This window comes from Dipodomys spectabilis, unplaced genomic scaffold (assembly GCF_019054845.1).
Source record: "Dipodomys spectabilis isolate Male_0828 unplaced genomic scaffold, ASM1905484v1 ptg000140l, whole genome shotgun sequence".
Lineage (NCBI taxonomy): Eukaryota > Metazoa > Chordata > Mammalia > Rodentia > Heteromyidae > Dipodomys > Dipodomys spectabilis.
In genome coordinates, this window is record NW_024870817.1 from 36,887,563 (window position 1) to 37,175,920 (window position 288,358).

Genomic DNA, 288,358 nt, shown 5'->3' on the forward strand with positions numbered 1-288,358 from the left:
AATTAAAGTCATTCCATGGAAGTTCAGATACTAGTAGGATGCATTTCACTTTTAAAGGAGAATATTGTATACCTGAAAGTTTATTTTTATTAGCATAGATGCAGTTAAAATGAGAAGAGTTAACATTGGCTCCTGAAAAATGACACAGGTGCTAAAGAAACAAAAGTTCTATACTTCCTTTGGAAAAGAGTCAAGTAAGTGAAATGTATATTTTTAATAGAATGTGATGACCTTTTGCATTTGAATAGTTATTTTGTAGAATTTATATTTCACACTAAAGGCATCCTAATAGTCCATTTTCAGATACAAATTTTAGCACTTATTTATTGGGAAGCAAAGGGATATTGAACTTCAAGTGACCCCAAGAAGGAGCTATATCAACCTTACTTCTAATTTACCTTTACCTTGCATTTTAGTTTCTGAGATTTGGAATCTGGGTTGTCCAATGAAATTTAATGAAACATAAATATTTTCTTGTCTTAGTAAGCTAAGATTTGCCCAGCAGTAGAAATTGACTACCAATTATTGTGGATTTAAAACTAAAAGTGCAAGAAGTAACATGGATATACTTAAATGTTCCAAATATTCCCTCTTGTAAATTTCATCTAGTTACTAATAATGTATGTGACCTAGTTTCCTGACTTGGAGACATTTATTCTAGAGATATTTTTAACAATATACATATTGTCATCACAATTGCTTAGCTGATTAAATTTGTGCCTGATATGTCCATGAGAAATTTCCCTCTGGTTTTGAAAAGCGTGGGGAAAAAAATCTGTAATACAATTAAAAAAAAAAAAAAGAAAGTCCACTTGTGGGCACTTCCAAATCTGCCTGGCAGTATCTGGTGCCTTCCTAAAATCCTTGCTGTAAGTAAAACTGGACCATGATAAAGACCCATATTTCTTGCCAATGCTCAGCATAACTATTATTGTTTGCTTTTTATTTACATATAGTCTTCAGGAAAGCTAGGGCAAAATCTGCATGTTCAAGGGTTACTTCTCTCTCTCCCAAATTGCTGTGGATTCTAAATGTGGCTGATCTCTCAGCAATAAAGAGTATTCTTTGTGTAACCTAAACATGTTTAGAGATGTATAGATGGGAATATGTTTTAGAAATATAAATATTGGGGTTGAAAAAAGTTAAAATGCAAATGGTCTTTCCTCAGTTTGAGATACATTGAAATAGTACTCATGTATTAAATAAGAATATGGATAAGAAGGGGAGGTTTGAATAGAAGATCATTGTTGAGGAACCTGGTCTTCCTCCTACAGGAAGATGAACCCTAATAAACTTTGATGTAATCTCTATTCCAAGGATTGCTGATGGTTCCACAGAGTGATGGTGGTGATGGTGATGGTGGCGGTGATGGGATATAAGTGTATTATGGGGGAACCAGTTATTAAGGAAATGTACCTCTCTGTGTGATCACTACTCTAGAATAGTTAGTCGGGATAGAAACAATGAAAAGAACAGTCCTTGGGTAAGTGTATCTGCTTATTTTAAACACTGTAAACTAAACATGTAGTCATAATCAAGTTAATGACTTGGGAAATCTGTAAAGGCTTTACAAACAACATATCAACTTCTTTATAGTCAGTGCGCTCCTCTGCATTCTTAGTAAGAGTGAACAATAGCTATATTTCTTAATGCTAAACTTTCCAGACCTGTCAGAGTGTCCCTAATCAAGAGCAAACTTTTGAACTGACTTTCAGCTGAGAACAGCAAATTAAGCTTCGTGATATCTTCTCCTGCTCATACCTATTCACAATTCCTTGTGAATAGCATAATTTGAATCGGTGGCACAAAAGTTACTTGTAGTGAAATTAGTCGAGCAGTAGCTTAACTAAGAAATTTGTTTAAAAAAAGAAAAGAAGAAAGAGCCTCAAAGACAAATAAATAACAAGTCACATGCAAGTCCCAGATGTTTATAGATGATGAACAGTCCTTACAAATTTAAGATCATATGTTTGCCACATATTAACACAGGAAATCTCCCACGATTTGAATGCATGTACAGGCCATTGACATTAAAGACTTCCTTCAAATAATTATTAGGCAGTATAAGTGAAGGCTAGTAGGCCATTCATAAATGGTGCTTCTTGGCAACCAGAGCTCCCTCCTGGAGCTGCCTGTGGGAGGGGCCATTAACAGCCACAGTTGGGCTGTGGGGGAGGAGGGGTTTCCTTGAGTCTTGTGCTCTGCTTTGCGGCAGTGATGGCAGGGTCGCTCTCCAAACTCTCCGACATTTTATCACAGATGATATCCACAAGGCGTTCGAATGTTTGCTTGACGTTAATGTTGTCCTTGGCACTTGTTTCAAAAAACTCAAACCCTGGAAGAAACACACAGGAACACATCCAGGTCATGTCACGTCTCTGAGATCACACGCGAGTTGGTTTTAGTTTTGAATGGTGACAAGAAGGGTAGTGGGTAATGAATGGGTTGGGTTTGGATGAGAGATGTGTGGACATGAGGTATCATTTGAGCAGATGCCACCATCTTGATGGTCACTGACCATGAGCTGAAGAGTTAATAGGTGGGATTGGTCAGACACATTTTGTCTCCACTGACTCATTTGCTTCTAGCATAGCTGAGTCCATTTAATTTTTTGCAAGAGTTAGAAGCAATGACAACATTAAAAAGCGTCAACACCAAAATCTACCTTTCTTGTCTTTTTCTTCTACTCCTGAAATAGAGAAGCTACTATGTGTACATTCTTCTGAGAAGGAGATGACTAAGTTCCCATATCATCCAGCTCTAATTTTTGCTGTCCTGACGTGTCTGAGGGAAGCTGATTCTAGTGAATTTTTTAAAGTACCTAATAGGACACAAGGTGGCACTAAAGAGCCACAGGAGTTACCTTAAGGCTGCTTCAACCTCCTTTAGATTTTTGAAGTGTTAGACTAATAGCTCTCCAAGGCTTTGTAAACCAATGTTATCTATTGGATGCTGTTTTATTCCCATAGCTGTGTTATCTATTGGCAGCAATGTTTTAAAAGCCAATAACTGGGAAAGGACACTTGATAAATTACAAACACACAGCAAAAATTGCAAGAAAGTACAACATGCAGAGACAATTCCACACTTTCCCTGATGTACCAGGTGAGGCAGCCTTGTGTGCTGCTCTAGACACATCTTATCACCCCCATTGTTTGCATTCACATTCCACTGGCTTAGCTTGCCAGTCAGTTGCCATGACAACTTTCCCACTAGGCCAGCTAGAGATTGCTCTGGTCCAGTCAGAGGATGTTGATTTAGGATGAGTTGGGCTGAACACAGAAAGGATTTTCTAATCCATGTGAATTTTACACCCTATAAATCCTTCTGGTTACATCTGGTCTTATCTCATAGGAGCCACATGGATTCAGAATGATTAAATCAGCTGATTTCATCCCAGCTCCTCTTCTTCCTCAGAGGAAGAACAAACTAATACTTTACCTCTATGTAAAAAATCCCCTAGCTAACAAAGAAGTAGTTAATTTCCTAACTAGTATGGAAAGATAGAAAACATAAATAATTCTCATGAATTAAAATTTCTCATTTGGTTACGACACTAAGCCCCAGCTTACACTTCACTAGCTACTCTATTGTTAAAATCTATGTGAGTAATTGAGGAGGGAAAAACCTACCCCAAATCTCATTAGCAGACCCAAAGTACCTGGGTCTGTAACACAGAGATGGGGATTTCAAACTGTGGGTCTTCTTGTCATTATGTCTCTCTAGACAAAATTTATGTTTACGTAGTTCTCCTATAGTCCGCACTTCCTTATCTACAAAAGAGACCACCCGGTGTCACATTTGTACAGTCTACACGGCTAGATTCTTCACCTTTCAATAGCAGATCCATACTTTAGGAGAGGAAGTTTGGATATTAGAGTGATCTACATTCTACTTGCTCAAATTCCACCATTCTTTCTCAGTACTGATGCATGCCTTAATACCAACAGCTACTCCTGAAACCAAGATGTGGTATGAGGCTGGCTGAAGCCAAAACATCAGGCCTTGCCTGAAAGCACAAAAGGCTTAGAGTATAGATGGCTCAAGAAACAGAGCTGCTTGCCTAAGCAAGATTGAGGCCCTGAATTCAAACCCCAGTACAGCAAAACATAGATACAATATAGCAAAGAGATTGACTTGATTTAACACTGTCAGTCAATGAAACGGGACAATCTTTCACAGTATTTTAAAAAGTTTTTTTGTGTCTTGTTCTACTTAAGGTCATCAAGTTAGTCATTTTGACAGCTGTTATCTCTAAAAGAATAATAGTGTTATAAAAGATTTCTGAAATTAGTCTGCTTCTCATTGACCAGTCATGTAAGTTTATCACAAAACAACCTACCCAAAATTACCTTAGCATTAAAATAATCATTATTAAAGCTTTACTATTTAAGTGTTTAGATTCAAACCATGTGGGAGCATACAATGCAGTCTATGATTCTCTCTCCAGTATCTTCATTCATCTCTCAGTGTCTTCATTCATACCCCAGTAGGAAGCTATTCATACCCCACACCTAACTGTGTTCATAGATGCTCAAAGCTCACAACCTAAGTTGTAACCACAAACCAGTTGTAACCATAAACCAACCACCACAGCCTTTAATATTATAATTCACTGGATTTTGTGGGCCATCGCCTCCTCGTGTCTCAGTAGTATTTCAGCCTCAACAACAGCAACATAAGCTTGTTTTCAGAAATCTTTATCCTCCCATTCATCCACAGCATCAATGGGAAGCCAATGTCAGTCCATGATGCCTCAGAAACCACATCTTATAAAGTGATTTTTGAATATCACTTTCAATTTACTGGACAGGAAAATGTGGCTCATCAAGATCAATAAAGGTCATTCAGCAACCTGGCTGTCAAGCTTGAGAAAGAGGTTAAATAGGTTACCAATTTGGCTTCCAGGCGTGGACACCTGTCCCTCAGACTACGTTATCTGCTATTAATAACTTCAGCATACACATGTCTTCATCAACTAATCAGTGAGCACTTTGAATAAGCCATAGAAACTCTGATCCTTGTTTCTTGTTCCTCCCTGTCAGAACCTTTCTAGTTTCTCCTTGGCAGAGGCCACATGGCTACAGAGGTGATAAGCATCGCCTTGTCGTCTGAACATCTCTGTTTTAGGCTTTCTCCTGCATGATTTGGAAAGGATCACTTCTACCCTTTCCAAAAGCCATCACAGGCACCCCCAGGCACTGCTCTACATTGGATCTCTTAGTTTTAGGAAGTGGACAAAAGGCTTGGGAAGATTTTATATGGAAAAATACATGACCTATATTGAGGAAAGAAAGAAACTCAAAGCCAATCTATTTGTGTGTGTGTGTGTGTGTGTGTGTGAACATATGCATGTGTGGAACACCAAAGGAGGTAGAAAAGACAGGGTGAAAAACAGATTTCACACAAGGCCCAAGGTGTCTGCTTCTCTATTCCAACTCCTAGATTGGAAGCTCACATGCATGAGAACCACTCAAAATGAATGGAAAGCTTCTAAATTATACCTGAGACCCCCAAGCTGGAATTGAGGCAAGGGAGTGGGTCTTCAGACACACATTTTATCAGGGTACTTGGATGCTTTATGCATCTAAAAGCTTGAGACTCACCCTTTGCAGTGCACTCCTACTCATAGCAGCATGATGGACAAAAAGATAGAACTAAAAGACTGACAAAAGATACAACGAAGCCAAGTGCATCAACTAGGACTGGATCAGCCAACTTTGATCTATATATAATGGGATATTATTCCACCCGAAGAGGAAGAAATTTTGATAATACTACCGTATAGATAAACTGCGAGGACATTATACTAAGGGAAATTAGAGAGTCATAAAAAGAAAATGACTGTATGTTTCTACTTAAAGAGGTCCCTGGTGTAGCTAAATTCACAGTGATAGAATATTGAATGGAATTGGCTGCAGGCTGAGGGGAGGGAGCTAGAGAAGGTGCTTAATAGGTACAGAGTTTCAGTTGTGCAAAGAGAGGAGAGTTCTAGAGACTGGTTGCACAATGTTCTTAACACTACTGAGCTGTCCATTTGAAAACAGTTAAGAAGACAAATCTCATTTTTTATAGCACAATTTAAAAAGATTCACATAATTTCTTAGCCTTTTGGCTAACATCAAGTACAAAAATGTTTACTATCACTACATATTGCTGGTCATTTAAAATAATAGTGCCTCTTTGGAAAGCAGTCTGGAAGTTCCCCCAATGTTAAACAAGCAACTGACTCATCAGTTCTACTCTAGGATATAAATACAAGAGAAATGAATACATACAACCACATAAAATTATGTTCATAAAATTTCTATTAGTAGTATTAGTCATATTAGACAAAGAGCTCAAATACCCACCAACTGATGAACGGATAAATAAAATGTACTATAGCCATGACAAATAAGGAAATACTAGTACATTCCACAGCAAGGGTAAAGCTTGGAAAGATTATGCCAAATCAAAGAAGCCAGTCATAGAAGACTACACATTATATAATTCCTTTTTTATGAAATGTCCAAGAAATAAATTACGTAGGCCAAGAAATAGATTACTTTTTACTTAAGGGCAAGATAAGAAAGCCAAGGGAAAGGAGGGGTAAATGCTAAAGAACACAGGATTCCTTTCTGTAGTGATGAAAAGATTCCAAATTAGATAGAGATGAAGGGTGCCAGCTCTGTGACTGTAATAAAAACCAGTGAATCCTCTATTAGAAAGGCCCTCCCACCCCAACACAAAACCTTCATGTGGGCGTTTAAGTCTAAGCCTCTAAGCCTGTGCTGATGATAGCAGCTGATAACCAGGTAGGGCACTCCTTGGTATACTGGTGAACCTTATGCTGTATGGATGGTGGCATGGGTCAGGCTTCTGGGCACCGTTCTCTACACATGGCTCCTTGAATGTGTTTTGGGCAAAGGAAGTTGTGGCGAAGTCTGCCACTTTTTCAGACTGATCGCCATAGAGCAGCAAGTAGGGCCTTTGGGACAATAGCATGCTAATCAATGAGGTGGAAGGCTCAGGGATGTGACTGTGGTGCTTGAAGAGCATTGAAATGTTACAGAAACTCACAGAGTCCCTTTTCCTGTTGAGATCGCAGAGTATCAGTGGTGATAATAACAACTCCAATAATGAACACCGAATGTCCCCTTTTCAGGCACTTTGTCCTCCCCAGTGCATGCATTCCAACTGTATAATAAATGACTCTAAATTCATCCCCACACATTAATACCTGCACTGTATTGTGAAATGCTGCCACCTGCTTTATTATTTATTTATTTCTGGGGAATAGGTCCTAAAATAATAGGAAGGTAAATTATCTTCATTCCTAATTGTTAAAAGTCTATGTTCTAAAGTTTCTATTTCCAGGCTCTCCAATAGAATCTTCTATTCCAGTTCTGCCTTGGTTTTTCTTTTTGGAGGAAGTGGATGCTCTGAGCTTCAAGCAAAGGTCATTGTGCTGCTGGGTGGGTGACATTTGGGCCAGAAGGGCTAGAGGAAGGATTGCTGAGCAGCATGACACACTGTTGTATTTGCTGGTGTCATGCTGGACTCCAGCCTGCGGGACAGACTTTAGGAGGAGGAGGAGGAGTTGGTAAAAGATTGACCCACTTGCCTGAAGAAGGGCCAAAGAAAACAGGCTGAAGCTGCAGAGAAGCGAGATTAGGGATCCAGCCAAAAGATAGTGTTGCTATTAAAAAAAGAAAAAGTCAAGTACTTTAGTTCCCACGTCCTTGTTGGTAGCCAGGCATGACCAGATGGTAAGATTTTGAAACAATGCAAGGGCCATTCTGTGGCTTGGACAAACAGTGGTCCACAGAGTGGTTTTCCCCCTATCCATTCACACATCAGATTAATCTACTTCATAGCTTTCCAAAGGTCAAGTACAGCACTGCAAGGAGCTGAGTTTGCAGATGTCAAGGCTGCATAAGCGATGATTCCTCTTTCTCAGCTGAACGGAATTCAAGCTCCACTGCTTGACATTCAGTTCACCTCTGTGGACTTCCTCCAGCCAATCTGCTCCCAGACCTACACTACACTCTCAACCCTCCACTTACACCAAGCTCATTCCTTCCTTGACTGGTGGTCAACCCCCACTGCATGTGAGTTTACACTTAAAGCATACCTCTTCTTCTCCCCAGTCCCAAGTCAACTTATCGCTCCAGCCAGTTTGCTGCCTTTTGCACCTGGCCCCCAGATTGTAGGAAATTTAATTAATTAGGGGCTAACTTTAAAAGAATGAAGTTTTCTCTATACATATTCAGATTTCTGTGTACCTTTAAACCTTGGAATATTCAATTGAATGAACCTTTGAAAGACATGGTTGACATTTGTAGCTGGCGTTCTGCAGCTGGATTTTCTCCCCAACTAACCACAGTCTCTGTCCCTGAAACATAAAAGCCCCATGTATCATGGTCATTTCTCTTTACACTTGAACTTGTGAAGTGTCTTAGCATCCACAAAAATGTTAACAGTGGGGAAAGGGAAACTTCAGGAAAAGAACTTATTTCAAGAGAAAGGAGAGAGCATTCTATTACTTTTGAAAGAAAATTCTGCTATGTACTTAATCTGCAAACATATCATGTTGATATCATAGACTTGGCTCATTTAAATTATTTGTGTCACTTGTCAGTAGATGCTTGAGTCTGAAGCCTCCTACTTAGAGCCGAGTTCCCTTAAGAGCTGCAAAGTCTTTCTTGAAAGACTCTAAGCCAACGCTTGGCACTGTGTTTTCTCCTGTATATTTGGATCTTTGTTGCTGTTTGGCAGGAGGCCTAAAATTCACACAGAATTCAACATTTCAGTCATTTTAAAGTGTAAAATCCAGTGCCTTTTTGTATATTGACAATATTGTACAACCATGGCCACTATCTAATTTTAGAGCATCATCATACCCACCAAAGAAACCCCTGTACTCAGCAAGCAGTTGCTCCACAGCCCCTGCCAGTCTCCCATATTAGGTGCACTTACTCCCCAGATGCATTGCACATCCCTCACAATGTTCTTCATAGCCCTTGAAATATTTAACATCGTGCCCAGCACAAGCAGCTGTCCAGCAGATGCTGGTTGATTAAAGGATTGATTGCTGTTAATTGGGAGAAGCTAGTGTGGTAGGAACAGAGAAATGAAAAGACAGAAAATGTTGTTTGCTTTGTTCATGCTTAGGAAGTGACTAAAACTGTGAGAAATTTTGTTAGCTACATTATTTCTAGATGGAGTTGACCAAGCATGGAATCCACAAAATACCATTTTGGTTTTGTCCTGTGGTAAATAAATGCATGATGTAGAACAAATCGTCCCAGCTCTATTCACCCTCAAGGAAAGACATTTCTGGGACTTTTGAAGAAATGGAGTTCTTACACGTCAACACGGGGACTAGTAACTTTACAGTGCTGAGAAGTCAAGGTTCTGGCAAGATTCTGGGTTTTGATTAAGAGCTGAGGATCATTTATGATGTCAGGGTGACTGTTTATGTGCAAATAGGTGCCCAGTGCTTCTTTTTTTGTTTGTTTTTAAGAGTTTGCTTCCTAAAATCCTTATAGCTTTCACTATTTCAATAGTATTCAATAGACCATTTCCAGCCCAATCTATTTTGAATTATCAACAAAACATTACACACTTTTATTTCTATACAATTTTTAATTTGTATGGAGTTTCAAAATTTTTAATTTTTCAACTTGTATAGAAATTTTAATTTATATGCAATAATATTTGCAATTAGAAGGTTATTTTTACTGTGCAGATGCATTTGAAATAGGGCAAATAATTTAATACATTTTAAAGTAGTAGGGCTCAGTTGAGATTTTATGATGATATACAAGAATGTGTAATCTTAAATATAACTAATATGTATTGAGTACTACTCTGTGCAAATTACTGTACTGGTCTATTTGAATTTATTTCCAAGTTCTGGAGCTACAAGTACCTACAAGTATTCATTTTACCTTTGAGAATTATAGTTGAATCACACTTTAAGAAACCTGGACAAGAATTAAAGTCTGATTGAAAAGTTCTACTTCTGTTAAACTTGCTTTTCCATGAGAAAGAGACGGGGGGGAGGGAGAGAGAGACACCAAGAGAGACAGAGACAGAGAAAGTAGCAGAGAATGACAGAGAAACAGAGAGACAGCCGTTTCTTCCATGTAGGAAATGGGAGTTAAGACTTAAAAATGGCAGCTGTCTTCTTGGAAATATATGATCTTCTAGAAGCTTGCAACCATTAGGTAATACTGGGTCACCAAAATGGGTATGACTTTTTTTTCTAAAATATAGAGATTTCTCTGGGCCTGTCTAAATCATGGGAAGAATAAGTGAGCTACAAGGCTTCCTTTGTTCCTTGGTAGAACTTGTATCTGGAAAGGAACTTATCTATCCAGAAGCAGCTGGTTTATTCACTGAATTCTCAAACAGAAGACAAACTGAAGATAAATCTCTTTGTTAGAGTAGTCACTTCCTTGTCTCGTACATCCACTACTGTTGAATGCCAGTTAGTTAAAGTCTCAGAGACCGAAAAGCATCTCTCTCTTCTCTTTCCTCACCCTTGTGTTGTTCCCATCCCTCTCAAGCCTTTAAGGTGTGTAAAATAATTTGGTATATAACAGCACAGACATGGATGCTGCTTTCAGCCTATCTGCCTATGCTGATAATCTTTCTTATGACACAAATGATGTTATAAACCGCCCAAGTGGCTCTAGGCAGAAGAAAGGTTCCATACCCCTGGTGTACCTAAAGTGAGTAGGGAAATCTGCTCTGATGTATTTCATGGATGAACTATCATGATCGATGGGGATTACAAAACGAAGACACCAAATAGTATATCCTTGGAATTTAGGATTAAGGATATAAAGTCACTTGAAGAGAATAAGTTACTAAATGCCACAAGGTGCATGTGATTATCCACCTTCAGAGGTAATATATTTCAACCTAATGCTAGTGAGAATAGTCCCTTCTCAAAATCAATAGAGGAACTAGAGTGTCTCCCAAATCTGCAACATAGACAACAAGATTTCTCTCTCTTAGCTGTGGTCTAATAAATCATAATATTTCCAAGGTGAGACCATTCACGAGTAGAGTGTGAAGTTAGCCACACGGAGTTGAAGAAAAATAAAACCAAAGATGGGGAGGATTCACTACCAAAGGGGTCAAGGAGAGAAGAGAAGAGATGCTTGTACTGAGTTCGGTGACTATTCAGGTTCACTGGCCCTGTCCATCAGGATAAGGAAGCGCTGTGCTTGCTCAGTGGTTTCTACCCTAATGCCACAGGTTGGGGACAGAGATAAGATATGAGCAAGTAGAATACTACCTGGATGGTCTGACTTTCAAATTTTTGACTAGAGATAGTGATATTTTAATTTCAGTATTGAATGTTCTAATTCAATCAATTCCATGAGATATTCAACACTTCAATATAAAATAGGTCTTGTATTAATAGATTAATGGAGGCTAATTTGGAGCCTGTTAAAGGTAGGCTCTGGTCTGAGTTTATTGATTGTAAGTTTGGTTAACCTATAATGTTTAGGAACTTAGGTGAATTAAGTGAATTCTCAGTTTCTAAGATTTTCTTTTCTTTTCTTTCCCCCATCCTGTTTTCCAGGTTTTATTTATTTATTTATTTTTGATTCCAGTACTGGGGCTTGAACTCAGGGCCTCATGCATTCACTTGACTTTTTTACTCAAGGCTGGTGCTCTAAGATTTTCAAGTTTAGGGTATACTTTTTGGGACAGAGTGCATGGTTAAGTCAAGAGGCATCTATAATAATTCTACTCCGAGAAAAAGAATGTAACACTGGCCAGTATGCAAAGCTGATGAGCAGACTCCAACCCATGCCAGCTGTAACCACCTAGGGCACACTTCACAGTCTACAGAGGGTAAGCAGTCCTAGCCTTGAGGCTCGTTCAGCCTCCAACACTTGGCTGAGTGAACGCTCCCTAGGTTATACTTCTTTTGTGCAGGGGACCTAGGGATTGAAATATAATACAGCTTATAATTTTTATAGTTGACTTTAACTTTTGGAAACATTGTCATTCACATTTTTATGTTTTAAAAATCACAAACCAATATGAAGCCAACAGTTTATACAGATCACATAACATGGAACTGGATTTGTTTTTAAAGAATTCATAGAATGGATCTGTAGGTTTGTGTGAATGAGAGGATGGCGTATCTTAGAAAATCTGCCTGAAACGAGGAGCAAAGTGGGATTCTGAGAATTCAAGTAAGAAGAACAACTGTGGATGACTTTATAACAGGCAGAAGACAAATAAGGCTGTGGTCAGTTAGAGGGCCGGTAGCTTTGATCCATGAAGGAAGGGCAGGATGGTCACAGGAGTCTGGAAACTCTTAACAGGAATGTTGGATATATGTAGCTCCTAGGGAAGCTGGATTTGTGGGAATGGTGATACTCCAGGGATCAAATCTTGGTAGAAATCTGAATAATTATGAAAAGCAGGTGAAAGACCACACAAACTAGATCAAGTGACTAAAGAAAGTAATGAGAAAGATAATAATTGGATAGTGTCTTGAGAATTTTTTAACTGGAGAATGTAAGTTACAGGGATATTTACAAGTAAAACAGTGGGCAGAACTCTGGGTATAAAGAAGAAACTTGGTGTCCGTTCAAAGGTATGTTGCCTGGGTGTGGTGTCATGAGCTGAATGGCCACACCATGTCACCCAAACTGAATTTTGGAGACTAGAACATTATTCATGCTTCCCTTGAGGAGTGAGCATTGATTGGGACTGTCCTTAGCCACTGGTGATGAATGGTCACTTTGTTCATAAGGTCATTTTATTCCTTTCTGAAGAATGACTTTCTGCTGCCAGGAGATGAATTGAGATCCATAAAGTTACACATACAGGTTAAGAATTAACAGGACTTTGGGAGTCAAAGATGGGGACAAGGAGGAAGTGGAATTTCCTCCCTAATATATGGATATAACCACACTTGAACACGTTGTTTTATCTTATACCTCTTGGAAATGCTCAGCCAAAAAGAATGTGAGTGAGGATAAATAATGGTAGGGTAGGTGGCTGTGCTTCTCCTTAGCTGTGTGCAGCCAGGTATTTAAAACATTTAAATAGCACTGCTGGGAATCCCTGCGGAAGCCAGAAGCTGGCAATCCCTACTCTTTCATAAACACTACAATTAAGATTTAAACTAACTTTCAAAAGCTGCTAAAAAAAAAAACCAGTCAGTGCAAATTTGGAGCAGGTGGTTTGAATTTCAAAATAAGCTTTAGGGCAATAGCTATCCTTACTGGAGTTATTGATTCCTCAACCTGCCTCTATGGTGGAACTGTTTTTTCTCAGGAAAGGGGAAAATGATTTAAAGAAAGAAGGGAAAGGAAAAGGGAAAAATCATCTTTCATTACAGTGGGCAGGCTGAAAATGGTATATGTCTGAGTTTACAAGGACAGCTTGAAAATGGCCAAGATAGGAGTTTGTCTACCACTAATGGCTCCTCATACTTGTCCGATTTTGGGGCTCCTGGGAGCCAAATGGCCTTTGAAGAGCAGAACTCACACACAGATGATAGGCTAAAAGTCTAGGAAATGAGATTGATATAAAAATAAATTGTGTGAGCCACCAAACTATGAAACCAGTGGTGATATTTTTCTTAAGGGAAAGTTAACAATGAACCCATAGATAGCATTGTTGGCCAGTTTTTAAGATTTGCCTTTCTTTGGCATAAACGTTTCTTATGTTATACAAAAATGGAGTTAGTGGAAGCAACCTTTAAAATTTAACTGAATTTCATAGGATCTTGAAGGCAGATGGTGAAGTCAGTGTGAGCATGTTCTTTAACAGTCATTAGCAGCAGGGAGAGTTAAATTGTTACAATGAATGGGAATATCCAATGGAAGATATAGAGAGGAGTTGTAGGCCAAGGATGGAAAGCCAAAGTACAAGGGACAGAAAGACAAAGTAGAATTTATCAGAGATGGAACACATTGGGTTGACATTGGAAAGATGGTCAGAAAGTCTCAGAGTTAACAGAAAGCAGGGAGGGGGGGCGGTGCTCACACGGACCAAATGGCAAAGTGGCCAACAATTGGAAGGTCAGGAAAATGCTCATAGGATAGTCTGCCAATATGATGTTTTTGAGGAAGGCAGAATTGTCTGTCAGATTGCAGATTATCTGCAATTACTTGTCAGGACATGCATTGTAATAAACAATAAATATTTGATGAACTAAAAAAATGGATTGGTAAAGACACTTTTCTTATAATAATTCTGAGGAGTTCAGCTACAACTTGGTTCCATCAGGTACCCTTATTAGTATGAGCAAATATTGTATGGAAATAATCACCCATAGTGAAGAATTAACTGAAATCAGACTGATAAAGTGGTTTTTGTCAGTCATCTGCCAAGATATGGTATGACTATTAGAAAAACAATTCCTAACCTCTGTGTGGATGTAATAGTATTTTAGTGGAATTTTACTGGTAATGAAAAAAATAAAGTGCAGATCTTCAAATTTAGATTCTACAAGTATGTTTTTCAAACAAATTATCTCTCTTGATATTTGTGACGTCATGAGGAAAATATGCCATACCGAAGTAGGCACATGTATTGGTTGCTAGGTTTTATTGAATAGAGAGCAGAAAAGAAAAATCAATCAAAAATCTTTGGAAGAACTTACATAGGAACACAAAACATGCCTACCTCAAAATTTTGGAAATGTGCTCCCATTTATGCATATCTACCAGTTGGTAGAATTCTAAATAAAGTCCCTCTGTGCATGAATTTCCATCATTCTAACATCCCTTCCATAATCTGATCTTCTCAACACACAACTAGTTTATTGAGTGACAAAATAAAAATGAAGCCCATCATTTGGTTCTTTTGTACCAAAAATACTGAGTGATTCTCTGCTCTGCTGTAGTCTATTTTTCTTTGAATTATACAGTTTAACACTCATTAAAAATAGATCCTGAGCCTGTATAGTAGTTTCTTTCTCCTGGCTAGGCAGGAAAGTACAGGAAGAGAAGAGATAGTTGAGAGAAATCACTGCCAATGCTTTCTCTTTGTCTTATCTTTCTAGGGAATAGAGAGGCTGCCAAGGTTTTCTGACTTTCAGAAACAGCAAGGCTAGCTATCAGTATGTGACATTTTCATGGGTGGTTTTCAAAAAATTTGGTGGAAGCATTCTTGTCGTTAGTGATAGCCTTCATTGAACTCATGAAGAAGCAGTGAAATTCTCTAAGTGGACTGTGTAGTTCAGTTATGTGAGGAATAAGACAAACACGAGAATGCTTCTCTTCACCAATCCATGCTACAATCCACAGCACTGAACCCAGATGACCCTTTTCCTGGTGCTCTCATGACTGGGATCAAACTTTAAAGTTGAGACAATCATTGCAAGAAAGAGAGAAAAAAAGAGAAAGAGAATAGAGTAACTCTGGTTTCTAGTGAAGTTCAAATGTGTTTTGTGAAACTTCTGTTTCATTCTATGTGTGTAAGCACTGGTTTGCTAAATTGAATGTCTCTACCCATAGATCCAGGCCAAAAAGATTTAAATGTAACTCTTGTTTGGTAAGAATCACTCTGCATGAAAAATAAATGTCCAAAGGGAGTCCTAACTCTCTAATCTCTAGTGCTATGATTATTGCCCAAATCAATTCACTCACACAATTATACATATTGCTAACTTCTCTACTCAGTTTTATCAACTTAGCCCTTTCTGTGTCTATGTTCTACTGTATCCTTTATTATAATGCTTCCTCTCCTCTTTGTAGTTATTACATTTTACTGTCCTTTGGAGAGCCTCCAAGCTTCATCTTCCATTTAACCTCATCCAATCTCCATCTTCCTTCATCCTTCACTTCTTCCTTGGGGCACTGTGCATTTCTACATCTGCAGCTATCTTCTCTGCTTTGCTCATTATCTGCTTCCTACTCTCTTCCATATTAGAACCCCTCCTGGCAGTATTTTTTCTCTCCTTCTGTCTGCCTTCTCTCTTGGCCTCTGCCTTCTAGTTCATCGAGACTTCAACTGACCTGTTTGTTGTTGTTATGTCTTATGACTTCTGCTTTCTTGTGTATATTTCTTGTCTCCGAATTTGATTGATGTAGACTTGAGATTAAAGATCACACTTTTCAGATCCCCTGATGTCTGGCACAATAGATGGGGTATATAATAGGTGTCTCATAAAAAAATCTTGAATTTACCTGTCAGTAATCCCTCTTTTACACTTGAAACTCTATCCTACTCACTCCAGCATTTTTCTCTTCAGACACAATGTTTTATTCCTTAAATTCCTGGATATTTCTAAAACTCTCCCATATTACCTCATTTTATATTATCTATATAGACTTGGTTAAGTAGGCATAGGTAATTAAAAGAAGATAAAGAGATTGAACTTTCCAAAGCTATGTAGTAGTAATACAGCACAGCAATGATGTTGGAAGAACTAGAATCTAAGGTGTAACCTGTTCTGTGCCATTACCTTTTCCAATTGGAACATGAGAACAACATAATCATGCAATAAAGTACTCATCTAATGCAAAATCATGTGTATGGAAGAAAAAAAAAGAAATAGTGAGAAAGGCAAACCTGAACTTCTCCTGGAATAAGGATTTGCATACTTTGTGTGAGGATCAAAATTTGGTGCGCAACTTTTACTTTTGTAATCGTTCTTGAATTCTACTGCTAACACAGGAAATCAAAGGAAATGCACTGACCACTTAGGGAGGGGTGTTGGTTTTCAGTGTACACACACACACACACATACACACACCCCTCACAGAGCTGGGATACTGTTCAGTGTTACGAATAATTATGAAACACTTTCATGTTTCATAATCACTTACCGAGCTGTTCTCCTAAATGTTGGCCTCTCTCAGTTGAGATGACCCGTTCATCTTCCATGTCACATTTGTTCCCAACCAGGATAACCTGGGCATTATCCCAAGAGTATGTTTTGATTTGAGTTGACCTAAAGAAAAATAACAAGCACAAAATTATCAGAGGAAAACAGAGCATCATCCCATGGATGACGATAACAACAAAAAGTGAAGTCCCAATGCCTGACATTTAGAATTAATTAGTTCAGCACATTTCTACCCTTTAGGTTCTCAGCAGGGATTATAAGTAAAAAATCAGAACAACATGGTGCCGTATAGCTCAGTAGAGCACGTGGTTGGCATATGCAAAGCGCTGGGTTCAATCCACAGCTCCAGGAAAAAAAAGGCAACATGGTGTTGTGCCAAGAATTATGTTGTGTTTGGTAAGGCTAGTACTATTTACCTTCTCTTTGTTCTGTCCTTGCTTTCCTTACCTTCAGTGCTAAGTTGGCTAACCACTCAGGTTTGTAAAAAGTGCTCCAAGTTTTGCAGTAAAAATTGCACGTCTTAAGAAACCTCTCATTTCCTGGCAAACTAAAATGGTTAGTTACCCTATTTACAGACAGTCATGCTATTTCTAGATCTTAACTTATAGATCTACTTGCAAGTGAAAGCAAAAAGTCACTTTCTCTTTCCATGATAACAAAGAGATGAGATAAGATGATTGGAGTTAGGACTCTGAGGTAATGACATTTAAAAAAAAAAGGAACCTTAGAGACTAGCATACCTTATATCTTTTAACAAAAAGTTTTCAGTTAACTAATACAAAAATAGAGTGGGCAGATATTTTAGAAACAGGACATCTGCAATCTAGAACAAGCTTTCAGTATGGGTCATGACACAAATAAGCAACTTCTGCTTTTCTAACTGAGATAATTGTTATTTGTAGGTATTGTTCTAAGTGTTTTATGTGTGTCATACTATGTGTGTCACACTAATTCAATCCTTAGAATAACTCAAGGGGGACATAGTTGTTCCCATTTTACAGTTAAGGAAAATGAGGCACAGAGAAATAGAATAATTTGTCCAAAATCACACTGCTAGTAAAGTGGAACCACATCTAAGCAGTATGCTTCTCTAGCTTGGGCTTTTAAATCCCTTAGCACTTCCATACTGTTCCCTCAAAGTGTGAGAAATAAAGTTCTAATGTGTTGTCATCTAGAGAGGAAGCCATGGTCTTGAATCCTTCCTTTCTGTTATTTGAGAATAAGTTCCAGGAGAGAAGGGAGAGACATGTGCTCAATGGGTGTCCAGGAGAAAGATGTTGGAAAGCTAAACAAATGATTGAAGTTGGAAGGAATAGATTTGTAAAGTGTCAAAAACAAAAAAGGCCTGGGGTTGATTTTCCTAACAATTGACAAGTCCTCCAAGACTATTTAATAGAAAACAGAGCTGAGCTGCTCTCCATGGGAAGACAGAATAAAAGGCAAATCGCTTGAAATGGTAGCAGGACAACTTTCAACTAAATGGGCTCACTCTTTCTCCCTCCTGAGAAGAAATGCTTTATCTCAGAATTCCCCTGAACAAAATTTCCAAATGAGATGAATATAATCTCAATTCTACCTGGACATCCAGGAGTCACAGCACATTTTATTAGAAATGTATGAGAGAGAAAGGAAGAAAAAAAAAGAAATGTGTGAGAGATAAAACCTTTCTAATTCTAATAGTCAATAATATATTCCTTTAGCAACAGTGGGATCTGGCATGAATCCATGGACTGGATTTAAAAAAAGACAGATTCTAAACTACTTTTTCCTCATTATATTTTATGGGTGGAATATATGAAAAATGATGAATTAAAGAATAAAAAATATCTCATATCGGATATGATTTAAATCTTAAATACTAATGTCTTTATCTGAACGATCTGAAATCTGATTAAATTTCCTCATGTAAATTAAAAAAAAAATCTATCCCTCTGCTCGTATAGGTCTCGTAAGCCAGAGCAAACTAATGCTTGAAAAGACCGTAGGCCTTTTCTTGTTAATGGAGCATTCAAACCCAGGTAGCACGGCTGAAAGTAGAAGAGTCTCACCATTACCAAAGGAAGGACTTGGAGGACAGGATGTGAATGACATGGATTCCTGAGTTTCCTATGGAAAAATGTTTGCTAGAACAAATGCAGTACTCCTCTGGCCTGGACACTGTACTACACTCTTGGAAACTCAAAGAAAGCAATGACCTTGAGTTCAAGAAGGCACAAAGCTCAGCACTCACTAGCTGGTTTGTGACCTTTCACCCAGCTAATAGAATAGAATTCAATTCTTGATTTTATCATTAGAGATAGAGGTATCTAAGTTCCTTGGACTTAATGTCCCATTGGGTATTGAAAATACTACTATAGGTTTTCCATTTTCCCATACACAACATCCGCTGTTCCATAACAATTTATATAGAAATATTTAAAAACAAGAAGATGTCTTCTTTAGCCATGAAGTTATCAGAACTATCCTCCTTCCCATTTGTTCTCACATAACAAGTATTTTGATATAACCTACTTGTCTCTTCAAGATTGCCAAGAAAATAATATAAAATAGACTTTTCCTACAATTACTATAGAATTTTAATGAATCATTATCTTGAAAGCTTGAAGACCCAATGGAGACTAGTTTCCTTTTCAATGGAATAGAAATTGGGGCATCTGTGTTGAGGTGATGGCATTTGCCATCAGAATTGACTGATTTATGACTAATATCTGGGTTGTAAGTGTTCCTAATATGGCTTTTGTTTCTATTGCTCTGGACTTCAGCAGGCTATTCTCCATCAGGAGGGGAAGGTTTAGGCATAGCAGGGGCTGGTAAGATCAGATGCCATAAATGATACGGTAACACTTAATCTTATAATGATCAAGAATGAAACAATAGAGCAAAATAAACGATGTCATAATACTGTTCAACATACTTGTTAGTCTCTTCAGCTTTTGGATGTTTTGAAACTTCTTTCATGTATTTTGAATGATTCATTAATTCTTTTCAGTTTAGTTTCTTTGCTTAGTTCATGATAGATAAGCACCTTATGCCTGTTTCAACAGTAAAGGTATATACTTTATCAGCTTGTGAGTCCCATACGGTACTACCTTATTAGTTTCAAGAAAATATGTATAGTCACTACTATACAACGGATATTCTTATTAGTAATCCATCATTTAAATTACAAATTCATATCCCTTTCTGTATATTTAAAAACTTCCTGCTCATATACCAACCATTGTATAGTCCAACTGAAGTAATAATAATATAAGCAGGCATCCCTTGCCAAACATTGCAATGTTTGGTATTGCTGCATAGTGAGGACAGTAAGCTATTATTGATAAGACACGTCCCGGTGTCAGAAATATAACAGGAAAAATTGTGCATTTTAGCTTCTGTAAAATACTAATATGCACTTGATATTTCTCTCATCATGAAGACCTGGATTGAAACAGGAGTTCCGGTTATTTCCTTAAGCCAGGAAAACATGCAGATGAAGATGAATGACTCACAAGTTGAGAAAGACCCAAAGGTTTGCATGTTTAATCTACGTTTTGTACTATGAATTTAGGTTAGAAGAATGTTCATAGAAAATAATCTGATTCTCATTCCTTCCAATTTAGGAGCATGACAATTTATTTAGCCCATTTTAGAGAAAGCTACTATTAAATGCTACTATTTTCATATTTAAAATGAGTCTGGCACACTACTTACTCCTCTCGTAGGACAAATATGATTTTAGATCGGGACACACTACTTTTATTTTTTTAACTTGCACACATTTCTTTATAAATAGAACACATTATTAATCCCAGTTTGAGGATACAGCAGTTTTACTTCTCAAATACCATTCAATTCATCTTTTTAAATATCTATAATCTAATCTAAATGACAATTGGATTTTTAAAATTAAAAACTTCAAAATTTTGTTTTCAATTCATATCTCTAAGCTAATGTTGTAGATAATGAGTTCCTTTTTTGGGGGGGGGGAGGGAGAAAGGGTAACTGGGGATGGAAAGGCCTTGTGCATACCAAGCACTTGCTCTACCACTGACTGATACCAACTTCCCTGACAGAAGTAAATTTTTAGTGGAGAGTAAATAGCCTTCCTCTGTTTATCTACCAGGACTATAGAACATGTTTGTTGAATAAGTCTCCCTTTCGTGTGGCATTTGTATGTATTTACTTTTTCTTTTTTTTTTTCTTTTTGGTTGTGTCTTGTAAAATTTATTTGAGGAATGAATTTCCAATCAACTAATTAGAGGGAGTACAATTTCTTCTTACACATTTAAAGAAGGTCACTGTCAACAAATAATATACATGTGAAAATATGATTTATTTCTGAATCACAGCAAAAAATCCTTTGGGATTTACTGTTCATCTCCACAAGATTAATGGAATCAGAAACCATAAGACGGTCACCATGGTTACTCGGCAAATTGCAGTTCTCTCAGACATTACCAGTACCAGATGAAAGCTACTAAAATACCCATCATTTACCTGACACTTAGCTAAAACAAAGGTACCCCGAAACATCCTTGAAAATATATGTTAATCTCAAAATAGATAGGAAAGAATAATTATCACCATTTCAGTATCTGGTCAAGTACAAAAGTAGAGTTTCACAAAAGATGGGCTGGGACACAGGGAGATGAAAAAAGTTTTGATATTTTATAAAATTCTACATGGGATAAACTAACTGAAGTCTGGTGAGATGTAAATAAATCAAATTCATATATATTTACACATATTCATTCTCTCCTAGTCTAGTTATGTAAGTAACTTCCTATGAGTCTGTCCTCTTCTCACAGAGAGTAATAGACTCTTGTTTCGTCACAATGTTTTAAAATAAGGCCTACAAAATGGGCCCCAATGATCTAGAAAAAGCAAGTGTGTTCTATAGTCTGATTTGGCTGTATATGGGGGTGGGGAAAATGAAGTATGAAACATCATAGGACTTGCTTTTTCTAACTCACTGAAACTCAAATTGTAATAGTAACCTCTTCCTTCTGGGAGCTAGTATTTCTAAACTGCATTCACTTCCTTTATTCTCTTTAACACTGACTTTTCAGGATGGCAGTAAACTTTAAGTGTGTAGCCAATAGCCTTTGAATGACCTTGGCATATACCTTTCTAGGTTTAATCTCATTTTTACCCTCTCTCCTTCCAATTCAAATACAAGCTTATTATTTTCTTTAATTTTTCCACACATTCTGCATTTCCACCCACTATGGGTGGTGGTTTCAGTTTAATGAGTCTTAAAGTTAATAAAAATGTTAAAACTCATCGTAAGAAAAAAAAGCACAGATTACAAATACAGAATTAGGTACAAGGTATGCTGCTGGTGCTTTGTCCCTGTCCCCCAGGCCTGATCACGCTTGTGCTTGCTGGCTGTCTTCCAACTGATTCACAGCTTTTTCCAAAGAAATGTAAGGGTTCTCTACCCATCAGGGAAAGCCCAGATATAATGAGGAAATAACATACCCAGGAACAAACTCACCTGTGGAAGGCCAGGTGGCAAGGGAAGAGTAACTTTATGGCCAACTAATGAATTTTCCTGGACACTGCCATACTTTCCCAAGTGTTAGGTTCTTCTGATAAAATGGATTTGAAGGAACCAGAGCGATCTGCTTTCTATCTAGAGCACACCTGCCTTCGTAATTTCTCTATTAAATGTTTTTTTAAATAACATTTTTATTGATTGTCAACAGAATGATTATATAATCTCCCTCTTCTGCCTCTCCTTCCCCTCACATAGAGATACACACAAAATCTAACCTTTAAAAATGACAGTGTTTTTAAAATTAACAGGGCAAAGAGATTTTGTCCTTGCTGAGAACTCTGGCCTCAGAAAAGCAGAAAATATGAAAAGGGCAAGCCCGACAGTTGCCATTTGCCCTTGGCTGCAGAGAACAATTGCTATTCAGTCCTTGTGCTCTTACATCTAAAAATGCAGCCTGTAATAGGCCCAGCTGAAGGCTGTGCACAGAAATCATAGCACTTTTCCTACAACACTTTATCACACTGATAGAAGTGGTTATCAAACCTAGGTCCAACTCCAATTCTCCAAGTATGTGTTAGTCTTAATCTGAACTTGACTAGAAAGATTATATTTAACTGTATTCTTTGAATACGGAAAAGACCATTGGCATGACCGTTGTTATGGGGAGATGGAAGCAATCCACTATCTAACTACGGAAGCAAGCAAACTACAAGTGATATAAGAAATGTAACAAGTAAAATAGAATGTGCTACTTTGCATGTATTAGCATTCTTTTTTATTTTTATTTAATTTAATTTAAATTTTATTGTAAAGGTGATGTGAAGATGGGTTACAGCTACAGAAGTAAGGTAATGAGTACAAAGGGTAAACCAATGAGCAGTGATACTCACTAGACACTATGTTGGAACTTGGGGGAGAGGGGAGGATGTGGGGAAGTGGGAGAAAATGAGGGGGGTAACACTGTTCAAAAAGAAATGTACTCCTTACCCTACTTATGTAACTGTAGCACCCATTTTTGACATATACACATGCCCTTTGATTACTTCAGAAAGAATTGTCCAATATCAACACGTTTCCTGAACGGATCATGTTATCTAGCAATGATTGGATTTCAAATGAAAACAAAGCAAAACCCTCCTCCCAAAGCCAGAATCATTTCTAAGGAAAGAAGGTGGAGGAGAAAGAAGGAAAAGTGGGGGGAAGGAGAGAGGGAGAGGACCAATACAAGTGCTCAGCTTCCTTCCTAGTATTTTCTATGCACCAATCATCTGTTTATTTGCTCTTGAATTTGTTTCCTGCCTCTTGGGCTATGCTGTGTATGTGTATGGCAAGGGCTGGCCCTGCTAGATGGCATTGCCAGCTGTTTCCAACAGGAGGCACTAGCAAGAGGAGGAATCTCCCGCTGAGGTTCCCGCTGGCTTTCCTAGGAGGGGTGGCTGGTCTTTCATTCTGGGTTTTTACTAAGCAGCTCCAGCTTGTGGATTTTATGTATATCACAAAAGTGTACACTATTTTGTTTCTCAAACTATGATGGGGGGCCTTCAACTGTCATAGGCCATTTAAAATGGAAGAACAATAAATAGTACAGTAGGTGTAAGGTTTGAGGAGAGGAAAGAACACGCAGGAGGAGGTAAAGGTGAAGAAAGAAAAGTTTACTGGGTAAGTTCCCCGGGTGAACTCTTGGTTGAGATCAGAGAGGTCGTACAGACTCTGGTTGTAGCAGGGGTTCTATGGCGGGTGTCAGCAAGAACTTTTAGCATGTAACTTGTTTTGCGAATTTGAGCAGTTTCGGGCTAATGCCCCCTACGAATGATTGGGGCAGGTGGTGTATAATTGGGACAGGTGGTGTATAGGGAAGTGGCTTTTCCCGGCTGCTTCTGCCCTCCAGCGGCCTGTCCATAGATATAAACTAGAAGTTCTCCTCTCATAATTTATAATTGTTATGCTACTATTTAGCTAAATAAGCTCTGAATTACTAACATAATTTAGATCCATTTTAGTGAAATATGGCAACGATTATGAAACATGTCTCAGACAGCTCAGGTCGTTCTAACAAAATATTATAGACTGAGGAGCTTACACAGTAAGAACTGATATTTCTCAGTTTGGAGTCTGTGAAGTACCTGCAAAGTACCTGCAGAATCAGCTCACGTTGATTGTTCATAGTTTGCACAGGTAGGATCTTCATGGATCCTCACATGGTGAAGATCTCTCTGCCTCTCTTTCTGTCTTCCTTTCATTTCTTCTAATTAGGGCAAAAACTTCACAATGGTAGGGGGTCTATTCATGTAATCTCATCTAAACCTAATTACCTCCAAAAGGCATAAACCCACAAATCACCACACTGAGGATTAGGAACTCACCATATAGATTTTGGGTACCCATCTCCATTCATTTTCAAGTTTAAAGGTCAGCTAGGGACAAATATGAAGTAGTTAATTTTAAGTTTTAGAATTTTCAATTCTCACATTATTTTCCTACCAATCATTAACTTTAAAATATACTGTGATTCAATGTCATATTTTTCTCATTTTTTAGTTTGTGTTTATACTAGTATTTTATTTTCCAGGGAAATAAAGATCTTTCAAAACTAGAAACCCCTTTTTCTTTCATCAAATATCTGCTTCTAAGGAGTCTACAAGCACAAGTTCTTTAGTGCTATTTTGAAGTTAAAAGGAGCATTTTAGAAATAGCCATGGTTCTCCAGGGATGTCCTTTTATTGTTATCGGAGATGAAACAAGTTTTGGTCAAGAGCAAATATGTCAACTTAAAATAGGGTATTTGTCTCATTTACTATTCTCTTCTATGCATACACAGCTATCTGTGTTGCCTGGGTATGTCAAATAGCTGGGTTTCTGCTCTGCCATTCCTTACAGTAGGCTTTCTGTGGCTAGAGAAGCTAGCAACATTATCATCTCATATTAAAGATAGTGAATAAATGGAAGAAAAGAACATGGAAACTGAATTTGGCACACGGAATTAGGGTTAGTGAGCTGTTCGTTGTGCAAATGAAAATTTTCTGAATCATACTGGTGAAATGGTAAGTCAAAAAAGCAGGGGAGATGCATTATGTTGGTAATACTTGGGGAAACCATGGCATCCTTTTTGGTTATGGCTAGAAATGTTTTAAGTATCATAACATTTCAATTAGAAGCATATCCTGTGTAACAAAGTAATGAACAAAAATCTTTTTAAGATGGTTAGGTTTAAATCTAGATCAAATACAAACTAATGGAAGTGCCTCTCTTTGAACTACTTCTATCATCCATCTCATTATAAATTACTTAATTGAATTATAAGTCAAAGAAACTAGAAATTGGAAAGAAGTCTGGGGTCACTTTGTTTGTCTCACTACCTGTCAGCATAAGATATGCCCTATGAACTGGGTGCCAGTGGCTCAGGTGTATAAGCTGAGATCTGAGCATCACGTTTTGAAGCCAGCCTGGGCTTTAAAGTCACTGTGAGACTCTTTTCTTCAATTAACCACCAGAAAACTGGAAAACTGGCTAAAAGTGATAAAGTGCTAGCCTTGAGCAAGAGAACTCAGGGACAGTGCCGGCTCTGAACCTGAATTCAAGCTCCATGACCAACAGAAAAAAAAAAAGAAAGCAAGAAAGAAGATATGCTTTATGAGTTTACTTACCAGATTAACCTAAAATAATAAAGTGTGTGTGTGTGTGTGTGTGTGTGTGTGTGTGTGTGTAGGTGTGTAGAGGGAATACTCCAGTAATTTGATTAGAAATGTTACTTCATTTTGTGGGACATATATCTATTTTTTTTTGTCTTTAATTTCATCTTCAAGTACTTGGCTTCTCCTTGGACAAAGAAAGAGAAGAGGTATTCCTCTGGGAATTGCTCTTAGATGTTCATTTATTCATTATTGCCAAAGCTTGCCTTGAATTCTTGAGCCCAAGGGATCCTACTCCCTCAGTCTCCCAAGTAACAGAGACTATGAACATAACCTAATGTGCCCAGCTGGCTTTTTTTCCCTTCAAATAATCATACATCCAATGAGCTGTGTCTTAGTACTATGGTGTAGAGCTTGAGTAGTACAAGTAAAACCAAGACAGATACTTAGGTTGTTTTAAAAAAACACAACGCGGTAAGCAACACCTAGTTATTATAGATATAGCTCCACTGACAAAGTGATCGAGATTTGGAGTGGGAATAATATTTTTTAAATATCAAACAACACACAATAAAATGTTGGTCCTGATTTTTGGAGCCACACAGGTCTGCAACCAGGAAGAACAATTTTAAATATTTTAATTTTCTTTTTGTGGTTTTTCCAGATTTTTAAAAAAGTATCATTTAATCACTATGTCTGATATAAACAGATTTTCACTCAAACTCTTTGTTCCCTTAAAACTGACTCTTGGGCTGCTTGGTTTTTTTCTTCTTCCTTGGAATAATCTCAATTGCTAATATTTACTAAGTACTTCATTGTACTACAAACCTTTCTACAAAATTTGCATGTTTGGTCTCACTGAAATACTCAAAATAGTAATATAATGGGATTAATGGTACCTTCATTTTACTATTGAGTGGAACAAGGTTCAGATTTAAGTATTTTGCCCCCAAATTATACAGACAATAAACTGAGGTGTGGAGTACAAATCCAGAGAGTTTCATTTCAGAGTTGGCACTCATCACTTATATGCAAATATTTGATCCAGAGGATTAAATACTCTCATTCCTTCCATTGCAGCATTTGTTGGATATAAAGAGCTATGTTCATGGTATCTAAAGAAGTAAGGGAAAAATAAGAGAGCTATATGATTTAGAAATCCAAATCTTTACACTTTTGAAATTAAACTGAAAAAGTTAGGTCTCTGGCTGTATATGGACTCTTGTATAGACTCCCAGTGGTCATCCCCCTCCTGACCAGCCTCCCTTCCACAGTCCTGCAGAGGAGCCAGGTTTCTGGGTAATGAGCTTCACATTGAATTGCATCTTCCTTCCTCAACCTTGAGCATCAGTCCTCACCAGACTGAACACTCACATGGCCTTCCTAGTGGTATTTATTCTTACTGCTCTCTTCTCTATGTTATGTTTGGTTTCCAAACAAGCACCACTGATTAACTGGGATGTTTTCCTACATCTTCTGTCTGGAATATTATCCTTCTCTCACCTGTATACTCAAACTCTATTTTTCCACCCCCCCTAGCTCATGTTCTGTCTTGCTCAAGTGATATTTCCTATCTTCTTGCTTCTTATAATACCGCTTCTCTGTAATGCTCATTTGACTTTTAATTTTAAAATGAAAAATATAAGTGTAATAAGTTAAATTTAAAATTTTAAATATAATAATTATTATTTATTTTATACTTTCCACATACAAATTTTATTAAGGGTTCAGACTGAGAAACTGAGAAATATTTGACAGCAAGAGGATTCAGCTTTTTACTTCACAACGGCTTGCAATTTTTAAAATTTTATTTTCTTGTAAAGATGCTCTTCTTCTTCTTCCTCCTCCTCCTCCTCCTCCTCCTCCTCCTCCTCCTCCTCCTCCTCCTCCTCCTCCTCCTCCTCCTGTTCCTCCTCCTCCTCCTCCTCCTCCTCCTCCTCCTCCTCCTCCTCCTCCTCCTCCTTCTCCTCCTCCTCCTCCTCCTCCTCCTGTTCCTCTTCCTCCTCCTCCTCCTCCTGTTCCTCCTCCTGCTCCTCCTCTTCTTCTTTTTCCTTGTCAGTCATGGGCTTGAACTCAAGGCCTGATCCCTGTCCTGAGCTATATTTTTGCTCAAGGCTAATTAATGCTCTACCACTTTAAGCCACAGCTCCATTTCTAGTTTTCTGGTGGCTAATTGGAAATAAGATTCATATAGACTTTCTTGCCTGGGCTAGCTTTGAACCATGATTATGGAGTTTGATTTTTTTTTTTCCAACCATGTGGCTTGAACTCTGGGTATGGGAGCTGTCCCTCAGCTCTTCAGCTGAGTGCTCTACCACTTGAGTCACAGTGCCACTTCCGGTTTTCTGGTGGTTAATTGGAGATAAGAGTCTCTGGGACTTTCTTCCCCAGGCTGGCTTTGAACTGCGATCCTCAGATCTCAGCCTCCTGAGTAGGTAGGATTTCAGGTGTGAGCCACCAGCGCCTGGCTGGAGTTTGATTTTTAAAAATGGGAAGAATGTCTCAGATTTCTTTGTATCCTATAAAGTACTTAATAGTTTTCCAGTATATATTTAGTAAATGACTGAATGAATGAATATAATTTGGTGAAAATAGATCATTCTATTTCTGAAACTCTAGATACCTATATCACTTAAAATTCAGAAAAATAAAAAGACTTTTGCTTCTTCTCAATTTGACTTTTTTTTAAAACTATTGCAGTTTCTAGTATCAAATATGAGACATTCAGTGTATGTCAACAAATACTGTAGTATAAAAGAAGAATAGGGTAATGGTCAAATAAGATACTATAATTGGGTATTTATTAGCACCAAAAGTGATAACACCTATTTTTAGCTTATTTTGTTTTTGCTAGAGGAACTATAGCATAAATCATAAATATCTGGCTCAGTAATTTCTTCAAGAAGGAAAATTAAAGTGAGTTATAAGCATTTCTCTGAAAGACTGCTAGAATTTATTGGTATGTGCAAACACATGCATGAGTACACATAAAGGAATATACCCACACACACATACATACACACACACGCACAGAGACACTACAGTGTCTCCACACACATACATACACACACACGCACAGAGACACTACAGTGTCTCCACACACACATACATACACACACACACGTACAGAGACACTACAGTGTCTCCACACACACATACATACACACACACACATGCACAGAGACACTACAGTGTCTCCACACACATACATACACACACACACATGCACAGAGACACTACAGTGTCTCCACACACACATACATACACACATACACGTACAGAGACACTACAGTGTCTCCACACACATACACACACACACATGCACAGAGACACTACAGTGTCTCCACACACACATACATACACACATACACGTACAGAGACACTACAGTGTCTCCACACACATACATACACACACATGCACAGAGACACTACAGTGTCTCCACACACATACATACACACACATGCACAGAGACACTACAGTGTCTCCACACACATACATACACACACACGCACAGAGACACTACAGTGTATCCTGTGGTATTCAAGCTAAATCAGTATTTTCTTAACATTCTTTCTTTTTTTTTTTTTTTTAAACCAGGGCTGAGAACCGAACCCACGGCCTTGCGCGTGCCAGGCGGGCGCCCTTCCGCTGGGCTAAACCCCCAGCCCCTTAAAATAAAGTGCAAAAGATGTGTTAGTAATGGTGCTAAATAAGAAAAAAAAATTTCTCTGGATGCAAAAAAGCAACTGTGAACATATGATTTGATTTCATCATTGGTAGCTTGCTCATACCACTTCCCTGGCTGGGAAGTTGCCTGTGGAGTTGGAAATCCAAATGAAATACTAGTAATTCCTAGAATATGCAAGTTCAGAGGCTTGAGGGAGGAGGCAGGAAAGCAAATCACACAGGAGAGAAGCATTTTGTTCTAAAGCCTGATTAAAGTCCACAGGGTTCCTGGCACAAGAAGTAAAGAAAGACAAGAAAAATGACTAGATGTTTTTTGCTAGCCATTCTAGAAATGCAAAATAAAAAAAGCTCAGGACATGTTACTGAGAATTTAAATGCAAAATAAAAAAGCTCAGGACATGTTACTGAGAATTTCTACTCAGAAATGCTGGATAACCAGAGTTAGAGAAAGAATAATTCGATTTAGATCTTTTCAGTTCATTGGAATTTAATATCCTTAAAGAGCCCAAAGAACAGACTGAATTGTTTCAAAACTCATTGTTTGAGGTGTATTGTCTTGATGCTTTAACTATTTTCTATGGAAGATACATGTTTTTCAGCTTGATGGCAAAATAATTAATCCCACTTAAGAGCGTACAGCAAATTATGCTAACAAAGTCTTGGATAACTTGCAGAAGTAGATTAAACATTACAAACCAGACTGACATAGATTTTTTTTATAGATATAGACTTGGTTTTGTTAGAAAATTTATTTCTGACAGAATAGGTGGGGTCTTTTGCACACCTCCATGGAAGTGTAGTTGACTGCAGACTACTAAAAGCCACTCTCTATATCTGTCAGTCTTTAAAATGAAAATAGGACTCAAGTGTGGCTCAACTGATAGACAATGCAAAGCCCTCAGTTTAAATCCCAGTACTGCTAAAAACAAAAAAGGAATACTTTTGCAATCTCATTAGAAGAAAAGCAAAACCTAAGGTCACAGCTTAATGTAGCAAATTGGTTTTACTTTGTTAACTTTTTTCAGAAGTGGAACTTGCCTGCCTATTGCTTTGGTATCAGAAGCCTGGTTAAAAATAATATGAATAAGACTCAGTATGAAGACTGTAAGTCAGAGAATAGACTACTATCTGTCATGTCCAATCAGTCTCCTCTTCCTCCATCTCCTCCCTCTCCCATGACACCTGCTAAAAATCGTGTCAGCCCAAAGTGGCGCTGTGGCTCCAGTGGTAGAGCCCTAGCCTTCAACTGAAGAGCTGAGGGACAGCACCCAGGCCCAGAGTTCAGGCCCCATGGCTGAGAAAAACAAAAAACAAAAACATCATGTCAAGGTTTCACATCATTAGGTATCGCTATATGACTAACCTCTAGACAATGAAGTTTTTGTATAATGAAAAGTAATTTTGTCTTGCTTACCTACAAGGAAAATGCTCTGTTAGCTGCCTCTTATGCCCCATTTTGCATAAACATGGCCAAGGCCAAGAAACTCTTTCCACTATGCAGATGAGATTAGCACCTTTACAAAGACTGCTGCAGCAAACTGGAAGAGAAGATGTATCCCTGAGTGACTTTCCTAGCCTTGTCTAGTCATGCTATTGAAAAAAACAGGCAGTAGATTTCGCATCATTTAGCCTTGTGTTTTAAGAGCATCTTCTTATAGCAAATCATCCTTCATATCATCCAATACAGGACTGTGATCGAGATCTATATGAATTCACTACCTATCCTTATATGCACATAATTACTTCTCTACTCTTCTAGAATAATCCTTTTATGAGATTTCTAGCCCACCACAGAAGATGAGCAAATAATTTTCAGGCTGCATAATTTCAGCAGCAGATAGAATGAATGTGTTAATTATATAGTTCTAAGAGTAGTTGCGATTTCTAAAATGTACCAGGCTACTCATCATCATTCCTATGTCAACATGAGCTGATATTTCTTCCTGTCAATTCTTCATGTGAGATTTCTGCATTATTTTCTGATCCTTTGGGAATGTGAACACAAGGCCACGCCCCTAAATGCATTTTCTCATAAGTACAAGCAATAAAGAAACCTGGCAGAGGGTATATTTGTCATCCTTTACAGCCCTGAACTACTCTAGCCTGGCCCATTAGTAAGGAATACATGTTCAATTGCAAATAACAGCAGCAACACAAAAATCTTTCTATTTCATAATGTTGAGGGTGAAGAGCATTTCTGTATTGGCAAATGTCAGATAGGTTTAGTATAACTAAAAACAAGGTGTTTTTTATACTTTTAGATACAGTATTTTTTCATGTCTTATATTAAAGATCTTCTAAATGTATGTCACATTTTAGTAATATATTTTTATGATTCATAGGAAAATATTTTCTAATGCTTCACTGAAAGGGAACGAAGTAGTCAGTACAATTTCATATACTCCATATAAATGCAGTTTGGATGCTGCTTCATGGAGAATAGAAAACAATGTAGCTCCACAATTTTTGCTGTTATGATGCAGGATGAGTTGTGAAAGCAGTCATAGCTAGAAAGTCAAAAGCACAGAGGCCACTAAACCTTTCAGGATTCACCTATGGAGTGAGTGAATTTATCATAGTTGCAGCCAGTTTTTGCTGGTTGCTGATAAAGTAGTTTCAGTATCACAAGTTGTTACATTACACCATTGCAATTGTACAAAGCAATGGTGGTCCAGTGACCTGCAGGTCTCATTGCATTTACAGAAGGCTGATGTACCGCCACAAAACAGAAGACTCCCTTTTTAGTATTGAGATATTCATTTCAATGTGTGTGTGTGTGTGTGTGTGTGTGTGAATACTAGAACTTGAATTTAAAGCCTGGGTGCTGTTCCTCTATTACTTGTACCATAGCTCCATTTCTGGCTTCGCTGGTTAATTAGAGATAAGAGTCCTGTGGACTTTACAGCCTAGAGTTGCTTCAACCTGCAATCCTCAGTTTCAGCCATCTGAGTTGCTAGGATCACAGGTGTGAGCCACCAGCACTCAGCAACAAATAAATTGTTTACTGGTACCATGAGGTCAACCAATAAGAAAGAACATCAGGATTACCAAATTTCAAAAACCTTGCAAGGACCTGGTCTTCAGTGATTGGCTGGATGTCAGTTTTCACCTTGCCCCGGATTCCCTAGGTGGTGTCACACTTCCGATTCCCATTGGTTCTCATTTTATACTGATACACATAGCTCACTGCGGCATGCCTCACATCACCAGATTTCCAGATTACACTAAGGAGAAAAACTGCATATTGTTGTCATTCTTCATTCCATTACCATTTGATGCCAATTTGACCTTGGTCTGGGGTGCAGAGGTGATGTGGAATTCTGACTGAGACTTTTCATCCTAGCTTTCCTGGCTTATTTAAATAGGAACTTGTATCTTTTTTTTTGTTTGTTTTTTGTTTTTGGCCAGGAGTTTTTCAGAGAGAGAGAGAGAGAGAGAGAGAGAGAGAGAGCAGGAGAGCTAGAGAGAGTGAGCGTGAGAGCTAGAGAGAGAGAGAGAGCGCTCTGGGTACCTATAGCCAAACCCCTTCTGGGGATGCCAGGTCGCCCCAAATGGCTGGGCTTTTGCAGTTGTACTTAGGGCTTGCTGGCTGTATTGTAGACTCTAGGAAATGTGCTCAAGTGCAAAAGAGAATAGATGTTGCAAAATACCTATAAGAAATGTATCTGTCATTTCAGGTGGGAAGGAAGTGACTCAAAATTGATGTGTAAGTTATACTTCCACTAAGAATGACAGAATGATGACTGTAAAACTTCACAGTTGCATCCAGTTCCACAGAGATGAAAGGATTCTTCAAAGCTCACTCAGAGCTAAGACTCATTCATTCCTGCAGACGATGTCTGCCAATTTACCTTATCTTTCATTCCCACCCCCCTCAAGCTTGCTAAAGAATTCCATTTAGAAAAATAATGTGGACCGTGCCCCATGGAATATGATTGTTTCTGTCCTTCACCCTCGACACAGCAGCAGAGAGGCAGCCAAGGCCATGCCCCGGTGCTCACCACAGGCGGCACTGAAGCACAGCTTTTTCATTATACTTAGGGAGACAAAGACACAGCAGGAATTTGCTTAAACATTAAAAAACACCTATCTTCAGGGAAGGAGAAAAATAAATGCTTCCTAGTGGGAGAGAAGTACTAGTCTATAGAATTAATGGCTTAAAAACCTTGATTATATTTTCCTGCTCCATAAAGAACAAAATTGCTAATGACACCACCAGCCCACTGCGAGAGCGTTTTTTTCTTCCTTCTGTACAAAATATGTTCCAAAAAAAAAAAATTCTGGCTCCTGTCAGCAATTCATAGAATTCAAAGACTGAGGGCAGGGTACACACAGAGGGCATCCAGACATGGAGAAATGGAGCTGCTGCCAGAAGAAAAATGTGTTTTTCTTTGCCTGGTTATATTGACAGAGACATTTAAAATGAGAATCTTACCCAAGCGTCCTAAGAGTATGCTATGATGTGGCAACATGGGGTATAAAAGGAAATCTAAACTTGCAAACACCATTCACTTGTGGAGTCCAGGCAGCTTTGTGTGAATTCAAGGACATGTAGTTGGCATTATCTATGATAAATACTTTCAAGTTCACTGAGTATATTGTCATATGATTAACCACTTCATATATAGCAGCTAAAATACAGCACTGTTTCCTTAAATAGCTGATATCTGAAGAAACGAAGCTAATTAGTTAGAGAATAATTCTTTCTCTCAGTCCTTTTTCATTCAGGTGTCATCAGTGTAACTCAGCCAATAATAATTGTGGATGCCATTAAACTCTATTAACCTATCTTCAGAGCTACTTCCTACAGCTCAGGTTCAGTTCAGCGGTACAGCATTTACCTAGCTTGACCCTGGGTTCATTTCCTAGCGCGCGTGCACGTGTGCACACACACACACATACACACACACACACACACACACACACACACACACACACAAGCATTTATACTGCAATTCTGTTGTCTGTTAGGTTTTCTGTTCAGAGATGATTTAAACTCATGATTAATTTAGATTCTAGCATTTTCCCTAAGAATTTACTTGAAGCCTTAAGTACTGATACTGAGTAAATTTAAAATATTTTCTGTTAAAGATAGTGCCTGTGATGGAAGTTATGGAGAAAACAGCAGAACACCTACCTGCCAAAACCCCGCCCCCTCCCCCTCCCCCCCAGACCTCCAGCTATCATAAAAAAGAGGTCCTTGCCTGGTTTAAGTCATGAGGAAATGAGAGAAATAACACAGATACCCTGAAAACATTACAGGAAGGAATATGAGAAACACTAGGGCTCCTTGCCACAGGATGAAACATTCTTCTTCTTCTTTTTTTTGGGGGGGGGGGTCTGGTCTTGGGGCCTGAACTCTGGGCCTGGGCGCTGTCCCTCAGCTCTTCAGCTCAAGGCTAAAGCTCTCCCACCTGAGCCATAGTGCCACTTCCAGCTTTTTTCTTTTTTCTTATGTGGTGCTGAGGAATTGAACCCAGGGCTTCAGGCATGCAAGGCAAGCACTCTACCACTGAGCCAGCTTCCCAGCCCCAGGATGAAACATTCTTTTTTTTTTTTTTTTGCTGGACGTAGGGCCTGAACTCTGGGCCTGGGCGCTGTCCCTCAGCTCTTCAGCTCAAGGATAGCACTCTACCGCTTGAGCCACAGCGCCACTTCCGGATGAAACATTCTTAATAAAGCTACAGAAACACAACAAATTGTTGTTGTGTTGACAAATGGGATTGCATGAAACTGCAGAGTGTCTGCATGGCCAAGAACATAGCTAGCAAGATCAATAGAAAGCCCATAGATCGAAAGAAGATCTTCACTAGCCATACAACAGACAAGGGCCTCACAGACTTCACCTCAACAATAAAATTAAGTTAAAAAAAGTTGTAACCTATCTAGTTTTCACTAATTGTTGAGATTTTGCCATACAACTTATTTTCTTCCCATAATACTTCATGGTGATTGTTGAATTATTTGAATATAAACTATAGTCCTTGGTGGCATTTAAATATTTCACAGTCTTACCTATGACCACAGTTCAACAAAACTACTATACTCTTTTAGTTTAGAATACTTTTCCTATATTTTGCGTTTTTCATGCTGTGGATATTTTTTAATAGTCTAAGCTAGTTGTGACCAGTTCTAGAATTCTCCAAGACTGAATTGTCTGTTTCTTCATTAAAAAAAAATTAGGTTAAACATTTCAGGAGGAATACTATCTATACTATGTTGATGTTTCTCATTAAAAAAATTAAACACTTCAGTAGGAATACTATATATACTATGTTGATGGCCTATCGTTACATACAGCACAAGGTACATGTCAATCTGTTTCAACATTGATGATGCTAATCTTGTTTAATTTTAGTCACATTTTTCTACATAAGTGGGTTTTTTTCTTTGTAATTAGCAATCAACCTATGATCCTGTAATGCTTTGACATCGTGTGATAATATTCTAAGTATTCACTAATGATTTTTGCCTGATTTGGTTACTACATTCCTGGTGAAAAAATTATAATCCTAACTCTACTTTTTATTTTTTACTCTACTTTTCCTTTTCCTTATGTTAGCTAGTATTGTCTAAAAAAGTTTCATTATGAATTATTCATTTTTAAATTGTGTATTTATACAGTAACTACTTTTAGAGGCATGAGAATTCAAACAAAAGTATCTAAAAGTCCTGGACCACACTAATATTTGACAAGTGGTAGTTATTATTTATAATATGAGTTTTTATCCTGTGTACCAGACTCTAAAGTGTCAATTTAATGTAGCAGTAGAGGACAAATGAATCTCCAAATCTGATTTTTTCCTGGAGAGAAACAATGATAGATTGTTTACCTGACCCAAGAATTCCCAGTCCCTGCATGCTCTAGGCCTGTAGTTAAACAGTTATCTCTTGTTCTTAGTGATCTAAATGATACCTGAGTTAGTCAGCTTTGTGTTACTGTACAAAAATCTGAGACAAATCAACTTATAAAAAGGAAAGGTTTATTTTGGCTCACGATTTTAGGAGTTTCAGTCTATAATCATTTAGCCACGTTGCTTTCTGGGTCAGTGGCAAAAAAGCACATCATAATGGGAACATGTAATAGAGGGAAGCTGCTCATCCTACAGCAGCCTGGATTCAAACAGAGAGATAAAAGGCTTGTGTCCAATGACCTAACTTCCTTTCACTAGCTCTCCTCTGAGAGGTCCTACCACCTTAGTTAAAGACTAAGTCTTGCTGGGCATCGGTGGCTCACGCCTGAAATCCTACCTACTCAGGAGGCTGAGATCTAAGGATCATGGTTCAAAGTCAGCCTAGGCAGGGAAAGTCCGTGAGACTCTTATCTCCAATGAAACACCAGAAAACTGGAAGTGGCGCTATGGCTCAAGAGGTAGAGCACTCTCCTTGAGCTGAAGAGCGTAGGGACAGCACCCAAGCCAGAGTTCAAGCCCCACAACTGACAAAAAAAAAAAAGAAAAAAGAAAAAAAAAAAAAGACTAAGTCTTGGGCTGGAAAGATGGCTCAGTGGTAGAGTGCTTGCTTCGCATGCATGAGGACCTGGGTTTGATTCCTCAGCACCACATAAATGGAAAAAGCCAGAAGTGGTATTGTGGCTCAAGTGGTAGAGCGCTAGCTTTGAAAAAAAAAAGATTAAGTCTTCAACATATGGGCCTTTGGGAGATGTTTCATATCCAAATGTGGCAATATCTTTTAACTGGCCAAATGGTTCACAGCTTCTCATGATCTACTCACCTCATCTCTGATTATCTGTGAAAACTCACTGTATGCATACCTATGCATGCCATGCCAGCCCTAGCTACATGCCCACAGACCCAGCAATCTCTACCACCAGACTGTTTTCTACCTCTATGGAAAGAAGGGAAAGGAAAGGCATACTTTAAAATGAATGGAAGCTTCAGTTTACAGAGAGGCCCTTACCAAAGAAAGCAGATTGGGAGAAGAACAGTAATTGGGAAGTCAAGTCTGCCACAATGTATACTGAGCTGAATGCTCATTTATAGTTTCTCCTTTCTGGTCTTCTAGGGAGTTTAAAATCTTTAGCACTAAATTTCCTCATTATCAGTTTGTCAGTCAAGTCCTTAGGGGAACATATGTATTCTCTTAGGGATATAGTTAGATCTATCTATCTATCTATCTATCTATCTATCTATCTATCTATCTATCTATCTATCTATCTATCTATATCTGAGTATGTATATTTGTATGTATTGTGTGTGTAATATAGACAGTATTTTAATGTTTTGTCAAATGCACAACAACCACTAGTGATCCTGAGGTAGGAGAGAAAGAGGAGCAGTGTTCAGCCTGAATTAGTTACTGGATTTGGCAAATAGCCATTAATGAGATTATGAACTAAATACAAGCTACTCTTTCCAAATGGACTCCTGCAGTTTTGAAAACCTTAGGTGAGTGTGCGTATGTCTATAGTAACCCCAGTGTAAGCAGTAGTAGTGACTCTTGAATACCTCCTGCACACTCCATCCTTCCCTATCCATTCTGTGTTTCACTCTATTTTGCTTTGTGCCCATGTGGTTTCCAATGGGTTTTGGCAATTGAAAGATCCAGTACATGTCACATGGCAGAAGAAAGAGGTAAAAACTCTACGTGTCTCTGGGACTAGTGAGTTCTCCATACTATAGCTCCAGTGGGCCTCTTCTTCATTGCTTGTTCTCTGACTAAAGATGGCTCATACTCTTGTCTCTTCACTCAGCTCTGAGGGGAGTAGTGGTTTCCTGCAGTGAGTCTGTAGGTGCTTCCCTGACTCATTTTCTTATCTCTGTCAACAGTCTTGTAAATAGTCTCCTTGTAAAAGTTTCTTTCTATGAACCATCTGGCATGGATTGTGTTTCTTGCCAGGGCACTGCTATATCTTGAGATCCCTGCTATCAGTCAGGTTCTGTACTAGATTATTTACATGGCCCTCATCACTTCATGTAGTGAATCATAACCCATAACTTGAAGCTCAGAGAAATTACATGACATACCAAATGGCAAAGGACATAGTAAGATAAATAGAAAGCCCACAGATTGGAGGCTTAGCTATACAATCGGCAAGGGCCTCATCAAATGCTACTGCACTGTTGGTGGGAATGAAATTTGCTCAATCACTCTGGAAAGCAGTATGGAGGTCCTTCAAAAGACTAAACCTAGAGCTCCCCTATGATTCAGCAATTCCTCTTCTGTGCATTTACCCAAATGACCACAAACAAAGCCACACTAAAGCTACCAGGTCAATTATGTGCATTGCTGCATTATTTACCATAGCTAAGATATGGAACCAATCCAAATGCCCCTAAGCAGATGAATGGGTCAAGAAAATGTGGTGTATATACACAATGGAATTTTATGCTTCCAGCAGAAAGAATGAGATCCCCACATGTGTAAGGAAATGGAAAGACTTGGAAAAAAATCATTAAGTGAAGTAAGCCAGACCCAAGGAAACACAGGCTCCCTGGTTTCTCTCATTTGCAGTAATTAGTATATGTCTAGGATAGTCCTAGCAGAGGATCACAATAACTCAATAGCTATGTACAAATTACCATATAAAATGATGTTAATTGAAATGAACTGAAAGGTATGGAAAGAGGTTTTCTTTTTTAATGTATGTTGTGAAGTTGTTACTTTTTTTTCTTTCTTTCTTTTTCACTTTGGTTTATCCCCTGTTGTCACTGTTTTTGATTTTGGTACCTTGTGTCTTGTATATACACTTATTTGGGGAGGGGAAGGAGAACAAAAAATGGTGAGACAAGGGACAAAGGGTGAACCAATGCAACAGTGATACTCACAAGACACTATGTGGAAATGAACTTTACAACTTGGGGGGTAAGGAAGCATGGGGGAAGGAAAAGTGGGAGAAAATGAGGGAGGGGGTAATGCTGTTCTACAAGAAATGTACTTATTACCTTACTTCTGTAATTGTAACCCCTATGTACATCACCTTTACAATACAATTAAAATAAATGTTAAAAAGACGCGGAGTGGGGGGAAAGGGGGTATAGCTGAGGAGGTGGGAGGGACGGGATGGTAGGGGAAAAACAAAGGAGGAGGCAACAATGCTGGATAAGAAATGTACTCATTACCTTGCTCATGTAACTGTAACCCCTCTGTACAGTATTTGCACAATAAAACACTTATTTAAAAATAAATAAAAAGAAACTGTTAGCATTCTTCTACAAGTGCTTCCTGCATTCATATAACACCTTCTTTAAAGATGGCCCTAGTCATTTTAATTCTTATACATAAGGATTTACTTGAAGGTATTTGTATAGCATAGAGCAAATACCAAGGAATTTTACACTGAGGATTTTGGAACTTCATCCCCTGTTAGAAACTAAAATCTCTACTTTGAACATTTTCCTTAAGTTCATAAGAAAGAGAAATGAATGACCTATTATTGATTAGCCAGATTGGAGGAGATACAGATCTGAGAGGAGAGGAGACATTTTTCTAGCGGAAGTGATTGTAGTCACATGATAGATTATAGAAAGAAAGTGGCGAAGTATCTGGTGAACTAAACTTGTATGCCATTAAGTTTAATGAGGCTTGCTTGTGGTTGAGTTCTCCCAAGTCCTCAGACTTCCTTTTCTTCCTCTGTTTTTTTTTTTTTTTTTTTTTTGGGGGGGGGGTTGATGGTGGTGGCAGATGTTTTCTCTTTCACCTTATCTTGGGTCCAGATTTCTGTCTTCATTGTTTTCCCCTCCACCCCCCATTGGAGGGACTTTTTCTTATTCCAGGGAAGCCTCAGTTCTTGGTGAGTGTGTGATCATTTATGGAAATCACCAAGAGTTAGAAAGAAGTCAACAGACAGATAAAACCCATTTACTTTCCTCCTGGGCCTTGTCTTTCAACCCCTACTTTCTGATTACTTTCCACAGTGGTCTTTCATTTTAAATGGAATTCACTAAGCATTTCCAGTACTCTCTGTTTAAGTTAAGACATTATAATCAAGAAGATTTCTGGTTGAAAGTCAACCTATAGGCCAGGGTAACAGTTTGGGACATGGTTTCCTATAGCCTGAATTTAGAGGTTTAGGTGATCTAATAGAAATAGTACAATGCAGGGACTTCTTTCACATCCTGAACTTTAAGCTGTGATGAACAGTGGGAGACACATCCAAGCATTTCTAAATCTGAGGAAGACCTACATCAGGTCCACCTAGTGTGGTCAGCAAGGCTCGCTCAGACCCAGTGAAGGAGAAGCTCTGGGGAAACACTAGAATTTCAGCAGGATTTCTTGGTATAGTAAAGCACAAGAGCAATACTGATCAGCTGAATAATTTGAAAAAAATTATTGAAATTCTCTGAGCCTCACTTCTTTCATAAAATGAAAAAGTAAAAAAACCTCTTTCATGGGGGATGGAAAAAAACAAAATCATTATTTAGTCCTTTGTCCGAATGTTAATAACTAATAGTCACTATATTTTTATCAAATTAACTTTTTTTGTGGCAGTCCTGGAGTTTGAACTCAGGGCCTGAGTGTTGTCCCTGAGCTTTTTTGCTCAAGCCTAGCCCTCTACAACTTGGGCCACAGCTCCACTTCTGGCTTTTTGGCGGCCAATTGGAAATAAAAGTCTAATGAATTCTTTTGCCTAACCTGCATTAGCTACGATCCTCAGATCTCAACCTCTTGAGTAGCTGGGATTACAGGCATGAGACACTGGTGCCCAGTTCATAGTCATTTTTAAATAAGCAATTAAAACTTAAAATATGCACCTGATAAAACCAAATTGACACCTGAAATTTTAGTGAATACACAGACAACAAAAGATGGGTTTTAGCTTGGTGTTGTTGATTAATGCCTGTAATCCTAGCTACTCAGGAGGCTGAGATCTGAGGATCGTGGTTCAAAGCCAGCCAAGGGAGGAAAGTCTGTGAGACTCTTTTTATTTTTTGCATATTTTTATTGTAAAAACACTGTACAGAGGGGTTATAGTTACATGAGTAAGGTAATGAGTACATTTTCTATTGAGCATTGTTACCCCCTCCTTTGTTTCCCCCCTATCATCCCTTCCCTCTCCACCTCCCCAACTCCTGTCTGCCCCTCTCTTCTGCAAAGTTGTAAAGTTCTTTTATAGCATACTGTCTTGTACATCTCTTGTACATCCCATGACAATGGGTCATCCTTATTTCAGCATTTTGTTATTTACCTTCCCCTCCCTAAATTAGAAAAACGTATATATAAGATGCAAGACACTGGAATCAAATACAGTGAAAACAGGAGTTGTGCCATGAGGGAAGAACATACAAAGAAACAAAAAAAATCACATGGCACATTATAAGTACATTAAAAAGAACAGCAACAAAGATAAAACCTCTTGTGTCCCTATCTTGGGGTTCATTTCACTTAGCATCATGTTATCTGGTCATATGTACATAGCTTTTGACCTCTTCTGCTTGTTGTAGACATATACTAGTTATTGCAGATGAGGGAAACCATGGGACCTATGTTTCTTTGAGTCTGGCTTGCTTACTTCACTTTAATATAATTTTTTCCAAGTCTTTCCATTTCCTAACACATAGAGAGGTGTCATTCTTTCTGATAGAGAAATAGAATTCTAGTGTGTGTGTGTGTGTGTGTGTGTGTGTGTGTGTGTGTGTGTATCACATTTTCTTGATCCATTCATCTACTGAGGGACATCTGGGTTGGTTCCATATCTTAGCTATGGCAAATAATGCTGCGATAAACATAGTTGTGCTGGTAGCTTTAGTGTGGTCTTGTTTGTGATCATTTGGGTAAATGCCCAAAAGTGGGATTGCTGGGTCATAGGGGAACTCTATGTGGAGTCTTTTGAGGAACCTCCATACTGCTTTCCAAAGTGGTTGAACAAGTTTACATTCCCACCAACAATGCAGTACCTCCACCATCTTCCTCTCTTTGGCGACTTATCTCTAATAAACCACCAGAAAACCGGCAGTGGGACTGTGGCTTAAGTGGTAGAGTGCTCAAGGCTTGGGGACAGTGCCCAGCCCCAGAGTTGAAGCCCCATGGCCAACAAAGCTCATCCACTAGACAGTCTGGACTACATGTTAGAGCATACTACCCACATCAGTAGAGAATCCATAAGATGGATATTATATGGATATATTCTGTTTCATAAAACCTGCAGTGAGAAGAATCAATGTTATCATACTTCCCAGAAGCCCCTGAACTCTGCTTGGTTTATTCCAATTTCTTCTAGAATTTTGAATTTTGTCGTAAGGATGACAAAATAAAGGGAGGGTTATTTTAGTTAATACACTTGTAATGGAGAAATCAAATATCATAAGTACATTTGAAGATGTGAAAAGCATGGTGATTTCTCATTGAATTATTGGTATAAAAAGTTCTTTGGTAACATAGGTCCCATGGTTTCCCTTATTTGCAATATCTAGTGTATGTCTGAGTTAAGCAGAAAAGGTCAGATAGGGTGATGTTAGGGAAATGAACCCTAAGATAGGTATTCAAATGTTTTTTTTTTCTTTCATGCGATTGTTTCTAACACATTTATAAGATTATTTCTTTGTTGCTTTGTATGTCCATCCCCCACAGTATAACCCCTGCGTTCACTGTATTTGATGTCGGTATAATTTGTGGAGGGGAAGGGGAAAAACAAATGGTTTAAATAGGGATACAGGCGGACTCATTGCAACAATGAGATATACAAGTCATTATGTCGAAAAATGAACTTTACAACCTTGGTGGGGGGGGGGGAGAGGGGTGGGGAGTAGCAGGGAGGATTGGGGGGCGGGGGAGGATGGGAGGGGGCGGGGGAGGATGGAAAGGGATGGGAAGGGGAAACAAAGGAGGAGGCTACAATGCTTAATAAGAAATGTACTCATTATCTTGCCCATGTAATTGTAACCCCTCTGTACAGTATTTTCACAATAATAAAAAAAAGGTCCTAATATTTGAGAAGAATAAATTGGATAAGTGGCCTACATTTTCATGTCAATAGACATATATTTGTACATGTGAATAGGTGTGGACATTCATCTATTAGGAGTTATGTCCAAAAAAGGACAAAAATAAGGTTCATGCTTTATATTAGGAAATATAAGAGAAGAAAGCCTTCCTCTATGAGTAAACTCTGAAAGAAATCTTTTAATATTGTTATTACAGGACTCAGAGGTGTCAAGTAATGGGATAAACTTGAAGGTTCATTTAGGTCTGACACTAAAGTTTAGCCAAGTCTCTAAGAGCCACTGAGGAGTTAGTTTTCAGTGCTTTTCTTCTCTATAGAGTGATAGAAGTATTTTTCTGCCTTGGGCACTGAAAGCTCCCCACAGTGGGAGGAGCCTGTCTCAAGTGCAAGCAATAATGAGGATTGTATACAGAGAAACGTGTACAATATATATATATATATACACACACATATATATATATATATGACATATGTATCTCTATCTATCTATCTATCTATATCTATCTATCTATCTCTCTATCTCTCTATCTATCTATATTTGGTCCTGGTTCTGAGGCTGGAACTCAGTGTCTGGGCATTGTTCCTGAGCTTCTTTTGTCCAAGTTAGTGACCTACCACTTGAGCTTCAGCATCATTTCTTTTGTGGTAGTTTAGTAGAGATATGAGTCTCACAGACTTTCTGCCTGAGCTGACCTTGAATTGTAGTCCTCAGATCTCAGCCTCCTGAGTAGCTAGGAGTAAAGGTGTGAGCCACCAGTGCCTAGTCACACAGAAATATATTTTAAAAATACTGATGTGTTGAATTGAAACTTTTGTACAACTTCTAAAAGATAATTTAAAAAAGAAAACAAAACAAAATTGTCTAAGTTTCTATTCTTGCCATGTGCCAGTACAAATAAATGATGTCAACGATGAAATATTCCTCTTCTCAAAAGGTTCCTTATTCTAAATTATAACACTTTCTGTTAGCCCAGAATTTAGTCTGCTAGCACAGCAGTGGTTTAGAATTAGAACTCAAGGTCCTCCAGCCCCTCATTCTATCTGAACTTCTTAAAATGAGCTTTAATTTAAAAACACTGTCTTCTTGGGATTATTATCATTATCATTATTATTTGTGTGTTGATACAGAGTTTTAAACTCAGGGCCTGGGCACTGTCCCTTAGCATTTATTGTCAAAGCTGGTACTTTACCATCCTTCTGGCCTTGTGGAGGTTAATTGGAGATAAGAGTCTCAGAGACTTTCCTGTTCTGAGTGGCCTCAAACCATGATCCTCAGCTCTCAACGACCTGAGTAGCTCTGATTACAAGGACAAGTTATTGATAGACATCTTCTTGGAATTTTTATGTGTGTTTTAAATTAGAAACAGTGGAACAGAACAACAGGGTGTATTTTTTTGGTTTGGTAAAATTGGGTTCACACAAAATAGGTTGTGAAATTTGAAAATATTTTAAAAGCTGAAGTTTATGTTTAATCTGAAATTGCTTAAAAACTAACCAAATAAAAAAAGTTATTTGGTCTATAATTTAGTAGTTACCAAAATTGTTTCTATTGAAGTTGTTTTGCCATTCATTACTTATGCATGCTGGCATTACATACACATACACACACAGTTCCATATAAGAGGACTTTGAGTGGTTTCTGCTAGCTCTGACTATTCATACACATCATAAGCACTAATGCATATACTTCAGTGGCATTCTGGAAAGGTAATTAGGAAAAGTCTGCTATGGTTTCAAATTTATGAGGTATACTCTTGTTTCCTTCTCCCCTTATGTTCTTGTGGTTCCTTTGGGTTCCCTACTTCAGCTTAGAATTTTTCATTTATTTTGTTGCTCTCTTCTCCTTCATTCCTACGCTCCTTTTATCTCTTGTGTTGTGTTTTAATGTGCACTTGGCCACTTCTCCTCCCTGGGTCATCACTGTCAGGGAGAAAACCCTTGTTCCTCTATACAGCCTACTCATGTCCCATGATAAAAAGTTTTACCTCAATAGTCCTACGGCATTTACTGAAACTATTCCTTCCCACCCACCTTTTCCTCAATTCCTGACAGTATTCCAGATGTAGAATCACCAACCTTATATGTTTCCAAAGTAATCAATTGAGGAACTTTACTCACAATGCTATATTAGCATAATAAGCTCAGTTGGTGAATTTAATGAACATAAAATGGAGGTGGCCTGCAGTAGAAAAGCATTCCCATTATCATCTGAGGTCCTCACACATCACTTTGAACACAATATAATAACATTGTTTCATACCAGTTTGAATGGCATTTGATATTTATACAAAGCTGTTCCATTTACATGATTCCATTTGCCACTTACAACAATTTTATAATAAGTCATTGTTACTAGTGGCTAATATTATCTCCATTTTAGAAAAGTATAAACCATTTAAATAGCTTGCTCAAAATTACAGGCAAGCCTGCTGGCAGTAAGGAAACATTTTCTATCACAAACTGCTTCTAAGGGTCATTGCTAACTTATTTCCCTTGCATTGTGTATAACAAGATAGAGCTGGTATTTTAAAAATATCTAGTAACTATTTATTATGCTTTGATTTTATAGTTGAAGAGAGAGATAAAGAGAGTCACAGAACCTGGATGGTTTATTATTTGATAGAGATAGCTCATAAAACATTACTTTTAAATACCTTAAATAAGCCCTCACTTTTCATAGTTTCACAGAAAACACTTCAATGCTCATGCAAAAAAAAATATTAGACGGGCTCTCACTTTAAAAGATATAAGAACTGATGGTACAGATCTAATCATTTGAGTACCTGAATGTATAGTTTCTCTCATTATAATCCTTCATTTAAGGAATTCAAACATTGTGACTTAAGCTTATCAGATGTTAGAGCGGGTACTTAGAGTCATACAATGAAGATGATAGCAATGGACACAAACCTTTTTCCAATAAAATATTATCATTAGAATTTAAGTACTTAAACTTCTGTATTCAAAGACAAAAGTCACCAGAATGAAAAGACAACCCAAGAAAGAAGGTAATTAATACCTGACATATATAAATAGCTCTAACAAAAACAAAAGATCAACTAATTCAACTAATATGTGGGAAAGTGAATTGAACAGGCAGTTCTCAAAAGATGAAATATAAATGGCAAAGAAATACATGAAGACTTTTTATTCCTGCAGGAAAATTGACTTTGGGTTTCTACCAAATGGTTTTAGTGGAAATAATCCTAGCTACTGTAGAAACTTCCATTCATTATTCACATAGACCATATACTTCTCACTGTCATGGTTTCATTTGTGAACCAAGTCCTTTTCTTTTCATTGAGAGAGTATTTGATGTCAGTCAGCAGGCTGTGATCGTCTTTATTTTCCCATAGAACCTAGAATTTCTTGGGTGTGTAAATCTTTAGAATACACTGTATCATGGAGAAGTAAATATAAGTTTAAAATGTGATGGGTTGACTTACTATTTATTTTATTTATTTATTTATGTCAGTTGTGGGGCTTGAACTCTGGGCCTGGATGCTGTCCCTCAGCTCTTTAGCTCGGAGCTAGTGCTCTACCACTTGAGCCACAGCTTCACTTCCAGTTTTCTGGTGGTTTATTGGAGATAAAAGTCTCATGGACATTCTTGCCTGGGCTGGCTCTGAAATGTGATCCTCAGATCAGCCTCCTTAGTAGCTAGGATTACAGGAATGAGCCACTGGTGCCCGGCTACTCTTTATTTTTTGTTGTTTATTGTTATTGTAGAATTGATATACAGAGAGGTTACAGTTACATGAATCATCACCTGACTTACTTTTTATGGATAATAAGATCCACGTGTTCATTTCAATTCTTTTTCCAATGTAAAATATTTAATACTTCCTTTGTGGAATAAGGAGAAAACTATCTCAACACTAACGGATGCTTGAATTTGTGAAGTTTTAGAAATTCCCTGGTAAAACTATGGATTTATAAAGCATAATCATCCAGTGCTATGGTTTTCCTTTCAAAATTTAGAAAAGAAAAACATTACTTAGAATAAATTTACTTGAATCAACACCATAAAAATCATAAGAAAAAAACATATAAGAAAGAAAGGTCCAGTTTAATTGAAGTTTTGGACATTGAGTTTGAAATACCTAAAGGATACTCAGGCAGAGATAATGAAAAACCAGATGCATTAATGGGACTAGATTTTAGGGGAGATAGTAATAGGGAAATATTTATTTGTCTACTACATATTTGTTTACATAAAGCCATTTGGGCAGATTTTAAAACCCATGATGCACAAGACACATCTCAGACAGATTTAAGAATCTCATATTGCTACAATATGAATCCTAAATTGAGACATAATGGTCCTCTGTGTGTGTGTATGTGTGTGTGTGTGTGTGTGTGTGTGTGTGTGTGTGAGAGAGAGAGAGAGAGAGAGAAAGAGAGAATATATCAACTACTGAGAAAATTCAAGCAAGAATGCAAAGCACTTTAGAAATAATCGTTTACTGAAGTTGTGGTTGCAATTTCCCCTAAATAATGCTTTTGTCTATTCCTTTCTTTTCGTATTACTACTATAGAATTCTATAAAAATTTCAAATTAGCCAAGAATTAGTATCTCTGTAATCTGTAATCCTAGCTACTTAGGAGTTTGAGATCTGAAGATTGCCATTTGAAGGCAGCCTGGGCAAGAAAGTCCATGAGACTCTTATCTACAATAAACTTTGAAAAAGCTGGATGTGGAACTGTAGCTCATGTGGTAGAGTGCTGGCCTTAAGCAAAAGAAGCTCAGGGACAATGCTCATGCCCTGAGTTCAAGACCCAGGACTGGGACACACACACACACACACAGAGAGAGAAACTCCCTAAAAGTAGAACACCAACTTTTGCAGTTCATGTTGAATTCAAATTCTGTCTCCTCCATTAGTTAACTATGAGACCCTGGATATGATACTTCTTCATTGCATTTTAATTTTCCTTATTTGGAAAAAAACTCCCCCCAAAGGAATAGAGTTAACTTTCCGAAGTCTATGGGCAATAAATGAGAATATTCAAATGAAACACCAAACATGTAAGACCAGTGTGTAGCTTTTCAATGCATTGATAGTAGGTATATGTGTCATGCACACAGACATGTCCATTTCTATTATTCTGCAGACTACTGTCTCAGTGGAACTGGTTCAGGGGTCTGGAGCCATTCCTGAGTAGATATACAAAGCATATCTGAAGCCTCTGTCATTCATTGCCAAAGATTTGCAATATTTTCACCTTGGGTAGTGTTGTGAAAGAAAGGATCTTTAACCCAGGCAGCTGGTACGCGAAGCCCAGAAGAAGTGATAGGCACAACAAACCAGAGAGGCTCCTTTGCTTTTTCCCATCAAAGAATGGTTTAGCAAATATATTTCATTTTCCTGAAATGGAATGTGTTTGCTCTCTGGTGGCTCTTAATGCAGATTTTATTTCTGCAGGCTGTATGGGTTTGCTTTCACACTCTCCCACCTCCACCCCCACCATGTGTGCACCCACGTTCCTTAGCACAGAATCCTAAATTTGCCTCTGTTCTTTTAATCTCTTTACTCCAGTGGCATTATCTGGTTTTGCAGAGATTTCACAAAACCCTGACAGGCACTAAACTTTAGAAAGGAAAACATGATACATTTACATACCATCATCTAAAACGTGAGATTTCTATAGCAAGTACTGTGCGTTTGTGATAATACTAAAAATGTAATCATCTATTTAACCTCATGACACCTTTCAATACAACTATAATTATTCACAGACTTTGAGGGCCTGCATTTATAAAAGAATATTATACACAAGTGAGAAGATATTTCTCCTTTCCCTACCACATATTTATTCAGTACTGTGCAGCTTATTAATGCATTCAAATGTGTATCTCTTTGAAAAGGTGCCGAATGCTTTACCCAAACCCATCTGAAGGCACATAATCCTTATGAACGCATTCGTTCCTCATATAATCTTATAGATAAGCAAAATTAAAATTATTTTTCCTCACTTATCTATATTTAAACAAAAACATCCTTTGTGGAATTCAGTGAGTTCTCATTTGCAGGTGGATTAGGAAAGGACTGCTCTGGGCTCACCTGGCAGAAGTGGAAGGGAAGTGGTATAGTGCCACTGGGGTTTCAGCCTACAGCACATGCATTACACACAAAGCCTTCTTTGGCTGGCTTTCAACACAGAGGCAAGGGTGCTCCGGAGTAATTCTGTGAACGCCTTACATGGAAAGAAGCCAGACTGGAACAGCATGGAGAGCCCACTGAGTTACATGTGCAGATTAAGTGAACAGCTTGCTTTATGTACATCAGTTAATTTCAATGCTTCCTGGCCTACCACTAATGGTAGGCTTGAGGAAGAAATAAACAGTGACCCAGTGACATAGGGCTGGCAGAATGAGTTAAGAGTTGTTCTTGTCCTCTGGCGTTTTCCTCTCAAACTTAATTGCAGTGGCCTGGTTTTTCTGTATTTGATGCTTTGCCTACATCACCTTACTATTCTTATATAAAAACAGAGACTTTAATCTGGAGTCCATGACCAATAAAACTAAAGGGAGAGTATAAAATGCTCTGGAAATAAAGTTAGAATAATTAGTAACTTGATAGAATCAACTAACATAATAATATAAAGAATAAGGAGGCTATTTCTGATAACCTAGGCACAGAATTGTCCATAGTCCTTAGATACAAATGAAGTGATGTTCATCAAAAAAACAGAAAAGTGCCTGCTTCATTAGTGTTAACTATTATTTATTTATCATTTCCCATAAGTAATGGTAATTATAGTCCCAGACCAGTGAAAGAGACATATGGGGAAACAGTCATTTTCTAGTCCTTCCATTTCTAGTCCCAGCCCAGTAGTTTGACTTCTCCACAATTTTTCAATAATTAAAAATTCACTTAAAATTATAGAAAAAAATCATATTCTTCAAAATGAGAGAAATAGACACACACACATACACACACATACATACCTATATAATTCCACTCTCAGATTGATCTCTTTTAACCTTTTATCTCTGTATTCTGATCAATGAACTTCCTATGCAATCAATATCTTTGAGGCTCTGTTATTATGGAATCTGTTATTCTGTTGTTGCTTGGTTGTTTGGTGTTGGTGGTGCTGAGGTTTGAATTCAGTTTGAATACATTGCTAAGCAGATGCTTTCCCACTTGAACTATACATTTTTTTACTTTGCTTGGTTTTTATATAACATCTCGTGTTTTGGCTGAGACTAGACTCTAGACCCAATCCTCTCCTCTTCTCCTTTGTAGCTAGGATAATAGACATACACTACCACCTAGTTTATTTATGGAAATGAAGTTCTTACTACCATTTTGCCTGGGCTGGCCTCAAATTGCAATCCTCCTTATTACTATCACAAAATAAAAGGAGGAAAGGTTTATTTTGGCTTACAGTTTAAAAAGTTTCAGTGCATAGTCATTTAAAACTGGGCTTATGGTGGAAAGATACGACAAAGAAGACCTATATGTTTACCTCATGGTAACCAAGGAGCAGAGAAAGACTAACATTTTGTTATGCCCTTTCACGGTGCATGCCCAATGATCTTTCTTCTATCAAACCCCACCTCCTAAAAACATTTACCACCTCCCAATAGTGCTACAGCCTAGAGACCAAGCCTTCAAAACAAGAACCTTTGGAAGGTATTCAAGATCAAAACACTTTGTGGATATCTGAGGTAGGCATTCAGTTTCTAAGAAATATTTTTGAACAAGGTGAACCTAGTTCTATTTGTCACTCTGGACCCTGTGAACCCTTAACCCTCTTCTGATAATAAAAAGCCATGTACAACACCCCCAGGCTACTACTATTAGTGCTCATTATACTTTCACCCTCTGATTTACAACTGAATACAGTGACTTTTTGTGTTTGTGAGTCTCCTTACAAACTTTTATTTTGTTTAAGGTAGCATGAAAGAGTTTGTCAGGCAACATTTAATCAAAAATAATAACTTCTATCTACATTTGTTCAGAAAATTTAAAGAAAAGTATTTAAAAAATGAAGAAAAAGGAGAAAAAAGGCTTTTTTAATGCTTAATTCCCTACTACTCCCAAGCTTTCCCTTGTCACCTGCCCCCAAAGGCCCACAGGACAAGTGCTTCACAGGATTCAGTCTTGTGGAAAACAGTTTACTTCTGGTTCCTCATTATTATGTTAAAGAACTACCAAAATATAAATCTGTTTTTGTGTTCTCAAGTTACTTTCAGCAGAAATGCAAATTACTTATCCAGCATTCTCTTCTTTTCTTTTTTCTTATTTTTTTTACAAGATGTTGCTATGTAACTAGACTAGTCTGGCACTTGTAATGTTCCTTCTCTAGACTCTTGAGTGCTGGTATTACAAAAATGTGTTGTGTGCCACAATGCACAGTTCTACTTATCCAGATCGTATCTTAATAAAAACAATATGATCCTTTGGAAGAAAATACAAGTTCATTTTTTTGCATACCAGTTACAGGTATATACAAAGATTCAGGTCCATTGTCTTTTTTCCTTTATTCCAGATATACATTATTCTGTGTGATTTCAACCTTAATTTGAATTTCTCATCACATCAAAAAATAAGATAATATCCTTTTTACTAAGCTGAGCTTGAGGTGCATATCGTTGTTAGGCCTTTAACCAGAACAGTTCCATTCATAGTCATGTTATGGAAGAACTCTTTATAAGCTTATCTTTGTTATAGATATGATTTGGGAAAAATTTGTTCTTTGGAAGCATATATACTGGTGTGCTAAGCTCTCGATAAATTGATTCTCAACAAAGAGAAAATAGAATAAAGGTAGAAAATGTGCAGTACATCTGTCATTCAGGAAATAGTTGTGAATAGGTAGTGCTACCAATCTGCATTCCACATCTGGAAATCAGGAAGGACTGTTTGCTATTCTCCTATCAGGAAAGAAGTGACACAAATGAAACCAACAACATTGTAAGAAAATTAGGGCTGTTACAAGGAAGCAATTAGCACATTTTAAATGTGAAAGGCAAGTGTAGAACCTGGCTCTGGAGTTCTCATCCTCCTATCTTCTGTTCAGGTACTGAAGGCTATGAGTATTTTCAAGTGTAAAGCTAATATACCAGTGAAGTTCTGGCTATTAATGCATGACTTACATTCCAACAATCATTTAGAATTTTCTTATCTGTACTTTAGACATGTAAAGTTTAAATACTGTTATCATCATTGAAATGATTTCTGAGCAGCAAAAAAAATAATGCTTAGTTTTCATGTTTGGCTTGATTTAGGAAAAAGCAGTTTATAGCAGTCACTAAAAGGGATTTTTTTTCTTAGCATACAAATATTAAGCACTCACTGGCCAAGACTAGCAAAGAAGTGAGTAATAATGGTGTGTTTGAGTGTTCATGTCTGAACTTGCTATTTGAGAACTGTGTACCAAATATAAAGGCAGATCCTGAGAAATTCTGAGAATGACCTATAATCGATTTGGGTAGGGGCTGTTAGAGGAAATAGCAGGAATAGTGATTTTTGGTGGGGTTAAGACATCATGCATTTCATGTGGCACGCAAGCCTATGTAGGTATGACTTACTCCAAGTAAGTCTGCCTCTTCAGATCCCCACAGGCTGAAATCTGAACTTGTGGTGAAACAGCCAATAAGAGACACCGTATTCCAACTCCCATTCATGCTCTTACAAGAACTGCATCAGCACAGCTACTTTTAATTTATGAGGATTAGAATGAAAGGATGAAAATGAGCCTATGATGCAGTTTCGGCTCTTCAGGAAGTGTTCAGGCAAGAGCAGATAAGATGATATGCATTCAAATAAGAGGTAGATGATAAAAAGTTGGTGGAAATTTTTAAAAAGTAAAATCAGCACTAGAAGTGAAAGTCTAGAGTAGAGTCATATGCAAGGTAACATCTGAGCTTAGTCTTGAAAGATGAGTGAGATGACACAGGTAGAGAAAGAAGTTGGGGTCTAGTGTGCAAGGGAGGGAGATGGAGGAACACCTATTAGCTCTGTGTAGGGTAGGCTAGGGAACAAGAGTGAAGCCTAGTCAACAGGCAGAGGTGATAAGAGATATAGTGTAGATGAAGGTTATAAGGGGTACTACATGATAAAGTATTTAAACCTAATTTTATAGGTACCAGGGAGCTACTAATAGATTTTTGAAGAAAAAGGCACATGAACAGAGAAGTGATTGAAGTTTAAATTAGGGAGTGATTCTCTCCCCTTCCTACTTCTTTCAATTAAGAATTATCTCTTAACAGTGTGGGAGGGATAGTGGGGGATCACACCTGAACCTCATTCATGAGTCGTACCCCAGCTCCAAAGTATTTTATGCAATAATTCCATTTTTTTGATGCATCTAAGATTTTACTATTACAGATTATGCTTGGGAGAAGTGAGAAAATGGGTACTCAAATGGGTATTTAAAATAGGTACTTAACCCTAGTTAAACAAGGAAGAGAGTGGAAATAAACCAAACTTTCCTTAGACTTGTAGGTCTAAGAAACTAAATAAAATGATATCAGTGGAAAATATGCACACACTGATTGTAATAAGTCATATTTACCCAGACTAATTTTTCTGACTGTTAGTGGAGCCACGTGGGTTGTCTCAGGTATGACACCAATGAGGAGCTAGGAATATTTTTGCTGCATGTCTAAATTTATTTAGTTTTTCACATGTGATTTATATATTTAATATCAGAGGCATTTCTCCCTGGTGGGAAAAGGAAGCATTTCAAGATACTATTCAGAGACCACAACTTGACACATAAGAATCCTGAACTAGACAAGGAGGGCTGAAGATGCCACCACAAGCTGCACTTTGCTGAGTATATTAGAAGCACTCCATCATGAAGTTAGTATTCTGAGTAAGTACATAAACAAAGAGCTAACCTAAGTCACTTTGGATCCCGAAGAAAAGAATGAGATAGCTAGACTTAGAGGAGTTGGGGATAGAGAGGGTATTTAAGCTGCAAAGAATGAGCTATCCTTAAAGAAGAAGTGAAAAGATATTGTTGCCCAGGAAGTAAATATTTTATTATACTTAAATTCAAAAACTGTTAAGCCCCAAGACTCTTTTAAGAGTGAGTACAAAGGCACTATCTATCAGACTTTCAAATTGCAGTTGTTTATCAGGAAACCAGTTTTGAGGCTCTATCTAAATTATTCATTCTCAAAATTTCTTCTTTCTCTAGGGGACTCTTATTTAGCCAGCAGTTCTATTTCTGCCTCCCTTTGCAGTGTCAAATTTCTGGAGTCTATAGTCCTTACTTTACTTTGTTGTTTGACTAATATTGCTTAATTGTCCACTATTTGCTGCCAATTGCATGTTCATTATGTACTGACCTCTATGACCCTCTCAATTGCCCCCTTCCCTCCCCCCAGCCCTCATAATGCTTTTCAGCCTTAGCCCAGCAGAAAATACCTTTCTGGACTCATGATCTTCTATTTGCAAGAAGGTTTCTGCACCATAGCTGTTGGGACCTGAATGCCAGTCTTCTCCTTTAACCACAGCTTTTCCCTACCTTTATGCAAAGTGATTTCAGGTAGATTTTTTTTTCTTCTGGTATTGAATATCTGACTCAGGACTTGTGTATGCTAAGCAAATGTTCTGCACTGAACTAGATCCTCAGCCCCATGATGGATCTTTCTAGATACTTTCAGATATGTAGTTATTATTCACATTTTCACATTGATGTTACTGAGCTATGCATCTTAAAAAATATGACTAAGCACCTTTCTTTGGTTTTGCTGCTTACCAAACATTAAATGAGCCCACTTTTTTCCCAACATATTGTAACAAGTAGAGACCTAGATGGTCCAGTATATACAGTCTATCAGTGCCTCAGTTCTAGCTCCTTATTAATACTCAAACTATTTTTATAATTTTAAATTTTAAATTGTTATTACAAAGGGGTTAGTTTCATAAGTTAGGTAATGAGTATATTCCTTTTAGGACAATCTTACCCTTCCTTTACTGTCTCCCGTTCTTCTCCCCTGTCCCTACCTAGAACTCTTAAAACTCTTATGCATCTGTATTTTTTATTTTTTATTTATTTATTTTTTTGGGTCCGGTCGTGGGGCCTGAATTCTGGGCCTGGGCGCTGTCCCTCAGCTCTTCAGCTCAAGGCTAGCGCTCTACCACTTTAGCCACAGCGCCACTTCCGGCTTTTTTTTTTTGCTTATGTGGTGCTGAGGAATTGAATCCAGGGCCTTGAGCATGCAAGGCAAGTGCTCTACCACTGAGCCACCTTCCCAGCCCTGTATTTTTTATTGATGTATAATAGGTTTATTCTCGACAAGCCTACACATTCATTCATTCTTTGTAGTTGTTGATGTCACAGAATCCTAAATTGCAGTGTCTTCCTAGTTTGCTTATTCAAATACTTCAATCTGTTGGTAAAGATAGTCAACCAGCTAGTTGTCCTAAGTCACAGTGAGAGCTAAAGGAGTCAGTTTGTCTTTGAGACTTTCATTTGTTAGCACTCAGTTGGACACAATTTTCAGGGCTGCCGCTATCTGTGTTTAGATCTAGGTTGCATGTATTTGAAGGATTATCTCCAGAAAGTCTTGCATGAGATCTTATTATAAATGATTAGCAGGAGAGAGAGAGAGAATGGACATAACTTACTTGGTAGCTATTGATTGGATGCAGGAGTTGTTAACAAATGATGCTTAGGTTTTTTTGTTTTTTGTTTTGGTCAGTTATAGGTCTTGAACTCTGGTCCTGGGTGCTGTCCTGAGCTCTTCAGCTAAAGGCTAGAGCCACAGCACCACTTCCAGTTTTCTGGAGATAAGAGTCTCACGGAAATGAACCTACAGACCTATAGCCATCTAATCTTCGATAAGGGAGCTAAAAAAATAAAATGGAAGAAAGACAGCCTCTTCAGGAAATGGTGCTGGCAAAATTGGTTAACTACTTGTAGAAAACTAAAACTAGATCCTTATATATCACCCTGCACCAGAATCAACTCCAAATGGATCAAAGACCTTGGAGTCAAAGCAGACACTCTGAAAACATTACAGGATGGAATAGGAGAAACCCTAGGTCTCCTTGGCGCAGGCCGAAATTTTCTTAATAGAGACCTGGAAACACAACAAATCAAAGAAAGGTTGGACAAATGGGATTACATGAAGTTGCAGAGCTTCTGCATGGCAAAGGACATAGCTAGCAAGATCAATAGAAAGCCCACGGACTGGGAGAAGATCTTCATTAGGCATACAATGGACAAGGGTATCATATCTAAAATATACTTAGAACTTAAAAACTTAAATCCCTCAACAACAAATCCTCAAAGAAAAAACTGCCCAATAAATAAGTGGGCTAAAGACTTAAGAGAAACTTCTCTGAGGAGGAAAGAAGGATGGCCAATAGACACATGAAGAAATGCTCAACCTCCCTAGCCATAAAAGAAATGCAAATCAAAACAACATTGAGATACCACCTCACCCCAGTTAGAATGGCAAAAATCAAGAACTCTAATAACAACAGATGCTGGAGGGGATGTGGACAGAAGGGAATCTTACTTCATTGTTGGTGGGAGTGTAAACTTGTTCAACCACTTTGGAAAGCAGTATGGAGGTTCCTCAAAAGACTTCACATACAGCTCCCCTATGATCCAGCAATCCCACTTTTGGGCATTTACCCAAATGTTTACAAACAAGGCCATACTAAGGCTACCAGCACAACTATGTTTATTGCAGCATTATTTACCATAGCTAAGATATGGAACCAGCCCAGATGCCCCTCAGTAGATGAATGGATCAAGAAAATGTGGTATATATACACAATGGAATTCTATGCCTCCATCAGAAAGAATGACATTGCGCCATTTGTTAGGAAATGGAAAAACTTGGAAAAAATTATATTAAGTGAAGTAAGCCATGCCCAAAGAAACATAGGTCCCATGGTTTCCCTTATTTGCAATATCTAGTATATGTATGAGTCAAGCAGAAAAGGTCAGATAATGTGATGTTAGGAAAATGAACCCTTAGATATGTATTTTAATCCTTTTTTTTCTTTCATGCATTTGTTTCTAACGCATTTATAAGATTATCTCTTTGTTTCTTTGTATGTCCCTCCCCCACAGTATAACCCCTGCTTTCACTATATTTGATGTCAGTATAACTTGTGGAGGAGATGGGGAAAAACAAGTCGTTTAAGGATACAGGTGGACCTGTTGCAACAATGAGAAGTACAAGTTGTCATGTCCAAAACGAACTTTACAACTTTGGGGGGGAAGTATGGGGTAGGGGGGTGGGGGAGACTGGGAAGGGATGTGAAGGGTAAACAAAGGAGGAGGCTGCAATGCTTGATAAGAAATGTACTCATTATCTTGCCCATGTAATTGTAACCCCTCTGTACAGTATGTTCACAATAAAAAATAAAAATTTTTAAAAAAAATCTTAAAAAAAAAAAAAGAGTCTTAAGGACATTCCTGCCGGGGCTGGCTTTGAACCATGATCCTCAGATCTCAGCCTCCTGAGTAGCTCCGGTTACAGGTGTGAGCCTCCAGCACCTGGCACGACTCTCAGTTTTTAATATTGACTGAGTGGGAGAATAATTGCACTGAGTAAGGAAAGGAAAGAGTTGTAGTAGGATGATTCATACAGTTTTTGACATGATGAATTAAGAAATTAAAGCAAGTCAACTGAATGCCAAGAGTCAGTCAGATATAGAGAAGCACAAAGAGAAACCTCAATTTAAGATATATATTTGAGAGTTATTTACATAGACATAATATATTCAGCCATAGGTATAAATAATGGTTCATTATTTTGGTGCTCTGGTTGGGTGTGAATGGTAAAGAGGCTGGCAAGCATGAAAATCTTCCTGGCATATATTCTAATGATGAGGCCCATTCTTAATTATTCATGGTCAGTAGAACCAGAAAATCAAGGGAATTTGGAATGATTAGCCAGTTCCAGAGCCCATTCTAGCCTTGACGTGTGCTTTGAACTGGTTGGGACTGAATAAATTGAGATTCATTGCTTTGCCCTTCCTTCATTTCTTTTTTATTGAGCATAACTCTATGTAAGATATAGAGGAGAAAATAACTAAATCCTAGTTAACCAGAAAATGACTTCACTCCCTCAGCAGGCCTTTAGTGATTTTAGGAGTTATAATCTACAAAAATGATTAGACCAAGAGAGCAAAAACTTGGAAAGCTCCACTTCTTGTTGTAATGTAGCGAAGAACGTACTAAAAGATTCTATATTGTCTTCAGAGAAGAAAACCTTTGTAACTTAAACAATGCACAATACTGCTTTCATAAATTTCTGCTCCTAAATTCCAGAAGGTTAGTAGCTAATAGCTCCTGTAGTATAAATAATAAATCTCTAACATGCAGAAAATAATGGGCTGAGTTTTTCTAAAAATAAAAATATGGAATTATAAGTTGCATTATACTGATTCATTTATTCAACAAATATCATTTAGGCATCCACAATGTACAAGCTTTGGACAAGATTTAGTGATTATAAATCTGGGCAACAGTAGTATGAATAAGTTATAGGGATTCCTCTTGAGAAATTTAGTCTTACGATACATGGGCATATAAAATTAGGTATAACTAACTGTGCTAAAATGCTATAGTTTATATGGATTACTATAGATATTGAGTTATATTAATTCTGACCAAGTAGTATAGGCAGATTTCTGAAAAAATAAAGAAAAAATGATTTTTAAGATGGATTTCCTTTTTGCCATCATTTGATTTTTGAAACAAGATCCCACTGAATATCCCAGGATAAACTTGAACTCAGAATCCTCTTGTCTTAGCCTCCCAAATGCGTGGGATTCCAGGCATTAAACACCATACTCCGCTTGAGGTTAGTTTTGACGTTAAGCATTTTTTCAGGTGGTTGAAACAGAGCTGGGCAATTGAGAAAAAGCGACATTCCCAGCACACACAGAGAACTTTGCGGCTGATGATTTGGAAGATTAAGAAGAAGGAAGTCTGTCACATGACAGAATGAGTTGCAAAAAGGACTCGAGGAGAGAGAGCTACAGAGTACTGAACTAGATTGGGCAAAGTTATCCTTACCATAGATGAAGCAATAGGAAGACAGTGAAGAGTGAGCGATCATGTCAGAAATCATTTTACCTGACAGGACAGACATGTATGCTTCTTGTATGTTTCTCATAGACCGACTGCCAACAAGGAATCATAATTCTGCTTGGGTTGAAAATTGTGCACGTCTACAAATTATGCTATTAATATCCAAATGGTTCTTGGCACAAAAAAATGGTTCCCTACCCCTGAGTAAAGGGGCTAAGGCTAGATTTGTTGCACTTAGAAATCCTTGGAATATATTGGGCTGGGAGGGAATGTGGCTCAGTGGTAGAGTGCTTGCCTAGCGTGCATGAAGCCCTGGGTTCAATTCCTCAGTACCACATCAGCAGAAAAGGCTGGAAGTAGTACTGTGGCTTAAGTGGTAGAGCGCCAGCCTTGAGCAAAAGAAGCCCAGGGACAGTGCCCAGGCTCTGAATTCAAGTCCCAGGACTGGAAAAAAAAGAAGAAGAAGAAGAAGAAAAAAAGAGAAATCCTTGGAAATCAGACATTCTTTGAGGTTAAATCAACAGAGCCTATAGGATAGAGGAGAGCCTATAGGGAGAAATCTGGAGGCAGCAGCAGTATGTAAGGTATAGAAAGAGATTCATAAAAAGAGTTTGGGCCAACAGACACATGAAGAAATGCTCAACCTCCCTAGCCATAATAGAATTGCAAATCAAAACAACATTAAGATTCCACCTCACCTCAGTTAGAATGGCAAAAATCAAGAAATCTAATAACAACAGATGCTGGAGGGGATGTGGACAGAAGGAAACCTTACTGCATTGTTGGGGGAGTGAAAACTTGTTCAACCACTTTGGAAAGTAGTATGGAGGTTCCTCAAAAGACTCCACATAGAGCTCCCCTATGACCCAGCAATCCCACTTTTGGGCATTTACCCAAATGATCACAAACAAGACCATACGAAAGCTACCAGCACAACTATGTTTATTGCAGCATTATTTACCATAGATAAGATATGGAACCAACCCAGATGCCCCTCAGTAGATGAATGGATCAAGAAAATGTGGTATATATACACAATGGAATTCTATGCCTCCATCAGAAAGAATGACATGGCCCCATTTGTTAGGACATGGAAAAGACTTGGAAAAAATAATATTAAGTGAAGTAAGCCAGGCCCAAAGAAACATAGGTCCCATGGTTTCCCTTATTTGCAATAACTAGTATATGTCTGAGTCAAGCAGAGAAGGTCAGATAAGTTGATGTTCCGCAAAATGAATCCCAAGATAGGGATTCTTTCTTGCTATTGTTTCTAACGAATTTATAAGGTACCATGTGATTTTTTTGCTGCTTTGTGTGTCCTTCCCCCACAGTATAACCCCTGTTTTCACTGTATTTGATGTTGGTATAATTCGGGGAGGGGAAGGGAAAAAACAAAGTGTTGAAACAGGGATTCAGGTTGACCCATTGCAACAATGAATGAAATGTACAAGATGCTATGTTGAAAAATGAACTTTACAATTTAGGCAGGGGGAGTGTAGTTGAGGAGGTGGGAGGGAAGGGATGGTAGGGGAAAAATAAAGGAGGAGGCAACAATGCTTGATAAGAAATGTACTCATTACCTTGCTCATGTAACTGTAAGCACTTTGTACAGTATTTTCACAATAAAAAACATTTAAAAAAAGAGTTTGGGAAATAGTGGTGGAGGAGGAAGTAAAGAAATGTCTCTTTAGTTAACTTAGTTGCTTCTTACTATATGAGAAACACGTGGGTGATTTTACATAAAATGATTAAGTATGGTCCTTGAAAACCCAGTGAAATGGATGTTTTCTAATCTAGGCATTAGGAAATCCAGTTATGCAGGTTATGTGATCTCCATAAGCTTATATATTTTATGAATTAGACACAAAGATTTGAATTTCAGCCTATCTACTCCAGGTAATAACCTACTCTAGGTAATGACCTAATCAGTGGCTAAGGGGGTCAGTACTGCAGAGACTCAGGAAAGAAATGAACATGTCTGGGGGAAGTGGCTGAGTAGAAAAGAGGTAGAATAAAGTCACAGCCACAGAGTAAGAAGTAGAAAAGTCAGCGTGTGAATCAATACACAAAGCTGCTGAGCAAGCAAAGACCAGAAACTATCCAAAGAGGAAACTAGATTTGAATAAGGGAGTCAGTATATAGAATTGTACACAGGAGTCTTAGGCTGGGCACTGGGGAAGTAATGATCAATGCCTACAGAGTTCCAGGTCAGGGCCAAGGCAGAAGTTGGGAGCCCATCACTACTCTTGTGATTACCCCCAGAAGATTAGAAAATTGGTAGTTTGTAGATAATACATGACTCACAGATATAGTTTATTTGGTCTATAGGTATTTATAAAATTTTAATGCACTTACAAATACTTAAAAATGGACACACTTCATGTAAAACTTCAGATTTTAGGATTCTTTTGAATAAACAGAATGCCTGGCAGCTCTGAGCTGTCTTTCTGTGTAGCTCTAGCCATGTAGAGGTAAGAATACACACCTCAGATTTGATATTCCATACCTGGTTGCCTTCACCCATGTCTGTGACCTTTGGCCTTCTCAGATTCTAGTTTGCAAATCCTGCTTCAAGGAAATGGAGAAGAGAAGGTGACATTTCTGTGGCAGCTATGGCTTTATGGAATCTGCTGGGTTGGAACATATTTGGTGTTCTTTCTGATGCTGCAGCACACAGATAGATTTATTTTAGCTGTGATACAGAGAAGCTCATGCATTTGGCATTTGGTTCTTAATTTATTTACTTGGGCCCTTAAGAATATTTTCAGAGCAGCAGAGACATAAACCAGAGAAAACTAAGTGAAGGGGAAGAGTATAAAGGTATGTAAGCATACATAAAGGTATGTAAGCATTTGCTTCTGACAAATGTGGTGGCAATGGCAGTACAGAAGTGTATAGAACCTCTCTGGGATCACGAAAATCACCTCCTGTCCAAGCTTCTTGCTTCTTCCTTTGTCTCTAGTACTCAACTAATGGCACAGAAGTCAAAGAGATCTTCTTAAAAATGTCACATCACATCATTTCTCTGCATAAAACCTTCCCAAGAATGTCCCAGTTTCCCAAGAGGAAAAGCCCAAATCCTTATGACTGTGGTCCCTAATGCTCTCCTGAGTTGGTTCTCTGGTCTCGTATTCAGTGACAGTTCTGCTCCTCACTTAGCCCCAGCCTCATGTATTTCATTGGCTTCTACCTGTTCTTGATTTTTATGAACACTTAGATCACTCTGACCTACCATACTAAGATCACCTGTACACTGTTGGTTCTATAGACTTTGAATGAAAATTTTCCATTTGGATTATTCGCTTTGTTCCTTAGATCCTGACTTAAAGGTCAGTTATCTCCTATCCCTTCTCTGCTCTAGTAATGTGGCATTCCACTTCTTGCTTAGTATACTCTAGCCCCCATCTCTTGATTATTTTTCTCTGAGGCATTTATAAGCATCCATTTAAAATATATTTTCCTCCATTAGCATATTGTCTGCCTCCCCTCCAATATGAGTCTGAAGTTTTATATTTCTTTCCCCCACTAATACTTCTGTAGTGCTGGAAGCAGTCCCTAGACATAATATTTGTGCAGTACATACTAGGCAGACAGTCAAGCATGTGTGTAGCTTTAGTGTAGAAGACAGAGGAGAAGTAGAGAAGAAAGTGCACATGAAAGAGAGGTCCTGATCCTGGGAGAGGATGGAGCATATGGAATCAAGAACTTAGAGAAAGAGAGAGAGAGAGAGAGAGAGAGACAGACAGACAGACAGACAGGCAGAGAGACAGAGAGACAGACAGACAGACAGACAGAGAGACAGAGAGACAGAGACAGATAGAGAGACAGAGACAGACAGAGACAGACAGAGACAAAGACAGACAGAGACAGAGACAGACAGAGAGACAGACAGAGAGACAGACAGACAGACAGAGACAGACAGAGAGAGAGAGAGAGAGAGAGTCTCTCTGGGGAGAGACTGGCCTTAAAAAGGCAAAAGAATTCTCTCCTTCAGGGAGGTATGAAGGAAGCAAAGATGGGGCTTGATACCACTTTAGGATGGTAAAGAAACTGGCACTTGCCAATTGCATTCAGTAATGAATTCACTTACTCCATTCATTGATGGAATGCACACCTACTGTGCCTGGGGTGCCAAGGTACAGAGGTGATGCCCTTTATTTTCTCTGGAGAACGTAACAAGGGAATCTGATGTAAATAAGGCAGGGCTGGAAGCGGGGAGGTGTTTAGCATGTTTGGAGGGAGTAGAGGGAGTTTGGAACAGCTGCTTTGGATACTGCAAGTGGAAGATGGTTAGGACACGTGAAAAGATTGTTGAGCATGTGGAGGGGCCAGCTGAGGTTGTCCTGGTGCCAGTTGGCACAGGTTCCCAAATTTCCCTTGTAGCATTTGCAGCCTGGGAGCAGAAGCAGAGAAAAGCAGATGGCTGGAATAAATTGATCTTGGGGATTGCTTCGCGAGCATGTTGTGGGAAGACTGGGGAATAAATAGGGAAGTTAACTGCGTATCCCCCAAACCTAATGGCCTACTTCCTCTCCACCTTGATGCTGCTCACATAATTTAGACAACTGGAACTGAGTAACAGCTGTGCCTCCTTCCCCCAGTGCTCTTGAATCAGAAAAGGCCTCAAAATTAAGGGTACACAGTATGAGTGACTCCATAAACTCTTGTTATCAAGAAGGTTGATACACATTCCTGTTACCTTCCTATACTCCTTCATGGCTATCCAACAATGGATAATTCACCATAACTTCCATAGTCAGGCATCCTGAAAGCTTATCCCTCACTATTCGGTATATATTTCTGGCCTATTCTGTTCTGTTCTATTTGATTTTGTAAGGATTCTTTCTTTATCTTTTGCTCCTTACTTTACCTATTTTTGGAACAGACACACAGTAGTGAGAATGACTCTAATCCAACCCAGGTTCATTCAAGAAAGTCCCTTATTTGCATTCACAAGTACATTCTACTAATGAAGGTGACTTTCTGTATTCTATCTGTATTCATGTCTCTACTGCTATAATTTTGAATACAAAATTGTATTCTAGTCTGGTCTAGGCTTACTTAGATATAAATTTTCCACATGACTCGTTTGCAAAATGTTAAAACTATGCCAGATTAACTTAGTCCACTGTTGGTCTAGTGCTCTAAGGACTACATGAAATCTCTATTCCTCACTATATTGTAGGTCTGGTGTTCTCTTGTGTATAGAGTTAGAGTCAATAAAAACACGTATAAACAACATAAAATGTCTGCTTCTATTGTTATCTTTAACCTGGACCTGACACTCTCACCCTTGGCTTTATAGCCTTATACAATGATTTTTTTCCATCACCTAAAATATTTTAGTTCTCCATACTGTATTTTTGTAGCTCTTTATACAATAGGCCTATGATTTTAAAAAAAAAATCTGACATGTAAAAGTTAAAGAATTCCAGATTTTCAATATGTGAGTGCTGGAAATGAGAAATAGATCAATATGTTGGAAATTAATTCATGGAGTAGTTAGAAGTATCAAGAGTCCAAAGAAATACGTTGAAATATACTTTCATGGGATGTCAGGAAATAACACCAAAAGGCATATACCATGAGCCTTTTCATTTCTCTTCTTCGTTCAAAAGTAAATGAAAGGGTTTACCAATCCTGGAGAACCTCCAGGATGTTGGCTATGGCCACTCACACCTGGCCTCTGTGGTGGGAGAGAACAGCTGCTTCTGTGTGTATATTTGTACCTTTCTTCTTAATATACAAACACTACTTCCACTATTTATTTTCTGCTGTTCAATGCCAGTGAAAAGGCCTACTTAAATGATAATATCTCAAATGCAATTTGACCAACAATAACAATTTTATAAACTATACTCAGGTTCATAGATAGTCCTTTGCAAAAACTTCCCCCCTTCAAGAGTAAGTTTCCTATAGTTAATCAGATACAATAGTCCTTGGTATTGAGTGATGGTTCCAGGATACCTCATGGGCATTGAAGAAATGCTCCTCTATTATATAAATAGTGTGTTTGCATATAACTTATTCATATTTTTCCATATACTTTAAATCAATACTGGATGATTCCTAATACCTAATTAAATGTAAATGCTACATTGATAACTGTTATGCTTTATTACCAAGGGGAAAAAAAAACAGAAAAAAATGTCTGTACATTTCTCACAATTCCTTGCTTGGTGAAGGAGTATTTTATTATTGCTCTTTTCTATTTTTATATTAAAGTTGGAATTTCCCAATTCCTTGTTGTTTCTTTATTGCTAAGCAAGTTTGGTTTTTGTTTTTGTTTTTAACTCTGGGCTTGCGCTCTTCAGCTCAAGGCTAGTGCTCTGCCACTTCAGCCATAGCGCCACTTCGGCTTTTTGATTATTTGGTGCTGAGGAGTCGAACCCAGGGCCTCATGCATGGAAGGCAAGCATTCTACCACTGAGCCATCTTCTCAGCCCTTGTTTCTTTATTGCTAACAAATAAAATTATAGTGTTAACCTTGATGGGCTGGTTGTCACTCTCATTAGTATGTCACTTAAAAGAATCCCAGAAAAAAATACCAAAAAGAGACAGGTGCTGGTGGCTCACACCTGTAATTCTAGCTACTCAGGAGATTGAGATCTGAGGATCACAATTTGAAGCCAGCCAGGGCAGGAAGACTCCTATCTTCAATTAACCACTCAAAAACCAGAAGTGGTACTGTGACTCCAAGTGGTAGAGTGCTGGTCTTGAGCAAAAGAGCTCAGGGCCAGCGCCCAGGACCTGAGTTCAAGCCCCATCAAAAAAAGTAAAAAAAAAAAAAAAAAGGAAAAGTTATTTTCACTCCCCTGAAGACATAGATATCCAAATATGGTCTTGCGTTATAAGGAAGAATTCTGAGTTGAGATATTCATTTGAACATTAACATTAACCCTACTCTCTGGCCTCATGCAGTCTTATGTAATTGTAGTTTTTTCTTCAATCTACTTGTAAGTACAAATTACTAGTACTTTTAAAAATCTAGATTCTTGAATTCCAAAACCCTGAAAATTCTAATCTTTAACTTCTGAAACTTTGAGTATGTAATTGCTTATCTTGACAGTTAATTTACTGCTAAGTAATATGTAAAGTTTGTAAATACTTAAAACTTAAGTAACTAAGAAGATGAGCTATTTATATTTTGTATTTCTCCTTTCACACCTTAAGAAAACATAATCCTGGGAAGGTGGCTCAGTGATAGAGCACTTGCCTTGCATGCATGAGGCCCTGGGTTCGATTCCTCAGCACCACATTAGAAAAAAGAAAAAACCGGGAAGTGGCGCTGTGGCTCAAGTGGTAAAGCGCTAGCCTTGAGCTAAAGAGCTGAGGGAGAGCGCCCAGGCCCAGAGTTCAGGCCCCACGACCGACCCAAAAAGAAAAAAAAAAAGAAAACATAATCCTATGATTCTGATAGGTTCTTTATTCAAATCAAGAGTTAGAGTTTTATCTGTTTAAAATGAATAATATTTAGTTAATTTATATGTTTAATTGTTCCCTGATAAAATGGGATCCCTTTCAAAGTAAGTTATATAATTATAATCTTGATATAAATTACTAAATATTTATGGATATTGTAAATTAGTAAATATTTATGGATATTGCAATATAATTACTCATTGTTATTTAGTATTGCTTGTTCTTTGAGAAGCAATTGCTAAATGAAAATTGTGACAGTTCACTTCTGACTTTGCCCTTAGGAAGACATGCCCATATTATCTAATTGCTCTTGCACCACAACAGCAAAGGACTTGGTGACACCAAATTTAGGAGTTAGTCCTGGATACATTTGGATATAACAGAGAAACATTTATTACTGTGTGGACTAGATTTCATATGTAGTGAATCACTTCTGTCTTTACTAAAATATTTGAGGTATTTTTTTAATATTTCTGAACCATTCTTTAACTCCAAATTGAGAACGTATTATTAATTATACTGTGACATATGGTAAGTGTGTTTTTGCCTGCTTAGAGTCTAGTTTATTCCTAAACAATAATTTTATCTTTCGCTGCTTCCAATGGATTTTATATGAACACTAAAAACTACATAATTTAGTATGATAATTAAAATTACTTTTGAAAATTATTTGGGTAAGACTGTTGAGTACAGTAAAATGCACTTTTCAATATTGACTCTTCCTGCTGATGGTCTCTAGAGATCACAGGGTTTTTAAAGAACTTCAAACAATGCCACATCATAAATACATTCTCTTATAGCAGGTTCAGAGAACTTTATCTTTCTGAAATCCTTAAAAAAAAAACCCACAAAGCACATGAGGGAAAGAAGTAGGCCATTTGGAAGAAAACCTGAGCTGGATTCAGTTATGCATCAAGCCTTTAAGAACCATGTTTTTTTTTCTTTGAATTTTGTCAGTCATCCAGAATGAATATGATTCCATGCTGTTGCACTGATTATTCAGTTTCTTTGCCAGTATCATTTGTGAGTTATAGACAATGGCTTATTTTCCATAGAGTAGAAAAAATGGTTTGGATTATCCATTAGCAGGAGAGAATATCTAACAGCCTTCTCAAATCCATGACTCATTCACAAAGTTTGGAGCGAGTGGTTCATTAATTAAACATCCTGCACTTACCCCAGGGTAGAACATATCAATAATTACCATCCTTATTATTTAGATACACTCTACCAACAATAATCATAATTCTCATGATAGAATGGTTTGCAGCATCATTGTCCATGTGCTATATACTTCTCTAAACTAGATGTATCACATGTATTTTCATGGAATGTGATTTTAAAATATAGGGATATTTTAACATGTCATTTAGTTGTTATCGTTCATTAATGCTCTTCAGGATTTATAGTTCATCAGAAATAATCTCACCAAAACATTGCATATTACTAGTATTTCCTGGTGGAGAATATTAAATATAAATTCATATCTTGAAGAATCTTTCAGATGATTAAATTTCTCCTAAGGCAACATGTAAAAAATATTTCCTATCCTGATAGAAGTTACATATTAGGACCCAATTGAATAGCATGGTTCATAAAAGCAGACAGAAGTAAAAAGTCTAAACCTAATAGAATTATGCTCTGAAAGATAAAGCCAGAATTTTGAAGCTTCTTCAAATCAAGTTAAACGCTGACAAAAATCCTTATTTTTGTTGAAGTTATGGGTCTTAGGACTGTGCTTATTTTACTTTACTTCTTCAAGACACACATTAAGTTTCTCCCATATCATCTACTGAACAATAAGCAATCAGGAGAAAGAGTACGTGGTCAACATGGCCTACCTCAGTTTGAGTCAAAAAGAAGCACTAGTCTGCACAGACTCATGCTCATGGCTCCTTGGCATTATATCTAACTTTGACCTCTCCTGAACTGTGTATTCATATACAATTGCCATCTCAATATCTCTACTTGAATAATGAATTGAAATTGCAAATGTGATCTGTCCAAGGTCCACACCCTTAAGACTACCAGTACACTAAGATCTGAATTCCACTGCCAGCCCATCCAGCTTCTCCTACCTCCATCCCACTGCTGCATTACCAACTCAAGAGCTCAGTGCTATCCTCTCACCTGGTGCATCATCAAAACTCCATCATATCTTGTACAATTGCAATCATGGCATTTTAATTGGAATCCTGCTCTGCTTCCCTGGACTCCTGCAGACTAATATCTACACAACAATAAAAAACAATCTTTTCAAAAGATAACATTGTTTGGACTCTCACAGTTGGTATTATATCTATACAACTGTAAAAGTAATTCTTTCTAAATACAATATTGTGGTCATCCACCAGTGCTATGGTTTAAAAGTGGCTTCTAGAATTCATGACAAGGTGGAAGAGTGGGGCTCAATGGAGATCTGAGATCATAATGGCTCCACTCAGATGAGTAGATTAATGTCATTGGAAAAGGGACTTTCTAGCTGGGTTTTCTCTCCTGTGCTCTTGCCCTGTTATGATGCAGTAAGGAGACCCTTGCCAGCATCTACTGCGTTGATCTTAAACTTCCCAACCTGTAGAGCTGTAAGCCAACAAATTCTTGTTCACTGTAAATTGCCTGGTCTCAAGTAGTCTGTTATAGAAGTTTATCTAGCAGCATATAGCAACAACAGTCTTCCTATCACATCCAGAACAACCAGGGTTGAAAGAGCCTCACATAATCCAGCCTCTGTTACCCTTGCTCTTGATGTCTATCTTACAGTTACCCTGGCATTCTGTTTATTTCTGGTCATCAAGCACCACTGGCCTGTGGTTCTTACTCTTGGGTCCCCTCCCTCCAGAATGTTCCTCCTACTAATTGCCACTTTTATATGGTCAGCAAATTCTCACTCTTATTTCTGTTCTGTGTCTTACCTCCAAACATATAGTTACAAATGGTCCTTAGGCCATATACATCTTTACTAAGACTTATTTTCTTTATAGAATATATCACTTTAACTGAAAATGTTTGGTGGTCATTGAGGAAGAAGCACTGATGGAAACAATTCCTTGGATGCCTACTGGCACAGCAATCTCTCACACAGAGGGCCTCTATACAAACAGATAAAAGGCTTATGAAGTTAAGGAAAGCTGAGAATTGTTCGAGTGATAGTGTTCTCTTTCCCTGACACAAGGCTCTATCCATGAATAATAACTGCTTTCTAAATTCCATGGCCTCATTGAGAACCCCATTCTGTTTTAGATCAGACCACCATGAACGCACCAGAGGTAGAGGCTAGACTGAGAAATATCCTCAGTAGGTAGTCTTTTGTAAATCTTCATGAAGGTGTGGGCTGGGAAGTTGGCTCAGAGGTAGAGCGCTTGCCTTGCATGCCTGAGGCCCTGGGTTCGATTCCTCAGCAACACATAAGCAAAAAGTAAAAAGCCAGAGGTGGCGCTGTGGCTCAAGTTGGTAGAGCGCTAGCCTTGAGCTGAAGAGCTGACGGACAGCGCCCAGGCCCAGAGTTCAAGCCCCACGACCGGACCCAAAAAAAAAAAAAAATCTTCATGAAGGTGAAACTTTAGTTGTTCAGACTAAAGGAACAACTAAAAGGAACTTAAGTTTGATGTTATACTTCTCCATCCTTTCAGCACAGACTTGCAATTTGGGTTCTACAAAGAGATGCCAAAAACTCAGGCTCAGTTTACTGCATTTTGAATTTTCATTGCTTTTAAAATAAATAAAAACAATTTTTCTTCAATCAGAAGACATGACTTCATTTACATTATAGTGAAAGCCTTCTCAGAGAAGAATTAAAAGAACAGAACTGGCCCAGACCCCTAGGATCTGACCTCCAACACACAGTCCTTGCGCAATACTACTCTGTCCTACCAGGAATTCTCCAATACACCCTTTCTTCCCATTATGATGCTATTAGCCACTCCTCTCTGCATTATGTCTTTAGTGCTACTTTCTGTTGGCTAGAGTGAAAGCAAATAGCTTTCTCACTCTCAACAACCATATTCTTTTCTAAACAGTGGGGAAGGCAAACATTATTATTGTTGTAACATGTCTATCTTACAAATGAGGGTGGTAGGCTGTCCTTCTTTGCTTGGAATAGAAAGAATATGAGCACTGGAATATGTGAGGAGTTTTGGCACCATGTTTCTTTGGAACAACCAGTAAAATCTCATAATATATGTTGAGTGATATCACCAGAGAGAGGGTAGACTTCTTGAAAAGAACCCGGCCTACTTATCCAGTTTCTGTTGGCTTTTAGAGGGGGCCTACTTGATGTTTGTACGTATAAGGGTTAGGGGAAGAGGTCATTAGGTGAAATGTGTTTTCTTCATAAAAAGTTATATTATTGGAAATCAACTTAGAGAACAATTAAATTTCCTCAGTTTATCAATTAGCAAAATGAAGTTGGTGCCCAATGCTTAGATTCCTTTAAGTGAATTATTAGATGGCATACACATTTTTTGATGCCTCAGTGGAAAACCATAAATCTTCTATTGCACCCTTTTGGCTTATGGGATTCAAGTCCTACTCATTGGTTTTGAGCAATTTTGTAGACTCCTATAAGTTATAGGTAAGTTGAGATATGCGAGTTCTATCCTGTGTGGTTGTAATTTAACTGATTTTCCCCCCTCTTGTTGGAAATTTTTTTTCACATTTACATTTTTCTACTACACATAAATTTATGTAGTTTTAAATTTTTTTGTGAACTACTCTTAACCACTGCCTAGTTGTCTCACACCCTATAAGCAAATTTATTAATATACATTCATTATCTATATGAAAGTCATACTTTTACAAATTTGCTGAGAGATATCTTTTAAGAATATTATCTTTTAAGCAGTATTAATATCATAGTTTCCTTGGATGGTTAGTTTTTGGTAGATAAGTACCACAAAAGGATGAACAAATATCTATATAAAAGGAAAATGAAGTATTTTCCATTATGTAAATCAATTAAATTCCAGGAAGCAAAGAAAATTCTATAAAATTATGTTTACATATCCCACTAACAAAATACTAGCAACAGTTTCAAGGAAATGAGGTCCAATGTCTAGAGCCTCACTGTCTAGTAGAGTCACCTTGAGTTACATATGCTGTTGAGGATTTAGATGAAACCTAGTATTAACTGACATACAGTGCCTACGGACTGCATGGCAGATTTGTAGCACTTAATACAAAAAAGGAATTGTAAAATACCTTAATAATTTTATATTGATTATATGTAGAAATAATAACTAAGTAAATTGAGATAAATGAAATACACTTAAAGTTATTTTACCTAGTCGTGTTTGCTTTTAAATGCAGAATCAAGTATTGCCTATGTGGTTCATTTTACATCTCTTCTAGACAGCCCTGCTCTAGCAAATTAATCAAAAAGGTAACTTTATTGTAGTAAAACATTATTGACATATTCTTAGGCTTTAATATCTATGCTAGAAAAAAAACAAAACACACAAGAACAAAGAAAGGTCATAAATTGACAGTTACCTGGAATTCATATAAAATTAATATGCTTCCTCTATGAACAACAGCAGAGCATTTGGTTGTCATTATTTATAGTATATGAAGACAGAAGAGATAATGAAACAGCTGCAGCTAGCAGTCTGAAAATCAATAAAAATATATTTAGTTTTATCTTCCTTCATTTGTCCTTGATGGAAGGCAAGCAGTCAGAAGTGTGTGTACGTAACTATGTGTGTGTGAGTGTGTTTGTGTTGTGTATGTGTGTGAAAGTTCAATGTTTTTATGAGCAAATAAAAGGAGTCGAGCATTAAAATAAAGAAGTACAAGCTGTGCCAATCTTTCTAGAGATATGATTGGTTACCTTGGAAACAGTTTATACTCTTACATTAAACAAAATCCTCAAAGATGACCTATTTTTTCATAGCAAGTAGCATATTGACAAGGTTTTTATCACCTCAAAATTAAGTCCCATTTATTTAGACTATATAAAATAACTTACTATGTAATTTTCATTTTTAATGAACGAACAGATTAAATAACCATCAAGTAAAAATAACTGAAATAGTTAGTATTCTCAGAGAATAAGTGTTTAATAAATAAATTATTCCATCAGTATGAAACACCTATTATAAAACAAATATAACCAGAAGATCTAAGGAATAAAATATACAAAGCAGTCCACTATCCATAGGTTCTAGGCATTGGTCAGAGATTTGCTCCATGAGTGTTTCTCACGGTTCTCTACACTGCTTACAAAAACGTTGTTTTCCTTTGGAAAATTCAAATGTGTAAATAACATTTAATTGTGAATCTTGACTCCAGCAGATATCTTCCATTGCTCGTCATGGTAATCATTTGAGTTGCTGTGTTGATGGCACTAAATAAACATAATGTTCCCATGATGTATCTCCACTAACCAAACATAAGTTCTCTTATGGAAGGAATCAAATCTTACTGAAGTACATGGTAGTATCTAGCACAGAGACATGACTGTGAACTTTCAGAAATACTTTCTCATTAACAGACATTTCTTGTTTTCAATCAGTGTAGATTAACTAATACAAGACACTTTAGGGCCTGAATACCCAATGAAGGAGCACAGATGAACTGCTGGTTTAACAAAAATACTCACAAGAATAGACATAGCCTATGTATTAGGGATAGTATTTCAGTAGAGTTTAGATTTTGTGCATTCCTATTTTTCAGAAGTACAGTACTTCACTGAGATTCAGAGATGATCACTGAGGTATCATACTAAGTGCTTGCATATAGGAACTCATTTAATCCTAACAAAAATTTTGTGTTATTGACATTTTTATTTCACTAATTTTTTTAAACTTATTTTAGAAATCTTGGTTCAGAGAATTAGAATCCATAACCTTTGTAGGTTATGGAACTCATGAATTTGGAAAGTCAGGAAATTGTTTTCCCAAAAGAGCACTCACCTATCCTCTGGTCACCTTTGCAACTCTATCTGCCATTGGGTTTTATGGCTTTTGCTGTGCAATAAATAAGTAAATAAATAAGGAGATAGAAAGTGGGTTAAATATAGCAGACTTCAAGAAGAATATGTGGCAACAGTGTGAATTTTGAAGACTAATGAGAAATTATTGTAAATTCTCCAGATATAATACATCTTTCTTAATTACATGATCATGATCCAATTTCTACATACTCTGTGCTTCTGGTGTTAGCTAGTTTTATTTGTCATGTTCTGAACCCAAAAGCCTAAAACACAATAGAAGGTATTAAGATTCATGAGTAACCAAGACAACAAACTAAATCCAATGGCTAACAACAATCCAGGGAAGGACTCCAGTGAGATGAAGAAGGGAGGGAAGACATAAGAACCATTACAGAAATGACAACAGAATTGGTCAATAAAATAAAAGGGGAGATATAAACACTTCAAGACTCAAACAAGAAATGACAAAGAAAATCCAAGACTCCCAGGAAGATATGGAGAGAAAAATAGACACACTATATACTGTATTAAAAGATGAAATGGACACTATGAGAACTGATCTCATTCATTTTTCACAGTGCAAACCATAGTGGAATCCATAGGTAACAGATTAAGTGAAGTGGAAAATAGAATTTCAGAAGCTGAGCATTAAAACAGAAGAGCTAGAACAAAAAGTCAAAAGTAGGGAAAAAAGTTTAGAAACTAACAAAGAGAAGTCCAGAAATTAGCAGATACAGCTAAGAAATTAAATCTATGCATAATTGGGTTGATGATGGGAAAGAATTTAATAGAAGGCATCAGAAACCTATTCAGTAAAATAATAGCTTGAGAACTGCCCCACTCTTAAGAGAGAAACTCTCACCTGCTTAACAGAAGCATATAGAACCTCCAGTAGACTGGATCCAAGAAGAAAGACACAGCGTAGTAAAACTATTGGACATGATTTTAAATGCTGCAAAATGAAAGAAGGAGGTATATTACAATGGAAAGAAAATCAGAATCACTGCAGATCCAGTTTCCATATTCTCTGTGCCTCTGGTGTTAGCTAGTTTTATTTGTCATGTTCTAACCCCAAAAGCCTAAACCACAACAAACCCTCAATGCAAGGAGAGCCTGGAATGGTATAATCCAAGCTCTGAAGATCAACAACTGCCAACTCAGACTGATCTACACAGTGATGATCATTTCAGCATCATTTACATTAGATGGTGAAACCAATACCTTCTATGACAAACAAAAATTATAGGCATTTATAAAACCCCCCACTTTAGAAGGGAAAAATGTAATGCATTTCAATACAGTAAGTAGCATCACTGGTAATTAAATGTAGGTATCTGATTTCAGAACTCATACTTACATGTTTCATTGGGGAGTTTATATTATAAAACTGCCATAACTTTTCCATATAATCATGGTAGATAATAAGCAACAAATACTCAAATTATATTGTAGTGGAAACCCATTGCATATTTATCCTACTCATCACATTGCCACTTCCTAGGTCATATCCATCATCATCTACTGTGTAGCAGGGGTCCCCAAGTGGGAGGTGCCAGACAAAGATGAGGGGAGCTAAGTCAGGATCTGATCCCATTCTTATCTAGATAAAAGGGACAGAAAAGGCAGAAAAGAACATTTGCCTTAGATTTCTACTACTTCTACTAGTTTAAAATCTCTAACAGTGACTCCCCCCCCCTTCTTTTGTTGTTCCTGGGGCTTGAACTCAGGGCCTGGGTGCTGTCCCTGAGGCTCAAGGCTAGCGTTCTACCACTTGAGCCACAGCACCACTTCCAGTTTTCTAGGAATTGGATATGAGTCTCAAAGCCTTTCCTGCCTGGGCTGGCTTTGAACCGTGATCCTCAGATCTCAGCCTCCTAAGTAGCTAGGATTACAGGTATGAGCCACCAATGCCCAGTTAACAGTGATATCTTTAATGCCACCCCAAAAAACAAACAAAAAAACCTAAGTCCTTCCATTTCCTTACAAATGAGGTAGCGTCATTCTTTCCGATGGAAGCACAGAATTCCTATCTATCTATCTATATTTATATATACATATATATCTACATTTTCTTGATCCATTCATTTTCTGAGGGGCATCTGGGTTGGTTCCACCAGAAGTGGGATTGCTGGGTCATAGGGGAGCTCTATGTGGAGTCTTTTGAGGAACCTCCATACTGTTTGCCAGAGTGGTTGAACAAGTGTTTACTCCCACCTATAGTGCAGTAGTGTTCCTTTTTGGCCACATCCCCTCCAGCATCTGTTGTTATTAGATTTCTTGATTATAGTCATTCTAACTGGGGTGAGGTAGAATTTCAATCATGTTAAGTGAAGAAAGCCACACCCAAAGAAACACAGGTTCCATTGTCTCCCTTATTTGTAATAATTAGTATATATCTAAGTAATCTTAGCAGATGAGCAGAATAGCTCAATAGCTATGTACATATGACCACATAAGATGAAGCTAAGCAAAATGAACTCCAAAGCATGGACACAAGAGGTTTTTCTTTGTTGTTGTTGTTCTCAATGAACTATGTGACTTTTTTCTTTTGTGTCCCCGCCCCCCACCATGTTTTATCTCCTGTTGTCACTGCATTTGATTTTGATACCCTGGGTATTGTATATATGTTTATCTGAACTAGGGAAGGGAAGGGGAACAACAAAATGGTGAGACAAAGGACAAAGGGGGAGCCTATGCAACTGCAATACTCACATGACAATATGTTGGAAATGATCTGTACAACTTGGGGGGGGCATTGGATTGAAGGGGAAGGGAAAAGAAAAGATGAAGAAAAATGAGGGAAGGGATAAAAAGTTAGACAAGAAATGTAATCACTACCTTACTCATGTAACTGTAACCTCTCTGTACATCACCTTGACAATAAAAACAAAGCAGCTGAATTTCTTGCTACCCTGTAACCAAATTTTTATTCCATGCAGTTTTTATCCTTATAAGCTAAAGAAGTCATCACTAATTGATCAATACACATAATGCTAAATTCTGACCATAAAAATGAAGCCAAGTCAAGTCAACCAAGCTTTCAGCTAATTGGAAAATTTAAATGGAGAGAGAAGCCAATTCCTCTAGGCATAAATAATGTGCTTTACAATTCATCTATTTAACAGCACCAGAAAAAATATTTTAATACCAACAGACTATGATTTACCCACTCACTCAGCAACATAATCACTGAGGTACCAACGTTGTAGCAGGTAGTAGAAGTACAGTGGTGACTTAGGGAATCTAGGTATATGCGTCTACTTGTTATATGATTTTTGAACCTGCTGCACCTAGATTCAAGGAACAGCCTGTGGGTTCTGGATAACTGGCGTCTCTCTTCAAGTGTCTGCTTCCCTTCTTCCAGAAAATAGTTTCTTCCTATCTATCCAATATATACTATGTCTTGGAATCCTCTTTTCATATCTCTCAGAACCTTGCAGTAACCAGTGTTGACTTATCATGGCATTTATCAGTGTACTTATCAGAGTACTTATCACAGTACCTTGTCTGTGCTGCATCCCTAACCAAAATTTATATTCCAAGGAGAACAAGTACCATGTATCCTGTCCAGTACTATTTTCCACATCTAGGCAATGGTGAATTCTTCCTACTAACAGATAAAGGAAGTGATACTTCGTATAAAGTGCTTTTCGTGGGCTATTTTAACTTTTGTATCCTGATATAGAAGTTACTTTCATAAGGTCCATGGTCTAGAAATGTCAAATACTAAGGCTGGGCCCAGGAAGGTAGCAGTAGCAGGGTATTCTTGGGCACTAGTCATGAAGCTGTTAAACACTAGATGGAAAATGATCTTGGGAAAGTAACCAAAATTTCAGTAAGGTGTTTTAATAAGGTTCTTTTATATAAAAACAGTAAATATTTATGGGAAAAGGGAGGTTGTATGTCTTGCTTACAGTTGTATCACCAAAATATATTAGAGCACCTGGCACATTGTAGATATTTAATAAATATTCACCAAATAAGTCAGCAAATAAATCACTCACTTAAGATTTCATTGCAAATCATGAACTGTTGATACAAGAAATTCATATTCATACGGATAACAAACAAATAGAGAAGTATTTCCCTGAAGTAGGCTTTTGAGAGCTGATAGCAGATGTGGAGGGAGGGCTGAGATAGGAAGATCATAATTTTGCAAGTGTTTTATTAATGATTAGATAGAGCAGACTCATCAATGGAGACTAAGTCCATAGGGTAATCTTGATGAGTAAGTAGATAATAGCATGGCTTAATAGTGTTTCCCACAGAACATTAGTGTCAGGGGGAAAATTACACAGAAATTACCAAGAAGAGAATTTAGAAAATGAGGAGCAAGTGGATACTGTGTGCCTCCATATGTGACTTGCTAAAGAAAGAAACATCACCCCCTCTATAACATTACAGGAGAGAATTCACAAGCAGCAAGTCATCATGTAGAACTATCAGATAATCAAAGTTGCTAATTCTACTGGGGCTAAGTAACAGTATCTATATCAGTATCTATATTCTCAGGAAATAATTTTTATTTATTTATATTTTTTATTTTATTTTTATTTTTATTTATTTATTTATTTTTGGGTCCGGTTGTGGGGCCTGAACTCTGGGCCTGGGCGCTGTCCCTCAGCTCTTCAGCTCAAGGCTAGTACTCTACCACTTGAGCCACAGCGCCATATCCGGCTTTTTTTTTCTGCTTATGTGGTGCTGAGGAATCCTACCCAGGGCCTCAAGCATGCAAGGCAAGCACTCTACCACTGAGCCACCTTCCCAGTCCCCATTCTCAGGAAATCTGCTTATATATTTTAGTCTTCACTTTGTTCAGAAAAACATACATGTATAATAATCATAGATATAATATGTCCACAACATATATGAGGATAGACAATGTGGTAATAAATGAATCTCAAAAATTAAATGAAATGTAACAATAAATGATTGTTTTTAAACTAGTCTTACATCAGCAACTTATCAACACCTAAACTACTTCAAAATAAAAAGTAAAAAAAAAAACCAAAGGTACAAATTTTGTCAAAATATGTCAGTCAAGATCCAACATCCCTTTATGATGAAAACTGTGCATTACATAAGAATCCATGGAACATTCCTCAATATAATAAAGGCTGTGTATATCAAAACTACAACAAGTATTATACTTAATTGCAAAAAACTAAAGCCATTTCTTCTAAGCTCAGGAATAAGACAAGGATGCCTGCTCTCTCTACTCCTCTTCAACTTAGTATTAGAATGCCTAGCTAGGGCAATAAAACAAGATGCAAACATAAAAGGGATTCCAATAGGGAAAGATGAAGTAAAACTCTCCCTCTTGGCAGATGACATGATCTTGTATTTAAAGAATCCCATAGACTCCATTCCCAAATTACTTAAGCTGATCTGAAACTTTGGCAAAGTAGTAGAGTATAAAATTAACCAAAAAAATTCAATGGCTTTTCTGTATGCCAGCTGAAATCAGGAAAGCAACTCTTTTTGTGATAACCCCCTCCCCCGCCCCAAAATAAAATACCTAGGCATTAACAAAAGAAGTGAAGGACCTTTGTGATGAAAACTTTAAAAAATTGAAAAAGGAAATTAAAGCAAAACTAAGGAAGTGGAAAAGCCTCCTTGCTCCTGGATTGGGAGGATTAACATTTTTGACAATAGCAATACAGTCAAAGGCAATCTACAAATTCAGTGTAATACCCATCAATATCCCAACCTCATTCTTTAATGAAATAGAAGAAGCAATCCAAAAATTCAGATAGAACATTAAAAGACTCTAAATAGCAAAACAATACTCAGCAGAAAGAACAGTGATAGAGGAATATCAATACCAAACATCAAACTCTATTACAAAGCCATAGTAACAACAACAAAAAAAAAACAGCTTGGTACTGGCACAAGAATAGACCTGAGGACCAATGCAATAGAACCAAACACCCAGAAATGAACCCACAGACCTATAGCCACATAATCTTCAATAAGGGAGCAAAAAAAAAATAGGATGGAAGAAAGTCAGTCTCTTCAGCTAAGGGTGCTAGAAAAATTGGTTAAATAGCTATAGAAAACTAAAGTTAGATCCTTATATATCACCCTTAACCAGAATCAACTCCAAATGAATCAAAGACCTCAAAGTCAAAGCAGACACTCTGAAAACATTACAGGAAGGAATAGGAGAAACTCTAGGGCTCCTTGGTACAGGCTGAAATTTTCTTAATAAAGACCCCAAAACACAACACATGAAAAAAAGGTTGGACAAATGGGATTGCATGAAACTGCAGAGCTTCTGTATGGCAAAGGACATAGCTAGCAAGATCAATAGAAAGCCCACGGATTGGGAGAAGATCTTCACTAGCCATACAATGGACTAAAATATACTTAGAACTCAAAAAAAATAATAAATTAACTGAAAATTAAATTAACTAAATTAGTTATCTTTGTTGTTGTTTTTAATGTACTATGTGATTTTTTTGTTTCTTCTGTATGTTCTTTTCCCTATGGTATATCCCCTGATGTCACTGTATTTGATTTTGGTGCCCTGGTATTGTATATACATTTATTTCAATTAGGGAAGGGAAGGGAAACAACAGAAAGGTGAGTCAAGGGACAAGGGAGAATCAATGCAACAGACAATATGCCGGAAATGAGCTGTATAACTTGGGGGAGAACTGGAGGACAAGGAAAGTAGGAGAAACATGAGGAAGGGATAACAAGTTTGACAAGAAATGTACTTATTACCTTACTTACATAACTGTAACTCCTCTGTAAATCAACTTGACAATAAAAATATATTATTGGGAAAAACGTATTAGTAATCGTAAGAAAATTATTCCATTCAAAATACTTCTGCTTCATTTTAAATTTTAAATAATTATGACTGTCAATTCTGTTACATTATAAATCTTAAAACCGGTGTTATCTTCATCTCCAAACATTTTGCTCAGCAGCCCCCACACTTAGTCCTGGGTTTCCCAGGGTTTCCCATGAGAAAGCCTCCATTCAGTCTGAATTACACCAGCACCAAGGAGAAGCAGATTGTGACATGAGGACACAGGCATGAAACCTGGCACCAGCCATTTCCCTTCTCCAAAGCTTCAGTCTTCCAGCTTTCCTGGGCTACTTACTCCTGGTCTACTTACTCCTGGTCCTGCCTGCCAACAATCCTTATTTTTAATCTAGTCTGCCCCCGGAACACACAAGATTCTGTGCAGCCCATGGAGGGAATAATCATTTCCACATTCAGACACAGGATTATTAGGCTTAATTACTTAGCAATTTGTAATTGTACCTGAAATATATACAGTGTATTCTGCCGTAAGGAGCAACCATCTATGTCAGATAAAAACAAATGGCCAGATTAAAGGGAAATTTCAATTGGAAGTATCCAATTAAACATTTATTAATATGTCAGACTAGTTCAGGCTTACAAATACATTAAATCAGAACATCAAAGGCACTGTCCTAGAATAAGAAATCAGAACCTAGCACTGTCATTCATTTCTTTCTGGAAATTATCCACCTGTGTCCTTCCTCCTCAGGAATACTGTCCTCTTTGACATAAGCTTTGTGTGGCCGCTATTCTTTTTGGGTTGTATTGTAAGTGATCAGAGAATGATATTCAGTTGATAAAATGTCAGCTGTCAGCTCCAATTGCTTATCATAAATTCAGCATCTGAAAGCTAATTTGGATTTTTTTCTCACTTCTTTTACTTTTTTAAAATTTCCTTGCTTGTGCTATCAACTCAGGCTGATAGAAGGTGCTTTATTGATTTAAGAGAAAAAAAACCCAGACAACAAAACAAAGGTTTTTGATTGTTCTCTGGATGATACTGGCTGGCTCAAGATGAATGTGGTCACAAGTCAGGAATTATTTGTTCAATTTACTACTGAATTGTGTGTGTGTGTGTGTGTGTGTATGTGAGAGAGAGACCTTTTCTGTATTATCAACGTGTTAATATATTGAACATAGTATTATTTATTTTATTATCTCCAAATAGTAGTACAGAGGGATTTTAATTTAACATGCCCTTTCTTGTATACTATGAATTTTGATCTGGTACTCAACTTGCATCCTTCCTCACATCTAACCTACCCCTATGTCTTCTCCCTAGTTCTAATATCGTACCTCAAGTATATGACTGTACTGACCTATCATTCCTCTCTACATTCATTCACCTCCTCCCCTTAGCCTCCACTTGCCTCACATAAGACATGTTTCAGCTTCTTCATTCAATTGTAAATATTAACATTCATTTATGGTTCCTATTTGCTACTATGACTCTTCGTAGCTAATAGAGTTTTATGAACTTCTGTCTTATCGGTATTTGGCCTGGGATGATTACCACTTTCCCTGGGGCAGAGAGTGGATGCTGCTTCCCAAAGGCAAAAACTACCTCTGCTTAATATTTTCCTTATGAAACAGGCACTGAGTTATACATATTTTCATATGACAATAAACTTAATCCTGTTGCATGATTGTAAGTGTTTATCTAGAATCTAATATATATATATGGTACCTGAATGAAGGAAGACAAACTAGAAATAAAAATAAGTATTAACCCACAATAAGGAATTTGCTCTTCTGACAATTTTAATAAGATGTTTGTTAGTAACACAGAGAGTTAATATAATTAATAATACTTGTAGCTGGACACAGTGGTACACAGTTGTAGTCCTGGCTACTTAGGAGGTTGAAATAAGAGGAGTCTAGTTGGAGGTCAGCTTGAATAACTTAGTGAGATACTGTATCAAGATAAGAACAACAATAAGAATGATGATATCTGTATTGTGAGTTGCAAGTCTTAGTCAGGGAGAAATGGAGCAATATATTTTAGACTGTTTTCCATAAAGTGAATGCAAAACTTAACCCTTGCTGGCACCCATCACTTTTCTCTCAAATCGAAGAATCTCCTACTTCAACACCATCCTCCATCTAACTAACATCTAACACCATCCAGCTTTCTATGAGAGAAATTGTGAGTCTTGATCCCACTATGTTGGAAAATGCATTATTTATCATCTTCCCTTTTTTGTGTGTGGCAGTTCCAGGCCTTGAACTCAGGGATTGGGTGCTGTCCCTGAGCTTCTTTTGCTCAAGCCTAACAACTTGAGCCACAGCTCTACTTTTGGCTGGCTCTTTGTTGTTGTTGTTGTTGTTGTTTGAGTAGTTTATTGGAGATAAGAGGCTCATGGGCTTCTCTTCCCTGGCTTACTTTAAACCCCAATCCTCAGATTTCAGCTTCCAATGTATCTAGGAACTTCCATGAGCCACTTGTGCCCAGCTATATATATTCCCTCCTTTTAAAGGGGTAGTGTTTGGAAATAGGGTAGTAGAGTATATGGTTCCTGTGCTGAGTGGTGTGTCTTCTGTCTCAGGCATCTCTGGCTACTGGTTCTAGGAGTGTCTTTTTTTCTGTTGGCACAATAACCCACAGAGATTTTCTGCTATTTTGGTCTCTTTGTTGTGTTCTTGTCTATGATCGATCATGTCTCCCAGGCTTCTTGACTTTGTGTTGCTAAATGAGGACACTATTCCCTGTTCTTAATGCAGACACAGTTGTTAAAATTACTACAGAATCTCTATCAGTCTGATGTGGCTGGGCATCCTAGTGACTTTTCTAGATGTCCAGCTAGGACTTCCTTCTTACCTTAAAAGATGACTAGAGATTAGAGAGATAAGTTAGAGGACAGCATTTCCATTGGATCTGAATTATTTGTAGATAGGTGACAGTTGACTATATAAGTGGATGGGAATTTACTTGGCACTTCTTAAAAATGTACTTTTAAGAAAACAACTACTTCTTAACATCTGTGATCTAGGAATCAAACAACAGCATATGTCTCATTGAGAATGCTGCCTCTTTAAAAAAAATTCTTACTTTTTATGGGTCACAGAATCCTATAGTTCAGCTAAAAGATGTGTCTACATAGACAAAGATCAAACTGATAATCCCCATTAATTTCTTCTACACATTTCAACATAAATGCAATCTCTAGACAGAACCCTCACCTCAGCATATAATTATTTTTTGTGCAGCAGCAAAACCTTAAGCTTCACATACCTAACTGATTTAATGAATATTTATGAACTTTGGAGGAAGTTTAAATAGGCTCAAAACAATCTATTAGCCACTTTTCCAATAGCAATGCGGTTCAAATTTAATTTTAGCCTTTTTCACTATTTAGGTCCAGGTAAAAATTAACCCTACCTGGCATCCTAAAGTGATGGCTGTCATTGCAGCTGTCATAAATGGTGTACTCAACATCCTTACAAGTAGTTAGATTATCAATAACTATTTTCAGTTTGGAATTGAATTTCCATAATTTAATCTTTTGAAAAGCTGGCATATGATTACATTATTCAAATAGCAAACTATATTTTAAACCAATGAATAAATCTGCATATTAGGTAGTAGATGAAAAGTAATAAAGCTGAGAATAACATATGGGAATTTCAGAGCTCTATACTTGTCCCCAAAGCTGTAATAAGTCTTTCGTATTTGGCATTTAATTTAATAGTTGGAGAAAGTCCATGAGCAACCACACTACCATTATTAATCAAGCAAAAGGGATAACTATTAAGAACTTCTATTGACTGGAATCACTGGTAAGATGTTACAACATGTTAAAGATGAACACTAGCAAATGTTCGAAAGAGTAGTATGCCTTTTTTTTTTAAACAAATATTCTCTGTAGTTGAATGAATGAGTTTTTGCACTATAATTCTTAACCTATTTTGCCCATAGCAAATCCAAACTGCTTTTTAAGGACATTCCTTTGGGATACAGTCTTATTGGAAGGTTTCGTGTTTGAATGTGTTTCCAAATCCTTAGTGTGTGATTAGGGGCTGATAATTCAGTCTTTTCCAAACAGCAAGTTGCAGTTTTATTATAAAATTACAGCCACTATGCTTTGTGAATTGGGGTCAATATTTCTTCCACTAGAGGTAATTGTTTAGTCAACAAATTTGATGCCAATAAATGAATAAAAATTTACAGAGTGCAGGAAATTGAAAATTGCAAAGTAGGTTCAAGAAATGACTTCTAGTTTGTAGTTATCTGGAATTTAGACTTTACATGCCAAAGTCTGAGCTAAACAAAATCCGTTTGTATCTAAGAAATAATTTTATTACCAGTTTTAACGAAACTTAGTTTTGTAAATAGGTTCAACAACTTCCTGAATAAAAAAAATATAACGAGTCCGAAAGCTGATTTCCATATCTACTTTCACAGATTATTGCTCTTAACATTGTGCTTTTGTTTTGATGTAAAGCTGAAAAGGCAATGTTTGAAAGGATGCAAATGAAGAAAATCAACAAGTACTTTTCTGACCTACATTTAAGTCATTAACGTAGAGCTTGAGCTAATAGTACTGAAATGGTATACTTAATCCTGAAAAACCTTAAATACTTGCTTTCCCCAAATGTAAGGTCAAGTCAGTCAAAATAAGCTCTATTCATGGATTATAACTAACATGACTAGAGCTCATTGTTATTAAAATAAGCAGTTATTTTCTGATTTCAATCAACTTCCAAAAATGAACTTAAACTATAGGACAGCAAAAAAAATAGGGAATTAGACATATACTTTGTATTGAACAAGCAGGGACCATACTGTTAGATTTATTTTAAGCTAGAAGGCAATCTTCCTCTCCCAACTATCCCATCATATGTCCAAACCTCTGCCATAACCTATCTTGTTCCTTACCTCCTCCCAACTTCCTGATCTAGTCCTCCAATACTCAGGTCCTCTCTTTTGTTGGCTCTTGTTTGACACCACTTCAATCACATAAATCTTTCAGTAAGGAACTATTCTGTGTCTTCAAGTACTTGATGTATGGCAGACACTTAATTCTAACTTTGAATTATTGTCTCAGTTATGGTTCACATTTCTTTTTCAGTGGTACTGAGGTTTGAATTCAAGGATTTACTTGATAAGCAGGGATGCTACCAGTTGAGCTATATCCTCAGCTCTTTTTCTTATGTTATCTTTTGGATAGAGCCTCCTATTTGTCTCTCATGTGACTGAGATGATATTAGTGAGCCACTATTCCTGGATTAAGATGGTATCTCATTAATTTTGGTCCGTGCTGATCTTGCAATCTTCCTTATACCACAGACTCTTTTTTTTTATTAACCACCCATGGCTTTTATATCATAACCATGAACACAGTAGTAGCCAACATGATGACACACATTTTAAAATTGTATAGGAAACACCTCCCTAACCTCATTTAATGGAAATCTTTATTTGAAAATGAAGATATAAATTATAATGAGCTACATAAGGTAAGGTGAAAAATTTGCAATCTGATTAGGAAGACTATTGACTGTGAATAATTTCCATATATATTAAAAGAATCCAGAGTGAAGTCTTATATTCAGTTGCTTTCAAGAGAGTCAGAAACCTAATTTCTTTTATTCTTTAAAATTAAAAAAATTAGACTAAGAGTTTCAAAGTATTTTAAGAAATACTGATTAGAATTTTTATAACTGTTATAAGCAGTTTTGAATGCTACTACACTCTAAATTGTTCTTAAAGTTAATGGCATGAAAAGAAATTATCCAAAGCCAGGCAATGATTGAGTTTCAAACTCTTAAATATATTTAAAAAGAACAATAAAATTGTTGCCCTTAAATACTTCTTATAGGGAGAAGTAGGAAATTATGTATCTTACTCTAGGAAGCTATTTATTTTACTGTTTCTTTTTTCTTAAACCTCCATTTCTCATTCTTTTAATCAGTTTTTAAACTTCTAATTTTAGGGAAGTGGTCCCTTGCCAAAGAGAATAGTATATTAAATCAAGAAGAGTAAAATGGAACACTAACACTGAAGAACTTGACTTACAATATATAAAAATATAAAGTCTTAGTTGTCAAAATTGTGTCATAGCAATTAAAAATAAAAGGCTGGAATGATAGAAGAGAGCTAAGTCTCCATTTTTAATAAATTACAATACAGTGTGAAATAAAATAATGGACAAATAAGTAATGACTAAGAAACAGATTAATAATGAGTGGAACTGTTATCATAGCCACTAATTCTCCGAATTAATGAACCATTAAAGAAAAAAAACCTGACATTTAAAAGAAAATTGTAGCTAGGACAGTGGCTCCTAACTGTAATCCTAGCTACTTGGAAGGTACAGATTGGGTGATCATGATTCTGAACTGGCGTGGGCATACAAATTTGTAAGACCACATCTCAACTAATGGTTGGATACAGTGGCACATGACTGTCATTCCCAGTGACACAGTGAATCAGAAGTAAGAGAATCACAGCCTGCCTGTATGTTGGATACCCTGGCATAGAAGCTAATTCACCACTGTTATATAATTTTCTTTGTGATGATTTCTCATTATAGTTTTTGGATGCTCATATGCTATGCCAGAAATAATAAATATTTTGACTAAATAATAGCATGTTGTAAGTAATCAGCTGTGACCTCCAGAAAATAGGTGAGGCAGATGGCAAAAAGTGAAAGTAAAGTAAAGAGAAATCTTAAAATGGGAAAGTTTAATTTTTTTTACTATACTCAGATTTTCTCTAGGTCTCCCCAAACTAGTATAACAGAACATCAAGGTATGTTTAGATTTTAAATGAGCAATAAAAATTTCCCATATAAGTATTTCACAAATATAGCATAGGAAAATTTATACTAAAATTGATTCCATATTTGTAATTTTCATTTAACTATGACATAATATGTTGATTTGCAATAGTTGGCAAACTTACTGAAATATCTTTCAGATATGATCAGAATAATGTATCTTGGACAACCTTGTTCTGGAATGAAATAGAAAGGGGAAGATCACTATCAAACATTTTATGAAGTCAGCATAACACTCACCTTCAAACCAGATAGGAACCCATCAAAGAAAGAGAACTATAGACACATCTCTTTAATGAACGTTGATGCAAAACATCTCTATAAAATTCTGGCCAACCAAATTCAACAACTGGCCAAAAAAAATCATACAGTATGATCAAATGGGATTCATTCCAGGATTGCAAAGCTGGTTCAATATACGCAAATCAATTAATGTAATTCAACACATCGACAGAAGCAAGGACAAGAACATGATCATCTCAATAGATGCAGAAAAAACATTTGACAATATTAATCACCCCTTTATGATGAAAGCTCTGGAGAAGCTAGGAATCCCTGGAACATTTCCCAATATGGTAAAGGCCATATATGACAAGCCTACAGCTAACATTATATTTAACGGGGAAAAGTTCAAACCATTTCCTCTAAAATTCACAACAAGGATGCTCACTCTCTCCACTCCTCTTCAGCATAGAGCTGGAATTCCTAGCAAGAGCAATAAGGCAAGAGAAATATATAAAGGGGAGACAAACAGGGAGAAAAGTAAAGCTCTCCCTTTTTGAGGATCACATGATCCTGTATATAAAGAACTCTGTTGTAGATTCCTCACCCAAGCTACTCGATTTGAAATGTTGGCAAAGTAGCAGAGTATAAAATCAACCCACAATATTCAGTAGACTTCCTATGTGTCAACAATGAGAAGAGCAAGTCTGAAATTCGTTTTTTTTTTCTTGCTACAGGATCAATGCAATCTTTTTTTCTACCCAGGGTATGTTTTAACTTCTGAAACAAATTAGAGGACTTGAAGTTCCTTAGAAAAAATGAGAGGAATGTTAAAAGGTACTGTTTCAATGTAAAATTTGCCCCCTCCCACTGTCTTCCAGCTGCTGATCTAAGACTCCTGAAGGACAACACAGCTGCCAGGCACAGGGACCAATTGAACAACTCACTGCTCTAGACACAGGAACCAATGAAATAAACACCAGCTGTAATTATTAAAACAAAAAGTATCTCTACATTTGCAGAGCATTTAATTTTTATTTTTAAAGAATGTTGGCACATTGGATGCACAAAGCAACTTGGAAAAACACATTCCTGCTTTGGTGTGATACACATGAGATTCCTAATGTCAGAAAAATGGTGTGAATTCTCTCTGTGCTGCAGCAGTAGCATACAACAAATATTGCCTTCTATTCTGGCTGTCAGATATATACTTTATGGATGAGTAAATTATTATGCAGGATGGTACTGAATCACATCAGTGTGTAGTGGCTGTTAATGTAAAGTAATAAATCAAAGTCCTTAATGTTAAGTTAATGCGACTGCATATAGCTCTCCTGAAATATCATGAGGATGGTTACGTGTATGTGCATATATGTGTAGCTACCCTCTGCATTAACTGCCTCTCGATTCTGTTAGAATATTCAACATAGAATAGAGCTGTCTTTTTAGTGATGCCTTTGTTTTTCTTAAAGTCTCACATATTGTAGAACTCTGGAAAGGTGATAACAAAGGGTAGACTGCCCAAGAATGACACAAAAGTGTGATTTTGCACAGACTTACTCCCTGGCAGTGTACTTAGAGGGAAGATGGTGACTGGAGGGAGGTGGAATTATATTTTTCCTAGTCTCGGGACAGAAGATTTTTCTGTATGCATTCATCATAAGTCCTTCAGAAATTAGAGGCTGGCTGAAGAACATAAAATTCTCCTTTTGAAAAAATGCCTATTCTAGGGGTTGAACTCAGGACCTAGGCATCACTGTCCCTAAGCTTTTTTTAAAGGCTAGCTCCTTATCCCTTGAGCCACAGCTCCATTTCCATTTGTTGGTTAGCTGGAGATAAGAGTCTGGCGGATTTTCCTGCCTGCACTGGCTTCCAACCTGAGTTCTCAGATCCCATCCTCCTGAATAGCTAGGATTACAGGCATAAGCCATCAGTATTCAGCTTAAAACTCTCTTTTAAAGTGCAAATGTCTTAATCAACTTTGTGGAATCAATTGCCAACTTATGCATTCTGTGAATTGTTTTGATTTTGTTAAGTCCCTGGTAAATATGAAATCACTCAGCTAAAAGGAGTTGTTGAAACAAGGAGAAAACTCTATAGTCAGCTAAGATTGAGCATAGCCTTGCTTTCCCATCCATCCATTCATCTACCCATCCACTGAATAATAACTGAGTGCCTAATAAGTGCAAACTTCTTTGAGACATCCTTGGGTAACATAGAGAGAAAAACAATTCATATTCAACCAAAATCTTACAGTGTACTGGAAACAACAGACAGGAAATAATGATCATAAAGAAGAATCAAAGAAATGATAAGGTAACTTCAAGGGCAATGGCAATTGATCCTGATCACAAGACCAGAAAGAAAGACCTGTAGGAAATACTTGTCTCGTGGGTGGCCTGCTAGTACTTCCTCTCAACTATTGATGGAAATGTAGTCGTGGTAAGCTTTATAGGATGAAAGCTTTATGGACTTCTACAGTAAGAAAAAGAGGCCTTGTTCTGTGGAAAAGCAGAGGTAGCAAAGAGTACCACACCTTGAAGTGAAAGCTTGTTGATCTGACTGAAGAAAGATAGATGGAGACATTACGGATGAAATAGTAGATATGTGAAGATCACAACACTGAAAATCAGAGAGTTCCTGGTAACAAGGAAGATATAAAGGAAGACAAAGGCTAAGAGACAGGCTGAAAATGCAAGGGCTTGTGCAGTAGTGACCTGGGCTTTACAAGTCATTTCTCCTAAGAGATTCTGAAGTCCAAGAGAACATGGTAGATTCATTTTGATACCCACCTTAGTGACTGCCATGCAAAAATCCTCAAATTAAAAAAAATATAACTCTTGGTGGATAAATGGAATATTCTCATGTAAATTCAGTATACTCTGGGTTAGAAATTCATGTTTTTAAAATGCAGAATATGTGAAAAACTACAAAAAGTTCTGAAACTATGGGCTTATCTCTCTTCTACATAATCATCTCAGCAACGACAAAACAAAACCACAAAGGTTCAGTAGGTACCTGTCTCATAGCAAATGCACTGCTGAGGCTCATAAGAATCCTGCCACAGGCTGAATTAGCTGGAGATGGCACCATTGCTGGCAAAGCATATGACTACTGCCATACCCCAGGCTTGCAAGCTACAGAGCCTTTTCTTTGTCTTCTCTGCCCATTTCCAACATTGAAATAGTCTGTGGGGTCTCAGACTAGTTATAGAGATATCACTGATGTTAAATCTTGGATAGAGAAAATTTACTCCTCCTTACTGCATCTTTTCAGGAAAATGACTTGATACAGCCCATGGACCCAAGCATATCTTTCTTATGTTAGAAGGAAGATTATAATGGGCATGGCTCCAGAAAGCAACTGGCTCTGCCACTGGTCCTCTATTCAGCAGCATCTGAATCCTGTTGATCCAAATGCTCTGAATTCTTGATCTATATCCAAATTCTATGTTACATACATAACCACACTAGCAAAGAACTACCATTAAGATCCAGTCCAGAGGGAAGGCTATTGCTACTTAGCTAATCCTAGCTACTCAGCAGGTGGACAGCCTAGACAAGAAGTGCATGAGACCTTCATCTCAGTCAATAAGCTGCTCAATGTGATGACATGTGCCTGTCATCACAGCTACGAGGGAGTTTGTAAACAGAAAGACAGATCTGAGGCTAGCCTCAGGCATAAATGCATGATCCTACCCAACAAAGAACTAAAATGAAAACAATATCGACTAAAATAAAAAAGGGCTGGAAGTGTTGCTCAAGTGGGAAAGCATCTCCCTGCCTATAAACCCAGGCATTAAGCTCTTCTTATAAAAGAAGAAGGAAAAGAAGAGGAGGAGGGAGAAATATTTTGCACAATCTGACTAAGCAAATGTTAAAGAACTATATAAGATACATTTGCATTTTCCAGAATATTATTAATAATATATGAGATTCTAATTCCAATAAGTGACCAAAAGTGGCCTTGGGAAAAGAGCTCATTTTTCAATGTGACCTCATATTATGATCACTGGGGGAGGTTTTGAAAATATCCTAGTGCTAGAGTCACAAGGGCAGAGATTGTGACTGAATTGGCAAAGAATAAACATGCTTTCAAAAGATCTCCAGGTGACTCAAGGCGCAGCCTAGATTGAAAACTACTGTTCAATATAGATCTAAGGGCAGAGAGTGCTTTGGTTCTACATTTGATTTTCCCTCTGTTCTTCAAAGCCATCTTGTAAGTTAGGAACTCTTTTTATTTTTCATTTAGTCAAATAAGCCTGAGAAAGTACAAGTACTGTCAACCTCCCAAGGTTACACAATATTTGAGTCTGTCAGCTTTCTCTAACTTGGAGCACAGAAAGGACTTTTGTTAAGGGTTTGTAAAGCCCTCACAGCTCTCCTGAGCAGCCCAGACTTCCAGTCCTTTTGCTGATTGCCTCTGTCCTTTCTCAAAATAGAGCTTTAATGAATAACTCTGCTCGCATCCTGCATCTTTCTTCCTGCCTCTCCATTCCCTTCCCAGATCTGCATAGCTGTAGATGTTACATTGGAAAATTAAAAAGTAAAAATTAAGAAAAAATGAAAAAGAAGACATTTTCCTCATAGCTTAAAGAAATCTTTTCTAAGACAAATAATCCTATCCTGCTCCAAAATTAAGCCATATTTGGTGCTTTTTCATTACATATTATAAGGTCACAGAATGTAAAAGTTACTTCTAGCAGTTCAGAAAGGATTCATCTTCAGAATATAAAGTATAGAAGTGAAGATTTACATAAATTACCGTAATAATACACACTTAAAATTCATAGTTTAGTAAAAATGAAATGATAAGGAAATAATTTCCACTGTAGCAAAGCCCCTGTTTGCAAGTTGCTTAACTATTTGATATGCAATTAGAAGTGCTGGATTTAGGGCAGTGGATACAGTTAGTTTTAATTGTACTTAACACCTTGAATACCAGAGAGTAAATCTGCCCAAAATAGCATGTTTAGCACCAAGTCTAGGGAATTCAGAGAGATGTGAAGTTGAAGAAAGGGATTTATTGTAGATGGGGTTATTGGTTGGATAGGGAGTCAAAATATTTGTTGTACTATTTGAAAACAAACAAAACAAGCCACTGGCTTCAAAATTTGGGGAATCAACAAGGGCAAGAGGGAGAAAGAACATCAAAGGTTAAATCAGATGCAAATTAGAGTATTTAGGCTAGGAAGATGGGCTGGAGTTATGATCACTGATGTGTTCTTTGTTTAACTTCACAGAGCTCCTGAATGGGTTAAGGCCATTTTCTATAAGATGGTGTAGGAAAGAAACAGTTTTTACTTTTTATTTAGTTTTAAATAAAGTATACTTAATTGTTCTCTTTACTATCTAGCTTTTTGTAAGTGCTATAGAATTGCATTGTGGATTAATTTAGTGGTATGTTTGTTGATTATGAATAAGTAAATGGACACTGAGTTACAAAGAATCTCTCCTTTATTCCCTGTTTCTGGGAAGTAACGTTGAAAATGGTGGAAGGTGGGATTCTGCACATGACTGGAATGTCTTTGTCTTTCCTGGTGGTCTCCTTGCAGAATAAATGATATTTTATGATAATGAGATCATCTGGGATGGGAGATAATCATGCAAGAAAGGACAGATATGTGATTAAGTGGTTAGAATTTTGAGTCATATGTTATTAGACACACCTTCAAAGAAGGAGATGGGTTGAAAAATGTGTTCATCTATGTGGGCAACTATTCAACCAACTATACATATGTTATGAAACACCAAAAAAACCTCTGAACACCAAAGCTTGGATAAATGAATCTTGTTTTTTCATATGTTTCATATTATCACATACAATGTGCCAGGAGCTTCATGATTGAAATGCTGCCCAATCTTGCCATTTCTCTCTTTGGTTCGTTCTGATTTATATTTCTTTGCAGTTATAGACATATACATACATACTCTCTCTCTCTTTCTCTCTCTCTCTCACACATACAGGTACTCAGAGATAGATAAATAGATAGATAGATAGATAGATTCATAACTGTACTTTCTTGAGTTCTGAGAGTCATGCTGGTGGATTATTGAACCTGAATGGAATTTTTGGAACCCTCAAAATTTTATCCATCTGCTTTGAAGTTAGGGCAGACTTGGGATCACAAACTTGTGGTTGGTATCTTAAGTAAGGACAATCTTGTAAAAATTGGCCCTCCAAGGACCTCATATCTAAAATATACTTAGAACTCAAAAAATTAAATCCCCCTACAACAAGTCCTCAAAGAAACAACTGCACAATTAATAAGTGGGCTAAAGATTTAAAGAGAGACTTCTCTGAAGAGGAAATAAGAATGTCCAATAGACACATGAAGAAATGCTCAACTTCTCTGGCCATAAAAGAAATGCAAATCAAAACAACAGTGAGATTCCACCTCAACCCAGTTAGAATGGCTATAATCAAAATTTAATAACAACAGATGCTGGAAGGGATGTGGACAGAAGGGAACCTTACTGTATTGTTGGTGGGAGCGTAAACTTGTTCAACCACTTTGGAAAGTAGTATGGAGGTTCCTCAAAAGACTCCACATAGAACTCCCCTATGACCCAGCAATCCCACTTTTGAGCATTTACCCAAATGATCACAAACAAGGCCATACTAAGGCTACCAGCACAACTATGTTTATTGCAGCATTATTTACCATAGTAAGATATGGAAGCAACCCAGATACCCCTCAGTAGATGAATAGATCAAGAAAATGTGAGATATGTGTGTGTGTGTGTGTGTGTGTGTATACATGTATATATATATACAAATATATGAATTCTATGCCTCCATCAAGAAGAATGGCACTGCCCCATTTGTTAGGAAATGGAAAGACTTGAAAAAGATTATACTAAATAAAGTAAGCCAGACCCAAAGAAACATAGATCCCATGGTTTCCTTTATTTGCAATAACTAGTATATGTCTAGGATAATCTTACCAGACAGGTAGAAAAGGTCAAAAGCTAAGCACATATGACCATATAAGATGGTGCTAAGTGAAATGAGCCAAGATATGAGAAATGAACCCAAGATAGACACAAGAGGTTTTATCTTTGTTGCTGTTGTTTTTAATGTACTTATAATGTACTCTACGATTTCTTTTGTTTCTTTTGTATGTTCTTCTCCCGTGATATAACCCCTGTTTTCACCATTCCAGTACTCTGCATCTTATAAATACATTTTTCTAATTTGGGGAGGGGAGGGGAAATAACAAAAGGCTGAAACAAGGATACAGGCTGACCCATTGTAACCATGAGAGCTACAAGACATTATTTAAAAACGATCTTTACAACTTGAGGAGGGGAGAAGGAGTTTGGGAGGTGGAGAGTGAAGGGGAAGGGAAGGGGTGGCTAGAGAAAAACAAAGGAGGGGATAACAATGCTCAAGAGGAAATATACTCATTACCTTACTCATGTAACTATAACCCCTCTGTACAGCATCTTTACAACAAAAGATATAATAAAAACTGGTTCTCCAATCATTTGTTTGAATAACTAAAGGCATACATTAGAATGTCAATTTCAAAAAGTTCATTCCATTCAGGAGTGATTAGAATGAATCATATTCAAGAACTAGATTTCATGCAGTCATTGTGACATCTCTCACTGAGATTTCACTATACTATAAGAGGGAAAATTATTTTAAAAGTTAGTGTGATATTTATATGTAAAAATTAGATGATAAAATACAACAGAAATGTATATAAGGAATGTTCCATGTTACTCAGTCAGTAGAGAAATAAGATGGAGTAACTGAGACTGTGATATAAGATTGGATTGCTTATAACTTTCCTTTACTTACACTATGACTCTTACTGTCGTTTTGAAAATTGATGACTCAGAAAGGGAAAGATGTAAGAATACTTACCATAAGATTCCATAGCTTATTGACTCATATATATATGTAAAAATATAAATCAGATATAATATAAATATAATCAGACAGGTAGTGGACTACATATATTATCACCTATAAATATTGATCACCTAAACAAATACAAATACAGTGCTCCCATGACTTATATGCTATTATATTTTTTCTTCTGAATAGTTTTCTTTAATGTTTAATTGTCATTTCCATGGAGTATATTTATAAGGAGTTAGTTGATTTACAACTGATAATTAGGATATTTATATTCAATAATCTAACTGCAAAAATAAATAGCCATGTCTTATTGTGGGCCTACCTATAGTTCTAGCTATTTAGAAGGTAGAGATCAGGACCATATTTTGAAGTCAGCCTGGGCAAAAAGTTAGCAAGACCCATCTTAACAAATAACAGGTAACACATATCTATAACATACGTAGCATGATTGGGAGGATTGTTGTTTGTGACTGATCCTGGGGAAAAGTGTGGGACCCCTAATTAAAATGTAATTACAGTAAAAAATGCTGGAGTGTGGTTCCAGTAGCAAATGACAGCCTAACCAATGCAAGGCGTTAAAACCTGAATACTTCCAAAAAAATGAGCAAACTTCTAAATGGTAAATAAATAAGTTGTGATCCATAATTCTCTACCTAGAGTAAAGAGATTTACATCGAACATACAGTGAAACATTTTTATAACTGGTGAGAGATGAGACTGGTTGTGTCCACTTAGATTTAGAAGAGGGTATCTTTATACTCATTTCATAGTGAGTGATGCCTTATTTACTTGGTGATGGGACAAACAGTAAATAAATGCCAATGATATTTAGCAGGATATACTAAACATGTTTACTCAGGTTAGTGAGTAGACTGGAAGGGAAATTGTTCCTGATGGATCTGCATTTATAGAAGTGGTCACAGTGTGCTTTCACTTTTAAAGCCAAAAACCATTCTCTAAACAGGATCAGCAACAATCTCTTAGCTTTGCTTTCAAATATCAATCATTACAAATTCCATCTAGAAACCAAGCTATAAGACCTAGAACTGGAAAATGGGCTTCTCCGAGGAATTACATGACAAGTGTAATTATTGTCTCTCAAAAAAATTTACCCTCAAAGGTAGATAACTAATTTTAGAGAAAAGAGTATATATTTTAATAGACAGAGACCTGGGGAATCCTGCTAGAAATACTGGTATTGCTATAAATATTGTGACACAAAACTGTACATTAGAAACTTCCAGGAAGTATATTTTTAAAGTGCAAGTGAAACAGAACAAATGGCAATTGTATTTACATAACACCTTTATTCAAGAGTGCAAGTTTTATGTTTAATCTTTAAGTTCCTCATATACCCTGACTGGAGTAAGGCTGAATCTATTAGAATTTAGGTTCTTGTATTCACATCACTGTCAATATTTAAGGACTGCTGCTTCCTAAGTATAGCTGATGTTAGTTGGGCATCAAAACACAAAATCACACAGGATGGGTACCCTCCATTCTCTTAGTATCTTCTGTATACATACATAATCAATATACTAACTACTAATTTATGCTTCCAGTTTCAAACTATTTGGTATTTACTAGATTGGACACACACACAGACACACACATACACACTCACAATTCTCTGTGATCAGAATATAAATCCAGGTTTGCCTATTGGGCCTATTCAGTATTGGATGACTTGTTTAATTCAAGGCTTTACATTTTTAATATATTGCATTATTCATGAAGCTAATTTCTATGTCACTGTCCAGCCTGATAAATTTGTTGGGGGTAATCAGAAACAAATGCATCAAATAGAGTGTGTAAACAACGACAACAACAAAACTAGAACCCAAAGGCAGAAAGTTGGCTGACTGGACAGAGTAATAAAAATCAAAGTCAACCATCTCATTTGGGGTAAAGCAATGCAATGCTCTGCCTTCTTGTCTTAGATCTCACAATATCAATTAGCATCATTTTTACAGTCTATTTGGCATCACATTTTTCATTTCTTCTACTATTTAGTTTGGTTTACTTATTTTGCTTTTTTATGTATGAGCATGTGTATATCATTTTACTGATCAAAATTACTGTCAAGTATGGTGTTCAAGTGTTGCCTGGTGTTTTTGAGCACAGGAAGGTTGTGATGTGTTTTATGGATAAAATCCATGTGTTGGATAAGTTTCTTTCAGGCATATATTATGGCATTGTTTGTCATAAGATGCATTAACAGGTCATAGTTGTGTATATGTCTCCAGAGGTGCACACAACACAAATATAATGTCTTTCAGTAAAAACACATATAAACCATGGCTATATATCAGTCTGTTGGAAGAATGTTATTTTGGGGCTCTCAAGCACCTCAACATAACTGCTGTGATTAAAAAGCATGGACCATATTTTGAAATTAGAAACAAGATATAACAATAATTTTTAAATGATTGGAGGTAGAGTCAGAAAATGAGAGCTTTTGTGAGTGTTATTTACTAAGATGTTAAAGACAATGGAGGAAGCAGGGTGTTTTGGTTTTATTTTTGAAGGGAGTCACACCATAGGTGATTTAAACTTCAGTTTAATTTGTATTTTCTATACAAAAAAAAAACTGTTTCATAGCTGCCTCAGACCAACAATAAGAAATGTAGTCATTAGCATCCAAAAAGAGAAAAGAGACTCCTGGAGCCTCAGTTGGGCTAGTAGTGAAAGTATAGGGTCAGACATTTTGCTCTAATCCTACCACTCCCCTTCTGAGCTGTAACAGAACTGATTTAGAAAAGAGGATTAGGAAGCTCTGAATAAAAGCTTAGTAACTATTCATCAAATCTTAGTTGTTGCTATCAGGCTAAAATTATGTTATCTTACAGTGGTATATTTGGGGGGAAAGAAGAAACAAACAAAATGTCATAGGAAGAGAATATTGGAAGGTAAAGCTTTGTTCTAGTTCTGGCACAGTTGCAATGATACCCTGAAAATCACAGAAGCGATTATTTAAAACCAATATGAATTTGGTGTTAGACTTTTATCCTTAGGCTGGTAGGGATTTTTTTCATCAATCTGTTCACCAGATTTCCAGCTTTAAACAAACTTTATATTTTTAGTTCTTTATTGTGTTATAAAAAGCAGAATGAACAAATGAGATGGAGGAGGATATAAGACAATGATATTCTCCAACAGGAAATTCAGCAGTGTTTGGCCATGTCACACTTTATATAGAAAAGCATTAAAGGAACAGATGGAGAAGATTTTTAAATAAAATTAAAATGTACTGTGTAGAGATTATGAGTCATCGTACTAGACTTTCATAAAGAACCTAGACAACTTATCTAGATTTTGTATATTTGAGGCTATGTTCCAACTGGAAGGTAAAAGAAAGAGGAAGGAACGAAGGAGGTGAGATGAGAGGGAGGGAAGAAGGGAAGGAAAGAGGAAAGAAAGAAAGAAGGAAGGAAGAAAGGAAAGGAAAGGAAAGAAAGACATGAACACAGACGGAGACTGGCCATAGACTAGTAGGAGTCAGAGTAGGAAAAAAGGGGGGGTTAGGAAAAGGTGATAAGAAATAGTAACAAGGTAAATTTGATAGAAGTATATAATACACCTATATAGAAAAGCCACAATTAAATTTATCCATTTGTACAATTAATATATGATAGTAAAAAGAAATAAAATATAGGAATTCAAAAAATTGAAAAAAGAATAGAAAGCAGATATTGGGTTGTTCTATATTCAGTACTGGGGAAAAAAAGGCTTAGTAACAATCCAGTAAACACAACAAAGTACAATCAAATTGCAATAGTCTGAAGGTTTTCTATGAGGTTTGTAGAAAGTACTAGAGTGGCATTTGAGAGGCACTCAGAAAGTCAACATGGTTGAGCTTGGTGTTTTATAAAGTGTGATGAGTGAAAGAATCTAAATCAGATAGATGGGTAATGGCAGACCTACTAACTGAGATAGTGCTGGCACAGGTAGCAAGTACAATGTGTAAGAAATTGGCTGTCAAAGACCAGATGCTCAATAAGTATTGCTGAATAATTTTTAATAAAACCTAAAAATGCCTATGTAGCTTTGTAGAAAACTGATTGAACAAGTAATGATTTAAATGATGGACTTCTTGGATTTTAGAAAAATCTATGGATGAAGTAGAAGGTTGTAGAAAAAATATAAACTAGAGGGCAGTATACAAAAGAAAACACAGAATTTGAAGTGTTTGGGCTCATATTCAGGAGTAATAAATTGTTCCATATGATTGAAGAATAATATGAAATGAAGCTGTAAAGAAATAAGGGCTTTGTGATACAGTATGTGTGAAAGTCAGATTGCAAGTTGTCATATTAATTTCAGAATGGAATCATGGCTCATGAGAGTTTGGCAGAGGTCTTCATAAAATTCAAGATCCAGTTGTTGTGGAAGAATCTTGGAGTAGCCAATGAGAAAGTAATGATTAGGAAAGGTAAATCTCTGAATTATAAAATATCAGTTTGGTAGCTCAATGAGGGTAGAAGCAAAAGATAACAATATATTTCACAAGGATGGTCAAAAAAGAAATGGAAGGGTAGCAACAGATTTAAAGGCTATTTTGAGTCAATATGTGTGAGGTAGCTCCCATTGGAATGGCTGAGTCTCAAAACTGGATTCAAGGTGGTCCCTGAGTAATAACCCTGAGTAATAAAGTATGTTATTACAATGAACAGAAATAATGATGTTACAAAAGTGAGCAGTTTGAGGGAAAGATAATCAATTTTGATACATTAGCAGGGTGTCCAGGTAGAGAAATATTTGGGGGATGTGGAAATGCAGCATAGCAGTTTATAATCAGACTAAACTAGAAATTAAAATTTGAAAGGTATCTGATGTCAATAATAAATGAATTTGTGGTAGTGAGAAGATGGCCAAGGACACAGAGAACAATAAAATAAAAAGCCACCAGAGCTTACTCACCCTCAGATGAGTGGAAGAGTGTGTGAGGTTTGAGAGAAGTCCAAAAGAGACAAGAATAATTGTGCCTTTCTAAAGAGAGAAAACAGAGCTTCCAAGGAATGGTAGTGTATATAGAGTTGGATTTGAAGAGGAGAAACTCTGGAAATACAAGCATCAATGTGTTGTGAGATAGATGGCTTCAAGAGAAAATGAGTGAGGAGAAAGGAAGAAGTATTTCTTGAGGCTTTAGGCTTTAGGGATGTGCTCCTGGTTTTACTGTCACTTGGGTTGAGCTCACAGTACCCTTCCAGGTATTTTCAGTGGCCAAGTAACTCTCATTGAAACAACAGGGCAAAACAAACTATGGGTGCAAATGGCATTTGGAACACTGAGCCTGGTTAGAACAAGTCCTGGTTAGAAGTGCTGGTCTCAACATCTTCAGAAAAAGACTAGCCAAAGTTAAATGAACATTTTTTGCCTCAGTGATAGCTGTCAATTAAGTAGATACCATAACACTATTAACTAAGCAATAATTTGTGGTACTAATTTGCATGCTACTTTTATCCTAAATCAAATCCTTATATAGATCCCTATATAGAAATTTTCTGTTTCCTTTCATTTTATAACAAACCTGCTGGTCTTTGGAATTGTCTTAAGTTTGCACAATAATTTGACATGAACCAGAGGTTTTATAACATTCAATCTAATAACAAAGGTCACTATGTCCTCTATGTCCTTCAGTACAAAACAATTAGATTTCCTACAGATACTACACTTACTGCTTTTTCAGTTTCTAAGTATATTTCTCTTCTGAGTTACTATTATCAATGTTATTATTTCATACATTGTAAATGTATATGTATGTGTCTGAATATATGTGTACATATGATGAAGAAAGATGTGGATATCTTCCAGGAGAACAATCAGCATTTAAAAGAAACAACATAAAGAAAATCTAAGTTTATAATGACAACTGACCTGCTTCAAGCTAATGATATGCATTAAAAAAGTCACTGAGGTTAATGTTACACAAAACAGAACAAGAATGAATGCTATTTGTTTTGCTTGCATATTTTCACTATAGTCCTTATTCATAGATAAGCTGTGACTATTTAGAGTTAAAATGTGGTATGAATTCCCTCAGTCAGTGGTCACTACCATTGGGAGCTCAATATATCTTTCAATACCACACAAAACTTCAGCTAGATTCTGACTCTGAAAAAAAAAGCCCTTTTACAGGAGGAACTAATGACCATTCTCCTCTGCTATTCTGAATCCTCCCAAAATACTGATGGGAGAGATAAGGAAGCCACAGTCATTATAGACGGAAGTTATGAGTTGAAAGGGTTTAGGCTCTATTTTTCCCATTACTCCAGTCCTTTGAAAAATTTCAGTTTGAATAACCCATGTAACAAATCTTCTAGATAAGGAGTCAGTAAACTTTTCCTCCAAGTGGCCAGATAGGAAATATTTTAGTCTTCTCAGGCCATATGGTTTCTGTTGCAGCTACTTAACTCTGCTGTTATGGTGTGAAAGCACCACAGCCAATAAACAAATGAGCCTGGCTATGTTCCAATAAAACTTTATTTATAAACAAACAAGTAGCAGGCTAGACTTAGCTTAAGGGCTACCATTTCTAAATCCCATGTACACCTGCAAACCTTTATTGAATTAAAAATGTAAGGAAGTGGAGCTTTGGCCTAAAGTGGTAGAGTGCTACCATTGAGCAAAAGAGCTCAGAGACAGTGTCCAGGCCCTGAATTTAAGCCACAGGAAAACAAAAAAAAAGACAGGAAGGAAGGAAGGAAGCAAGCAAGAAAAGAAAGAAAGAAAGATAGGTAGATAGATAGAAAGAAAGAAAAAGAAAAGGAAGAAAGAGAGAGAAAGATTGATTTATCCAGGTGCAGGCAGCTCACAGCTACTCAGGAGGCTGATACAGGAGGATCGGAGTTCGAAGCCAGCCCGGACAGGAAAGTCCATTAGACTCTTATCTCCAAAGAACTCAAAAAAGCCAGAAGTGGAGCTGAGACTCAAGAGGTAGAGCCCTTGCTTTGAGCAAAAAGATGCTCAGGGACAGTGCCCAGGCCCCATATTCAAGCCTTAGAACCAGTAAAAAGAAAAGAAAAGAAAAAAAAATAAAAGGAAGGCACTCTATGGCAGGTTGGATAATAGGACATGAAGCACAGACTTTTTTTTTAAATGTAGGAATATCATCAAAATAACTTCCTATTGATCCCTTCACAATAGCCCTGAGCATAACCACCAATTTTTAGTCTTATGAAGCACAATCGGGATTGCTGTATATGATAAGCACAAAAATGACAATGCACCATGATCACTGCTGTAAAGGAAGAAAGACTGGGAAGAAAGCTTCCATCATTAGTAACAGCTGTATGTGCTGTAACTTACCAATCTTGTACTGCGTTGAAGGACTCTTCATTGGTAATGTCATACATTAAAATGAAGCCCATGGCCCCACGATAATAGGCTGTGGTGATGGTCCTGTATCTTTCCTGGCCTGCTGTATCCTAAAAAATAAAAGAGGATCTCTTAGAAATAAGGCAGTACATCTTTGGCAGTGATTAACAACTCCAAAAGTTGTTTCAAGAGATAAAAACACAAATGGAATGCACAGCTCTCTATCATTTTTAACCTTATTTGCCTTATGATTTTATATGGCATCCCTGCAATACTCTAAAAAAAACTTTTATTTTAGTAAAGATGGAAACCCCATTAAAGAACATCTAACTACGGAAAATAAAAATAAAGATGATATTTACCTAAAAATCTGTGGCTTGTAGTTTCAAGCCAGAGAAATGTATTATCTCCATTATTATGTGTTTATTATCTGTCCACAAATACAAGCCAATGTGGGAGAAAAGAGAAAAAAATCTCCTTTTAAGGAGCTTGTGGCTCAATTTCCGCTTATACAACTGTAAAATGAAAATGAAAACACTAGCTTTGTGGGGATGTTTGAGTAAGACAGATCTGAGTTTAACTCCTGCTCTCCTGTTAGGTAGCTGGGGAGCGCATATACAAGTTCCTAAGTCTCTAAACTAGACCCCTCTGAAGTTTAACATCTGTATCAGGGTTATGTGAAATAATTCATGTAGCAGCACACAAACAATGGTCAATAAATGGCAAGTGCTGGCTGTGGTGGTTGAAATGTGGAGAAGGGATAACTCAAAATGGGAGATAATAGCCTACAATACAGAGTTCCTCAAAAAGAGACTGTACATAACAGTTAAAATTGGGAATCAGAGACAGACACATGGAAATGGCTCTGTTACACTCCATGGATAATTGTGCTAAACAAATGATTTCTTGGGAGAGGGACATACAAAGAAACAAAAAAAATTCTTATAAATATGTTAGAAACAATCGCAAGAAAGAAAAACCATTTGGTCCTTATCTTGGGGTTCATTTCGCCTAACATCAATGTATTTGACCATTTCTGCGTGTCTCAGACATATATTAGTTGTCCCTCTCCCACAGTATAACCTCTGTTTTCACTGTATTTGATGTTGGTATAATTTGGAGTGGGGAAGGGAAAAAACAAATTGTTTAAATAGTGATACAGGTGGACCCATTGCAACAACGAGATGTACAAGACGTTATGTCGAAAAACAAACTTTACAACTTTGGTGTGTGGGGGGGATGTGGATTGGGAAGGGGAAACAAAGGAGGAGGCAACAATGCTTGATAAGAAATGTACTCATTACCTTACCCATGTAATTGTAACGCCTCTGTACGGTATTTTCACAATAAAAAAATTATTCCTTATTTCAACCTGAGGATCTGAGGTATCATTTCTAATCCAAATGTTCTTCAGCTTTCCCTTTACCAAAAGCCTTGGGGACTGGGGTCTGGCTTCTGTTTCTTACCATGCTTTTGGTGCTCATTACTTTGGACAAAATGTGATTGTCCTTCTACTTAAGTCTGTATCCTCTTCCTTACTTATCCTTGAGATGCCTCCTTTGTCTGCAGAAGGCATCTCAGCTCTTCCCCCACTCCCAAGATTTAAAGGCCTAATGTTTTGAATGACACAGAAAGAGCTCCCTTTACAATGAAAATGAAATATCAGGGAATCAATGTTACCATGGACTCAAGCTAGGTATGTTCTTAACTCTCAGGCTTTCTTCTATTTGGATACTTATACTCCAAATGGCAAACAGTGAGAAACTTAAGGTTGCTTACAATGCTTAATTTGTGTGACATATCCTATTTGGTTCCTATAAGTTCAGAGAAAGATGATGAAAGAGGTTAGGAATCAGTGAATGATCCTGAGACCATGTGGGCTGCATAACAAGTTAGATGAGAAATGTACTTATTACCTTACTTATGTAACTGCAACCCCTCTGTACATTACATTGACAATAAAAAAAGGAAACTAAAAATTAGCTAAGGGTATTACTTTTCATCAAGCCAACAATAATGCATTCTACTGTTGGATCAGAGAAAATCCTGGAATGATTAGAAGATGCTTGTTAGGTATGATTATGGATACAAGGTTTCAGGAATAGGACAAAAACAGGGTATAGCTCTAAAATAGCAGAAACAAAGTAAAAACCAATGGAAGATCTTCTGGAATATACTCCAGGGTCAGAAGACAAAATAAAAACTTCAGCATATGAAAAAAACAAGAGGAAAATTCTTTAAACCTAGAAAAGATATCGTAATAAATTTGAAATGATAGAAAAATCAGGTTATAACCTGAGAAATAACTACACTGTACCAGAAAGGACAGAGGCTAATATCTTTAATGGGTAGAGTGGTAGTAAAATATTAAACTTATAATTATAAAATGTATTAATAAATAATTATAAATGCTTGTAAAAATTAAATCCCAATCATAATATTAGAAACAAAAAGCTGCCTAGTTACATTCCTATATAATAGATTTTACCAGGCAATCATTTGAACATTATTGCAATTTGCCTGTTTTATAAATATTATGAAAATGTAGATGTTAGGAATGTCACAAACTGCAAATCAGTGAGACAACTATACAAATTCATTAGCCAGAAAGAAGCCATTGTTGAGCTTTATAGTTAGCCTTAGATAGATAGTGGATTCATTTCAGTTAACAGTATACCTAACAGTGAAATGAAGTAAATATGGAAAAATGCCAAGGTTAAATTCCCAAACATTGTTTAAAAAATCAAGGTAGGCTGAGAAATATTGTAACATATTTTTAGCTCTCGGAAGAGAGTCTATTCAAAAACATTCCCACATATGGCTCAACTTCATTTTTTTCCAGAATACCTTATCTAAAATGTAACTTGCCCAGCCCCCCCCCCCCACTAAGCAGCAACTTAAAATGACTTTCTTTTTTCCATTGGTAAAGTATCTTCCTACCATTGACTGAGCAGCATCTGTGCAAGCCGGAGGACTGTACCTGATGAGGTCCCTTTACAGTGCATTGATTTTCCTTACTTTGTCAACAGAGGGAAACAGCCTGCACACTGCAGACACTGCTAAGTGGTGACCTAGACCCTCCCTGTCAAGAGACATTTCAACACAGACACTGAATAATGTTGTGTTGGAAACTGTGGCTTTATCTCTTTCTTCTTGACCTTTTCCAGTGATGCTGTCCCCTTTTCAAAATATGTTAATTTTATTGTGACAGTAAAGGAACTAGTTCTCCTGTTATAAAATGCTTCAATTTCACATTGTGGGTGTATTTAATCTTCGAGACAGAAGCCAAGGTTCCATTAAATTGTGATTGAAATGTCACAGGAAGCTGCTAGAAACCACAGGATTGGAGAGCCATTATATATCAAAATTTCTTATGAGAAAAAGAGAAAGAACAGGAAGGAGGAAGGGAGGGAGGGAGGGAGAGGAAGGAAGGGAAGATATGGACACTTTCAGACAGTATTTAAGTCACATGATAATGCTGCCTTTCCAACATCGTTCTGATTTGAAACCAGAAACACAATCTAATAGGATATATTTGTAACCTATCAAGGAGGATACAAAATCTCACCAAGCAGGAGAAATGTAATAAGAAATATAAGGCAGAAATTTCCTCCCAATTTCAAAGAAAATATAAAGAATAAACAAATTTAATAATTCCATACCAAGTTGACTCAGTGTTGGTTTCAGATATCAAAAACAATTTCTGGATTACAAAGTCCATTTGCATTTTCGTCTATTATATCAGGAAGAAAATAAGTCAGGAAAACACTTCATTATATTTGACATTTGCTAATGATGGTAGAACATTTTTATAATGTCAAGTGCTAATAATGTAATTGAATGAGAACACTCTCAGAAGATAACTAAAATGGTGCCTCTTTCCTCTGTGTAAAGGAACTGGCTCCCACCCTGGTTTGGTGTTGTTCCTCTCAGTTGTCTCAAGTAGGAATGCCTGCTGATTTTCCACACATATGGGCTTCTACAGATTGAAAAACACACCTGGAAATTTCTAACATAAAAACAAGAGATAGAAATGGAACTAGAATATGGAAATGTTTCTTCTGTGAGCAACAGCTTTCTTTTCTTTTTAGAGAAAAGAAAAATCATTTCAGTTCATTTAAATATTTTGATATCTCAATTATGTTTTCATGAGACATTTTTGGCTTTAATGATAGTTTTGATTAAAAATATTTGAATAGATGTTACAAGTGAACTATAAAATAAAAAACACTAGCAGCTTGGTAAATAGTAGCTAGGAATTTTTTCCATTTAAATGTTGGCATTTCTTTGTTTTGCCTGCAAACCTTCCCCCAGATAATACTTTTAACTGCATGTACAGTATTCCAAAGCCTTTCTGAAGTCAAGCAGAGAAAATACTCAGTTTTAAGACTGAGGAAATAGCTTTCATTTGTAACCTAGAGATTATATTGTAATTTGTTTCTTGGGTAGTTGGTTATTTTTTTCTGAATCACATTAAAGTGGAAATGAAATGTCAATAAAGGAACAAAACTTGAACGATATCAGTACATTCAAAATACATTTACTGGATTTCTAGATAGAAAAAAAATCAACTAAAGAACCCAAACCCCTATTGCATGATAAAGCAGGTATTTTAACAGATAGATGAATCACATTTTCAAGTTAACTGATCAAAAACATTGGGCTAAAGAAAACAATGTGTGATTACTCAATTGAGAAGTCAATATACATGGGGGCTGGAAACACTGCCATGCAAGATGTAAAACACACTTTTACTAATGAGTTTTCCAAGGACACAAAGACGCAAAGTGAAATAAATATTCAGCCAATTTCTGATCAAGCAAGTGTCCATCCCTTCACTAGTACTTTGCTACTTTAGTATTCTTTGGAATAATAAAGGAAGATTAAATGATGCTTTATATAGCTTAATATGAACACTGACTTATTCATCTAACCATTCAATAAAAAAATCTGACCAATGGCTATTACTATTTAGGAATTGTGATAGGTACATCATAAATTTATTTCTTCTATTCTACATATATATATATATATATATATATATTGAAAGATGATGAGCAATGGGGTTACAGTTATATAAGTAAGGTGATGAATACATTTCTTTTTGAAGACTAATACCTCCTCCCTCATTTTCTCCTGCTTTCCACTCCCTACTCCCCTTCCTCCTAAGTTGTAAATTCATTTCCAACATAGTGGCTAGTGAGTATCATTGTTGCATTAGTCCATCCTTTGTCCTGCTGTTTTCATTAATCAAAATATTATACTTCCTATATGTTTACAAAAGGTTAAAGCCAATAAAAATTGCTTCTAGAACACAATGCAACACTTACAATTTTAATAGGAACAGTTTACTCAGAGATGGAGTCCTCTGATTCATAGTTACCTTTGTAGGTTGGATTATGTTCCTTAAGATGTATGTTAAAATCTTTTCTCCAGAACCTTTGTTTGGGAAATGGATTGTTGTAGATGCAATCAGAGTAAGTAAGGTGATACGAAACTAAGGTGGCCCCTAATCATGTGCTGAGTTTCTTCATAAAAAGAAAAAAAAGACCTCAAGCACACAGACAAGAAAGCCATGTACAGGCAAAGGCAGATGCTGGAAAGCTATCCTACTAGAGGACTGCTAATTGCTGGCAACCAATCAGAAGCTAAAAGATCGAAAGGGAGCAGATTCTCTCCTAGAGCCTTCAGGCAGAGCATGACCCTACTGACCCTGTAATTCCAGACTTCAGATTCCTCTTATTTTAATTAACCTAGGTAGTGGTTCTTCACCACAGAAGTTCTGGGAAAGTAATATAGTTACTGACCTCAGTCTGCTATCTTTATGATCAGAAAGAAAGGGATATACATTTCACAGCTACCAAATCTGTTATTTTGATATTGCAGAAAAAAGTAAGGAAAATAAAAGATGGTCTTTGGAGAAGTCTAGCAGGGCCTCATTGTGAAATTACAAAAGAATATAATGCTAAAATGTACTACCATATTCTGTTTAAGTAAAAATAGTTCTATTGGGATGGTTTGATATAGCCTCCTACTTTGAAAACTTGATCATAAGTCTTTCTCCTTAATTCTGTCTTTCTTTCTCTTATAGCTATTATCTGTCTATCTGTTTGCTAACTACTTACCTATCTAATCTATTTATTTTAACATATGCCTTACTAGAAAGAACAATGATGCTTGGTGTATCAAAAATTATATATCTGTACTTGTTTGAATTTTATCCCCAAATGATTGAGATATTGTCTCAAAATAACATTTAAAGTCATGATTTATACTGAGACACAAGTCCCTGGAGAACAGAAACAACCAAATGCTGATTGCTGATTTGCGTGTGTGTGTATGTGTGTGTGTGTGTGTGTGTGTGTGTGTGTGTGTGTGTGTGTGTGTGTGATTCTTAGGGCTTGTACTAGGGCTATGTCCCTGAGGTTTTCTGCACAAGGGCAGGGCTCTGCCTCTTGAGCCACAGCTTCTCTACAGGTTTTTTAGTGTTAATTGGAGATTAGAGCATAAAGGACTTGCCATCCTGGTCTGGCTTTGAACCATGATTCCCAGATCTCAGCTTCCTGAGTAGCTAGGATTACAGGTGTGAGCCACAGCACCCAGCTGATATTTACACATCACATCTTTTGTATCTTGTCTCTTTTTTCCAAGTTGAATTTATTTTGTCCTTTCCATAAATAGACATAAAACCATGTTAAATTTAGTCTTACAAAAATATCAAGCAAAATACAAGGCTTATTTTATGCTTTCTTGTTGCATCTTTATATTACTAAAGCAGAAAGAACTTTTTTTCCCTTAAATCAGTTAATAGTCCTTTAAAATAAGATTTACAAACCCCCTTTCCCCACCAATCTTGTGAATTCATTTACATACACATTGCTATTATACGTATCTGTGTAACAAGCCCACATTTTAGAACAGAGCACTTATAAAAAAACTAGCTTCTAAATAGGTCTTCCATCAATTTAAATGCTCTCTTTCCATATTATTCTTTATCAATCCTCTTCACACCAGCAGATTTTACTGATCAGATTTTTCTTGTCATGATGTTTCACTTTAGAAAACTAAAACCTTCATTTTACAATGGCACCCACTTCTATATTAAACCTAATAAAATCTGCCCAAGGCAGACAGATAAAACTTGACCTATTATTTCATGGCAAGGTTGCCATGGCAATTCATCTTTCCTGGCAGAGAGGAGAAGCCAGAGGCCTTTGACTCTACTGTCAGTAATACCCTGACATATCTACCAGACATAGGTTTCTGTTCATGAAAGGTGGAGACCATTTTAGGAAGGCTATTTCAATACTTAGATGATTTTTTTTCCATGATCTTAATGAAATTTATAACAAAAACCATATAAAGATCTTTACTCATTTTACTTCTGGGCATTTTTATAATGTTTAACACAAAGGTAGGGGAAGTCACTATTTTTGCTTTCTTCTAATTAATCTTTTTGACATGCTTCTTCCCAGTGGGATTCTGATTATGCTCAACTTTTCAAAACCTGGAGGTTTTGAAACGCAGGCAATTTAGAGCTCTTAGTCGAGGTTGGAGATTGTTTTGCTATGCAGACAATATAAAATGCTTGCATCAGATCAAACGCACTAGTTTAAAAAAACAGTGGGATTTTTTCAGTGGGATTTGTACTGTGACCTTAAAATTGGCAATTAAGACTTAAATCAGGCTACTGACAAAGGTGTGGGAACTTTCACTTACAGAAGCCCAGAGTTCCATGGTTGTTTGGCTGCTGTCTGTTTAAGCAATGGATTTGTTGATCGGCATTTGACAGGGTATTTGTTTCTTAGAGAGGGATATAAGGGTAAAGAAGGCGAGGCAGTAGAGAGGCCTTGATTCACACAGGTTAGTATTATGGCTATGTTATGTGAGTTTCCCTTGCATCAACAGACACTGTAGCAGGGAGCACTTTACCATTAACCTACTTCCAAATGGTCTGTGTCCAGGATGAGGCACAGCCTTAGGATGAGGCACAGGATGTCACGAGGTATCTGAAAAAAGTGAAGCCGGAGCTACATGAATATTCAAATCTTCCTTCTCGTGACATTGTGCAGTGTGAAAGGGTTATTGCCCTCCTTGAAGATTTTATACAATGGAGTCAGCACTCAATGCCTGTTGCACAGCAGTCGTGCGTTACAGGATAGGCTTCCCCCCAAGAAACCAAGTAAGAACTGTAATTATGTGTCTAGCAGACCAAACATCTGTCTTCTTGAATCCTCCACGTGGAAACAGCAAGGACTAGGAAAATGAGGATTAGAAATGGTGAGAGGATAAATCAAACTCCTCTTCTCATCGTTCTGGCAGCGTGGGGATGTAACCCAACTCCTGTATGAGTGCTAAATAGGATATGATCAGGGTATTTAAAACCAGGCTTAATAGTCTGATCTTTTGTTTTAGTTTCTATATAATAAACTTCATTTGTTGTTCTATTTATTGTGCCAGTATTGGGCTTGAACTCAAGGCCTGGGCCTTTGCTTTTTCATTCAAGGCTAGTGTACTACCACTTGAACCACTATTCCACTCACAGCTTTTTACTAGTTAATTGGCGATAAGAGTGTCCAAACTGTTCTGACCAGGCTGGTTTCAACTTGTGATCCTCAGATCTCAGCCTCCTGAGTAGCTTGGATTACAGGCATGAGCCACTGGACTTTTATTTTGAGAAGTTTTAGGTTCACGAAAAATGGAGCAAAAGGTACAAAGATTTATTATATACTCTCTGCTCCCACACACAGCTTCCACTATTTATCAGTATCCTCCACCAGAGAACCACCAAAGTGCTACATTTATTTAAACCAGTGAACTTATACTATTACAGCAGGGTCCATATTTCCATAGGCTGGGTATTGGTGATGTGTATCTTATAGATTTGGACACATATGTAATAACATGTATAAACCATTATACTATCACAGTTCCATTGCTCTAAAATTCCTTTGTGTTCTGCCTCAATTGTTTTAAAGAGAATAAAGAAGAACTGGAAATCTTGGGATATATTCAGGGTATGGTTGATGATGGGCATAAATCACAGGATAGAGCATGGAAAATAATACCAAAGTCTATTTAACACCAGTGCATTTGCACTTATCAAACTAGCCACCAATGAAATGTTAAAACATTAAAAATGGACTGATGGCGCTAAAGTTGGTAACTTCAAAAAGTTTAGGCAACAATTCTGAGTCACAACACTGGAAAAGGTACAGGTCATACCGAAAACCAGCTTTCTTTATACAAAGTCTAGTCATGTTTCTATCATTATGGAGAGTAAAGAATCTATATCTATACATATGTGTATATATTTATATATGAATAACAACCCATATATTTAATATTATGCATCCCATGGTGGCCCTGGATTTGAATGTCATCATTTGGCTTTTTAATAATTTCCTTTTGTAATGCTTTCAATCTTGTCCATCTTTCCAGTCTCAAATTTCATTCTTCAGCCAATCTTCACTGTATTCAGTCCAAATACTCCATTAGAATTGTTCTTGTTAATGTAGTCAATGACTTCCTTGTTGACATGTTCAATTTTTACTTCTCATCTCATGATAGGGATGATGACATCTTATTTCATTAAATTCACTGTTCCAGGATATGAGTCTACGAATTGGTTAGTTTCTTTAAATTTTCTTCTTCAGTTTTCTTTGCAAACTCCTGTTCAGATTACCTCAAAGATGTTGCACAAATTTCCAATCTTCACAGACGTTGACCCTTGGTACTATACTAACATTTGTATATGGTATATACCATCATAGCTAGTCTCATATCATGGAGAGGATAAGGACAAATTGGTATGTCCTGCAGTTGTCTCCAGGTAAAAACAAAGTCAGGGTAGATTCCAAGAGATAGATGCTATTAAGCTGGGAGAAGGTCTTTAATACAGTTAAACACAATCAAGATGATGGGAAAGACTGTGGAAATGGGTCAAGGAGTGAAGGGATTGGACTGATCTTTATCCTTTGTTCATTTATCTACCATGCTCACTCTATAGAGACCAAAACAATATTGAAATATTGATATATTGAAATCTCGGCATCTGAAAATTCACTAAGTGCTACAAATTCAGCAATATAGACACACACACACACACACACACACACTTTTTATACTATAGTATTGAAGAAAGGATATGAGTGTATATTGAAGATGAATTCTTGTTAATTATGAAAAAAATATTGCTGATCTAGAATGGGAGAGAAGGTATGACCTGGTACTGTGATTTGATCTGGGGTACTTAAATTCTTTGGATTTTCTACTTTCTAACTGAAGCAATTATACCATTTTTTTTTTTCTCAAGGCAGCTTTAAGAATAAAAAGTATACAAAAGGATTCTTTGTGCATATTAAATCCTCAACAAATAAAATTCACTTTTTTATTGTAAAGGTTATGTACAGAGGGGTTATTGTTATACAAGTAAGGTAATAAGTACATTTCTAGCCAAACTTATTACCTCTTCCCTCATTTCCCTCGCTCCATCCCACCCCCAAAGTTATATAGATCATTTCCAACATGTTGTCTTGTGAGTATCAATGCTGTTGCGTTGGTTCCCCCTTGTCCTTTGTCTCACCATTCTGTTGTTCCCCTTCCCTTCCCTAATTCAAAAAAACCACACATACAATACCAGGGCACCAAAATCTAATACAGTGTGAACAGGGGACATATGATAGGGGGAAGAACATACAAAAGAAACAAAAAAATTGCATAGTACATTAAAAACAACAACAACAAAGATAAACCTCTTGTGTTCATGTCTTGGAGTTCATTTCGCTTAGTGTCATATGTACATAGCTATTGAGCTATTCTGCTCATCTGTTAAGATTATCCTAGATACATACTAATTATTGCAAATAAGGACAAATGCTGGAGGGGATGTGCAGAAAGAGGATGTGCTGGTTTGAATGTACACTTAGACAACCACTTTGGAAAGTAGTCTGGAGAGTCCTCAGAAAGCTAAATATTGGCTTCCCCTATGACCCAGCAATATCAATTCTAAGCATATATCCTGAACAACAGGAACCAGTATACAAGGACACATGCACCTCTATGTTTATTGCAGCACTGTTCACTATAGCCAGGATATGGAAACAACCCAGATGTCCCACCACAGATGAATGGATCCAAAAATTGTGGTGTCTATACACATGGAATATTATGCAGCCATTAGAAAGGACAAAATAATGTCATTTGCAGGGAAATGAATGGAGCTAGAAGAACTCATGTTGAGCAAGGTAAGCCAAGAGCAAAGAGACAAATAACATATGGTCTCCCTGATAAGTGGATGTTAAATCCAAAACTTAAGATAATATGACAAAGTTAACAAGTCTTGAGAAACAAAGGACTTCTACTCATCTGGTCGAATCACACTATATAAACTCATGCTGCTGATCACATATATGGTATATATGTGCACACCGGAGGGAAACCAGAAGGAAGACATGGAACTAGAGGGAATCAGGGAAAAACATACAACAGCAGGACCCATCAGCCGCACTGGACATTGACCAAAATGAACTAAGCAACTCAATGGCAACGATGGGAGGGAGGGAACAAATGGGAAAGAGGGAACAGCTGACGCTATGCAAAACAAAAGAAACGTACATATCACCCAATATGGAAGAAATAACTGTATCACAAAGCTCATAGAACTCATAAATGTTATAGACCACAATAGACAATTTGCCCCATGAAAGTTAGAATGTGTTTGTGATTTTAACTAAACATCACTATTCCACAATACTGTGAAATTGGGGAAACTTAATCGAAATAAAGAATTTGAAAAAAAGAATTCCATTTATATATATATGTATATATATATATATATATATACATATATATGTATACACACCATATTTTCTTGATCCATTCATCTACTGAGGGGCATCTGGATTGGTTCCATATCTTAGCTATGGTGAATAATGCTAGAGTCTTTTGAGGAACGTCCAAGATTCATATTATTTTCACAGCAGCAATATGTAGAGGAAAGAACAAAGACTTTGGGGTTGAAATACTTTGGGCACTACCCTGGCTCTAAGCTGTATGTGCTTGATAGGATTAAATGCCATCAAGTCCTCCTGTATAAGTTTCCTTATATCTAAAGTGAAATCTGAGTTGGAACAGAAGCTTTAGCTAAAAGCAGTTTTCTATAAACTTTAATATTCTATAGAAATTACAATTATTATAAGTCATGTTAATGAGAGTAAAGAATTAAAGCCAGCCTGCCAGCTCCCAATAGCAGGTATGTAAATTCATTACTAGGAGGAAGAAACTAAATTCATTACCATCAAGTTAACCCTTTCTCATTCTACCCCTAGGGAAGAAAAGAAAAGAAAGATAATTGTTTTTTTTAGATTAGCCAATATCCAGGTACTATTCGCTTCTCTCTCCATCTCCCATAAAAAGTACAGTGAATGTGAAGACCAAATGCACACTTAATTTCCTATCATGACTTTTGATTATCTTATTGATGTGTCTCAGGTTTTGTGCCCATTCCTATTTTACGGTTATTTTGACTTTTAATTAAACAAAATAACAAATGATTTACACAGTGCTTTAACATGAAAGCAATTCAAGATTAAAATGAGTCCTATATTTCCATTGTTATCTATCGATAACAAGGATTTAAACACAAGCTTATGCCCGATGAATGAGGTCTCCAAAATATAGAGAAAGAACAGGAAATGAAAATGTAGAAATCAGATACTAGAGACAAAGAAGCTGTTGGATTTCTATGCAAAGCAAAGTGTATAGCAGACAGCTGGCAGTGACAATGTGAGGAATAAGAGGGTAAATGATTGTCTGGTTCTGGGAGAAACACTGGAAAGTCAAACTGAAGAGCCATGGGGAAAGGGTGGCTTGTTCCCATTCTTGATATGACCCCAAATATTAACACTATAATACTTATATGCCCGTGGTTTACAAGTTTTATTAGTTTTTTGTTTTCAATAACCTTTCACCTTGAATAATTGTAAAACTTAGTAAGATGACATTATAGCTAAATAAGTAATCTAAACATCAAAGGCAATTCTGTTTCCCAGTAATATCTTACCAACTGGGCAAGTCTTTAAAAATATTAAACCTGTTTGTCCAGCATTCTGGATACAATGACACTCAGACTGGGGTCCCAGCTGGGGTCATTTTCATACTTGATTTTCCATACGTGGCAATACAATATTAAACTTTACAAAGAACAAAGTCATCCATGCCTCCTAAGATCAATGGTAATTGCAAAGGAGAGTTCAAAATCATATAGCGAATTAGGTGAAAAGTTGGCTTTTTGCCTCCATTTTTTAGTTATTTTGAAACCATCTAGAGATTATTGCTATGCAATTTACTCTTTTCTACTCAGTTCTGATCAGACACCAATGTAAAGCTGAGCCTGATGCTCAGCTCCATATGGGGAGATAATGAACTTAGAGGCTGGGGACAGAAGCCAGCAACAGTAATAATTTAAATTGTCATTGAGAGATACTTACTAAAAACAAAACCCTCAGGAGTGACTATCTCCCAATTCTGAGGATCTATCAGCATTTCTGAGAGAGCAGAATGGACTCGAGACAGAAATGAATCTTGTTGGAGGATAGTGGAAATATTGGGAAGCTACAAGCGCAGACATCCTGGGTTGAAGACTGAATTATAAGGCGTGAACTTTCCTTTGTAGATGAGGTGTTTCTTTACCAGGAAGGTAGAAAACTCAGAAGGAGGAGGAGTTAGAGCTCCATAACATTAAGAGCCCTTTTGTACTGTTATTGTAGGTGCTGATTTTGAAAGAGACAAAGCCTTACCATAAAGCAAAAAATAAAATAAATAAAATATAAAAATCAGAAGGTGGGACAAAATGCACTAATATTTGCACATCTATACCTACAATAACATCTATTCTACTTATTTAATCTGAATTAATTTTTTGTGCTCTAATTCTCTGCTAAGTTAGAAAAAGCAAATTTCCAGGAGGTGATACAAATGAACCAACCCATTATTTTCAAATATAGCAGAAAATATGAGTAAAAAAACACTTATGAGAAGGAGTCTACATTAATTTGTATATAAAAGAGAATAGACAGGCAGATAGATGTGATGTATGTGTGTATATATATATCAGTACACACACCGTGTGTGTGTGTGTGTATATATATATATATATATATATATATATGTATAAAGTTTTAAATTTAAGAAGAGATGTTACTACGATCTAGTAAAATTATTATGGGGAAATAAAGCCCATGTATTGAGAAAAACTTAAGAATTCTTTGTTTTTTATATTAAAATTACTGCATTCAAATAGACAAATAGACCTGAGTCATTGACCAAACAATCCAGCAAGTTTTTCCCACATTTAAATTTCACTGTAAACATGGCTGCTGGCACAAAAAGCCACAAAGGCTGTTAGTATTCTGACTATAATTTAATTTCCAATTTTCAATGCAAAAATGTTTTTCGGGGCTTGTGTGCTAGACAAATGTATTTTTCTTACCATGAAAACAGAATCTGCTGCTGAAGAGCTTATTAACAGAGTCAGAGAAGAGATGTACTGGCATCTATTGATCCTACTCCTACAGGAAAGACAGACTTCTCCAGCTGGGTACAACTTTGGCTGAATTATGCCAGGCCTAGAGATCACTCAGTGTTTATAAGGTCAGGGTTCTGATCATTTCATATTCTTTCCTAGGCTACAACTACATGGTAAACCTGCTGAGTTATTTCAAAAATTGGAAATGTAAGCCAGTGGGCTATCATCCTTCAAAGAAAGATGAAGGGACAGTTCTTGGTACCTAAATATACCTGCAACTAGTAGGTCCCTGTTACTTCTGTTTTATAGTCAAGCAATGAATTTTGGTGAACTTCAGAAGGAACAAACACAGTTGGAGAGTTCTCTCACCTTTTATCTTCAAGGATCTTCTAAGAGACTTATTCTTTCTGACTGGTTTATTTATGAATTATATTTGGCAATTTAATGGAGCCATACTCTCAGAAATTCTTTCTTAATAAAAATCGTACTTTTTCCAAGATCTCTTGCTCATTTTGATGCTAGTGGTATAAGAGTGAATAACTCTGGAGTAGGGACTCAAGAGCTTGAGTTTATATTCTATCTCCACTGTATATTAGCTATGTGACTTTGCACAAATCAACCACCTTCTCTATACCTTAGTTTTCTCAACTGTAAAATGAAGGTTTTGAACATCTAAGATTATTTATGACAAACATGTAGACACAGTACCTTGGTTACTCTAGGAACTCAGACATAGGAAGAAAATTATTCATGTTAGCTATTGTAACTTCCTGGTGTTCAGTAATTTCTGTCTTTTTTACATGTGGTATTATATACATGTGTGTGTGTGAATATACAATATGTTTCATATTGATCATTTGGGTTTTTAAGTTTTTTGCTGAAATGTTATTTTTTAATATGTATTTTATTGTAAAAATAATTACACAGGTGTTACAGTTATATGAATAAAGTAATGAGTACATTTCCTATTGAGCACTGTTACCTCCTCCTTTGTTTTTCCCCTACCATCCCTTCCCTCCCCACCTCTCCAACTCCTCCCTGTCCCTGCCCCTGCCCCTGTAGTTGTAAAGTTCGTTTAAACATAGTGTCTTGTATATCTCACTGTTACAATGGATCAACCTATATCTTTATTTAAGTATTCTGTTATTTCCCTTCCCCTCCCCAAATTAGAAAAATGTATATACAAGATGCAGGGCACAGGAATTAAATGCAGTGAAAACAGGGGTTATACCATGGGGAAAGAACATACAAAAGAAACAAAAAAATCATATAGTACATTATAAATACATTAAAAACAATAGCAAGAAAGAAAAAAAATACTGTGTCCCTGTCTTGGGTTAATTTTGCTTAATGTCATCTTATATGGTCATATGTACATAGCTTTTGACCTTTTCTGCTTGTCTCAGACATATACTAGTTATTGCAAATAAGGGAAACCATGAGACCTATGTTTCTTTGGGCCTGGCTTACTTCATTTAATATAATTTTTCCAAGTCTTTTAATTTCCTAAACAAATAGTGATGTCATTCTTTCTGATGGAAGCATAGAATTCCATTATATATATTCCATTATATATATATATATATATATATATATATATATATATCAAGAAAATGTGATATATATCACATTTTCTTGATCCATTCATCTACTGAGGGGCATCTGTGTTGGTTCCATATCTTAGCTATGGCAAATAATGCTGCGATAAACACAGTTGTGCTCATAGCTTTGGTATGATCTTGTTTGTTATCTTTTGGGTAAATGCTCAAAAGTGGGATTGCTGGATCATAGGGGAGCTCTATGTGGAGTCTTTTGAGGAACCTCCATACTGCTTTCCAAAGTGGTTGAACAAATTTACACTCCCACCAACAATGCAGTAAGGTTCCCTTTTGGCTACATCCCCTCTAGCTTCTGTTGTTATTAGATTTATTGATGAGAGCCATTCTAATTTGAGTGATGTGGAATGTCAATGTTTTTTGATTTTCATTTTTTTTATGGCTAGAGAAGTTGAGCATTTCTTTATGTGTCTATTGGCCATTCTTATTTCCTCTTCAGAGAAGTCTCTCTTTAAGTCTTTAGCCCACTTACTAATGGGGCAGTTGTTCCTTTGAGGATTTGTTGTTGGGAGATTTAATTTTTTGAGTTCTAAGTGTATTTTAGATATGAGACCCTTGTCCATTGTATGGCTAGTGAAGATCTTCTCCCAATCTGTGGGCTTTCTATTGATCTTGCTAGCTATGTCCTTTGCCATGCAGAAGCTCTGCAATTTCATGCAATCCCATCTGTTCAACCTTTCTTTGACTTGTTGTGTTTCTGGGTCTTTATTAAGAAAATTTTGGCTTGTGCCAAGGAGATCTAGGGTTTCTCTTATTCCTTCCTGTAACGTTTTCAGGGTGTCTGCTTTGACTCTGAGATCTTTGATCCATTTGGAGTTGATTCTGGTGCAGGGTGATATATAAGGATCGAGCTTTAGTTTTCTACAGGTGTTTAACCAGTTTTTCCAGCACCATTTACTAAAGAGGCTGTCTTTCTTCCATTCTATTTTTTTGGCTCCCTTATGGAAGATTAGGTGGCTATTTGTCTGCAGGTTCATATCTGGGTGTTTGGTTCTATTGCATTGGTCCTAAGGTCTGTTCTTGTGCCAGTACCAAGCTGTTTTGATTACTATGTCTTTGTAGTAGAGTCTGAAATTTGGTATTGATATTCCTCCAGCACTGTTCTTTCTGCTGAGGATTGTTTCTGCTATTCTGGGTCTTTTATTGTTCCATATGAATTTTTGGGTTGCTTCATTGGAGAATAAGGTTGGAATATTGGTAGGTATCACATTGAATTTGTAGATAGCCTTTGGAAGTATTGCCATTTTCACAATGTTAATTTTCCCAATTCAGGAGCATGGGAGGTTTTTCCACTTCCTAAGTTCTCCTGTAATTTCCTTTTTCAGGTTTGTAAAGTTTTCATCATAGAGGTCCTTCACTTCTTTAGTTTAATTAACTCCTAGGTATTTTATTTGCTTTTTAAAGTTTTTACAGAACAGTAAAAACATTATTGGTATGAAATCTAATTTGGGGATTATTTTTTAAAGATGTAGCTGGACTAAAAATGAGATCACAGTTACAGCTTTCTAATTTATATGAAACTGATGGTGTAGAGGGGGAATCTATGATCTTAAATTTTCTTCTAGAGGGTCTATTTCAATATGACATGTCAAAACTCCTCACCAATAAAGAGAAACAAGCAAATAAGATTGGGAAGTGCCCCCCCCCCTTCCCATGAAAAAGCAGAGAAATGATTACTGAGATGGTGGCTAAGCTTTTTACTAGCTATCTTTTACAAAGGGATGGGGGGAAAAACACTTCCTGTTTCAACAGTGAGAATGATTAAACAGATACACATTTCTGACTTAAAATTACAAATGAAAGGATCATCACTTCCTGAACTAATAGCTTCATCATTGCTTATTGTTGCACATAGAGCAATGAACGATGTCAAATATGTTTAGAAGAAAATGATGCATTGTACCCAGTGTTGGATTACAAACTAAAAGATTCCAAGAGACAGGCTGTAGATAATACAAGATTTGCAAAAACATATTTGGGATAATGAAGGTAGAAATAAGTGCAATAACTACAAATAAGCAGAAAAGTTATATGTCTACAAAAAGCAAGAATAATGTAAGCAGAACATTTATTACAGAAGCTCTGGAGCCAACGGTCCATAAAGATATATCCTCATTATATTATGACTACAGTTAATTTCTATTAACTTTTATTACTGTTTTTCTTATTTAATAAATTAGCTCTGGAAAGACCATGAGAATACCAAGCTCTAGAATCATAGTCAGAGAAATACAGTTCCTACCAGAAAGCAAATTAAGTTATTAAAATCCATATCTCTTAGCATCAATAGCTGTGCTTTTTTTCATTATTTCTATAGAAACAAACATTCTGCATTCTTTAACGCAGTTGCTAGAATTAATTGATGTAAATAAATATCCTTGGAATATCATGTTTCATAAAAGTATCAGAGACTCAGCTGATGTGTGAAAGAATAGAATAGATTCAGATTATAAACTAAACATAACTTCAGAAAATCTAGTGATGGGCTTAGATCAGAAGCATTTCCAATAATAAAAGTCTAAGGTTTTGCAAGATGAAGAAGGCAAAAAAACCATACTGTAAACAGGATATTTATATGTCTGAATGACCAGGCATATCGTTTTTATTCTGAGTGTATGCTATACCTAGGATTAAACAACAATGCCATTTGGATTAGAATAATTAGAGTAAATGTGGTTTGTACCAAGCCTTCTCTGGCTGCACTAGGTTCTCTTATTTTTCTTGTTCTATTTGTCAAAGTATGCCATATTCATAAGAACTAGGATTTAGTATGTGAGGTTTGCTAACATTAATGTAATTAATATTTCCTAAATACCAGAAAAAATGTTAACTGCTTCACCTAGTTTATGATATGCTTTTGATTTTGTTGTTCTTTTTAGTTTGAAATTAGTGAATTCTCTTCTTGGTACTAGTCTAGCTAATTTATATCTAAAAAGAAACACTGACAAAAAAGAAATCATGAAACTACCCTCCAGCTGCCAATTATGTACTAGCACTAGAAATGAAAATAAGAATTTGGTATAAAATGAGATCTGGCAGTTTCTTCTCTCTTATAACTTGGCACAAAATATGATTTGAAGAGGGAAATACACGTTTTGCAAAGACAGCAGTTTATTTTGGTACTATTGGATAGATAAAATGAACTATTATGATTTCTAGAAGGGATCCAGTTGAAGGCTGACAGAATGAATCTCTTCCCAATTAATCAGTAAACAAAAATGCTTATATTGCACTATCATTCACTGGGGAACCAGGTGGTAAGAGTTGTCAGCAACGGGAAAAGTGCTTCAATTCTTGGTCATAGAGCAAGTCATCATTTTGTGATTTAAAACAACTGTTTCTTTTTTCAACTCTATTTGAAGGATTATTGGACTTCCATCAAAATTGGTAATATTGTTAACATCTTGTTATACAGATTGAGGCTTCTTTTCTCCTTCAGTTGATTTAGTTGATAGTGTTGGTTATTGGCCCAGGTGACCCTGGTATTTATAAATTTATTTCAAGGTGAAAGGTAATGACAAGTCCTACCTCTCTTACGCTACTATTTGTTTAGGAAAGCTGGCCTTTAAAATCAGGGATGTGTGTGTGTGTGTGTGTGTGTGTGTGTAAGAGAAAGAGAGAGACAAGAGAGAATCAGATACAAAATAAACAGCAATAACAGTATTCCAGGGTTATAATAAGAGTAACTGTTTATATTTTTGTTAATTAGACCTAAAATGACAACCACTTAAAAGCAACTATTGCTACTTATTCTCAGCATTTGGGTATTTGTCTTTAAATCACCATTTACTTGTGACTAAAAATGTTTAGGCTTTACACTTAGTATAGCAGATAGAGAGATGTATGAGATACATGACTGCCCTTAATGAATTCAGAGATATGGAGAGAATGAAACAGAAATCTAACTTTCTGATAGGAAACTGGCAAATCCTTATGATCCCTCTTCCTTTCTCATTCTCCTCCTCATGAATTTTGGTCTTTTCTTTCTTTGCTAAAAATGTTTTAAAATCAAGATTATTCTTTTTTTGTAGATTTTTATTTCATTAATCAGTTACTCTCTTCTCCATTTACCTGTAGAAATTTTTAGCTGTGTCAAAAATGAATATATTTATTTTATAAAGGCAAATCCATATTAGGGTTTTTTATAAGAAAAAAACTGTTTCCTTGATTATGTCAATAAAAATTAGCAAAGACACTAACTAAACTATTTCTCACAGCCTTCTATTTATTCATCTTCTTTCTCTATTATAAAATATTTTCTTAAATCTCTTTTCCTCATTCCTTCTTGACACTTGTCTCTATGACTTTTCATTTCCCAACTGCTTTTCTCCTTTTCCACTTCATCTTCAAGTGATAACCTTTAATACACAGAGACACTGATGCCGAAGACTGAAAATTAGAGAATTGGATTTCTAGTCTCAGCACTCCCAGGAATGTATGAGGTCATGTATTCACCTCCATCTCGCTTAGGACTAGAAAGGACTGCTAGGGTAGCTACAGTCTCAATTGCTCTATATTCCTCTTAGCTGTCTGATGTGGCTTTTAATGTTACATATTTATTTAGTTATACACCTAACTTGACATTTAAAGCAGTTGATAACCAAATGCTTTAATGAAACCCTCTTCAACTTTCCCTTTTGAGGAGGGTAGCATTAATAACAGCTACAGGACATCTTAATGTAAATTCATTCTTCATATGCTTTTACCAATCAAATATAAGCTCCTGTAGATATCTGTGCTTCTCTCTTAATTGTCTCTCTCAAATTTTAATTTATATCTTAGTAAATGTTAATTTTAATTTCAGTAATAGGTATAACAAATGTTAAAATACTAATGAAAATATCACTTAATTCTCTGGCACTACTTACTATTTCTTAAATTTTCTTGCTTTTATCTGGTGTGTGTGTGTGTGTGTGTGTGTGTGTGTATGTGTGTGTGTGTGTGTGTGAACTCAGATCTATGCATATTCTAGCTCAGCTTGCTCATTCAAGGCTTGGTGCTTTACCACTTGAGCCCACCTCCAATGCTCTTACTATTTCTAAATACTCATTATCTGTTGGCTTCTTATAATACTAAATGATGACTGGATTCATCTATCCCAAATGTCTTTTTCTCTTATCTCTTAGTAAAATTATAGCAACATGAATTTTACATCAAATCAAATGTTCTTTAAAACTATTACATTTGTGACTGTCATTGTTGAGAAGTAGCAATCTTTTCTTGCTCATCTTTAAGATTTTGTTACTGTTAATTTGATTTTTTTTCCATTTGTTTCATAGTTTACAAATTCATAATCTTCCGAGTCACTCCACCAACCTTTTAACTTATTATCTTATGGTCAAATGCTGTAATATTGCCTCCTTCACATCCACCTTTTGTGGTAACTGGTGCCGTTAGGTTCTGAGATTTTTTTTTAAGAGGTTCAAAGGTTAAATCTAGTCTCTTCTGGCACCCAAGAATGCAATTTCATTACCAGGAAGCTCAATTTCCACACTTTATATGTCTTTCCCTTTCCATAAATATGTAAGTTCTTTCTGTCCTTGTCTCTTTTCCTCTGTATCTCTATTATTTTATTGTGATATCAAAGAGGACAAGAGAGAAATAGCCATGTTCACACATCCCTCTTTAACTAGAAGTTTCATTCCTGATGTCCTTTGGTTTAATCAATTGTTTACAAAGTCAACTTCTTCATTGAATATAGGCTTTTCCTTGCCTTGAGCGCAACTAAAGTTCTTCCCAAGGAAATTAATGGCTCATGATGGGACTGGTGTTCCCTAACTTGTTAATTTGTTTCCTCCAAAGCATATATTCCACTGTGGTCCAGCTCTTTGGTCATCCCTCACTCCTTCCATCCTAGTTGATCCTTGCTAATCACTAAAGACTTTTGAATACCGATATATAATTTTGTTTTACCTCAAATTTCTGTTCCTTGTCATACTAAGAATGTTCACAAAGAAGCTTCATCTAACTTGCTACTGTTTCATTTCATTGACTTTCATCTCCCAAATTGCTGTTACTGCAGTAATAGAAAATTCATTTATCATCTTAGTCAGTTTTCTTCATGTGTTTGGCTGTATGCCAATATAATCCAAATGCTGACATGCATAACTAGGTCCAAAAGAATTTTGAGCCACTCACATAAAATATAAATAAAGATAAATTTGTTTTCAAATAAGAAACTAAAGAATCTGAGAAAATATCAATTGAAAAGTTGGTTATGTATGTTAATATATTATATTAATATTATAGTAGCATTAATATATGTATATTATGATAGCTTTTAAGGATCTAAAATTTTGCGACATGAGCATAAGTCTGTGTAGCCAGTACAAGGAGATATACATGTGCTTATGTTATAAAATAATAAGCCATGCTTACAAGAAAATACACACACACACACACACACACACACACACACACACACACACACACACATTTCTTTCCGATACTGACCAGAGAGAAATTCTTGCAGTAGATCCTCATAGAGAAGACACTGTATTACCAATGGTGTACTCAACAATATCATATGTACACATACTTATGCAAAACAACTACCAAAGGTTGCTTCATATAATCTTTCTTGAATCTGACTGAAGGTATGATAGTAAAGATAATTCAGTGTGAACAAGGATACAGGATCTCTACTTTAGATGAGGAAGGAACCATTTGATGTACATGAACACAAGGTAAGGGGAATTAGAGTTGATAAAATAATCCTTTTGTGAACGTTTTGTAAAGTTACAAGTCATCAGTGATGTGCTGAATGAAAAAATCAAATTGAGATATATAGGTCCTTGATCTCAAAAATTCCATTCATTTAAGTCTCAAAACCTTTCATTTCCCTTGTAAGAGTCATGCATAGCTGGTGCTGATATCTTTCCCTTGTAAGAGCAATGCATCCGCTGGTTGCTAATATCTCATGCCTGTCATTGTAGCTACTTGGGAGACTGAGATTATTGGGCCCATGGTTCCCATGAGATCAAATTCATTAGATTCCCTTTCTCAATGAAAAGCTGGATGTGGTAGCATGTGCCTATTATACTAGCTACATAACTGAATCATATCCAGCTCTGCCCTAGGCCAGGAAGGGAATCTTCTTCTCCTCCTCCTCTTCTTCCTCCTCCTCCTGCTCCTCCTCCTCCTGTTCCTCCTTCCTCTCTCTCTCTCTCTCTCTCTCTCTCTCTCTCTCTCTCTCTCTCTCTCTCTCTCTCACACACACACACACACACACACACACACACACACTAACAGAAAATAGAACTGATGGTGTGGCTCCATGGTTAGAATGCTTGCCTACCAATTGGGAGGACCAAAGTTCAAACTCAGTACCATCATAAGTAAATACATACACACACATGCACACACACACACACACACCCATAAAATAGTTATATAACATATACCTTGATTTAATGAGAATTAAACTTCATCAATATTGTGAGAATCAACAATGTTTGGCAACAACCTTTGGCTTTCATGTTCTGAGAGCATCTTAAACATTGTCTTAAAATGATAATGGCAGCCTTTCTCATTGTATTTTTAACATAGAAAAATGCCTAAATTTCAGAAACCTTATTTGAACACAAAGTGAATAAAAAAATCTAACTTAAGGACACTCTCACATTTAGTCACTTAAACATTTAGCTTCTAAGTAAATTACTAATTCTTCCTGAGCTTTCAATGTCAACTCTGTTGACCTCACCATTAACTTGTCTGTAGATACCCTAAGTTCAATATTTTCTAACCTGAGCCTTTCCATGTGCCTTCAACACACCAGATATACATTTGTCTTCATGACATCTTACTTTGTTAATGCCATGATCAGTTATGAAACTTCAACCTCAGAAACACCATTCTTTTTGAGTCACATTTTTGTACAGCTGCTAAGCTGCTAAGTCATGAGAATGCTTCCTCTTTCCAGCCTCAGTTCAGATCCTTTTCCTCTGCTATAATTTTCTTTGCTCCTTATTAACTTCTTCCTACAACTCAACCTGCATATCAGACATACTAGTTCCATCAATCTGGAAACATCCCAATCTTGCTTAAATTCCTCAATCATCCCCCTTTGCTACTGTATCAGTTAGTATTGTGGTATTTAAGGATCTCTTGCTATAATTTCAAAACTTGCAACTCCAACTTTGTCTTTCATGTATCTTTGACCCCACTAACTATTCCAAATATGCATGATTCCTCTCTAGTCTGTAACTCATGGTGTTCATGTAAAATCTTTGTTCTGACAGTGATACCTATTCTTGTTGGAAACAGAGCAACAAAAGTAAAAAGTACTTTTTTACTTAGAAGTGCTAAGATACTTCATCTTAATTTATTTGGAGGCTGTTTTATAGTAGCCATTTAAATATAATATCCTCTCATTAAATATAATGTTCTCTCATGAGAAATACCTTATCACAATATAAATTGGTTCAATTTTCTGTTGAATTTTCTGACATGATTTTTCTATTTTTAGTATCAATTTTCATTTTCTTTCTTAAGGCCAAAGAAGAACTTCACAAGATCTCAATATTCAGGCTGTACTAGTGTAAGTGTTATTAATTCATTATCTTGAATATATACAATTTTTATCCAACAATTAAAAGATTTTTAAAAATAAGAAATACAACAAACATGGAAAATGATGTCACAATATTTCCTGATGTAGTCATAGCTTTTCATCTGTTTTAGGGCTTGTAACAAGCAAGTTTTAACCTGAACAATCTTTACACAAATACTATGTTTTCTCCATAAACATAATCAATTATTTATTGATGAATCTATGAATGATTAAATAAAAAGTAGACTTTCTCTTCTTAAGATTTATGCAATTGCTTTTGTAAAAATGTATTTATTGTTATTGTAAAGGTGGTGTACAGACTGGTTATAGTTAAATAAGTCAGATAAAGAGTACATTTCTTTTTGAACAAGTCACCCCTTCTCTCTTTCTCTCCAAGTTTTTCCCTCCCATCTCTACCCACAAGTTGTATAGTCATTTTAAATATAGTATCTAATGAATATCACTGGGCATTTGTTCATCCTTTGTCACACCATTTCTGTTTCTGTTCTCCTCCACGCGCGCCCAAAGACACATAAATGAACAAACAAGACAAAAGGAAAAGAAAACAAAAATCGCCACAAAGAAAAAGAAAACCTCTTGTTTTCATTTCCTAGAGTACATTTTGGTGAATATTATTTTATATCATTAGATGCAGATTGCTACTGTGCCTACGTGATCCTCTCCTAAGCATGTGCGCCTTTTGTCGCACTTGTGTGAATACCTAGACACATGTGCAGCCCAGTAAAGCGCAGAATGTGGCAGGCCCTCCCACGATGCCCACATCTAAATCCTCTGAGCCTCTGAATGTGTTCATTAGGGAAAAGAGATTTAGAATATGTGATTAAGTCAAAGACCTTGAGATTAGGGAATTATCTGTGATCATCTGAGCGGGCCCAATGTAATCAAAAGAGTCCTCCTAAGAAGGACACAGTAAAGTCAGGGGGTGATAGTGGGGAATCTGGTGGTGACAGAAAAAAGGGGCTGTGATACAGGGAATGCACAAGTCTCTACAAGCTGGAAACCACCATGGAACCTATTATTCCCTAAGCCTCCAGAAGAATGACACTGTTGATAGCCTGACTGTGACCCAGAGACTGATCTTTGACTGCTGAAGTTAATAACTGTAAGATAATAAACATGGAGGCTGGAAAGGTGGCTCAGTGGTAGAGAGCTTGCCTTGCATGCATGAAGCCCTGGGTTCAATTCCTCAGCACCCCATAAGCAGAAAAAGCCAGAAGTGGCACTATGGCTCAAGTGGTAGAGCCTTGAGCTGATGAGCTGAGGGACAGTGCCCAGGCTCAGAGTTCAGGCCCCTTGACCGACAAAAACATTTTTTAAAAAGATAATAAGCATCATAAAAGATCATAAAAGTAACTGTAAGATAACTGTAAGATAATAAAACTCATAGTTCTCGGTAATTTATTACATCAACAAGGGATAACTGGCATTATTTTCCTAATTAGTGTCTTACAAGGATTACCTTTCTCTTTTCGTCTTTCTTGTTTTCTGGTACAACATATAATTTTCTAGGTAACTATTTTCACAATTCGTATCAATAATTCCATATTCAAAAACAGTATGTCCTAAATTATTCCTGATCTGATTTCTAGGTATTCAACGTTTCCCCCCCCCCCCCACACTTGGTTAAATTAGATGATAAAGTTATTTATATCAAGGTCTTGGATTGTATAGAAAAATATTGGCCCAATTAACAAGGAGTGACATTGCTGATATTCCAGATTCTGCATTTTCAAATGTGAAACCATGAAACCTTATTCAGAAGTAACGTTTCCTTTTTCCTTGATTATTTAGTGACATATTTCCCTTACTACCATTTATATATAAGATTAACTTATCTGTTAGGTTCAGTCTTACAGTAATAACCATCTTCCATTTAAGATATTCAGATGGAGGGATTTTAGATTCCCAAAGAAACCAAGTTTTGAATCACCTAAAAATCTGCTGACAAACTGAACCTCTGAAAGAATGAGCTCAGCAGCCATTTCTGTAAAAATCAAACATCCCACTTGCTAAAGGCTATGTTTGCTCTTTTCTGACTTTGAAGAAAACATTGCCTCTGCTTCTTTCTTTCACTATGCAAAAGAAAGCCTACATAAAGTTTGCTGACTCGTTCATAACTGGGCTGTCTGGTTCTGATTCAGACTGTTGAACCAAAGAGCAGCATGCATTTCTACACAGTTTAAAACATTCTATGCAGAGTTAAGAAACCTATTTGTTAATAATGAAAAAAAGTATTTGTTTCTACAAGCTAGCATATTTATATTGCATCCTGAAGTATATTTGGAAGATTTGTTACAATACAAAAAAGAGACATAACCTGTTCATGTTCTTTTTTTTCCTAAGTACTTTAAAAAAAACTAGTGACTGATAATATCATTTGGGAAAAAGCATCTTCAGGGGCTGGGAAGGTTGCTCAGTGGTAGAGTGCTTGCGTTGCATGCCTGAGGCCCTAGGTTTGATTCCTCAGCACCACATAAGCAAAAAGAAAAAAGTCAGAAGTGGCACTGTGGCTCAAGTGGTAGAGCACTAGCCTTGAGCTGAAGAGCTGAGGGACAGCGCCCAGGCCCAGAGTTCAGGCCCCACGACTGGACCCCCCCCCCCCCAAAAAAAAGCATCTACAGTTAAAGAAGCTACTGAAAGGTCTGGCTGACTCCATGCACACCCTTCAAAATACAAATTAGCATTTAATCACTTTGAACATGAACTTAATTATACTGTGAAGATTTCAGCTGTTTGCAAAAAGAAATTAAAAGTTCCTATCTGTTTTGAATGTTAAACATAATCCACATAACTTTCATTTGGAGCCACTAAAACTTAGCTTTCAATATTTCTTGACTTTCCTAACCTATAAGAAAAATATACTTATGAATTCATTATTATAAATGGAATCATTGCTTGTAACATTCCCAGAAGCTTTCATGGATACTTTTCAGCTTCCTTCCTTGCCTTTTCCTTCCACATACAAGACACACAAACTCATATACACACTACATAGCCTAGCTACTCCATCCCAGAAAAAAAGCAGAGATCTGATTTAAAAATCAGTCTTCAATTCTATGGCATCAAGCCAACCTGTATGCTAGTAAAGAATTAATTTCTTCAATATAAAAAATTTTGTGTTTTTACAACTGCCCAATAAATAAGTGGGCTAAAGACTTAAAGAGAAACTTCTCTGAAGAGGAAAGAAGGATGGCCAATAGACACATGAAGAAATGTTCAACCTCTCTAGCCATAAAAGAAATGCAAATCAAAACAACATTGAGATATCACCTCACTCCAGTTAGAATGGTTAAAATAAAGAACTCTAATAACAACAGATGCTGGAGGGGATGTGGACAGAAGGGAACCTTACTGCATTGTTGGTGGGAGTGTAAACTTGTTCAACCACTTTGGAAAGCAGTATGGAGGTTCCTCAAAAGACTCCACATAGAGCTCCCTTATGACCCAGCAATCCCACTTTTGGGCATTTACCCAAATGTTTACAAACAAGACCACACTAAAGCTACCAGCATGACTATGTTTATTGCAGCATTATTTACTATAGCGAAGCTATGGAACCAACCCAGATGCCCTTCAGTAGATGAATGGATCAAGAAAATGTGGTATATATACACAATGGAATTCTATGCTTCCATCAGAAAGAATGACATTGCGCCATTTGTTAGGAAATGGAAAGACCTGGAAAAAATTATATTAAGTGAAGTAAGCCAAGCCCAAAGAAACATAGGTCCCATGGTTTCCCTTATTTGCAATATCTAGTATAAGTACGAGTCAAGCAGAAAAGGTCAGATAAGGTGATGTTAGGAAAATAAACCCTAAGATACGTATTTAAATGTTTTTGTTTTTGTTTTTCCTTTCATGCAATTGTTTCTAACATATTTATAAGATGATTTCTATGCTGCTTTGAATGTCCCTCCCCCATGGTATAACCCCTGCTTTTACTGTATTTGATGTTGGTATAATTTGTGAAGGGGAAAGGCAAAAACAAATCGTTTAACTAGGGATACAGGTAGACCCATTGCAACAATGAAATGTATAAGTCATTATATCGAAAAAGGAACTTTACAACTTTGGTGGGGGGCGGGGGGGAGGGTCGGGTGGGGGGAGGGGAGAGTATGGGAAGGGATGGGAAGGGGAAACAAAGAGGAGGCAACAATGCCTGATAAGAAATGTACTCTTTATCTTGCCCATGTAATTGTAACTCCTCTGTACGGTATTCTCACAATAAAAACTAAAATAAAATAAAAAAGAAAATGTTGTGTTTTTGTACTTTAAAAAAATCATAGTATCCTTTTATATCACTGTTGCTATGAGCTCTATCACTTCCCTAGGATTTCTTCAGAATTGGATATCTAATTTGTAGATAATTTCTTATCTGTTCAAATAGATAAGTATCATGAGATCGACAATTCTGTTCCCTGGTAAGTGATCTCAGTTTTAAATGCATTTACTGAGTAATGAGGAAAGAAGGTAGTAAGAATTCTCACAGGATAATCAAAGTACTCAATCATTTATGCAAAAATACAGAAGGGGATAAATCCAAATTGGATTCTATGCAGATTAGCCCATCCCTCACTGCCTGTCTGAGTTCTTTTCTTTGCCAGTCCAGTGTAGCATGGGACTAGGATTAGCACTGGTTATGGGTTCTTCAGAGTTTACACAGAAGTTGCCTGCACTGTACAATGTTCTGGATGGAATTTGAATGAGAGAGTCTTCAGTGAACTTCTCAAAAAGAGAAACCATTACTCTGGAGCTTCTGGAACATAGGGATTTCTTTGAGATGAGAGTAAAGGCAAATATTAGGTGGGAGGAAGGGTCTTGGGAGAGCAAAGAGCCCAGCTGGGTCAGGAAGGCCTGTCATTTCATTTCATGGTATGGCACAATGGGTGAACGAGGAATTTCCAGAGCCAGATGGGGCCATGCTAAAGGGGCAAGCTTGAGCTTCATGGAGAGGAGAACCACCTGGAGGAGAAAGTTGATGCCAATCAGAGGCACTGAAAGAACACTGCAGGGCTGTGTCAAAATCACATAAGCTAGAAATATCATGAATAGAAATCCTAAACTTTCAAAGATCACACGTAATGATCTGTGCAATGTGTCTGGTGAGACTATTGACTGGGGTCTTTGTGTAGTCATTTGTCTAAAAAGCAATAAAAACATCAAAAATACAGAAGACAAAAGGCCTCTGGTGAGAGATGCTGCGGCATGTTGAAAAAGCACATTTCTTTCTCAGTGTAACTGTGACTCCCATTTGCTATGCTTGAATGCCTGCCATGTGTAGAAATGAAGCAATGGTGGTTTTCTGCTGAGAAGAAAATTTGAATAACAGATGGGATTGAGAATAAAAACACTTAAATTGTAATATATAGACACCTTAAAATATATCTTTACAAGTGTATCTTAAATATTCAAGCCAAAGTGTTAAAGTGATGAGAGTTAAGTAAAGGAAGTGGGCAAAGAGATGAAGAAATTTGGTTTTGAGAAAAAGAAATACGCCTTTTTAAGACGTATGTTTAATGCCATCTAAAATTCAATTTCAAAGAATCTAAGTTAATGGGACAGACACAAAGTGGTTTTCTTTTTCTTTTCTTTTCTTTTTTTCCAGTCCTAGGTCTTGAACACAGGTCCCAGACAAGTCCATGACTCAATAATTTGGCAAGTTAATAGTGCAGGTTGGAGAATACAAGACTCTTGAACCTTCAGCCAAATGCTAATTTTGCTCTGGCTCATTATTCTGGAAACAATGGAACATTCTATTTGAAATTTATTTTTCAAACTAGTAAACGCTCTTTAAAGCATGATAGTAAGACATATTAAAATTACACTTAGTATAAAATTCTGACTTGATGACAATAAGTCTACAGTATATCAAACTAGGAAAAGGAAGTAACAGCACCTACCTGCTGGGTAATTAATTATTTGTTACTATGATTTCTAGAACTCTTATTTGCATTGTATCACTTTTCAATGTTTTAAATTTCACTTAATTTCTTTGTCTTTCACAGAGAGGAGCTGCCTAACTCAGAATTTCTGAATAGCAATTGTATTCCACAAGTACTACTCATGAAAATGAACTGGCAAAGATTTTGGAGATTAGCATATCTAAAAGCAAATGAAAAGTGTAATTGCAGCTAACCATAAACCATATCCAAAAGTCTTCTAAATTATATTCACTTGTAGTATATTTTAAACTGTATACAGCTCATGAACTATGTATGTACCTTTAACCATGGGCCTGATAATGAGGAAGCCCTAACTAAACTCTAAATGGAACCCTAGAAGTAAGCAATTTCATGCAGCCACTTAATGGACAATAAATGGAGCTCAGAGGGTCTAGCAGGACTTTCATTTCCTAGATGCTATTCCATATTGACTAGTGATAGTACATAGAGAGTATGACATTAAGGCAAGGTTGAGCTGAGTGAGTAGCAGAAATAATACCAAAACATTGACCTTAAAGTTGACCAGGTTCTATAAACTAGTCATTAAAGTAAAAGAGTCTAGCTGCTTCACACAGCAGGCATACGGCCTCTGCTTAAATCATTTTAAAATTTATATCCTAGGCAGACAGTTTAAACAAGAACTAAACATTTGTGTTATATGGATTTTGAAGTGATAACTGCATGATGATTTCTATTATACACACATATGTTTTTTATTGTAAAAATACTGTACACAGGTGTTACTGTTACATGAGTAAGGTACTGAGTACATTTCCTATCAAGCATTGTCACCTCTTCCTTTGTTTGTTCCTACCATCCCTTCCCTCCCCACATCTCTTCCACTTTTTAAGGCATGCTTTTCAGTGCCCCTCAACATTTTTTATGCTGGAAATGCATAATGATCTAACTTTTCTTTGAAATTTGGCATGTCTTTAAGAGGGATCTGGCTAACTTAAAATATTATCACATTCTGCATAACTCAGGAAGTCTAAAGTCACCTAAAAAGGAAAAATAGTGGAGGATAAATATGTCTTTTCCTTGGATATTGAGCACAAGCCAATTGATTATTTAACACATTTTTTCTTCAATTATAACTGAGGCAATTTTTTTAAAAAGTGTTTTCAATACATGTTCTGGAATATGTCCTTAAGAAGTGTATATGGGCTTTACAGAGAGGGATTCATAACTACCAACATTTCCAAAGGGTTCTGTCCAAAGACAGAAAATGATAATATTCCTGGATATTTGAAAGATAACATTCTCCTTCCCCACAAAAGCCATATATCTGAGAAGATGCTTTGGGGACATAGACAATAGGAGAACATTCCAGCAGAGACTAAAAATGATCTGTAGTTCCTCTTCTCCAAATCATCAGACAAAAGAGGATGAGAGAACAGAAAGCTTAAACCACTTAGAAATCTCCAAGTTAATCCATGGAAAAATTGTGTAAGATAAGATGAAGTTCAGCGAAGTGAACCCCAAGATAGGGACACAAGTGGTTTTTTCTTTCTTGGTATTGTTTCTAATGTATTTAACGTACCATGTGATTTTTTTTTGCTTTGTATGTTTCTCCCCCATAGTACAACCCGTTTTCACTGTATTTAATGTTGGTATAATTTGGGGAGAGGAAGAGAAAAAACAAAATATTTAAATAGGGATACAGGTTGACCCATTGCAACAATAAGATGTAGAAGACACTGTTGAAAAACAAACTTTACAATTTAGGCCGGGGGTCGGGGGAGAGTGTAGTTGTAGAGGTGAGGGAGGGGAAAACAAAGGAGGAGGCAACAATGCTTGATAAGAACTGTACTCATTACCTTGCTCATGTAACTGTAACCCCTCAGTACAGTATTTTCACAATAAAAAACTTATTAAAAAAAGAAATGTGAACATTTCATCTGCTCATTTTGTATGTCCAGATATTAGTTGTACAAAGTGAAAACTTTCATAATGATATTTCTAATTCTACTTCACTTTAGTCAAAATGGTTATCATAAAAAAAAAAACAGAACAAACAACAACAACAAACACCCAAAATATTGGGAAGGAATTGGAACCTGGGATGTGGGGAAAGGAACCATTACTCACTGCTGGTGAAAATGTAAATTAGTGCAATCATTATGGAAATAAGTATGGAAGTCTCTCAAGAAATTAAAAACAGAACTTCTATATGATCTTGGTATACTATACCTGGTATATATCTTTTAAAAAATCAAGGTCAAAGTTACTACAGATTATATTGAGTGAAGTAAGCCAGACCCAGAGAAAAGCAGGTCGTATTATTTCCCTCATTCGTAAGAACTAGATATGAATATGCTATTTTTAACAGGGGATCTCAACAACCAAGTGTTTAGTGCAAAGGACTGTATATAATGAAGCATTTTAATATGAACTACAACTTATGGAAACAAGAGATTCTCATTAGACCCTGCTTATAGTTCGTTCTTTTTTTCCTCTATTGTTTTTTTTAATTTCTTCATTTCTCCTAGTTTTTGGTACCTCGGGTTTTGCATAATAGATAATAATAGGCACTGCATTATGTGAAATGGAAAGGGAATCACAGATACAGCTGAACAACTGATAAACTACAGCAACACTATCCCACTATGTGGGATATGAACATTACAACTTGGAAGGGGGAATGGGAGGGATACATGGGGAGATAAAGAAGGACAGGGTAACAATGATTAAAAACAAATGCACTTATTGCCTTACCTATGTAACTGTGACCTGACCGCCCCCTCCCCCACCCCGACCCAGTTCAGCACCTTTTCAATAAAAAAGTTACTTCAGAGACACCACCATACCCACAATTTATCATTGTGCTATTTATTCCCAGTAGGTGAATTATGGAACTAATCTTAGTGACCATCATCAATACATAAATAGATAAAGAGTTCATCTTTGATGAGAAGTGGACAAGGAACTTTTGATTTATTTGAGCCTTGATCTTAACTGAGTGGACAGCATTTTGGATCAAGGCATTTTCATGAGTCACTGGATTCCTCCATCACTTCCTGTAGTTTATACTATTAGATCTATTTAACAGATTGAAAAACAAAATCAAACCACAGACAGAATAAGAAACTTATTAAGAAAACAGCCTGCCTATGGCACACACCTGTAATTCTAGCTACTCAGGAGGCTGAGATCATAGAATCTAAGTTCAAATCCAGCCCAGGCAGAATAATCTCTGAGACACCATCTCCAATTATTCAGCAAAATTCCACACTGGAGCAAAGCTAAAATAGTAGAATGCTAGCTGTGGTAGAGGGAGCAAACTGAGCAAAAGGCCCTGAGTCTGAGATACAGTACTGTATAAGAAACAAAACAAGACAAAAAAGAAAACTCATGCTTGCTTAATATAAATTTAAATATGAATAATCAAGAGAATTGTGGCCCCAAATGTACCTGATTGCTGGCCAGCACCTAGAAGACACCTAGGTCTACTGCCTCTTTTGATATATACCAGCTGATCTCAGATCTGGGATTTATGCCATCACTCTCGTATGTACCTTAGATTTGGTAAAGGAGCAGTTGTTGGAAAGTGGGTTGCAAGTGAGTTAACCCACCTCCTGTGATAACTCTCCTCCCTGATCTAGTCGCTTCATGTGTGGAATCATGTGAACAGGGAGCAGCTCTGTGCACACGGGTGGCTTCTCCTCAGGGGAATGTTGATTTTTCTGTTAACTGGGGAAAATATACATACTTTAGTACATATAGGGTGAGGATTTGATTTTAGGTCATCAACTGCTTGGCCTAGAATGACAAAATTAAACACATCTAGTGAGATTTATAGTGTGAAAAAACACTAGGAAAGTTGCTATACACTGAATTTTGTCCCCAAATTCTGTTCCCAAATTCTTATGTTGAGACTTTTAATTCTTAAAGTATTTGGATATTGGGAATTTGGGAGATAGTTAGGTCAAAACAGCGAAGCCCTCATGATGGAATTAATGTCCTTTCTCTACTCCATGCAGCGCTCCATTGTTGTGTGAGGATAGAGTAAGAAAACTGACATCTACCAGGCAACAAGAGCCAAGGAAGCTCTGGAAAACGAATGAGCTAACCTTAGACTTACAAGTCTATATAATTGTTAGAAATAACAGTCTGTTGTTTGAGTGACCCAGTCTATGATCATTTTTTTTAATAGCAGCCTAAGTAGGTGAGCCTAGGAATCTTTCACAGGAGACCATGGCAGACTGGAAAGACCTCTAAGCTAGAGTTAGAATAAGCCTGTGATTCTAGCCCTGTTATAGACATTAGCAGGAGTGACTTATACCTCTCGGTGACATTGTTTTCATTTATAAACTAGTATATTAAACTAGATACTCTGAGATTTTTTTTTAATTTGATGTTTCTATAGTCTGACCTTAATTATGTCTTGTGGTCCTCTTCCAATAGGGAAATTGGCAGTGGGATTCATTAACACCATTAGTTGTGCTTTAGTAATGATCTTTTGGAACACTGAGTGCCAAAGAAATTATCAGTTACTTTGAGTATAATTAACTAGAATCCCAGGCAGATATTAAAATCTAATTTAAAACTAGATTTATCTACCAGGATCCTAACCTTCCACCCTCCTATCCAAGTTGCAAATAAATTCTAGGTGGTGTGAAACATTTCTTTGCAAGTTATTTTCTCTTTTTATTTATCTCTGAGGTTCAGGTCAATTTGCTTTATTTAATATTCTAATAACTTTTCTCTAAAGAAGAAAGGAAGAAACATCAGAGAGACTTTTATGGTAGGCAATTAAAATTTAAAAAATAATGAAACTGCACTACTGAAATTCAATATTAATTTAAAGATACGTAAGAGGTCTATACTGACAATACCTAACATGAGTAAATTTTTACTCTAGTGAGTCTGTCTCTACAGTTTTATATCCATGTTACAATGATGAAAACAGGAGTTTCTAAGTTTATATTTTCTGATACTGTGGTACAGGATCTCAAGTTTGCTTGGCTTGCTTGTCTGCCACTCTATAATTACGACATGGGCCTAGCCTATATTTTTACTGGCTGTTTTGGAGATGGTGTCTCTCAGACTTTTCTGTGACCTTAAATCATGATCTTCTAGATCTCATCTAGGATTACAAAGTTACTTTTGTAAGAACGTTTACCAGTTTTGTATTCCAACAGGAGGTGGGAACTTATATGTGTGTGTTATATAATATATAATATGCTATGTATAATATTATATACTATATATGTTATATACTATATATTATCACATATAATATACTATATGCATACATATACAGATAACTTTATTTATATATGCATACATATACAGTTAATTTTTGTTTTTATATATATGCATGTATAATATCACTATAAAGTAGATGTCAAAACTCTATCTTAGCAGTGAAGCCAGGTTAAAATATAAAAGGAATTCAAATTTACCGAAGTAAATTTCCCCTAGCATAATTAAAGTTTCATTAAAAATACTATTGTTTTTCTGTCAGAAGTAATTACTGTCAGAAGTAATGTGCAACAATGCACACAAAATTATTAGGAAGGTAGCTGGTACAGAGTAAATAAATCTTATCTCAGAGGAATTTTGTTTGGCTCCATATAGCAAGCACATAGAGCAGCTGTTTAACTAAGTGAATGTTTTTATTAGGCTCCAGAAATCTGTGTTCGGCAATCCAGAGCTAATTTGGATTGGATGCTTCCTAATGCCAACAACTCACAGTTTTCTTCCATATTCCCTTATGGATTTTGTTCTATTGTCCTCAAGGATGGTTCCTTAGTATCCAGGCTTTACTGGAGGGGAAAAAAAATGGCCAATCCTGCCTTTCACTTTTTTAGGTCAGTAGAAGAGTAGGACTTCCAAAAAACTATACAGTATACTACTAATTATGTATCACATGCTCATCAAGATCCATACAACTGTAAAGGAGCCTGGGGATACAATTTTATAACAGAGCACACAGCTACCATCTATAACACCTGCCCCCTCTAGAAACAAAACTAATTTTTTTTCTCTCTCTCCCTCTCTCACTTTTTATTAGCTTATATTAGTTATACAGAGGAGTATTTCACTGTTATATTTGCACACAAGTTATTTTCTCTTTTTATTTATCTCTGAGGTTCAGGTCAATTTACTTTATTTAAGATTCTATTTTGTCCTCAGTTATTAGTATATCATGGCTCTGTTGGGAAGGAAGATATTAGGTAAACAATCAGAAGTGACTATCAGCACTATTACTGTAATGCGTTTACACATCACATGTTCTATTTTAAAACATCTGATAATTTTGTTTTCCGATGCTAAGGACAATTGGTTGTCTCCCTAGGACAAAATGCTTAAAGGTTCAGATGCAATAAAAGAAATCTTAAGTTCTGGTCTGACGTTCTATGCACGTCACACTGCCCTGTTGTTTTTATGTCTCTGCTTAAGGTTAGAGCTACATTTTCCGTGACTCATCACCATTATCCACTGACTCATCATACACTTTATTAGTTTCACATTCATGCTCTGTCTTCAGAGAGGTCACAATTCCCTCCAAAGGAAAATGTAGGCTTTCCAGCTCAAACTTCACCTCAAAGCTTCCCTCTGTTTTTCACCTAAATTTCAACTTGCAGATTACCAAGAAACAGCCCCTTTCTCTAGTTCTTGTTATATGACTGGCTGGTTTAGTGTATGCTTCTTGACTCCAACATCTCCTGGTGTTCTCTTTCAGAAATGGAACGTCTTGTATCTACCTTGTTCTTCTGGAATCAAATCTTGTCGTTTAACAAATGTTCCATGTGATTCTCAATGGTGCTTAGGTCTGAGAAAAAAACTGTCTTTGTTTCTCTAAGTGTTTTCAGTATATCTATCTGTAGCCTAAACACTTAGTAAAACTGCTGATGCTCACATGTATGGTTAGACATTCATACAGAGAAATAGTTTGCTTGTGTCTTCTCTGTCAACAACCATTTAGTAGCCGAAAATGCCTTGAATATTTTTCATTTAATTTTACTACAATAAAACCAAAATGATTGGAGAAAAGGGAATATTAAAAATATGATAAAGTGAAGTAAATCTTATGAGATGTTCCAATTTCCTATGAGACAATGTTTCACTTATCCAATCCCTCACTGGAAAGAAAACTACCTATTACTTCACCCTCTTATTCCTGTGTGTGGAAATCTGTCAAAAGCAATGAATTGGAATATTGAAAAGCTTATCACCTATTCATAAAAATATATTGCAGCAAACACAAATGAGTTATTTGCATAGTGGGCAAAAAGAAGATCTTTGTGTACCTCTAGAATTTAGTTAGGGATGTGGCTTAATAAATATGTGTGAAAAAAATATGTGTGTCCTTAGAAGATATGCATATTTCTCATTGATTCCTCTTAAGAATATCTAAAAATATGACTCTATGGGTTTTCAGAAAAAATAAATGTGTCAAAGGGCCTTACATAAATATGTGAGAATAGAAATGTTTATTATTCATTCATGCCTCCATTAGAAAGAATGACATTGCCCCATTTGTTAGGAAATGGAAAGACTTGGAAAAAACTATATTAAGTGAAATAAGCCAGGCCCAAAGAAACATAGGTCCCATGGTTTCCCTTATTTGCAATAACTAGTATATGTCTGGGACAAGCAGAAAAGGTCAGATAAGATGATGTTAAGCGAAATGAACCCCAAGATAAGGACACAAGTGGTTTTTCTAGCTTGCTATTGTTTCTAACTTATTTATAAGGTACCACATGATTTTTTTGTTGCTTTGCAATGTCCCTCCCCCACAGTATAACCCCTGTTTTCACTGTATTTGATGTTGGTATAATTTGGGGAGGGGAAGGGAAAATCAAGTTGTTTAAATATAGGGATACAGATTGACCCATTGCAACAATGAGATGTACAAGATGCTATGTCAAAAAACAAACTTTACAATTTAGGTGGAGATGGTGAGGGGGTAGAAGGGTGTAGCTGAGGAGGTGGGAGGGAAGGGATGGTAGGGGAAAAACAAAGGAGGAGGCAACAATGCTGGATAAGAAATGTACTCATTACCTCGCTCATGTAACTGTAACCACTTTGTACCATATTCTCACAATAAAAAACTTAATTAAAAAATGGAAAACACATTATAGGAAGGCCTATAGCGTGCAAGACACATTGTAACAAAATTATGTAAAAAATGAGTAAAATAGAGGTTGAGTATTCTGAATGAGAAGCAATCCTATGACATTTTTTTCCAATGAAAACTCTATCAATCAAGTAACAAAGAAATGGAAGCACATAAACCTGAGAGCATTTAATGGACTACTTATTGTACTTCTTCAATTTCAAAGCATTAGTACGAATTTTGGAAATAATTAGCCTTCTGTTTCCTTATAATGCTTAAGCTTTGTTGGGATCTGATAAGGATATGTCAATAGTGATTAATTTCTCAATAAAATAGCTTAAAAGAAATAAGTAGAAATTTTACAGTAATCGAAATGAGTTATCACCAAAACTGTATATAATATTTTCCTGTATATATAATATATAATGGACATTACATACTATTTACCACTATTGCTCACAATGTAGTATTCTGCTTTTGCAATATTCACTTACCTGCTTAATAAATATAAATGAGTGAATTTTTTGTGATAAATTTTATACAAAATTTCCGTGATGTAGTATCCACTTGCAATGACATGGAGCAAATGATATAAAGGACCGTAAAAGGGGAAATCAAGTATACTAAGCACCAGGAAGAGTATGCAGTGGATGGAAAGATCATATGGAAAGGCCTTGAGTTGGGAAGAGCATTCCAGTATTTAAAAAATAGAAAAAAGTCAAGTATGGATAGCTGCAAAGCCAGCTAAAGGGAAAACAGTAAGAAATGAATTAGAATTAGATGTCAAGGGCCAGATCCTATAAGTCCTATTAGACAATAATGAAGAATTTTGGATTCTTCACATTATGGAAGCTATTGATAACTGTGACAAGGAAAGATAAAATGATATACATTTAAAATAGAACTTTTTATTTTGAAATAATAACAGATGTATAATCCCTGTATACCTTTGTCTCTGACTCTCAATGACAACATCTTACCAAATTATTGGAACCTATCCACAGCTTGCACAAAACGGCTATTGGCTTTGTTGCAGACCAATTCCATCAGCTTCGAAGTGATTCCTTATACTCTATTTTATATCCACATCCACTTCTCAACCAGTTTTCTTCCAATATTGATCACTATCAACTATTAATGTGAAAAAGCTCTCCATTTTGATATTCTTGTCATTTCAACAATGTTGTATTAATAGAATCTTACAGTGCGTGACTTTTGTGGATTGGCTTCATCACTCAGTAAAATCTCTGAAGGTTTATCCAGGTTGTTAGGTTCATACTTTTCTTGCCATTGCTAATTTATATTCCAAGGTATTGATCCACTAGTTGAGTTAGTTACTGAAGGAAATCTGCTGTTTACATTTCGAGTTTAAGCATAATGCTGCTATGAGCATTTGTCTATAAGTTTTCACATGAACATAAAACATTCATTGCTCTGTGATACATGCTTAATAATGTTATTGCTGGACTACAATGAATTTCTAGAACTGTAATGTTCTATCACGTGTGGGGGTTGCAGAGAAAATAAATTTATCAAGGTTCCTATTCCTAAATGTGTGAAACAGAATTAAATTTCCTTTGTCTATTCACTCCTTTTTTCTAAAATATACTTACAGAAAACCTGTAACATCCAAGGCACATCGGCAACACCATGAATATATAAAGGGCATACTTGTTAAAAGTTGTTGCTTTGTATGTCCCTCCCCCATGGTATAACCCCTGCTTTCACTGTATTTGATGTTGATATAATTTGTGGAGGGGAAGGGGAAAAACAAATCATTTAAATAGGGTTACAGGTGGACCCATTACAACAATGAGATGTACAAGACGTTATGTCGAAAAACGAACTTTACAACTTTGGCAGGGTTGGGGGTGGGGGGATGGGGGAGGTGATGGTAGGGTGGTGTGGGGGTTGGGGCATGGAGAGGGGAAGAGATGGGAAGGGGAAACAAAGAAGGAGGCAACAATGCTTGATAAGAAATGTACTCACTATCTTTCCCAAGTAATTTTAACCCCTCTGTATGGTATTTTCACAATTAAAAAAAAGAAGTTTTATGCAAAATTGAATAACTGCTGGCCAGAGTGGCCGCACCTTTTCACATTCTTGCCATCCCAATCAGACAGCTGTAGTCACGCTGCAACCTTGCCAGCACTTGTCATTTTCAACTTTAGTTGCATGTTTGTTGTTCATTTTGCTTTGTTCCCCATACTTGTTTTCTTTATTCTATATTAGCACTCTAGTAGGTGTGTGGTGGTATATCTATATGGTCTTAATTTAAATTTTCCTAATGACTAATTATAACAAATATCTTTTCACATTCCTATTGATAATCTGCAAATAATCTTTGGCATAAGTCAGATCCAAAGTAATAGTTACTTTTGGCTAATAGCTATACTATATTTGGGTAATTCTATTCCATTTGAATAAATTTAGGTACATTTGAACAAGTTAAACCTTAATTTCTTAGGCAAGAGATGGAAAATATCTTTGAAAACTAACTTTTCCACACAAGAAATTTTCTTCCACAAAAATTATTGTGTGAAACGAGTTTACCAGACAGAACATCAATGCTAAGGATGGCTGTTAGTTTGTCCCTTTGACACAGCTGATATTAATTCTGTAACATGCATTTCCTACCAGATTGAAGCAAAGTAGCAGCCAATAAAGTCTTTCTTTAATTCTCTGAAGAAAAAATAAGAATGGCCATTTGACACATGAAATATTCAACATCTCTGACTATAAAAGTAATACAAATCAAAACTACATTGAGATTCTACCTCACCCAAAAAATGGCCATTACTAAGAAAATCAATAATAACAAATGCTGGCAGGGATGTGGCGAAAAGGGAATGCTACTACACTGTTGGTGGAATGCAAACATGTTCAACCACTCTGGAAAGCAGTATGGAGGTTCCGCGAAAGACTACACATAGAGCTCCCCTATGACCCAGTAATCCCTGGGCATTTATCCACATGACCACAAACAAGGCCACCCTAAAGCACAACCATGTTAATTGCATCATTATTTACCATAGCTAAAATATGGAATGTAAAAGCCCCTAGTAGATAAATGGATTAAGAAAATGTAGTATATATACATAATAGAATTCTATGCTTTCCATTAGAAAGAATAGCATTGCCCCTTTTGTAAGGAGACAGAATGATTTAGAAAAAATTATATTAAACAAAGCAAGCCAGACTCAAAGAATCATAGGCTGCATGGTTTCCCTTATTCGTTATAACTAGAATATGTCTAAGATATTCTTAGCAGAAGATCACAATCACTCAGTAGCTATATGCATGTGACCATATAAAATGATACTTGCCAAAATGAGCTCCAAGAAATGGAAACAAGAGGTTTTTTTTTTTGAGTGTACTGTTTGTAATTATTTCTTTTTCACTGTTTTTTTTAATTTCTGTACCTCTTGTCTTGTATATAAGCTTACCAGATTTGAGGAAGAGAAGGGGAAATCACAGAAAAGGTGGGACAAAGAGTGAACCAATGCAAAAGTGATACTCACTAGATACTATGACAGAAATGAACTTTACAACTTGCAGGGAGGGACATTAGGTGAGAGAAAATGAGGGAGGGGGTAACACTGTTCAAAAAAATGTCCTTATTACCATACTTATGTAACTCTAACCCTTCTACACAATACCTTTATAATAAAAAAGTCTCTCTGTAAAGCAGACAGTGGCTCACGCCTGTAATCCTAGTTACTTGAGAGGCTGAGATCTGAGGTTTGTAGTTCAAAGCCAATCTGGGCAGGAAAGCCTGTGAGACTCTTATCTCCAATAAACCACTCAGAAAACCAGAGGTGGTGCTGTGACTCAAGTGGTACAGCTCTAGCTTTGAGCTGAAGAGCTGAGGGACAGTGCCCCAGGTTCAGAGTCCAAGCCCACAACCGAAAAAAAAACTCTTTCTGTATACATAAAGTTTCTACACATATAAGTAAAAAATAAATAAAATGATCATATAGATATAGTGTCTGAAATGTCTTTTCTTGGATACTTTAAAAGAAATAAACAGACATATATCTGGATTCTTCACTTTAATGATACTATATACTTACATGCAGTTTCGGTAAAATGTCTCTATTAAATATAGTAAAACACCAAATAGTTAAACAAACAATGTGGAAGTACTAATTTAGATGTTGCAAAAAAGGAAGCTAAGCTAAATGGCTTTTGTTTAGTGCAAGCAATTCTGTGCTTCTGTTCTCTGTCTCATTCTGCTTCTGTCATTACAGTCAGTTATTTTCTTGATGGCAGCAGCTCCTTGAAGAGAAAGTTTGCTATATTGGCAGGATCATTAATTTAAAAACCAATCTTATTTTATTAAAATTTATATGCAGTAAAATAATTCACTTTACACCTAGTTCAATGAGCTCTGACAAATATATTTGTTTATTACCACAATTTAAAAACAGATAATACCTATTATTCCAGAGTTAACATGCTCCCTGGAAGTGGGTCCTCCCTCATCTTTGATTTATATCACTGTAGATTAAATTTTGTCTGTTTTATAACTTCATATAAATAAAACCATTTAACATATTCTCCTTTGTATCTGACTTTACTGGTCCTACATAATGTTTCTGAGATGCAGCTGTCTCATTCAACTTGACTCCCAGTGCTTAACAAGCTATGTGATTTTAAATGACTTAATCTCTGTTTTCTCAACTAAGAAATGGTCAATTAACATCTTTCCAGATAGTTACTGTGAGAATTAGCCTCAGCCACAAGCATAGTGTTTAATAATTCTATCAGAATAACTACAATGAATATAATTTTCATTACTATGGACTTTTCCTTTACCCGAAAGAAAGAGAAACTATTTTGATTCAAACATTATTAAGGTACAACTTATTTCATGAGAGGAATCAGCAAAAATAAAACTCTACAATCTTTGATTTTCTTCATTGAATGAGATACTCTCCTATCTGGCTCCTTCTTTCCTCTCTTCTTTTGAGCTCAAATAAATTGGTGGCGATAAGCTCAGCTTTGTCTGCCCTAAGTCTCATTTTGCTTCTTTAGAGGAAAACAATGTTCCCAAGAAATAGTTACAGATAACTTCCAAGAAAAGGATGCATGTACTCTTTCCCTTTCCCCAGAAAAAGACTGATAGAGCAGGACCAATAGCCTCAGGATGTCATCTCGTAAAAGTTGAGTCTGAAAAACTACATAGAAAAGGCCTTCTTCTTTTTTGAAAAAGACCTCAGCATTCCTGACCTGATTTTCTCAAACGAAGAACTGAAATATGGAAGAGGAAGAGCACTGGTATTGGTTAACTATTTCCTCCTTGATTGCTAGCCTCTAAGAAATCTTTTCCTGCACACTTGAAAACAACTGATATTCATAATTTATGGCTTTTACTATTGTTTGTTCCATTTTGCCTATATTTCCCTCTCTGTCCATCTCTTCTTTTGATAGGCACCCATGGCATTTTTTTTTGGAATAAGCAACATTAATCAATATAACACAGCAAGAAAAGCCATTTAGTTACATGGACTATTTCAAGTTAATTTTTTTAAATATAAAAGATTATAGTAGTCCATTTTATAGTTAATACATGTTACAAGACAAGGAGCATTTTACCCAGTAACGTAATCAGAAATTAGCAGTCACTGCAACCAGAGAGTGAACAGCTGGTTGAGATAAGATACTAGCTACTAGGGAGGTCATAAGAGAGATTAGAAATTCTCATTCTCAAATATATACATACATACATATAACATATGTAATACCATCTGTACACTGGTGGCTCATTTTTATAATCCTAGCTACTTAGGAGGCAGAGATCTGAGGATCACAGTTCAAAGTCAGCTTAGGAAGAAGAGTCCAAGAGACATTTATCCATTAGAAAGAATGATATCATACCATTTGTAAAGAAATAGAAGGACCTGAAAAAATTATAAGTAAAATAAGTTAGAACCCAGAGAGACAAGTATGTTTCCCCTTATATGGAAGCTAGATTTAGCTTATAACTCAAAAGTAAATATTTTGGGTGGGATACAAGTAAATACCAATGTATTAATGGATATATGGCAGATTCAAGGGAGAACTCAAATAATGTAATCCCTTAGAAAGGCAAAGTCCAAGTTCAACAAAATAAACACCATGAAATGGGGTCAAGTGGAAAGGGATAGACAAATAAAGAGGAGAAGAGAGGCAAAATGAATATACAAATCTAATGCATATCTTACAAAATTAAGAAGAGTAAGGGAAGAGGTGAGTAGGAGAGGAATAGGTGAGAAAGTTGAAAGGGATGACATTGATCAAGATGCACTGTTTTCATAAATTGCTTTGTTAAATGGCAACTCCTTTGTACAACTACCTGAAAATAAAAAAATAACAATAAATAAAAATTTGAACAATCACAATTATAAAAGATTGATTTAAAGATTGACTATTAAGATTTTCATCAAAATATAAAAATATTTGTTATATTTGATGTAAAAATTTAAAAACTTAAAAATAACCCCTGGTTTAGAGAAGCTCTAATAAGCTTCACATATTCATCTACCTTGCATATATAGGGCTGGAGTATTTCATTGTTCAGTTTATTTTTGTAGCTGAGAGTAATCACCGTATTCAAAGTTTAAGGCAAATGGTGATAATCATGAGATCACGAGTTAGAATAGTTTTTAAGCTAATTAGTTATATTTATATGAAATATTAATATTGGTGAATTTAAAACTTTTTTCTGTAAAAATGTCATCTGGACAAGTTATACTTGAATCTTACAGGGAATGAAACATAGTTATTATTCTCCTGGTATAAGAAGTGAGAAAGTAACTGAACACTGCCTTCTGAAGTCTCTGGAGGACACAATACATGCTATCCATAGCAGCAATCATGTCTATTTCCCACTGGTAAACAGAAATAATAATAACAGGAGATTGTTTTTATCTTCTTATGGTTAAGAAAATGATTATACATATCCTACTTAATACTATTTGTAATATTATTCACTGAGAACTGATTATGTGACAGGTATAAATTCTCAGAAGAAATCCAATAAAATATATGCAGTGATGTCATTACCTCTTCTAGGAAAAGAGGCATAAGAATTAGATGTGATTTTGTTAGTCTTTGTGAAGATCTTTTCTTTTAATAGATGATGTGAGAAGTCTACAGTACTGATATATTGGATATTCTTGATCTCAAATCTATCATAATATTTTAGCTTGTTTTTACTGTGGCATTTTATTTATTATGTTTAATTTGAAGCTTTTGTTCAAAATTTGGAAAATATAATTATTTAGTTATATGCTCTATTGTGTAAATGGCTCCTGTGACTTAAGTCATTTAAATTACAACTATAATTGGCATAATCAAGTTTATCCTGTGTTATATAATCTATTTGAGAATGTTGGCTTTAAATCTTACAGGGTAAATAAAACTGCTTTGGAATATGTATATATATATGTGCATATATATATGTACATATATATACATTACAATTTGCTGAGTTTTATAGAAGGAACCCCAAAATCCTTGACCATGAAAAGCCCTTTTATTATCTGCCCTCAAAAAAAAAGGTTTACTTCAGATAAATTGCACTCTCCAAGTAATAGTCATTAACTACACGACATATTAGAGTTCCGTAGTAGACTGAAGAATGTTTTGGGAACCTTTAACCTGCTCTAAAAAGTCAAACACTTAATGCAGCTCATTGAATTAAATGAAAAATCTTCAAAAAAAAAAAGACCAGAAAGATGATGACAAGGGAGAATCAAATGCAAAAAACATCAAATTTGTCAGAAAATAATGAATTTTAGGGATTTCCTTTCTGGAGTTATTTTATCTAAAATGCTTTGTTTACACCAGGCACCAGTGATTCGTGCCTGACATCCTTGTTACTCAGGAGACAGAGTCTGTTGGATCATAGCTTGAAGTCAGCAGAAAAATCTGTGAAATTCCAGCTTCAATTACCAAGCAAATGCCAGACTGGAGGCATGGCTCAAGTGATAGAATGCCATCCATGAGTAGTACAACACACATAAATGGAAAGTAGTGGAGCTTAGGCTGAACAAAACTCTCTATTTTTCTTTCAATGACAATAAAATGCAACGTAATATGGCTTTAACAGTCATCTAAAGGACCAAGGATGTCCAATGGTATCTAAACTTGTCTCATGTACTTCAAAGGACTTCACCAACTAAATGTCTCATGAACATTTCATCATGACACTGTAAAACTATCATTTTTTTCTTGATGACTTGATAAATTCACTGTTTCTACATAAATAAAAAGTTCAAATGTGAAAAGGAAGAATAAAATCACAAGAAGGAAATTTAGATGAATATATTTAAATACCTATGTGGATTTTTTTTCTAAAATTTAGCTAATTACAGTTAAAGAAGAATATATTGATATTAAGAAACTGTATATGTAAAATTTTTTACAGGCACATAGTTTAATATGCATATAAAGAAACAATCTATTTTAATTGTTGTTCAGCGGAAAAAATCTAAATTCACTACTTTATTTCAGATTAAGTTCATTCTTTGATTTGCTCACTGTGATTTGCTATACAAAAAATTTAATTGATCTTGTTATAAAATTCATAAATATGGGCTGGGAAGGTGGCTCAGTGGTAGAGCACTAGCCTTGCATGCATGAGGCCCTGGGTTCCATTCCTCAGCACCACATAAGCAAAAAAGAAAAAAGCTGGAAATGGCGCTGTGGCTCAAGTGGTAGAGTGCTAGCCTTGAGCTGAAGAGCTGAGGGACAGTGCCCAGGCCCAGAGTTTAGGCCCCACAAGCGGACCCAAAAAGGAATTATGTTGTAGGTACAGCATATGATTAATAACAGTTTTAGTGACTTTAAACAAAAATATCACTTTAGAGAATACATATTTTATTAAGAGTTGTTCTTATTTAAAGATCGAATTACTTTCATCTGACTTAGATATTTATTGTTTTTGTTTTTGTTTTTTTGCAGGGTCCGGTCATGAGGCCTGAACTCTGGGCCTGGGTGCTGTCCCTCAGCTCTTCAGCTCAAGGCTAGTGCTCTACCACTTGAGCCACAGCGCCATTTCCGGCTTTTTTCTTTTTGCTTATGTGGTGCTGAGGAATTGAACCCAGGGCCTCAGGCATGCAAGGCAAGTGCTCTACCACTGAGCCAGCTTCCCAACCCCTGACTTAGATATTTAATAGATGAAGGTTCATAAATTTTTATAAACAAGTCTATCTTTCCTTTCTTTTTAATTCAAGGAAAAAAAAACTCATAACTTCTGTATATACATGGGTGCCTGCAAACATACATTAGAACTGTAAGTAGGAATATATCATTAATAATGCCACTACTGTTATTTACTAAGGAAACTTCTGGGCCATGATCTAACCTCAGAAATAACAATACTTTGCTATTCAGTTCACATAACAATGTTTTATTCTCTATATACAGTGGGTGAAATGAAACATATAACTCATCAAGTTTTATGAGAAAAATCATTATCCTTTCCTTAGCAAATACAAATTGATTGTAGAAGTTTCACTTTATTGGACATGCCATTAATATATTGTAAAATATAATCTAGTTTTAAAGGAAAATTGAAATAATAAGGTTTATGTCCTCATTCACAGTGTGCATACTAGACTAGGGTATAAACATTCATCACTTTAAAAACTGATATGTCATGGGGCTGAAAAGGTAGCTCAGTGGTAGAGTGCTTGCCTTGTATGCATGAGGCCTGCAGTTTGATTCATTAGCACCACATAAGCAGAAAAAGCTGGAAGTGGCACTGTGGCTCAAGTGGTAGAGCACTAGCCTTGAGCTGAAGAGCTGAGGGACAGCACCCAAGCCCAGAGTGCAGGCCCCACAAGCCACAAAAATGAATAAACAAACAAACAAATTAAATAAATAAATAAATAAAAATTAACTTGTCAGGATTATGGGTGTGGCTCAAGTGCCTCTTGCCTGGGAAGTAGAAAGCCCTACATTCAAACCATAGTACCACCAAAAAATACATAAATAAATTACTATTCTGAGCCTTAATCATAGGACTTGTGTCTTTGACTATTATATCCTTAATGCTCAGCATAGTGCTTGGCACAAAGCAGGGGTTTAAAATATTACATGAATGGCCAGGTGCTGGTGGCTCACTGTACTGGTGACTCACTGTACAGGAGCTGTGAACTAGAGGATCAAGGTTCAAAGTCAAATCAGGTAAAAAGTCTGCAAAATTCCTTCTTCAATTCAACTGAATGTCTGGCTAGTTCTAGTGGTAGAGTACCAGCTGTGGACAAAGAAAGCAGAGTGAGAGTATAAAGCCCTGAATTCAAGCCTTTGGTACTGGCACTAAATAAATAAACAATCAGAGAGAGAGAGAAAGAGACGGGGCGGGGGGGTGTAGACAGACAGATATAGACAGACAGACAGACAGATAGATGCTATTGGCTCATGCTTATAATCCTAATTACCCAGGAGGCTGAGGTCTGAAAATTAAAAACCTGCCCAGGTAGAAAAGTTTGTGAGAATCTTATCCTTAACCAGTCACAAAAAAGCTAGAAGTAGAGCTATGACTCAAGCGGTAGAGAGTTAGCCTGAAGTGAAAGCTAAGGAACAGCACTAAGACCCTAAATTCAAGCACCAGTACTAGCACAAATAAATAAATAATGTATTATATATAATTTATGTCTATATTTACATATAATTGATGTAAGTATGATTATATATGTGTATATAAAAATACACACGTGTATATTCACATTTTAGTTTATACTAAAATTTTTATTTATTTTATACACATGTAACAGCCTACATATGTAGTATACACACATATAATAAGTTGTTACTGTGTTAATATGTTATTAATATGGAAGCATATACACTGGGAAACATGCATAAAAACAGGTTTCAAAGTACAAACACATTTCTAGCCTTTTCTGCTAATGTTCTCTCTACTGCCCCTGGATTGCACACCATCTTGACTGTCACCTGTACCCATCTCTTTGATGACAACTGATCTCACACACAGGCTCAATAATGGTGACAGAAAACACCGTAGAAAGTCAGGAAGCTAAAAAATGTCAGTGTCAGTTATGAGTAGGCCAGCAGTCAATGGTTCCATAGCCATAGCTATTGGAGGTCAATGTTTACATTTTACAACTCTGTTATCTGACTTAGTTCATGTCAAAGCATTCTGGTGTCTCTTAGCATTGTTAATCCTGTTCTATCTTAAACAAAAACAATTTGATTTTAAATAGAAACTCCTTTCTCCAGGTTCAACATCTCCATGTCAGTGATGTTTTTTCTTTGCCTTAAGGAATGTATATAAGGAATGTAGAATGTAGAATGCAGAATGGTATTATGAAGTTAATTTCCAAGTGAGTTGCAAGGATTTCCTAGCCAGTCTCAATAATTTATAGTGGAATTATGGAGGTCAATGTCTATACTCAAACTATCTGCAGAAATACAGCTACAAGAAAGTCAGAGATAATAAACAGAAATCTACCCCATCTGTCCATATTTATTTTTTCCATAATCTGTTTCTTTAGTTATAATTTACAAGTATAATTAGGAAAGCTGATGAACTGAGGTATGTTAGCACTATATTACATTCAGTTGATAATGCTAACAAACATATAACAATTACACACATGTCAGAATCTCAGGGTTTCTCTCTTCTCAACTACTTACTGGATGACTGGATGAATTCATCTTGCATTATTCTTCATTCCTCATTTGAAAATCAGTTTATATTTTGTTCTTTTAATCTGACTGCTGCTCTGATCTCTAGCTATATGTTCATCTTCTCTTCTCTCTCACTAGCTGCCTTAATTTATTTCCCCTCATTTCCTTGCTTTTTTCCCCCACTAGTCTCAGCTAAATTACTAGCACAAGATATAACTCACAATTTAAATGTGAATAGAGGCAAGAGTTAGAAATGCTTATGTCATATTTAAGAAAATGTAAACTGGTGCAAAGCCAGTATTTAATGTTTCCTCATTTAAAATGTCTCTGGCTTTCTGAGTCGAGATTTTCAATCCATGTAATTAGAGTTTCAAGGACAACATTATGCAGGGTTGTATCTCCAGTTTTAATGATCAGATGCTGAAAATTCTTTGCATATAAATTGTAAATTATCAGCAGACAGGCAGGAAGTTGGGAATGCACAAAAGAAAGAATAAATCAGAGCCTGTCACCAAGTGAGGAGGAATAGCATGGTTTGACACTGCAGTAGTGACTGAAAGACCAGCAGCAAATGCTGCAGAGATTTATCTTTAGCTGTCTCCACCTGTCAAGCAAATGTGCCATCTAAGATGAGCAGACCATTAAAACATTAGCAGAGACATGTTCATTATTTTGGCTAATAGAGTTCAGAGTTCCCAGGAAACATAATATTGACTAGACTGATTTTAATGAGGTAAGGATGGAAATCTCTGTTGGGAGGATGCTGATAAGGAGAAAATGTAAAAGGGAATCTAGGAGCTTGTTTCTGGCCTTTTGGATCATGGGAGGATCTCAGGAAACCAAGGGAGATTATGTTTCTGTGCACCTTGCAGGGAATAAAGGGCTCTTCTCTTTGATGCTAAGGAGACTTGGGAATGGAATGGACATGGAGTAATATGCCAATGGACTGTAGTTGCTAGGTGCCAAGTAGGTCTGTATCATGGCAAGAGAATATGGAAAACTTTAAGCAGGTATAAGCCATTAAGCCCAAAGGAGCTCTCACAGGAGAATGAGATTAAAGTCAGAACATACTGACCAGACCACACATGCAAATTAGAGTCAATGACTGGCAAATGGAGCTTAGAAAGATGCTTGGATGCAGAAGTTACAAACAAAGTATTTTGGAACCACTACCAAACAGGCACCAACCAATCAATAAATGATGAGCTTTGCTTAAAACTCTGACAGGTTGGGTTTTAAAAAATTGTCCTACAAGGGTCAAATAACTAAAATATACTTAGAACTCAAAAAATTAAATCCCCCAACAACAAATCCTCAAAGAAACAACTGCCCCATTAATAAGTGGGCTAAAGACTTAAAGAGAGACTTCTCTGAAGAGGAAATAAAAATGGGCAATAGACACATGAGGAAATGCTCAACTTTTCTATCCATAAAAGAAATGTAAATAAAAACAACATTGAGATTCCACCTCACCCCAATAAGAATGGCTACAATCAAGAACTCCAATAACAACATATGCTGGAGAGTACATGGACAGAAGGGAACCTTACTACATTGTTGATGGGAATGTAAACTTGTTCAACCACTTTGGAAAGCAGTATGGAGGTTCCTCAAAAGACTCCACATAGAGCTCCCCTATGACCCAGCAATCCCACTCTTGGGCATTTAACCAAATGATCACAAACAAGGCTATACTAAAGCTACCAGCACAACTATGTTTATCACAGCATTATTTACCATAGCTAAGATATGGAACCAACCCAGATGCTCCTCAGTAGATGAATGGATCAAGAAAATGTGGTATGTTTATATAATGTAATTCTATGCCTCCATCAGAGAGAATGGCATGGCCCATTTGTTAGGAAATGGAAAGAATTGGAAAAATTATATTAAGTGAAGTAACCCAGGTCCAAAGAAATATAGGTCCCATGGTTTCCCTTATTTGCAATAACTAGTATAAGCCTATGACAAGCATAAAAGGTCAAACGCTATGTACAAATGACCATATAAGATGATATTAAGCGAAATGAACCCCAAGATAGGGACATAAGTGTTTTTTTCTTTCTATTGTTTTAACATATTTAAAATGTACTATGTGATTTTTTTTTGTTTCTCTTGTATGTTCTTCCCCCAAGGTCTGATCCCTGTTTTCACTGGATTTGATGTCAGTGCCCTACATCTTATGTATACATTTTTCTAATTTGGGGAGGGGAAGGGAGATAACAAAATGCTGAAATAAGGATACAGGTTGACCCATTGAAATAATAAGATGTACAAGACAAAAAAACTGTCCTAGAGCCCACTTCCTTTGTATGTTTAATATTGGGACTGTTAGGGGAGCCAGGACTCCCAATGGACCAACTGGTGGAAGACACTTAAGAACTTAAAACAACTGTATCATAGTATTATTGCTACTCTCTTTTCAGCCACGAGTGGGTAATATGACTAGTTCTTGCTAAATTAATATGAAAGAAAGGGTGCTCTGTAAGCACTAGGTGTCAGGTCAATTTCTCACAGATAACTGAGAGAGTATCAGGATATAGGATCATGAATCCATTAGATAGAAGCATCCCAGGGCATTGGGTTACTATTCAGAGATCAAAGATGGAATACTCAGAATTACCCTCAAAGAAAACCAGAATTGGACTTTCTATGACTGAGAAATTAAAATATTCTGAATTAACTTACTCAAGTCTAGGGATTTCATATTGGTTAATTTGCTCTGATAAGAACATGGCATAGTAGGACACTGTTGGCTCATACCTATAATCCTAGCTACTCATGAGGTTGATATCTGAAAATTGTAGTTCAGAGCCAGCCCAGGCAGACAAATCTATGAGACTTTTATCTCCAATTAACCAACAAAAAAGTAGTGGAAGTAGAAACGTAGCTCAACTGGTAGAGAGATAGCCATGAATGAAAGAGCTGAGTGATATCACAAGGTCCCCTCAAGCCCCAATAGTAACACACACACACACACAAACACACACAGAGGCATAAAAATGTGTTACCATTTAATGCACAGACTCCACATTGATCAATATGAGCAGATTCCAGATTCACTTGTCTCTCTGAAAGGCTATCAATACTTTACAAAAATTCTTAGTTAATTTAAATTCTTAGTAATTTAAACAGATTTCTGGATCTGTTGGCACAATCTTTTCTTTTGCTTTCTTACAGTGGAGAGTACTATTTCTCTTTATATTACAGAAAACTATTGGGGGCTTCCATTCATATTGATAGAGAAGCTCATTTGCATTCACAAGTACAAATCTAAAACCAACAGAAATCAAATATCAACCCAAATAAATAAACTCAGAGATGAGAATGGAAACATCACCACAGAAACAACCAAGATTCAGAACATTATAAGGGAATACTTCTCAAAACTTTATGCTAATAAGTTTGAGAACTTGGCAGAAATGGACCTTTTGCTAGCAAATACTGACATGCCAAAACTAAACCAAGATGAGTTCAACAATCTTAACATAAGCACTGAAATAGAAACAGCAATAAGAGACCTCCCATATAAGAAAAGCCCAGGACCAGATGGCTTTACAACAGAATTCTACAAGGCCTTCAAAGCAGAGCTCACACCAATACTCCTCCAACTCTTCAATGAAATTGAAAGAGAAAGTTCACTACCAAACTCATTCTATGAAGCCATCATAACCCTCATCCCAAAACCAGGCAGGGACTCATCAAAGAAAGAGAACTATAGACCCATTTCTTTGATGAACATTGATGCAAAACTTCTCAACAAAATTTTGGCCAATCGACTTCAACAATTCATCCAAAAAATCATCCAGCACAATCAAACAGGATTCATTTCAGGGATGCAAAGCTGGTTCAATATACACAAATCAATTAATATAATTCATCACATTAACAGGAGCAAGGATAAGAACCACATGGTTAGCTCAATAGATGTAGAAAAAGAATTTGACAAGATACAACGCCCCTTTATGATGAAGGAAAAACTAGGTATTCAGGGAACATTCTTCAATACAATAAAGGCTGTATATGACAAACCTACAGCCAGCATTATAGTTAATGGTGAAAAACTAAAGCCATTTCCTCTTAACTCAGGAACGAGACAAGGATGTCCACTCTCTCCACTTCTCTTCAATCTAGTATTAAATGCTTAGCCACAGCAATAAGACAAGATGAAAACATAAAAGTGATCCAAATAGGGAAAGATGAAGTAAAACTCTCCCTCTTTGCAGATGACATGATTTTGTATTTAAAGAATGCCACAGACTCCACTGCCAAATTACTCAAGCTGATTCAAAACTTTGGCAAAGTAGCGGGGTATAAAATTAACCCTCAAAAATCAATGGCTGGGACTGGGAAGGTGGCTCAGTGGTAGAGTGTTGCCTTGCATGCATGAGGCCCTGGGTTCAATTCCTCAGCACCACATAAGCAGAAAAAAAAGCCGGAAGTGGCGCTGTGGCTCAAGCGGTAGAGCGCTAGCCTTGAGCTGAAGAGCTGAGGGACAGTGCCCAGGCCCAGAGTTCAGGCCCCATGACTGGACCCCCCCCCAAAAAAAATCAATGGCTTTTCTTTATGCCAACAGTGAGAAAAGTGTGGCTGAAATCAGGAAAGCAACTCCATTCGTAATAGCCCCACAAAAAATAAAATACCTAGGAATTAATTAACCAAAGAAGTGAAGGACCTCTATGATGAAAACTTTAAAAACCTCAAAAAGGAAATCAAAACAGAACTTTGAAAGTGGCAAAACCTCCCATACTCTTGGATTGGAAGGATCAACATCGTGAAAATGGAAATACTTCCCAAGGCTATCTACAAATTCAATGCAATACTTATCAATATTCCAACCTCTTTCTTCAAGGAAATAGAAGAGGCAATCCAAAAATTCATAAGGAACAATAAAAGACCCCGAATAGCAAAACTAATCCTTAACAGAAGGAACAGTGCTGGAGGAATATCAATACCAAATTTCTTTTTTTTATTGTGAAAATACTGTACAGAGGGGTTACAATTACATGAGCAAGATAATGATAAGATAATCAAGCATTGTAGCCTCCTCCTTTGTTTCCCCTTCCCATCCCTCAATACCAAATTTCAAACTCTACTAAAAAGCCATAGTAATCAAAACTTGTTGCTACTGGCACAAGAACAGACCTCAGATCCAATGGAATAGAATTGAAAACATATCAAATTATGATTTCTAAATGGTAGATCACTTTTCCAGCATGAACAGGAAAGTAGCATATCCCAGGTCTATACCCTAGTATCTGTCTCTCTTTCTCTCTCTCTCTCTCTTTCAGACACACACACACACACACACACACACACACACACACCATGATATCTGGAAGGGGAGACATTGAAGAAAAAGGTTTGTTAACCTATGTCACAGGACAAAATATATAGAATTCATTTAATAAGTGTGAATGAATGAATGAAGTCATAACTACTACAAAAGTTATGTGCATAGGAAAAGGAAATTATGAAGACCAATCTAAAGTATTCTGATAATTGACATGACAGCATAGAATTTTCCATGTATCTACTGCAATTTATTTTTTAGAAGTATTCTAATTTTAGCTTTTGTTCTCATGTTCCAGTGAGGGGAGCATAGGAAATAAAGTAGTCATTTCATACCTAGAGAACTATACATCAAAACTACACATCAAAAGAATGGAGGTGGGAGGGAAGGGATGGTAGAGGGAAAACAAAGGAGGAGGCAACAACGCTTAATACGAAATGTACTCATTACCTTGCTCATGTACCTGTAATCCCTCTGTACAATAAAAAACATACAAAAAAAGAAAGATATGACTTCCCATACAGTGTCACTTATAATTTTTGACTCTCAGTTGTTCCACAAAATAGAGAAAATCACATTCCTTTCACCCCAACAGTTGCTGCAAACAGGGGACAGTCTCCAAGGGATATACTGCACCCAATATTAAAAGAACATGGCAATCCTTACTTTCTAGAATTCAGGAACATGTGAGGCTGTGTGGATGATTAAATATGAGGGTTGGGATTATCTTTAACTGCAATGTGTCATTAAAAAATACTATGACACTTATTTATCCTAGACCGAACACAATACCATCTGCTTTCAGATATTCTTGTGAGATTGCCTGAAGGCATAAATTGTCAGCCAAAGTATGGAACTCAAAGTTTTGTGGTCAGGAAGTTATTATTTTGTTAATCAGAAAACAGCTGAAGAATTTTATTAACTAAAAAGCTGGGTATAAGGTTTTTTTAAATCACTTTGAGGATTAAATTGTCTTTTAGTTGGTTTAAATGCCTTCTCCAACAAGTTGTTCAAAATAGAAAATGTTGATTTAACTTGAAATCCAGCTTCTAAAGAGGAATAGTCAAGCAACACATTGCTCCTTTATGTCTAGATATTGTCTGTCTGGCCCTACAGCTCATAATCAAAGCATGCAAAATAAGACAAGCTATTCAGTGTAATCATTATTCTCCTTAGCTGATCCTATACCCTTTACATGATACAGCAGAAGGTGCCAAGGGACTTGTGGAGGATTAACGTGTGTGGTGCCTAATTGCTATATTGGCTATAATTGATCACTAGTCTCACTATTTAATGAATGTACTATAACCCAGGTTAGTGATACATGACACTAACTTTCCCTACTGCCACAGTGTAGAGGTGAACGACTACAAGAGGCTGGAGGTAAAAGTTGAAAAGCAGACAAATTTAATTTTGACTTCTACCGCATGCTCTCCCCTCTACTTGCAGCCTTCCCCAACCATCTGAACAAGTTTGATGCAGACCAGTAAAACGATCTATCCTTTTGTCTTAATATACCACACAGTAGGTCTGGAAGTCTTCCAAGCACCCAGCAGAATACTGTATCTGTTTTATAGGTTCCTACTGTGAAGCTTACCTGATTAAGAAGGCTTTCTTAGGAAATTTTGTGTATAACAGCTTTTTTAAAAAAATAAATTAATCCAAGTAACTAATTAATCTATTGATTTTAATGAACCTTTATCAAGTGTTACTATGTTCAAGGCAACATGCTAGGTGTTTAAGCATGCAAAGGTTGAGGATAAAGTTAACATTTCATTCCCCTCAAGAAAAGGATATGGAAAAGCTGTTTTTAAGTGCCTAGTATAGCACACTACGTCGGACACAGTGAGAGAAGAGTTGGTGAGAACGTAGAAGGGCCCCTAGCTGGCCTTGGGACAGGAATGGGTTAGTAGGGGCTTCCTACTACTCAGTCTTACTGCAGAGGGAAAAAAATCAGTAGTCTTTCAACTTTTTTACTAAAAAAAGTAAAAATCTGTGCTGTCAGGCTGCCCCTTAGACTCCAGTGACCACTATGGCTCTTGCCAAATCACAATAAGCCAAAGTGAAGGCAAATATAATTGCTCCTGGAGATCCTTCCCATTTCTGGTTTGGGAGTAAGTAGGCTGAATCTCTCAAAATCAGTCCCTGCTAGAGCAGTGGTGTCCTGAAGCCCTGATTTCATTCTATAATATCTGCCTTCAGTGCCCTGCTCCCCAATCCCAACTCTTTTTTTCTCAACTAATTTCTGCTTGCCCTCAGGGCTCAGAGAAGTTATTTCTTCCAGAAAACATTCCTGTGCCAGGCCAGTAAATGTTCCCATGAAACCCACTACTTGGACACTACTAATCTTTCACAAATTACACTGATGGCCCTGACTCATGTGTTTACCTCTGTCTAGCTTAATAAGAGAAATCTCTATCTGCCTCTTCTTTTCATACTGTATCTGACAAAAAATAGGTGTTCATAATTCAAATTTGTAAGCCAGATGGACAGTGGGTAAGTAGATAGATGGAGGAACACAGCATGCCTTTATTTTCTGATACTTTTCAAGAGCCTCTAGCACTTCCAATAATTATTCTATGTGAAGAGTAATTGGTGCTCCATTTCTTTTTCGATACTTTCATACATCTGTGTGAACCTGAAACAAGCTTTTCCTTATCAGAAGCAAGATACACGATTGATTGGATATGGAAATATATGCTTTACACATCCATTTAGCAGAGCGACAGGAGAAAATTAAAATTCAGTGATCTCTCAGTTTGTGTGCTGTGGCGTTAATAATCAGTTCACAGAACTTGCAGGTGTGCTGCAGCCCAATAAATGTTGCAGAAGGAGGCCTGCTTAGTCTCACTTGAGCCAAATATGTCAAATGTCATCATAAGCAAGAGCCATTTATTTGCATTTCTAAAATCTCAGCTGCCTTGGGCAATCTCTGAGGAACGAAGTTACTCAGTTGATCATACATCACTTTTTCATGAACATTGGTTGATTAATGAACTATTCAGTTTGGTCATTAATCAACAAAGAGTCAAATAAGTACTTCACTTGGGCTTTGCTGAGGTGGTTTAGAGGACAGACCTCCTCACTGTGTGTTCTGCTGAGCCTATGCAATCCTCCCATGAGGGCCACTGACCAGTGTGAAAAGGATAGGTGGACTCCTACTATACACTGTTATCTTTTCTTTTCATATTGGTCAACATATTCTGAACAATTTTAACACAAGAAACATGCAAAACGAAAATAAGGAAATGAATTAGAACTTTAGAACCAAGAGGACCTGTTAGGATGTAAACATCTCCTCAATTCCAGGAAGGGTAACAGTTATGTCATCTCTCCACTCCTCACTCAACACCAACCAGAGTGAGGGACAAAACAAAAACAAGCAAACAAAGAAATGATCATCCTGCAGGAGTTCAGGGATACAGGTTCCAAGAGGACCCACTGGCTGCTGTGGGATGGACTGGGAGACAAATCTTAACTCTGGCCTTTCACATCTAAGCCACTATCTCCAATGTCAGCTGTCTAATTAGCAAAGGTGATTTGGGCTTGTCTCTCCCCCTCACCCCCCGAATTCAGAGAAAACAGTAATTGTTTATGTTATTTATATTGCAGAATTCTGGAATATGTCTGACCAATGTTGGCCTGTGGGAAGTATGGTTATTCAGAGCACAACTTCTTAAGTTTGTATCTTGTCTCTATCATCTGTGTGCTCTTGAGCATATATCATAACTTCTCTTGTGTTTCATTTCCCTTCTACAATATAGAGCCAGCAGCTTATCTACAGAGTTATAGCATGCACCCTGAACCTGAGCTAGCCTAACCATTCCTTTATATGACACATTTCTTTTTTATTCTTTTCTCTGTTGCTAGTAGAAGTGTTTGAATACAAGACCTGGACCTTACTGAGCTTGCTCACTCAGATGGTACTCTTGAGTCATGCCGTTAGCCCAGCTTTGTCTAGGTAATTGGAGATGGAATCTCTTTCTGTCTAGGCACTGGCTTTCCTCCAGATCTTAACTTCATAAGTAGTTAAAATTACAGGTGTGAGCCCCCAGTCCCCAGTTGTCATTTCAATTATTATTAAATCACATCATTTGCTTGACAGGTTGCAGTGGCTGTCAGCCAAATGTTGAATTTAAACATGGTAAACCATTTAGCTTGAGCCATTACTGAGGCACAGAATACAATAACAAAAGGGGAGCTGAGAAATCTTAGCTTTAGATTCTAGTTCAATGGAAGATGAAATGGGCCAAGAACTAAAAAAGTTCACATAAGAGTGCATTGAAGGTACCAAGGCTTGACATTTCATCTGACTAGACAATATATGAATTTATTTTCTCTTTACTGTTACTTTCTCCTTCATAACTGTGTTCTCTATGAACTGACCTTCTCACAGTCATTCTGTTTATCTATTTTCTGCAGTAAGTCCAGTGAGCAACATGATTCCGTAACAAGCTTCGACAACAACAGATGTTCCCTGAGTTTCACAGAATATTTTTCTGTTACAGAAATCTGAGGTATAACTAACCTGGAATGATAGCATAAGAAAAAGCCTACTTAGAAAAACTAAACTGTTGACTTATCAGCATCAGTGCACTGCCTTGTTCTTTACAACCAAGAGCATTTTAAAGTCAAATATTTATTGTTTTGATTGTTCTTGCAAACACACTTGCTTCTTCCCTAGGGAACTCAGTCTTCTATTTACCATATCCCAGGAGGTAAAAACTAAATATACTATTGCAGTAAAAATCCCTGTGAAGATAATAAACCATTTTATGGAAAGTAAGGCAGGAAACCTTTTCAGGAGTGGTGTTGTAAGTAATTGGATGTGGCTATACAAAGCCATGAATTCAGAAACAGGCAATTTACCATAGGAAATTCAGAAGGTCACGTGTAATGGCTTAAAGGTAGAAAATCATTACTTTCAATCATACATCAACCTGGATGTCAAGTCAGACACTTTAATGTATGTTTTCCACTAAGGACAATTTGCTTAAATTAAAAGGAAAATGTGGTCCATTTGCCGATAATCTATCTGTACAGCTAATTGCCAATTGTGTATCATTAGGAATCAGATATTTGACAAGCTATACTATTAGAATTCCTGGTATAAGACATGTGGTTGACAACTTCACCAGATTATTACAGTACTAACAGATAAAAGAGAATGGTCCTTTTAAAATCCCCAATAATACTTTAATATGCAATCATTCTTTAGTAAACTTAAGAAAGAACTATTGACTAACTTACTGCTGATGCATATTTAACTATTCTGCATTCTGGTGAGATCAGTGGTGATTTTTAGAACCCAAATAAAAAGTAATCTTATTTCCTCTTCAGCCCACTTATTAATGGGGTGGTTGTTTCTTTGAGGATTTGTTTTGATTTAATTTTTTTAGCTCTAAGTATATTTTAGATATGAAGCCTTTGTCTGTTGCACGGATAGTGGAAATCGTTTGCCAATTGCAGGCTTTCGATTGATCTTGCTAGCTACGTCCTTTGCCATGCAGAGGCTCTGTAGTTTAATGCAACCCCATTTGTCCAAACTTTCTTTGATTTGTTGTATTTCTGGGTCTTTTTAAAAATTTTATTTTATTGTAAAGATGCTGTACAGAGGGGTTACATTGCATGACAATGAGTACATTACTTGTTGAGCAATGTTACCCCTTCCCTTGTTGTTGTCCCACTATCCCTTCTTCCCTCCTCCACCCCCTCCCCCACCCCGAAGTTGTAAAGTTCATTTCCAATATACTGTCCTGTGGGTATCCTTGTTGCAATGAGTCATCCTGTGTCCTTGTTTCATTGTTTTGTTATTTCCCTTCCCCTCCCCAGATTAGACAAATGTATATACAAGATGAGGGTAACAAAATCAAGTACAGTGACAACAGGGTGAAAGAACATACAAAGGAAACAACAACAAAAAATGAATCGCATAGTACATTGAAAACAATAACAATAAAGACAGACCTCTTGTGTCCATATCTTGGGCTTCATTTCACTTAGCATCATCTTATATGGTCCTATGCACATGGCTTTTGAGCTTTTCAGCTCAAAATACACAGTTTCTGGGTCTTTATTACGAAAATTTTGACCTGTGCCAAGGAGCCCTAGTGTTTCTTCTATTCTTCCTGTATTGTTTTCATGGTATCTGCTTTTACCTCGAGGTCTTTGAACCATTTGGAGTTGATTCTGGTGCTGAGTGATATATAAGGATCTAACTTTAGTTTTCTATAGGTGTTTAACCAATTTTGCCAGCACCATTTGTTGAAGAGGCTATCTTTCTTTTATCCTATTTTTTTTGAATGGCCAATAGACACATGAAGAAATGCTTAACATATCTGTTCATAAAAGAAATGCAAATTAAATCACGTTGAGATTCCACTTCATCCCAGTTAGAATGGTCATTATCAAATACTCTAATAACAACAGATGCTGAAGGGGATGTGGCCAAAAGGGAACACTACTACACTGTTGGTATGAATGTTAACTTGTCCAACCACTCTGGAAAGCAGTATGGAGGGGGGGTCCTCAAAAGAATAAATAGAACTCCCCTATGACCCAACAATCACACTTCTGGGCATTTACCCAAATGACCACAAACAAGGCCATACTAAAGCTACCAGCACAACTATGTTTATTGCAGCATTATGTACCATAACTAAGATATGGAACCAACCCAGATTCCCCTCAGTAGATGAATGGATCAAAAAATGTGGTACATATATACACAATGGAATTCTATGCTTCCATCAGAAAGAATAACATTGCATAACATCCTTGGAAAAAAATTATATTAAGTGAAGTAAGACAGACCCAAAGAACCATAAATCCCATGGTTTTCCTCATTGTAATAATTAGTATGTCTAAGATAATCCTAGCAGATGAGCAGAATATAACAGAAGATGATGCTAAGTGAAATGAACGCCCAGATATGGAAACAAGAAGTTTTTCTTGGTTGTTGTTTTTAATGTACTATGTGATTTCTCTTTTCTTTTGTGTTTTTTTCCTATGGCTTATACCCTGTTGTCACTGTATTTGATTTTGGTACCCTGGGTACTGTATATATGTTTAACTGAATTAGGGAAGGGAAGGGGAACAACAAAATGGTGAGACAAAGGACAAGGCATGAACAATGCAAAAGCTATACTCACAAGACAACATGTTGGAAATGAACTGTACAACTTGGTGGGGGAGAGGGAAAGTGGGAGAAAAATAAGGGAAGCGTAGCAAGTTCGACAAGAAATGTACTCACTACCTTATGTATGTAACTGTAACCCCTCTGTACATCACCTTGGCAATAAAATTAAATTAAAAAATGAAAGTGAACCCTGAAAAAAGTAATATTTTGTTTAATTATTTATAGAAATTGAGAACCAAATTAAACTGGCTACAGTGTTAGCAAGTTGTAGAACTGAGTAAAGATTGAAAAATTAATTAAAACACTAATGTTCACTTATATGTGCTTAAATTGCAAAGCAATACACATTTTAGTTTCCACAAATTACTGGTCTTCTGTGAAATAATGTATGTAAAATAATAGGACAATAAAATTTGCAGTATCCTGGGGGTGAAGAATATGAGGATAGATTATATCCAAATTCTAGTGCTAAAACTTACTATCTGAGAAACTGCAGGAAGTCACTGTACTTCTCTGTGCTGTTTTGTTACCTTTATGAGGAGAGTAACGACTGACTTTACAGGGTGTAAGGAGATTTAATGGTATAATAAGAGATACTAGCCCAGTGGCTTGGACTTGTCGTTATGAGAAGATCTGAGAATGTCTGGAATAAAAATAAGAAGTCTCATTTATAAAGAAACACGTGCATTTTTAAATTATGCTTGAGTGACCATAGCATGAAGCTGTCCAATGGGTCTCATACATGATGCAGAGGACAAGATCAGACACAAAGATTTTTGAGATATAAACAGGTGAAACAGATATAAACAGGAAAAACTAAGAAACTGAATGGACAAAGGAAAAACCCAAGGAGTCTCAAAATTAATAGGATGAACCAGACAACCAAATAAGAGGAACATCTAATGAAAGTGAATTAGAAGAAACCAGGAACTGGGGGCTCATGCCTGTAAACCTAGCTACTCAGGCGGCTGAGATCTGAGGATTGCAGTTCAAAGCCAGCTTGTGTGGGAAAGTCCATGAGACTCTAATCTCCAATTTAGCACCAGAAAAGAAGAAGTGGCTCTGTGGCTCAAGTGATAGAGTGCTTGCCTTGAGCTGAAGAGCTCAGGGACAGTGCCTATGCCCAGAGTTCAAACCCCATGACCAACAACAACAACAAAAAAAGAACAAGAAGAAATGGGGAGAGAAGAATCAAACAGCCTTACTACCATGAAACACAAGTATGATCCAGGGAGATTATGACCACTGTGTTCTACTGACAGCAGAGAATAGCTGGAACCAGCAATGTCACACCTTCTAGTCTTCTAGGGCCCAATTCAATTTCCTATTTATTTATTTACTCATTTACAACTTGCTCTGATTAAAAACCCATAAAATCACATGAGAACTGACAATATGAAGTTGCTCTCGGTCCATCAGGGAGATCAGAAGCAGTGAAAGCATTTCATTCACTCACTTGACTCCAGGATGCTTGGTTTAATGGGATAAATCAAAATACAAGGAAAGATCCTCCTTCCAAAGCAAGGATGCAAAATACTAACAATGTATCTCAACTAAAATTGGTTTGTGAAAGTCTCCTTGTCGCCTAATAGAAAAATTAGTATGATTCAGTTTCTCACCAAAGTCCTAGCAAAAGAAATGTGGTCTTCATTCTATAATGCTATGAAATTTGGCCAACCCCCATCAGGAGAAGGCACCTTCTCTCCCAACACTGCTTCAGTATGATTGGTATACTCAGTGATTTTATATTCTATCCTGCCATTTCAATAACCTTTGCCCATACTTATAGAGCATTTTTAGAGTCAGATATTTCAGCTGCATCATATATACCACCTGAAGCAAGAAGGCCTGAAATAAAAATGGCACTGAACAACATGGAAGTAATTATTATTTATAATTACTTCCTCACAGTATGTTGGCTCATAAATTTTAATGGAGTACTCTCTGCAATGGTGATTGCCAACCTTCTTGGCATCTGTCGGATAAATGTTTATCCAAGCAGGAATAATACAGTCTAAAATGATTTCATAGTCAAACTTGAATCTTCCCTTCGTCATTCACTTGAGGCTATTTTAAAGGCATAACAGTTGGGGGAAAGAGAGAAATGACAGCTACCCCACTTTGGAAATTCTGGCTTATACACAGTGACTTCTGATATTTATCTTCCTGGCAGAAATATAGGTCAGTGAAAAACAGCTCCAGGGCAGGCTGACAAATTTACTGGCAGCAGCTGGAGGCTCATTCATTCCAAGAGCCAGGAATAAGCTTGACTTCGGGAATGGACTCAGGAGGGCTGCTGTCTTTCTCCACCATTTCCTTCACGGTTGGCTAGAAAGAGGGTAGGGAAGAAATCAAGCACACTGTCAAAAGGTACTAGGGATAGAATGTGTTTTTGCAGATGCAAGGAAATGACTGAAGAGATATATATATATATATATACATATATATATATATGTATATATATATATATATATATATATATATATATATATATATAGTGGATTCCCTTTATACAGTGAATTTCTCTTTAAAAGCCATTGCCTATTTGGCAGGATTTGGTACATGAAGTTGGAAATGAGAGAACCTCTGACAATAAAGATTATTAAGGAAGAAAGAGGTAACACCTTCAACATTATCAAATGGATCTTTGAGAAAATAAAACTTTATATCACCCATGGGTCATTGAGGAAACACTGCTTGTGTGGCAGCATGATTCAGACCTGTCATCCTAGCATTCAGTAGCAGAAAGAAGTAGGAGATGTCAAGTATAAGGGAAACCTGTGTTACTTAACAAGACTCTGTCTCCCAATCAGAAAATAATAACAAAAGAAGACATTGTTTGAATTTGAGTCGTCCACAAACACAGCCCCAAAAGACAATATGAGAATAGGTGGACTATTTGGTAGGGGAGTCTGGGAAACAAGTGACCAGGAATATTAGGTACTAGTACTAGGTTTTTCCATCCCAACAACTTACATATTGTGTATTAATCCCTACAGTGATAGTATTTAGAGGTGGGGCCTCTAGGTGATAATGACGCTTAGATGAGATGAAGAGGAGGTAGCTCCACGATTGGAGTAGTGTCCTCCCAACAAGAACAGTAGCCAGAGATCTTTAGAGTATGCACAGTTTTCCTTTCTGTCTTGTGAGGATAGCAGCCATCTGCCAAGGAGGGGAAGAGTGCCTTTACCAGAAAACAAATCTTCCAGCACTTTTATCTTAGACTTGCCAGCCCCCAGAACTGTAAGAAAACAATCTTTTCCTGCTTAGGCACGTAAACTAGGGTATTTTGTTGTAGCATCACCAGTAAACTAAGTTGAGTAAGACAAGAAAAGCGAAAAAAAGCAAGCATAAAGACATATCCATTATCTTGATATTTTGCATAGATATATTGCCAAGGTCATAGCAAATAGATAGATAGACAGATAGATTTATGTTGGCCTTTGCATAAAATAGTTTATTCTCACTCTTTTTGTTGAGTAAGGATGTCTCGATACTATTTAAAACTCCTGAAAAGTATTCAGAGACATTTCCAGAACTGTCAGATGGAAAGCTGAGGCAATTGTCCACTTCCAGGTCAGACTTATAAACATAGATCTAGTCAGCTGAGCTCGGAGAAAGCCCTAGGTAGAATGCATGAAGGCGAGTGAGGTATGATTCAGATGAGATAATCTGCTTCACAGATCTACCTGCTGCAGCTGGAGCTAAACATCAGAAAGGCTCAGGAATCCTGAAGAGTTTCAGAGGTGCCCACTTACAAAGATCTACTGAACAAGGCAAAAGAACATTTATTTTTGCTTTAATGAGGTGGTGTTTAATTTTTAATTAATTAATTTATTTTATTGTAAAAGTGATGTATTGATGTCAACTGATTTGAGAGCTTGTAATAGTGTTTCACATTCTTCCTTTCAAAAGTATGTATACATTTAATATCTAATAGGAATTACAATCTCTATTTTTTACTGTTCTCAATTCTAAACCTTGTGAACCTGATCAGACATTGTTGTTTTACAGGATTTTAGGTTTTGTAGACATTCCATTATGCATCTCCTGAAGCTGTAAATCAGTTATAATTTCAAAATAATAATGTTGTACTTACTATTCCATAATGACTGTGATGTTGATATGGGATGTGTTTTGAAAGCACTTATTAGAAAACACTTGATAAATATGTCTTATATAAAAACATTTTAAGGGGCTGGGAAGGTGGCTCAGTAGTAGAGTGCTTGCCTTGCATGCATGAGGCCCTGGGTTCGATTCCTCAGCACCACATTAGCAAAAAGAAAAAAAGCCAGAAGTGGCGCTGTGGCTCAAGTGGTAGAGCGCTAGCCTTGAGCTGAAGAGCTGAGGGACAGCGCCCAGGCCAGAGTTCAGGCCCACGACCGGACCCGCCCCCCCCAAAAAACAAAAAAAACATTTTAAATATGTCAAAACCACACCATAATAAAAATTGTTAGCAGACAATTAGGAAAGCTAATTTTGAGGAAAGGCAAGCTTATTTGAAAGGGGAAAAGTATCAGAAATTAATTTAAAAAGAGTGAATGGCAAAGAAACATTTTTAAAAGACATTCCCAAAATTAAAGAAAATTACAATCGAGTTTAAAATAGCAACAAAAGAAAATGATCACGCTAAGTCTTCAGAGTTCAATGTAAAGGGCACCACACTTCTTGTAGTTGGAAGTATACAATCATAGTACTGAGGACATCATCTTGAATACATAGCTGTAAGAATTCCAAAATTCTATTTTCTGGCACTTATGCACACAAAGAGTCATTTTAAAATTCTCATTATCTATAATGGCAAAAATAGTCAGATAAAGAGAGAAAGCCAAAGTTTTCCAAGCCAATAAATTATTTTTATATTGCTACTTACAATTAGGTTCCTACAGCAGTATATTTAAATATTTTAGAAATAATTCATATCATATAATAAAAATTCAATTGGTAATACAGAATTATTTCATCTTTAAAATACATAACACATATAGAAAAATTAGAAAGTTGTATACCAAAGTACTACTAAAACCCTTTTGGAAGTAAAAATTCTGGTGATTTGTTTTCCTTTTTACATTTCTGTATTAGCATACTTATGAAAATTAATATATGTACTTTAAAATTTTAATAAAAGCATAAGCCTAATTTTTAAAAATTACTTCAGAGGTTTAGGGGTAAGGACCTGTGAAACAGAGCTAGCTTAGTGTGAATTAGATTCTGGGTCTGAGCCCCAGCACCACACAATTTATGAGTGGGTGGGGAGAAAAGACAAAAAAGAAAACAGAAATACAGATAAAAAGAAAGAAAAGCATGTATAGAATTACAGAGTAGAGCCAATATGTTCAATACATGTTTTATGTTCTTGAGTCTTAAATATAAGAAAGGATACTAAAAGATTAGTAAACTTTTCTATTTTCCAAACCTTTATGCATAAGAAAAAATCAGGGTAGGCAATTAGAAAAGATGCATGAAAAAATTGAAGATAAAAATAGAATAATTATTCTTTGAATTAAGAAAAATGGATGACAAGGCATTATGCCCATTGCTCAAGTTCTTTCCATGAGTGTTATATACTGATTATGTATTTAACCAAAAAAACAACCAAATCTATTGCCAAAAGCTTCTTTCCTAATCATATGTCTCATTTCCATATGCCCTTAATCGGGATTTTCAGCATTTTAATGTGGCCTCGTGAATATGAAAAGCTATACAGAAGTCATCACTTAAGAAGAACACATACAGTGGAATACAGGCGGCTCACACCTGTAATCCTAGCTATTCAAGAGGCTGTGATCTGAGGATAGTAGTTCGAAGCCAGCCCAAGCAAGAAAGTCTGTGAAACTCTCTTCTCCACTTAAGTACCAGAAAACCCAAAGTGTGGCTCAAAGTGGTAGGGTGGTACGCCTTGATCAAAAAAGCTCCAGGATAGCACCCAGGCCCTGAGTTCAAGCCCCGTTACCACCACCACAACCAACAACAAAAAAACACATACAAAAAGATTTGACATAACCAAAAAGGGAAGGCAGAATTCTCTGTCTCCTATCTTTTGGGTAGAATAAGTAATTATTGTTTTTATCTGTGCTTTCTCAGTGTCCACAGTGTCCCTGGGGAATGGAAAGGAGACAACTCAAAGTTAGGACTCACTGTTCTGTGGGTGAGTCACTTTTCCTCTTAGAGAAAGCTGATGAAATGATCTTAGCAAATTGGAAATATACCAGAGGAAGGACTTGGTGATTGTACAGTCAAAACAATTGGTTGAATATGAGAAGTCACATTAAAAAAAAAAACTTGAGGAATATGAGTACAAACAGATCAATAAAGTAGAGTTAAATAGGGGACCCAGGGTTTAAAAGCAAGGTGACAGTTAATCAAGAGGCAACCATGAGTCAAATACAAGATTCAAAGTTTAGAGTATGATGGACACTTGAGAAGAACCTACACTAAATGCAGTTATTAGCAATGGAGATTAGATGTGTAGTTTCTAAAAAGGATGAAGATGGTAGGAAACGAAAAATAGACAAAAACCCATCTACGAGTGAACTGCAGTAAAGAATAAAGAAACTCAGTTTCTAGGAAACATGACCAGGAAGATTAAGAAAATGATCTACTTGAAACTGAACATGTAAACAAGTATGTTTTAATATCATATTTTCCCTTTATCAGGATGGACTGATCTTCCATATCAGGGAAAGCCAAAATACTACTCCAGGTTTTTAGATTTAGAGCAAAGGCTAACAGACAACTAATGCAATGTTATATTCCCATTTTCTTCTTATATTTTTGATATTTGATGTTTTTGATATTTTGATTAAATTTCATTTTTAATGTACTTATAAACTTTCAGTGTCTTGTTTAATGTACTCTTTAACCGCAACTATAAATCTGATAACTAGAATTAATAAACATGTTATATATATAACACCTGTATTGTTCTGATGAATTCCACCATCAGCCTTCAGGAATTACCCTCTTTCCTGAACAACCTACGAGCTATGGCAGCATCATAGACTGAATTCTGGACCTATAACAGAAAGATCATTTGCTTTCCTTTCTGTACCAACACAGAAAGCCAGAGCTCATGGACCACACTTCTGAGGCAAAATATGCTCTAGAGTGAAGACTCAAGGTCAAGAAAAGGAATCTAGCAACAACTGGAGGGCGTACAGTCCAGTTCTGGACAATTACTTGTACCAACCAAGTTTGGGGAGTTTTCTAGGTCTAGGCACAACTCTTTGATCCCCAGATGACAATTCTCTGTCTGACTTAAAAATATCTAATTCTCAAGAAATCATTCTTGTAAGCTTGGGAATTGATTCTGCATGCCAGAATCATAACTAAAACAAAAAGTTCTTTTTGGAAATAAGAATCTTTGTGAGTCATCAATTCACTACTATGCTTCCATTAAATTCCACTTAGATTAAGATGTATTCATTTACGAAGCTCCCTTTAAGGATGGGCTGCATTCTCCCTATATTACTTTTCACACCTAGCAACAAACTTCTTTCTTTTTGAGTCTTTTTTTAATGTTATTGTATGAGGGGTTAGAGTTACATAAATCAGTTAATGTGTACATTTCTTTTTGAACAGTGTCACCTCTTCCCTCATTTTCTCTGTTTTTCCCTCCTGCCCACCCCAGCCCCAACAAGTTGCATAGTTCATTTTCAACGTAGTGTCTAGTGAGTATCACTGCTGCATTGGTTTCCTCTTTGGCCCATTATTTCTCTGTTCCCAAAACAGATAAACTTACATACAAGATTAAAGGTACAGAAATAAAAATAAAAATAGTGACAAAGGAGAAAAAAACAGAAGCAAAATAACAAAAATCTCATTTCCATTTCTTGGTGTTCATTTTGATAAATATTATTTTAAATGTTCATATGCACATAGCTATTGAGCCTTTGTGATCTTCTCTTAAGAATATCCTTCTTTGGTCTCACTGTGTGAATGTCTAGAGTCATGTATAATTTATCATGTCCAAGTGTATTTAGTCTTTTACCATCCAGTGTGTTATAGGCACACTCTAGTTACAACAAATAAGGGAAACCATGCAACCTATGTTTCTTTAAGTCTGGCTTATTTCTCTTATTATAACTAGCTATGCATTATACAAGGGCCTCAAATCTAATATTTTTTAATTTTAATATACATTTTTATTGTAAAGATACTGTACAGAGGGGTTACAGTTACATGAGTGAGCTAATGAGTACATGTCTTATCTAGCATTGTTACTCCTCTGTTTTTCCCCAACCATTCCTTCCCTCCCCACCTCTCCAACTATAACCTCCCTCTTCCCCCCCCCCCCCAGTGTAAAGGCACTGGAATTAAATAGAGTCCCCTGAAAAATGCTGAAACAGGTCGACCCATTGTAACAATGAGATGTACAAGACACTATGTTAAAAATGGACTTTACAACTTTCAGGGGGCAGGGGTGGGGAGGAGAGGAAGGAAGGGAGGAGTCTGAGAGGTGGGGCGGGAACGAATGGTAGGGGAAAAACAAAGGAGGAGTAACAATGCTCCATAGGAAATGTACTCATTACCTTACTCATGTAACTGTAACCGCTCTGTACAGTATCTTTACAATAAAAAATATATACCAAAAAAAAGAACTTTCAAATTGAAAAAAAAAGATTCAGGGTAATGGAATCAAATACAGTGAAAACAAGGGTTATACCAGGGGGGAAGAACATATGAAAGAAACGAAAGAAATCACATAGTAAATTATAAGTACATTAAAAACAACAGCAACAAAGATAAAAACTTCTTATGTCCCTATCTTTGGGTTCATTTCACATAGCATCATCTTATTTGGTCATATGTGCATAGCTTTTGACCTTTTCTACTTGTCTGGTGAGAGTATCCTAGACATATACTAGTTATTGCAAATAAGGGAAACCATGGGACCTATGTTTCTTTGGTTCTGGTTACTTCATAGTTTAATTTTTTCCAAGTCTTTCCAATATCTAACAAATGGGGTGGTGTCATTCTTCCTGATGGAGGCATAGAATTCCATTGTATAACATATCTAATATATTTAAGGCTGAAAAAAACTTAAACCTTCCAAAAATAAACTTTCAAAGAAGCAACAACCCAATTAAAAAATGGGCAAAAGACTTAAAGAGAGAATTCTCAGAAGAATTAATAATGACCAACAGACACATAAATAAATGTTCAACATCTCTGGCCTAAAAGAAATGTGAACCAAAACAACATTAAAATTCCACAAGACTAAACATGAAGCTTCCCTATGATCCACCAATTACACTTCTGGACATTTATCTAATAGAATACAAACAAGGCCACACGAAAGCTATCAGCACAACCATATTCATTGCAGCATTGTTTACCATAGCCAAGATATGGAATCAACTAAGCTGCCTCTCAGAGGACCAATGGATCAAGAAAAAGTGATATATAGAATTCAATGTATATCTATATACAAGAGGTATCCAAAGTGGATTTAATCCAGAAACCCTTCCGGATACCAAAATCTGTTGAGATCAAGTCTTTTGCAAAATGGCATAATATCAGCACATATTTTGTGTGTGTGTGTGTGTGTGTGTGTGTGTGTGTGTGTGTGTGTGTGTGTGTGTGTTCTTTTTTTTCAATTTTATTGTCTTTTAGGGTGATATACAGAGTGGTTACAGTCACATAAGTATTGCATTAGTTCACCCTTTGTCCTTCATCTCAACGTTTTGTTATTACCCTTTTTTCCCCTAATCAGATTAACATATATACAAGACAGAGGATACCAAAATCAAAATCAGTGACAACAGACAATAAACCAAAGGGAAAAATGAAAGAAAAAAGAAATAACTTGACATAGTAAATTTTTTTAAAAACCCTTTTATTCCTATAACTTGGAGTTCATTTCAATTAGCATCATTTTATATCTGCACATATCTTAGGCATATATTGAAATATATTTAAATGGTCTCATATGTTTAAATAGTCCATATATTTAAATAGTCTCAAACTTCTTAACAATACCTAGTGCAATGTAAATTCCATACATATAGTTCTTACAAAATTAGAAGAAAGGGACAAAGAAAATAATAATTTGTTCGGTGAGGGTGAATAAAAAAAATCCTACCAGAGCTAAATTTGTGGATGCAGAACTCTGGGATATTGATGGTTGATAAATCTAGTGTGTGTCTCTAAGACAGATGACTCTGATGTGTTATTCCTTCAACTCAAACTGAACAAACTTCCTTGTCACATCTCAGAGAATATCAATAGCAGACATTCACCCTAATGTGGCACATAAATTCAGTGATGCCTTTTAACCAAAAAGTGTTGTTCTTTTGCGTAAACTATCTCAGGTTCTGGTCCTTCCTCATTGTCTCTATCACTGTTTTTATCTTGAATGACTTTTTTCTGCATTGAGTATCAAAAACCACAACACAATGTTACTACACTGCCTAGGGCCTCATGCATGCCAGGCAAGCGCTCTACCACTGAGCCACCTTCCCAGCCACCAACATCAAATTCTTAAAGGCACAATAGTATAATGGTGCTCCAAGCTAAGCCCTTCCTGCCTAAGGCTAGGTGAAGGGTAAAGCAATTGAATTACTGGTCCTCTGAATTCCTTACTCTACTCTGTTTAAAGGAGGTCAGTTTCCTCTAGTTATTGATATTTGAAAAATTGTTATAAAACGATTTGAAAAGCACTGCTACAAATATCAGAGCTTAAGAAAACATGACCATATAAGATGATGTTAAGTGAAATGAACCCCAAGATAGGGACACAAGTGGGATTTTTTTTCTTGCTTGCTATTGTTTTTATCGTATTTAAAATGTACTGTGTGATTAACCCCTGTGTGTATAACCCCTGTTTTCACTGTATTTGATGTCGTTGCCCCACATCTTGTATACACATTTTTCTAATTTGGGGAGGGGAAGAGAAATGCTGAAATAAGGATACAGGTTGACCCATTGTAACAATGAGACACTATGTTGAAAATGAGCTTTACAACTTGGGTAGGGGAAGGAGGAGTTGGGGAGGTGGGGAGGGAAGGGATGGTAGGGAAAAAACAAAGGAGGAGGTAACAATGCTCCATAGTAAATGTACTCATTACCTTACTCATGTAACGGTAACTCCTCTGTACAGTATTTTTACAATAAAAACATGCAAAAAGAAAAAAGAAAACAAACTTCTCTTTTCTTGAAATAGATATAGTATTATAACTAACCTACTTTGATCCATAGTATGTTCAGAGACACAAAATACAATACTGAGCTGAATGGAAATGCTTGTAGACTTATCTAAAATTATAGTGAATATGAGGGAATAAAGAAAATCAAAAGCAAAGTTGGTAGCTGGAAGTCTATGGCTCATGCCTGTAATCCTAGCTATTCAGAAGGGTGTGATATGAGGATCACAGTTCAAAGCTAGCTAGAACAGCAAATATAAGAGACACTGATCTTCAGTTAATCAGCAAAATGTCCAAAATAGAGATGTGGCTGAAGTGGTAGAGCACTCACCTTGAGCAAAAGCTAAGGAACAGTGTCCAGGCCCTGAATCCAAGTCACAATAATGTCACAGACATACAAAAAAGCAAAGAACCTAATAGTAAGTGGAATTATATTTATTCTTGATGAGAAAGAAGGATGACAGACTGGTAGGGAAAAAAAGAGAAGATGATAAAGGAAAAAAATCAGACACTATGCATCAAACTTTGTTGGAATTCTTGAACTTTGATGCTATTCTGCTAGGCATACTGTCTCTTGCTATTCTAATAATAGACTTCTAGCTATGAGCCATGTTTGGTCCAACCTAAGCATGTTCTCTGACTCTATAAATCAGGAGGAATTTTACAAAGAGTATTCTAATCTTACCTCCCTGGATTTATCCTTGATTTTAATAGACTAAAGTAGACATGTTCAGTTCATCCCAAACACAATATGACAGGATGTATAGCAAGTCAGGAGCCTGTTCCTTAGAATGAGATATCGTCTTGGAAGTTTATTAGAATCTCAGTCTTTATTCCTGTCCATAGATTCTGACCCATTAGTATAGCAGTGAATTTTTTTAAAAATTAATTTTATTGTAAAGATGCTGTTCAGAGGAGTTACAGTTATGTGAGTAAGGTAATCAGTACATTTCTTGTTGAGCATTGTTACCCCCTCCTGCATTGTTACCTCCTCCTTTGTTTTTGGATAGTAGGTGACTTTTTTTAATTCTCCAAATGATTCGAATAAAAGCATTGCTATGTGGAGATACCGTAGTTTCTATGCAAAAATCACTGACTAGATACTCTTCTAAGAAAAAAGGTACTGAGAGATCCAGGGATAAGCTGTTCACTCAGGCTACTGCTTTCTACACCCTTCTTCATTTCTTTTGTAGATTTTTACTTTTTGTAGATTTACTTTTTGTAAATTTTGTAGATACTTCTCCCTCACTTTCTAAGACATATGTGTGTGTGTGTGTGTGTGTGTGTGTGTGTGTGTGTGCAAGCTTGGTTATTGCCCAAACACAGAACAATCTTAATGTTGCTTCAGTCCTGTGTCATAATCAAGACCAGCTTAAAGGTCTCAGTACATCTTAATTTTCCCACACGTTTGAGTAAAGAAGTCTGTCTCCTTTACTCATTACTTCCAGCTTTTGTAGCTATGTCATTACAAAAGTCAATTTAAAATTTAGCTCTCAAAACCACAACTACTGTCCTCATTACATTTCCAGAAGCTAGTCATACAGAAAGAGAAAAGTTCTTCCAATTCTTTTGTTTCTAGTTGATTGTAAATTCATTACAAATTAAGTGGTAGAGATGAAATCTTTGAGTTATGTCTTGACCTGGAGGTTAATTGCTTTGCAAAATTTGAAGGAGAAGAACAAAAAAGGAAAAAGAAAAACTGAAAAAAAATCTCCTGTACTTTCCTGTTTTTAAGGGGAAGGACAAGAAAGGCTGGGATGTAGCTCAGTGGTAGAATATTTACCTACTACATGCAAGGCCCTAGTTCAATGCCCAGCATAAGAGTTGGGGGTTGGGCAGAAAGGGAGGAGGTAGGAAAGAGTTATCTACTAGCTTAACTAACATGATTCCTATCAGCCCACCACCCCTTTCCATATGAGGTAAAGTGTAATATGCCTTAGAAGTCTGGATCAGCTTTCCATACAAGTGTTCTAATTCGAAGAGTTCAGGGAAGGTGTCCTCACCATTCTATTTGCTTCAACTTTGATTTACAAATCGTTATTTTCAAATTAGATAAAATAACTGAGACATTAGTCAATCGAATGAACATCATGTAAACTGATATTCAGCCCTGATAAACTTAGAAAGATTGGGATTTCGGTATCTAAGACTTTATTGTTAGTAGCTATAAACATCCAGTGTGCAAACTAAGTAAGAATTGGGGAAAAGATGATTGCTCAGACTCACAACCTTCTTTTTTCACAAGTTGGGAAGACTCCAGTGAGCCAGACTTGAGCCTAGAGCCCTACTATCTAGTCTTTGCTATTTGTCATTGCCATGTTGCTAGGCATACAGAGTATGTGCCTGTGCTTCCATTTGTTCATTTTCATTCACATGATGCCAAAAAGTAAACATATCCTTCTGGTTTTGTCTGTGTGCAAGACTTGCATTCTGTGCTCTCAGACTCAACTGACTTCCAGAAAAGCCACTGAGTCTCACATCTTGTCTTCATCTGTGACTACTGAAGTTTCCTAATATAGGCAATAAGGCACTCTATAAAGAAGAGGTTTCATAATATATGCCAAAAGTGCTGAAACCTTTTGCTCACATTATGCATAATTTATCTGAGCACAGTACATGACCTAAAGCAATATGTTCAAACTACGTGTGGGGTGAGGGGAACCTAAACCCTTTTAAAGGGTGACTGGGCTCAAATCTATGTTTCAATAAAGTGAAGTTATTATTCACCTTCTTCATCCTCATTCCCTCATGAGTGTGCAATGAAGATTTTTCAACAGGTTGGAAGAGAAAGCAGAGGTAAAAATTCAGCTGTCCCCTATTTGCCACTCCCCTCACTGATTACACTGATTTTTAAAATACAGAATTTTTTCCATCAAAATACATTACAGTTGTTCTCATGCAGTGGATTTATCATTATTTGTCATTATTTTAAATAGGTATTTATTTTTATTAGTAACCCAGTAATATCAGTAATTATATCAATGGATATAATTCACGTACCCATGAGACTTCTCTGTCCTTAGTCATTTTTATGGGCATAAATGGATCCGAAATGACAGGATCATAAAAGAGAACATTACACATTTTATGTTATATCTGACACAAATGTTATGTTATATAACACACAAATACAATTGTCCTCATTTTGATTAAAAAAATAAAAACCTGAACAAAACAGAGTTAAATAGTTTGCCCAGAGCCAAACTATCAAACATTCAAGGCTGTTGCTGCTCCTGTGCAGCCTCTCACTGCTCTTGAGTTGCCCTTGGGTTTGGCTTACTTCTGAGAGACTGAATATACAAATGGACAACTGCCAGACCAAATACAAATATAGAACTTTGACCCACAACCCGCAGCAACCTGCCAAGGAAACCAACCCCCTTATCTACAGTAAACAACCCAGGAAGTCAACCCACTAGAAGGCAGACTTGCAGGAAGCCAGACACAGTGCAAGAAGCTAAACAAATCTTCTGTAATGATCAACCCAAATGGGTCAAACAGTCAGTTTCCCCTTCTTCCAACTTCGGGCCAATGAAAAAAAAATCATATACCCTAACCAATTATACTGTTCCAAGTTAGCCCTCCTGCAGCTTCTTCATACCAACAGACCCAAATCAGGAACACCTGAAGCATCCTCTTTCTACTTCAAAACTGTCCTGCTCTGTTGGCTGCATTGAAGTTTCTGCTAAAATATAGGCAATACATTCGAAAGGACAAAATAATGGCAGGGAAATGGATGGAACTAGAAAAAAATCATTTTGAGTGTGGTAAGCCAAGAGCAAAGAGACAAACAGCACATGGTATCCCTGATATGTAGATATTAAATCCAAAATATAAGGAGATATAACAAAGTAAACAAGACTCAAGAAACAAAGGACCTTCACTCATCTTGTCGTATTATTACTAAATGACCCCATGCTGCTGACCACACATATGGTACATATGCACACATCTGAGGGAAACTAGGAGGAGGACACAGAAACAGAGGGAAACAGGAGAAAACATATGACAGCGAGACCCATCAGCTGCACTGGACATTGATGAAAATGAACTAAGCAACTCAAGGGCAGCGGTGGGAGGGAGGGAATGAAAGGGATGGATGGAATAGCTAACACTAAGCAAAAGGAAATAAATGTACAAATCACCCGATATGGAAGAAATAGCTGTATTGTCAAAGCTCATAGAATTCACAAACTTTATAGACCACAATAATGACAAATCTCCAATAAAAAAACTTATTAAGAAATGAAAGAATGGGGGGAAGAATAATGACAATTTGCATCATGAAGGTTAGAATGTATTTGTGACTTTAACTAAGTATCACTATCTCACAATACTATGAAATTTGTGAAATTTAATCACTTAATCACAATAAAAACATTTTTAAATACAAGCAATGGCGACTGACTCATTTGTCACAGTAAATCTTCCCATTTGAGTGGTCTTTGTTTATATTGACACGTTTCTGTGCTGTTTGCCTGTAAGTCACAAAAAGATAAACTTAAAACTATTTGCTTCTTTGCTACACAGTCCAATAAGCTGCACAGCATCTAACAATAATCATTTATAAATACAGGGCTTTTTTTTTTAAGTGTGCCAGGATTGTTTGAGTAGAACAGAGAAAGGCTTTCTTGCTATTTTCTCCAAACTGCCCAGCCAAAGGAGTCAATGCCATTAAATCCTTGCATGACTAGTTTCCAGATTTCTGGGCTTTCAAGACCAAAATACTGTTGATAATAAATAAATACAAATGGGTAATTGAAAAAAGATTGCCCTTGTTTTGTTTTATTGTATTTTATTTGCCTCTGAAAAAGGATAAAAAAATCTACTAACAGATTACTAAAAGGATAGTAAAGAATCAACTATAATACATAACATTATTTTAAATTTGAAATGTTTCTTAAAATGTAATAAATTTCATTTTACAAGCAAAAGCATTACCTTACTCTTCTTCCTCTAGGGAAGCTTGTCAGAGGCCAGTGGGGACAGTGAATGGCATTTGGGAACACTGCTCATGTGGCAGTAAGTGTGTTCTGCCTTGTGCAACAGAAGGTCAACTCTTAGCCCCATCCATAGCACATAGGCTTTCTTGGTCTTGGGACAAAAATCACAAGCTGTCCATGGCTTTATGGCTGCAGTTCTCAAGCCATTTGTTTTCCCTTTTCTAAGGGAAAACTGGAGCCACTTAAGGAGGCTTAAAAGATTTGGGTTCACTGGTATTTATCTCCATGTAGACATTCATCTAGTTTAGAATAAGAAATGAGTTATATCTCTGCAAAGCACACATTAAGGGTCTTATATGCATTCAAACGAAATCAACAATCCCTTGGGATTTTAACAGAATTACCTCATGAATGCGCTGGTGAAATTAGGGAGGACCATGTAAAGACTCAATTAAAAATAAAAAACAATATTAAAAATGTTTCACATCATTAAAATTATCAGAAGTACGAATTTAATAGAAATCCATTTAACTTCTATTTGGATAACCAGCCTTGTTTAATAGTTTAATGTTTATATAAAAAATAATTCTGAAAGCTGGGTACCAGTGGCTCATGCCTGTGATCCCAGCTACTCAGAATACCGAGATCTGAGGATTGTGGTTTGAAGCCAGCCTGGGGAGGAAAGTCCGGAAGACTGGTGTCCAATTACAGAAAAAGCTGGAAGGGGCCCTGTGGCTCAGAATGCTCTAGCCTTGAGCAAAAGTAGTCCAGGGACAGTGCCCAGACCCAGACAGAGTTCAAGCCCCAGGACTGGCAAAACAACAACAACAACAAACCAACAACAAAGAAACAAAACAAAACAAAAAAATTCAAAAATACTACTAAAAATCTACCTTTATCATTGTGTTAGATAATTTCCTTTGCCTTCCAGATACATTCTTTAACCAACCCCATCCCAGTGTTCCAGGAAGTTAATTTGTGAACCCCTAACACAAAGCAGATCCCACTCTTTAGGGCAGAGCCAGAGAGGCATGGGAAATAGTTCAACAGGGAGGAGGAAAGAGAGCTGAGGACATTTATCCCCATGGCCTTCCTTGATTAGCCATTGATAAGCAGAGCAGAGGTTGTTTTCTAAAAGGCTGAGGGTCTCATCCTACAGAAGTATAGTTCTCTCTTGGCCCTTGTAATTGCTTTTTCTCCATTCACTTCAGTCTAAGAAGGCAGCAATGATTCTCTGATGCTAGCACTAGGGTCTGCACCACTTCCCCTTAACCCTGCATATAACCTTATAAAATCACTAAACTCTCCTAACTAGCCATCTGCCTCTTTCCAAAACTCTAAGCCGATACATTATCCACTCCAATTCTTTTTAACATTTGTTTCCTTGGTACTTTCCTTTTTATACTTACCATTTTTATAAGTACCCTAAAACTGTTTCCATTGCTTTGTGTTTTCTTTTATTTTTGACAACATAGTCTATATAACCAGAATAACTTGGAACTTACACGCTAGCCTGTAGCTCATGATCCTCCTATTCTAACTTGCAGAGCAATTCTAGAATGAAGATAAGCTCCCCAGGCCCAACATTGATTCTGTTACTTCCCCAAACAGCAATCATCCTCAAGGTAAAGATCTTCCTTCTACTTCTTTCACATCCATCATCAGCTGAAGCAAAGTAATTTGCATCAATTCATGCTGACATTTACTCTCTTTAATCTTTCTGGTTGGGCTTCCACAATGAGAATGTTCAGGACTAGCAAAATTAGTGTGGGAGCAAAATTGATAAGAAAAATTATTGATACTTCTGAAAATAACTACTATCCAGTTAGAAAATGCTTGCTTATTCCTAAATTTCTGAGTCTAAAAATAAATATATGGAGTAATTAAATGCCTAATTTGGAGCATAATTCAAGCTGTGTTTCTATAATGCCAGAACCACCAGTCAGTTCAATTTAACTTTAATAGAATCAAAAGAATAACAACTGATAATCTAGTGGCACAAGCATAGTATAGCTCACCATCAGACCAGAAGCTGCCAGCATCACTAGGCAGTATCCCAAGCAAATCATATCCCAACATTTAATAACATCTCTCTGTGAACCCAGTGATTTATAATTGTTTTGTTCTTGGGTAGGACATCAATTTTATGTGCATTTAATAAACAAGCTATTTGAGCTTGTCTTCCCTGTGCTATTGATGATTCTATTTAAATGCACAGATGTCTTCAAAACATCAGGACATACCCCAACAACACAAACAACTGAATTTGGGCATATTAGAATTCACACATAACTGGTGAGAGAAACTCATGGTCCAGAAGATGTTCCACCTCATCAGTCACTTCACTTGTCAATTTCATCACCGAATCAGAACATTAAATCAATTTCTTTTTATAAATGTCTGCAAGCATTACAACTAGAAATCCATGGCCTAAATTGCCATTTTGTCATTCTAAAAGGTATGAAATTAGATGGGCAAGACTTATACTGATAAAATAGTGGCTGTAAAAAATAGTTAACTTTTTTCTTTAAGAGTTACTATGTGCAAAGTATTGTCTAAAAACTTTATAAATGCCATTTTCTTTCAAATTTATAGGACTATAAACAAGATGTTATTATTCCTCCCACTTTACAGATGGAAAAACGGAGATATGGGAATATTATTTAACTTGTTAAAATTATTAAGAAAAAGATTTGAATTCGGGCAGACAGCTTAGAGCTCACATTTAATGACAAAACTATTATGTGATATTGCTGTTTTGAGGGAATTTCAATCCAAGTTTAGAATTTTTAGGAAGATTAAATGTTTTGGTTGGTAAATACACAAAAAAATTACAGTACAGTAGCAATGGCTAAAGAATATACTTATGGAAAAATTCAAGCAAATTAATAAAAAAATCCATATTTGTACTTTGAAACCTTTTTTTCTTTCATTTTAGCTAACAATGAGAACATCCTTGTTTATGCAAAAATAATGAAAGGGAAATATCAGAATGATAAACACAGCTAGGGACAAGAAGGGAATTTGATACTAAAGAAAGAAACAATATAGCAGACCTAAGAATACAACACTCAATGACCACTAAGTAGAGTGAATTCCCACATTGATAACCTTGACTGTAAATTTTCCTTATCTTCTGTACTATTGTGTATTTTTAAAAAAATATTCCAGCTATGGGAATACAAAAGGAATTTTCCCCATTGAATACATGTCGTTGCTGTTTTTTAGTTGTAAAGGTGATACACAGAGAGGGGTTTAGTTATGTAAGTCAAGTAATGAGCTCATTATTTTTTGAACAGTGTCACCTCTTCTCTCATTTTCTCCCAGTTTTTCCCTCTGTATCCCCTTCTCCCACAGTTGTGTAGTTCATTTTCAACATACTGTCTAGTGAGTATCACTGCTATATTTATTCACCTTTTGTCACACCATTTCTGGGTTCTCCCTTACCAGCCTCAAAACAGATAGGCTTACATACAAGACAAAAGGTACAGAAATCAAAAACAATGACAAAGGAAAAAACAAATGAAAACAGGAAGGTAAAGAAAAACTTCTTGTTTCCATTTCTTGGAGTTCAGTTTGATAAACATCATTTTATATGATCGTAAGCACCTAGCTACTGAGACTCTGTGTATACTTAAATAAGTAAAATTAGAGATGAAAATGGAAACATCACGATAGAAACAAGCAAGAAGGAAACAGGGAATCCTTTGAACATTTTTATGCCAACAAATTGAAGAACCTGGAAGAAATGGAAGAATTTCTAAAGAATGTTGATATACCCCAAACTAAACCAAGATTTAAACCAATTAAATAGATCATCATGACCCAATAAAATTTTGATAGTGTCACCAGCTGAGAACTAGATCTTGAACATGAAGTCTTTGAGAGACACTTCATGTCCAAAACCTAATAATAACCAGGAAAAGGCATTCATTCCTTATGCTTCAGTTTGCTCATCTCTAAACTAAAGATTAAAGCAGCATCTATCTCACAGAGTTTTGATGAGGACTGATCACTTACTCTCAATAAAGTACATACACCTGTACCTGGCACATAAAAGATCGCTGAATGCCAGTTCTGATTCTGTTGGTTGCACATCAGATAACTGATGCCTGGAGTGGTACAGTCATTTCCCTAAGCTACACATAGAGATCTGGAGCTCATTCTCTTGCTCCAATCTCTTTCTTCATCTGCTTTCTTGATACCTTAGCCTTTCATGCTCCTATATTCTGTTGATCTTCATTCTAATTGCTTTTCATCACTCACACAAATCCTCACAGTCAGAAAGGCCAAGTACCCATGAAAGCAGGGTATAAATTTTACCAAGAAGTTGCCTGAAGACTAAGACTTTTAAGTGTCTTCTGAATGTGCCTCAGCAATGTGTTAAAAATGTCACTTGCTTTCTATACATTTTTTCCTTAGAATCAAAAATTATATAAAGCTTCAGCCTCCATAGTCTTAATCCACCCCAGTGCGAATGAAAAGCAAAATGGGGGAAGTCTGAGTTAATAAACAACAGGCAACAATATTATTTTTGTTGTTTAACAATAGCTCTGTAGGAAGCTATTGTTAAAAATAACAATAATTCTCTCTGTCTTTTTACAGTTAGAGTTCACCCTACTTGTCTCCTTTTTATCATCCAGGTCTCTGTTCAGGAATTAGGTCATATAAACCTCTCTGAAGGCTTTAACTGAACAGATCTCCACTCCTTTTGTTTTTTCACTTATCAGAATATTCTGCTTCTTCATAGCATTTATCATAACCTATTGATTTGAGGGTGCTTAATTCAATGCCAAATTCCTTCAAAAGGTCTAGTACATACTGAAAACAATAAATGCAGACAATGAATGGATAGATGGAAGAACAAATTTGTAATCCCATTTTCATTTATTATTTCTCAGCTCAGATATAGATGCCCAAGTAAATTATTCTAGAGCCCTTAGAGGTATATTACTTATGAGTCCCATACTCGGGTCTTCTGGATCACTTACAGCAACAGGTAGAATTCTATCTCCCTGTCCTAATCTTGGTTCCTTATGACAGAACATATGCATCCTTCATTAGTCCATATCCAACACTTACCAAATTGCCTTCCTGTCACACAGAATTTCATCTTGTTAAATTATTCAACAAGTTTTTGGTTCTATAAAATTACTAAACTAAGTACAAAAATCTCAGTGGTCTTACACTACTTTTTGAAAGGATGATACACATCAACATTGTATGTCTATTATGCTTGGTATTAAAATCAATGTAAGCAAGTACTCAACAGCTAAGGGGCAATTATTATTTTCCCCATTTTACAAGTGAGTAAACAGAAGTTTAGAAAGTTAGGGCCTGATGTCACCCAACTTATAAAAATTTAGAGCTTGAATCACCAAACCCCAAAGTCCTTGTTCCAGCCTCTGGGCCTCTCAGCCTCTCAGCCCACACAGCAGAATATGGCCATAGAACTACTATGGCTGTTCTATGGTCTTTCTCAGTATCTAGAGAGCTTACTCAGACATGGGAACAAAGTCATTACTACCTTCTGTATCTTTTCAATGCTGGGAAGAGTGGATCAAATGCAGTGGGACACAACACTTTTTAACCCCTTGACAGAGCAAATGGTTTTATGCATCTTGACATTTCATGTACAGTATCAGCTTTCCCTCAGGAGGGAAATAAGAGAATGCCTTTCTCCATCTCTCAGGAGACACAGATGCTGATTTAGAAGTAATATGATGGGTAAAAGAACACACAAATGACAGCACCAAGAATGGTCTTAGCAGCTGTCACTGCCTTTGGTGGTTCTCATAAGGATCTAGCATTTGTAGAGCATATTGTTGGTTTATAAATAGACTTAGAGGATTTGAACACCATCCTGAAATCAATAAGCAAGGTGAATGGGATAAATGAGCACCATAGGCAAAGATAAGGGGCAAGAATATTTTCCCACAGATATTCTTTATGTTTTGCTGACTCTTCCCTCTGCATACCCTGGCTGTAAGCTCATTTCCTAGAAGCAGATGAGGTATTCCAGAAGTGTGCAAAAGTCAGTTGATTGTGCTCCAGTACATCCTACTGTGCATATTTAAGTGTTTTAAACACAAAATAGATAATGAATGAAGTGGTCTTGCTGGCAGACAGAAAATTCCAAGCCAAACAAGTGAATTTTTTTCTATAATGATAATTTCTTGGAAGAAATAATAAGAGAATACTGAAAGAAAATGAGTAATTACATAACAAAAGTATTTGCTAGGAAATTAGATAGGCAGGATTTAAAAGTATCTTACCTAAAAGAGTTAGACAAATTGTATCTTCTCTGGCCCTCATTTATACTGGGTGATTGGGTGCATGGTCTTTGGACACAGTGTCTATACTGAAATCCTACTGTTGATATTTCTTACCTGTAATATTGGGCAAATCACATTTTTTTTCTGATTCTCTTTTTCCTCACCTAGAAAACAGAGCTACAATGCTACCTTTTTCATTGGACTATAGCAAAAATATAAATTCTAAAATGCATATAAAGTGCTTACTTTGTTGGTCAGCACTGGTCTTGATAAACGCTATTTTTAAAATTTATTGTAAAGGTGATGTACAGAGGGGTTACAGTTACATGATTCAGGTAATGCGTGCATTTCCTTTTGAACAGTGTCACCCTCTCCCTCATTCTATCCCTGCTTTTCCTCTCTCAACTTACCCCCTCCCCCAAAGCTGTATAGTTCATTTCTAACATAGTGTCTAAGTTAAGTAGAAAGACCAGAAACACAGAGCCTAAATAGGAATGTTTGGAATTACAGCCTCCAGCAGTGTGGAATCAGTGACAGAGCCTGGCTTAGAAGGCTGAGCAATGTTTCTCTGTATTAACCATTTCTTTTGCTTATTTCATTTTATTTTGATGCTTCGCATCTGAGGCTTTACTGCCCCAAGTGTTATTGCACCTCTCTGTATTTGTCTATTTCTAAAATAGGAAACGACTCATTGGAGCATGTTTGCCAAAGGCAAACCAACCACTCCTGAGCTCACATACCCCTTCAAGTCCTTTTAAAGGCTCTTATACTCTGGGCCACTACTCTCCACTTGGTCAATCACTGTAGAATCAGGTACCAAACTTCTATGAACAGCTCCAATGCCTCACCACCTGCTGCTATTCAAACAAGTCATTCCACACCTGCTTATCTCCCCTCGCATTGTTTCCTGCAGGAATTTTGAATGTGACTCTTGCTCATGGTGCTCCTGCTTCTCTTCCTGACCATTCTAATGATTCCTGATTCCCTGTGGTCCCCCTGACTATGCATCTTTCTCTTGGGATTTGTGAGTATAACAAACTTACTTCTCAGTGATAATCATCTCCTCATCTGTTGGTCTTGGCACATCTCTATAATAAAATGTATTTTAAAATACCATCTTGTAGGCCTCCAAAAGGGAAGCAGGGCTGGTATTTTCTAGTAACTTCACACTGACTTCTTTGTTAGATTCTGACCAACTAACTGTTTGCATCCATAACTGCTGTATAAGTAAGAATCCCCTTGATTGAAGGCAGAGCAGTAGGAAAATCTTTGACCAGCAGATAGCAGCAACTTTGTAAAGAGGGCAAGGCCCTCCTTCCTGGAGCTTTAATTAGAGAGTAACCTCTTTCAACACCCTAGCCATCATCCTTGTGTTGTATATGTGTGTGTGCATCTCTGGGTGACAGCCTGGTGTCAGAACACCTGAAAGTTATGATTCTCAAAAACTCAGCCAGATCAGAACTCAGAAATAGGAGTGGAAAGAGGACAAGGACTAGAGGGAGAGAAAAAATAATGAGTGCAGAATAATAAGAATAGGAAATAAGAGAGAGCCAAATTTCTAAAAGCGTGGTTGATTTCTAAGGAAACAGTAATCTCCATGATAGCGTGGCCCAATCTACTAAGCTGTGTATTTTATAGGCTCACTTTTCCGTTAGGTAGAGCCACAGTTCTATTTCCAGTTTTCTGGTTATCAATTTGAGATAGAGTCTCACTAACTCTTCCTATTTGGGCTAGCTTTGAACTGTAATCTTCAGATTTCAGCCTCCTGAATAGCTACGGTTATAGGCATGAGACAAAAGTATGGTGTGTGTGTGTGTGTGTGTGTGTGTGTGTGTGTGTGTGTGTGTGTGTGTTCCAGTACTAGGCTTGAACTATAGCCTTTTTTTAGGCAATGGAAACTGTCATGTCTTTAGAAACTACACTGTCACCTGTGACCATCTAGATAGTCTAATTCCAATCATTGCCAACACTCTTTCTCTGAACTTCAATGTTATTATCCTACTGGAAAATATTGCCTAATAATTGTTCTTATGCATCTTTTAATTTCAAATATGAGGCTAAGATGTTGTTGTTGTCCCAATGAATTAATTGACTATCAATATAAGTGAAAAATACTATAAATTGGGAAGAACAGCTAATTGGTTATTAAAACACCAAGATATGACAAGCTGTTGGGCCTAAATATATTCCCAAATAAGTTATTAGGCAAAGTTGTTAACTAATAATATTTGTAGACAAATAAATATGTATGGCTCATTCATGGCCTAAAGTAAGGATCCCTGGACTCATACAAATGCATTTACTTAAACATACTACTCTGTTGCTCCTTATATCTTCCCTGCATACCTTAATTTAGTAAGATAGTCAAATATTTCCAAAACATGTTCAGTATCTCAGGATGCATTTATCCAATATTTTCCAATCTGCCACATTCAAGACTCCTTCTTGATGGAAGTGGGGGAGAGGGAGAAACAGCACTGGAAACTGACAGATCTAGCCTGGAACCATGTATGATACTAAGCAAGTTATTTAACTTGTCTCACTTTCAGATTCTCAGGTAAAATAGAAGTGTTAACAAATACAAAATTGGATTGTTGTGAAAACTGGGAGATCAGGACGGACAATCCTTACTTGTGTGTATAATACTTACACAATTTGGCAAATGGTTAGAGGAGCATGAAATTATTCCATGAAAAATAGCATTTTACTATAAATTCAATGCTACCTCTGTATACTTATTAGAATGTTTTGCAACCTAGTAAGCCAAATAATATAAAACTAATTTTCTAACTCCTAGAAGTACATGTGAATGAAGAATTCATAACACATCTGAAGAGCATAAAATAATGCTATGATTTATTACAAAGATATTAGTGACCACTAAACTACTGTTGGGGCTGAGAAGATGGAATGATGAAGGGCTCCCAGTGGCTGACCACTGAGGGAATATGGTTGTTGCAAGAACAAGGGAATGAAGCTCTAGGAAGAGGTTCCCAGGCTGCCCTGGTTATGAAGGCACTTGGAAGTTTCAGAAAATGGAATTTGAAAGATTAAAATGAATCTAGTAAAATAATATACCACATTCTTTGCACAAAGTTACAGAAACTGACAAAATCATGTAAAAGCAGTAAAGGAGAAATAGCACAAGCTCCTCAGAGTATTCATTCAGCATTCATTCAGAAAAAATGAAACCTCAATTCTAACAAAAAGAGAATGAATTAGAACTTGCCTGGTATCAACACTAATGTTTTAAAGAATATATTTTATTAAATGTAATAATTTCTGTTATTACAAATATACCCTCTCTACATTAAGGATAAAAGGTTTTGTGCCTCCACAAAGAATTTGGCAACAACCCTCACTGACGAATTACTACTAACAATTGTAAGACTAACTGAACATACTAGGTTGGTGTTTTGTCTCTATGATTAGACCAATCATTTAAAAATATCTGAGACACAAAGGAGAGAGAAAAAAACTAGAAGCCATCTGCCAGAAGAATGATTGTTCTCTCTTATTAGCAGAAAGAACATTGAAGTGAGGAAATGTATAGTTATCAAGTTAATTTCATTTTCTTTTTAAACTTATTTTTAATTTTATTTATCTTATTATTTTTAAGTTGTTGTACAAAGGAGTTGAAATTTAACAAAACAGTTTATAGATAGTGTCATGATTAATGTCACCCTTTTCAATTTTTTATTTCATTTTCAATCTACCAAGGCCCCCAAGAGTGAAGGTATCTTAAGTTTGAATATGAAACTTATCATATAACATTGGTTATTATGATAAGCCTCAAATGGGAAACAATAGACATTGCTTCAGACATAGAGGTGTGTCTAGGGACGCCACTGACTGAAATCAAGTTCCTAAGCAGGGCCCTTCCCAATTAAATGACTTTAGAAATGGTAGATCAGTAAGCCAGACTCAAAGAAATATAGGTCCCATGATTTCCCTTATTTGTAATAATTAGTATATGTCTAGGATAATCTTAGCAGACGAGCAGAATAGCTCAATAGCTATGTACATATGACCATATAAGATGATGCTAAGCAAAATGAACTTCAAGACATGAACACACGAAGTTGTTGCTATTTTTAATGTATTATGTGATTTTTTTATTTCTTTGTATGTTCTTCCCCCTATGCTATATGCCCTGTTGTCATTGTATTTGATTTTGGTACCCTGGTATTGTATATACATTTATTTGAATTAGGGAAGAGAAGGGGAACAACAGAATGGTGAGACAAAGGAAAGGGAAGAATCAATGCAACAGTGAGATACACAAGACAACTCAACAGCTATATACACAAGACAATATGTTGGAAAGCATCTGTATAGTTTGGGGGAGTTGGAAGGCGAGAAGTAGGAGAAAATTGATGGAAGGGGTAAGAAAGTTGACAAGAAATGTAATCATTACCTTACTTATGTTACTAAAACCCTCTGTACACCACCTTGACAATAAAAAATGGAAGATCATTGAAGATGCTTATCCTGGGAACTAATTGTCTAAGTTCTCATGTGACTTCTGATTAGAAATTTTTCAGTTGGAATAAGTAAAACAACATCTGCCAATGTATATCTCTGCATCTTTAAGTTTTACTCCTAGGACTTTGAATACATATAAAGGCAATCCCACTTATATAAAGGGTTAAATAAAGGGTTCTTCCATTAAAAAAATAAACATTATCCTCTGGATTTCTTCCTCAGTTGAAGCTTTCCACATTTAAGGAAAGAGACTTATAATCATTCATATAGATCAAAGCAACCAATAACTAGTACCAGTAATTATTGAAAAAGTCTAGAATTGAGAGAAAAATAAAACCTCATAGGAAATACTTGTTTACAGCTCTAACCAGTTTGAGTGGTAGAAATATGAGTTGACAGGGAAAAGTACCAAAATGACCCCTAATACATTTTATTAATGTACATAGTATAATTCCATAAAGCATTTACTACACAAATCTCTTAGCATAGCAAGTAATGATTTAGATAACACCAACGCTTATGTTACCTTAAACCTATTACCTAAATACAATTTTCTTCTGTATTATGCTAACTAGTCTTACAAATATATGCCAACAATTAAGTTTTAAAAAAAATCTGATATTTAGGTAGAGGGAAAAGGCAGAAAGCTTGTCAAGTGATCTCAAAACTCGTGGAGAATTTTCTAACAAATATTATGCTCCACTTGCTATGTTATGTTTCCTTTGAATATGTAAACATGGCTTTTAGAGCTGAAAGAGAAAGATGGTGAAGTATAAATAGACTATGTGCAAAGTTAGATCTGGGGTTTTATAAAGGAACTAACCTGGCTTTATCCTATGTTTACGTTTTATTGCCTTCTTTAAAATGTTTGGGGCAGGCTGCTTTTTGTATGATCTAAAAGGACAGAGCTTCATTGCCTACTTTATTAATTATAAAATTGACTATAGAAGGATCCACAAACTTGCCCATGTGGATCATACAAGGCAGAACCAGATTTTTCGTAGAGTGCTACTTCCACCACCAAGACAATGAAGTTTGGACTTCTTTTCTTCTAAAGACTGTTTAAGAAGCACCACTAGGTTACAAGATACGATTCAATCTTCTACCTTCACAAGGCATTACCCATCTCTGCAGAATGTTCTGTAGCAAAAGAGCTGGAAACAAAAGCTGTGGACACCGCAGAGACAGATCAAATTGAAAAGCTTTTCCCTTACACATGTACATGTCTAATACCCCTGCCTGTAGAATAGTGTCAGTCAGTTCAAAGCCACTTACCCAAATCTGAAGCTTGATTCTCTTTTCATTTTTGAACACAGTTTTCACTTTGAAATCGATCCCAACTGTGCTGACAAATGCAGATGTAAAGGAGTCATCTGCATAACGGAACAGAAAAGATGTTTTCCCCACACTGCTATTGCCGATGATCAGCAATTTGAACATGTAGTCAAAGTTCTGGTCAGAAGAGTCTTTCTGGCCATACCTGGCATCTTGAGTAGAAGCCATCTGTGAGGGGGGGAGAGAAAAAAAAAAAGGTGTGGATCAGTCTCTTGTGTGGATGTTTTGATATGAAGTTAGCAGCACATTCATTATTGGCCTTGCCAGAAACAGATGTCAGACACTCAGGAGGTAAGTGGAGAGTGCTACCCAGTCTCCCTCTGATGCTAGTATCCATGGCAATAATTCCCTGTTGGAAGACAGAATAGCAAATCTTACAGCTCTTTCCAGCTGTGTTGGTGCTTGTCACTGCTCAGCATTCAGAACCAATCAAAGACACCAAAGGAGACATCTCTAAGGGTAACATAAAAGCAAAGATATGAAGAATTGGCCAGGGCACAAGGCTCTGAAACTATAATCTCAGTGACAGAGACACCAAAGTGGCTTTAACAATAGAGCTTTTCTTCCTGTATTGTGTGAATTCTTAGTGTCTCTCATACTGCTTTGGGAAATGTACCCAAACTATATCTCTATATTATCTATTAATGTCATATTGAATCCCTCCTAACACAAAATGTTAATCTCTTTCTAATTAAAAATAATGATGACAAATTTATATGGGTCAAACAGTGTCAAAACACTATTATTTAACCTTCCAACAACCCAGTGAAGTGGGTGCCTTTATTATTTCTATTTTCACTTTAGAAAATTCAGACTCAGTGATATTGTCTTGCTCAAGTCCATATGGTAGTAAGTAGCAGAGGCAGGATTCAAGTCAGGCACTTGGAATTAGAGCTCATATTCCTGACTCATGTTCTTTTTCCCAGTGATGTCTAGGGAAATAAGCACAAGAGCTCCAGGAATCAATAAGGGAAATGTTCATTGTTAAACACACCAATGATAAGCCCTACCTGGCTTCAAACATTGTTTGCACTACTTCCTGGCTATGTGTCTCTGGCTTTATTATTTTGTAACACCATTTCCTTTCTTGTATGAAATGGAAACAGAATGATATCTAACAGAGTGCTTATGAAAATAGATCATATATTTGTAAATTAGTATAGAGAATGGTCTCTTTTCAATTATAAATGCTTTAGCTGGTTGTTGACTTTCTGAAGAAAACTATATCAAAATGTGGTATTACTTCTAAATACCATTTGGCTTAATATAGAAGAAACCTGCTTACTCATCAACTGATGAATCAACAAAGAAAATGTGGTATACATACACAATAGAGTATTATTCAGCCATAAAGAAGAATTAAATTATGTCACTTGGGGGGAAATAGGTAAAACTGGAGATCATCACGTTAAGTGAAATAAGCCAAACTCAGAAAGACAAATATTGCATATTTTCCCTCATATACAGGATCTAGACCTAAGAAAAAGTGACAGGAATGTGAAAGGAAGTCTGCTGAGAGCACGTGAAGGTTGGAAAAGGGTAAAGGAAAGAGTAAGAAGGGGTGATTATTATCAAAGCACTTGATATGCATATTTAAAATAGAAAAATAAAGGTTACTGAAACTGCAACAAAGCAAAAAGGGACACAGTATAAAAAAGAGTAATAGAGGGGATGAATTTAACCAATGTACATTATATTCATGAATGGACTTATTACAAGGAATCCTTTTGTAAAATTATAAGCACTATTAAACAGAGAGAGAGATTCAGAATAGTGAATCCCAGTGAGCAATTAATGTATCTACTTAGTGCCTTCTCAAAGCTATGAATTCTTTAGCAATTGCTGTGTTATTCAAAAGAAAAAAGAAATGTGCCTTCAAAGTGTTAGCCACTGATCATATATGCCCATCTAAGCTATATTAAAATTAAATAAAAATGAAAATTCAGTTCCTCAAACTACTCACATTTCAAATATACATAGCTACATGTGACTAGTGGCAACTGTCCTGAATAATTTAAATAGAAAATGCTGGTATAATTGCAGAACATTCTTGAATAATGCTAAGGTAAACAGTTTATTTTTTATTTCCATAAAATCTGATCAATATTTACATCTTCCTCTTGAGGAGTGCTGAGTTAGATATAGAGCTTATGCCCTACCCCTATATGATATAACCTTGACCCTCAGTGTGGCATTGTTGAGGTGGTAGAAACTTGGAGAGGTGAAACTTTATAGAAGGTGGTCCTTGGAGATACTGAATTCAGAAGCAATTAACATAGTTTTCAAAGACCTTGGTTTGAGAACAGCGGATCGCCAGGAACAGAGAAACCTACCAGCCGGGAGTCTCCAGGAGGATCCCACCCCACCCATCACTCTCCACCGGAGCGGAGAGGCTCCATCCCGCCAAAGCCGCCCGGCACCAGCAGCGCCACAAAGGGACCTGTCCGCAGACCACCCGCCCAATCGCGATCGCAACGACCCGGCGGGGGGCCGCCCAACCCAGCCCGCAACCACCCCAACTGAACTCGGACTGCAACAACAACTGACGGACTGCAACAACAACTGACGACCTACAGGGTGAGTACCCATCAGGGGACAGGGAATCCATCAAGGGAGACCAGAGCTGGAGGGAATCCCCAGACCCTGACCTAGACTCCCTACCCCAACACCCGGACCACAGGACCCACTAAAACTGGGAACTGTTCGAGAGGCCCACCAGCCGGTGGAGCACACTCTGCTGGCCAGGCCAGAGCAAGAGCGCCCCGGGAAGGGAGCTTAAATGCTCAAGCCAGGAACAGTGCCCCTGGGTCAAGACTACCAACAGTAGAAGAAATTTGAACTGTGTCCTCCAGGCTGCATAACCAAGGTGGTATACACATTAGCACAGGCCTAACGAGCGCGCTCCAGGCTGGGGCCGGAACCAGGCCAGGGGACCGGCGCCTGAACAAAGCAAAAAGGGTCAGAAGTGGGGCTGTGGCTCAAATGGTAGGGTGCCAGCCCTGAGCTGAAGAGCTGAGGGACAGCACCCAAACCTAGAGTTCAAGCCCACAACCAGCCCAAAACAAACAAACAAAAACACATCAGGAGCCCATAGCAGACTCCAGTATTTGGGAGAGTGCATCCAGAGCATCTGATCTTCCCAAGAGCACCCGCAGGAGCAAACACAAGCAGTCTAGGCTGCTCAACCCTTCCAAAGGCGGGAATTGCTACAGCAGAGAGCTGAGAATCCTAAGTGAATAGCAGCTGGAAATAGGCTCCCAACAGAATCCAGATCAGGCACAGACTCTCTCTACCAATAGAGAATCAGCAACCAAGCAAAGACAGACACACCAAAACAAGATTGAAGAGCAGTCTCCTGAACCCCCATGCGAAAATCACAGAGAAAAATCACAAGGTTTACCACTACCCAGGACAGCAAGCTCACCTCAAAAGCCAGCAGCCACGCAGGGGAGAGCCCCAGTGGGAGCAAAGCAGGAATGGAAGACAAAAACTACATCCAAGGGTTGCTGGAGGCAATGACTCAAGAAATAAAGCGAGAAATGGATCAGAAATTGAAAGAGCACAAGGATGAACTATCAAAAGATATACAGGATATCAAACAAAAATTGGATGCAAAAATAGAAGCTGCACAAACCTCAGTAAGAAGTGAGATAAACGCCAAATTAGAGGTAATGCATACTGATATCACCTCATTGAGAGGTGAGATCAGTACTCTGAGAACCAACATTGAATCCATAAAGGGATCCATTTCCACCATGCAAACCACAATAGAAGCCACGGTCAACAGAGTGAATGAAATGGAAGGTAGAGTGTCAGATACAGAAGACAGAATACACCAACTGGACCAAAAAGTGACAGATATGGAAAAATCACTCAAATTAAACCAAAGGGAAATTCAAGAGCAAGCAGATAATGCTAAAAAATTTAACCTTCGCATAATCGGAGTGGACGAAGGTGAGGAATTCCAGAGCAAGGGAATGCAACACCTATTTAACAAGATAGTCAATGAAAATTTTCCCCACCTCAAAAACGACCATCTTAACTACATCACAAAAGCTTATCGAACACCCAACAAGCAAGATCCCAGGAGAAACACTTCTAGGCACATAATAGTAACAATGATGGATCTGAATAATAAGGAAACAATCCTGCATGCAGCAAAAATGAAGAAGGAGCTATACTACAACGGGAAAAAAATTAGAATCACTGCAGATCTCTCCACACAAACAATGAATGCAAGAAAAGCCTGGGAAAGCACCATACGAGCCCTGAGAGCCAATAACTGCCAACCCAGACTGATATACCCGGCAAAGCTAGCATTCACATTCGATGGAGAACTGAAAACTTTTAATAGCAAAGAAAAACTAAATGAATACATAAACATTAAGCCAGCATTACAAAGAATTCTAAGAGGGGGGACACAACCTGAAGAAAGCAACCAGGAACTGGGACCTGCCCCAAACAGGCATTACTCAAAGTCTAACTGAGCAAGCACAGGAGGAAAGGAAAGAAGAAAAACTTAGGAAAACGGAATGGCAGGGACAACAATGCATCTCTCTATACTTTCTCTTAATATAAATGGGCTGAATTCGCCAATTAAAAGAAAACGAACTGAGGACTGGATCAGAAAACAAGACCCATCCATCTGTTGCCTTCAGGAGACCCACCTCTCAGCCAAACATACAAACAAACTCAGAGTGAAGGGGTGGAAAAGGATCTACCAATCAAATTCCCCCAATAAGAAAGCAGGTGTAGCTATCCTGATATCTGACAAAATAAACTTTTCATTAAAATCAGTACAGAAAGACAAGGACGGACACTACATATTAATAAAGGGAACAATCCAAGAGGAGGATATAACCATCATCAACTTATATGCCCCAAATATCGGTGCACCCAGATATGTTAAACAAATGCTCTCAAACTTACAGAATAAAATAGATCCCAATACGATAATACTAGGAGACTTTAACACGCCACTCTCACCAAAGGACAGGTCTACCAACCAGAGGATTGGCAAAGAAGCTACCGAATTAAGTGAGGCCATACTTCAAGCGGAATTAACTGACATCTACCGAGTATTTCACCCTAAAACAACACAGTACACATTCTTCTCAGCAGCTCATGGAACTTTCTCCAAAATAGACCATATCATAGTTCATTCAAGGAACTTAAGCAAATACAAAGGGATCGACATAATCCCCTGTATCCTATCTGATCACAGTGGAATCAAGCTAGCTCTCAATAACAAAGCATACCGCAGAAATTTCTCTAATACATGGAAATTGAACAGCACACTCCTTAACAAGGCCTGGGTAACAGAAGAGATCAGAGAAGAAATAAAGCATTTCCTAGAACTCAATGAAAATGAAAACACCTCACAAAGAAACTTGTGGGACACAGCAAAAGCAGTCCTGAGGGGCAAATTTATTGCCCTCAGTGCCCACATCAAGAGAATGGAGACAGACCAAGTAAATAATCTCATGTTGCAACTAAAACAGCTAGAAAAACAAGAAAAAATGGGACCTAAAGCTACTAGACGAAGCCAGATAACCAAATTGAGAGCAGAGATTAACCAATTAGAAAATCAGAAAACCATAACCAAAATAAACCAAACAAAAAGCTGGTTCTTTGAAAAAATAAACAAAATTGATGGCCCGTTGGCAAGATTAATTAAAAAAAGAAGAGAGGAAACCCATATTAATAGGATTAGGGATGCCACGGGAAACATCACAACACGTACCCAAGATATCCAAACAATTCTAACAGACTACTTTCAAAAGCTATACTCTCTAAAGGAAGAAAATCTGGCGGAAATGGATGCATTTTTAGAGAAATACAAGTTACCCAAACTGAGCAAAGAAGAAGTTAACCAATTAAATAAGCCAATATCCTATAATGAGATACAGGAAGCTATCAAAAGTCTTCCAACAAAAAAAAGCCCAGGACCAGATGGATTCACAGCAGAATTCTATAAGACCTTTAAAGAAGAACTAATACCCATACTCCTCAAGCTCTTCAGAGAAACAGAGAAGGAGGGAGCTATCCCAAACTCATTCTACGAAGCCAATATCACACTCATCCCCAAACCAGGCAAAGACCCAACCAAAAAGGAGAATTACAGGCCAATCTCCTTGATGAACACAGATGCAAAGATCCTTAACAAGATTCTAGCTAACAGAATCCAGAAACACATAAAAAAATAATACACTATGATCAGGTAGGCTTCATCCCAGAGACACAGGGATGGTTTAACATACGTAAGTCAATAAATGTAATCCAGCATATCAACAGAGCCAAGGTCAAGAATCACATGATTATCGCCACAGATGCAGAAAAGGCCTTTGATAAAATTCAACATTCATTCATGCTAAAAGCTCTGGAGAAAATAGGAATAGAAGGAACATTTCTAAAAACAATAAAAGCCATTTATGACAGACCAATAGCCAATATTATACTTAATGGGGAAAAGCTACAACCAATCCTCCTAAAAACAGGAACAAGGCAAGGATGTCCACTGTCTCCACTCCTCTTCAACATAGTCCTAGAACCCTTAGCCAGGGCAATAAGGCAAGAAAAAGACATTAAAGGGATCCGCATAGGGAAAGAAGAAGTGAAACTATCCCTTTTTGCAGACGACATGATACTATACCTCCACGATCCCAAAAACTCCATCCCCAAACTTTTAGAAATCATAAGTCACTTCGGCAAAATAGCAGGATACAAAATAAACCCACAAAAATCAGTTGCCTTCCTATACACTGATAACGCACAGGAAGAGAGGGAAATAAAGGGAGCAACCCCATTCACAATAACCTCCCAAAAAATAAAATATTTAGGAATTAACCTAACCAAAGATGTAAAAGAACTATTTAATGAGAACTATAAAAAGTTAAAGAAAGAAATTGCAGAAGACACTAGGAAATGGAAAGACCTCCCATGCTCCTGGATAGGCCGACTTAATATAGTAAAGATGGTGATACTTCCAAAATTAATATACAAATTCAATGCAATTCCTATTAAAATCCCAATGACGTACATCACTGAAATACAGAAAACAGTCCAAAAATTTATATGGAACAACAAAAGACCTAGAATAGCCAAAACAATTCTAGGGGATAAAGACAATATGGGAGGGCTATCCATGCCGAACTTCAAACTCTACTACAGAGCTATAATCACAAAGACAGCATGGTACTGGCACAAAAACAGACCCGAAGACCAATGGAACAGAATAGAAGATCCAGATATAAATCCACAGGCCTACAGCCAGCTGATATTCGACAAAGGAGCCAAAGACATACAATGGAAGAAACACAGCCTCTTCAACCGCTGGTGCTGGGAAAACTGGGCAGCCACATGCAGAAAACTAAAAGTGGACCCCAGCCTATCACCATGCACCAACATCAACTCAAAATGGATTAAAGACCTTAACATTAAACCTGAATCTCTGAAACTACTGCAGGACAGAGTAGGAGAGACACTTGAACTAATAGGCACAGGAAGGAACTTCCTGAACAGAGTCCCAGGGTCACAACAAGTTGGAGAGAGACTCGACAAATGGGACTACCTTAAAATAAAAAGCTTCTGCACAGCTAAATCTATCGCAACTAAGCTAGAAAGACAACCAACTAATTGGGAAAAAATATTTACCAGCAATATATCAGACAAGGGGTTAACATCCTGTATATACAGGGAACTCAAGAAACTAATCCCTCCCAAACCTAACAAACCAATTACTAAATGGGCAAGGGAACTAAAGAGGGACTTCTCAAATGAAGAAATAAAAATGGCAAAGAAACACATGAGGAAATGTTCATCATCCCTGGTGGTGAAGGAAATGCAAATAAAGACAACCCTGAGATACCACCTTACCCCAGTCAGAATGTCCCACATCCACAAATCAGCCAACGACAAATGCTGGAGGGGATGTGGAGAAAGAGGAACCCTATTACACTGCTGGTGGGAATGTACACTTATACAACCACTTTGGAAAGCAGTCTGGAGGGTCCTTAGAAAGCTAAAGATTGACCTCCCTTACGACCCAGTCATACCACTTCTAGGCATCTACCCTGAACAACAGGAACCAATATACAAGGACACGTGCACCTCCATGTTTATTGCAGCACTGTTCGCAATAGCTAGGATATGGAAACAACCTAGGTGCCCCACCACAGATGAATGGATCCAAAAATTGTGGTATCTATACACAATGGAATATTATGCAGCCATTAGAAATGACAAAATAATGGCATTTGCAGGGAAATGGATGGAGCTAGAAGGAATCATGTTGAGCGAGGTAAGCCAAGAACGAAGAGACAAACGGTACATGGTCTCCCTCATAAGTGGATGCTAAATCCAAAAGGTTAGTGATACGACAAAACTAACAGGACTTAAGAAACAAAGAACTCCCGCTCATCTGGTTGAACCACTACTAAATATCCTCATGCTGCTGATCACAAATATGGTATATAACATGTGAACACTGTTATATATTACAGACTGTGGTAGACAATTTGCTCCAGGGAAGTTAGAATGAACTTGTGACTTTGAAATTATGTAATCATTTAATCACAATCAAAAAAAAAAAAAAAAAGAACCTCGGGGAAGGGAGGGAGGGAGGGGATGGTAGGGGGAAAACAATGGAGGGGGTAACAATGTTCAAGAGGAAGTGTACTCATAACCTCACTCATGTAACTGTAACCCTCTGTATAGTAGCTTTACAATAAAAAAATAAAATAAAATAAAAAAAAAAATAAATAAAAAAAAAAAGAAAACATAAAAAAAAAAAAAAAAAAAAAAAAAGACCTTGGTTTGTGTTCACTAGTTAGTTGTTATAGAAAAAGATAACTTGGCTCCTAAATCTCTCTGGCTTCCTGTCTCTCCACATGACCTCTCACTTTTCACCTTTATTCTCACCATGATACCATCAGCCATGCTGTATATAGACAAAAGACTCTCCCCAGACAGAGAAGGTGCAGCCAGCATGCTCTTGGACCTCCAGAATCATAAGCTGTTCCCAGTACCAGGTAACAGACCACTAAAAGAGTGAATGGTATTTAGGCTCATCTAGGAAAAATTGGTTGTGTGAAGAGTCAGGAGTGTTTGCTGTTTTCTTTTGTTGTGTGTTTAGGGGAGGGGAGAGGAGGAAAGTGGAAAGGAAAGAGAAGGGAGGAGGCTGGGAAAAAAAACAATGGGGCTGGGAAAGTGGCTCAGTGGTAGAGTGCTTGCCTTGCATACATGAGGCCCTGGGTTCGATTCCTCAGCACCACATAAGCAGAAAAAGCCAGAAGTGGCACTGTGGCTCAAATGGTAGAGCGCTAGCCTTGAGCTGAAGAGCTGAGGGATAGCACCCAGGCCCAGAATTCAGGCCCCACAAAACAAAACAAAACAAAACAAAAACAAGGTCTCACTATGCTGTCCAGAAGATTCCCTTGTTTCAGCCTACCAAATGAAGTATTAATGAGAAAAATTAAGTAGTCTTATTCTTTCTTATTCTTTTTTTCATGTGGTGCCAGTCCTGGAACTTGAACTCAGGGCCAGGGAGCTAAACCTGAGCTTTTTGCTCAAGGCCAGTGCTCTATCACTTGAGCCACAATTCCACTTCTGGTTTTTTGATGATTAATCAGAAATAAAAATCTTAGGGACTTCCTGCCTGAGCTGGTTTTGAACTGTAATCCTCAGATCTCAATCTCTTGAGTAGCTAAATTTATAGGCAGGAGCCACCAGCTCCCAGAACTGATAGGACTCTTGAAGACTAGTTTTGGGTTTTGTTTTAGTTCTCCCACCCCATTATTAACTCATTTTGATCCACAATAAGGTTCACAGAGAGCCAAAAGATATATACATTGAGTATACAAGTGGTCACATTTATAACCTTCGCTACTTAGCAGGCTGAGATCAGAAGATCTCAGTCCAAGATAGCCCAGGCACCAAAGTCCTTGAGAGTTTATCTCCAACAATCACCAAAAAGTCAGAAGTGGAGCTGTGGTAGCTCTGGCTTTGAGCAAAAAAGCTAAGGGACAGTGGCCTAGGATCCCCAAGTTCAAGCCCAGTAACAGCTCAAGGTGGAAAAAAAAAAGAAAGAAATCCTGGAGGAAGAGGAAACCTTAACCTTTTCAAGAAATGATAGATTTTTTTGGTTCATTTTAACTTTTAATTTTTAAATTATTTTTAATATATATTTTTTGTAAAGATACTGTACAGAGGGATTACAGTAGTTACATGAACAAGGTAATGAGTCCACTTCCTATTGAGAATTTGACTGAGTATGCTCATCAAAGAGGATTATAGACAATTACCATAAATTTTTATGATTGTGTACACAATCCCTCATCCCTGACCCATATTTGGCACTTAGTTTTATTAGTGGAAGTGTTGACACTTAATTGCATGTACTCTAAATTTATTTTTGTCTTTTAATTTAAAATTCAACTCTAATCTGATTATTTTGTCATTTTATCCAGAGTATTAATTATCTCTAAGATTTATATCATTCCCAAATTTTACCAATATTTTTGCATTTATCTAACCCTTCTCAAAATCGTTGCCAGTTTGTAAAAAAAATAACAAACATTTTAGCCTACTGAACATAACAGTCTATAAATAAAATCTTTATAGCACGTCTTTGCACAATTCAAAATATTTGAAATAATCCTGAACTTTTCAGAGTTAGCTCTTTGGAAGCCCACTACGTCCTCAATCGAATTGTGCTTTGGTGTACTAGCAGTAGATAATGGATTTAACTGAAGTGCCATTTTAAATCTCATTTCTCCAGAAATTCTACTGACCAGAAACCAAAGAGATTACTTCTGACTCCCACATGCAATCGTACAGCCTACTTCAGATGGAAGTTCTGACATTTGCTTTTCAAACTAAATTTGAAAAACAAATTACTTCCAGGGGATTTACTTGGGCACTTGAAAATCTCAATGACACTAAGCCATTTTTTGGATCTGTTGAGAAACAAACAAACAAAAGAATATATTTTTAATTATTGTGTCCAATTATCACTATTGATAACAGCCTGAAGGGGAAGAATACTGGTAATTATTTTAAAAAGCCACATGCATTTCTTTTAAATTAAAGGCAAAATGAATAGAAGTTTAGAAACAGTAGTTTTATATCCTAATAGTCATCTGGGGAAAAAGACAAAAAATAGCAATTATTCCTGAGAGCTACAAAGTGAAGAAGGAAAATATTGACGGTTATGACTTCCAAAAAACGTATCATCTGGACAGGCTGCTTCTCTTGGTAACAGTCCTCTTCTGAACACAAATTTGCCTATATCCTGTTTATATCTGAGAACAGATTACAACTGCAGGGCTTTTCTGGCAGTCTTTGGCCAGCAATTTCTCCATGTGTCTGCTACCGTTTGCTCTTGTAAAAGCCAGCTGAGAAGCAATAAGATTCAACTCATGTCATGTTCACAATTTACCATGTTGCTGAGGGTGCTTTCCAGGGAATGAGAAGTGGTAAAAACACAAAAGATTTATAGTTCTGGGTTCTTAAGGAAAGAGCCTGGATAAAATAGGTTAGTATTCAGAAATCTTTGTTTTTTCTTTCTTACTTCAGTAAAGAATAAGTAACTTCCTCATGGGATTCAAAGGGGAATGGATATAATAGTATAACTTTTAGGTATCTCTTGATTTCCATCTCATGTACAATTGCCTTTTTCTCCCCTCTTGAGATAAGGTCTTGCTGTATAGTCCAGGCTGGCCTTGAACTTGTGGTCTTCTTGCCTCAGCTTCTAGAATGGTGCAATGATTACAGGTGGCTACAACCAAAGCCCACTTTTCATGTACAACTTTTGTAAGTGTATGTTTTAGTATTGTGACAAGAATACCTCAGAGAAATAACTTAAGAGAGGAAGTATTTACTTTAGCTTATGGTTTCAGGGAATTCAGTCTTTGGTTTCTTGGCCCATGTGCTTGGAAAGAACATTGTGATGGTAGGAGTATCTTAATGGCAGTCAAGAAGCAGAGAACTAGGAGGAGGACCCAGAAGTAGAGAGAATCAGGGAAAAACATACAACAGTGGGACCCATCAGCTGCACTGGACATTGATCAAAATGAACTAAGCAACTCAATGGCAGTGATGGGAGGGAGGGAATGAGTGGGAAAGAGGGAACAGCTGACACTATGCAAAAGGAAAGAAATGTACACATCACCCGATGTGGAAGAAATAACTGTATTGTCAAAGCTCATGTAACTCAAACTTTATAGACCACAAGAGACAATTTGCCCCATGAAAGTTAGAATGTATTTGTAAAGTTAACTAAGCATCACTATTCCACAATTCTGTAAAATTTGTGAAATTATGTAATCATTTAATCACAATAAAGAATTTGCAAAAAAAAAAAAAAATCAGAGAATGGCAAAGACAAGAAGTAGGTGGGGCAGAATACAACTTCTAAGGACATGCCCCCAGTTACCTACTTCTTCCAATTAGGCCCCTTCCTCTTATATTTTAATATCTCCCAATAATGCCATCATATTGTGAATCCACTAAGGGATTAATCCATTCATTAGATCAGAGATTTCATGATCCAACCATCTCTAGAGTTTCTATCACAGACACACCCAGAGGCACAGTTTACTAATTTTCTAGGTGCTTCTTAATCCAATCACACTGACAAAAGTGACTACCACATGTACAGATAACCCACTTATGTACAGAAATTGGTTAAGGAATAAAAGAAACACTGCTTTCATCGACTAGCACTATGTGCTCTACATATGCTGACACGTAACCCTTTTACCACTCTTAAGAGGTCTATTAATGTCCCCATTTTAGATAGAGTGATATGGCATAAATTAAAATGGCTATTTTTCCTCCCTCCCTCCTGAGCTAAAACCATGAAGACATTTTTTTCTCTGATTTCACTATAAGAACTTAACAGGGCTCCTGAAGGTAAATGTCACAAAAGTATGAAATGGGACCCTAAGAATGGGACTCTTGGGAATTTTTATCTCAGATTTTTTTTTTATCTCATTCAGCTATTTTCACCTACAATACAGGAATTCCCACTCTGATAATGCTTCACATGGAAGTTTCTGCTCTATAAAGTTGTGACTCTACATTTCTTCCTGTCAGCTCTCCAGCTCTTGGGGACAGCAGTTAGCTCTTTGATTTCAATTTTCTGATGAGTCTAAGAAGAGATTTAGTTTGTTCAACTTGTTTCTTGGGTAAGGATAGGTACAATGAGTTCCAAACACCTTGCATACAGAACCGAAAGTCATACTTCCATTTTAATAATGAAATTTAAAGTCTTAGAAATAAAATTGAGAAATGATGTTTGCTTCTCAATATAACATCTTGATTCCTTGCGTTTCTCAATGAGTACTGAGCTCTCATTACCTAGACTAAATGTATTCTTCAAGAGTTAGTGACATGCAGGCTCAACAAGTTCATTCTGTCATTCACCAGATATCCTGTTTGAAACTTAAATCACAGAGGATATTTGAAGATGTAAAGGAGCATAATTTCTTGCTTCTAAAAGGTATTCATTCAATTGTTAAAGTGAGACATGACTAAAACTCAATTTTATTTATGTACATGTACAAATACAATTTACAATGGGGTTGTATCCTGATAAACCCACAGTAAGTAGATAATATCATAAGATGAAAATACATTTTATAAACTATCAAATCTTCATAAAATAACACAGTATTGTGAGTAGACTCTCAGTGATTTTTACTTATGATGTGGGGGCCAAATGGGAGCTGTAACTCCCTGAAACTGCCCAGGATCACATACTGATGAGCTAGGAAGAGATAAAAATTTAAAGAGTACAGTTTCTATTGAATATGTCTTGCTTTTGCACTGTCATAAAATCAAAAAGCTGTCAGAACCAGGGGCTGTATTTGAGTAGTGGAACACATGCTGAGAACACAATAGCCCCCTTGGCTCAATCCTGAGCACAAAATGTGTGTGTGTGTGTGTGTGTGTGTGTGTGTGTGTGTGTGTGTGTATGTGTGTGTGTGTGTGTGAAAAAGAAAATACAGATTATCAAACTCTGTTATTGGAAGCAGAGATTTGTGATATTATTGCTTACTACTAGACTGATTCCAGAAGGTTCCCAAATGGGGGAGAAAGCCTTTATTGGGGCTGGAGCTCCAGTTAAAGGACATCCAGACCACAGAGAGAAGTGAGGTAAAAGAATACCCAGACCCCAAAGAGAAGGTTGTAAGCAAGATCTGCTGGGAAGGGAACCACAGAGGCTAGACATACCTTAGGCCTCTAACAATGCAATCCTAACCACGACAGTGATATAGGACCCTGGTTTGGGCAGCTTTTACAGATTCTCATAGATGCTGAAGCAGAGAGTCATTAGTACAGTCCCTAGGCATTGGTGGGCACTCAGGTACTAGGAAACTAACCTTTAAAACCACAGCAAGGATAGAAGAAAGAGGTATAATTGTACTGGTTGTCCAGCATCTCTCTAATTATGTGCGTGAAAATTCACCTGTTGAAAAGAGCATGCACATCAAAATGTGAGTATAGGTAAAGAGCTCATGTTCTGTGACTAGATTGTCTGAGAAGGACTCCCATGTCTGACACTTGCTACGTGACTACATGTATGAACCTAGGTGAGGTTTTTGTTTATTGTTTTGTTTATCTGTTCTAAGCTACATCTTCCTCAACTGTGTATTAGGAAGAGTGAGACTATCAAAACAAAATTGTTTGTATGTGTTAAATACTTGATCAAAGCTTCCATCATCATCTTTGATATTTCTCTCACTACACTGAAATGATATGCAAGGCATTTGTTCTAACTCCCATTAATGCATATTTCATTGAAGTACTGAAATTTGAACACTTACTAGGAAAATTCTATCATTTGCACATACCTCCAGACCCTGTTTTTAAGTTTTGATTTATTTATTAGATAGAACTTATGCTTTTGCCACAGCTGGCCTCAGACTGTGATTCTACCTTCACCTCTAGACCAGCTAGGATTACAGGTAAGCACCAGCATACCCAGATTCCATTGTTATTATCTGAACTGGAAAGGCCAGTTTAACAGAGTAAGCTTCCTATTTTTTTCCTCAGAGGGCAAGAAGGTTTAATTCTGAACATTTCATTCTGACTCTGTAAACTTCCCTAATTACTGAACTTTAAATTTTTCCTTAATTTCAAATATTACGGCAAGGAACAAAGAACATTTTAATATACTTCTGAGTGTCAAAGAGGAGACACTGAAGGGTCGGTGGGCAGACAGAAGTTTTCTGAGAGCCAGAAAACCTATAAGAAGAGAATATAGCCAATGATGTAATCTCTCTCAACACTGCCTTCCCCACAGCATCAGGAAAAGCTTCTAAACATCTGAAATCTATGAGCATGAGCTGAATTTTGTAGAAATTGAGAAAGGTCAATTTCAGGTTTGGATTAATAAGGAAAAAAATCTAACAGTAGACAACACACTGTGGTAGAAAAGAAAACTCAACAACAGTTTAGGCCCTACAAGTAAATGGACTAGAGAAAATGCAATCCTAAATCCTTGTTACACAAACCTATAAGGCTGCTTGCAGTACAGAACTTTGAATGACCATGGGGTTGGAGCCGCCAAGTATTGATTGGGTGTGGCTTGAATGACTAATTACTCAGGCTTGCTCAGGGCTGAGTGGTTTTATTAGCACCAGGAAGCCTTGGTACAAAACTTAACAAGGTAGGTGAATGGATGTTCATGCTAGGTATGGATGGAATGGACTAATAGGAGACTGGTGGAAAATCCAAGTGATACATTTCTGCAAACAGCCAATTATCATTCTCAGATGCAGCCATGATAAAACAAAAGTATAAAACCTTAAAAGACTGAATTCTTGCCATTCACACTTTCTATATGCAGATGTCAATTTTTAAAAGTGAAAAGGCTTCTCACTTAGCAGCAAAGTGAAAAAAATCTTCCAAATTTTCTTGTGAATATGGGTAAAATACACATTAAGCTTTCTCATCATTTTTTGGCAATGTGAAATACCAAACATCATGTTTTCAGTGCCTGTTTCTACAGTCTGATATATTTTTATTCAGAACATAAAACTAAGCCCTCATAGGGTAGCTTAGATCCAAAATTCTCTAACATGGGGGAAAAAATCCACCCGGAATTCTGCAAAATTACATAGGGCAGAGCCAGAGAGCTTTCATTTTTAAGTCATTTGTATTATCTTTAAGTAATTGTACAAAGGTGTTAACATTCAACAATTTAGTTTGTAAGTACAATGAATCTCTATCAATGTCACCCCTTTCGTCATTCTCCCTCATCCCTCCTAACTCATTCCCTTCCCTCAGTTTTCTTAGTTTCAAGGATATGCACTAAATATGACTGCATTCTCCCTCTCCCTTATCCCTTTATTCCTCTACCCTCATTCCTTTATGTTTCTCCTACACTGTGCAAGTGCCAGTTTCCCAGTATTCATTTTGTTGTATAGGAATTACACCATTTAAATTCTCCCCTACTTTGGTTAATATGTCTGTATGCAATTGCATACAGCTCCATGTGTTACTTGTATACTTATAAATTAGTTCTAGTTTCCACATCTGAGGGAGAATATGTATCCTTTGTTTCTCTGGAAGAACTCATTTTTAAAGCTTCATATGGTTCTTTTGATCAGGCAAGCTTGGAGTACATTGGATTAACAGACATCCATATGTAAACTAGGGCAGGTATATATTGTCACAGCCTCAGGATGTATATTTGAGAAGGCTGAGTCATCTTACATTCAGGCAAATGTCACCAGGGTCTGTACTAGCTCTGTACTAGCTAACATCATCTCCAGCATCCTTTCCTGGTGATACAGTGACAGCAATCTCACTATCATATTGACTCTGGTAAGGAAGGCTTATCCAGCCTGTCTGGATAAGTTATTCCTAAGAAAGAGCTTTGTCAATTACCCTTGTTCTGTAAGAGACAGCACCTTCTAAGAACTTCTAATAACTGGTGCCCTAGTGAGGCACAATCGGATACTGTAAAAAGTAATGATCCTGTTTTAAAGCCACATGCATTTCTTCACTCTTCTTAATTGGTAGAAGGTCCATTTGGCTTCTTCATCAGTTTTTTTTAAATTATACAAATGTATTTTATATCCCCTCACTCCATTAGGAAATATCAATAGCTGAAGACCAGTATCCAAAAGGAGACCACAAAGGGAAAATTGCTTCTTATACAAATATTCCTTCTGAAAAGAAAAGAACAAGTAACAGAACAGATATCTAGTGCTATGAAGATCTCTCTTAACAATATTATGTAAAAAGACTCTAGAAATCCCCAGTAGGAGGAAAATAATCTTAAATTTTAATTCTAAGATGTTTCTCAACCAATAATTATCTTTAAACATTAGTAAAACATTAAATATTTTTAATATTTTAAATTTGTAAAAAAATATGAACCTCAGGGAAAATACTTCTAAAGATTCATAATAAATATTCTTTCTCGATCTTCCTATCTCTCCACTTTCACCCATTGTTCAGGACAGGACTCTGCACTAACGAAACCATTTGCGAGAAAATCGGTGTTCTAATTTATATATTTGTATTTTAAGATTGTGTGATTCTTCCAATTTGAATGACGTATGAAGTCAATTTTCTAGTTATAAACATCCCTGCTTTATATTCAAATACTACTGCTACTATTATTTACTAGAAAGAAGCCCATATTTATGAAAGAATGTTCACATCCACAGGTGTCTATTTCTGCTATCCCCTTTAATAGTTCTGTCAGACAGGTGCTCACTGAATCAAACATTTAAAATAAAAGCTGCTTTTTCTTCTAACACCATAGATGAGAGTCACTTAAGAATCATGATTCACCAATTGATACTTAACACAACCTTTCACCAGTCTCTTTGGGTTCCTCAGGCTATAGCCATTTGAATAGAAACTATTCATCAAGGTTGGGCTACAAGCTTGATAAGGCCAGACATAGCTCAGAGACACTCGGTGACTAACAAGTAATACTTCCTTTGACTAGCTGTAGAGCTGTAGACTGATAATGAGATGTTCATGGCCTCACCTCTTAAAGTTATATTATGACTTTGTTTCAAGCATAAAAAGCCAAGTGTGGGAAGTAAATGGTTCCAGATTTTTTTGTTCAAGTAGGAGGCCAAGTAACTATAGAATGTGGCATTTTCAAGTTGCCAGTACTATACTCAAGCCAAATAGCTCGAATTCAAGGAATTACTGGCCTTATCATTCACTAGAAGATGAAAAACCCAGAATACTCACTACTATGACTTTATTGCTTGATTCATAGAAAAGTACTTCATGACCACAGTGAAATGGATATGATACTTCAATCTGAAGCATGTTGGTGCTCCATAAGGCATTTTGTTTCTACAGAGGTGAAGATATGAAAGAAGGTACAAATAGGCTAAAGACAGTAATTATCTGACTAGAGGCATGGTTCTACTTGTAGAGTAAGAACAACAGCACAAGGGCTTGAGTTCAAGTCCCAGTACCACCAAAAAATTCTTAAAAGCAATTTTCACTAATTTTACATAGCCCTTGTTCAAATTTTTAAAGTGCTTCAGGCAGTTTTTTGCATTTTTATTTTATTTAAATACTTAAAACTTCAATATTATATAATTATAGTTAAATAGTAATTAAAATGTAAGCATAAATATCTCCCCACAGGATCTATATGGTCTAATGAAAGTGCTAAAACTGTTGCTTACATTTCTATATCACTCTTTCTCTAAAAGAAGCTCAATTAATTAATTATTTTTTGTTTCGGCACAATATAATAAATGAGTCACATTAAACTACTTTAATAATCAGCTCTTTCATCTGAAGAGCTAACTTGTACACTTTTACTTGATAACATATCATATTACTAGCATAAAAGAAGTGAGTAAAGAACCTAAAAGAAGAAATACAATAATTGGACTGAATAATACCTGGATGGGCTTAACAAAACATTGCAAATAACAAAAGACACATCCACTAAACTGGAAGACAAACCAGTGGAAATCACACAATTTGACAAAGAATAAGAGATAAATAAATAGAACCTCTGTAACTTCTGGAACAATGTCAGAACTCTAATACATATGTAAGTCAAGTATCTGAAGCCAAAAGAAAATGAATATTTGAAGATAAAATGAAAAAATGTTCAGTTTTCAAATGCGGTGAAAATCATAGACGTACATGTCTAAGAAGTTCATTCAAACCTCCAAGCTAACTATATGTAAAGAAAGCAACATCTAGGCACATTATAGACAAACTGTTCAAATTAAAAGCTAGAATGAAAATCTTCAAAAGAGAAAAATGGTAGTACATATTTTGTTTCAATAATATGAAAACACTTCACATTATTATAGAGTTCACCAATGAAATAGTATATGTACAGTACTAGTTTTTAAAAAAAAGTGAACCAGTGGCCGGGCGCTGGTGGCTCACGCCTGTAATCCTAGCTACTCAGGAGGCTGAGATCTGAGGATCGCGGTTCAAAAGCCAGCCCGGGCAGGAGAGACCGTGAGACTCCTATCTCCAATAAAAACCACCAGAAAACCGGAAGTGGCGCTGTAGCTCAAGTGGTCGAGCGCTCGCCTTGAGCTGAAGAGCTGAGGGACAGCGCCCAGGCCCAGAGTTCAAGCCCCACGACCAACAAAAAAAAAAAAAAGTGAACCAAAAAATTACCTGCAGTAAAACTTTGATTCAATATTGAAGTCAAAATTAAAATCATTAGCTGGGCACCCGTGGCTCATGCCTATAATTATAGCTACTCAGAAGGCTGAGACCTGAGGATCATGGTTTGATGCTAGCCTGGGGAAGGAAAGTCTGTGAGGCTCTTATCTCCAATTAACCACAGAAAACTGGAAGTGGAACTGTGGATCTAAGTGATAGATAACTAGCCATGAGCCCAAAAGCTCAGGGACAGCACACAAGCCCTGAGTTCAAGCCTTATGACCAAAAAATAATAATTACAATAATTAGCAGATAAGCAAAGTCTGAGGTAAAGTGTAGCTAGGATATCTATACCATGGGAAAAGGTAAAGGAAGCAAATCAGGATGAAAGAAAATCAGAATAACAGAAAGAGCATCAGAAGGACTGTAAAGAAGTTTAATTTCATATAGTTTTTCTCTACTTAATGAAAATACATATGACTCTTTAAAGTTAATTATAAAATTTTCAGAGATTTATAATAAATTCACATATAATATCCATGACAATTTCATAAAGATGAGCTACATGAAATTATACAATAGCAAAGTCATATATTTATGTGTGTGTTTGTGAGTGTGTTTGTATGTATGTATGTAAATAATACAAAGTTCAGGTAGACTAATTAACAAACTGAAAATGAATATCATAATCCTTCATTTAAACACTAAAAATGGAAACAAATAATCAACAGAGAAATTAAAATACTTAAAATATTTAATTAAGTAAATTATGGCAGTAAAGCAAATAACAAGGAGAAACAACAAATGAGTTAAAAATAAAATAAATAGCACAACAATAAAACTCAAACTGTACTGCTTATTAAAAAATAAAGTAAAATAGGCCAAAATTCTAATTAAAAGGCAGAAGTTTTCCACCTGGATAAAAATGCAAGGTCTAGCTGCTACTGGCTACAATATCCAAAAAAGGTAAAAGTGAAAATATAAAAACATTATATATAATAAAAATACTATTAATAAATAAAAACTTTGTGTTAGTAGTAAAAATAAATAAATGTTAAAACAAGAAGTGTTACCAGAGACAAAGAAGTACATTTCACATTAAGCTTTCTGAAAAGCTTGAAAATGCAAGAAAACAAAACCTACAAGAACCAAAAAGAGAAAAGAAAAAGGGAAATTGCTCCATATACTTGGAGATTTGAAACTACTGCTCAGCAATAGGTAAAACTATAGGTGAAACAAATAACCTACCAAATCAAATGCGATAGAATTGATGTATGCATATTTTTTCCTACTGTTGATATAATAAACATATAAAAACTATATCCATTTATAATCACTGAGCCAGAATTCTGGACATAGTATAGCTTAACTTGATTCTCTGGTCACTCTGCTTAGTCCATATTTGTCCCTATAGTCCCAACCAATGTACTGGTTAGGATGGATTCTTATCCAGATTCTATATCTAAGACCATTGAGGTTCTAAATACAACTCAGTTGTTTACGGCTGCACAACTGAAGTCCTGGTAAAAGACTATAATTACCTGTCTTGGAACTCCTCCGATACCTTTCTCTGACTTCAACCCTAGAAATTTTTCTGCTTTTTAAGAACTCATATAATTAAACTGAGCCCCTTTGATTGTTCAGGCTAATTTCCCAACTTTAAAACCCATAATACTAATGATATCTATTGTATCCCTTTTGTTACAGAGTATCATTTAGTCACACATCAAGAGTTAGACCATAAACACTATTCTTTATAACACATGTATTAGAGAAAAATAGAATGACTGAATATAGACATTAATGTATCAAATAAATTGCATGTTATAAAAATTCTACCAAGAAAAGTTCACACTTCAATAACTTCATTGATGAGCATTATTAAAATACTTTAAGAAATAAAATATATCAGACTTATACACATAAACACAGAAAAGTCGTCCTAATAATGAGAGAAATGAGAAATTCTCAGCTGGTTTTATAAGTCCAATGTAATTCAGTATTATAAGCTCATAAAGGAATTAAAAGTAAAATCATAGTCTACTATTTATCATGACATAAATATAAAAATATTTAACAAAATATAATCTAATTGATTCACTAATATATAGAAAAGACAGTATACCACAACCAACTAGAGCTTATCTAAAGAATACCATATTAACTAAAAAATCAATGTAATCCAACATAATAAAGTTAATAAACTATACAACAATAATTATAAGTACAGAAAAAGCACTCAGAAATTCAATATCCATCTATATTAAGAATACTTTGGAGCTTGTAAGAAGGCAGAAAGTCATGGGGGGAAATGTGGAGTAGGATAGAATCACAAACCTCATAGAGAGGAATTGAAGAGGAAAAGAAAGTAGAGTCCCATTTCACCAAGGGTATCCCTCACATGACTACCAGACCTCTCTGTAGACCCCCCTTTCAAAGGTTGTACCACCCAACAGCATTGTCCTTTACAGAAAATACTTGAAGAAACAGACCAAAAATCTAGAGGAGGATTTCTCGCTTTTCTACTGTTAGCTAGGAAACTCTCCTGCATCTGTGAAGGATGAGGGGTAAAGGTTCATTTCAAACAAGGTTAGAGAGCTGATGATTGCGAATAGATATAGTTGGAAATTCACAATAAAGAAATGCAAGAATGCTATATCCTTTTCATTGCCAAATCACACATTAATATTTAGACATTAATGTTTGACATTTTATTGGGGTACAGCATGGGTTATTTAATCACTTATGGTTTCACCCCAAGTTTACCGGGGCCTATGTCTACATCCCTTCCTCATTTTTAGGTAATCTTTTTTTGGCACTCTGTTCCATTGTTTGAGTATATGCTTTTCTTTGAGGTTTCATAAATAGCCAGAAGCTTTTAATTTGTGGGGTGACTCTGAAAACTTGTGACAACAAAATTGAAGTGTAAGCATTTGGTCAGAGGATACAAGAGATTACAAATCCAGGAAATAAAAGGAAACTTGTTTTTTCAAAATATTAGTCTTCGAATATATGATTTAATTTAAGCAAGCTTATTTCATAAAGAGAAGATAATGAGAATATATTTTCCTTTCAATGAGAAGATTTAGACAGTAAGTTTAGTAGAATTTTTACTCTTTCATATTGAAAAAGTTATGTAATTTTGATAAGCTCCAGTAAGATATCTTGTTTGTATTAGAGTAATGGTAGACCAGGTGCTGGTGGCTCATGTCTGTAATCATAGCTACTTAGGAGGCTGAGATCTGAGAAAGATGGCCAGGACCAGCACAATAGGGTAATGATGACCTATTAGACTTTGAAATATATTTTTATTTTTATTTACATGTAATTATAAACACACATGTATGACTATTTTATACAGATCTACAACAATGCGATGTGAATACAAATTTATGCACAGGCACAAACATAATGAGACCATTTCACACCAGAATGCATGGTGAAGACAAGACACCAGATAAACAGAATGGTTCAATCTAGTTCCTGAATCAAACTTTGTTGCAGCCAAAGTGTGGCACTCAAGTCAGGAGCATTGCTATTTTCCCTGTTATTTGGTTCTCATGGTTTGTGCACACACTGAATGAGAAGATGCAAATGACCATCTCTTGCATTAAAATTCTAAGCTCATCACTTGGAACAATTACCAAATGCTATTCCTGGTTATTTCATTACGAAGAAAACACAGACATACAAGATTATTTATGTATTATTTTAGTAGTCACTATTAAAAAACAACTATTATCCTTCATTTTCTGTCAATTCAAAAAAAGTATTCTGTCCAGGATATTCATATATCAAAGGCAACTATCTTAAACAGAACACTCAGCTATTTATATAGGCTTTTAAAAGGATAATATATAATTTCTTTCAAAGAATTCTTTGATTTCAAAAATATAAGTGAACTAGTAAATCAGCCAAGAAATTAAAAAGTATTTTTTTACATCAGCAAATGAACTAAGTATTTCTGAATGTAGAAAAATAAGCCCTTGATAATGGTATTATAAAATAATGCTTTGCTTGTAACTCTTTTATAAGCTTAAATACCAAGTATTTTGGTCATATATTTTCAATGATGTAATTCAGTTTAAGTGGGAAAAAAGGAATGTGAACATTTTTTTTGCATTCTTATATCTTCAAAGTCACCTGGACTGTAATCACTAGAAGTAAAGGTACTGGGAAATTATTTGCTGTTTTAAAAAATTACATAATGATTATAGTCTTTATTCCACCCAGTATATATATATATACATATATATATACATATGTATATATATCAGCTCTGATAACAATGGAGAGAAGTCACTATAACAACCATTTCTTAAAATGAATCAATGTATGTGCTTTAATTAAATATACAAAAATATTCAATTTCTTAAAATGTATATGTTCCCCAAGATAGTATTTAGAAATTTTAAATTGTCAATTTCAAAAATTTCATTTACTAAATACAGGACACCATAAATAAGAAATCTACTCTACCTAATTTTTATATTTATTCTTCATCAAGTTTCTAACTAAATTAGGGCATTATAGCACCTACTAACAGTTAGTGGCCACATATATCATTGCGAGTATTTCCTTAAGCATTAATTTCACATAGTTGTGCTAACATTTAATGACTTGAACCTTCTAAGCCAATTTACAAAAAAATCAAAATACAATGTAGTTAATTTTTAGCAATTTATTTTGACAAACATTGCTATGCCTACATTGTACCCACTTTCGAATATAATAATCGACTTTATTTCTTTATATTTTTTATCATTTTGGAAAATTTTATTACTGTATAAATTTAGCATATACAACATGATAGCTGGATATACATACACATAGTGAAGTGTATTATTTTTTTTTTACGTCTACAGCCAATGTTACTTATAATCAAATGTGATTAACTTAGCTAGTTGGATCTTGGCATTACCCCCAGTAATGAAAAACTATCACAAGCCAATATGTCTTGAATGCAACAGCTGTACCTTTATTGTAAGCCCAAGTTCTTTTCATATCACATCTACAAAGTCACAGATAAAGGTATTAGAAGACACACAATGAGCCATGGTCCCCTGAAAGAAATCAAATTTTCAATAACTCTTAAGGTAATTTGAGGGCTTTCTGTTATATAATCCTTCGACAAACAATTACATCCTGCAGCTTTTTTTTTTCTTTTAACAGTCCAGTCAGGACACCTTAATCTACATAACCCATAAAATAAAAGTAAATTGAAGCAGGTGTTTAAAACTCTTGGCTCACGAAGAAACTATAGAAAACGTTTGAGCCTAGATTACTATTAAATATTTATGTCGTTGGGTTTGGCAGCAAGATGGGTTCTGAAAGAGGCAACTCATTCCAAATGGTGTGATCTATCTAGTCTGCTCTCCACCCCATTCATAAAACGCCTTTTTGTTACGTGATGGGCTCACTCTGCCGGCTTAGTGAACACAGACCGAGGTGTAGCGTTAACGGATCGTACTCGGACAGAAGAAACACCATTCGCCTTTATTAAAAACAAAACTTGCGTGAGGTGCTGGAGCGGAGGCGCCTGTGCATTTGTTAAGGAAGCAAACCCAAGATGAAATTTAAAAGAAAAAAACAAAAACGGGGGATCCGCGCGTAAAAGAAATGGGCACCCCACGCGGGACAGTGAAGGGCAGGGCATCTCCGATCGAGTACAAGCCGGTTGTACAGCCACAGGGGAAGGGCTGGCATGCGTGTTCGCCCCCCGCCCCGCATCCAGGGACCCTAACTGAAGACCCTAAAAGCTTCCCTTTCTTTCAATGTGTCCTGAGCCGAGCAGCACGCTCTGTGTCCCGACCGACTCCTGTGGAGAGAGCTCTCCGGCCGGAACCCCACGCCTCTGCCTCGCACCCGCCGGGGCACCCCGCAGTCACGACCCCGGGCGGCCAGGAGGGACCGTCCATGACCACCTGGGAGGCGGGCACGCTCCCCCGACTTTGTTTGCTTCTCCTGTGACACCAACACCCTCGGTCCCGAACGGAGGCGGGAAAGATCACAGACAGCCCCTAGTCCTCGTCCACAGCCGCAGGGAAGGTCGAGGACCCCACGTCTCTCCAGGACCCAACCAGGGAGCGGCCGCTCGGCGCGGGGCGGTCCAGACCTTCCCCCGGATCAGGCTCGCTCCGTGCAGGGAAACAGAGGGAAAACCTCTCTCTCTCGCTCAATTCCCCCGGAGGCAATGCTTCCCTCACCGACCCACCTGCATGGGCGCTTCGTGTCTCATGGTAGGCAAACGTCCTTCCTCTCTGACTAGGACAGAGCTGCTCCTGGAGGCTGGTCAAGCGTGCACAGCCCGCGCGGTCCACGCTCCACACACGGCGCTCTTGGGGTTCGCTAACCCGCTCCAACATCAGCACCCGGAGCTGTCCTCTCCTGGCATTGCACAGGCGCATTGGCCGGGAGCCGCGTGGCCTTCTGGGAGTTGTAGTTCCTTCCTCTGTAGAGCTCCGTTGCAAACAGGGGATCCCTGAACTACATTACCCGGCAACCCAGCCAGCCCTAAGAAGAGCTCGCTCCTCCAGGAGCACCCGCCCGCGGCGCCTCCCTTCCCAGGCTCTCGGGTCGCTCCCGGGCTCTTAGCGCTCCCAGTCTTCCCAGCCCATTTCCTCGCCCCACACGGACGCCAAGTGACCCTAGTGTATCTCAGTTATTTTCCTTTGCTGACTATCGCCTTGGGAAGTCAGACCGTGAGTGCTTGGCTGGGGATTACGTTATTTTGTGATAATTTTCAATACCCACGAAGCGTTTGGGGACTGGGCGCCTTTCCATCTCCCCGTCCGGAATCTGGAAAGTTTCTACATTTCCAGGGAGTAGCTCTAACAGTTTTTTTTCAATCAGACACGCGGGACAGTGACGAGGAGTGGCACACATGCGAAGCGAACCTGCATAAACGCATTGAGATGTGCAAGCAAGCGAGGCGCGCGCACTCACGCACACGCATATACACTCTCTCTGTCTCTGTCTCTGTCTCTCTGTCTCTCTCTCTCACACACACACACACACGTCCCTCGGAGCGATATTTCTCGATGAGCACGCTTGAGCGACTCCCTTCTCCCCCACTTACCTTTCCGTACAGCTCCATTGCAACTCGGGGTGAAGTCGGCTCCCTAGCGAGTAGGTGGAGGTCTGCGCGCAGGAAGCTGGGCTACACCGAGAAGGCTCCGCACAATGGAGAGGAGGGAGAAGGGAGGGCTGGGGGAGGACGGACGATTTAGACCGATGGCTTCTTTGCTCTGCAGGGGAAGCGTGGAGCCTTCCAGACCAGCTGCAGAGAAAGCGTTTGCGTCTCTTCGGAAGAGCCGGGGGCGACGCGCCGGGCAGCCCCTCCCCCGGGCCCTTTCGCCCGTCATTAGTGCGCACACACGGCCGCGGTTGGCCACGGGCTGCAGCGCTGATAGGGCGCTGGGCTCTGTACCCACAGCAAGTCACATGAAATGAACACATTCATCACCCGAGCCCAGAAGCGCAGTCACGGACTGAGAAGCGTGTGTCAAGTTATCCCGTCCTTTCTCTAACCAGAACGATTCCCAAAATTCAGGTCTCTCTCCTCTTGGACTAGTTCAGAACGCGTTTTTCAAATCTCAGAACCGTACTATTTTTTTTCCCCGCGTCAGTTGGCTAATATATGTGACTTTTTATATTCTGTCTGTATCGAAACAGCCATTCCTTAAGAAGAGCCATTCGAACTCATGAGGTTAAATTACACTGAAGACAGTAGAAAAAGAATGGTCATCATGAGAAGAAAAAAAAAGCTTATTTTCAAGCTATAGTTAGAGATTCCGAATGGCTAGGTCTGGGGCCTGGGAGTTAGAATTTTAATAAATGCCTCAACAATTCAGAGAGAAGTGGACTTTTCTCCATAATTTACAAAAACAGTGGAAGGTGGCTGGTCTCCACAGGACATCATTCTGACTATAGGACAGGGCTTGCTACTTTCTCCTTTTCTCAGTTGCATTGAAATAATAATGTCAGAGAGCAAGGGGAGGGGTGACTTTGTCCAAAAAGGAATGTAGTCGTGACCTGACTTACATAACTGTAACCCCTTGGCACACCACCTTTATAATAACAATCAAATTTTAATGCAAATGTCTATTTTTAAAATATGCTTGTATACAAGGATCTCTGGAATGAATGGGCAACCAAATAAAACCTTAAAATGAAATTATTACTCAAAGTTTAGAGTATTATGGAACTCATTAAGGAAACAAGCAAAGAGATGATATTAAATTTGTTAAAAGCTGGGTACCATTGACTTGCCTGTAATCTTAGCTAATTTGGAGGCAGAGACGTGTACTTTCTACTGCATTTCCAAAACACCCAGTATAAAGAGCTGAAGGTGTGGCTCCAGTGGTAAAGGTCCAGTCTAGCAAGTGCAAGGCCTAGAATTAAAACTACAGTATTGAAAGAAGAAAAAAAAGGCAAGCTCCACTTAACAGAAGGAAAGAGCTTTCCACTAAATGTCACAGAATCTAGAATGTAGAGTACTAGAATGTAGAGTAGGCCCAAAGGTCCTAAATCCCAGAGAAGGTAAGCAATCTCTCCAGAGTCACACAGATTATTGTAGGGATGATAGGGATGAGAACTCAGTTAACTTTTCTCATATTACTCAACATCTGCATTCAAGTACCAACTTTTTACTACCCTTACTACTAGTAGTCATTTTGTTGGTTGTGTCTTTCTAGTTGGTGTATTATTGCCTTTTCATTTTATTATTCCATGCCTGCATCTGCTATATTTTTATTTTTGCTATTTGGTTAATCAAAGAGCTTAGAACAGAGATAGTAATTATCCATTAGTAATGATGGCATTGGTTATATCAAAAAAATAACAATAGACACCTGATTGGCACAATTCCCACTCTATTAGAACTTAATGCAGAGGAATAAAATCACTAAGGTTCAATGTAGAGTCAGACAGCCCCTAGAGCTTCACCCAGGCCTTACAGCCACAGTTCAAGACCATATCTGGGTGCCTAATCTTAGATATTTCTGGGACTGTCTCCAACTGAGTGGGAGGCTTTTCTGGCCTGAGTACCATTACCTGTTTCTGACTCACCATATTGAGGCTGGCTTTGATTTCAGCTTTATGTAATATCCATACCAAGAAATGCTATTGATTGCCCCAGGTTCCTTTTATAAGAAATTAAACATTCCCATGACATTATTTTTTTATTAAAAGAAAAAAATATTTTAACTCATTCCTGCTCATGAGGTTTCCAACATTACTAATAGTTGATATATGTTGTTACTTTGTAAAATAAAAAGTGAACTCTAAGTTTATGTTATAAAAAAAAACAGTACTTTCTTCCCATAACATAAATATGATACTATTAGTGACAGCTACACTTTTTAAATTTCTACTTTGAGGCAGGCAATTGGTTTACATTACTCATCATTAATGATCATTATAGCTATTATTATTGATTGAAACAATCTTTCTGAGGAAAGAGAAGCAGTTGAACATATTGAGGAGACAGTGGCCCTGGATGACAGATTTCAGGAGACTTGACCAGAACAGAGTAAGATTTGGATTTTAAAAAAAAGTAAAGAAAAAGAAAGGAAGAAAGGAAAGAAAGAAAGAAAGAAAGAAAGAAAGAAAGAAAGAAAGAAAGAAAGAAAGAAAGAAAGAAAGAAAGAAAGAAAGAAAGAGAAAAAAAGAAAGAAAGAAAGAGGAAGGAAGGAAGGAAGGAAGACTACTGCTGGCACCCATCCACCTGCAGCATAGGGCCTTAAAGTTGCTCGGTACAGTCCAAGCTAATCTGCATCTCAGGACTAAGTGCACCTAAGAAGAATGTGATTTCTACTAAATATATGCTCTGAACTCACAAACAATTTTTAATGGAAGAATAACACAGGAGGGAATCTTACAGCTAGTAGTGTCTCCTCCTTTTATTTTATAGAGAAGCAAGTAGATTTCTGAAGCTCCGTAGATCATTGGTTGCCATTAGAAATACTAGAAAAAGACAGTGATCCTGAAAGTATAACACTATTAATATAATCAAATTGTACTGCATCAACAAATTCCAATAATTTTTTTTAGGATTCTCTATTATAATTCCAAGTGGATTATCATCCTCAAGGTGGTTTCTCACTGGTTCAGGTAACAGGATACACACATAAGTAGGAGAGCTACATAGACTTCAGTGTCAGCACACAGTAGTGTCTGGTTAGCTGCTTCACCACTCTACCAACACTTATTCAAGATCTGAGGAGAGAGTGACAGTTTAGGAATATGCCATGGAGATGCAAATTACACCTAAAGATGCATTTAAGAAGGACATTCACTTACAAATGAAGGATGGGAGACAGACTACAAGACCTCCAGAAGAACCTTCAGATTATGTCTTTTTCTACAGAAAATTTGAGAGAATGAGTAGTATTAAGACAGATGAGGGAAAAGGGAATGTTAGAACAGGTGACATTGATCAAGATGCCATATATCAATAAGTTGACATATTGAGTTGAAACTCCTTTTGTACAACTATTTAAAAATAATTAAGCAAAATAAAAGGGGGAAGGTTAGTTCTTAAATCAGGAATGGTGGCTCATGCCTATAATCTCAGACACAAGAGAGGGAGAAGGGAGAGGAAGGATAATGGTTTGAGGCAAATCTGAGCAAAAAGTTAGTGATGATGGTTTTCCCCTCAATCAGAATCCTAGTCATCTTAGTATCTATCTCTGGTCCTAGATATGCAAGAAGCTGTAGGTAGGAGGGTGTGGCTCAAGTGGTAACGAGTCTGCCTAACGAGCTCTGAGTTCAAACCCCAGTTAAAAAAAGAAAGAAAAGCATACCTCTTCATTCTTAGTGTTCAGGTAAAGAAATGAAGGCTTAAAGATGAGGTAAGACTCATCTAACATACTAATTAGTGACAGAGTAAGATGTAATGTACTTCAAGTCCTGTGTTCTTTTTTTTTTAATTGTGAAAATACTGTACAGAGGTGTTGCAATTACATAGTCAAGATAATGAGTACAGGGGCTGGGAAGGTGGCTCAGTGGTAGAGTGCTTCCTTGCATGCATGAGGCCCTGGGTTCGATTCCTCAGCACCACATAAGCAGAAAAAGCGGGAAGTGGCACTGTGGCTCAAGTGGTAGAGCGCTAGCCTTGAGCTGAAGAGCTGAGGGGACAGCACCCAGGCCCAGAGTTCAGGCCCCACAACCGGACCTCCCCCCCCCCCAAAAAAGATAATGAGTACATTTCTTTTTTATTTTTTTATTTTTATTTTTTTTTGAGTCTGGCGTGGGGCCTGAACTCTGGGCCTGGGCGCTGTCCCTCAGCTCTTCAGCTCAAGTCTAGCACACTACCACTTGAGCCACAGTGCCACTTTCGGCTTTTTTTCCTGCTTATGTGGTGCTGAGGAATCGAACCCAGGGCCTCATGCATGCAAGGCAAACGCTCTACCACTGAGCCAACTTCCCAGCCCTATGAGTACATTTCTTATCAAGCATTTTTTCCTCCTCTTTGTTTCCCCTTCCCATCCCTTCCCATCTCCCACCCTCCCCACCCCCTCCCCCGGCCAAAGTTGTAAAATTCATTTTTCAACATGAGGACTTGTACATCCCATTGTTGCAATGAGTCCACCTGTGTTCTTTTTAAATATACAATTTTTGCTGAGTGTGGAAGCTCAAACTTCTAACCATATTTGCTTGGGAGATGAATATCAAAGAATCATGCTTCAAGGGAAGCAAGGAGTAAAGGTTTGTGAGATTCTATCTCAACTAATGGTTGAGCTCACTGGCACAGTTATAGGAGAAGCATAATGGCTGGGTACTGTACCTTACCCCTGTCATCCATAAAGACATGAGAAAGACAACTTAGCATACAATGAGGCCCTCTCTACAAAGTCACCAATGAATAAAGGGGCTGGAGGTGACTCAAGTGGTAGAGTGCCTGTTTAACAAGAAAGAGGTTTTGAGTTCAATTCTCAGTACCACCAAAATAAGCAAGCACAATTTCTATAATCTCTACTTTGGCATTTAATATTTCCTTTCTTAACAAGGACAAAGGTTGACCCAATTCAACAATGATACTCACAAGACACTATGTTGGAAATGAACTTTACAACTTTGGGGAGGGGAGAGGGGGTGGGGGAAAGGGAAGGGATAAGTGGAGAAAAAGTGGGTCATAGTGTTCAGCAAGAAATGTATCATTACCTTCCTATGTAACTGTAAACTCTCTGTACAGCAACTTTACAACAGAAAAGAAAACAAAAAACAATATTTCCTTTCTCATAAATTATCATACTTTGCTCAAAAAATGAAATTATCACACACATTAAATCTGAATTAAAACTCATCCAGAAAGATATTGTATCTGTGTAGTGAGCTCTTATTTATTGGTTGGGAAACAGGGCATAAAATCTAAGAATATTTGAAGGCCAATCCTTACTCTCTTAATATATATTAACGAAGCTAGAGAACCCACGTTTTATTATTGTTTTAAATTAAAATTAAGTCTTCCCACCTCTTAAGATGGTCATGAAGCCCAGAATGAACTGAACAACAGATAGGAAGTTTCTCCCTTCTTCCCTTTAGGTTTCCCAAGAACTCTGGGACCTAAGCTGGACAGAACACTATGGATAACAGCATAATCCTTTTCTTGCATGGTTCCTGATGCTGTTCTTTCGTAGGTCAACATGGCCTAGCTGCAGATAGGAAGCCCCATTTTCCCCATGCCGAACTAAGCCAGGGAGATCTCAAAGTTCCACAGCCAGTCACACAGACTATTAGTTTTATTGCACAAAAACGAAACTTAAAAAACTGATTGTTTTAAACAACCTCCCTTTTAGTGTATGATTCTGTGAGCTGACAAGTAGAATTGAGCTTTATTGAGCATCTCTATCTGTCCTACCTAGGGACACCTACATATCTGCAATAGGCTGCAAAGTAGCTCTGCTTCGTACAGGTTGGTGCTGGCTAGAAATGAGGCAAGCATTGAGTCACATGTCGCTCATCCTCTAGAAGGATATCTCAGGTTTATATGACTGGAAACACTGAAAGGCTCTGAAAGTAAAAGTAGAAACATGGGGGGCCACTTGAGGTCTAGGTTCAGAACTGGCATATCACCGTTTCTGCTGCCTTGCATTGGCCAGTCACATTGGAAAGGCAGCAACAATGGACTCCTATGTTGATGAGTGGGGAGCTGCACAGTCACACTACAGAGTAACTGGGAGGCAGAAAGGCGTGAGTCTGTGATCCCAGTTGTAATAAACCAGGCAAGCATACTCATGGAGTCCCTGCCATGTGAGTTCTGCATGTCCAAGAAAAGCTTGGAAAGTAGATTCTCCTGGACCTTTTTTTTTTTTTTTTAATGTCAGGGACACTATCAACCTAAGAGGGTCCTTATTCAAACTTCCATCTCAGTATCTTGGCTGATTAATTTTCTCTTTGAGGAATCTACATTGGCCTAAGTCTTTCAAACCAAAGCTGCATTAGGCAATTTCCTCAACATAGTAGTTTCCCTAGTAGTTAGCTACTTTTGGCTGTTAACTACTCTGGGAAGGTAAATAAGGTAAGATTCCTGTACAGAAAGACTCAAAGGCCTAATCTCCCCTACTACGGAGAGAAAAATGGCTTTCATTCTGCCATGTATAAATTACAGAGGAAAAAAAATGGAAATCTTTCCTCCTATGCCAGGACACCTCCCTTCCCTGGCTTTTCGGCTGTCTTAGGTCACATGATCAATTCAGAAGAGAAACAAACAAACAAACTGTCTGGCCCCTTCTTTTGACATGAAACTTTGTTTCTTAGCTTCTGTTGCTAAGCTAAGAATTTATTTAGAATGATCTCAGCTTAGATGTTTATCCTCTGAGATTTTCCTTTTTCTATCTTCCAGGCTCCAGATACATTTCCCTCTATAGATCTACAATTCCTGGGGCTTTCACTAAGACAGCCCTTATTGTTATGCATTAAAGTGGAGTGACTGTTCATCCTGTCCTATTTGTAAGTGGTTAGAAGGTTTGGGAACATCTCACTGTTGCCATAGGATGCCTGAAAGGTTGTCTTGCCAATAATCTATGAAGAAGGATTTAAACCATTCTACTTATTTAGAGATGCTGCTGATATTTTGTACATCTGTGAAGGGTTTTCTGGGAACCTGAAGGTTACAATGTAGTTACAGCTAGAAGTAGGAATAACTTGACTTTAAAAGTGTAATTATCGGTCATTGGTTTACTTGAGACTTAAGGATTCACAGGACTTAGAGTCTTTTACAGTGCCATATTTAGAAAAGTCACAGGCAAGCCTGAGTTGGTCCTACCAGATATTAGTTGGTCCTACCAGGAAATGAAAAACAGGTCATACTGTTTTCTCTGGAACTGTGCCATGCCTGTAAATCTTAGCTCAGGTGATGTTAGTGCTGCCCGATGTAATTTCTTGTGTTCATCTCTTGACTTAATAGAACATTATGTCTTGGTAAGAAAGCACTTATCCGGTGAATAGTAGCCAGGGTAGCCTGAGAATTCTTAGACTGTGTGAATTTAGGTAGCTTTTAGTATACTACAATAATCGGTTCTCTTAATGTCACCCTTTTTGTTCTGTGATATAACAGACTATAAGAATTTTTGAGTAGGGAATGTTTCTCATTAGATGGTTCTTTGCAGATGGATTCATAGGAAGTGGTTTTGTGGTTGTTGGTTTGTTGTTCTTAACACTCAGAAAGTACTTGAGGGAGAATTACCTTCATCCCTTAAGGAAAGATACTGGGTTGGAACATAGAATTCAGATCCAAGGACTTTAGTGCTATTTTAAAAGAACCAACGTGAATTGAATTTCGGCTCAACACACTCCATTATTTCCTTTTTGAGTGCCTTGCTTCTGTCTATATAAAAAAGGAGCTGGGGAATGATAGAACAAAGAAGAAAAATTATATGACGTTTTGTAGAATTGATTTTCTTGTTCAGGACATGAGGTACTTGGAATATATAATGTTGGAAGGACTCTTAGCCTAACCTTCAAAGCTAGGAAAAGTAGCAGCTACTTAGCCCTTTCATTAGCTTGAAATTCACAAAATGTTTATAAATTTAACTCAGGCAGCTCCCATGATTTTCTGGAACATTGCAAATAAGGACACACTAGAAAACGTTTGTCCTCTGTGAGTGTTACATTTTATGTACTTGTAGATAATTGAAGCTCAGACTGCTGGTTTTGTTATTGATTCCTCAGCATGGGTCACAGGCACAAATCAGACAAAGCTTAAGACAATCACTTTAGGCAATGCATTTAACAGCTGGCTTTAGGGAGAGTTTACTAAGTTGTTATACATACTATGTTACTATAATTTTTCACATAAAATCTAAAAGATAAATATAAAAATCTCTGTTTAATGGTAAGGAAATAAATTGAAGCATGAAGGTTTAAGAATCTTGCTCTTAGGTAGGCAGAACAGATAAGGTTAAATCCAGGTATTCTGAGTCAGGAGTTACCTTTTTGCTCGCTATGCCTCAAGTCTGTCATAGGTGTAAACAATGAAGCCTGCTGAATTATTAAGAGAAGTGATAAATGGAATGAATTTTGCATTCTTGGATCATTCTCTGTAACATCAGATAGGGAGGTATGACATTTTGTTTTCTAACTTCAGTATTTTTCACTCGGTTTCTGAATTAAAATAAGTATTCACAAGCCAGTGTATAAACTGCCAGTCATCCTAATTAGGTACAAATTTTTATATCAAATCAGGTAATATTCTTGCTAAGCATATTAATCCTAACTTCCATAAACTAAGCTTTGAATTTAGAAAAGAATCAATGAAAATAGAAACATAATATAAGGATTTTAAAGGGAAATATATATGTGTGTATGCACATGTGTTTATTTAACAGATAATATTTTTTCTGAGATTCATTAAGTTCATGGTCTGAATGATTATAGTTCAGAAGAACTCATAGTTCAGAAGAACTCCCTTTTCCCTTCCGTATTAGAAATTGAACCCAGGGCCTTCCTTATATTAGGCAAGTTTTCTAACACTTAAGTCATCCCTTCTTCCTGCTTTCTCTGTTTTTTGTTTCTGAGACAGAATCTTGCTAATCTGGACTATCCTGGAATGGGCAATTTCCCTGCCATCATCTTCCCAATTACAGGCATTTACCACCAAAAATTACCTTCCTTTTAATTTTTTTTTCCCAGACCTGGGGCTTGAACTCAGGGCCTGGGCATTGTCCCTAAGCTTCTTTTGCTCAAGGAGAGCGCTCTACCATTTGAGCCACAGTGCCACTTCTAGCTTCTTTGAGTAGTTTATTGGAGATGAGTGTCTCATGGAATTTCCTGCCTGGCTGGCATCCAATCGTGATCCTCAGATCTCAACCTCCTGAGTAGCTAGGATTACAGGCATGAGCCACTGGTGCCTGACTAACTTTTAATAATTTTGCAAATTGTTTCAAAGAGAGCTGTGCATCAAAAGACTTGAGAAGAAAAAGTAAAGTAAAAGAAAAATAAAAAGGTAATTTCTTTGTGTAAATATGATGCAAGCATTATTATTCTACTTTGTGTAAATATGATGCAAGTATTATTTTTCTACTGTTTCATGGATGAGGAAACAACAGCTAAAATAAAGAATTACCTAGTATCACATAACAAACAAATGGAAAAGTCCAAATTGGCATTTAGTTTTATAAAACAGATGATAATTTACATGGGGTGTTATAGCCATTCCAGGAAAATCCTAGGTGATTTCCTGGGTCAGCAGTTCAACACTTCTGTTGCTATGGGAACTAAGCACTTAGAACCTTGCTAAGGGGAAATCACTCTTGAAAGTGAACATTCACCAAGACCCTAAGGTTTTCTTCCTGATAACCTAAGTCTCCTATATCCAATCCTAAATCTGAGAATTATTTTCATTGGTGCTGGAATTATTCTGCATTGATTAAACGCATCTGGATTAAAATTCTGCATATGAAGAAGCTTTTTAACAGGGAAATGTGATTTATGAGAGGATGACTCTGCCTGACTGAAATAGAACTCTGATTCCTGTTATCAATAAAATAGTAAGAGTACTTTCTTATCATGAAGAGTATCTACCATTAAAAAATCTCCTTTATATCAAGTCTCTCTCACACACACACACACACACACACACACACACACAAATGGAATTCTATGTCTCCATCAGAAAGAATGACATTGGCCCATTTGTTAGGGAATGGAAAGACTTGGAAAAACTTATATTAAGTGAAGTAAGCCAGGCCCAAAGAAACATAGGTCCAACGGTTTCCCTTATTTGCCATAACTAGTATATGTCTGAGACAAACAGAAAATTTTGGTCAGATAAGATGATACTAAGTGAAATGAACCTGAAGATAAGGACACAGTGTTTTTTTTCTTTCTTGCTATTGTTTCTAACATATTTATAAGGTAATTTTTTGTGGCTTTGTATATATGTCCCTCCCCCCGTGGTATAACCCCTGTTTTCACTGTATTTGATGGAAGGAAAAAAACAAAATGTTTAAATAGGGATACAGGTTGACCCATTGCAAAAATAAGATATAGAAGACCCTATGTTGAAAAACGAACTTTACAATAGGCAGAATGGGGAGTAGGGGGGAGTGTAGTTGTGGAGGTGGGAGGGAAGGGATGGTAGAGGAAAAACAAAGGAGGAGGCAACAATGCTCCATAGGAAATGTACTCATTACCTTGCTCATGTAACTGTAACCCCTCTGTACAGTATTTTCACAACAGAAGCTTATTAAAAATTATGTTTCAGTGATTATCATGCATTTTCTTCCTGGGATGTCATAAAAAGTCATGGTCCAAAGTGTAGATCCTACAGCCAGACTAACAGAAGTTGGTTCTTTCCTTTCCATATACAAATTCACTAACCCTCCAAGGTCCTGGCTTCCTTATCCAGAACACAATAGTACCATCCATATGGTAATATCACAAGAAATGTCTGATAGTGTTTATTCCATAAACACCAGCTTCTGCTTAATGTCACTATTGACACTCAAACATACTGAAGACATTTTAGATACATATGTAGATAGATAGATAGATACATACATACATACATACATAATAGATACATACATAGGTAGACAGACAGATAGATATTAGTTGCTATTGTAACATCCAGATCCACAGACTAATGAAGAAAAATTATCTTCTTCAAACCTGACCAGATAGAATTTGTCCTTTTGCATCTGGGTGCTCTTCTGCTAGTCCCTGCTGACAACTCAGAAGACAAATTTATTTCCCTGAGTCATTATTATGATAGAAGCAAACATCTTTGCCTCCTCCTTAGCTCCTAAAATTTCAGTTTTTTTGTGATATTTCCCCAGTGTAGAACAAACTGCTTTCATTAGAACTGTTGTGTGAACTATCTACAGCATTATTTTTTTTCTTCTGTCCTTACTCCTGGATAATGAAACCTGAAGCAAAGAATGAGGATGATGGTGTGAAGCAGCATAATTTGATAAAATTCTGTAGTTAGACCACTGCAAATTGGGATTCTTTTTCTATCCTCTTTCTACATTGTGAACTTGGGCAAAATAATTAATTAACTTTCGTGGTCTCTGGTTTGTAGGCTAATGATTAAATTCAGTATAACTTCACAGTTAACAGAAAAGTGGAAAGAACATTACAATGAAATCTGGTGTGGTCTTTATTTGTAATTTACTGATTACTAACTTACCCATTTTTCATGTCTTTGTGTGCATGTGTGCTTGTGTTTACATGCTTGTGTATACATAAATGCCTAGAGTTTTATTCTCAATTATTGGAGAGTACCTAAAGATCTACTTTTATGAAACCATAGTTTAATAATTAAACTTGCCATATTTAGTATTAACATGCTTCTTTTAACATAATTGGCAGGATCCCATCAAAAGTCAACATCTGTCTCAATGTCTTCTATTACTTTTTTCCCCAGTCCTTAATTCAATAACAAAAATCACAAATTCTATTCAGTTTTTGTGTCCATTTCATCTTCTTGAATCAGATTTTCATTAACTTTCTGAAATGTGTCATCTTTGAAGAGTGCAGACGACTTCTTTTACAATATGTCCCTCCGTTCTGTTTTGTCTGAGGTTTCTTCAGAATTACATTTAGTCTGTGCATCTTTTGGCAGGAACAGTGCTTAGCAAAATGTACTCACCATGTCCCCTCAGGATGCTGCAAAGTCAATTTGACTCAGTACTGGCATTATGATCATTAGTTAAAATTTTTCACATGGTGTGGTGACTCCTGTTTGCACTTATTAAGTGGGAGCATACTTTATGTGGGGATATGAAAAATCTTGGTTTTTATCCACCAAATGAGGCTTAAACAAATTAATAGTTGATATTCTAACAATATCAACTATGAAAGCAAGAAAATGGTAATTTTTTTCTCCTTATGAACTTTGTATTGAGTGGGCTTAAACCATTATTATAGTAATTTATTGACCATAGTGTCCCTAAACATGGAACTAATTTTCAAGGCCACAGTTTCAAAGGAGATTCCCAAAAAAACAGTTGTCAAAGCAAAATAATCATTATTTCTCAGTACTTCACAAACAAGACCATGTTTTCCAATACACTTTTTTTTTTGGTCTGTCGTGGGGCCTGAACTCTGGGCCTGGGCGCTATCCCTCAGGTCTTCAGCTCAAGGCTAGTGCTCTACCACTTGAGCCACAGCTCCACTTCTGGCCTTTTCTGCTTAGGTGGTGCTGAGGAATCGAACCTAGGGCCTCCTGCATGCAAGGCAAGCACTTTACCACTGAGCCACCTTCCCAGCCTCCAATATACTTTTGTAGACACCTCAACCCTCACTTAAACCCTGGCACTCAATGTTTTCCATCCCTGAGGTTTTGCTTTTCCCAGACTGTCCTATAAATCAAATTATACAAAACATAGCCTTTGTGTCTGGCTTCTATCACTTGTCATAATGTGCTTGAAATTTTATTGTGTCAATGTCAGAGAAACGCTTGCTTTTTTCTTTTTGAGTAGTATTCCACTCATAATGGATCTCTACTGGGGATCCTGATCCTAAAAACCCAGTCCTTCATTTCTCTCCTCTTTCTTTTTTGTTCTCCCTGCTGATTACATCTGTGCTCTAAACAAACAGAAGTGCTGGTTTATTTGGTCAGTTTGGAGAACACTTACTTGATCCAATTTTGTGGTTGGAGCCTTGAATAGCAATAGGCTTATATAAGCAATTTTCACTTCCCAAAATATAGCATAGTGGTCAAATGAGAAGCCTTTGTAATTCTTAGCTTGGTTGTGGGTATTGTGTGATTTTGATTAAGTCATAATCTACCAGTGCTTCCATTTCTTTATGTGGAGTGTATAAGAGTACCTAGAACTTTGTGTTATGAGTAACCGTTTTTCATAATTGTAAAGAGCTTACAGCAGTGCCAGCATATTATAAACCCTTAACAAGTATTGGCTGATGTTGTTTGGACCCCTGCTAACAACTCATCAATGGTATTTATTTTGAGTAAAGGTGTAACATACACAAAACTAATCTAAAACCTTGTTCTTGCTCTAGGAGACTATATCCTATAGTCTGAGCTGCTACATGAGAGTTGATGCTGTGAGCCATGTGGTGATCGTCCTGTAGGCTGTTGTGGGGGGGGGGGGGGGTCTGTATTTCTTCACCTTATTTTGCCGCTGGAGAGCAGCCTAATATGTCCTCATGCACGCCTACCATTGTCCCTGCTCTGAGAAAATTGGATTTGGGCTTGCTGGTGTAAAAGCAGTGTCTGGGTGAATTATGAGTTTGGCATTTATCTGATTCACCCAGTCTCCCTGCTTGCTGGGAAATTGTGCTGTCTAATCTTTGTGAAGGCTGTCAGGTCACCCCATTCCTGTTTATACCTTGCCATTACTCTTAATGTGATTCTGTGCATATTTTTGATCTCTGCTCAAAAAAATGACAGGAAAAATTGCAGGCAAAAGTTATTTTTATCTTCCCTTTATTCTGACCACTTTGACACTGAAATCTTGTTAGAGTATGTTTGTCCAGCCTAGTTTGTAGTTTCCTGGCCTCAATCAAAGTATAGTAAGTTTTATGTACAGTATTATTTTTACTCTACTGGAAGGTAACTCTTCTATTCATATTATTTATAAATAATATTATTTGCTCAATCTTCCTTTGAGATTTTAAAGTGTCTTTTTAAAAATCAGATGTAGACATATATTGAGCTTCTATTTTTATGAGCAATCTAAAGTCATTAAACACTTCAGAAGTTATAAATTTGTATCAGAATAAATTATCACTGCTATAAGCTTGTTGTTGTAAAAACATCTTTTCAGTTTTAGTCTTCTGAAATGGCAACACATTTTCATACAAGTTATGTGAGTATAAATTAGATTTTTTAATCCTATTAAATAAAAGGAGAAAATAAAAATTCTCTAAAATACCATAACACTTAGAGATAACCCTTTTATTTACTGGGTTTCTATAATTATCTGTATGTCTATCTATTTGTAAAACAGGAGACCAATAAAAATGTTTCCACATTATTTTAATGCCTTTGGAATTTTATGCAGTCTTTATGACTAGCTAGGTGACACTATATATACACATAATAAGTGTGTATATTTAAACCTGTTTTCGGCCTTTTTCTTTCTTATGTTTCTGTGTATATCCTAATGCTACTACTATAATACTTTAGCTGTTTAACTTTACAGACAACTCCTTTGTTTTACATTTAAATTTTATTGTAAAGGTAATATACAGAGTGGTAACAGTTATATAAGTGGTGTAATGAGCACATTTATTTTTGAACAATGTTAGTCCCTCCCTTATTTTCTCCCACTTGTCCCCCATTCCCCTCCCCACCAAGTTTCCAATATAGTGTCTAATGAGTATCACTGTTGAACTGGTATACTGATTCTCCTTCTGGTCCTCAAATCAGATAGACATATACAAGACAAAGGGTACAGAAATTTAAAAACATCAGGAAATAAACTGATGAAAGAAAAAAATAACTGAAAACTGCAATAAAAAAAAACTTTTGTTTCTGTTTCTTGTAGTTTATTTCAATAAGCGTCATTTCTATGGTTATGTGCACATAGTTATTGAACCATTGTGATCCTTTCATATCCTAGACATATTCTAGTTATTACAAATGAAGAAAAACATGGAGCCTATTTGGGGGGGGGGTCTAGCTTACTTCACTTAATGTAATTTTTCCAAGTCTTTCCATTTCCTTACAAATGGAGTGATGTCATTCTTTCTGATGGAAGCATAGAATTCCATTGCATGTGAGTGTCACATTTTTATTTTATTTTATTTTATTGTAAAGATGCTGTACAGAGGGGCTACAGTTACATGAGTAAGGCAATGAGTACATTTCTTGTCGAGCATTGTTACCCCTTCCCTTGTTCTCCCACTATCCCTTTCTTCACCCCCCCTCCTCCCTCCTCCCTCCCCCCTTCCAAAGTTGTAAAGTTCATTTCCAATATACTGTTTTGTGGGTATCATTGTTGCAATGGGTCATCTTGTGTCCTTGTTTCAGCGTTTTGTTTGATCCATTCATCCACTGAGGGGTATCTGGGTTGATTCCATGTCTTAGCTATGGTAAATAATGCCTCAATGAATATGGATGTGGTGGTGGCTCTAGTGTGGGCTAGTTCATGGTCATTTGGGTAAATTCCCAGGAGTGTGATTGCTGGATCATAGGGAAGCTGTATGTTTATTCTTTTGAGGAACCTCCATACTGCTTACCAGAGTTGTTGAACAAGTTCACATTCCCACCAACAGTGTAGTAGTGTTCCCTTTTGGCACATCCTCACCAACATCAGTTATTATTCATTTCTTGCTAATGGCCATCTAACTGGGGTGTGATGGAATGTCAATATTGCTTTGATTTTCATTTCTTTTATGGCCAGAGATGTTGAACATTTCTTCATATGTCCATTGACCATTCTTATTTGTTCTTTGGAGAAGTCTCTCTTTAAGTTTTTATCCCATTTATTAATGGGGTTGCTGTTTCTCTGAGGATTTGTTTTTGGAGGGTTTAATATTTTGAGCTCTAAGTATATTTAGATATGAGACCCTTGTCTGATCCATACCTAGTAAAGATTTTTTTCCAGTCTGTGGGCTTTCTATTTATCTTGCTAGCTATGTCCTTTGCTTTGCAGAAACTCTACAGTTTAATGCAATCCCATTTATCCAGTCTTTCTTTGATTTGTTATGTTTCTCAATATTTACTTAGAAAGTTTCAACCTGTGTCAAGAAGTTCTAGTGTTTCTCCTACTTCTTCCTGTAATATGTTCAGAGTAAGTGGTCTTACATTGAGGTCTTTGATCATTTGGTATCAATTCTAGTGTAGGGTGATATATAAGAATCTAACTTCAGTTTTCTACACATGTATAGCCAATTCTGCCAGCATCATTTGTTGAAGAGGCTTTTTCTTCAATCCTGTGTTTTTGGTTCCCTTATCAAAGATTAGGTGGCTATAGGTTTGTGGGTTCTGAGTCTTCAATTCTATTCCTTTGGTCCTCAGGCCTGTTCATGTGCCAGTACTAAGATGTTTTAATTGCTATGGCTTTATAATAGAGTTTGAAGTTTTGTATTGATATTGCTCCAGCACTGTTCTTCCTGCTAGGGCTTGTTTTCACTATTCTGGGTTTTCTATAAGTCATATGAATTTTTTTTATTGCTTCTTCTATGTCAGTGAAGAATGTTGTTTGGGTTTTGATGGGTATTGCATTGAATTTGTAGATTGCTTTAGGCAGTATTGTCATTTTCATGTTTTTAATCCTTTCAAATCAGGAGCATGGGAGGTTTTTCCACTTCTTTAAATCTGCTTTAATTTTCTTTTTCAGGTTTTTAAAGTTTTCATTTTAGAGGTCCTTCACATCTTTGGTTAATTTCTAGGTATTTCAATTTCTAGCTATTACAAAAGTAATTGCTTTCCTGATTTCAGTCTCACACTTCTCATTGTTGGTATACAAAAAAAGCTATTGATTTTGTGGGGGTTAATTTTATACCCTAATACTTTGTCAAAGTTTTGGGTCAACTCACGTAGCTTACAAAGGAATCTGTGGGGTTCTTTAAATATAGGATCATGCCATCTGTGAAGAGGGGGAGATTTACTTCTTCTTTCCCTATTTGAACCTCTTTTAGGTTTGTCTTTTGCCTTATTGCTCTAGCTAGGAATTTCAATAATATATTGAAGAGGAGTGGAGAGAGATGGCATCCTTGTCTCATTCCTGATTTTAAAGGAAATGATTTTCACCATTAAGCAGAATGCTGGCTGTAGATTTGTCATATACAGCCTTTATAATAATGAAGAATGTTCCATGGGTTCCAAGTTTCTACAGAGATTTCATCATAAAGCAGTGCTGGATCTTGTCAAATAATTTTTCTGAATCTATTGAGATAATCATGTGGTTCTTGTTCTTGCTCCTATTGCTGTGTTGAATTATATTAATTGACTTGTCTATATTGAACTGGCATTGCATCTTGAAATGAATCTAATTTTATCATAGTGTATGAATATTTGGTTAGCTGTTAAATTTGTTTGGCAAGATTTTTATTGACAAGTTTTGCATTGATGTTCATCAAGGAGATGGGTCTATAGTTCTCTTTCGTTGATGAGCCCCCATCTGGTATTGAGATGAGGATTATACTGGCTTCATAGAGTGAATTTGACATAATCTTCACTTTCAATTTCATTGAAGAGTTTGAGGAGAGTTGGAGTGATTTCTCACATGAAGGCGTTATAGAATTTGGTTGTGAATCCATCTGGTCATGGGCTTTTCTTGGAATGAAGGTCTTTTATTGTTATTTTCATTACATGTTATGAGCTTGTTTAGTTGGTTTAAATCTTCTTGTTTTAGTTTGGGTATATAAATATTTGCAAGAATTCTTCCATTTCTTCTGGATTCTCCAATTTGTTTGCATAAAGGTTTGTAAAGTATTCCCTTACAATGTTCTGAATCTTGATTTTGTTCTGTCATGATGTTCCCATAATTATCTCTAATTTTATTTATTGTGGTGTATTTCTTCATTTTTTTTAGTCAGATTTGGTCTGTCAATTTTGTTAATTTTTTCAAAGAATCAATCTTTTGTTTTGTTGGTTCTATGTTTTTTTTTGTCTCTAATTCATTTATTTCTGATTTAATTTTAAGTGTTTGTGTCTATACAGACAGTACATTTTAATATATGATGGAACAAGTTTTTCCATTATTCATTTTTTGAATTTTGTTATTTAAATAACTCTTCATCTTAGAAGGTAGCTGTAATTTAAAATCATATTTCCCTCCTCAATTATACAGACTTCAGAAATACATGCACATACACATACACAAAAATGTGTGACACACACACAGAATCAACCTTCTTTTCTTTCTTTCCTTCCTTCCTTCTTTCTTTCTCTTTCCTTGTTTCTTTCCTTCTTTGCTTCTTTCTTTCTTTCTTTCTTCCTTCTTTCCTTCCTTCCTTTCTTCTTTCCTCCCTCTCTCTCTTTCTTTCTTTCCTTCCTTCCTTGCTTCCTTCCTTCCTTCCTTCCTTGCTTGCTTCCTTCCTTCCTTTCTTTCTTTTGCCAGAACTGGTGTTTAACTCAGGGCCTTGAGCTCTCACACAGATTTTTCTCTCAAGGATGGCACTGTACCACTGAGCCACACCTTCTCTTCCAAAACACATACTTTAAAGCAGATCCCTTGCAGAAATTATAAAGTAAAAAAACTTAGTTTCCAGCATTCTTCCACTCTTCTTCACATAGGTTTCTCATTCTGGAAGTTCTTCAAGATACTCAGTGTGCTCAGATCTCTCTTGCAGTTCACCATTGAACCTTTCCTTCAGTTGCTGGTCCAGTTTCTAGAAGATAAAGGCAATACCAGAACTTCCTTTTATGGACAATCAAAACCTACTTCTTTAGGAAAGTGTTTTCTTGTTGGGACAGGAACCACCAAGTGAGAAATTTTTAATGTTATGTGAGTAGCAATATATATTATGAACTGTGGGCCCATCTCTTATCTTGGAAATAGATAATCATATGTATGTCCTATGTCCATTTTTAAGTTTTGAAATTTTAACTTGGCATTAAAATTACTAACAAGTAATTTTCTCATCTATGCAAGTTAATGTGAAAACTGTTAGTTATGGCCCAATTTTTGGGAGCAAGTGAAGAGACTGAAAAGGAGAGTGATTGGATGCAACAGAGTTTGGGGCTTTTGTAAATCAGCATGCAAGGTAAACATGCAACAGAAATGGCTTCAAAGAAGGGAACTTCCTGAGTCAGAGGTTAGGATCTGTGGAGGCAAATCAGTACCATCTATGGAATATTAAGCAGATTTCTGTGCCATCCATGTAGGATCACAACATTTAAAATTAAAATAAGGGTGTTCATGTTTAAATTGTTTGCTGTAATGCTCTCCAGGTGACTTTTTAAATTAAAATGTATTATTATGGTAACATATATAAACACAAATATTAGAATTTTAATCATTTTAATACATGTCATTTCCCTCACAAGAAACAGGAAACATGGCTAGTTTGTTTTGAAGGAGAAGAATGTTAAATTTTTTTCAGAGAAAGGATTAAAAGGTGCACTGATGAACCCAGTAATGTTTGTTGGTTATCCATAGCAGTGTACAGAAAAGAAGCTTGTGTGGACTATGTAACAGATTGCAGGTGTTTAATATGCCAGTTGTGTACATCACTGGCAAAGATACACTTTCATGATGATAAATCGCCCCACTCTTAGCCTTGTGCTAACTGTGCTGCAGAATGCTGTTTAGCATTCCAGCTCCATCATTGAGCTCTGGACTTGGAGGGCCTCTAGTGGCTGCTGCCCGCCTCATTAGGAGAAAAAGGAGCAACTGCTTTGTCATCTGAAGAGCTTAATGGCCAGAATTTAAAAATGAAATAGTCCTAAAGCTGCTCTCTTTTGTGATAGTTAGGGAAATTTAGAGTGACTAATAGGCAAGGATAGTCTACAAAAACATAACAGAAATAGTGGAATGTCTCAACTTTAATTGCATGTGCTATTGAATTAACACAAGATGAAAATAAAAAATGATCAATTTAGATTGTTCCAGAAAAAAAAATGTAACCTTATCTTCCTTTTAATGCTCATGTTAATATGTTGAGTAGATAATAAAAACATTTAAGTTCAAGCAGCCCAGTTATTGGTTATATAATCTTCCTATCTCTCATCAATATCCCAGTCAAAGAGTTTCTAAGGTAGAGACAACAAGTAATGATTCAGCCTTTAATGGGAAAGCAAATAGTACTGAAGCTTTCTTCTGACTCTTATTGGGACTTTGTGCTTTGTCTCAGAAGTGTATTCTCCTCAGAACTGTTCAAGTTTAAAAAGCTGTTGAGAACCAGGTGAACCGACCAGGAGTTTTGTTATTTAAATAACTCTTCATCTTAGAAGGTAGCTGGAATTTAAAATAATATTTCCCTCCTCAATTATGCAGACTTCAGAAATACATGCACAGAATGAGATTGTATATGAGAGGCACTGTGTCTTTCTGGTCCGTATTGTAGAACACAACCTATATCTCACAGCCAGAAAAATTGCAAAACATTTGCTTTCTAATTCTTTTAAATTAGAATTTCTTTCACTTTTTAAAATAAAAAAAAAACAGGCAAATGAATTGATCAAGGATATCTCAATTCTACTAAATGGAATGGTGCTTTAAACAGGGGAAAGGGAGAGGGATAAAGGAAGGGTTAATCTTGAACAAGATGCATTGTATTCATAACCTGATGTGTTGAATTGAAACCTCTTTGTGAAACTACTTAATTATGATACAAATATGATGATGATATCACCATCATAATAAGTTATTTGTTATCTAGCTGCTATAGTCGAGGTACAAGGAACTAGAAAGGGCTCTGGAAAAGAGAGATAACTCTTTTAGAATTAAAATGTACGTATTATCACTATCACCAGAATTATATTTTCTTGGTGATACTTCATCAAAACAAGACTGAAAAAAAGAATGAATCCCAAAAGCTTTCTGACTCCAGAAGTAATAAGCTAGCTGGAAGTAGCTAGGGGTCACTACATTCCTCAGTATTTCCAAACTCAAAATAAATGTCTTTATTCTTGACTGTTCCTCTTATACTTTATACCTGGGAAAGATGTGGAAACCCAATCAGTAAAATCAATGTATGTCAAAACAAGTTTCAGGAAAGCCAAGAAATTCTTTCAAATACACCACTAACAATGAAGGCTTATTTAAGATTGTAGATTGGACATCTGTATCTACCTCCTCCTCCATTTCCTAAGGACCAATTAAATCAGAAGGAAAGGATTACATATATATATATATAGAGAGAGAGAGAGATCTACTCATAAAACTAAAATATGAGAGAGACTGTCAACTGAGGAGAGATTTTGAGAAGATTCCAGAAGGTAGAGAGTAAGTGTGATGTTGAGTCTAGAGGCAGAGAGGGAGGAGGTTGCAGCTTATAATTCAGCCTGTATGTATTGCTACAAAGGAATAAACCATCTGTCCCCTAATAGGGCCTGGCAAGGCTTCAGCCTCACCACCCACTACAGACAGTGAAAAGTGGGAATTAATGGGAGGTCTGAGTACAGAATGGCTGTTTTCTCCAGTCCATCAATCCTGACAGCCAGATGATAGGCATTTATTCCAGAAGGAAGCTATGAGGGTTCTTTCTTAAAGAAAATTAACAAAAGCTAAGGGAGCTAGAGCAGCCAGTGTGAATAGTGTTTTACCAAGAAAATTTCCACTGTGTCCTAGAATTTAGGACAGCTTTTTATTCATACCCTCTTAAGCAATAGTAACAATATATACTACTCTTGTTCACAAAGTTCAAATCAAGCTATATATAACCCTATTTTGAAATGCAAAATGACCAAGCAAAACTTATCAGGTCTTTTAAAATAGGCTTCTAAACTGTATTAAAAAAGTAGACAATGAGGTTCAGATTCCAGTACTATTATTTAAAAAAGGATAATAAACAAATTTTAAGAATTACTCATGCCAGGTACCAGTGGCTCACACCTGTAATCCTAGCTACTCTTGGGGTAAGATATGAGGATCAGGATTGAAGCCAGCCCAGGCAAGAAAGTTTGTGAAACTCTTATCTCCAAGAAACTATTCAGAAAAAGCCAGAAGTGGCATTGTGGCTCAAGTGGTAAAGCTACCCTTGAGCCAAAGAAGCTCAGGGATAGCACCCAGTTCCTGAGTTTAAGACCCAGGACTGGCAAAAAAAAAAAGAATCTCTCATAAAGATATAAAATATATTGAAAAAGGTGTAAAATTAGTGCCTATAGAGAAATTTTGAGAAGATAGCCACAAAGTCCGAGTATGATTCATTTAAAAATGAACTATCAGAGAACATGAAAGTAAACTTGTAATTGAAAAATATAAAAGTCACTATTAAGTATTAAAGATCAAACAAAAAACTTTTCCAAATAGCTCAAAAGTTTTGAATAGTTTGAAATTATTCTAAGCATTTTATTGACACAGCAAGGTCATTATATAAATAAAAAATAAGTGTGTAGCCATAGAATAGTGCAATTCAGCTATTTGCTCAAAGTCTTAGCTAAGGAACCACAATTAAACCTACTTAAGTGTCTGTGTATAGTGGCCCATTCCTGTAATTTCAAAACTCAGGAAGCAGAGGCGAAAGGACTGTTAACTTAAGCGCAACCTGGCTACATAGTTCTAGGCCAGTGCAGACTACATAGCAAGACCTGTTTTCAAACAAACAACAACAAACTCAGTTTAGCTCTACAGTTAGTTAGTGAACTGATCTGCTTTAATGGCCAGTAATGTTAGCTAATATTTATTGTGTGTTTACATTGTAATAAAATTATTCTCATTTAGTCCTCAGAACATTCTTCTTTGTAAACACTACTGTATACTGATTTTGAAATTGAGGAAACATAAACCAAACAGTTAAGAAAATCCTGTGGGTCACACAGGTGAGTGTGAAGGTAAGACTTCAATCCATGCCACTTGGTTCCTCCTCTAAAATATGAGGATAAAAACACAAAAGGAAAGATAGAATAAACTCTGCCACTGTGCAATTTAATAACTTAGTAGATTTAGAAACTAAATAGAAATGAAGAAAATTTTAAAGGAAGTTTCCAAGCTGAAGTAGGACACAAAATTTCATCTGGAGAAGGTTTATTAGAATGCCATGAAAATGTTTTAAGCTCTATCCTTAGATATACCACTGTGAAAAACTTAGCACAATAAAGAAAAATTTATATTGATGTTAGAGACATGATGATGGGGAAAAGCAGGGAAAACCAGATAAAATGATACTTGGTAATAGATACCACCTGATCTGCTGTCATGGTGCTAAAGAACTGTACGGCCAAGACTTAGAAATTTTTAAGGAAGGGCATTTAATCTAGAATTTTGTTATCAGTTAACTATCAGTGAAGTTTGAAGGCAAAGAGGAGGCAATTTAGATGTGTCAGAAATGAGATTTTACTTCTTCCTGTAAGTTACTTGATACTCTGCTCAAACCTAGCTAAACAGACAGCAAATTAAAACAGAAAGATACAGGATCCAGGAAACAATGGCTTCAATCCAAAAAAACAATTTGCAATCAGAAGAACTCCCACATACAACAGATGCCAAGATCAATTAGTCTAGCCTGAAGCAAAGGTTGGAGGCCTCAAATGAGGAGCAAGAGAGAGAACAGGTTATGAAGGAAAATGAAAAATGGGCAATTTCAAGAGAACCAAAAGCTACACAGTAGAAAAGACATATAGTTCTAACTGTTTCATCTGGTGAATACTAATAATATAATCAGTGTGATATTATATATCCTTTACATTAACATGCAGCCTAGGTACAGAGAACAGATGATTGTGGTACCAAATAGAATATAGGATTTAAATGTACAATACAATTAATAATTACGGAAATGGAAGGAGGGGAAAAAAGAGCTCCTACCAGGACATACTCTATGACTGTACATTTGGACCACATAGAAGAGCCCAGTTTGTGGTACAATGAGAGCTGAAAACTAACACCTGAAGAAAGTAGTTATATTGTTCTTTGTACAAAGGAGCACTCGGACACACCCACATGGACTGAGGTCTTTCTGGAAGCAATATCTTTTCCTAACTGACTCAAATATGCTATCTGACAAAATGCAGCAGTGGGACTCACTGAACATTGATGAACGTGAACTATGCAACTCGTGGGTGGACATGGGAAGGAGGGACTGGGAGAGATTGAAGGAAAGGGTGACATTGTTCGAATAGAAATACTCTCTTTATCTGACTCATGTAACTGTAACCCCTCTGTATATCATCTTTATATGATGATAAAGTACTTTTTTTAGAAAACTTTTATCTGTGTTTATAAGTGGCTTTAGGTGAAAGTAATCATGGAGACACTCAAATATGTTGAGATACTATTTATAGGTGATAAATTAAAAGAGTGAAGGTGTACTATTTAGTATTACAATGGCAGTAGAGAGCAAAAAACAACATCTAAACATGGGACAAAAGCAGAGGAATGATCATGGGTATTAGTCCAGGTGAGATATCTATCATGTCAGCCAAAAAAATGTGGTATAAACATATTATTTAGATGTGTAATGGTGTTTATGAAATATTCTTTACACTTTTTCTAAATATACTTGAAGCTAGTGAGGGTAACTTTTTCAGTGAGAAAAAAATAGATGTTAATTGGAATACAGTTAGGAAAAACAGACTCCACAGATGAGAAGTAGAAGACGGGCACAAACCCTGGGCTGCAAAAAGTGGAAAATACTTTTTTTTTTGAGGAAAAAGAAAGTGTTTGGAGGAACCACAAACAAGTTTCAGAAGGAAGTGGTGCCATGGTTTCACTTCAAAGAAATTAAAAAGAATTTCAAGAATGCATCCCAAAGTTCACAATGGAACTCGGAAAACATTTCCAGGTGCAGGCAGGATGAAGAAAGCAAAAAGCAAAGGAGTGCTTACCAGATGACTTAATAGCATCATTCTCAGAAAATATTAACGGTGAATTTTCACCAGGTGAATATGTGAAAGTTCCTGGTTAAAAGTTTCCTCCTGAGGATCTCTACTACTAGGATCTCTCTCTTGGTGTCTGAAGTATAAAAGGAAATCAACTGAGCTGTGATAGATTAAAAACCCATGAACCCTTAATATGTCAGCTCATTTTTGTCATATATTCATGTAAATAAGGTAACCTAAAACTACCAATAAGAATTTTTAAAATATGAATTTTGTCTAAGTTTACATAGATGTCAAATAAAGGTAATCTGAAAAAAATGTCATTAGTAATTTATAACATGTGTTTTTTAAAAAAATATGTGTTTAATCTGCTGATGTTACTTACTTTACCTATTAAGTCATGAGTTTGTAAAGTTAAAAGCCTAAATTGAAGGTGGACACAAGTGACTCATACCTGTAAACCTATCTTCTTGAAGGGCTGAAAATGGTAGAATCATGGTTCAAGGGCGACTCTGGCAGAAAAGAACACACACACACACACACACACACACACACACACACGCACACACAAGATGCCTTCCCAATGCATGGCTGGGTGAAGTTGAATGCAGTGTGCGTATTATCTCACATTTCATGGGAAGCTGAGATTGAAAGGCTGACAGTTTCAAGCCAGTTCTGACATAAAGGTCTGTGAGACTCCATGTTAATGGGAGTCATCTTCCTTTCTCTCACTGCGTCGTTTTCTCTGTACTTTGTCTGCCTCTCTTTTATTTAATCTGGTCTGTTTAATCTACCCATTACCATATTTTAAAATATTAGCTATTATACAAGTTTCTTTGAAATTACCCACTGCCATGTAGAAGGTTGTGGTAGTTTTTACTAGATCAGTTATAATCTTACTGTTTTAAGTTTTATAGTTGAACAGATATGAACCTGACAGCAATTGGTCCTAATAAGCCTGACTTAAGAACTTAATGGGCTCTTGGCATTCTTAAGTTTGTTGATATCTATATTTTATCATTAGAATACTGAAATTATTACTCCTCATATTTTATTTATTTAAATTTTATTAAAGGATGTGTGAATGTCAGTGTGAGCTCTATGATTATTCATATACTTTCTCACACAATGTCATGTATTCATAGGATTTCTCCCTCAGTATAGAAAAGGTAGCCTGCACATTATTTTAAAATATAATATTTTGTGATTATTAATACTAATAAGTAAGTAAAAATATATTGCTGCTATATATTTGTTATTAGTTTTGATTTTGCCCTTTTGTTTAATACAGAGTCAAAATTCTCTTTCTTTGTTCTTTGAGATTCTGGTTTCTTGAAAAGCCCCTACACTGTAGATTCTGTAGCTAAATGAAAGTGCACAGGAGGAAGTGATCCACTCTTCAGTGGCGAGAATGCAGAATAATTATAAGAGGAGCATAAAGAACTTTGCAGGTGTCCTAAAGATGGGCCACTTCTGCTTCTGCTTTACAATTGTCTGCTGGTTTTTTTTCCTTCCACAAAAATGCCACAGCCAAGCGGAAAAAAGCAACAGTTGTAATTAAGATCAGATTCAATGAATAGAAAAGGGCATAAGTTGTAATGAATTGATCCCATATACACAGTAATCATTAGAAACAGAACACAAGTGAGCAGGGGCATAGATAATACAACTAGAAATTTTAAAAAGCCTATCCTTCCAGTGGTTTTCTTTTTCTTTTCTTTCTTTTTTTTTTGTCGGTCATGGGACTGAACTCTGGGCCTGGGTGCAGTCCCTCAGCTCTTCAGCTCAAGGCTAGTGCTCTTCCACTTGAGCCACAGTGCCACTTTCAGCATTTTTCTCCTTATGTGATGCTGAGGAATTGAACCCAGGGCCTCATGCATGCAAAGCAAGCACTCTACCACTGAGCCTACTTCCCAGCTTCAAGTGTTTTTCTTGAAGTGTTAGTTGAGAATGATTTAAGAACTAGGGGATCTCATCTCTACAGTGGATGAGAATGTAGAAACACCTTCTAATTAATAATAGAAACCAAATTTGAGGGGCTAGGAAGGTAGCTCAGTGGTAGAGCGTTTGCCTTGCATGCCTGAGGCCCTGGGTTCGATTCCTCAGCACCACATAAGCAAAAAGAAAAAAGCCGGAAGTGGCACTGTGGCTCAAGTGGTAGAGTGCTCGCCTTGAGCTGAAGAGCTGAGGGACAGCGCCCAGGCCCAGAGCTCAGGCCCCAGGACCGGATACAAAAAAAAAAGAAAGAAACCAAATTTGACAACCAACAACCTAATTAAGTATCTTCCTTCACAACCTCCACCAGTTAAGAACTAATAAACCAACCTCTAGAATTTTTATATATGTTTTTTATTGTAAAGATACTGTACAGAGGGATTACAGTTACATGAGTAAGGTAATGAGTACATTTCCTATTGAGCTTTGTTACTCCTCCTTTGTTTCTCCCTTACCATTCTTTCCCTTCCCATCTCCCCAAGTCCTCTCTCCTCCCCCCTGAAGTTGTAAAGTCGGTTTTCAACATAGTGTCTTGTACATCTCATTGTTACAATGGGTCATTCTGAATCCTTATTTCAGTATTTCTCTTCCCCTCCCCAAATTAGAAAAATGTGTATACAAGATGGGGGGCACCGACATCAACTACAGTGAAAACAGGGGTTATACTGTGGGGGAAGAACATACAAAAGAAACAAAAAAATCACACAGTACATTTAAATACGTTAAAAACAATAGCAAGAAAGACAAAAAAACAGATGTGTCCCTATCTTGGGGTTCATTTCGCTTAACATCATATATTGTCATATGTACATAGCTTTTGAGTTTTTCTGCTTGTTATTGCAAATAAGGGAAACCATGGGACCTATGTTTCTTTGGGCCTGGCTTACTTCACTTAATATAATTTTTTCCAAGTCTTTCCATTTCCTAACAAATGGGGCAATGGCATTCTTTCTGATAGAGGCATAGAATTCCCAACCTTGAGATTTTTAAAAGAAATATAGATGTCTTTGTTCTGGCTCAAGAGGTTTAGATTTTGTCTGTGGAAGAGCTCAAGAATCTGTGGTTTTATGTGACTTGGGAACTTTTAACAACTTGTCAGATGCTTAGAATATTCACTGTAGGCTGATTTCCCTCATTTTACGAAGAGATATTTTTGTATAGAATTAGAATCACTAGTGAAAAATTGTCAATCTCTAGGATTTTGTATAATTTTGTTATTTTTTGGAAGGATATACAATAAAAATTTTCCCTTTAGTTGGGATGAATAGGAAGAAAGGAGCCTGGACCATAAATTCTTTTTTTTTTCTTTTATAAAGAAAAAATGGTTTATTTAGCTTATAGTTTTGTAGGTTCAGGAGCATGAGGGCAACATTAGCATGGCTAATGTCATAATACAGATGATGGCATCATGGTGGGTGAGAGGAGGACTCAAGGGAAAAGGCACACTGATAACCAGGAAGTCAGAGACCTGGGATAGGCCAGTCTTGTTGGTTTAATAACAGCCTGATCTCTAACTAGAATCCACAAGTCCTACACTAATTCAAAGATAAGAGACTCCAATGACCTAATTGCCTCTCTCTAGCTCCCGCTTCTTAAAGGTTCGACAGTTTGGTAATACAGAGCAAACACACAGCAACCTAACCTGGTGGTGGAGCTTCCTCTTTGCTGCCTTTCTCTTTACTGAATCTCTTACTCTGAGCACATCTGGCACTAAGTCACCAAGTTGTTGCCACAGCCCTAGAGAGAAGCTGAGGTAATGTGGAATTTAGAGTCCGGCCAAAGCCTGGCACAGACTTCCTGCTCACAACCAGGTAAGGGGAACAACTTTGAAATGTATTTTCTAGCCTATGTCCTATCTTTATATGACTTTAGCTCCCCATGATAGACCCAAGTCACAGCACTTAGGTTCTGTCTTGTTTAAAGCCACTAAGTTTGGGGGTTGTGCAATGATGGATAATCAATGCAATCTAGATCAACATATCCAGGATAAAATAGATCACTATCATCCTTGACTGTGTGGGGTCTCTGGTCCAGATCCCAATTTAGAAACATTAATGGAAGATCAATACATCTTCCCTGGACCTTAAATTTGAATTTAACAGCCCATGCATTACAAGCAACTGTATAAAGGACAATGCACAATGAAAACTCAGTCTCTTCAAAATTAAACAGGAATTTTAAAATGGTAACAGCAGAGCCTTAACAAAATACAGGGCTCTTCTGAGCATTGAGTCTTGGAGCTGCCACCAGGGGTCCCATGAGTATCTTGAGAATGGGATTAAGATGCTGATAAAATATATTCTGTACAGGAAGTAATCAGCTTCCAAAATCAAATTGCTTGCAGGATTAAAATTAGGCATAATCACTTAGCTGGGATAGTGTAAATACTGAACATTACCATAGCATAAGACTTTTCTTCTCTTGTAATTACCTAGCCATTGGAGAATTATACTATCTCTCAGGGTTGGAGTCTAACAGTAGCCTTATTGTGTCTATATATTCACATTAAAAAATCAGTGTGAACTCATGACTTAAAAAGAAACATATGTGCCTGCATACATATGTATACAAAAATACATATACAGACCACTAATGGAAATAACTTAAATGCAGAAGAAACACGTTATCGGTAGAGATGAGTTTTATTTGGGGTATTTATTGGGGATGGGGTAGAAATTTAAGACAGGATATCTTCTGTATCCCAGGCTGATCTGCAACTTAATATGTAGCTCAGGCTTTCTTGATTTTATGATTCTCCTGTTTTATTCTCCAGAGTACTGAGATCATAGGCATGTGCCATAATACCCACCAGAAGAAACAACACTCTTGAGAAATCCAAGAACTCAATTTTTATTGTCATACTGTTCCCCCCACCCCAAAGAAAGGGTAAAGAAAGATCTGGACCTGAAATGGTTGTGCAGAAGAGGGCAATAGTGAAAGAATAATAAACCTGCATAATGCCTTTCATGAGCCTGTTGTGATCATTTGATTTATTTTCATCAGTGTTATGTATGTGTATCCTTAATTCCTCATATCTTAGGAGGCAAAGCCCCTTTGATAATAAAATTCTTACAAAGAATACATCAAATTTTAATAGTGCTAAAAGACTAGGTCAATGTGTCATAAATGCCAGGATATAAGCATTCCTTTGGATATAAGCCCAGGAATCATGTAAGAATCATGTAGTAGCTCTAGTTACAGTTTTTTTTAAAAAGAATCTCCAGCTTATTTTCATACTGAATACACTAATTTACATTCTCAACAACAGTGTAGAGGTACTTCATCCTATTCCTAACCTTGAGAATATTTGTTGTTTTTTGTCTTCTTAATGATAATTATTCTGACTAGGGTGAGATGAAACCTCAAAGATGTTCTGATTGATATCTCTTTATGGGTAAGGGGGGATAATGAATATTTCTTTAGGTATTTCTTCTTTTGAAAACAGTGTTCATCTGCCTATTTGGATGCTTTGATCTTTTATATTGTGTCTGGGGGAAGACACCAGGAGATAAAATGACAATAATAATAGTCACACAAGAAGTGAAAACTGTAAAAGAAGTAGTGAAATATCAAATAAAATGGATCCTTAAGGGGAAAGTAGTCAAATTTTCTGTTAGTAATAAAAATCCTTGGCTGGTCTGAGAAAGTTGTAATTTTCATTTAATTTAGTAAAAGTATTTCAACCCCTCCAAAAGTTATTAAAAATATTGAAAAAGCTTTTAAAATGAATCAAAATTGTGTAGTGAGACCTCTATAAGGATATTAATGTCAACAGTGAAACAAAAAAATTGACCAAATAATATCCAAGCAATAGAAGAGAATTAAAAGTAAGATAATAAATGTGCACCAATTGTGTGTGTAAATTTTGTTTTAGGGTGATTGTTATACTTAAAGAATTGATTACAGTAAATTTATATTTTCAGTTTAAAAACAAAAACACTTTTTATTTGACACACTTTTTATTTGACACACTTATTCATTCATTTTTTTTTTGTAACACTCAAAATTGGACTCTGGACCTTATTAGGCAAGAACTCTAGCACTCACTCTGCACCCCAATCTTGAGCTTACTTTACCAGGGCCAGCCTTGAACCACAATTGTCTTGTCTCTACCTTCTGAGTAGCCACCTTAAAGGCACATACCATTATGCCTGGCTATATTTGAATATCTTAGCCACCTTATTTTCAAAAGTACATTTATTAAGTATGTTTGTCTTTAACTTAACATTAAACAAAATAGATAGTCATGGCTGTTCTTCTCTCCCTTAAGACAGTAAAAAGCTAGCCAAGTCCCTGAGTACATATAGTGGGTACTGATGGTAAGGAAGACAAATATGCAAGTAGCCTTCATGTTGTTTTTGTTGATGAAGACCAGAAAGGAGGAGAAAAAGGAGGGAAGCACAAGAGAATGTTGAAGACAGGACACGTGATCTAGAGATAGTGGCCCTTATCTTCTCAAGTCCACAGCCAGTTTTCTTTACTCTCCTCTTTACTGGCAGGGATGGGAGCCTTCAAAGGATTTCTCAAACTCCCTTGCCAGTTGGTGTTTTGTTGAATTAGAAAAAGAAGTGAAGGAAAAAAATAGTTCATTCTGCTTTGTGTTGGTGCCTCCTGCTGCAAAGGAACAACCATCTGGGATCTTGCTCACACAACTTTATTCCACCAGTGTGGTCTTGGGCTTGTGGTCACTGTGAGCTCTAGGCAGTTCCACTCAGTTGAGCTCCCCTGGCTCTATAAAAAGGGAATGGAATTTAGAGGGGGAAATGATGTGAAAGGAAAAGGGAGAGTGTTGGGAATATGGAAAGGAAAAGGAGGTGAATATAATAACAGAACCTTATAGGAATGGATGGAAATGGCATAATGAAATCTATTGCTCAATACAATTAATATATCCTACTAATAAAAAGAAAACGGATTGCTGAAGCTACTGATCTCTTGTTCAGAGTACTTTAACACCTTTGTGACCAATTCCTTTATAAAATTCTTTCTACTTAACGTGTCTAGCATGCTTATTTCCTGTAAAATACTAAGAAAAAAAACGTACATTTCTATGTGTTTTATCAGCTTCTCTCCTCTCCTTCCGGAGTCTGCTGCATTTAGTGTTCAGCAAACATCAACACTCCCTCGAACCTCTGAAATGGTGGGATTTTCAGGAAAGGTTTAAGAAAGACCAGGGCTTGTTAAAACTCTTACTAATTAAAAAGAGGTCCCCTCGTGCCATCCCACCCTGGCCCAACTGAGGATATTATTTCTGCATCCATAGTGAAAATGCCTTGTGGAAGGTAGTAATACTCCATGGAGAATCGCTTATGGAAAGTAGCACCCACAATGCAATTGAGCAGTGTTCACAAAATGCTGATGACTTTTGAGTAGAAATGTAGGTTGAACTTTGGTATATATCTTAATATCCTTTGTATTATATCTCATTAAACAATATACTACAAGTTTTAAAAAATGAGAATTCATTTATAATCAAATCAGACCCAAGAGCCTAACAGTAGAACCATAGAAATCTTAGGGAAAAAATCTTGCGACTAAGAATTTAGCTAGATGGCTTAATGCTTAGCAGTAAATTGAGGGCTGCTCACCTGTTGGAAGCGCACATACCCCAGCCCAATCTCTTTGACCTCAGTATCCTTGCTCCTAATTTTCTTGGAAAGGAATTTGGGCAAAACCGTCATTAAAGGAACTTTTAACGTGAGTACTAGTTTGGATTTTAAAAGCATGAAAACAGTGTTGGGAATTATTTTTGTTATTGTTTTAGGGATTTGATGCACGTGTATTCAGTACTAGGGCTTGAACTTGGCATTTTTGCATGAGGCTGCTGCTTCATCACTTGAGCCACACCTCCACTTCCAGTTAACTGGAGGTAAGACTCTCATGGACTTTTCTGTCTGGGCTGGCATCAAACCATAATCCTCAGATCTCAGAATTCCAAATAACTAGTATTACTGGCATGAGCCATAGAAGCCATTTCCTGCCCCCCCTCTCTTATCTTAATGTTTATGAGAACAGTGTAATCAGAATTTGTGAACTTCAGTTTTAAGTGCATGACTATAGAAAATACCAAAAGTAACTTTTCTAAAATAAATGAAGCTTATTTTATTTAATAAAATATTTGAAAATGGAAGGTCTGTGAAGAATAACATCATGAAATGTAGAATGGTAGTGGAAAAATCCATCAATGATAGACAAGGGATGCAATTGAGAAAAGAAATACAGAAGTTAATTGAAAATTAATTGAAATGCAGAAAGCTATTGAGTAATTTTCACTCAATTTTACAGCAACTTTGCAGGATTTTTATTATTTCTACATCTCTGTAGTGAATTTGCCAGTTCAGAAAGAATGAACAACTGTCTAGACTCCATATAGTATCAGAAGTTTGATTTAAATATAGGTACTGAATGTTTTATCATTTAGTTTTCCATTATATTGCTTTTACATATTTATTTGTGTTAGACAAGTGTAGAAAACTAGTCTCTGTGAAATTCACAGAACCACAATTTTTAGTTCCTTTCTTCTTATTTTTTTTAGTGTCAAGGTGACACATAGAGGGGTTAAAATCACATAAGGTAATAAGTAAATTTCTTGTCAGATTTGTTACCCCTTCCCTCATTTTTCTCCTACTTTCCCTCCCCGCTAGCCCCCACAAGTTGTACAGTTCACTTCCGACATATTGTCTTGTGTATGTTGCTGGTGCATTAGTTCATTATTTTTAGTAACAGCTCAATTGCTTTAATTAATTTGATATTTGCCCTTTCTTTGAACAAACAAGCCAGAACAAATGATCAGGTCCTATAATAATGGGTCTCTTTTGTTGTAAGGCAGCCACTAATTCTTGTTTTTCTCTCTAGGTAAGCTCTGATTGTATACTTAGTACATTAATAATCTAGTTTAAGTGGCCTGCTCTGACTGTGAGTTCTTCAATTTGAGCTTTCGTACCACCATGTTTCTTTGTTTCACAGCATTTAGTTAGACTCCTAATTATGCATTTATTTGTTTATTTTGACATATCAGCTAGAGTAGATGTTTTTAATGTTTTGACTTATGGGGTCCTCAGTCTGTCACAACTTCCAGTAGCTAATAGCTGTTAATAAATATTAACAGTGATTAGACAAGTGGATGACCTGAAAGACAAAAGAAAGAAATCCACAAGTGGATAAAATACATTGACTGCTTGTATTGAGGATAGCTTCGTAAATGGCCTAGTATTTGACCTGGATTTTAAAAAGGAAACAGATGTAGGATCTCAAAAGTTCGGGGCCAGCCCTGGTAAAATTAGGGACATGTTACCTCACAAACACATTTTTTTTAATGGACTAGGGCCTTGCTCAAATGACAGAGCACTTGCCCAACAAGTATGAGGCTCTGGGTTCTCTTTCCAGTACTAGAAAAAGGGGAAGGGTGCAGTGAGGAGAGGAAGGGATCTAGGGGAAGGGAAAGAAGAAAAGACATGTAATATGTGAGGGCCTCTAGAACCCTTTTCAGCTCTCCAATTTTTTCCTAATAAAGGTGATTTGTTAAGTAATTTTAAAAATAGCAAAGAAAAAAAAGAGTAAGATCTCGGAGTACACACTGAAAGTATGCGGTTTTGATTCATTTTACAGTTCTCCCCAGCAAGTGTTACTAAGAAGATTCATCCTAAATTAAACTTTGTAGCTATCTTTTTCAACATGCATGGAAGAAGATGATTTTTCTATGGTAAGTAAAGTAGCTAATTAAAAGAGGAAATGGAAATCAATTTTAAGCGAACTAAGTTTCACTTCCCCTCTGTGTTCTGGTATTACATATCTTTTGGACATACATATTCTTGAATATACTTAGGATAAAATATCTTAGTAAGAGATAAAATTAAATTCATTTTGCCCATTCTTCATACTTTCAAAAGCATGAGAAACATAAGAAACAAGCAATTGTTGGCACAGAGCTCAGGCACAGGTTTCATTATCACTAGAACAGCTGTAATGCTTGCTGAATGTACAAGACTCGTCAGCCCTACCTGACAGCAGGCCTAATGTACATCTGTGTCTGAATTTCATCTTTCACAGGACTTTCTGTCTTTTGATTACACCTTTTCTATTGAGACCTACTTCATTTGTGCTTCTTTTCATTCCTCTTCTTTCTAAGATTTTTTTCACCCTATGCACTTCCTTAGTCCTTTCCCAACCTTTTACTCTCGATGTTTTAATTAGCTGCTCTGGTAAATTAAGAAGTAGTTTTTTTAAACTATATGTCTTTTGATTTTAAATAGAGTTGTATATTTCTTGCCTGGATATGGGAAAAATATATGAAAACAAACAAAAAACAAAGATGGCTTTCAGGCCATTCCTGTTCCTTCCCAGAGAGGATAATTACTTTGTCAATGAGTGCTCATTCAAGTAAGTCTCCAACTTTCTTATTGTAGTGCTATTATTAAAGACATATCTCCTCTCGCTCCATCTCCCCTCACTTGGAATAACTCCTATACTGTTGGTTATATTGTTCTCTTATCAGATAATTGAGTTGAAAGTATAAATGGTGTAGACAAATTCTGCCAGATGAGACAAGATGACAAAAGAGTATGCTTTAAGAAACAATGGCCAGAAGAGGACATACTGTATAACACTCCACTCATGATTGATTGTCTTCATTACTGAACTCCAGCCACCCAAGATCCACATGCATTAAGAAATCTGTAACTCAGCTCTCTTAGGACTATCTATACTTAACATTTGGAAAAATCAGTTTCATTTGTACATGCAGAAAATAGAATGTTCAGCTAAACTAGAAAACTAAAAGACCTAAGAAAGGAGACTCAAATGATGTTATAAAGAAAACTATATCTGAGACAAGCAGAAAAGGTCAGATAAGGTGATATTAAGCGAAATGAACCCCAAGATAAGGACACAAGTGTTTTTTTTTCTTTCTTGCTATTGTTTCTAACGTATTTATAAGGTACCACGTGATTTTTTTTGTTGCTTTGTATGTCCCTCCCCCACGGTATAACCCCTGTTTTCACTGTATTTGATGTTGGTATAATTTAGGGAGCAGAAGGGAAAAAACAAATTATTTAAATAGGGATACAGGTTGACCCATTGCAACAATGAGATGTACAAGTCGCTATGTCAAAAACGAACTTTACAATTTAGGCAGGGGGTGGGGGGTGGGGGAGAATGTAGTTGTGGAGATGGGAGGGAAAGGATGGTAGGGTGGGAACAAAGGAGGAGGCAACAATGCTTGATAAGAAATGTACTCATTACCTTGCTCATGTAACTGTAACCCCTCTGTACAGTATTTTCATAAAGAAAACTAGGGTTGAAAACAAAACACAAGCAAACAAAATCCAAAAGTATTGGCCTTTATACAGACAATAGAAATAGAGCAAGAATATGTTGAAAATTACCTGGGAGCTAGGAGCTCTAGATGCTAGTCCCAATTAATTGCTAATTCTCTGTGAAACCTCAGTAAAGCCACATTTGCATCCTGCAGCTCTGTATTCTCATATCCAAAGTGAAAGGGTCTGTCTCAATGATATCCAAGTTATTTTCTACAATTGAAGTTTCGTGTTGCTGATTGCTTCTTATTTGCTAATAATGCTCTAAAAAAAATCCTATCCTGAGTAAATCACTCTCATCAGGAAAACTCGTTTCAAACACTCCCTCCAGGTTTTTTTTCTCTGAAATTTTAACTTCTCTAAATTTCTGTCATCTCACCTGTAAATGGGAAAATATAACAGATCTAAGAAACAGGCTTGTGAGTGAACTAAGAACCACGAATCTTATAAAGTGTATAAGGCTTGGTACCAGTGCCAGCCACTTAAAGTGGTCTAAAGTTTTGGGGAATGCTCCATGAGGAGAGACAAAAATATGTTTTGTTTTTGTTAGTTACCAATGCAGTATATTTAAAATCATGTTAATAGGTGAAACCCATTTAATTTGTTTCAATTCTAGCTGTCATTGACAAGTGATATGTCAAACATACAGTGGAGCTGGAGAATTTGCCTGAGACAACTGCTAAACTTTACCCTTTGCTGGGCTTCAATCTTCCGCCTTTGACAGGCCCCTGGCCTTCAGGAGAGTTCACCTGAGGCCCATGTAAACATTGTCTCTGTCACTAACAAGAATTTAGAATAGATGAGGCAACTTCTATAATTTTCAGTCTTAACTATTCACTAAAGCCAATGGGTCCTATATAAGAGAATCCACTCTAGGACTGAAGCTCTAGTTTCCATGACAACAGCATAGGTCAATAGTTGCAGCCTCACCTTCATCAGACTTGATTGCACTTGACAATTTACCATCTACTGCATGTTTGTATGAGCCTCTCTCATTTACTTAATTCTTCTCTCTATAGGGAGAAACTTGGAGTATAAAACTCAAGAGCTGACTATAGATAGAAAGCTGTAGAGGTCTTAATAAAAATGCTGGTGAAAACAGGGGTTATACCCTGGGGGAGGGACATACAAAGCTGTTTTTCACTGTATTTGATGTTGGTATAATTTGGGGAGGGGAAAGGGAAAAAACAAATTGCTTAAATAGGGATACAGGTGGACCCATTGCAACAATGAGATGTACAAGAAGTTATGTCAAAAAACGAACTTTACAACTTTGGCCTTTGGTGGGGGTGGGGGAGGAAGGTGCGGAGATGGGAGGGCAGGGATGGTAAGGGGAAAAAAAGGAGGAGGCAACAATGCTTGATAAGAAATGTACTCATTACCTTGCTCACGTAATTGTAACCCTTCTGTACGGTATTTTCACAATAAAAAAGTTCTGGTGAGTGCTGCTTATCTTATAACTCATAGATATGTCCTTTTTGAAATCAAGTACAATAACCTCTGAGTCAGAATCTTGTCTTCTACTATTCTACTGCAATGTGGAAATTCTTTGCTTCCCTAATGATGTTTTTCTGCCTCAAAGATTATGTTCTATTATCATAGGCATCAGATTGACTAGGATAAAATCCAAACTCCTTAACCTATCACAGAAGGCCTACATTATATCACATTTGTTTGCAGATATTGCCTTCCTCCTACCTTTCTCCATTTATATGTCATATGCAAGTGGTGTTGGTCTTCTTTTCGTTTTTCAGGTTTCTGCTCACGTCCAATGGGCCCATGCTAATCCTTAGGGATGAAAATTACCAGAATTGCAGTGTCCTAGAGGGCTGGATTCTAGAGCTGTGAGATGCCACTTGTCTTCCGATGATACCTTGGGAGCTTTGAGGAAATCCTGGAAGTGTGTTCTGATTCTAAGGGAGGTGCCACCATCTCTGTCAGAATAGACAATAAGACTGGTTCTGGGAAACCAGAAGCTGAAAAGCACTGGCAATTCAGGAGTAAATTACATGATATTTTTCTTGCTAGGCGTAAACAAGGAACAAGTTTCTGTTGCTCCATATTGCTTTCTAATCTAATCTCCCCCCCCCCTTTCTCTTTCTCTCTTGTGTGCATTCCTGGGATTTGAACTCTGGGAAGAGTTTGGTAGGCAGGTGCTTTGCCACTTAAGCCACGTTCCCGTCCCTTTTCACCTAGTCATGCCTCCTACCTACCCAGGATCACAGGGGCACACAATCATAAATCCAGTCTTTTCTCTCTCTCTCTTATTTGGGGGTCGGGATGTGGGGCTTGAATTCAGGCCTTGGGCTCTGTTCCTGAGCTTTTCTACTCAAGGCTCTACTCTACCACTTTGAGCCATAACTTTGGTGGTTAATTGGAGATAAAAGTCTCATGGACTTTCCTGCCTAGGCTGGCTTTAGACCACAGCATGAGTCACCAGCACCCAGCTTGAATCCAGTCTTTTTTATCCATGTCTGTATCACCATAGCTTACTATATGGATAAAGGTAATTTGCAGAGCACCAGGTTAAGAAATCCAATGCAGTGGATGGAAGCTTAGGTTTAGAGATGAATCTCAGCTTCATAATGAGCTTAGTATTCATTTAAATAGTTATGTATTGTCTTTTCTTTCTTACTAGACTCCTGTCCCTATTTTATTTACTGTTATAGCGATCCTCTCTAGTCCCCATGTGCCTAACACAATAATAAATTGATAGTAGAGAGTCAATAAACATATTCTTTAGTTAGACTAACAATGGACAAAATTTATTACATTTTCCCTAAAAGTACTTAACAAAGTGTAATTCTTGTCAATTAAAAGATATTTACAACCTCACATAATGTCTTTATGGCTAAAAGTATGAATAGATTGCATTCTCTTTATATTAAGTTGAAATTTTATGATATTATTGATTGCCTAACATTAAGTATTAAAATTCAAAACAATGTTTTAAACAATGTTTAAAATAGCAGAGCAATTAGATAAGCAGAAGGACTTATAAGACATCAGAAATAAAATGGTAAACGCAAATTTACAATGATTCAGAAGACTCGTTATCATTTGAGACAGGCTTGAGAGACAGCAGAGCCATAAAGGAGATAAGTTGAACATGTCCTAAGATACTAGTGAAAGCTGAGAGGTGAGGGATTAGAAGTCTCTGGTAAGGAAGTTAGAACCAAACATAAAAAGCCATGAATTAGTGGAAGGGTGACTCAAGTGGTAGAATACCAGCGTTGAATCAAAACAGTTAAGTAAGAATGAGAGGCCGTGAATTCAAGCTCCAGAACAAGTAAACCCCCAACTCACACACCATGAATTCTGAATAGAATTGTAAGAATTATGCCAAAAGAATGGTTTTAAAGTTTTCCACAAAGGAGTGATGGAGCTATTGGGAATGATTTTTGAAGAAAAATCTGGTGGCTTCATGAACAATTGATTAAATAAGACCTGCTAAGATAATGTGACAGTTCTGAACTGGAAAAAGCTGGTTGAAGTAGAAATAACAGACACACATAACAGGCATTATTAGAAGGAAGAATGAGCATACATAGCACAGAATAAAGCCCAAACAGAGAATTCACCTACAATTATGCTCAGAGAGCATTCCAAGGAGTGAAGAGAGGTGAGACCATTGAATTCACTAGAGGAACTTGGCCAATAATGACATTAGTACAGTAAAAGTCCCAGCGAATATTTTTCCTGAACGAATCTCAGTATTTGGAGAAGCTAGTATGAATCTGGAAGAATGTAGATGTCTTCATCTGGAGGCACTTGAGAAGTCTGAAGCTTCTTGAAATTATAATAGGGAGACATCTCATTTTTGTAGATAGGCTCCGTGACATTGGATGGGCATGTGTTTTCATAAAGTCCCTTCTCAGTTTCTTCTTTAGCTTTGGGAAGCCCTGCTTCCATATTTTCATAGTTGCTATGCATTTTTATTTCCTCGTCAGTAGATTTGTGGTCTTGGGTTTCAACTGAGGTTTTTGACCTTAAGCCAATAATGTGGGTACCCAAATAGAGATTTTTCATATAGGCTTTTCTTCTGCTAGATCTTCTTTGTAAAAACTTCGGTAAGGTAAATCGTGTAGCCTTATGGCGTTTCCAGTGCCAAACACAACCAATTCCACAGAACACCAAAAACACAACAAGGGAAATGCCTAGAAGAATGGCCACTGAAGTATTTCCATAGCCTTTTAACATTTCTGCGTTAACAACGTTGTTCAGTAATTTGGTGGTGTGACTAATCAATGCACAGGCACACACTGATGCAATTCCTTGTACTTCAGTGTTGTTAAAGAATGAGTTGGAAGCTACTCTTTACCTATCTCTTTTTCATATTTGGAAGAACATCATTTGGCAAAGTTCTTATGCAAATATAGATGAGGTTGAGTAAACAGATTTGAAAGATGGCTTTCTTTGTCAATGATGCTGTGCACCGTCCGGATGCTAAGTCACAGTTGCACTGTATCAAGAGGGTTCTAGTCCACTTCACGTCCTTCTTTATCAGTGAATCCCAAAATGAAACAGAAATGAGCAGAAGGTAACAGCAGAGTAGAAAACTCAAGAAAAGGAGTGTTGAATGATCTGTCATCCAGAAATCTTCTATAAATCAAAAATATATTTATTGCATGTTTAGTAGATAATATAATTAAAAACCTGATCTAACTATGCATTAAATACCAGCATGGAATACATTCCTTATTATAATGTCATTTACAATGTGGGATATTGTGGGGAGAGAACAAAGATGGAAGAACTCATGTTCGCCCAAGTCTGGTTGTTTATCACTTAGACTTCAATGTGATTTTTATAGTAAATATGACAATTTTCTGCCAAGCACTAGTGGTTTATACCTATAATCCTAGCTACTTGGGAGGCTAGAATAGAGAGGATTGTATTCAGAAAATAGCCTGAGACTCCGATAGCTGACACAGTGGCATGAGCCTATCACCTAAGCCTCAGCAGGAAGTGTAAAAAGGTGGATCCTAGACTGAGCACTTGCCTTGGTAAGAAGTGAGACTCTTAGACTCTTACCTCAAAACTAATCAGTGCAAGGAACGGCTGGAAATATGGCTCAATGGTAGAACATCTGCTAGCAAGTATGAAGTCCTGAGTTCCAAACTCAGTACCACAACAAAAGAAATATTTTTGCCTGCAATAAGACAAATAAGGTAAGATAATACATATACAATTATTTCTATTGTGCAATAACTCCTCTGTAAGATCTACTCATTCTTCTTTGAATTGGGCAGGATTATAGTTTTGGCTCTAATCACTCTTCCCTCTGTAATCCCAGATGAATGTATTCTCTATTATAGCCTGATAATCTAAATAAATGATGTAATTACATGATAAGCAGTGATCAGTTTGTCTTTATAGTCCTAGACATAAAGACCAAAGAGTATAAAAAGTTATTCAATCAATATTTATTAAATGATGAAATTTAAAATTCACTCAAATATTCAGAATCTGATCATTTAAACTGTAGTTTAAAAGTCAAAAGGTGTCTTCTAAAGGGCTTATAATTTACTCTTAAAGCATGAAGAGTTTTGAAAGAGATCAAAATAGTTTTATAAACCTTCCAATTTCCTAGCTTCTTATACCGTCCAGAAAATACCTTTTACTCAGTTAAGGTAATGTTAAAGGGTTTTATGTTAATGCTTCCAGGGATAGGTATTTTCAGCTGAGACATTGAAAGAGTTACACCCAACATTGTTAACAGTGCTTGTGAGATATTGGTCTTTATCCATTGAATGTCTTTATCAACCATATTTAATTAATAGCTTTTGTCCAGTCAAGTTCTAAATACTCTTTTGTAGATTATCTCATTTCAACCTCAGATGTCATAAAAAGTAGCTGCTATTTTTTTATCACTATTATACGGATGATAATAGAGGAGATTATAGATGTGAAGTAACTTTTTCTAGGAAGTGACTGAGTCACAATCAAGTAAAATTGTTTCCCAAATGTTACTCTTTAAAAATTCCTGTAAATGGGTACCAAATTGGTTAGCTCTGCCGTTTTGAGGGCTGTGAACCATGTATTATTTATCTTTGTATTGCCAGCACTAGCACTAGGCATGAGAAAAGTAATTTATAAAAGACAAATAACAAAAGGAAGACACACAAAATAGTGCCCCTGTTCTCATTTATTACTCAAAAACAATGGTGAATATTTATAAATTTGCCTAAGGCTCAATGTGCAAGTTCTCAGTGTGATATTTCATATACCAAAATGGCTAATGACACACAGTTTCTTTATAAAACTTTGATAAAAATATAGGGATAGACACTGAAGATCTAGATAAGTTTTCATCTTTTGGAGACTTTGGGAAGTACAGTAGAGAACCCTTCATCAGGGCCAATACAATGCTTCTTTCAAAGACAAAAGTTTGTGGTCAAATGATTTTCACAGTATGATTCTATTTCCTTTACAACAAAGATAAGAACTGATCTTAAGATGTTTTTGTAGCACAAATGATCACATTTGTGTGTGTTTATTTGTGTGCGCCAGTCCTGAGGCATGAACTAAGGGCCTGAATGTTGTCCCTGAGTTTTTTTGCTCAAGGATAATGCTCTACCACTTGATCTGCAGCTCCACTTCTGGCTATTTATGACTTAATTGGAGATAAGAGTCTCATGAACTTTCCTGGCTGGTCTGGATTCCACCACGATCCTGAGATAGCAGTCTCCTGAGTAGCTAGGATTATAGATGTGAGCCACCACACCCAGCATAAATGATTACTTAAATAACTATTTGCCAGAATATTTGAAATAAATTCATAAAGTAAATTGCAAATATTGATTAGTGTTAGTAAATTTATAGAAAGAAGCAAGACTTGTGATGGAAGTTGGGATGGGGTTCAGGCAGCTGAGTACAGCCACAGATTGCCCTTTCAATTGATCAAAGTTGAATTTATTCTTTCCATCTTTATTGCTCTATGAAGAATAGACATTCAAGTACATTCCTAACATGAAAATTGCTCATTGTTCACTGACATAAAGACAAAGTCATTTTTATAGCAGAAGAGCACTTTCCTTTTCGCTTTCCTGTGAGACATAAATTTAGACTGATAATGAAGAAATATGTATTTTAAACTAGAGCCCTTCCAGTATGGCATCATATCTAAATGTGTTCCCCTTTGTCCAGCTTGGAAGAAAACTTTTTATTTCAGAAAGCATTTCCAGCAGATTAATGAACATTTATCCATTTGATATAGATCACAGATTGATGAAAAACTGGAATTTGAAGGCAGATTCCGCTTTTTTGCTCAACCATGGATTTGGGGAGCTTTATATTCATTTAGAGACACTTTATCAACAGCTTGTAAATTGCTTTCCCCTTACCTCAACTAAGGCAGGTTTTCTAAGAAGAATTTGATAAGAAATAGAGGCATCAATTAGCTAACGATAAATTTGTTTACTATTAATTTTCATTACCAAACACTGAAAATGTTATTCTTACCTTCAGGTTGTGTCAATCTCACTTGCTCATTTGATGCTTCAAATTTGGTTTGTTTTAGAACTGTTCCTCTTTTTCACTTTGGTCAGTTACTTCCTTCTTCTCCTCCCTTGCATATTATTTTATACTTGCAAAGTTTCCTGGTTTTAAAAGAGGAAGTTCTTATCAGACACTCTAGAGTTGAGAGAAATTTGTGAATGAGGAAGTTTGGCCTTTTATCTTTAACATGTAATTTTTCAAATGTATCCAGAAATGATTTTAAAAGGCTAGAATTTTTAGTATTATTTTCAGAACTCAATTTAGAATTAACAACGTTTTACTTATATTTAAGTTCTTTTAAAAGGAGAGATTTTAAGTGTCATACTACATAGGGCTTTTTTTGTTTACATGATTAGGAGAATAATCTTTTTCAATATAAAAGATTATACAATTTTTCTTTAACAAGGTAGATTTAACTTTCTTCCCTCAGTGTGTGTGTGTGTGTGTGTGTGTGTGTGTGTGTGTGTGTGTGTGTGTGCCTCTGTGTGTGTGTGTGTGTCTGTCTGTCTGTCTGTCTGCATGCCAATAATGGGGCTTAACTTCTGGGTCTGGGCTCTATCTCAGAACTCTTTTGCTCAAGGCTAGAGCTCTACCACTTGAGCCACAGCTCCTCTTTGAGCTTTATGTGATTAATTGGAAATAAGAGTCTCATGGAGTTTTCCTCCTCAGGATGACTTCAAACCATGATTCTCAAATCTCAGCCATCTGAGTAGCGAGCTTACAGATGTGATCCACCAGCACCCAACTCTCATTGCATTTTATTTATTTATGTATTTATTTAGTTGGTTGTGGGGCTGGGGTGCTGTCCCTCAGCTCTTCAGCTCAAGGCTAGCACTCTACCACTTGAGCTACAACACCACTTCCGGTTTTTTGGTTTTCTGTGGTTTATTGTAGGTAAGAGTCTCACGGACTTTTCCTGCGAGGGCTGGCTTTGAACGGCCAGCCTCCTAAGAAGCTAGGATTACAAGCGTGAGCCACCAGCACCGGCTGTCACTGCATTTTTAAAACAATTATATCTAGAAATAGTTTTCTTGTTTCTCTTTTTCAGATGTTTGTGTGTATAGACTTGTCTTTGAACTCTTTCCAGATATCTTTCCAAGATATCTTGTAAGGAATCCCAAGGCTCTCTGCTATTTGTTAAGAGCAGTGTGGAAATTTACATTGCAGTATAAAACAGAAAAGCTAATTAGTAGCTAGCAAATTCTTTACTATTAATCAGTTCATAGGATTAGTAATTTAAAGCAATTGGAGTATTAGCAGGAGGTATCACTACCTTGCAAGTAGTACAGTTTTATTATGTCTACAAAGGGGTTATATAAATTTAATGTCAGGAAGTTAAGAAACTAGAGGTGAGGAGAGAAGGCATGAATGAAAAATCAAAATAATATCATTGTAGCTTTAGTATGTTAAATACTCAATCTATAATTAGCAGCTGCCAAAATTAAATTGTGCGACTTAGACGATGTGGAGGATGAATTTCAGTGGAAAGGATTTTAGATCATGTTTAAGGGAGAAATTCATTCCCAAACCTGAACTAAAAAAATAATGAAGGGTAGGGGTTTTCTTTGTATTTCTTATTAGCATCAGTTAGTTGTACACAGGGATTCCATTTTGACATGTCCATTATATTCAATAACAAACCTCGATCAGATTCCTCCTCTCTGTCACTTCTCCCTATCTCCTCCCTTTCTTCCAAATTTACTCTCTACAAACTTCATTGCTCCATTTTCATGACCCATTCATCAGCTGTAGGGAACTTGGGCACTTTCTATAGCTTGGCTATTGTGAATAGTGCTGCAAAAAAACCTGTGTGTGCAAATGCCTCTATTGCATCTAGACTTACCTGTCCAAGAGAGGTCTCAGTGGATCATATTTTGATGCTATTTCATTTTGAGGACTTTCCTTACAGATTCCCATGGTGTTTACACTAGTTTACATTCCTACCAACAGTAAATAAAGGTTTCTCTCCCCACTTTATCCACAACAGTATTTGTTGTTAATTATGTTCTTATTGTGAGCCAATGTGACCGGAGTGAGATGAAATCTTGGTGTTTCTTCGATTTGTATTTCCTTTATAGCCAAAGATCTTAAGTATTTCTTCATGCATTTGTCATTTTGTACTTCTTTCAAAAATTGTTCAGTTCACTTACCCATTTATTAATTAGGTTAATTCTTTGCAAGTTTAGTTTTGTGAGCTCCCTGTATAATAATAATTCCTTGTTAATAACATATATATATGACAAATATTTCCTCCTTTTCTGTGGGTATGTCTTCAGTCTAGTGACTATTTCCTTTGTTGGTTTTTAATGCAGTTCCATTTTGTCAATTCTTGCTCTTATTTTATGAGCTATTCAAGTTCTCTCCAGGCCCCTATGTCAGTATGTTCTAGTATTTTCTCTATTCTTTCATATATTGTTTTAAAATTTGGGGTATTAAGGTGTTTGATCAACTTCCAAGTTATATTGACATGGATCATTTGTTGAAGGGGCTATCTTATTCCGATGTATATTTTGGGCTCCTTTGTCAAAAATAAGATAGCTATAGTGGCATGGATTGATTTCTGGGTCTTCTGTTCTGTTCCATGGGTCTTGCTGTTCATCTGATTTTTAAAACCACTACCCTGCTGTTTTTGTTACTATAGCTTTGTAGTACAATGTGAACTCTTAACATTGTTATACCTCCTGATGTGTTTGCTCAAGATTGACTTTTGTGCTTCCATACAATTTTTAGATCGATTTTTCTATTTCTATGAAGAATGACATTAGAAGTTTGGTGGGGATTGTATTATATCTATAGATTGCTTTCTGTAATATAGTTATTTTTATAATATTGATTTCACCAATCATGAGCATTGGATGTCTTTCCAACTTCTGATGTCTTCCTCACTTTCTTTTTTTTCAAGTCTTACAGTTTTTATTGTAAACATCACTCATCTTGTTGGTTAAGTTTATTGCTGGGTATTTTATTTTTTCCAAGACTACTGAAAATTGGATTGTTTTCCCCTGATTTCTTTCTCAGCCTATTTATTGTTGGTGTACAGAAAAGCAACTGGTTTTTGCATGTTGATTTTATATCCTACTATACTGCCAAAGGTATTTATAAGATCCAGGAGTTTGGGGATGGTGTCTTAAGAGTCTTTTAAATACAGAATCACATTATTTGCATATAGTTTGATTTTTTTTCCTTCTTGGTTTAGATGCCTTTTATTTTCTTCTCTATTGCTCTATACTGAATATGAATGGAGAAAATGAATACCTTTGTCTTCTCCTGACTTTAGGAGACATGATTTTAGTCTTTTTCTAGTTAGTATGATGTTGGCTATTGGTTTGTCATAGATAACGTTTATTATGTTGAGGTACATTCTTTCTACTCCATTGGATTTTGTCAAAGACTTTTCTTTTTGCTGGTCCTTGGGCTTGAACTCATGCTCTGGGCTCTGTCCTTGGGCTCATGGCTAGTGTTTTACCACTTGAGCCACAGAGCCTCTTCTGGGTTTTTTTGAGTAGTATATTGGAGATAAAAATCTAACAGACTTTCTTGCCTGGGCTGGCTTAAACCATGTTCCTCAGATCTCAGCCTCCTGGTAGCTAGGATTACAGGCATGAGCCATTGGCACCCAGCATCAAAGGCATTGACATGAGGGTGATAAAATAGTTCTTGTCTCTGGTTTTATTTATGTGTAGTACATGTAAGTATTTATTTATGTATGTTGAACCCTTTGTATACCTTGAATGAGACTAACATGATCATGATCTTTTTGCACTGTTGATGTTTGATTATAATTTGCAAGTATTTCATTAGAATTTTTGCTTCCATGTTCATCAAAAAGATTGGTATATAATTCTCTTTTATTGTTTCTCTGAGTAGCTTTGGAATGAGTAAAATACTAGTTGCATACAATGAGTTTAATAATATCCTTTCCCTTCCTAATTCATGGACAATTTGAGTTTGGTGTTATTTCATCTTTAAAGGTTAATCTATCTAGTCCTGGACTTTTCTTTATTGGGAGGCTCTTCAATCTCATTGTTCCTGATTCTAGGGTGTGAATGCAGGATATCAAACTCTTGCTCAGCTCTCTTGTTCATACCTTGAACCAGTCCTCTGGTCTACCATTTTGCTGATTAATTGGAGATAGACTGTCACAGACTTTTCTTCCTGGCTTAGTTTAAGCCTAGATCTCTTGATCTCAGCCTCCTGAGTTGGTAGGATAGTATGTGTGAGCCGATAGTGTGTGGCAGATAAATATCACGTGTTTAATATGATGACCATCTTTGGTAAGCTGATCTACTAGTTAAAATAGAAGACCACTTGGTTAAATGACAGGCAAACTTTTTCTTAAACTTTTTTCAAATAAAGACAATTTTATCTTAAACTTCCCAGTCTAGAAGTTGGTGAGGCTGTAGATAAAGAAGAAGAGCATTATTAATAACTTTGGAACCATCCATTGACGGGCATCTGGGTTGATTCCACAATGGATGAGTGGGTAAAGAAAATGTGGTATATATATACACAATTGAACTTTACTCATCCATTAAAGAGAATGATGCTGCATAATTTACAACAAAATGGAAGGGCCTGGGGAAAAATCATGCTAAGTGAAGTAAATCTGGCCAAAAGAGACAGAGGTCTCATATTTTATCCTCATATGTGGAAGCTAGAATTTATAAATAAATATAAGTATATGCTTTGTATGGTTTGCAGGTGTACACAAATGTATTAACTGAACTGTGGTATATTAAGGGGAAGAACTGAAATGGTGCAACCTCTTAGAAAGGATAATAGAGATTTCGACAAAATAAACACTAAGAAACAGATACTTGAAAGGGTTAGGATGGGGTCAAAGGGCGGGAGATAGATGAATGAAGGGGAAAAGGTGGGAGAATGCAGTCAAAAATTCAACACATATTCTACAAAATTAATAAAAAGTGAGGGAAGGGGTGAGTTGGGAGTGATGGGTGAGGATGTGGAAAGGGAATCGCATTGATCATGATACATTACATTCATAAACTGCTTTTTGTAATGATAACGCCCTTGTCAACTCCATAAAGATTATGTACACATATATGAAAGAAAATTAATAATTAAGTGCAAAATGGGTCAAACTAAAATGAAGTGAATTTTGACCTTCAGCTAGTCAAAGCAAGACAATCCTCCTTTCTTGGATTTTGAATAAGGGCTGTGATGGACACACTTGATATTCTCAAGGGACAGTACCCCCCTAATCATTGCAATCACATTTCTGTAGGTTTAAAACATTTTTACCTGTCGTAAAAATCTTATCTCAGATGAGAAACGACTTCACTGACTCTTCTTCTCATCATATGTAAGGTATCTATAATGAGTGGCTGATTCCTGAAGTTCCTTCAAAGGCTCATAGCTTCACATACTTCTAAATTCAAAAGGCTGTTCGTATAGAAGCGATGATCATATTCAGCAGTACATATCTGAAATGTGGTTTCAGGTTTAGTATATACTTCCTTTTAGTCCAACTTCCTTTGCTCATCGTGTTTCCTAATTGCTTTGTGGATCAGATAATATGACACGAAGCTTGCTTCAACTTCACTTGAACAACACTCCCTCTTCTTCTTCCCCTTTTACTCCTTCACATAAAAGTAGATAAACACTAACAACTGGAGAAACTATGATATATGAAAAATTAACCCATTTTACTTTTTCATAAATAAAACTCAATACTGCAAATTTGGTGAATACACTTTCTTGAGACAAATCATCTACACATCTTTTCATAGATTTTCATCCTTGAGATTACTGCAAACTAGATTACTAACAGTGAATTAGTCATTATTTGGTTCTCCAACATATTCAGTAAATGTAACCTATAATTTTAAAGAAATAACTGGATACATTTAGAAATTGCACACTGTAGTCAGGCTAGATTAAAAGCTATTGGATTCACAGAGACCTTTATTAAAGGCACATCATCAATTACTCTTTACCATGTCAAACTTGATGGGGCAGAAGGATTGGGTTATTAAGTATTTGGCCTTGAGACCCTGCTGACCTGACTGATTCTGGGTGAGAAATTCTGGGAGAGCCAGAGGCAATAATACTGTTGTAGATTTTACTCTTTTTACATAATGGGATGTTGAACTGTTAACTCTGTTTGCACAAGAAGCAGTAGAAGGTAAAGGGAAACACCCAAACAAACACCAATGAAGTGTCAGAGGACCTATCTAGAAGGGTTTTGATAATCTTAATACATTACTTTCTGCAGGAAATATGCATTGGAAGCTAGTCCATCTTCAGATGAACACTGATGAGTGTTTACCCAGAATGTGAGGGCACTAGTGTGGAGCAGAAATGCTTCATGGTTCTAGGTAAGCCTGAGAGCTTCTGCTAGACCTGCTTCTGAATTTCTGTGTATAACACCATCTTCTCTTTAAAAGCAATAGATTGACTAAATTTACATTATTCTTTCTTCATTTAAGAGTGATAGGTCTTGCCATGACACATCCTTCCATCTAGATAGTAGATCAACATTCTTAACCTTTTGGCAGCCCTGGGGTTTGAACTCAAGGCCTCATCTTGGTAGGCTGGCACAAACACCACTGAGCCATTCCTCTAGCTAGGTCTTTCATTATTGAGTTTAGAATAGGGTCTTACTTCCTGCCCTGGAATTAAGTGAGCCCATGAGTCTCCTTCCTGCCTAAGAATGGCTATGCCTGAGCCCAATGGACCAACTTCCAAGCATTCTATCATGCTGGTAATTTCATGGATATGTCACTGCCTTCTATGTGTCGCTTTGGAGATGAAGTTTCTTTGTCTGGTCTGGCCTGGCATTGTGGTCTTTCCAATTACAACTTCTCAAATAGTTTGGGATGACCAGCGCATGCCACTGCACTCAGCTGAGAGGTGAGAAGGGGTGTTGTGAATATTTTTGCTTGGAAAGTCCTTGAATACTATCTGCCCAACTTCAGCCTCTTCAGTAGCTAGACTTGCAGTTTGTCAGAACTTTATGTTTGTCTTCTCATTGTTCTCAGAGTCTTTCTCCCTCTCAGCTATTAACTATCTTGCTTTAATCACTCAATCATAACCCACTCAATTAAGATTTGAATAGACCCAGTGATCCTTAACTATAGCTGTTCATTAGATTTTTTTTCCAAGAAGTTTAAAGAATACTGATATTCAGCCACAAAAATTAAAGCAAAATGTTGAGGGTGAACTCAAGCAGTATTTTTTAAAGTTTCCTGGATACTTATAAGGCCACAGCATGTAGCTGGGCAATATGGAGTACTTGGGCCTATTTGAATGAATGTTCTAATACATAATGCTGTTAGCATGTTGAGTAAACCACTTAACTTCTTTTCTTCTCCATGAAAAGGGAACTTGAAATTGTTGCAAAAGAAAATATAATCTGCAAAGTGCTCAAAGTTCATCAGAGGCATATATATATATAATCAAGTAATTATATAGACCTTGTATATAATATATAATAAAATAATAAACACCCTAGAAATTTGTGTGCTGATTACAGTAGCACTAATAATTCACTTCAGGATTTGGCAAACAACTCACTTAGCCTTTTACGTGGGCTTGTTTTTCAATCATCACAGACGTGGGGATGGGTATCTTTCATTAGTTTGGACATGAGGAAATTGAAATAAAATCAGGTTGAGTTACCTATGCAATTTCGATCAGTAGTATAAGAGCTTAAATTCAAAGTTGGATCATGAGGCTTGAATCTAGAGTCTGTTCTTTTAAATTCTTTTTTTTTTATTGTGAAAATACCATACAGAGAGGTTACAATTACATAGGCAAGGTAATGAGTACATTTCTTATCAAGCATTGTTGCCTCCTCCTTTGCCTCCCCTTCCCACCCCTTCCCATCTCTTGGGTTCACCTGTATCCCTATTTAAACAGTTTGTTTTTGCCCTTCCCCTCCACAAATTATACCATCATCAAATACAGTGAAAGCAGGGGTTATACTGTGGGAGAGCGACATACAAAGCAACAAAGAAATCATCTTATAAATATGTTAGAAACAATTGCAAGAAAGAAAAAAAAAACATTTAAGCGTATCCAAATTCCTGAGCTAAAGTTCCCAATTTAAACCCACTTTATTCAGAGGAATGTCATTGATTCCTGGTCTAGTCCAAAATTTGGACCAAGCTTAACCTAGTGGCCATGGCTGTGGAGTCCGTGGCTCACGCCTGTAATCCTAGCTACTCAGGTTGAGATCTGAGGATCACGGCTCAAAGCCAGCCCAGGCAAGAAAGTCTGTGAGACTCTAATCTCCAATTCACCACCAGAAAAAAACAGAAGTGGTGCTGTGGTTCAAGTGGTAGAACACTTGCCTTGAGCTAAAGAGCTCAGGGACAGTGCCTGCTGGAAACTCAAGGTTGTCAAAGGAATTTAGATTGCTCTAGCTAACATTGAAAGACAGATCTTCTGTCTTGGAGGGAGGTTAGGAGAATAACTTATAATAAGCACCAATAACATAAGCCAACCAGGTGCCAGTGGCTCACATCTGTCATCCTAACTACTCTAGTGGCTGAGATCTGAGGTTTGAAGCTAGCCCAGGCAGAAATGTCCATGAGACTCCTATCTCCAACAAACTATTCAGAAAAAGCTTGAAGTGGAACTGTGGCTCAAGTGGTACAGTGCTAGGCTTGAGCACAATGTGGCTCAGGAACAGTGCCCTGAGTTCAAGCCCAAGTCCAGCATTTTTTTTCCTGTCACCTCTGTGAAAATCATAATTGAGTTCATTTCACACAAGGCTCTTTTCACTAATGAAGTACTGTAGAATTGATGCAAATCTATCCTTTCCATTTTACTATATACAACTTTATCTTTAACCTAGTCATCTGTAGGAGGAAAAAAATAACCCTACAAGTAACAATTTTGCTTCCAGTGAAGAGGTTCTAACACACACACACACACACACACACACACACACACACACACACACACACACACACACACACACACACACACACACACACACACAAAACATAGAGAAGGCTGCCCTCTGCTGGCCCATAATATTAGTGCATTTTTAACTTTTTTCCGTGTGTGTGTGTGTGTGTGTGTGTGTGTGTGTGTGTGTGTGTGTGTGTGTTTCTTTTTTGCTTTCCCAACCTAATTTTCATACGTACATCCATTTGTCTCTGTCTTTGTTACATGACACCAGAGTGTAATCATTGTGCAGTAAAATAACTGATTTTATTAAGAATTACTGATGCAGGATCAAATTATTAGCTAAAAAGTAGGAAAAATTTCAAAAGTGTATTTGAATTAAAATTTTTTAATAAAAATTAATGTAAAAAATAAAAAATTAAATTAATTAAAATTAAAATTATAAAAATAGCTCAGAAATTATTAGGGACTGGGCTCTATATGTCTGTCATATATCTATAATAAAGTGGTTACCACCACCTTAACTCAGCAATCAAACTAATAGATACCATATGCTTACTGATAGGATGCTATGGAATTACTCAGTGCTCTCTATGATTATTTTTACTAGAAGATGCTAACTGAATAATGAAATAATATAAGCAAGATATGTGTCATACAAGTTTCTGTCTCCATAGATAGTTGCCCCCCCCCCTCTCTGTTCTCTGTCTCTGTTCTCTGTCTTTCTCTCTCTCATTATCTGGTCTTTTTTTTTTTTTTTTGTCAGTTGTGGGGCTTGAACTCTGGGCTTAGGCGCTGTCCCTCAACTCTTCAGCTCAAGGCGAGCGCTCTACCACTTGAGCCACAATGCCACTTCCTTTATCTGTTCTTCTATGTGTGTTTTTTTACTAGTAAATCATTCTTCTGGTTTAAACAGTAAAGCACATAAAAAAGATCAAAACCATTCACAATATATTCACAATAGTTGTGTGTGTGTGTACAAGTAAATAGAAGAAATCCTAGTATTACCTGATTCTTATTACACCTTTCAAACAAATTTATTTAATGCATACTTAAAACTAAAGAGCATATTATTTCTCCTCCTCCTTTTTTCACTTCAACTAAATGTTTTTACCATATTGTACATTGCCCTACACTGATCTTCCCCCAGTTTGTTGACTGTTTTTCTAGTAACTATATCCTTAGCTATGCCAAAACTTTTTATTTTGAGTAATCCCACTTGTCAAGTCTCTCTCCTATCTGTTGTGTTCTTGGGACTCTTTTCAATAAGTTATTACCTATACCTATGAGTTCTAGTGTTTCTCTGATTCTCTGTCTTGTAATAACTTCAAAGTTTTGGGTCTAATGTTGAGGTCTTTGATCCATTTGGAATTGATATTAGTGCATGGCAAAAAAACAGTGATCCACTTGTAGTTTTCTGCATACAGATGCCCACGTTTCCCAACACCAACTGTTGAAGAGGGTGTTTTTCCCCCTTGTATGTCTTTGGGTCCTTTATTACATATCAGGTAACCATAAGTATGGTTTTATTTCTGAGTCTTATAATCCGTTCCATTGATCTTCAGGTCTACTTTTGTGCCAATGCGAAGCTATTTTTGTTATAGCTCTATAATAAAACTTGAGATCTGGTATTGTGATACCACCCATATTATTTTTTTTGCTTAGAATTATTTTGTCTATTCTAGGTCTTTTGCTATTCCATATGAATTTTTGGATTGTTTTTGTGTATCTCAGTAAAGAATATCACTGGAATTTAATTGAGATTGCATTAAATTTGTATTTTTGGCACTTATGGCCATTTTCACAATATTGATTCTACCTATCCATGAAGATGAAAAAAAAAAGTTTTCCCACTTCCTTGTGTCCTTTGATTTCTTTTCTTTTTCTTTTTTTTGTCGATAATGGGGCTTGAACTCTGGGCCTGGGAGCTGTCCCTCAGATCTTCAGCTCAAGGCGAGTGCTCTACCACTTGAGCCACAACACTACTTCCAGTTTTCTGGTAGTTTATTGGAGATAAGAGTCTCATGGACTTTCCTGCCTAGGCTGGCTTTGAACTGTGATCCTCAGAGTATCTAGGATTACAGGCAGTGTCCGGCCTATCCTCTGATTTCTTTCTTCAATTTTTAAAAATAGTTTTCACTATAAAGGTCTTTTACATCTTTGGTTAGGTTTATTCCTAAGTATTTTATATTTTTAAGGGTACTGCAAATGGAGTTGATGTTCTCACATCCTTTTCTTCTTGTACACTGTTGGCATACCGAAAGGCTACTGATTTTTGTGTGTTAATTAGTATCTCACTACTTTGCCAAAGTGCTCGGTCAATTCTAGGAGCCTGGGGGTGGAGTCTTTTGGGTCCTTCAGGTTATAAGACCATGTCATCCACAAATAGGAATAGTCTGACTTCTTCTTTCCCTTTATGCCCTTTTCTAGCTTTATTATTCTCACTGGGAATTCAAGAACTGTATTAAAGAGGAGTGGAGAAAGTGGATGACCTTGCTTGATTTTAGGGGAAATGGTTTAAGTTTTTCAGCATTTGGTATAATGTTGCCTATTGGCCTGTCATATATAGCCATGTTCATTTTAAGGCATTTCCCTTCTATTCCTAGCTTCTCTAAAGCTTTTAACATGAATGGATACTGTATTGTCAAAGGCTTTTTCTGCAGATATTGAGATCATCATGTGGTTCTTGTCTTGGCTCTGTTGATATAGTGTATGACATTTATTGATCTACATATGTTAAACCAGCTTTGTATCTGTGGGATGAAGCTTTCTTGATCATAATGTATGATTTTTTTAATGAGTTTCTGGATTCTTTTGCCTAGTATTTTATTGAAGAGCTTTGCATCTGGGTTCATCAGAGAAATTGGTCTATAACTCTCTTTTTTAGTTGGATCCTTGGCTGGTGTTGGCTTCCCAGAATGAGTTTGGAATTGACACTTTCATTTCCATTTCATAGAAAAGTTTGATGAGTATTGGCGTTAGCTCCACTTTAAAAGTCTCAACGAATTCAGACATGAATCCATCAGGATTTGGGCTTTTCTTTGTTGGAAAACTTCTGATTTCTTCCTCAAACTCATTGTGTGTTATAGGCACGTATAATTGGTTTATATCTTCTTGGTTCAGCTTAGGCAGTTTGGGATGTCTTTAGAAATTTGTCCATTTCTACTTGGTTTTCCATCTTTGAAAGAGGCTTTTATATTAATTTTATTTCTTAGATGTTTGTTGTAATGTTTCCTTTGGAATCTCTAATTTTGTTTATTTGAATCTCTTCTTTATCAGTCTAACTAGTGGTCTGTTAATTTTATTGATTTTTTTCAAAGAACCACCTTTTTGCTTCATTGATTTTATGTATCTTTTTCAGTCTCTATTTCATTAATCTCTGTCCTAATCTTTACTATCTCTCTCCATTAGTAAGTTGGGTTTTGGTTTGCTCTTTGTTTTTCTAGCAGTTCTGGTTGCATCGTGAGGTTATTGTGTTGTTTCTGTTTTCTATATAGGTGTACTTAGAGCTATGAACTTTCCTCTCAACACATCCCATGTGATGTTTTCATTTTCAATGAATTATAAAAACTTTCTAATTTCCCCCTTTATTTCTTCAGTGGTCCACGTGTTATTCAGCAGTGTGTTATTCAGTTTCCATTTGTTTGAGTGTTTATTGCAGAAATTTGTATTGTTAAGATCTAGTCTGATTCACTATGGTCAGATATGATGCAAGGAATTACCTCAATCCTCTTGTATTTGCTTAGGCTCTTTGTATGTCCTATGAAATGATCAGTTTTGGAGAATGTTCCATGGGCTGCTGAGAAAAATGTAAATTGTCTTATTATTATCTGTAGCTATTTATTAAGTCCATTTGGGATATGGTATCATTTAATTCAGAGGCTTCTTTGCTTTTGTTTGGTTGACCAGTCATTTGGAGAGTGGAGTGTTAAGTCTTGCACTATTACTGTGCTGAGGTTTATCATGTTCTGTAAGTCCAAAAGTGTTTAGTGCTCCATTATTTGGTGCATAAATATTAACCACTGTGATTTCCTCTTCAGGGATCATTCACTTTCTTTCTTTTTTTGGGGGGGGGGTCCAGTCGTGGGGCCTGAACTCTGGGCCTGGGCGCTGTCCCTCAGCTCTTCAGCTCAAGGCTAGCGCTCTACCACTTGAGCCACAGCGCCACTTCCGGCATTTTTCTTTTTGCTTATGTGGTGCTGAGGAATCCAACCCAGGGCCTTGAGCATGCAAGGCAAGCGCTCTACCACTGAGCCGCCTTCCCAGCCCCAATCATTCACTTTCTTGTCTCTTTGTACAGTTTTTAATGAAAAGTCTATTTGATCAAATACCAATATGGCTACTCCTGCCTTCTTGCAAGATGCATTTGCATGAGAGATCTTTTTCCATCCTTTCACTTAGAATGTGTATGTATCTTTGCCATGAGATGGTTTCTTGGAGACAATAAGTGGTTGGATCTTATTTTTTGATCCAATCTGCTGCTCTATCTTTTGGTTGGGGCACTGGCTACATTAATATTTAAGGTTACTATGGAAAGATGTATCATGTTTCCTGCCATTTTTGTTTGTTTCCTTGTACAGTAGTTTGCTTCTTTCCTCTTCCTGTGTTTATTAAACTAGTCTTCTAGTGCATCTTGTCTAATTTTGTGTTTCCTTGACTTTGATTGTTTTCTTTCGATTGTATAGTTCCCTACAGTGTTCTTCTTTTTTTTTTTTTTTTTTTTAAATTTTATTTTATTTTATTTGAGAACATACTGTACAGAGGGGTTACAATTACATGGGCTTCTTAATGCTGGTTTAGTGTTCATGAATTGTTTTAATTTTTGTGTCATGGGAAGTGACACCATCAATTGTGAAGAATAGCTTCACTGGGTATACTAGTTTGGGTTGGCAGTTGTTGAACTTCCCTGCTTGAATTATATGCTCTTCTTGCATTCAGAGTTTGTATGGGGAGATCTGCAGTGACGCTGGTCTTCTTTCCATTGTAATATAGTTCCTTTGATTTTTCTGCATTTAAAATTAAGTCCTTATTTTTCAAATCCAGAGATCCTAGATCCTGCCTACTAGGAGTTTTGTATGCCTCTGTCAGGTGGGTGAGATTGGGGAAGTGTGCAACTCTTATTTTGCTGAATAAGTTTTCAGTGTGTTTAGTTTTGATTTCTTCTTTTTCTATCCGACCATGCATAGATTTTATCTTTTAGCTGAATCTGCCCATTTTTGTATTTCCCTTCGCTATGTTCTGTGTGTTCCCTCCATGCCTTTGATTTTTTTTGTTCCAGTTCCTCTATTTTATCTTCAACTCCTGATACCTTATTTTCTATTTCACTTTTTCTGATGCCTATGCTTTCTACTGTGGCTTCCAATAAAAAAATTGAACCTTTCATGTTTCCCAACTCTGTTGATGTCAGTTCTCAAGGTGTTAATTTCATCTTTTAATGAAGTGTGTAGCATTTCTTTCCCTCTCTCTAGATCGTTTTAGGTTACCTGTATACTCTTGGTCATTTCCTCCTTGCATTCTTCTGTTTCTGGATATCCCTTTTTATTTCTTCGGCTGACTCATCATTGCTTTAATGATTCTTATCCTCCATCTCTTCTTCCTCAAATTCACATGAATCCTTCCCTGGGTTGTTGTTGGTTTTGAATTTGGCATGTTGTATTCATTACTCACAAGTTTTGCAATCTTTCATTGGAATTTATACATTTGGATTTAGGGACTGTCAGGGGCTTTCAGATCTCTAGTAAGTTTGGTGGTGGGGGTGTTATTCACTGACTGGATCTTTGTCAGACTTTGTATTTGGCAGCTTTCAGCTCAGGCTGGTGCGAACAGTTTAGTGAACACTGGCTGGTTGTTAGGGCTCTGTAATTGGTGGAGTGGTCTGGTATCCTAGCCTGGGTTTAAGCCCAGAGGTGAATTCATATTATGTGGTGCACAGCAGTCTAGTGTCCTGGCCCAGCTCTGTGTCTGGAGAGTCATAGTGGGAGGTCATTCTCCCCTGAGCCCTGGACTGGTATCTACTTCTAGTGGGGGCAGGAAGCAGTGTTCCAGCACTCTGACCTCATTTGAGGTCTGGAGGGGTTGGATTCCCACTGTACAGTTGTGGGAGGTAGTCCCCACCCGAGACTCGGACAGGTGTGTACTTCCCACAGGGTGAGGAGCTGCATTCCAGTCTTTGGACCAGGTGTAAGCTGTGGAAGGAGCAGGTTTCCACAGGGTGGTGCAGGGAAATCATTCCCATCTGAGTCCCAGGCTGGCGTTTACTTCCAGCAGGGCTGGGCGCTGTGTTCCAGGCTCTGGGGAGGGGGCCGGTCCCTGAAGGACAGTGCAGGGAGACTGTCCCGCTGACTTTTAGCAGGTCAAGTGTCTCCCTTTCCTGCCTCCCCCATGCCTGCAGAGAATGTAGGGTCCCAGCATCACATTAATCCTGTGCCCGGTGGCTGCTGGTAGTTGTAGTTCTCAGGCTGTGACTTAGGTTGTGTCTGGGTGGTCCACCGCAGGAAGCCAAAGTGGTGGGAGAAAGGGCTTTGCCCTCTTCCAGTATGGCGACTCTTCCTCAGGAGGGAGGGAGTGGGTCTTGGCCAAGCACTGTGGGTCATCACCTGTGCTCTCTTTTTCTGGCCCTGACTGACCAGCAGCATTGTGGAGAACGTTTTCTGTGTCTGGATGTGGTGGTTTTGTGTGCCTGCTCTGCACCTCTGCATGTTGAAGTGTGCCCCTGTGGACACAGCATGGCTGCAGCACTGCAGTTGTGGGTGAGCCATGCTGCAGGCCCACGATGGGGGAGGGGCCTTCTCCTTTATCTGTCCTGTGTGTGGCAGGTGTAAGTTCTTCTTTCTTGTGATTCTATGTTTATGTGTTCTTGTCATTTTCTTGAGGGTAAAGTACATGTTAGGGCCCCAAATCTCTGATCCGAGCGAGCCAGGGTGATTCCCTGTTGCTACTCTGCCGTCTTTTTTTCTGTCTCTTTCATTTCAGTTTTACATCTGCCTCCATTTCTAGTGTGGGTATATCATCATTTATTTCGCCAGTTCCCTAATGATAGGAACTTAGTTCTTGGTATTGTATTACACATATGCTGCAATGAAAGATCCCGTATGTCAAGGGTGAATAGACAGTGTCTACTCATCTCAGACTTTGCAAGCAAATATTCTCTGTCACAGATAAACTCTGCACTTGTTTACTAAACTGGATATAGAAAACTCGTCTATACCAGCAAACCAGTGTGCTTATTTTCAATAAAGCTATACAGAGCTGGCATTGGGCTTGGTCTGAGTGTTTTATATTTTGCTGATGGCTGATGAACACTGTTTCATATATGGGATAATATTCACAGGATAAGCTCTAGTAAGTGAGCAATGGATTAGGTGAATAATCAACTTTAATAGTTTTTGCCAAATTACTGACTTGAATTTCTACAGGACTGTGTGGAGTGCCTGATAATGCATATGGCTACAGGATATTCTGACTACATTTTGAATTTTTACGTTTTATAGGTGCAAGAAGGTATCTTTGCATGAGTGTAATTGCAATTTCTCCTCTTCAAATGAAGTTGAATAAATATAATAATTGTTTTCTATTGGCCAATGATTCTTTAATTTACTTATAGGGAAATTTTATATGCTAGAAAGAGAAATTCTTTCCCTGTGCTATGTGTTGAAAATTCATTTCCCAACTTGTCATTTGTGTTTTACTTTACTTATGGTATAGGTATTCATGATTAATCAATGAAATTGGTACTTTTATTATATAAGCACATTAATGAATCATTTCTATTAGGTATTTTCTGTTTTGTGAGAAAGTTACACAACCAATTACACTCCAAGAGTATAAAATAACTCTCATACTGCCTTGAGTTTGCATCTTATCTTTCATCTGTTTAGATATAAACAGATAGTAAAGTGTTTTCATTTTACAATAAAAAGTTTTCACTTAAAGAATGAGGAAAAGCGGAATCACCTTTAGCTTGTTTACATTTGATAATATTCACTCAACACTTTTTAATTTAAATTGTAACAAATGGACTTTAGGAAATAATAGTACCTTATACTATAAATTAGTGAGATTACATTTTCTATGGATGCTGCACAGCACATAGATTTGGTCCGTTTGGAACCTGTTTTAAGCTGCTGTAACTGCTTTACAGCATTGATTGGTAGTACAACTTTAGACCAGCAGGGGGAGGTCTATGTCCACTGAATTAGATAAGTAGTTGCAATTTGTTCAATAGTGGAATGGGAACTATCTTGCTCTTTAATATAGTTAGTAAAAATGGGTAGATGATAGATAAGTAGGCAGCTAGATGAATGGATAAAAATAATGAGAGAAAAGGTGAGTTTTAGACAATATTTTGATAAATTTTAACACAATCCTCAACAAGGATTATTGGCAGGTCTGTCACATTTTTGTATTCCTTAAAATACACAGAAAATATATTTAAAATACTTGATGTTTAAATTTAAATCTGAAACTTAACCCTTTCTTTTATATTTACTTTTTATTTTTTTTAAAAAAGAATTAGGTATTAAATTTCACTGTTCCGCTAATTAAATAATCAATGATGGATATAATATGTGGTTTGGGTTCTTTTTTTGGGGGAGGGGTCCGGTTGTGGGGCCTGAACTCTGGGCTTGGGCGCTGTCCCTCAACTCTTCAGCTCAAGGCTAGTGCTCTACCACTTGAGCTACAGCACCACTTCCGGCTTTTTTCTTTTTGCTTATGTGGTGCCCAGGGCCTCAGGCATGCAAGGCAAAGCGCTCTACTACTGAGCCACCTTCCCAGCCCAGTGGTTTGGGTTCTTTTTGCTTTCCATATTGGGAGTAAATAAATGTCCTCTCCAAAATGTGTGTGTTAAAACTTCATATCCAACATTTTTTTACAGCTTTAAGAGAAAAGGTCTTTACAGGATATAATTAACTTATAGGGGCTTTGCTGTTCTGAAATAGCTTGTTACCATCATAAGAGATGTTGAAGGAAGAGCCCTAGTCCCTTTCTTCCATGGCAGAGTGTAGCAAAAGACCCTGTTATAAAGATTAAACTTTTGCCAGCAAAAGTTGATCTTGGGCTTCCAGTCTCCAGAACTATGGGCAATACAATTGTATTACTTATACATTATCCAGACAGAATTATTTTGTCATAATAGCAAATGTTTTAAGTCCCCCAAATTTTGAGTGTTCTACTTTGTCATTTGCATCCTCAGCTCCAATACAGTCCTCAGTTTTTGAAGAAGTCAGAGTTAAAAAAAATCAGTTCTGTGGCTGTGGAGGGAGAGAGGAGGGGACAGCCCTAGACGCTAGTAAGAACATAGGAGCTGCTTCTGACAGAAGCTGTATATTTATCTGTGTTGGGATGACTGTCCTTGTGTTAATGAGTAGAGCACTCAGAATTTGGGGTCTTAAAACATTTTTTCAAGGCCCCCAAATTCTGAGTGCTCTACTTTGTCATTTGCATTCTGAGCTCCCACTCCTCAGCATTCCAAGGAGTTGGGGGCGGGAATATCAGTTCTATGGCTGTGGACAGCAAGAGGGGAGGGAACCACCCTAGATGTTAGGATGAACACAGGAGCTGCTTCTGACACACGCTGTGTATTTATCTTTATTAGGATGTCCATCCTTGTGTTAATGAGAGCTCAGAATTTGGGGACCTTAAAACATAATAATAATATCATATTAGCTGAGATACCTAGATACATATTTCAACTCAAACTCAGTATGTCCCATTCTGCTCCTACAGCTTCCTAGCAATGTACTCATATACCAAAGTGTTCTTTTCATTGGGCACTTCTTTCACATCATGGCCAACCAGAAGTGATTTGCTTTTACCTGGATTTAAGGTATGCAAATTGGGACTAACCATCCTCTGAGGCTTCCGACATAGTTAGCATTGGCTTTTAACATGACTATCTCTTTGCTGCATTCCTATAACCCAATTTTAGAATTATGTGATTGTCAGTAACCTGTGAGCCTAGGCAGGTAAGTCAAATGAAGAAATGCCTTGGGTTACAAGATTTTATTCTCTAAAACCCCAGATCATCTACATCCAGAAAATCCCAGATGCCAGCACCTTGGATCAAGCATTAAGATAATGGTCTCCACGGAGGATCTTTGCCATATCACAGTTGAGAATTGGCCCTGAAGGCCTAATGATGCTACATGACCTTTTGCTGATGGCAAAAAAGCCCAAGTACCTCTCCTCACCTCAAAAACACAGGTGCATGACTTCCCATACCCAGGCAGACACTGTAGAGTGTCAAACTATTTGGGGAGTGCTACAAGAGGATGGTCTTAGTTTTATGCCATCTAGTAACCCCAACCAACTGGGTAAATCCCAAGCCCCAATTATTTCTACTCAGTAGGTCCCCAACCAACTTCTGGCTGCCTCCCTTGAATTGTAACATTATTGCTTAGGCCCTTATTCAAACTCCCCACTTTCCTTATCAAGGTGAAATTCTGCTTTGTTAATATATCCTGTATTCTTCAGGATTGTATTCTTCAGGATTCTTCTTTGTTCTACCCAGGCAGTATTTTAATCTTAGACTATACCTTAAGAGTGGAGAAATGAATGAAGTACCCCAGCCACGGTAACAGGTAAGTATATCCTTCTGTCTCCTACATTTCTTGCCTCACCCACCCATACAAGGGAATACTATCCTAAGTTTTGCACTTGACTTTTTGTTATTTTGTTTTTAATTTTAAAAAGTTTAAATCATATATTTATATATATATATATTTATATACACACATACTAGATATTCAGATTTTATTGCCAGTTTTATAGTCCTTAATTTGCTTTTTATGCTTAACATGCTTCATCCAGATTATGTGACTATCAGCCATTCATTGATTTTTCACATAATAAATTTCCCATTATTTGAAAGTCTCACTATTTACTCATGTATTTTTTCTATCTGTGGACATTTTTGTGGTGTGTTTTATGTTCTCTGTTTTATTTTATATATTACTCATAAAGCTCTCATGTCTATGCTTGCATATCTATCCTAGTATACAAATGGAATTATAGGGTATAAAGTATATTTGCTGGGTTATAGGGTATAGGAATAATCAGTTTAATCTCCTCCTATAATTGAATAAGTAAAAATATTGATCTTCATCTTCAACAACTAGGCTTCTTTCCTTCCTTCCTTCTTTCCTTCCTTCCTTCCTTCCTACTTCCCTCCCTCTCTCCCTCCCTCCCTCCTTCCCTCTCTCTTTCTTTCTTCTTTCCTTTCTTCCTCCCCTCCCCTCTCCCCCTCCCCTCTTCTCTCTTCTCTTTTTTTCTTTTTTTCTTTCCTCCTCCTCTTCTTCCTCCTCCTCCTCCTCCTCTGAGCTTCTTTTGTTTAAGGCTAATATTCTACCACCTGAGCCACAATTCTATTTTTAAGGGGGACTAGTTCATTGGAGATAAGAGTCTTAGGAACTTTTCTGCCTGGGCTAGCTTTGAAGAAGGATTCTTAGATCTCAGCCTCCTAAGTAGCTAGGATTTCAGGAGTGAGCCACTGATACCTAGCCTAATTTTCTACCAATGGAGTAAATTGAGAAAGTCTTTATTTGCATTTCCCTGACAATATTTTTGAAAAAAATCCCATCTTACTTATTGCTTATAAATATGTAGTTCCTCTTCTATCTTCTATGAAACGCTTGTTTCTGCATTTCCCTCATTTTTCTATTAAGATATTTTTCCTTATTAGTTTGTAAAATCCCTTTATATATTCTTATATAATTTCTCTGATTGTTACATATGCCACAAAAGATAATATTTAGCTGGGTGTTGTAATCCTAGCTATTCAAGAGGCTGAGATCAAAGGATTGAGGCTCACAGCCCAGGCAGAAAAGTTTTTAAGACTCCATCTCCAATTAACCACAAAAAATGGAAGACTGGAGGTATGGCTAAAGTAGTAGAGTGCCAGTTTTTAGCATGCAGGTGGAGATACAGCAATAGGTTCTGAGTTGAAGCTCCAGTACCAACACACACACACACACACACACACACACACACACACACACACACACACACTAATTGGGAGCCTATTAACTCTAGAATCCTAAATTCCTACTTAAATAAACCAAAGCTAATGTAAACATTAAAATAAAACTCAGCTGTTCAAGACTTTATTCCTAGATACTCAGGAGGCTGAAATCTGAGGATATGGTTTGAAGCCAACTAGGGAAAGAAAGTTTGTGAAACTCTTATCTCCAATAAACTACAAAGATAAGGACAAAACCACAAGTAGAGCTATGGGTGAAGTGGTAGACCTCTAGGCTTGAGCAAAAGTTGCTCAGGAACAGCACCCAGGCCCAGAGTTCAAGCCCCTGGATTGGCACAATGAAACAAAACTTTAAGCTTAGCCAACTAGAGATTGCCAACTAATTTCTAGATAGAGTCTTTAGCCAATCAAAAACATCAACCTCTAAGGATGTTCCATTTAAGGTATCAAACATTCTTTGTCTTGTATTAGTGTAATGCTCTGAAATTTTGGTCTCTTGTCAAGAGAAAGAGGAAGTTTGCTCTCTTGTCAAGCTCCAGAATGTCAGTAGACCTGTGCTTGTGGTCTGAAGAAAGTAGAAAACATTTCTTAACATACAGAAAGCACTCACTATAATAAAAGATTGATAGATTTGACTAAGTTGAAATTTAGAACTTCCGTCTAGTAAAATCACCAAAGTGTACAGATTGAGAGTATGTGCTTGCATGTTAAATTATATATTAAAATTGAGCATGTCTATTTTTTTTCTCCTGTGCTATCTTAACCTTTGGGTCAGCTTCCTGCCCAACTCTGCACCAAGATAAGATAATGTCTTTAAGACTGTTAACCCTCCCTTTTCATGGCTGAAGACATCAAGGTAAGTATGACCAGGGTACTTTGAAAATTTCCAGGGACATCATAGTCCATAGACTTTACAAGTCTTATTCTAGCTCACAGGAATGGAGCCCAGAAATCTCGAGTCATTGCTCTAAACCTGAAAAACACCCAGCCTCTTGTAGCCACTGATGCTCGTCAACCCAGCTCTCTTGCAAGCTGAGGCAGATTTTAAGTTCAATACCAGTGTGGGCTGCATAGGGAGACCCTATCTCAGAGAACCAATCAACAAACTCTGCCCAGTCTTTCTCCCCTGACCCCAAACACTCTCTGAATTTCAGGAACAACTGGTCTGTTTGATAAGAGTTGAAAACACCTTCAGGCAACAGGCAGTGTTTTTGTTTTTGTTTTTTAAATCCAGGACCAGATTCCACCAAGCCTGAGATTGCAACTAGTCTAACCATAATTTGACCAAGACTACTTGACATGTCTTCTTGCCTCCTGTTTCTGTCCAATGCTCTTGTTAGCTCATTGAAGAAAGGCCTTGGTCTCTTGGTCCTCAATATGGCTAGACTAAATAAATTCTTTCTTACTTCACCATGACATATGATTTGTTTCTTTGGCCAGACCTGATCCACTGGGAACCCTCAAACTCAGGCTCCTCTGGCCTAGAAATTTTATATGATTCTCACATTGTGAGATGTATTTTTTTTTTTTTTAATATGGAAACAGCAATTTGATTTTAATTTTTTTTCTCACATATAAAAGTTACCTTGATCTCTAGATCTGTTTTTAGATTCTTTGTTCTTTTCTCCTGGTCACTCAGTCTATCTTGTGAGAAGACCAAACTCTCTTAATTACTATAGAAACATTGTATTTTGTGATAGATAGTAGGAAAAGATAATTTTTCCTTTATTTTTTTACAGGGACTTGGGTTTTTGGTTTTTGATACCTTTCAATTTCATATAAATTCAGTTTATAATCTTCCACTAAAAACTCTATTGCTATTTTGGCTATATCTACACTAAACCTATAGGTCCAAGGACAATTATTTTGTAATTAAAAGGTTTATCAACAAGGAAAGTGCATTTCTTGTTGTTGTTGTTACATGGACTACAACTTTTGATTCTGTCCACAGGATGGCACCATAACCAAACAAAAGTTTGATTTTCACAGTTGGACAAGTGTTACTACTTTACTAAATATATTAGATTTGGTGGAGCTGAACTTTACATAAGCTGTTCACTAATCTATCAAATACTGAAATACTTCATAAAATACATTTAACAATGTATACAATCTGATCTTTACACTTTACCCTTAACAGGTTATATATCAACTCAACCAACAAAAAAGGAAGACATGGAAAAAGACTAGCTCTGACAAATTAAGGTCTTTTCCAAATCAGCAAATCCATCAGTCAGTCTGCCTAAAACTGAAGCAAAGGTCAACCCTAGGTTTATAAATAAAGAAAAAGATGATGTAATTCCCCATTTCCACCTTCGTCCTTGCCTTTTTCAAGCTCTGGTACCCTGGGGTTAAAGTCTACCTTCACTTAGACAAAGCAAGCCTGGACTTGCCTGGAACTGTTTAAACACTGAAGAGGAAAGTAAGAGAAAACACTTTCCCTTTCTACCAACAAAGGCTCCTCTCTACAGTGTATTAGGAACATTTGAGGGAGTGTGTCTTTGTAAATGTTCTATTCATCGATACCACCCCTATATAAAGTGATAGTCTGGAGCACACTTTTTCTAATATGAGGAAACTTCTTCTGTCCAGGACCTTTTGGATATTTATAACATCACTCATAGGCCATACAGCATTATTAATACAGGCAGGTGACCATTAGTAGCCAACAAAAAGCATATAGGAAACTCAGGATTTTGCTCTATCACATACTGAATTTCATTAGGTGCTTAGACTCTCAGGCTAGATGTTCCCTGCCTCTGCAGGTGTTTAGCAAGCTGGTTAATCCAAATATTGTTGGAAACAGCAACAGAAACTGTTCACCATATGAACAGTTCAGATAAAAAGATTGTTTCAATTAATGCAAGTTGGATGATCTACTAAAAATACTTAGTAGGAATAAATTCTTCAAGGCCCAGTTTCCTCATCTGCAAAAGTGTAGTAATATAGGAATCCGATTATGCCATCAAAACTAGTCCTTTGCTATCTATGATGATTTCAAGCCGATTATTCTGAGAAAATAAATAGCAGATCCAAGAAGCCTTAAAAATGGAACGCTACCATTCTGGAAGCGAAGTTCATACACATGTCAATAAACTCCACCCGCCTCTGGAAATCTGTCATGTTTGAAGGACCTAGGGTAGAATTTAGAAGAGTAGTGAGGGTAAAATAACCTCCTCGCAGCACTATTTCACTTGAAGTTGTAGGGCTACATAAGATCTTTCCAGGTACTAAGCAGCGCTCCACACGTGTTTTCCCTGTTGTTCCCAAGGCAATAGAAATGTACGCTCATTTAGGAAAACTGAGCAGGAAGAGCTGGACATTGGAAACCACGT

At 36.8% G+C, this 288,358-nt stretch overlaps 2 protein-coding genes across 6 annotated transcripts; both read right to left on the minus strand.

Moving 5' to 3' along the window:
* Positions 1 to 1,904: 1,904 nt before the first annotated feature.
* On the minus strand, positions 1,905 to 220,793 carry Rab3c (RAB3C, member RAS oncogene family). Of its 2 annotated transcripts, none has more exons than XM_042690941.1 (5): positions 220,596 to 220,793; positions 193,832 to 194,059; positions 102,905 to 103,023; positions 16,803 to 16,927; positions 1,905 to 2,335 (listed from the first exon to the last, which is right to left on the minus strand). In XM_042690941.1, the coding sequence occupies exons 1-5, from the start codon at positions 220,611 to 220,613 to the stop codon at positions 2,148 to 2,150; spliced, it is 678 nt and encodes a 225-aa protein (XP_042546875.1). In that variant the 5' UTR covers positions 220,614 to 220,793; the 3' UTR covers positions 1,905 to 2,147. The 2 variants fall into 2 exon arrangements, with proteins under 2 accessions (XP_042546875.1, XP_042546874.1); XM_042690940.1 differs by lacking the exon at positions 220,596 to 220,793 and adding an exon at positions 219,732 to 219,921.
* A 38,619-nt stretch (positions 220,794 to 259,412) lies between these two features.
* Gapt (GRB2 binding adaptor protein, transmembrane) lies at positions 259,413 to 264,216 on the minus strand. 4 transcript variants are annotated; one of them, XM_042690904.1, is made up of 3 exons: positions 264,134 to 264,208; positions 261,704 to 261,821; positions 259,413 to 261,167 (listed from the first exon to the last, which is right to left on the minus strand). In XM_042690904.1, exon 3 carries the CDS (start codon positions 260,867 to 260,869, stop codon positions 260,396 to 260,398), a length of 474 nt encoding a protein of 157 aa, XP_042546838.1. In that variant the 5' UTR covers positions 260,870 to 261,167; positions 261,704 to 261,821; positions 264,134 to 264,208; the 3' UTR covers positions 259,413 to 260,395. The 4 variants fall into 4 exon arrangements, with proteins under 4 accessions (XP_042546838.1, XP_042546836.1, XP_042546837.1 ...); XM_042690902.1 differs by having other exon boundaries at positions 259,413 to 261,271; XM_042690903.1 differs by lacking the exon at positions 261,704 to 261,821 and having other exon boundaries at positions 259,413 to 261,271; positions 264,134 to 264,216.
* Between the last annotated feature and the right edge of the window lie 24,142 nt (positions 264,217 to 288,358).

Bases quoted from the DNA above. Each gene is read 5' to 3' on its own strand.
- Rab3c (XM_042690940.1), bottom strand. From the start codon at position 219,755: ATGAGACACGAAGCGCCCATGCAG. The intron at 194,060-219,731 runs GTGGGTCGGTGA...CCCCCCTCACAG, and splicing joins GACACGAAGCGCCCATGCAG to ATGGCTTCTACTCAAGATGC. The intron at 16,928-102,904 runs GTAAGTTACAGC...ATTTTTCTTTAG, and splicing joins TTCAACGCAGTACAAGATTG to GTCAACTCAAATCAAAACAT.
- Gapt (XM_042690903.1), bottom strand. From the start codon at position 260,869: ATGTTAAAAGGCTATGGAAATACTTCAGTGGCCATTCTTCTAGGCATT.